This window comes from Agelaius tricolor, unplaced genomic scaffold, assembly GCF_023055355.1.
Source record: "Agelaius tricolor isolate 1412-34295 unplaced genomic scaffold, bAgeTri1.0.p SCAF_16, whole genome shotgun sequence".
Taxonomy (NCBI): domain Eukaryota; kingdom Metazoa; phylum Chordata; class Aves; order Passeriformes; family Icteridae; genus Agelaius; species Agelaius tricolor.
In genome coordinates, this window is record NW_027269276.1 from 14,739,968 (window position 1) to 14,944,200 (window position 204,233).

Below are 204,233 nucleotides of genomic sequence, written 5' to 3' on the forward strand. Positions count from 1 at the left end.
CTGCCACTGTGCTCATCCATCACTTGGGGGATGGACATATTCTTGCTGTAATTTAATTTATATTTATACCAGTCTTTGAGTAAGAAATCATAACACAGTGACTGCATCTTAGGAAGATTTTCTCACAGAAGCCTTCTGCCTTATGACTTGGCTATGCTTAGGAAGATTCCCTCTGTAATATTAATAACACATTCTTTACTACTGCCCAGCCCCAACAGCACTGCATCACAAAATTGCCATAAAAATATTTCTTCTATGAGTGCTTTTAGCATATGCTCTGCTTGCATACTGAGGAAAAAATGCATTAAACTATATGTAATAACATAACTTTGACCTTTTTGTCATAGCAATACTTCCATAAGGACATACTTAGATTGTAAACGCTTCCAGTCCAGAATAAATCTCTGTCAGTGTCACCTGGGAACTCCAGGCATTGAAATCCTGCAGTAACAGTAGCACCAAGAAACAGATACTCAGTTTATGAGGGGGGCTAAGGAATCATTGTTGCTTTGGGTATGGTTTCCAATGTATGTATTTAGTACAATGTTGGGAAAAATCTGTGTTGTATACAGCATGAATAGTCTTGCAAAGGTCAGCACAAAGTTTTTAGAGTTTCTGCAGTGAGAGTATATGGAGCTGTTTGCTGTGCAGGCTAATGATTTCTCAAGAGGCAGAGAGCTATATACACAAACACTTAAAGCAGCATTTCAATTAATCAAATTGCTTTTTCCATGTCTTTTAAGGCTGATCTGGGAATAAAGTAAAGCATTAAAATGAGAACACATTTATACAAGTATATTGACCCCAATGGCCGTTCTTCACCCTGTTTTTAAACCTAAGTGGAATGTTGAACAAATGTCCACAAAGTTGCAGTTCAGGCACTGCAGTCTTCAGGGTGTTTGATAATGCCAGAAGAAAGCTGATAAATACAGATACAGAATAATGAACTGATTTTAGAAGGAACAATAATAATTTGTAGCTGGTGTTCAATTTCATGATGCATTTAATGGTTTTTGAGACAGCTATACGTTAGTCTATATTGGCAGTGCAACACTTGTACAGAAATGACCCAAATAAATCTTCACTAATAGATCAAGAAGATTATTATCTTCTACTTACACATTTTTATGGTGTGTATGTCACAGCCAAAGAAATGATCTCAAATGCTTAGATTCAAGATGGTTTCTTTCCACGATAAAGTTTGCATCATAGCTTGGTTTCACTGGTGTACATTGAAGAAGATTTTCACCTCCTCTTTAACCTCATTTACTGACATAAGTAAAACTTGGAAAAAAGTTCTAGGGTAATAACATTCAAGTTTGGGGTTTTTATTAAGGACTTTAGCATCAAAAGTACTGCTTGTATTTTAAAATCTTACTTTACTGGAGTAGCAACCATGATGGTTTTATTCATTGGTTTGCAAGTTCATTTATGGACAGAGTTATAAATGAGATGAATGGAATTGCCTGCAAGTTAATTTGGCCTATTATCTTTATTTCTAAATTTATAGGTACCATGGGAGGAAAAAAAGGAAAAGTACTTTCCAGAAATACAGAAATTTTAGTAAGAACTGGTGGTTGGTGTTCCAGAGTAGCCAAAGTATTATGATGCAGAAAGAATCTATTGGAAAACTCTTCTCTAATATTGCTCACTGCTCTTTATACTCTATCCCAGAAAGGAAGAAAAAAAATCTGCAAGAACAAAATTAAAAATATGAGGCAAAATATATTATTAGTTTAATAAGCAAAGAGATCTTTTTACCTGAGCCTGAAAAAGGCACTGTTGGATTCAGACTAGAGATTAGGGTAAGGCAAAAGGTAGGTAATAGAGGAGATGAGCCAAACAATTAGAAATATTTTTTTCTCTTTGGTGACCAGGCAAAATGAAGTCTAAAAGAACAGAACAATTAAGTATTTATTATCTTAGCAAAACTGTAAGTAATCTGTAATTGCCACCATACATGATCAAAACCATTAATTTAATGTGATTCAGAACAGAATTTTATTTTTCCATGAGTAACAGACCCTTCTATAATCTTGCTAACAGTAAATTCCATTTCCCTACCATATTGTAAATGCACTTTTATCAGAAGAGTGTTTAGAAAAAACATCTTCTGGGAAGAGTTTACTCTTGCTAAAGTCCAAAGCTAAGGCAGCTGTGCTAAAACACCCCACAAATTCTAGAGGGCTGATGCAGGAAAATAAAATCTGTGCTGCTCTGCAACATCTGCACTGCTTTATGGGACAACTAAAACCAAAAATACAGATGAAAATGACAGCATATGAATGACCATAGCCTACACCACATTTGCCAAGTAACCCTGCAGCATTACCTGAAGAATTTCAGAATTCAGTGAATCCTTGTCCACTGGTTCTGCTTTATATCAAGATTTATGTTCCACTGTGCCAACTGCTCCCATGGCTTTAGTAAGACACAATCAATCAGCTGTTCCAGAACCATTTGGTTCTTTATGTGCACCTTATCTCTTTTATTCTCAAGGCTACTTTCTCAACTCTAAATTAAGGAGTAAAGTGAAAACACTGATTGGAAGTTTCTATATATTTCTTAAATTTATAATGTCCCTAGAAACCAATTATGTGATTTTGCATAGAAAATAAAAATAATTTGACTTTTCACCAGATTATATTTTGAAATAACATAGTAAGGTTTAAATTAGTTATTTAATGTTAAAAATTAAACACATTTTGTCCTAGCATTACTGAATAAGTTTTTTTTTTATGATTTAAATACCACAGAATATCTTAAATATGTTTTCTGATAGATCTGGGGCAGCAAAGCCCTTCTGGACATTTATCTCTGAAATTACATTGAGAGGAATAAACAGCTGTCGGGAATATAAATGCTAACTCATCAGAATGCTGACTCAGTGCTGTAGAAATCAAAATATGTTCATCTACTGCAGAGGTAACATGTCATATACCAACTAGTCATATTTTAGCTTGGCCAACTATAAAACCAGTTGAACAAAAATGCTGGAACAGGGGAGTGGAAATCAAATTATAAATGGGAATAAGTTTAAGGTTCTTGTGAAGATCTGGCATATGACCATAAAAATAGAATTATAGGATAGTTAGGGTTGGAAGGGACCTTTTAAAGGTCATCTGATCCAAACCTCACTGCAGAGCAGGTGGCTCAGAGCCCCATCCTGCCTGACCTTGACTGTTTCCAGGAACTGGGCATCTACCAGCTCACTTGGCAACCTGTGCCAGGGTTTACCCTCACTGTAAAAAATCCCTTTCTTCTATGTAATCTAAACTGACCCTCCTTCAGTTTAAAACCATTGCCCCTTGTCCTATCACAACAGGCCTTACTAAAAAGCTTGTCCCCTTCTAATAACCCCAAAAGTAAGCATCACAGTCAGGATTTGTTTGTTGGTCACCTTCAGTGGCAAAACTCTCTACTCTTCCAGGATTTAAGAGAGAATTCAAGAGACAAGATTGTCTCTTGGGTTATCATGTGATTTAAGGTCCACTTCTGCTTTCTCTGCAAGTAATAGAATTTCTTTATTTTGTTGAAACAGGATTTAGCAATGAGGGATCTGAATCCTCTGCAATGCCCTCTTAATGCCTAATGTCCCATTAGAGACATTGGTCCAATTTTGACACTAAGGATGAGCTGAATGCTAGTGACTTTTTGCACTAAGATTTATTAAGGGTGGAAATCCATTACAGGAGAAAATGATTGTATTTTACTAAACATACTGATGATCTGCCAACAGATGTGAGAAAGTTGGAGGTTTTTTCTGAGTTTTGTTTTGATAATAAATCCTGTTAGGAAAATAACTGCTATCTAGGCATTATTTCAGGACTTTTTGTCCAGACTAATTTTATCTTTGATACTTTGGGTCAACTCTCTTGACTTCACTTGAAGCTATCTGTACTCTCTGAAGATTTTGGCTCAGTCTGGAGTTTTATCCAAGCAAGTGGACCTGGACTAGTGCTTTTCTGGTGCAACAAATTAATTTACATTCAATGCATTTCTTTCTTAATATTTCAAAATTATATATACATTTGAACAAATGTCTATATGTTCCTAAAACCATTTCTAAAGTTGCTGATATTCTCTTTTGTATTTCCTCTGTGATCTGCATCTGTCACTGTTCTGCCAGATATCAAGATTGATATAGGGCATCAACCTGTATCTTACAGAAGGATGAGCACCTGGTTCTCTGGATATACTCTCTGCCATAGGTCCTGCAGCAATGCTGCAAAGGAAGAATTTGCTTTTCAAAAGTATGACCCTGGGCATTACTCAGCAAGATGGCTGTCAAAGGGAAAGAGGAAAACACAGCAAAAAAAATGATTTTGAAATATAGCATAGCATTAAAGCTGAAAAGTCTTTCCACTGAAAAAAGCCAATCCCTCTGCAAAAAGAGAATCTAAAAGTGGAAAATCTTAACCACTTCACACAAGGAAATTTTTGTAAAGATAAAAGATGACAGAATACAGCTCTATTACTTAAAGAAATCAAAATATTCATAGAGACACTACAGCACAAAAGTATAGGCTTCCATTTTTAATTTTGTAACCTCAAGCTTAATTCTTTTATTTGCTTCAACTCTTCAAAGCAATTGGAATGTCTCAAGTCAGAATCTTTCCAGGCAGCTGAATTTCTCTGCTGGGCTCCCTGATCCTGTGACATCTTTGTCATGCCCAAGTTATTGTGCAGTTTCACAAGGCAGCCCTGGGTTCTGCAGAACCCAATCCAGAGGCATTGTTTCATTGCCCCAGGTAAAGCAGTCTTGTTTCGTAAACGGAGTGAAATTTTCCCTGGACTGGCATGTTAGGCCTTCTGGTTCCAAATCATCCAGCTGTTACTAATCTGTTATGTAGCTAGTATCTCTTTGTGCTGTATGATCTTTGAGCAGCCAACATTTCTGCATATTTTTATACATCAACATGCTTAATAACCTGTAACATTATAAAATACACATGCAGATATTGTAGAGCAAGACTGCAGCTTGGACCTACTTAAGACTGCATCTACTTTTGGTTTGAGAAATTTAGTCAAGGTATTCAGTTCCTGGACATATTTTGTTAAAAATCTGTGAAGCAACTTTTAGTTACTTTAAAATAATTACCATAACTTACTTACAATTTTTACTTAGCCTTAATATATTTAGTCTCCTCATTAAAAAAAAAAAAGGATGAACCTCCCTTCATATAATTTTCTTTTCCATTTTCTTTATTGCTCTAATCTTACATGAGAAGGTTAAAAGGAACTTTTTCTTATTACACTCATAGGTACAATATCTCTGATCTTGCCTCCTAGACTTCCTGACTTATGAAAGATTTGGTAGATTTGGTGGTTTCAAAGGTGGTTATCTCACCCAGACTTTCACATCTGGCACTAGTATCAGCACAGATAGAAATAATCTGAAGCAATTTAACCTTGCATTCTAATTCCAGCTTCTGTTAACAGCCTTTCTTCAGCTGTTCTACTTCCAAATTAGCTTAGGATTTCTTATGTCATGGTAGTCCTAATCCTTCTAGTTAGGGGCATGTTATCCAGTGACAGCCCCAGGACTAGATTTGCATCTTATCTGCAAACATTCTTGCTGCACAATTCAAGAAAAATGATGGATTTGTGTTTATTTCATATTAGCAGCTTCATTCTCATTGCTGCTGTAAATATTGATGTGTTAGTGGTTTATTTCTGAAATAGATTTTTACCTTGAGCATTCCTGCAAAATATAGCTTCATTCTGCAGAACTGGCCCACAGCTTCTGATGCTGTGGTTTAGCTTTCTTGTTTGTATTTGGCAGTAAGCTTTTGATTTGCTACCAATCTCAGTGAGACAAGGCTCCTCTTCTCAGAGCACTGCCTGGATTATACAATTCTCTTCCATCTTTCCTCTTGACTTTCTACTGCTCCTTTAATTTACCTCTTGCAGTTGTGAAACTATTGGAGTTTCATAAATTTTCCAGGTTCCCTCAACCTTCTGTTGTGAACTTTCTGTTCTGAATTTCACATTCTCTATATCAAGTTTATTCTCTATCCCTTTGGCAATCTGGTCTCTCCTGGGAATGTACACCTTGGGAAATTTTACCCTGCACAAGAGCAGTTAATGACTACCCAGTCTCAGCTCTTGCACTTCCATCTGAGCCTCTGGAGTATGCAGTAATGAAGCCTGATTAAGTATGGTTGGAGCTCTGTGATACTTCTGTACCATAAAAATACAGATTGAACATCATTATTTGGGATCAGCTCCTCAAATAAATCTCTTGCCTTAGATCTTCCCTTCTTTAAAAGCAATTTTTCTTTAAAGCAAGTGAGTCTTTTGAATAGGAAGCCAGGTTCATACTCACTAAGGTCTGACTCTAATCTTTTTGTGATAGCTGACTTTAAATCCAGCAAACAAAACTGTGTTAAATCAATGTAAACTCCCTGAGTAATGGGAGTGCCAGTGCCGCAGGATAATAAAAACCTGGCACAGAGACATTCCTGTCATGGAGAAATGCTTGGTTCTTGCATTAACTAATAACAATAGATGAATTAATCACTTTGCTTTTCTTCATTGCCAACCTGGTAGACTGTGATTAAGTTCTCCACTGCTGGCCATGTTGAGGGGTTTATTTTTGTCTTATTGGCTTATATGTCTATTTTCCTTTTGCCAATACAGACCTCAATCTATTCTTGGGTCTCTGTAGACATCTCCCTACTAGTGTTACACTTGTTATGAAGAACTGTGTCAGAACAGCTACAGTCTCCCTTGGGAGGCATTTGATCATTCTTGTTATCCAGATCACTTAAAATCTTCAAAGACCAGCTGTACCTGGGTATTAATGCTCTTTCAGAACCATATGTTTCCCTTCTGCACAAAACCCTTTTAAGGGGGACACTTACATAAAAATCTTGCTGCAAATTATTGCTACTTGCTCCTTCTGGAGGGGATAAAGGATAAGGGACAAGTGGGAACACATGATTTTAATCAACCCATGGAGGACATAAGAAAGCCCATAGGACATTTAAACATAGCTAGATTTTTTCCCTCCCTTCCTCAAACCCTCCCCAAAGAAATGGTAAACAGTGCCTGCTAATAACCCCTGCCAATTCAGCTAAGAAGAAATACAGATAGTACTTTTGGAACCAGGCACAGGTTTTTTGCTTGATGTGTTTCTCAGTTACAGAATTCAGAATGTTATATTACTGTGCTATCTGTTGCTACAGGCAGCATACAGACATATGATGGCTGCCTGATAAAGATACAATAGATTACACATTTAGCCCACTCTGCAGAAGTTTAAAACGTATTTTACATATGGCTTTGGCCCACTAGTTTCCTCTACTTTTCACAGGCAAATATGCCATTGTTATTAGTAGAAACACAGCAAAATAAAGACAATATGCAGCAGGCAGGCACAAGAGGATAATTTAAGTTCAATTTCAAAGTTGTCTGATTTCCTGGGTTTGTTCATCCCTTTAGTATCATTATCCTATTCTTCATGTGAATTTCCTTAAAACTTTACAAAATTATCATTAAACCATAGGTGAGAGGATATGTATTCCTTCTATAAACAAATGCAAAAAAAAGGAACAATCTTTATAAACCACATGTAATCTTGTTCATACAAACAAACCTCAATTATATGGTTCCATTAATTATTCAGAAGATTACATAAAACTGGCAAGTGCAAATCAGGTGAGGGCACTTCTCTTTTCTCTGGGGTGACAAAAGTAAGAATAATTCTATGTACCACAGTAACTAGCAGTGTCTGTAAATACAGTGAAATTATAGAATGAAGAATAATACCTGGGTAGGGGTGAGTTTGCTTCTTCCAGTTGTTGGCTGTATGTCAAATGCACAGCACAATTTATGAGTAACTTCAGCTGCTGCTGCAAAAAATGGAAGACAGCATTGTCATTTTGTGTAGGTGATACAAGATGAATTTGTTCTTTGTAAAACACTTGCAACAGACTGCAAAGAAAAAATTAGCTTATGATATTGGAGAGGGAAACATCAAAAAAGAAAGCACATCACAAGCTAGCAACAAATGCCATGAAAATGTCTCAAGATGTCTCAATATTGGGCCTGCAAAAGAAGATGAAATCTATAGTGCTTTTATATGGGTTATTTCATTACTAGTCTCTTTCTATTCCATCAAAACATGTGAAGAACCAAAATGTCTCTTCAAGAAGAAAAGACTATGAAGATTCAGATAACATTTGTAGCCAACTCCCCCAGAAATTCATCACTCTTGAGGTTGGAGCTGTTCACCATTATACTCCTTCAGAGATGCTCATATAAGAGATGACAGAAATGCAAATGAGATTCTATGCATGATATTTAATTTTATCTTATCATAGTCACTTAGAATCTTAGCTATGACCTTGAATTTGGTTGTATTTGTAGTACAGTTCACCAGAGAGAGGCTGAGCTTCAAAAGTATCAGATTTGCTATGAGATGTCAGATGTCTGCATCAAGTAGGATGACAAGTAGCTGAGAAATGACATTGGTGCTACCCTAATCTTAAACCCACCAAAAGAATAAAATTCCTTGCAACCAGAACATCATCAGGATACTTATGTAGAACTTTTTTTCTTTGCTACTGGACAACTCTATTCCATTGCTATGCTGAATGATTTTTCTTAGTGTGTTTTCCAGCCATTAGAAATCTTTCAGATTTGAGTTGTAAAAGAGAGTTTAATGTTTTATTCTGGTGGAATAGCATTATTTTGTCAAAATTGACAGAAGTCAGTAGGAATCACATAGATAAATAACTTGGATCAGGTGACCAGGTAAAAGGTGGAATTCAATGCTGACAGCTATACTTCCAGAAGTTGCAGGAGAAGAGATCATTAAAGAACAAAGTATCCTGCTGAGAGATGTGATCATATGAAAATACTGGAAGGCAAGAGCAGAGTCTGTTACTGTTTTGCTCACAGTGTAGATATCACAGTACTAACATTTCATAAATGCTCAAGATAGATGGTATGTATGTTTTTTGCATAAGATAACCAGAAACTTATCTATTGAATGGAGTGAATCCAATATCATGTGATCCACCTTAATCTTTGGCTTCAGGTTCACAGGAAACCTTCCCTCTGAACAGTTGCAGAGCCTGTGATTTATTGCTGCTGTCACAGTGATGTGCACAGATCACCAGACTGAATGTGTTTTGCAGTGACTACTTGCAAGTGTTGGTATTTTTGCTTTGTTCCTACAAACACTATGTCTTCTGTCTTCTACAGAGATCTGTGTTTGCCTTTAGTGTCAGTGTACTCTGGTACACATTCAAACTGGCAGCACTGCAAATGCTATCTCCAGCCACTGTGAGGTCACTCCCAATAAGTGGAACATCGTCACTTTTGGTTACATGAGGCCATAAGAAATTTGATTTTGTTAATTCCATTTGAATATTCACTGCTGTTTATTTGTTCTGTTGTGCAGTCACTGCTTGATTCATTCTATTTGCTCATCACTGAGGTCCAGCAAAGATTTTGAGGAGGAATATCATGCTAGATTTGTGTGAGAAATCAGCTGGTTTTCTTTAGAGAAGTTCTCTGGCTTCTGTAATGTTTGTATCTTTCACATGGGAGTGAGACCAGTGAAGAGGTGCTTTAGCTGCTTGGGCACTTGTCTGGGAAATAAGTGCAGTGAGTTTGACAATGTCCTTGATCATTATCCATTAAGCAATGGGGTTTTTTTCTGTGTTCTGGCTTTCAAATCTCAGTAGTGTTGCAGATGGTTCTGAGGAAGAGGTTGCACTACTGCAATAAAATGAACAGATTTGCTGAGATGTTCAGGGTGCCAGGAGAGATCTCTATTCATGGCTTTTATGGTTAATCTTCAAAATTTATCATTTGTACGTTATTAAAAAATTTTCAAAGAAAAAAGGCCTTGGGTCCTTTAACTAAAACAAAACAAAAAAACCAAACCAACACACCAGAATGTTTTTAGGAAAGCAGTCAGTTTCCTGACTGCTTGGGTGCTCTTCACATGCAGATGGTGGGCAGATTGATTAGCTGGCAAGAGAGCAAGTGAGCTCTCAAACCTGCTAGTGTGTAAAGAGACAAAAAAAGTAGTAGGTGATAGTGAGAAGAGTAATTCTCCTGTACCTGTTCACATGGTGCCATTGCAGCAGGGCAGATCACAGCAGGACATGTCTCAGGACAGACAGGATCCAGGTCACCTTCAGGACATCACTTGTTAGAAATACTGCTCCCAACACTCACCAAAATGCAAGGACTTGATGATGCTACCAGACCCTCACATGGTAGAAATGATCACTTCCAGGGGGCCTTGTTATTTTATGCCAGCTGAATACACCTGACCCCAACATGGTCTTCTTTTTCTTCCAAAGCCCCAATCAAACATGTCAAATAATTAGAGGCAAACAAAGGGAAAGGACAGAGAGTATATTGAAATGTAACTTCATTCCATATCTTCTGCTAATTTGTTTTTGAAACATGATAGGAAGTAGAGATATTGCAGTATTAGAGAATACTAATGCAATAATCAATTTTACATTGGGCAAATAAAATGTAGTCCAATGGTATTGTACAGGCTTCTAGTTTTTTAATATCCAAAAACAAGCAAGGGAAATATTATATAAACCAGAAAAATGTTACATAAACTGCCATAACAGCAAAAGCTAAGTCTATTTACATTACCAGATAAAACCTTACCAGTGCATTATTTGTGTTATTCTTCTTAACTTATTCTGCTTAAAACCAAATGACTGACTCACACCACACCCCACAATACAAATGCAAAACTTTGTGCTCTCTTCTAAGTGGGGGAATGCCAAATTGCTTAATTACCTTAATTACCTGCTTTTCTCTTTTGCTGTTCATGCTTTCCCCAGGATGGAAGGCCTTGTGCAATTTGATAGTGTAACATCAGGAATGCCATAAAAGCAGTTTTATTTTTATACTGGGAAAATGAAGAAAAAAATTGGTCTACTCACAGCAAATTTGGAGCCAGATCATCTATGCCAAAAGTAGCAATAACTGCAGTGTATAAAAGAAGCTAGAATTGATTGTGTCTTCTCTAAAGCAGAGGACAGGGATTTGCTTTTTGATACAAAAATCTGGTTGATAGCAAGATTGTTGATCTGCACATTAATTTTTATTGTTTATAAATAACTGAAGAGACTCTAGAAAAGCCTTCACACTGGTTAGTCAAAGATAGATGAATGTAAATCCTTATGTATTCAATGCAGTAAAAAAGTGCTTGATATTCAAAATTACATGTACCTAGTATTAACAGCTCTATTTTGTCTTTCTATCATATTAGATAGTCTTGCTTTATATTCTTAATTTGCATAGACCTGAAAGAATGACATATCTTAAATTTTTGTCACATTGAAAATATTGGTTCAAATTAATAGAAAATATTTTTAATAAAACAAAGTTGAATTGGGATACCCAGACATATACTGTCTGAAGCTAAGGTTTCATAAATTGGAACATTTTCAAAACTTTGGCTCAAGAGTTCCTTTAAACTGATTTTTATCTCTCTCATGTCTTTCTTTTTTAAATATATAACCCCCCCCTTCACATACACATCCTTAATGGGAGAGCTCTGTCTCACTGCAATGTTATAAGTGCTACCTCTGCTGTTTTCCCAAAATTGAAAACTCAGTGACTAAAGGACCAGATCTTGCAGATTGTTCTCCACATAAGGTTTTTGTTCTTGAAAATATTCATACTGGACTTCTGAAAGCTTTGTAGATGCACACTGTGAGCCCGTACTGCATTTTGAATCTCCAGTAGGAGAGGGTGCCATGGCACTAGGGATGGCATCAGCTAATTCCTGATGACAGCAAAAGTGACATCCTAGGAACCAGCCCTTCACCCTGCTGGGGTCAGGCTGATGCTTTTGCCACGTGGAGTCCCAGATACTCACAAAAAAATCCCTGCAGCATCAAAGATTTTGCTATTACATTTAGCTATATTTTAAATTAGCTTTTCATTTCCTAATTTCCACCTGTTAGGCTTCATTTGTGTATCTTATATTTTATGATCTATGAGAAGGTTATGAGAGACAGGTGTATAAGAACAGTATAATCATCTGGGAAACAGATCTGGAATCTGAGCCAAATTTCATGTAGGTTTCTCTACACTGGAATTACAGGTACATTTGGGGTATACTAAGACTGACAAACACTGAGCACTTAGTTTCTTCATCTATGATGTAAAAATCTTGTTTATCACTATTTTACCATTTTTACTCTTCATTTTCATGATATCTTTTATTTGGACAGGACAATAAAAAGAGTAGCTGTAGTCCATCATTTTTAAAAATTGTTTGTCATAGGTTCCTCTTCTTTCTATGCTATAAAAGAGTAATGCTTGAACAGAAATAACATTTTTGGGTTGAATTGTTTTATTCAAGTTGTGTAAAAAAAATTCTGATTAAAATCAGACTTAGCATGATTTTTAGAACATTTGAATAATTACCATAAACAATATCCCTGTAATGAGCACCACTGACATTTTTTGTGTTCTTTTCATAGTAGATTACTGTATACTTGCCTCTAATTATAGCAAATCCTATTACATTAATTTTCATTGTACTGCTAATCTGATTAAAATAGTATAATGTTAACAGTCACACACATGATAATGAGAAAGCTTTATGCACTCTAAGCTTTATACACTAATGAGAACAACTTTCTTCTTGAAAGTGAAAAATGGTTTTCATATTTGTGATAACTGTGCAAATATTCAACTAGCCATATAAAACTGTCTTCAACTCAGATTATAAACAATTTCAATACATTCAGGGAACATCCATCTAACCTTCAGACTCACATCTCACGAATGTGGAAACATTCCTATCAGCGTTTAATTAAAGATATTAATAAGATGCTAAATAAGGCTCTGAATTTATAAATTTCATATTAATAGTCTTGTAAAAAATTATAGTTAGACTTGTTTATTTATAACATAAAAATAATTTATAAAATTAGGCATGTTCATAAATTTTGGCAAGAGAAACACCTTAAATTTTAGTTTGTCATTTTGATCTACTTATTCTGATGTGTACAGGAGCCATGCACAAAACTCACTATTGAACTGAAAAGAAAAGGTGCAAGGAAAGCAAGCAGCTTTTCTAGACAACTGAGTACCAACACATGAATTGAATAGTTGGACTGCATTGGTCCTGGTTCCAGATTTTTCACAGTGGTTCTATAACACAACTACCACAGCAGTTCAGACAGCCATATTTCTTTTTCAGCCTGATATTTTGAATATTTGTTTTTCAGAATTTTACACCCTTCCTCTGGGGAACAGTAATTCTCTCCTGCTTTTCACAATCTTTTATTTTCTTTTTACTGTTGTGTGCTTGGAGGCTTGCCCATCGGGCATCGCTTCTAAAAATGAAAGCTATTAACACTCCACATCCCAAAATCATAGCAAGGTCTGGTCACACCTCACCTCAGAGTTACAGAGCCTCAATACACAGTTAGCAAGATTAATTAATTAGATCTGTGTGTTGCAGATGGCAGTCTACTCCTTAGAATCTTTTTTGGGAGGCGATGTTACTTACGCTTCTCTCTCAGTGCATCTCACATTGGAATTGTATGCTTGGTGATTTCTTCCCTCCAGTCGTTTTCTACATGAATAAGCCGTATCAGAGAGCACTAATGGAATTCATGCATATGTTTATTTTTTTCTACATTAAGCTTATTTTATCCTGTGAGAGGGTCATGCTTGTCAGGCACAATGTGATATTTGGATAATTTTGACTTCGGGTGGTTTTCTTCTTTTTTTTTTTTTTTTAAGAGCAAAATCTTAGCATGACAAGCTTGCAAGGAATGGGTATATCTAAAACCACTGGACAGTGGCTGTACAAGTCCACTTTGGTCTAGCCTGAATTCCTCACTTTAATAGTATTCTAATTTCTGCAGTAACTTAAAATTTGCTTGTAATAGTATAAAGCAATTCCACACCAGACTTGATAGAAGAGCACTAATACTATTTTATGGAAAACCACTTCTAAATGCCCTAACTGTAGTCAAACAGGGATATACTTGCTTACAAGTTTGTTGTAAATATTTCAATTTCTTATTCCAGAAAACCCTTTCATCTTGATAATCCACAGTAAAGTTATTTATTCTGTGAATAAATTCTCTTAAAATAATCTCTTCTTCTGAGGAAACAAAGTGAACATTCTTTCCTTCCAAATCAAAATTATTCACGTCTTTTTATTTTGGCAGCCCAAATAAATGATCAGGATGAACAGTTTCAGAAAATGCAAGGTAGTTTTAAATGACTGTGTCAGTTCATTACTGTTTCCACTTAGACCCACATTTCTCTGCCACCAGTCAAGCCAGCCTATCATGAAGGCACTTTAAAGAAATGAGGAAACTTCCCTTTGTGTACGTGGTCAATTGCATAGTAAAAGGCCATAGGAAAATTCCTTCAAGCATTTCTGTTTATTTTTTTATGTTGGTACTGTAAGTACCTCTATATATATATATATTTACATAATCTTCACTTAACACATTTTATGAAAAAAAGCATAAGAGGCAAGAAAAAACCCTTTGTTTTATATTCAATAAATTAATGTGAGTATAAAGAAGCCCTAGTAGATAAGAAAAAGTCAGAGAATTATGTATTTTAAATGCAGTTAGGAAACATACAAACACACTTTTGAGGAGGGAGAAAATAACCCCAGAGTCATTGCACTTGACAAACTTGTAGATTCCAAAGAATTGTTTTGTCTTTGACAGATATGATTCCTCACTTTTTCTTCTGGAAAGAAAATAGAAGCTGTAACAAGTTTACAGATGACAGACTGAAATAGGAAGGAAGTGTTACAGTAGCTTTAACAGAAATCTTTATTAATATTATTACTAGAATTGACTACCTATACAAATTCACATTACTAAAAAAACCTCCCTTAGTAAATAGGAACATTTTGATTAAATTAGAGATGGAGATCAGTCAGCGAATGTCATGTTTTAATGTCACTACTGTATCCTATCAGTCTGCAACTCTGCCACTTTACCAACTGAACTGTCTAATTAAAAACTACTCAAACCATTTTAAATACCACAGGAGCAAAGAACATGACATGTACTGAGATTTTTTTATCACTCATTGGAGTAAAAGTCAGCAAGGGGAACGAGTTCCTCCTGGAAGTAAACAAAATGTTAATTCTTCAGCACACACAGCAGCACAGTATTGAGAACTATATGGAACAGATGATGTGATGTTATTAGAAGTGTCTGTTATATGCACAGTACAGCTAGAATTAACTCTAGCCTAAGATTCAAATAAAAGAAGTTATTCAATATTCCAAGAAACTGGCAACAAGTTTATTTAACATTTGATTTAGTTCTAATAAATTTTGCAAACCTAAAAATCAATGCAATTGAGTGCTTGAAATGTGCCATTAAGGTCTAATCTGCCCTCGGAAGTTGCTGATGCAACCATTATGTTACTAATAAAAATGCCAGTTATTCTGGTAAAATTATTTTTTTTATTTTTCCCAAACAGTAGCTTATACAGGTTTGTTAAATAAAACAAGCTACATCAGCAAATAAAAAGTATTTTTGCTTTTTTACCAGCACAGCTATGCCAGTTAGAAGTGCAGTTTCTTTTTCCTCACATTCTTGCTGAAAAACATTATCTGAAGTAATTTAAGTATAGCCAACACTTTTAAAGTGCATTTCTATAGTGTCTCCAAAGAGCCTTTTGAGTCAGACCTAAATTTCCCCTTGTCCTGTGAGCACAGTCAAAACTGACACAGGTGAGAGTTTGAAAAGGATGGCAGCTAGTGATAACTGGCACTGCAGGGTTGTGTGATGGGCTGATGATAAGGGGAAAGCAGGATAAGGTTCTGCAATCCCAGTGACAGCTGTACTGAAATCTAAAGTCTGCAGGGGTAGATAATGCAAAAATCTTGCTTTGTGTTCTCTAGAATCTCATATTTATGCTATCAATACTAAGATGGAAAAAATGAGAGGCACAACTTAGGATGAAGATAGCTTTACACCACAATTACACTTCCTCAGTCTTACAGCTGATGGGAGCTCCTCAGTGGCCCCCTCTAAGTTGCAGTGAGTCAGTCTGCTGCTGCTGACAGCAGCCTAAAATCACCATGCATGGGCCAAGACTGGCACACACACTGGATTAAACTCTACCTTCTCAGGCTCCTTCCATCGATTTTCTGGATACACCACTGTCCTGGGGTACCCACACAATCATCAGTGGAGTTGTGCCGAGAGCACATGCACTCAGTGTAGCAGTCACACACAACATTGCAGCTTGTAGCTGTGTGAAACAGCACTCTGCTCCTCTGAGCCAGGAGGTGCATTGGAAGGTCATTCTGGAGACAGGCTTCAGAAGAGGCCAGGGCATCACACACTGTAAGAAATAGGTTGTACAGCTTGTTCTAAGGTAAAGTCTGCAGCTGAGTTACCTGAGCAAATAAAATTAAGAAATTAATATGGTTCTGCTTGGTTTGTACTGAAAAAACCCTATGAAACAGCTGTATTAACCTAAGAGGAATTAATTGTTTTAAAAACACACACTAGGTTCAAAAGGTGTTGCAGCTTTCTGCAGTGAAGGAGACAGAAGGGGTTAGATAGAAGGGGTTTGGTGGAGCTCAGAAAATACCATCAGAGAGCCTCTTGCACAGATCTCTACCTCAGAAATGTTGGTCTTAACTCAGCAGACAGGTCCATGCAGGCCTGGGAGATAACAGTGGGATGTCCAAATGCTTCCTCTAATCTGGAAGTGGCTGATTGACCCCTGTTAAAAATAGCCTGTTCATCTAAAAGGCAAGAAAGACAGGATCTTTTTACTCTTTTAGCATGCGTGCAAAACATTAAAGCAAGATGTTCTGAAAGGCAATATATCATGGAGCCACACTAAGAAGGAATAGATGCAAGAAAACCAGAAATAATGCCAATTAAGTCTAGAGGATAAAATGTCTTCATTCATAACTGGTTTTTATCTCTGTATGCACATCAAGAAGTACAGAAGATGATGCATAAAGTGCACATAAGTTAATTTGTTAATACCAGATGGATAGACTATAATAGTTGAAAACTTTAGAGCTAAATTTGGAATAGCTGTCATTATTCAGCAAATTTAAATAGATTTAGGAATCCCTATTGAATTAGGAACAGGAATCACATCAGAGATTTCTAAAGAGGTTTTGAATATATACCCAAGCTCCACTCTAAGTCTTTCTGTAAGGTACTGCTGTCACATTTCTTAACTCTTTTGTAGATAAATACTTAAAACAAATATATGTCCCAAACTTGCCAATGTGAAAATGAAAAAGCAAAATTTTGAGCTCCTCTAATACGCAGTTCTTTTACAAAGTAAAAACCTCTGACAGCTTACCTGCTTCTTTCAGGTTTATCAGCTTTCAAATGAACTTCACATCCCATATCCTTAGATTCTACAAAGATCTACAAAATTTTCACCACTACAACCAGATTAAGACTAGATTTTTTTGGGAAGAATTTCTATATGAGATGAATTTTTATAACTAGCAAATGTTACATTCAAATATTTAATAATAACAACACTCAATATTTAAACTATTACAATCTCATCATTATTTTAGTCAGCACTTCCTACCATTTTAAGGTGTATATTATTTTCTCAATAGTAGTGCACAAATGTAATTGACAACTTCAATTACAATGTCACTATCATTCTCTTAATGTTGTTGAGATTAAAACCCAGCCCACACTTACTCTCTTATGTGTGGGCAACAAGAGGTTTTTTAGCCAGCTAATGATGACTAGATACAAAGAAGGAGAAAGCAACAGGTTCTTGGTTTTAAGGCAAAGTAAGATCTCGACAGGTTTTCAAACTAATTTGATAGACTGTGTATATAAGATATATACTTCCCAGTTAATATACTAAGAACATTGTTTAAGTACAACAATTAATGCCACCCCTTTAATCTTCCTAATCATTTTGAGTTAGCTATCCCTCATTGCTTCTAATGCCTGAGCTCTTCAAAGTCCAAGTACCCATTAACAGTATCTTGAGAGCTGGAGCTGGACACGTTCACACTGGACATCAAACTGCCATTTGAATTTTTTAAAGCATTTGTGATACTTTTGTGCACATCAGATTTCTTGGCTGAAAATACAAGGCCATTTAACTCATTAACTACAGTAATGCGACTATTGTGTTTCTAATTAAAATCTGTTGTGCTTGTAAGTATTGCATTTATCTGCTCTGCTTCCTGTGCAGTGAATAGGCCTGGGCAGAATGCAGCCTACTGCAGTGTTGAGGTATATATTATACATTCAACACACAAAAAATCCCTGAAATGCTCTTCTTTGAGCCATCAAGTGACAATGTTATTCACATTATTTCTTCCTAGCTTACAGTGCCACTTTAGGACTTCAACTCTGGGTAAGGATTACAACTCATACTATTCACGTTATTGCAACTTAATGAAAATTTGTTACTTCAGCATGGATTTTTCTTATCTCCATTCTGCAAAATATTTATCTATATGCTTAAACAGGGTATCCCAGGCCAAAGTGTTTCCCACCACCATTGATCAATGTGTCCAGGTAGGTGCTACCCCTCATTTCAGGGATGTTTGCACTGAGGGTCTCTGATTGTACTGTACCAGGCGTTAGAACTTATTCCAAATGCACTCCTCAGACACCACTGTTGTGCTGCAGGTAGTGCTGATCCTGAGGAGGAAGGCACAGAACAGATTAAAGCCATGACACAGATACCTGTCACACCTGAGGCCGTGACACAGATACGTGTTCAGCTATTTGTGCTTAAGCGCCCAGAAGGTGGGCACCCCTCTAAAATCATTTAACACTTTTAGGCTGGCTTTATCACCATATGATTCTCAAACACACTTCAGTTGTTTTCCTCACATGGAAATAAAACAGTTTAAAAGGGGCTGCCTTCCTGTTCGCTGTGGCCTCAGCAGGGTTTTTAGGTGCGCCTGCCCGTGCAGGTGCTCGGGTGGCTCCTGTGGTCCCGCGGCAGGAGCTGCCTTCCAGCCGCCCTTGCTGAGGGACACTTGGCGGGACGCGCTGCCCCCTCGGCCTCACCCTCAGCTCACCCGCACCTTTCCTCGCCTCGCCTCACCCCACCCTCCTGCTGACCTTCCCCTCACGGGGCCGCCCCGCAGGCGGTGAGGCGTTTGCCCCGCTGCTCGGTGACTGCGACCCCACAACCGACACCGTGAGCCGGGAGGGCGACTAAAATAACATGGGGCTCCTCTAGGCGCTAATGGGATTAGAGGCGAGGCCGGCGAAGCACGGGCAGCGCTGCGGCCATGGCGCGCCTCTGATGGCGGGAGGGCAGCGCGGCGGCTGCGCCTCATGGGCGGGGGCGGGATACCCCAGGTAATCGGGGAGGGCAGCGGGGCGGGAGCGCCCCGGCGGCGGGCAGGGATGGTGGGGAAGGCCTGCTCGCCCCGGGGGCGAGGGGGGGCGGCGGCCGCCCCGAGATAGCCCAGGTGAGGAGAAGGCGAAGCAGGGGGCCTGGTCGGGGCCGGGCAGCGCGGCGCGGTGGGAGCGCGGCGGGAGAGAGGGAGGCGCGGCTGTGGGTCAGGGGGAAAAAGCGCGGGGGGCTGCGAGGAAAGGAGTGCGACAGCGGGAGGAGGAGAGGAGCGCGGGCCCGGGGGAGGGCAGAGCGCGGCGGGAGGCGGAGGAGAGCGTCAGCTGGAGCGGGGATAGCGGGAGCGCGGCGGGAGGCGGAGGAGGAGAGCGTCAGCTGGGGGCAGAGATAGAGGGAGTGCGGCAGGAGGAGGAGGAGAGCGTGAGCCGGGGGGGCAGAGAGAGAGGGAGCGCGGCAGGAGGAGGAGGAGGAGGAGGAGGGGAAGAAGCGCGACGCAGGGACGGCAGATGCCTGGAAATAAAAATTTGATGATTGCATGCAGCGGCTGGAGAGACTCTGTCGGTGGCGGCGGCGGGGACGAGGCAGGGACAGGGGGGGCGACGGCAAAATGAAGTATCAGAAATACCTGACTGTCTTGCAGATGGCCATAGGGGTGACCGCCTCCAACAGGGGCAGTCTGATGCCCTTAAAGAGGAAGCTGTGGTGAGTAGGCACAAACGGGGCCGCGGGCACTGCGGGCCGGGCCGGGCCGAGCGCGGGCCGCGGCGGGACGGGCGGGCGCGGCGGCGGGGGGTCCCCGCGGACATGAGGGGCGCCGTGCCCAGACCCGGCCTGCGGCTCCTGGCCGGCATCGCCGGGGCACAAAGTTCCCGGCGGATTCGTCGGCAGCCGCATGGAAACGCCGGGAGGCGTTGGCGGTGCCGGCGGAGCTGTCCGCGCCCGGCCCGGCGGAGGACGCGGCTGGAGCAGGCTCCGCTCCCGCGGGCACGGCGCTGCCGGACCGGCACAGCGGCAATGGCAGCGCGGGCTGAGGGCGCGGGAGCGGCTCCGGCGGGGGCTCCGCTTGCGTGACAGCCCGAGGGTTGCCGCCGATGTAGCGCAGTGTGCTCCCGCCCCGGGCTGTGCAGAGCCGGGTCCGAATTCCCTGCCCCTGCTGCTGCTGACAGGTGTACCGAGAAAATGGGAACAAGGGGACGCAGGTCCAATAGATTAGTGAGCGCCAGAGGTAGTGCTGTTCAAATATGGTCATTTTTCCTGAAACCCTGCGTTTCCCCTCACTGATTCTCACTCCTTTTGTGCTTGCTGATTGTGTGCTGAACTGTTTTTTCTGGATGAATCAACAACGCGTTATGAAAAATGTATTAAAGTATAGTGGTGTAATGTGGGTGAGTAGGGCACCGGCAGGCGTATGGCACTGCAATACCCAGGCACTCGTGGGCGGGCAAGAGCCCACTGTTAGCTCCATGGGAGCAGCGGGACCTGTGTCATCATCAGGACAAATCGTGAGGGGGAAATATTGTCACATCTTCTGAGAGGAAGATGTCAATCACAAATTTGTACACTGAGAATTTCTTATCTGAAAAGAGCCAGGAGTAATATTAAGGTGGTAGTGGTCATACAGTTTTCTTTCACTGTACTTACTTGGCCCTAGTGAAGCAAAGTAAAGCATCAGAGAAGGCATGATAGGTCATTTTATTTGAACATAGATAGTTTGCAAATAAAAATATTTTCGTGTCAGCAGTGGTAACAAAAATGGCCCTTACATGAATTGTAGAATGTTGGGTTTTTAATACTTTGCTTTTTCCCACAGTAGAGACAGTGTCAGGAAAATGTATCAATTGAAGAAACATATTGTAGAACTAGTAAGCTTTCTGTCATTAATTCCAGATCTTGGTATTCCTTGCAGATAGAACACAGTTTGATGATTCTGTTCATCCTGATTGTAAAGAAAAAAATCAAATTAAGTTTTAGACAAAAATATGTTATCATGCAGATAAGTTTTATTACATTTAATCAGATGTTTTTACAATGTATTTGGTGGTTTGATTCTGATTATGTAAGTTACATAAAGTGTACCATACCTTTTTTATTCTCCCCAAATGCCACTCCTGCCTGTGTGCAGCAGTGAATGCAGTTGTGTCTTACATCTTTTGAGAAGTTTAATTATGGAAAATGTAATTATGACAGGGTTCTCTTTAATATTTTGTATGTCTTCTTGGAAGTGTTTTGTTTGCTGGCATGTTAAGGGAAAGCTATATGTATTTGTGTGCTTTAAAAGTACATCTGAAAGGACCTGATTAAACTCCTACTTTGTCTCCAGTTGGAGTTAGATCAGCTCTATATTGTCCTGTTTCATGGTGAGATCCTGTGCTTTTTGAGGTATAGCAAAATATTCTAGTGGCTCCACACTAATACATACCACAAGCATTGCATTTCATAACATTTCCAACTTGGCATCATGTTGCTGCAATGCAATGCTGTGTGAAGATTTAATTGACTAAAAATGTTAAAGAAAAATAAGGCAAACTTTTTTTTTTAAATTTTAGGGAGATGTGTGAATTACTTGAGCATTTAAAAGTATGTCTTTGGGATATTCTTATTAATAGGTAACATGATATATATTCTCATTTTCTTTAAGAACTTTAATGGCATTAGGCATGATCTCTATGGATAGATTTTATGCTTATGGATGAAATACTATTTTCTGGTGCACTTAGAAAAGTTCTTAAAGGTACTTTGTCATGCTAATTTTTCTTATTTCTGCACAATCTTTATCAAATAATGCATTAAGAAAATCTTAAAGAGAAAATATGTTGTTGTTACTCAAATCAATGCAATATTTGTGTATATTCACAACACATAAATCAAAAGCATATTCCAATACTGTATCAGTGGAAATCTCAAAAATACCTGAAGAAAACACATAAATCAAGTCCGTCTATAGTCAGGGGGTGCTTTTAAATCTATTTTTATTTGCTTATTTTTAAAAACTTAAAAAATTCTCTTTAACCAATGACATTTATAAGCTCTTTGATGTGTGAATCCATATTGTAAGTGGAAACGAAGATATAATTTAATAAAAAAGGGTTAAAATGCTCATCCTTTTGTTTGTGGAGATAATCCACCGGAATCCTACTGAAAGAAAATGAAAAAGGTAACAGCAATGTTTTATTTCTTTAGGGAGCATCTGTCACTCCAATTTTCTCCTGCTTTCCCCCCCACCAAAGTGTATGTCCTATTCTGTGATGCATGGAAGCAGAGCTACAAATACCAATGTCTCACGATGAAAATACCAATGTCTCACAATGGGTTAAGAGTAAATAGTTATTAAGTGGCTAAGAATAAACCAGGCAATTGGAGAGAAGGAAGCTATGCCACAGGCTTGCAGTGGGAGATGGAGGAGACAGAAACCTGCTTTGTATGGAGTTTGTAATTCTATGATGAGGTTTACTTGGGGCAGTAGTTCTGGACTCTGCTGGAGGAAGCTGCTGGAGTCCTGAACTGCTGATTCAGACCCTTTCCTGTGTGTGTGCAGTGTTGTAATCTAATATGTAGGAGCCTAAACGAGATGAGTAGGATGTTTTTAATCCTCTTGCTGAAGGGACAGCATTTGGATACAAAACCCACCATCATAACCCTGCTAGTACAGGTAGAGTGCAGCAGGGACTAACATCTGCAAAGGTGGTCAAGAAGAAACTGACAGCTGAACTGGAAGTTTGCAGATTAAAAATAGTAAATTTTTATCAATATTTTCTGAAATCCCAAGATGTGCAACCTGAGTCCTTTTACAGTAGAGAAATGCCAAATCACATTATTAAGAGGAGTTACACAGGTAGAATATAATTTCTTGTCAAACTGATGATTGCGGTTTTCTGCTGCAAGGAGAAGATAGCGGGCAAATAAATAAACAAGTGAAAAAGAAAAAACAACAACAAAAGCCCCAACAGGAAATTCTATCCATTCTAATAGTTCTGTCACTAATATTCCCTTCCCTTTCTTCCAGCATTTGCCTTGACTCTGAAAGAGTTCCTGGGTTTGGTGAACTCCCCTGCTGCTCCCCTTGGTGCAGGGGAGTGCAGCATTGTGAAAAAGGCAAAAAGCTCAGTTAGTGATAGGTTTTCATTGGGGAGATTATGGAAATGAGTGAGACTATTCCATATTTACATTCTTTTAAGAATGATTGGTAGTTGTCTGAGGCAATCTAGGTTACAGAAAAGAATGTAGATGCAGTGCACTACAGAATTTGAATTTTGACAGGATCCAGTTCCCCTGTTTGGTGCTATTGTTAAAAGAATGTGTGATATAGAAGCCTGGATGTTAAATGATAGCTGCTTCTTGGAAGATACTGCACAGGCACATTTATTTTCAAGCATAGGAGTAAACTTATTTGAAATCAGTGAGGAGTAACCAGCGTGTCTGGAATTAAGCACTGAATGCTTTCTTGTCTCAGTCTTTGTTTTTAAGCTGGGTCTTGGCTGTAGAAGCCCAGGCTTATAATGAAGAATGTCTGTTTTATCATTAGGACTATCCCTAGGGAGAAAAGTGTCATTGTTTGTTTATGTTCCAAGAAGCATCATATTTAGTATAATTAAATAATGGAAAATGTCACCTTAATGTAGGAGAAAGAAACATCAAAGATTGATCTTCTTGGTGTCTCTACAGAGCTCTATGGAAAAGTACAGATCTTCAGAATGGGTATTTTCCATTCTTGATTACTAGTTGCAGTTAATATTGTTTGAAATGAGGATAAAAACTTTATTTTAGCTCATTGTAAAGCTTTATTTATGTTGCAAGTTAATTAATACTTATTTTTTCCTGAGGGAGGCATGGATAAGGATCCATCCTTAAAATCAACATACTTGCAGAGGTGCACAAGAGTTCAACACTGCAGCTGAGCGCTCAGTGTCTCTAGCATTGTTTCAAACTTGCCTTTTATTTTCTCAAACAAATATTAATATTGAGTAACTGTAATTGTTAGGATTTTCAGTCTGGTCAGTGGGAGTAAATGTCAGCTTTTCCAGCCTTGTGTTTGAGACAGAAGCCAGCGATCACACTGAGCTGAGCCCAGCCTGTGTCCTCACTTTTGGTGGTGCTGAGGAAGCTTGGCTTCTAATGGGAGGTATAATAATTATGGGAATTTTATACATCTCCCAGCTGAGATCTGTGTAGCTACCAGAGGCAGAAGTTTCTGAGAAGTTTGCCTTGGATGTTGCTAAAAGAGCTGAAATGCTTTCTTTATAGGATAGGCAGGCAACTTGCAGTATGTGAAAAGTGCAATAATTATGTCACCAACAGAAGTCTTGTTGAGGCTGTGTAGTTGTCAAAACCTTGTCCACTCTGCATTAACTCCAGCACTAATACTGCACCTGGAAAACAAATACAGAAAATGTCTCATTTCAAGACATGTTTTTTAAACACTCTGATGCTGACTTTTATAAAATTGTTCAGAATTCTAATCACTGAACAAGAAGAGAGTTTAGGAAGTTCTTGAAAAATTTTCAATGTAACTGGTCTGTCTAGAAATTAAGATGACAGTAGTAATTTCAGACATAATTTAACTACAAAAAATCAGGTAATATTGAAATTGGTTATAAATAGTAATTGTATGTGAGTAGAATATAAATATCACTTGTATTCATAAACTCATATTATACTCAGACCATCTGATTATTTTATAATATGTATTAAGTCATTAGCCCTTGATATGACACTTCACCTTGAAGTCACTGTTGCACATTATTTTGTTAGGCTACTGTGCTTGTCAGTGGAATACAGATAGTGAAAGTTTAGGGGTTTTTTGCTTATTTTACAAACTAGAGAAATAATTTAGAGTCATGGTTATGTAATGTGATATATGATCAGGAAGAAGTCAAGGTCAATGAAACCGTTGTAAGAACTGTGGATAATAAATAAGGGCCTCAGTCTCCAGGTGGGATATACAAAATGGTTCCATTTTACTTGACTAATATTTTCAAAAGTTAATGAATTTGGTACCTTAATTTAGGATTCCTGTGATGAGTTCAATTAAAAAGGTGTTATGTTTCCAGAATATCAAACGCACTATTTGAACAGAAACAGCAAATTTGAAGCAAGGTGTCAGGAATTGTTCACTACCTTCAAAGATCCTTATGCTATATTCTACTTTTTGAAGCCCTAGACTTCCTTGAGCATTTCATTCCTAGGCTTTTGTTCAAGAGTACTTGCTTTAAAGTAGTTGATGGCCTGCAGATACTTTAAAAGGGCTCTTATGTATTTTTCTCCTTTAGCCTGTGATAATTCCTCTATACTCCTGATGCAGGTATTACAGTGACTTAGCAGTTCACTTTTTAATTTGCTATTATTGTCTTAATTCAAAGATTCAAATAAAAGTTGAAAGGAGACAATCAGATGCAGCAAATTTTATTAATAAGTGTTTTTTTAAACTTAAGGTTCAGATGCCAGAACCATGGAACGTTGCATTATAGTTTCAGTATTCACGTAAAAAGAATAAAGTTTGTTTCTCTGATTACAGTGAACACTTTGGGAACATAAAACGTGATTCAAAAGAGAGAAGGATTTAAAAAAGATGTTTTTCAGATTTTTTAGTAATTTCATTTTGAGTCAATCTTAAGACACTTTGGTTCTTTTCTCATGGCTTTGCACTCACGTGGGTTTATTTTGGAACTTCATATTCTGAACTTTAGAGGTGTACTCACTGTGGAAATCACTAGTATTTGAAGGAGTTCCTGTGCAATACTACATGAGTGCTACTGGAAATGGATTCTTGAGAGTCTCATTGCTGTATCCATCATTCTGCAAAGCCTGGATAAGATTATCCAAGTCTGTCCCAGGTCTGTTACTGCTTCCCTTTGCTGGAGCTATGGCAGGAGTGGAGGCCCCAGAGAAGCTGGTATTTAATTGGTTTGTGCTTGTCCCAAAGTCTCCTCTTCAACCAGAGTCAAAACCCCTGTGATGCTGTCAGTATGGATATCTTGCCTCAGATCCTTCCTTTGGTGTACATACAGTGCAAAGCTTCCCAATTCCCAATATCAATGGTATTGATTGGATTTTTCTTTGGTTGGTTAAGTAATACTGTATTTGCTTGTAAAGAGATCTAGAAATTAATGATTTTGTAAAGGATTGGAGGGAATAGATAAATTGTGGTACTCCTTCTCTATAATTATACTTTGTAACTTCAAAAAGACTTTCCTGTATCTTAGAAGCTAACAAGTAACAGCCATAATTTATTCTCCAGCAGAATGAAATGATAGCTGGATTCCAGTGGCAGCAAGTTCATTTTTTCAAGTGGCTGTAAAGAGTGAAGATCCTAAACAGAAGGGCCTTTAAAACATGTCATTAGTGTGGTTCTTTGTTAAAACTGTGTAACTTTGATTAGCCTGTTATTTGTATTTGTTTGGGTTTTTCCATGTAAGTAGTTTTCTTTTTTTTATTTTTTTTTTTAATAAAGGCTTTTCAGTATCAGAAAACATTAAAAGGCTTGCAGCCTAAAGAAATGCACATTTGTGGGTAAGGCCCTAAAAAATGGCTTGAAATGTTATCCAAAATAAGGAAAAGCCCAGTGTAGCTTACAGCTGTTTAACTTTTCTATTAAGTATAAGGAGGAAGTCCAACGTGCCAAGAATTTAATTCATCAGAGGTGCATTTGAAGATTAATTAACCCAAGTTATAAGTAATGGAGTAGACAGCCCTCAAAGATTCCCTGTAGACAGAATAAACAGAGCCTCTGACAGCAGGGGAACAATTGATCTCTCTGAGGGCTCCAGCATCTGCATCTGCCACGGACACAGAGTGTGCTCAGTTAGGTACTCGAGCAGAGATGTTTGGAGCACTTTGTTACAGAAGAGACAGTCACACAATAGCAATGTGCTGCCATTGTAAATGTCACTGTCTGTGCCACAAGACAGAGACTGAGCAGTTGTCTTTCTTTGGAAATCTCTCTGGTAATTCTTGAAGACATTTTAGCAGGGAATCCATGGCGTTCTTGAAGTTTCTGCTGTGCGCACAAATATGTTACTGTAGTAGGCAGGCATGGTTCTCAGAATTCAATCCATGTATGATTAGACAAAAAATTCCAGTGCAGTCTCAGCAGGAGTTTCGTATTGTAATTAAGATATATGGATAGCACAGTAATGTTTTCAGGTAGAAACTTGCAGTTTAAAGTTGGCAATAAAATAACCCAAGGGGAAAAACCATCTAAACCAAATTTCTATGTTATCAAGAGAACTTAGAGCAAGCTGTTTGTATATGTGTCTGTGTGCATGTGTAAAAACACCCAAAATCTGAAAACAAAATAGTGATTTGGTAGTTACAGTGATTCAACAAAAAAAAAAAAAAAAAGAAGGGCTTTATCTTTTTAAACTGAATAAGAGATTTGAAAGGATTTGCTTTAATTTTCAAGTTTGAATATTGTAATTTCTTCTCCCTAGCTGTCCCATGGCCATGTTGTCGTGACCATGACATTGTGTAGACCTGGAAGTCTTGCTAATCAAACAAGAGTATTCAGCATGTGGTTACTGTATTTTGTATTGGGAATTTGGTATTTTGATATGGCCCACTATGCAATGTCCTGTTTTGGTGATGCATATGTTTAACACATCTCCACCATTCTTTCTTTTTTGCACAAACATTTATGTACGTACAAAAGCCATTAATTCTAAGTTAAAGAATGTAAAAAACATCCTAAGGTGTTTTTTTTTGTGAGAGGAATCTTTATGGTTCTTGGGAGAAATACTGAACTACTGTCCAAAGACTATGGAAATGCAAAAAAATACATATTACTTCTTGTTAAAGCTGGTTTTTGAAATCTTCTATGGCTGCAGTTGAGAAATAAGATAAGTGTAAATATGGGCATGAAGACTTCAGGTTTTTACATAATTCTTGGTGAGTGTATTTCTGGAATGGAGTTTCCCTTAAGTGCCAGTGTGACTAGGGACTATTTTGTATTTAAAATATTAACGGCACAAATCCTAGTACACTTAGTTAATTGTTAACTTAGTTCTGCTTATTAGTGATTTCCACCAAGCTCACTGAAATATGGATTGCTTCCTCCAAATATTTTAGTTATGGACTCCCCTTAGGACTATGTGTAGATGACAATATGATGAAAGGCCTTGTCAAGTGTAGTTGCTTAATATATTACCCCTATAACTTTAACAGATGCTATTAACGTCATTATTGTTGGTTGTTACTCATTGCTAGAATAGCTGAAGCACCATCAGCACTCAAACTGGAAAAGGTCAAAAGCCAAATACTGCCAGGCTCCTGGTGACTTAACTGACAGCCATCAATGTGTGTCACAGGACTTGGGTTTCTACTGAAGAAACAAAGAAAAATGGTACTTTTAAATTTTCAGAAGTAAAATATATTTTTATACAATGTGTCCTTTTTTTCTGATTCTACACACTTTTGTACAAAAAAGATCAGAATGTTTTTGACAAAATCTGCAAGCAGTGTGGTCTTGATAGGAGCTAGACTTCTACATACTTGTGGTCTTATTTTGGCACTTAGTGATTGAAAACTGTCATTTGGAATGACATTTCTTGTATGTATAGCATGGTGATGTGTTTTCCTTTGTACATTTTTTACTTTAAGCAAATAAAAGAATGTATTCTTTGTCTGATATGTGGCTCTCTTTGTTTGGCAGGGTAACTCCATCTTCTGAAAATCCCAATGGTGCTACCTGTAGTGTAAGTCAGGGAAAGCCCTCTTTAAGAAGAATAAAAGGGAGAATACACAGAAGCAAAAGTCTTGATAGCATTGATTTCTGTGAATTCACTGTAAGTACTATATCTTTTACATTTATCTTATATGAAGTTAAGAGAATCTTATTAATGAAGCAGTTTGCTTCTTGCATTGGGTTTACCTGTTTGTCAGATTAGCAAAGGTATTGTACTTCATGTTTTAATTGCCTTGCTACACTGCCAGATATTATGAGCAGTGATGTCACTTACATGATTGCTGATTTACAACTACATTCTTGTTATTCAGCAACCACAAGACAGAAATTTCTATGTCTAATTTTAAAATTTTTTCCTCTGTAAGATTAAGAAATTGACTTGCAAATGGAGTAAATATTAAAAACTAAGTATTATTTCAAATTTTATTTTTATATTGAGATTTTGGAAATTGTGTTTAAAGTCAAGCATGACTTTTTACTAAATGCAAAAAACTATTTAATTGCATATGGCTAATATAATGCTAGAAAAGGAAATAGATTTTTCTAAAAGATGTGTATGCTTATAGGACTTGAAAGCTGCCATCACAGGTGATAGGTTACTTCAATTAGGCAGTCTTTGCTTAGGGGGCAGATGTGTTTGTGGTACAGTTTCAAAAACTTCAATGTGATCATGGTAAAGAACCATGACAACCTCCCAACTAACTGGGGGGAATTTGGTCAAAACAAATTATTTCCTGATAAGCTAAAATAATTTACTCTTTAAGTATTTAAACAATATCAAAGAATATGTTGAATTATAAATTGGTTATGAAATATGAGGATAAAAGAGCTAAAAAATATGTGCTGTCTTTAAAATGCAGAAATCAATAGTGATGTGAAGATATTGTGTGGCATTGCATGGTGCTAGAAACAATATCACTAAAATATTCAGATGGGATTTGGGGAACGTCTTGAAGGCATAACAGTGGTTTGAGTGTGTTGTCTTTCAGTGGGATGTTTTTCACAGATGGTGCCAATAGCATAATTGGTATTTTTTTCCTCAGGACAGCTTTGTTTCTAATTGCGAAGTCTCACAGCGCTATCTTTGGGACAAAGAGCTTGTTGTTTGCTGTTCAAGGAAGTAATGAAGTTCCTGGGAAGGATTTGGGATGTAGTGTGTGGTGCCCAGATAGTTCTGGGTCTGGCCAGTCCCCCCTGCCCTGGCTGGGAGGGTGAGGGAGCTGTGCTGGCTCATTCCAGCTGCCCTTGGTGTCTCTGTGCTCGCTGTTATCACAGCACCGATCCCGCTGTAATCATTGCTCTGCTGAAGGTTACAAATTCCCCTAGGGAGCAAAATTTCCTTCTGCTATATGGGTCTTCATCTGTGTGGTCCTATTAAGGAGTTTTATCTAAATCTATCTCTACTCTTGGGGCCTTCAAAGAAAAAGAGATTATAGCCAACGGTAAAAGGAATTTCTTGCATGCCATAGAACTTTTGCAAAGAGATTTGAGACAGAAAATAATGGGCACGTCTGTATCTATGGCATACAGTGTGCAGAGTGTGTCATGGGTAAATTCATACATTAATAGCTAAGTATTGATAATTGTGATCAGTGAGGGAAGTTCACTTTTTCTGAGGTCCCGTGTTAAAGGATGACACAGATTTAAATAACTAAGCACACAAATCAGAGTTAAAAATATGGATTTTCTTGCTGCTACATGATTTAGAATCATACTGAAATATTTCTTGATATTGTATAATTGCGGTTTTATTTTTCTCAAATTGTGATTAAAAATAGATCTAAAGAAGTAATTGAATAAATTACTATGCCTAAGTCTTTCAAGAGTGCTCTCAGAGCAGAACATTTTTCATGTTAAGAGTCTTCATCTAGTTAAACACTCAGGCACTGGCAGACAGAAAACAATTAAAAATAAAAATCAAAACACAAAGGAGCTTTTAAAAATGTTCTCCTTACAACTATTTTATTATGCAGTATATTCATTTTATGCACAGTGAAGTTGAAAAGTTTTGTATTTAAATATGTGGATAACTTATATGCTGACAGCATCCAGTGAACTGTTGGTTTCATTCATCATCTAACGAGAATGAGATCCATTAATAATTCTGAATGTTGCTGGATTTCACTTTAAAATAAGTAATGTCAACGTAAATCCTAAACTAATCTTTTTTGGAAACCTTTTGTTTAAAGGTTTCCCTCAGCAAATTCTTACTGATGACAAATCCTAACAGCAGAAAGACGTAAAAAATAACTTATGCTTTCTTTTCTTGAAGTGAATAGATGTGTCCCCAGTGGGGAAGTTCTGCATTTCAATGCAGTATGCTCATACAAAAATTCAATACGTGAAAATGCTGTATTTACTACGTGACTGTGACTTCACCTGAAGCTGGGGACAAGTTGTGGGAGCTGCATTAAACTGGGAGGCTCATTAAAAAATAGGTTTATTCTTTGCAAGGGAGGGAATAACCAGTGAAGAGCCTTTTGCATGTGTAAAATTTCAGCATGGGACTACCATGGGTGCTTTCAGAGGGCTGTCTGGGCAAGGTGATGCTGCCAAGTCTGTTGTTTACTGCAGTTAGTAACATACGAGGTTTGTGCTGTTTATGGCTTTTGGTCACACCTGTGGCTCTTTGTATGGGTGATCTACCCAAGAGTGCAGGAGAGCTCCTTGCCTGTGGAGCCTCAGTGGCTGATGCCCTGCTGCTGTTGCAAGCCTCAGGGATGGGTGTCCCTGCTCAAGGCCAGGCTGGATGGGGTTCTGGGCAACCTGATCTAGTGGATGGCATCCCTGCCCACTGTGAGGGGTGGGAACTAGGTGACCTTAAAGGTCCTTTCGAAACCAAGCCATTCTGTGGTTTGGGTGAGACTGTCAAAGCACACAGTTCCCACCTGGTGCATACCTGCATTAACATCCCATAGCTGCCTCACCTGTATTAAGCTCACAACATCCTTCCAGAAGGCATAAGTTCTTCCTGATTACAAGTGGTGAGAATCTGCAGGATTGCTGACAAAATCTCAATTTTATTTCTTAGTGATACCTCTGCTGTCTTAAGTGGATGATACTGGGGTTTGTAAGTGATGCCTCCTTTTACTGTTTTGCTAAGGCAGCAAGTGAGAAGATAAAGTGATGAAATTATGTTAAGCCACAGAGTGATAGCACAGCAACTCCCTTAAAATGTGTATCCATTTTCAACTTCTTGCACCTTTTTTTCTTTTCTTTATCCTCTCCATGTATTAGCAGTACCACTTAGTCAGATTAGCACCTACTCACCCAAACGAAGTAAAATCTGTTTTATTGCCCTTCAGTTCTTCTTTAAAGGAGTATCACCCTACTATGCTCTGCCAGATATTAGCCCTTGAAAAACTCAGTTTTAGTGGTATGTGTAAAAAAATAAGCCTCTATTTTATGTTGAATATTGGCAAATGGTTATTTTCAACCCAGAAATGTTGCAGAACTCCTAGTCTACATGGTGGAAAAAGGAAGAAAAGATAAAGAAAAGCATTATCAGCTCTTGGGACATATGTGGATTACCTATTTCCTTGTAGATTGAGCTTGTTGTACTAATGTTCCATTACATCCATATTTTAACCTTTGTTACTCTGAACCAAACCCTGGCTTTGTACAAGCTACCCCCGACAGCAGTTGCACTTCTGAGCCCAATTCATTGACAGGGTTTTTGTTGTACTAGGCATTGTGCAAACATGAAATGTTTACTCTCAAGGACCTTACAATCCATTTCTAATAATAGGTAAGATGTGGCTAAACTTTGATTCTTTAGCTGCATCTGGCTCTGAAGCTGTTCAAGTGCTGCACTGATGCTAGGGCTTCTGAAGGTCACGGTGGGATGCAGGTGCATTTTGGGACTGCCCTGCTTGATAGAGCCCTGGGAGTTGTTCTCCTCTCTGGTGTGGAGCTGCCTTGGGAGGCTGTGTGACAGCTCAGAGGTGTTTGAATGGATCTCGTGGTTTGGTTGCTGCCTGTGTGACAGAATTTGTGCAGGTCTCATAGCACTACAAACACTGACCACCCCTACCATGTGAGGATGCAGAGAAACTGTTCCCGTCTTTTCCTTTTAGTCAGTGCTGATGTTTTCTGGGTATGACCAAAAGGGAGACTTTGAAAGCTTTTATTAAGAGCTCATATAATTAATTTTATGTCTAAGATACTTTTTAGTTTTGTAACTCTTTCATTGGACTTGAGAAATTAGTGAGATCAGCACCTTGAAAAGTGTATTTTTAAAGGAATACAGATTTAGGCCTTTCCTGCTAAAAGCAGCCCTTTGGACAAAGGAGCTTGTCTTGGAAATCAGAGCACTGCAGTTATTTCCAATGTGAGCAAGTCCAGTGCAGGAGGCAGCTGGTGCTAGCCTGCTCTCACTAAACATGCACACAGCTAGGTTCAGTTCACCTGCAGCTGGAGAAAGCAGAAAATCTCCAGTGTACTTCCATTTGCACTGGAGTTGAAATCCAAGGAATAATTTTGCAAAATGTTATACCAACGCCGGTTTCTTTTCCTCACTTTTTCATTCCTTTCCAGTAATTCCTTTTTCAGGTGCATTGTTTTGTCTCTTCTTGCCATATACTGCCAATGAGGTGATGTTGACTAGAATTGCTGTGCACTAATGCTTTGGAGGTTCCTGATGTCAGCATGTTAGGCACAAAAGTAACACGGTAGGGTAGGAGATTACCGAAAAGAGGAGAAAAGGAAGACAGCTAAGTACAAAGAGCAGTCTGAATAAAGCACTGTGGAATGCATGACAAAATGGAAGAGGCAACAAAGGAAGAGATAATCAGAAAGTGAGATGTAGCTAATGTGCTGTTGCCTTCCTTAGATGGGGAGCACACATGTTCACCTAGAACAGTAATTTTTAGTGCACTGTAGTAAGTGTTGAACGGGGTGGGGGTGATACCTTGAAAAATTTCTTGCAGAGGAGCTGCAGAAGCTCGGTGTTTGTGTGTGCTTGCCTGCTCTCATTAGCGGGATGGAGCGATTGACCTCGCATGCTCTGTGGGGGCGTGTGCCCGGCATGTTCTGTGTGCAGGGAGGTGCGTGAGCGCCCAGCCCCGCGAGCAGCTCCCACAGCGGCTGTGGCCTTGTGCTGGTGCTGCCCTTTCACCTGCTTTATCATTTCTAATGAAGTTTCAAGGCTCTTTAGAGGCTTTAGTGATTAACTTTAATGGATGTTTGTGATGACATCCTTATTTCACTTCCCCAGTCTCCTTGGCAGATTTTTATAGCATACAGCAGGCTTAGAATCTGTTGTTGGTGATGTCCTTACCAGTGTTTTGGGTAACTGTTGCTGTGAGTAGCCCCATTCCCCCAGTGAAAAAATGTAGTGATCAAAACATAATACTGCACTATATTGGTTAACTTGTCATGGAACATATTGCTGAGCAAGGCAGTCTAGTCTGTAATGAAGCAGAGATTTATTGCCGTTTTTTATTTAATTTCATCTATTGCAAACTCATCTTCCCATTGAATCATCTTACAAATGACTTCTGAGGTGGTAGATATTATTCAGTAATTTGATTTTTGTTTTCTTTTTTAAAATAAAATTCTTCAGGTTTTATATTTCCATTTATCTTGATTTTCCTGCTGAGTATTTTAATTTGAATATGTGTCTGTAAAACTTATAAAATGAGAAATGAATAATATCACAAATGGAATGTATCAGACTCAATTTCTTAGGATGGAGAGATAAGAGTGCTCATGTTCTTTAAAAAGTCCTGCAGGTATTTTGGTCATCTCTGTAGATGTGGAAGGAAGAACTCATTAGCACAGCTGGAGTCTTGTGGATGCCCTTAATTTGTTACTGTTCAGAGAAGTGTGGTTGTTATGCAGCTGTTTCTGAGATGTAAATCCTCTCTGGTAGCTTAGCCTTGCTTCACAATATTGTTGTTGTACTGTAACCCATTTATTATAATAATTTAATCTATTGATGGTGTATGAACACAATACAGACTTTATACAGTTTCAGCCTGTTTATTTTACCTAAGATAGTCTAAATAATGAAAAAAAAGGAATATTTAAGCAGTTTACACATTTTACAGTTAATGAAATGAAAATACTTTGTCTTACATGTGCATTTTTATTGGTCAAGTATATAGAAAAACCTAGAAATATACATATTACTTGTTTTAATATATATAGTTAATAGTTTTAAATACAGAGGAGAAAGAGTTTAATTTGAACAAGTGTGGAAATATAATACTGATGGAAAGAGGGGAAAAAAACTGGAGGCTTTTGATCCAAGATTACAATTCTTCTGGGAAAGAGTATATTTTCAGCATTGTTTATTCTGTCATCTTGCTTTTTATTTAAAAACAAATCCAAAGTTTTATGTAAGAGCTATTCTAAATGTCAAGGCAAATTATTAAGTCTCAAGCATAATACTAGGTGAAGCTTATACAGCCTTAAGATTAACCTAAGGAAGTTAACCATAAATGAACAAGTAATTTAATTTGCTAAATTCTGAATTGTGATTGACCTTGATTTGTGTTTCTGAATTGATTCAGACTGATTGATTTACGTTTCTCAACAAATTCAGTGTTCCAGTTCAAGTCTACCAAGGATGTTAACTGATGACTGTGTTTACATTTAATTTAAATTAGAAATATATTTCTGAGTGAACGTTTTGGGTTATTTTTATTTCTTCTCAGAATGGCACTGTGAATTTGGGCAGATGGAGCTGTACTGAAATACTCTTTGGCATTTGTTAGGGTAATACCTGCTTGATTACTCCACCACCATTATACTTGGCGGATGATTGTGACTTGTCAGGTCCATCATCTCTTAAAATGTCAAAAGATATGTAGGCCATGGTGTATTTTGTCTTTAGGTTACATAATATCAGCTCCTCTTTGTGTGGTGGTGTGGGATGCTATTGTCATTTAGTCTCAGTATCAGTGCCCACCTGCCAGTGAGCTGCAGCCAGCCCCAAGCACAATGAGGGTCCAACTGTTTGTCCTTCAGCTAGCCCAGAGATGGAGGGGAGCAGAGAGGTGATTTAGAATGACCACTATCTCTGCTTTTCAGATACTTCTGAGCTCCTCTGAATGTCTCAATTTCTGAGCCGAACTCTGTATGGAGCCACACGATGATCAGTGTTGTATTAAAGCAAATTGATGGGATGACTCAGGGAAAAGAGTAACTCTGATATAAATGTAAGCTTCTCTAGGTCAATGCTAAAGTAACTTTTTTTTTTCTGAAAAATCAAGGTTTCTTATTGTAGATTAGATACCTTAATGTTTTGTTAGGCATTAGATACTTGGATAATAAATAATTGTTTCTGTCTGTAAGAATTTTATGTGAGTGACTCTAAACTGGCTTTGAGTTTAAGTGCGTTTATCTTTCATGCCAAAAATTCTTCCCAGATTTATTTCTGGAGTAGAAGTTAAGATTATATTGCTCAATCTATTTTCATGTTATTGATAGATTTTATTTGTTTGACCTTTCTCTACTGTTGTGCTCAAAAAGAGGCAGACTTGTTATATATGAGAAAGCAAAGACTGCAACAATTTCTATTGCAGGCTCTCAGCCTTGTGCTTAAAAATAGCAAATAACAGAAGTGTCAGTATGAGTGGCTTTTCAAATATATCACTAGAATGTATATGCTAGTAGCATGTCTGTTTTAATATTTTTATTAGCTTGCTGGAGGTTTGTTCGGTTTAGGTTTGCTGGATGTTTGGGTTTTTTTGGGTTTTGCTAATTTTTTGCCTCACCAGAACGGTTTCCTCTTGGAAACTAGAGTTTGGGTGATTAATTCTAATGGCTTTTAAAATTTGATTTTTATTATGAAACAAAATATGTTGTTTTTGTTTGCAAAAGCTGCTTGGAACCTTCTGTCATTAAATACTTGTCTATGTGTGGGCACCACTGGCATGTCTACAAAGATATAATAATTTCATGGAAATAATAATGATCCTATAATGCAGGTACAGTCAGTGTCAGCATGAAGTCTTTGGTGGGGACAGAAATTTTTCTTGCTGCTTTTTCTACCAAAAGAAATTGAAATGTTTCCTTTGACCTTCAGACACCTACTTTCTCAGAAGTAACTGAGAAACTGAGTAAATGTTACTGTCTCAGAAACGTTCCTTGATCCACGCCCCGCAATACCACAGAAGGTTAAGGATGGAATATTAATATTCCACCTGCACTCAGAACTTGTTTGTGCACTGAAATGAACAGAAAAACATTTTCTTCCTGAAACAGGAGAATTGATCTACATGAAAAACCAGAGTATCTTCATAATTTATGCACAAAGACAATAGCCACAGTTATAATTAAGGCCTTCGGGTTTTTGAGAGATTTTAAGCGTCAAGGCTTTCACTCAGTGGCCATCCCTCAAAGTGCCCATCCGTTGGTACTCTCAGCAAGCAGGATTTCAGTCAGACGGGCCAGCTTGGTGTGGAGGTACTTCTGGAGCATTCCAGAGGAGCAGGTACTGAGGCATGTGGAAGTGATGCAGACAGAGTGTCTGCAAGGGTTGCAGTAATTCTCTGCTTTGTTTCGATAAGCCCGAAGATGTACTTGGGCCAAGTGCTGATGGTGCTGAGGGTGGGCTGGGCAAGGTTTTGAAATACATTTGGCCTCCTTTTGAATTATTTTTTTTTCTTTCAAGTTTTAAGCTTTTCAAGTTACAATAGAAGAAATAATAATCAAAGTATTCCATAGCTATTACTCAGATACTCCAGTAAGGATAGCTACTGGAACATTTCAAAGTAGGATTTCAAAGCACTGGGTTATATTTCTTTCCTTACACTTTGGAAGAAGATCTTTCTTAGTTACACAAAGGGTTGAGAAGGTAGTGTGAGTGCCTAAGCAGCTGCAGAATTGCTCTTTTTAAAATGAGCCATGCTCAAGTTTATCTGTCACTATCCAGACGCTGATGTGCATATCTGTCTATATAAATCATATAAACATAAATATACATGTGTCATATGTACACACATGCATGCACTTTGCATTTAATACAGAAGGTACTGCTGGTTAGGGTCACTCTTGGTCAGCATGATCTCTACATAAATTTTTAGATTCTTGTTGACAAAACTCTGCCTGTCACATTGTACCATCTCTGCCAGTAGCAAACATCTCCAAGGGCAGGGCCTGACCCTACACAGGCAGCCCTTCAACAACAGTTGTAAAATGTCACCGTCACCCTGTCAAGGTCTGCCTTTACCAACTTTTTTCCCTCTGCTCTCTGGAAGTCCCAGTGGGTGTTCAGGAACGTGTCATTTATCACTCAAGTAAAATATGGCTTTTTTGGAATATTCTTCAGCCTCCCAAAGAATTCTCCATCTTGCCCTTTTCCCATCTTTGTTGTCCAAATGGCTGGGGAGTGTGCCCAGGCAGGGGACAAAGGAATTTGTCTTCAGCAGATGGTTTATTTTAAGAGGATGTGCCAGTACTAATGTAGAAGAACTGACAGGATACTCTCAGCAGTAAAAAAAAAAAAAATTGAAATATGGGCTGTAGCATAAGGTTTTGCTGCAGTCACTGGAAAAATATTAACTGAAAATGTTGTTAAAATAATGGAAACATAATTGTACGCATCGAAAGTTGAAAATGAAGTGCATTGCACCCAACACCCAAGTCTTCAACCTAAATGCAGAATAAAATAAAAAAAGATTGATTATGAGCACCTTGGAATTCAGACTGCATGAATTTGCAAAAATGCCATAGCAAACTTCTAGGAGAACATTGGGTTTTTTTTAATCCAAAGAAATTTATTTTTGAAGTCTGGGGCTGTGAATGGAAAACAAATTGTTTATAAGCTGTGCTTAGACTGAAAAAAGGGTTAGACTGCATTAATGGAATAGGGCAGTTAGCGTGGGCTGGCTCATCGCTCTTGCAGCAATAGAGACACTTTCAGTTTGCAGAGATTCTGGTTTCTTTTGGCACAGATGTCCTTTTTGTCCTCTGGCACAGTTTTCCTTGATTTTTCAAAGAAATATTGGATGTTTGTTACTCGTCTATATCTAAGAAGAGCAGCTTGCTTCTCCCTCTGGTATAATATGCCTCTGCTTATTGCTCTGCAGTATTCTGTGAGGGAGCATACAGGACTGGATAACCTCTACAGAGCAGCTGCCTTTGGATATTTGGCACTGTTATTAGCAATATACTATTGGGATCACAGGCTCCTGTAATAAATTTAGCAATCTTGGCTGTACTATCATTATACTTATCTAGAACCCCTCAGAGCTAGAGAATTTGAAAAGTACATATCCTATTCTCACTGTGGTGAGTACCACTGCATGAATAGAAAGGAAGCAAATATTAGTGTTTGTATTTTTATGAAGGTTCAACATTTAACTTCTGGTATCTACTGACATCAGCAGCTGTATAATGTGTTACCTTTCATTGCCCTTGAGGACAGCCCAGAGAGAGGGGACCTAAAGGTTGGTAATGACAAAGAAGGGGAAAAACTAGCAGGGAGAAGATCTGCTCTTGGAGCTGCTCAGATGTTCAGAAACCAGAAAGTGCTTTCTCAGCCTGCTTGGAAAATAAGTTAGGAGTATACAGTACTCAAGTCTGAGCAATAGGCTTTTCAGTGAGGTTTCTTGCAGTTCTTCAGATAAAGGAAAAATACTGGAGTCACATACTAGAGTGTGTGAATAGAGAATGTTCAACATTCAGCTACAAACACAATTCTTGTTTTGCCCCTCTCAGGAAGGCAGTGTGCCTTATAAAATTATTATAACATATTAATTATTTACTTGACTCTGATAATGTAGAATAATATGATTGCCAGTCAAAGCTGCACACTGAAGTTGGATGCTGCCTGAGTGCTCAGGCAGCACTTCAGCTGGCCTTTGTTAGGCCTGTTTTTATATATGGACTGTTAAACACAGCTTTGTGAAATCATGATTCATTTACTGTAACGAGATAGAGATGTGAGCTCCAAGATGAAGACTCTCAACAGCTGCTAGAAAGCATTTCACAATTTATAATTGGATATGTGGTCTATATTATTTCATTCTTAAACAAGTGATCCCTGTGAAACTTGGTTGGCCAAATTAACCAAGTTTGCCTTTCTTGGTAATCTACTAATGCTTGCATAACCAGAGAACTACATGGCTTTTCCTCTCTCTACCTTCAAGGTAAGGCAGGGATGGCCTAAATCAGATGTTTTCATATTGCACCATTTAACTAAAAGCTGTTTCCAGTAACTGGATGCAGTATTTCCTCTACTTTCACTCACAGTAGTTTTGGGCAATATAACACAATAGCACTGGATCCCTGGATGGTTGATTGCTACAGAATCCAGTACTCACCGGGCAGTAACAGCCCTGGGATGCAAGCACACAGAACTGGCCTGCCTTCATTTCTCCACTTCATAGCAATTCTTGTGCATGTTCACAGCCCAGCTAGAGCGAGTTCAGACACGTGCCCAGAAATGTGATGAATTAATCTGAAAGTTCTGCAGCCAATACTTTATAATCTCATATTTGCATTATTAATAGCTGCTGTATCTGCTTCATGGATTCAGATCTGCTGCTGTGCATTCTGTGAGGGCATTTTAGGGCTTTAAGATGAGCCCATGAAGAAATACAATTTAGGATGGAAAACAGACAATTTTTAAGAACAAGTGCAAAACCAGGAAGATAATGGATGAGTCAGGAGGATTTGTTGGACTTGATCCCAGCCACCTAAAATTTCCTGACAGGAGCTTCATTTTTTCTTCTACCACTGCAAACTTTTCTGTTTAAGATGGTACTTAGAATGGTGCCTGCACTCTGTGGAGTGCTCATAGAAGTGATAAGGCACAATTTGCAGTGTTATGCATCTTCTGCTGATACTGTCTTGTTGAAATGTACCTCTGTGGGCAGCAGCTGCAAGTGCAAAGCGTCAGGCAAAGTATTATGAGTGACCCTTCCAGCATAAATCTTTCTAATAGACTTTCTGATTCTGCTGATAATCTAGGATTTTCTGTATGAGATTGTGTTCTTTCAACACCATACCTTCAAAAAGCATCTGTAATAAATTGGTGGGGCTACCACCAGTGTGGGCTTGGCATGAGGCATTAGGTGTCCTTGATTAGATTATTCTTCATGACTTCTAGTGAGACCAGCTGAAGATCTGCAGTTATATTTTGTCCCTTAATGATCTTCCAGGGCTTACAGTGGCTTTTACACTAATGTTGGCACAGTTTGTCTTCTCTTGTTTTATCTTCAGCTTTTGTGGTGATTATTATTCATATTACAGTAGTAGTTAGAGCACTGTTCATCTGAGTCCTACTGGATCAGATGAGCTACAAACACAGAAGAAAACTCAGTTCTCTACTTATCAAATATGTTAAAATGTGTTAAAAAGTCACTGGTACAGATGTATCAAATGGAATTAAAAAGGTAAAGATGGTTTATCACCACAGTGATAGTGCCCCTAAACCTCAAGGCATTGCATAGAACTCTTAAATCTTTTCCTCTTCTACTGTTTCACTTTGGTACACTAAATATTCAGAAGACTGGGGAGAATTTGCCCTGAAATCAGTTTTTGTCAGGATCTGTGGTTTCTCTGGTGTTAAAACAGACACCCCTACTGCCTCTTCTGTGGCTGCTCTAATTAAAAGTGAAGTGGATGTTCGGCATCCCAGCAATGGGGAAGCCCTTGTATAAGGATATTAGAAGGGACTTTGTTGAAAAGAGGTATTGTTGGCAGACCAGAATCAATGAGCAGGATAAATATGGCATTGAACAAAGAAAATATGCTGGAGGGGAGCACGTGGAAGGAAATTCAACCAGTGTGTTTTCACCCAAAGGACATTGTCTGGAATGTTTGTTTAAAGGTCAAATGTTCTTAGTAGAAATATCATTGAGTAAACACCTCAAGTGAAATAAACTACATTTGAGAGGAGGAGGATTGAGGTGTAGATATTTTTAAAAATATTTGCCCTTTGAAGGGAAAAAAATCAGAGAATATCAGTTGTCATAATTGTGCTTATGGTTCATAATGTGATATTAGAGGATAAAGCAATATGTTTTTTGACTATTTTGGGAATCCCAAGTGTCAGAAAACACTCTGTTCGCTTGTAATGGTGCAGGGAAAGCAGAAGTTTCAGCAGAACATATGAAAATAAGTGACTTTCTCTTTGATGCAGCTGCTTCTCTTTCCTTGAGTGCAGAGAACTGTTTTCAGACTGTTCCTTGCTGTCAAGGAAAAAGATGAGAAGAATGAGTCCCATTAATTGTTAGTTTTTAAGCTCCCTGACTAGTGAATGAGTCTGATCTTGATAGTGCTTTAGGATGACACCTAATTAAAGATAATTGCATCGGAACATAACCTGTGGAGATGCTCAAAATTAATAAGAATTGTCATCCTAGCAACTGTTGTTATTAGATATACTTATGGAGCTGGGAGTGTAAGAAATTATTCTTCTAAAAGAAAACTTTCTGGGACCTTTCTGATTGAAGAGTTGCTAAGGAGCACAGAGGAAAGTACCAGTATGAGTGTTGGAATTCTACCACATTGAGAGAAATGTGATATGTAAATTAACTTGTAGGCTAAACTCAGAAGTGGTTCCTTGCTGCTTACAACTAGAGGCCTGAAGAAATAAAAAAAATTGAGAACCTCTGGTCTAGTCAAAATTTCTCTGTGTGCCATCTTTGATGCAGATAAATTAGATAATTTCTAATTTTAACTATACAATGTACAAAAATGATAAAATGAATGCAGAGCTGCATGCCTAATTGAAGGGTCTTTGAATCAAATGGGTTGGAATGGATCAAAATCTTCCTTGCAGTTGACACAATGCATTTTCACGGTCATTTTGGAAAAACACCAGTAGGGTGCATAGTTGGGCTTCACAGTGATACGGTGTTGCCATTTGCTGTAGTTTTACTCCAAACTTTGTGATGGAATGTGGTGTGGGTTTTTTAAGTTGTTCTTCCTGAGGAAAGTTTTCATTGATCTTTCTTCCCTTGTAGCTGTGGGAACAGCTTTAGAACTTGGTTATAGTATATACCAAAAGCTCAAATGATAAAGGACAAAGAAAGTGTCAGACCTGAAAAAAATATGAAAGAAACTCAAGTGCTCGGCCCTTATGCCTTTTAAGTCACTTATGACTCACAGTTTTGACTGACCGAACTTGGCAGCATTTGTGGTATTTTGGGTATATTTGTGGAAGCCCACAATAGTGGGTTTTGTCATCCTTTGTATTCAATAATTCAACACAGATTTTAGTCTTTTTAAATTGTTGGAGTCCTTTGAGATCTTTTCAGGAGTGAGAGTTAGCTTTGAATTACTTGAAAAGTATTATTAAATAGATTATGTAAAGAAAGTGTGATCTCCTTTGGAGGTTTTCTATCCTTTAATAAGGGGCAGAAAGCCTGGGAGCAGGGCCAGGAGTAAGAAGTTGGCAGGGACTGTGCCTCCTATAGAAAAGGGAAGGGAATTTGGAGTCTAAACCTGAGCAGACAGAGAGGTGGAGGAGAATAAGCCAAAAGCAGGGTATGCAGCTTTGAGGAGCAGGGGCAGAAGCAGTGGGAAGCAAGGCATGCTGTCAGCAGCCATTTGACCAAAGCAGACTGTACCTTCTCCTGCACAGCTGGAGCCAGCCTGCATGAGGTCTGAGCTGCAGCTCCTGCCCTTGTCCTGTCCTCGGGGACAGCTCTCTGCAGAGCTGTGTCCCACATCCTCCTCTGCCCCTCGCTGGCACCACCCTCAGCTGCCAGCCCTGGTGCTGCAGGGCACAGGGGCACAAACCCACAGCTGCCAGCCCTGGTGCTGCAGGAGCCTGTTGGGCACAGGGGCACCCACCCGCAGCTGCCAGCCCTGGTGCTGCAGGGCACAGGGGCACAAACCCACAGCTGCCAGCCCTGGTGCTGCAGGGCACAGGGGCACCCACCCACAGCTGCCAGCCCTGGTGCTGCAGGAGCCTGTTGGGCACAGGGGCACAAACCACAGCTGCCAGCCCTGGTGCTGCAGGGCACAGGGGCACCCACCCACAGCTGCCAGCCCTGGTGCTGCAGGGCACAGGGGCACAAACCCACCCAGAGCTGCCAGCCCTGGTGCTGCAGGAGCCTGTTGGGCACAGGGGCACAAACCCACAGCTGCCAGCCCTGGTGCTGCAGGAGCCTGTTGGGCACAGGGGCACCCAAACAGAGCTGCCAGCCCTGGTGCTGCAGGAGCCTGTTGGGCACAGGGGCACCCACAGCTGCCAGCCCTGGTGCTGCAGGAGCCTGTTGCACCCCTGGCACTCACCCTGTGCCCTGCTCAGGGCCCTTATGTAACAGGGCTGGCAGCAATGAAGGGTTTCAGCCTGGTTTGGAGGGAGGAAGGCTCTTCTAATCTGGCTGCTAGGAGGAGTCAGCAGAAAAAACTATGGATGCTCAAGATTTTAAGTGTTTAGTATGAGGGTGCAAAGCTTGGCAGGGTCCAAGTACTGAACCCCAATAAATGGCGGTTTTATTAAATTAAATTGCAGAAATTAAATGTTTGACAAAGATCTTCAAGAAATTATTCTGATGCTCAAAGAAAGGAGCACCATCTAAACCTGCTTTCCATTCTTTGATTAAACTACTTAAAATGCAATAAGGTATATTAGAATAAAGTATATTAGGTGTATTTGAATAGGGTATATTAGTCTTTAAAGAAGGTATTAAAGTACTATGCAGTAATACTGTCTTATGTCAAAGATTCTTTATGAAATTGAATTATGTCAAATAAAAAACTTCAGTCTTTTTTTAGCCTCTCAGAGCGCAGTTCACAATTTGAACAGTAGTGTTGAAAGGATGTTATAGACAAAGTAGTATAAAGTGGGGTAGATTGCTTCTCAGAGTTGTGTATGTTTTATACAAAAACCAGGCACTGATATTTGGCTAAAGCTCTTTGAATATTGGCAGAACAGTACCACAAGTAATAGAGCTGCAGTACTTTCAGGTGCAGAAGGTGATTTGTCCTGAACCAGTCTTTTAATACAAAGGTAAGAGACTTTAAATACAATGAACAATTTTCTTCTTTTTGATTTTTTCTTTTTGTTTTATTCTATAAATATGTTGGATCAATTTTGAGTAAGCAGTTGCTTTGTGTCCCATAGGGACAGTTCTCTGGCCTGCTCACTTGCACTTTGCTTAGCTGTGATTTTCAGTAAGTATAATTAATCAAACTAATGAACTTACAAAATAAGTAAGTAATGTTATATTGTAATCCAGCCCTCTTGACTTTGCTTTTTTGAACTTTTTGGATGTTTCAAAAGGCATGTAGGAAAATCCTGTAACTGCTTTTGGGGAGCCACCCCAAGTGTCCTTCTGTCCTTCTAGGAACCAGCAGTGTCACAGTCTGTGAGGGTCATGCCAAGCAGGTTACAGAGCACATCATGTCCACGGTTGCTTTTGCAGCAGTCAGGACACACCCTGTGCTGATACAGGAGTGGTGCAATGTGGTTTATACTCTCCTTTCTTCTCTTCCTTCCTTTCTTTTAACCATTCCATGTTTCCGTACTAATCTTGTTACACTTTTAGTGACAAGAGAAACCTCAGAGCTTGTGATAATTCCTTCACAGTGCAGCTTTGACCACCCCATATTTTCACATTCTGTGTAGCTCAATGTAGAAGGGATGCAAAGGGTGTTGCCACCTCAGTTTGAATGCAAGGAAGAAATGGATTTTTAAGCAGGTAAAGCAGCTAGAATTGATGAGACAAACAGTGATACCACAGATGAGACATACAGCTGATACCACTGTAACTTTGCAGACATATATGCCTGTGTAACAAATTAAACAAGGTGTCTCTCACAAATGTAGGTTAATGCTGAACCCTATTATAAAGTTTCTGAAGAGAATGGTTTACCACAAATGAATGGATATGTGCTTGATAGGAAATGATTGTATCACAAACAATTTACTCACAGAAAAGTAGGGTCAGAGAAGCTAATATAATTTTTTTAGTACATGGTCTAGCATTTTTACTTGAAATGTAGGGATATTTCCATGGGAAAGCCTATTGGAGTTTCCTTAGTAAGGGCTTTTCTCCCATTCTCCAAATCTTGTGCTAATTAGCCTCCTACCTGCTTTTTCCTGATGCCAGTTCTGACTGTCTCACACCACGTTCAGTGCTTGAATCCCCTTCCTTCTGTCTTGTGCTGGCTGGAATCCATCTCTCTGCATGGTAAATATGTTAATTAATTTTCTCATACACTGGACTGAGATATAAACTTTTTTTCTTTAATCACACATACTGATAGCATAGTTTCTTACAGAATACATGTACTTTCATATATATCCTGCAATTTCAAATATATGCTTCTCCCTAATTCCTAGAAGCTGAAAGTATCAGTCAGCCAGAAATGCATCCTACAGTTGTCTATCTCTGGTTGCATTTCTGCTTCCCCTGTCCCCTTTCAATGCATTGAAAATGTGCAGGGAGGGCAGTGCTACCATGGCAGTGATCAGTGGGACCTTGTTGTGAGGCAGAGCTGTTCTGCTGCAGAGTACATTGCAGTACAGAGGAGTAGATGGAATTTGTACCATTTGTGCAGAATTGTGCATTTGGGTTGCATTGGCTGTGTGATGCATCATTAGCAGATGACCAGTTTGTCCCTAAGGAAAGCCCCAGTCTCTCCCAGCTATTAAGTGCTCTATTTATGTAGTCTTGATGTCACTGAGGGTAGCAAATGATAACACAGAGAGATTACAGTGGTGCAGCTTCCTGGCTGCGGGAACGGCGAGATCCAGATGCTGGAGATGTTTCAAGTAAGCAGGGCTAGGAAAATATTTCCCCTGAATAACTCTGTGTTGCTCTTATTTCAGAAGAAATTAGGTTAGGCCTTAATCCAAAGTTTTAACATCTTTTTCAAAACTGTTGACAGTGCTTGTATATTCTAGAAATGTATACACACAGGGGAGGTGAAGTTTCTGCCCTGAACACTTCACTGGCAATGAATTCCATAGTTCAAACATCAAGAATTAAAAAGTCTTGTTCTTTTTATGATATTTTTAAACTGGCTTTAGGATGTTCAGATATTTATTTTTTAAATCTTCTTTCTGGTTATCTGAGACAAAAATGTAATCTCTGTCCATTGTAAAAACATACCAGTTTGCTCAGTTGCAATCCTTTTCTTACTTAGAAGAGATTTTTCTATGCAATTTTGTATCTTTCCTCTGCAGTTCCCTTTTTAGAAGCAATGACTCATAAACATAGAGTTGAGGTGAAGACCTATTATTTATTCCTTGAGGAAATTATAGTGTTTGCAGTGCTAATCTTCATTCAGTTCCCTGACTATCTTAACACTTTGTTACCTTTTTTTGGTACAGTGATCAGATGTTTCTGCTGAGCTTTCTGCCATTAAATCAATGGTCACAAAATTTTCTGATTTGACAGAATTAATTTACAACTGTCATGCTAAAACTTTGCTTTATTTGGATTTTTGAACATTAAATTTTATTTGCTTTTATGTTGCCTATTTAGTTTGATTGTTTAGGATTTTTAAAGCCTTCTTGGCACTTTTTGGTTATGAGCTGACAGTTGTTTTATGTCACCTGCCTATATTTTTTTTTCTACAGACTATTATTCCTAGGAGATTCAGCCAGAATTATGGAGCAATTCATTGCCATAGTAAAAATAAACTCTTTATTTTTTATTCTTCACTTTATATCCAGATTTTGACTCAATATGACTATTCTATATTGGGCCAAAATATGCCTTCCCCATTAAGGGTGAGTTTTGAACAAGAGATCTAAAACATTTCTATGCTACCTTAACACAAGAGAATAATTCTGTGAAAAGCACAGGTTTCATAAAATTTTATTATTGTGGCTAGCCTCAATTTTTTTATGTTTTAAAGAACTTTATTGTATATTTATTCGATATGCCACAACAAAACATATTGTAATGTTTCTTATTTCCTAGCAAACAGCAAACCTGTAACCCTGTGCGTGCTTTTTACAAGCCTAGGGACATCCAGAACAAAGTGAGGCATCTTGCTCAGTGAGGACCTTTCACCATCCATTGGCTTTATTTCTGCTGCTGTGCCACTCCCTTCCTTGCTTTAATAGAAAGGAAGCTGCTTATAATAATATAAATTAAGAATGAAATAAAAAAATACCAAACATTAGTTGAGTGTAAATCCTTTAGTTCAATTTTGTCCATGCCTACTTCTAATCTTACTTGGCTATTTTTGTCTTTTTATTGCCACATAGTGTTCAGACCTCATTAGTGCTATCTTGCTTCACTTTTAATAGATTTTCTTTAAATTCATTAATACTCTAAATGAGATTGCTCTTTTCTGGTATCCAAGAGTCAGGAGGGAATGCTCAGAAGTGGATTGTTGCAATTTAAAAATTGGAGTAGTGCTCCCACCAGTGTCAGCTGGAATACTTGGTAATCACACCCTCCTGACAGATGGCAACAAAGGTGGCTGATGAAAAGATCTGACACAGAGGTTAGAGAGCAAAGAATTTGGCTTTTATGCATGCTCCCTTTTTTGTCATTGTCCTTTGGAATGTGCTTGTGTGGAGATTTGTTCTCGGGCATTTGCAGGAGGGCACCTGGCTGGGTATGGAATTTCCAGCTTGCCCAGGGTGTGCCGCGTCTGCAGGCACAGCTCAGCCTTTGGATTGGTGGGAGGTGTGGTACAGCCACAGCACAGGTTCTCCCTCTGAGCACCTTCACAGGTTTGCTGGTGCTTTAAGTCCATCTAGCTTGAAACCTCTGTTTATTCTGAATATATCTTTGGTACAATTAGGAGACTGATAGAAAGATGGTCAGTTATTGTTCGAAATGGCTGGACTACAGGAAATCCTTGAAACACCAGACAGTTTTAAAGACTCCTATTTTATTTGAGCTGGTTGGCTTTGCTTTCAGCAGCTTTTACAACGTGACAAGCAGCAGACAGTAGGATGGGAAAGTCCAAGGAATTTGGAGTCAAAAGCTGCTGACTTGCAGTTACCATTTACCAGCAGGAAGGGGCTTATCTCATTACTTGTCCCTTGAGATCTAACCCAGCCCACACACATACCAGAGTATTTAAATATGTATAGAAACTATTTTCAAACCCTTTTGAACCAAGTTTTCTTTCACCTCAGCTGGCTTCATTTCTGGGTCTTGGCCAATGGTTCCTGTGTTGAACTTGTAATTCCTTTATTAATGTTTCTTTAAGGAAAACTACAAAATCTGCTGACATAAGGAATTTTGTCAATTTTATGAGTAAATTGTCTTAAATGTCAAATTATGTTGTAGATAAATCATTTTTAGTATCAATTCAAGGCATAAGTTCACAGAGTATCCTGGAATGCAGCAGAATGCTGTATAGCATGAGTTGTGAAGAAACCTGTAGACTGTCTTTGAAAAAAATATTGAAACTGTCTCTTATTCTGAACTGTAGACCTGAGAGTGCTTTAAACAAAATCTAAAACTGTTAATAAAAGAAAACCAGTGACCTGGAACTATAAGTTGTGTAAATTCTATGACAAAATAATTCAGAGGAATTAATGAATATCCTCTGATATCAGGTACATTTCTAACTCTTTTACCTCTATAGAATCTAAGATTCCTGAAAACACTGGTGATTTCATGAAGTAGATGCACTTACCTTGGCTTTTGAACTGCCTATAGATTGAGAGTTATGCAACTGACTGATGAAATTAATTTGATGAATTCCTTCTTGTAGAGAGTGGAAGGTAATAAATCAGATTGGAAAAGAAGCATGCTCAGGGTTAAGCATGCAGGTAACTTATTGAAGGATGAGGTGCCATCACAGACTGAGTACCTTCTGAGCTGCAGTCTTTGTGTCAGGAGAAAAAATGTGTTCTTTTCTCACATGTGTTCTTGGATTCTCTTTGAAGCTTAGTAGATCTCGGATGTTTTGTGGAGAAGATGGATGTGTAACATCATATGGTGATGGGAGTATAATAGTTACATAATTAATCTTTCTACACTGATTATTATGTATTGCCAACATTTCCAACATTAAAGTTTGAGTATTTGGGTTTGTTATCTGTGTTTATCCAACACTCCATGGACACTGCAGAGGCATCTTGCTGGTACATTTAGAGAACAGAAAGGAAGGGAAGCTTTAAAAATAGTAGGATGGGAGCACAGCTGGGTTGGATGGTGACCAAGAAGCTGCTCAGTGACTCACTGTCACACTCTGGTTCCAGAGCAGCCACTTTCTGGGACAGCCACACTGCTGACCCTGTGACAGATCAGAGCTGACTGGAGCTGCTTCAGGACTATGTGGAGCTCAAGAGCCACACGTTGGCCCCTCTGGCATAGATTGCTCAAGTTTGTTATGTCTTATGGTTGTTGGATATGGTGTGTTAATCCCACTGCCTTAGTGGGGATTACAGCCTTTCCCTGTGATAGTCCCTGTGAAAGAGCACAGATGAGAATGAAATAAAAATACCTCGTGCTTTCCTGAAATCTCTTCCTGTGTTCCTTTGATTTTACAGCAAAACTTGTTTTCTGAAGTTCAATTCTTAGTAGGCACTGAACTTTTAATGATGAATACTAATTAACATGACTTTTTATGCAATTTGCTCCAAACCCATTTTTAAAATTAGTATTTCTTTTTTGTGCCTCTGATATTGACCTTTACTACTTTTATTTTATAGCATCTTACACCTGTCTTCTTTCTCTATAAGAGGGAAACCAGTGTGGAAGCCTGAGTCTTGCATTCCTTGTTCCTCCATATAGATCTTTGATTACATCACAGATTTTAGCATGTACAGAAGACACAAGCACTGTATACTTTTCTGACTGTGAATGCCTTTTTGCCTACTGCAATCACAATTGCCTCGTGTGCACTTTTTTAGTTGATGCTGATACTTACTGACCTTAATCTCTCTTCTGAAGAGAAATGCTGTCGAACCTTGTAATACTGTCAAAAAGCATGAAATTCAGAGAATCATATTAGTGACAGAAAAGTCCTGTTAGGTCATCCAGTCCATCTCTTGCCAGCACGAGCTTCTCCACAGGGATATTCTCTAATGCTCTGCCTACTTGAGAATGGTTTGTAGTTCTTCAGCTGGAAACCCTGAGACTGATCCACTGTACATATAATTATCCCATTGCAACATTTCTCCTCTGTATTTGCTTAAACTTTGACCTGCAGACCAGTCAGGTAAGAACTGACTGTTGATTCAGAGCATCTCTGTGTGTGTGTGGCTGTGGTGTATCATACCCAAAAGGCATGAATGAATACTGGCAAAGTGACAAAATATTACCAATGTCTAAAGGGACACATGACTGAGCAGACCAGCATCCTATTTCTGTACTGTCAGGCAGTTCTTGCCAAGAAGCTGAGTATCAGTGGCTCTGTGTTTTAGTTTAATACTATGGCAGCTGTCTTCTCAAGTACCTCAGTATTATATTGGGAAAATTCTGAGCTCAGCAGAGTCATAGATTTCTTTCAGGTTGCCTGATCTATAGAGTAGGATGTAAAGCTGTACTTCTCATGGTTGGAATCATTTGTGACACTGGAGGATCTTAAGTAAACAATTATGGACTGATATTACTGAAAAGCTGTCTAGCTCACAGTAGTTTCAACTGAGCTCTCTATATACATCCCAGAGTCTGTTTAGTTAAAATAAATAAAATACATACATTTTAGAAGTTGAGAGATGCCCAGGAGGAATACTGGCCCTAGGGCATAAGGCTGCTCCTCTGCCACCAACCACGATGAGCTGGGGCTGAGCTCTGGAACTTTTCATTTTAAGTGTTTATTTGTAATGGTTTACTTGAAGTAAAAAGTGATCACCAAGGAATAGCCTGTGACTCTGATAGAGGGTTTGGAGTTTGGAATGTTCTCTGGGGCAGTGAGGAGCAGTCTGTGGGACCTCTCTGGCAGATTTCTGGGCTGCACCCCATTTGTTATGTGTTTGGTGAGTAACCTGTGTGCTGAAACTGTACCAGCCAATACAGTCAGTGCCTTGAATTAGATGTATATAATTAAGCCTTAAAGAACTGTCTCTTCCAGTGTAGGAAAAAGCTCCAAAGGGACAGCTAAAGTATAATTTTCTTTTAGTGGTTTTATTTGACTACTTAGTAATATATAGGAAAACTAATGCTTTAAAAGCTTAAGATTCATGATGGAAGATAAAATGTGCCTCCTTTTATTGTGTTTGGTCTCAAGATGTACATTTTCCTGTTAAAAGAATTGCAAACTCTTAATTTTTTTATTATGTATTCTAAAAGTCAAAATAAAAAGCTCACAAACTTAAAAGCTAGTTTAATTCTGCCAAAGGAAAAAATAGCCTTAAAACATCTTTTTTCTCTCCAAACATCATCTGAGAAGACCATGTCTACCTCACGTGGCATCATCACAATAATCTTTTGATGAGAACTTCCTCTTATTAGGCCCTTCAGGACTGAATTGTTTGAGCTGCTGGACACTGATCAGTGCAGCTCATAAACACATTGTAAAAAAGTGATTCATACTGAAGGTAAATTGTGCATTCCTTGTAAGGAAATGCTGGAGCAGGGGCAACTATTGAAAATATGTCTTTTTGTAGATTGATGGCAAAATATATGTATACAGCCCTCTTGTGACTTGTGCTATGTGAAGTATCAATTCTGTGTTTATATCATTATGACAGGTTCTACTTACAAAATCCTTAACAAAATTGGTCTTTTGAAACTGAAATATAAATTTCTGTGTGGGCAAAAGTATCCTGACATGCAGAGTCAAAATAGGGATTGAGGCTAAGACAGAGCCTTTCAAATGTAAGCTGATATATCATAGCAAGTATGGAAATCAATGTCAATGCAGAAATCTGGATTTTCATGAAATATTAGTTTTATCTCTATCATTTTCATCAGCAGAAGAAAACAAAAGATTAAATGAAAAACTGTGCTTCAGTTTGAGCAGTTGCCATTGTTAGAGAAAATTTACTATTTTTCTTCCATCTAGGATTTGAATTTACTGCCCATGTGAAAAATGGTAAAATGGAATAAGGTTTTGAAAACACAAATCCTCAGTTTATTATGTACTCTTAAAACTTTGAGAGCAAAGTAGTTATTTGAAACTAAAATGTCATGTAATTTATGAAGTTAATGAAAGGTAAAACTTTCAACATTCCTGAAATTTTAATCCTTCTGTAGTGCATGTGATTTCATGTGATCTCTCACCCTCTGAGAAACTGCTTCATTATCTTGCATAACAGTTTGGCAGATCTCCATCTTTGCTCTGCTGAATAAAGGAATAGTGTTTCTACAGAAACAAGTTTTGAGAATTTACAAGATGGAGAAGGAGCTCCAGGTTTAAAATCCAGTTCCTAAATAACCACTTGTTAGAAGCCAAGTTTTTTACTGTAGTAATTTTGCTAATGTTATATGTTATACGCAATGTAATATTAGAGTAGGTTTTTTTTAAGCTGAATTTTACAAAAAAATTTTGCAAAATATTTAGCAGCTGTTGGCATTTCTAAAATAACAAGCTGTTTTCCTCTGTCTTTAGAATCAACTCATTTAATAATGATTTAATTGTATTTTGTAGCTTTCAATTAGTAACATCATTATAGTCTCTTTTATAACTTGTGCCAATATAAGCAGGATTAGGAGCAGATACCTGATATAAAAATTGTATTCTGTTGTAGAGTTGGCAGTTTCCTTTTTTTACTCAATGAAAGGTACTATTCACATTTCCATTCCCTGACTCTGTTTCTGCAGGTTCTGTTTCTTCTGTTTCTTCTCAGGTTCTGTGCCTGCAGGGCACGGGCAGGAGGTGGCACTGGGCTGTTGTCAGACTGAGGGGTCTGACCACCTCTGTTGTGTGCAAAGGCCTGAAGCCTCCCCTGGCACTGGAAATTTAGAAACACCCTGTGGAAAATCCCAGGGGGTCACAACAGACACAATTTCTATTCAGTTGCTAATGGAATATGTGGATAGCACTCTGTGCATTGCATACTGGATGGGTTTTTTCTTCTACAGGGACAGATTTTGCCAAATACAGTCCAGAAGAGCAATTAATGTCCCTTTATTGATAATTGTAATTCTTAAATGCCAAATTTTAAAGCAAGTATGTCCAATTTGTGCAGCAAATCAAAAGCTGTGCTGTGACTTCTGTAACTCTTGGGTTCCAGTTGTAACACTGGTAAAAAGAAGCTGCTCATTCTTCAGGTCTGAAAAAACCCCAAGCTTTTTGGCTAAAGATTGCTGTGGATGGGGGCAAGCCTCCATTCATGTGTGTGTGGGTGAACATGTATGGAAACCAGAAGTCACATGGCTTGGGTCAAAATGCCAATTATAAAACATTTATTTTACTAGTAAACAAATCAATAGCAATCAGTAAAGGACTCATTAGCTTAATTTACATTCACGTAATGCAATTGATTTAGTTTTTTTGAATGCAATTAAAATTGTTTCAGCTGCACTTATATAGTTTTAATTTGATTTAATGAATTAATGGATAAATCTAATTCCTCAGAGTGTTATTTAAATTGATTAGATATGTCTACACTAAACTAGATATGAAGATAGTTTAATTAATTTAGAACACTACAACAACAATTCCCATTTACACAGAAATACCAGCTGCAGTTGTATTTTGTCTTTGAAGTGGTGTCAGAGACATTCCTACTTTGATTTGCTGTGTTCTGCTGTAGGAACTCTGGCCAAGGTGTGAGTGCTGCACTGGTGACATTAACCACCCACTAAGGAATCAATCCAATTATCTGAAATATCTGTATTCACTATTGATCCAGTAAGTTTAGCCACCTGCACAGGCTTTTTGCTATCTGGGAAATAATCAGCACATTAAACATTCGTTCACTTATTGCTGCATTAGCTGCTGAGTTGGAGATTTCATCTCTCTTTTGGGAATGGAAATTTAAATCTTGAGAGAAATTAGGGGCTTTATACACCTAATTTAACACTTGGTACCTCAGTCAGTGAGTAGTTCCTGCTCAGAAATGGGGTAGGACTAAAAGCCAGTGAACCACAGCAGCAGAAGGCAGAGGTTTGTCCCTCTCTCCTGGGAAATGGGAGAGCAGCTCCCTTTATGTGTCTGTGGCTGTTTCCTGGCTCCAGCAGGGAGATGAGCTTGCTGCCAGTACTGCTGATGGACTGGAGGGGTCCTGAGGATACCAAGGAAGTTTCTGTTAAGTAACAGTATCTAAACCTGGCAACATACAAATGAAGTACTGGTACTAAGACTGGTCTTTTAAACCAAAATAACTTGCCGTTGGCTAAAAATAAAGTTTCTAGATATGACAGAATGAGCCCTGGTAGAAAAACATGCCATTGGGACCCACAAAGGCTGTAAACATTCTGTGATATATGCCAACTCCATTTAGATTTTCTTTTAAAAAAAGAGGGGACAAGTAGATGCAGCAGACTGATGTAATACATGGTTTACACTTCACGTAAAATCAGAGGTTTTGTGCTGCTTGTGTTTAAGGGCATATACTGCCCCCTTTAAACAAATAATTCTGACTACAGCCACATTTAAAAGATACCCCAGATTTGCACTCTCAGAAGATATACATGACTCTTGACAGTGAAACTAAAATTTAGCTTATTGCTCGTGTTACATATTAGCACAACTAAAGAACCACCAAATGGGAATTTAAGAAGTTTCCAGAATTTTGTCTATTATGTTTTGTGTCTGAGTCCAAGTGTGTTTTTCCACTACAGTATTTTTTCCCAAGCAAATTAATTAGGTAACAAGGTTCAGATAGTTGTGAAATCCATCCTCTCTAGATGAGTTTGGGGTGAAGTATCAAATGTGTAAGACTGGTCAAGGAAGTAAAGACATTCTGTTTATTTTCAACACTGAAATATACCCCATGGAAAATACTATTTTTAGGTTCCTGGGAGCAGTTAGACTAGTGCTTAGTGAGCTTTTCTACTTTTGTTTCTACTTTTTGATCTACTTTGCATCGTCCCACTTATTTATCACTAATGCTCATGGAGTGAAAAATTAAAATTCTTGCCAAAAGGCAAGATGCCACCCTTAAAAGTAGCTTCTGTTGGATCTGTCAGTTGATAACCCTGTAATGCATGATTTTTTTCTAGGTCATTTGAGCATATGAAGCAAAGATCTTGCTGATGATGTGACCTGTATCTTTTGTCCTATGTTATTTTATCAACTAAAGTGTTTCATCCCTAATTTCATTGAGGTTGAGTGAAGTACTTGGGAAGTATAAGGCATGAGATGTGTATGTGGCATACTGAAGAAAAAGATGTTTCCAAAAGCAAGAAGATAATCAAGGGCTAAGAAAATCTTTTTTGAAATGAGATGATACGGAGAAACAGACCCTAAAATTGGAAAGTTAATAAAATAATGCTCACAGCAATAACACTGAAATATTGAGAAGTGATTAAGCAGACTGAAGAACAGAAAGACACACTTTTCAAAATGCAGCCCTGATCATAACTGCACAGAGAAAAGGACTAACTTATAAGAAAATACAGAAGAAAAAAATTCTCTTTCTCTATTGGACATTTGACTTCAGGTGATCAATGCAGTGTCTTGAAAAAATACTAGAAAGTGCTTGCTTGCAGTAAGTCTTTATCCATTTCAAAGATAAAAAAAAGTGATAGAAATCTCATTTAAAAACAATTTCATTGAAGGCTGTCTTTAAGTAGAAGCATTATGCAAAGGATGAAATACCACAGATTCCTGGCATTCTCACTCTGGTCGTGCTGGGGTTGGTCACTCCAGCTTTGTTAAGGACCTGAGGAGCTGGGCTGGCCCGTGTTCCAAGCTGTGCTTTACTCACAAGGTTCTCCATGGAATGATAATTGCATGACAAAATATTTCTCCACCAGGAATGGCCCTTGGGACAGCGAAATTGTTGTTACCAGCCTGCCAAAAAGAATCCTGGTAAGGGAAAGTAAAATCAAGCGAAAGTAGAAAGGTGATTTTTTTGCTTTCCTTTTATTATTCCCTCAGGGAAGGGTGGAGTCACAGGGAATAATGGTACACATTTCCTTTAAGATTTAGCAGCAAGTTGATTCCAGGAGCAGAATAAATATCCTGTGTTCTGTTAATATTGTGCAGTTTGTATTTCACAGTGATTTCAGAAGTGGAAATGCTTCGTTGGATTTTAAGTCACAGCATGTCTCTTTGCATAAGAGCGTAAAAAGCAGGGAATTCAATTACAAAAATTATTTTATATTCTTTATTTTGATTGAGTTTTTTGATGTCATTTGAAGTTTTAAAGCAAATTATAAAAGTGATGTTTTGGCTTAATTTAATCAAAGTTATAATCTCTAGACACCATTGTAGAAATAAATAAGGCTGATCTTTGAAATATAAAGGACCTTTCCACTGCTTTATACAGCTGATACCTAGGACCAGTTTCCAGGATTGGCAGTTGTGTATTTTGCTTTTCATTGTAGCTGTGGATAGTTTAGTACTACCATGGCTACTGGCCTGTGCCAGTTCCCCCTGGTGTCAGTGAGATTGTGTGGGTGTGGTAGATCCAGATATTTGAATCTTCAGTGTAAAAATCCATTCCCAGGATACAAAAATCTCAAGGGACAAATTAAATTTCCATAACTGTTGTAGAATTTGAGGAGTACTACAGGAGAGTTTGTTCAGTATCTGTAAGAATGATGTGGTGATAGTCACAATTCCAGAGGCAAGTGGGAAAAAATGTGTTGTGCTAATAATGGATTCTAAGTTAAAAGAGGTCAAGCAAAATGATTTACTGATGTCTCTCCAAAATGATTTACTGATGTGTCTCTTTTTTTATTCTTCTTCTCATGATTTTAATTGCTTGAGTTGAAGCACTTTATTGAGATTGCAGACACCTCCTCACTGTTTTATATTCACACAGACAACCAGAGGTTTTTAGGCATGTATTTGCTATTACCTCAATGATGGTCTAGTATGAAACATTATTATTTCCAATCTTATATAGAAATCAAAATGTGTATTTCTGTTATATCAAAAATGGCAGTTTATAGATGTTAGGTAAACCTCTTTAATAGTTTCTGAAATTCCCTATCTTTCTTTTAGTATGCTTACTTTTAAATATAAAATCTATGAGACAGATCTTCTGCATTTTTTATTTGATTTTTGGGAACCACTTTTATATGGTTATTTCAGAGGAGACTTCTAAGTACCATGTCAGAACAGTCATACCTTGTACTGCGCTAGTCTGAAATAAAAATTAGTAATATCTGCAGCATTCTCTCAAAGCATTGTCCCCATGATTTCTCTTTCAATTAATTGCCTCTCTTGTGGAATTACTCTATAGTTTTAATTGAGGAAGAGGAAGAAATTAGACTACTCTGTTCCTCCAGAGGCTCAGTGGTAACATTTGCAGCCTTTGCCAGTTGTTTGCCACTAGAAGAAAAAGTTATGATGTAGATTGCAGAAAACTTTCTGGAAGTGACTTCATTACCTAGCAGTCACCTTTATCTTGAAAAAATATACATACAGAGGAGCTCAAGAAAAACAGCACCAAAATCTGTGTTAGATAGAAAAGTCCAGAAGGCAAGCTCTCTTTCTTTGTATGAATGCAATTTCTTGTGTCCAGAGCAAAGTCCTTCTTCAGAGACTGAAAATGAGCTGTGTGTTAAGGAAAAGCTGCTGAAGCTGAGTGGTGCAGTGCCATGGAACAGCTTCCAGCTCCCTGGTGTTTGCTGTTGTTTCAGGGCTGGCATTGGGAGAGCTCAGCTGGTGAGAGCCTCTGGGTGTGCTCAGAGCTGTAATTGTGTGTCTGTGGAGTACGAGGCAGTGCCTGCCCTGGAGAGTTTACTGAGTGAAATATAAAAGATAAACAAAGCAAAGCAAGGAAACATGCAAGTAGTTGTTCACCAGGACAGCAAGAGAGCCATCCAGGATGCTGCTGGATCTCTGGGCCAGGTGTCTGTACACTAAAGGAGAGTGCTTTAGGAAAAAAAAAACCCACAAAAAAAACCCCAAAAAAACAAAGTAGGAGCAGTAAGCTTGTATTTTTTTTATAAGATGGTCAATACTCTGGCTTTGCAAATGCACTCCCTAGATTTAATTCCTGATGATTTATGTTTGTTCTATGGAATATTTATTAATATATCATTAAAAAGCATTGTCCAAAGTGGACTATGTTTGGATTGAGATTTTCTGAAACATTTGAGAAATCCTCCAGATGGCAGAATAACTGCTTCAGTGTACATACAGTAGATGGGGATATAGTTTTATCCCTCACTACAAAACACTCTGGGTTTTGAATTGAATAAAACACTTTTTGAAAGCAATTTTGACCAGAGCCTGTGGGAAATTGCACAGTTTAAGTAATATTTGCTTGTTTTGGTCAGGGTGATGACTGAGTACCCTTGTTCCATTCTTAAATAGCAAAAAGTCAGAATCAAACTTATTTATATGTGGAGTGGTGTGAAAGATTTCATTAACAGCACAAAGGAGTTGCATGTACAAGGAGCATGTCAGACCTTTCCAGGGCATGATGCACATTCCATTTACTACTCCCAGAACAGCAATAGTGGTAGGAACTCTTCAAAATTAATCACAACACGAAGCAAATTCTATTTTGGCACTTACCTTTTACTTAGTGCACTGTAATTGCAAAGCAAAATTAAATCTCGCCTCCCTTTAGAAATCTCCCTTGCTTAATGTCTCTCAATGAAGTTGTGTGAAAACATAAATTTGATATCTAATTTGTCATGTATCCCATCATATGTTTTGACTATTCTTGTGTCTATCATCTCTCAGCTTCCTCAAGAGACTTCTCTGGATAATGCATAATCTCTTTATATTTTCAGGATTTCTCATTCATTAGCCAGTAAAATGGACTTAAATTTCTAAAGAGGTGATCATACCATGAAATTATTAAATACATTTCACATTTCTTCTAATGCAATTTTGCTGCTGGGAGCAGCAGAAAAAAAGAAGAGAATTCTGTAACTCTCCAAGTGCTTACACATCATCAGCATTTATGCTGCAGGTAAGTGATAGTGCATTTGCCACAGAATGAGAGTGTCCATGCCACTTTAGCATCTTCACTTTGGCTCCTTCCTTTGTGGAGAGGCAGCAGGTAAGATACATGGATGCATCCCTCCACTCTTGCTTCTGAGCCCTGCATGATGGGAAAGGATTTCTAAAGGAGCATATTGGTAAATAAAACATGAGATGCTCCTGAAAGATGCTTGTCCAGAGCTGTCCCTGGCTGAAGTGCAGGCTCTGCAGTGAGAGGCATTTGGACACATGTGGATGCACAGCATGTTTGCTGAAGGCGAGCAGAGCCTGCAGTGACAGGGACAGCTGGGGCTGCTGGCTCAGCACACCGGGGCTGGCACTGAGCTGCTGACGCGGCTCCCAGGTGATCCCTGCGCTGCTGGGACATTAGAGAGCAGCACGAGGCTGCCTGGCCAGTCATTCCTGCAAACTCAGGCAATGAGAAAGCAAAAGAGGAACTGCAGCTGCCTCTGGAGAAGGGGCTTCTTGTAAAGCTGCTCCAGTCAAGAAGTTTGGGCCGGTTGGTTCCATTCCTCAAATGAAGTAAGAGTGATTCAGCTTCAGGTTTATACTCTCTGTCAGCTGCTATGCCCAGGTGTCAAGCAATCTGAAAATATACACAATTGTGTCTGCATTCACATAGCTTTTATAAATCCATTGGGCTTTTTTCATACCAACTCTTATTCTTTCTATCCATTTTTACCTTTTTATTCTGATTCCAGGGAAAACAACAAAAGAAAGGAAAGGAACACATGAACTTCCATATGATTTTTAACCATTGTTTATCATGTCAGTATACAAACACTTTCAGTAGGTATTTTTCATTGGTAAAAAGAAAAATTTGGAACTCTTGAGCAACTCAAGCCTTTTCTTCTTTTTTTTTTTCTTCAGCATGGCTTTCATGGTTTGGCAAGTAAAACTTGAAATAAATATTTTTTAGGTTAATGCCACATTACATTTAATTAGAGCAAAACAATTCTAGATGTTTTTTCATTTGGGCAGAATTCTAACTATAGAATTAAGTCCTGGGACCACGCACTTGTAAATAGTTTGCAAACCAACAGTAAATATGGTTGAAAAGCATTCATTCCTGCATTAATTTCAAAAGGGAATGAATAGTTGCTCAAAATATCAATAGAAATGTGAAAATGAGAAATCACATTTGCTACAAACTCTTTGCTGTTATATATCTGGACCAGAATAAGCAAAGAGTGTACAGATTTAAGTTCACCTTTAGCATTTTTTATGTGTAACTTACATACCTTATCTGCCAAAGGACTGCTTTAAAAATTTAAAATGAAAAGATGTTAAGTGTGGTTCTCTTTGGAAAAAAGTAAAGAGTTTGCCAAAGGAAGACTGTTAATGTGTGCTGCAGGCTGCAGACAGGTGCCACAATGATGGGGGCAGGGGAGAAATAGCTATATCCACCAATTTGGCAAAATACTTCAAAGGCTTTAGCTAGATAAATCTACAGTATCTATCTCAAAATTAAAATTACAAAAAATTAAATAGTGCATAGCCAAAGAAATTAAAAACTGGTGACAGTGTGTTTCTCTTGTGATTTGTTGGTAGAAATGACATTGAATGGTGAAACTGCTGTATTAATAATTAAGTATATATCACTGTGTAAATGAGATGATTTAACTGTGGTTTAACCTCCATATCTCTCAATAGTTGGAATTTATAAATAGATACTTTGAAAAAAAGCAGAACAAACTTTTAAAATTATTTAGAAATTTATCTGCTTAGAAAATATTGTTGTAGATACAGATTCAGAGAGTTAATTATTCTGCTTGGAATTATTTAATATCTATTTTAAGACAAATTTAAAATTTACCAGGCAGACATTTCAGTTATTATTACATGGATTTGAACTTAGTTTTAGGCACGAGCACAGATGAGAGACTCCGAGAGGGCTGCAGGATTTTAGCAGAGAATAAAAGGCAGTTTAGAACAGGAGGAGAATGAGCTAAACTGTGTGTAGATAAGTTGGATATATTCAAGTTGGCAGTTTCTGATGGAACTCATCCTAGACTACTTACAGAAGTAGCTGAAGCAATTTCTGAAGCATTAGCAATTATCTTTGAAAACCCACAGAGGGTGGGGGGAGAGGTCCTGGTGGTCTGGAGATGCACAGGATGCTGGTTCTCTTTTTAGACAGAAAGGAAGAGCTGAGGAATCCTAGGTAAAAGAGTTTCACTAACATCAGCAGGATACGAGGCCAAACTGTGGAACACCCATCTTGAGAATAGTGAGGTAAAAAGCATTTAATGTTCCTTTGTGATGTACAGGTATCAGGGTAAGTTCCTTGCGTTTTCAATTGTTAAGTAGATAAGAGAAAGTCCAAGTGCTGTCATGTATCTGACTTTGTGAGGCTTTGAACCAAACTCTGTGTAGCATTCTGATGAGCAATCCAATGAGGTAAAAATAGAATTCCACTGTAAAACTGTTCAAAACAACATGCTCAGCATTCAGCTACCAGTGGTTTGCTGCCAGAAAGGGGAGCTGGTTCACATGGGGTTCAGCAGCTCCTTCCATCCCTGTGGGGACAGTTCTCATGCACAGTTTAAGGAGGCAGTGAGTGTGCTTATAACAGGTCTGGGTGATAACAACCTGAAACTCCTTCTAAATCCTTTCTTTGAGAGACAGATTGGAATTTAGAATTCACTGAAGAAATAACCTGAGATCAATAACATATGATTCAGTAAACGCAAAAGCAGACAAAGAATAAATCATGCAAAACATTAAATGAAGAATAACTGCTTGGCAGCAATAATGCAAAGGATGAATGGGGAATTGTGAAGGGCTGCAAGCTGATTGTGTCAACACTGTGATGCTGTTTCAAAAAAAGAAATCATTGTTCTGCAATATATTCATAGGCTTGCCAATATCAGATGTATTAATGTGACCTCCTCTGAGGCCTGGAGTAAGGCACTTGCTTTTTGACTCTGCTCTTAGGAGGAAAACACTGAAAACTTACTGTACAGCAAGTCTGGAATGTTCACAAAAATAGCCAGATGGGGTTTGCTAAATCTGGAAAAGGGAGGAAAAGAAACATCAATAGGTGAAAAGCTGCTGAAACATAACGAGCACCCATTGTTCCCCAGGAGCACTGGCTGTAGGGTCAGAGATATAAAGTGCTTGGTTGGCAGCAAAAGTGACTGACACAGGTCAGTGCAAAATCCATCATTTTGTCTTCAATCCCCCATCACATTTAAAGCAAAGTGATGAACTGCAGTTTATGCTGAGGTACACATGCATGTACCGTGCTTTGGAGGTTTTTGTAAACAAGTCTGAAAAACACCTATGGGAGGTTTAGTTGTGTTTATCTGGACATCAAGGGAGAGAATGGACTAAATCATCCAGAACATTTTAATGAAATAAAGGCTGGATTTTGCTCTACAGCCTTACCTGATTCTTACCAGGTCAGGTACAGTCTTGCCAGGTCCTTTGTTGTCATCTAGTAAGGGATGTGAGTCCCCAGCAAAGATGGTGGTGAGCAGGGCAGCACCTCCAGAACAATTCCTGTGACTCACAGCTTGCTCCTAGTGGCTTCTTGGGAAAAAGGAATGGACCTTGGCTTGGCTGAATTGTCCTTCAGGCTGTCAGTCAAGCTCCAATGGGCCTAGATGGTCTCTTACAGCCTCTAATTCTATGATTCTCTGGTTATTTAAATGTCATTTTCTGTGGTCATACTTAGAGGCTAAAACAGCAAGTTCTATTTAGACATGGTTCATTAACTAAAAAGCCCATTCTGGTCCGTTGGTTTACTGTGGGTGATAAACATGTAGCTAGTCAGTACTTGATAGGGAAAAATAATATTTTTTCAGAATCCAGGTTAAAATAATTTATTTCTGTGTATTTCCCTAAAACAGAAACTTGGAGAAATTTAGAATACTAACAAAATCATGTTAAAATATTGCTATAGTTGATGAAATGAAAGTACGTGAAATATGAATCTGTATGGTAAGATAATTAAATCTCTATGTACCTTTTCCATATTACTGAAAAACCCCACATGTTGCATCTTAAGGCAAACTGTGACTGTAGAAAATAATTTTTAATGTTTGACTTACATTAATGACTTACATTTCATTAAATTAAATGTAACTATTTACATTTTACTTACATTAATACTAATTAAAATTAGCATTTTGCTAAAAATACTTTACAGGCTGTTCCATACACAAAGGTATCACTCAGGAGCTGGACCCTACAGTCCATGTGACTGCCCAGTTTCTTTGGCACTGGAAGGACCAGTTACTGTGTCCTGGTGAGGGTCTCACTGCACCAAGGCACTTCAGTGATTCTGAGTGCTTGAGAATCTTTACTGAGGCCTGCTGTAGGCACCTTGAGCTCTGCAGTGAGCTGTTAGTAACAGCTAAACCCATTTGGCTTCCTCAGGACCAATCTGCCTGGGTTAGTGCATTCCTGTGTGTTCAGAGTCCAGGCAGATGTGCAGATGAGATGTGTAGGGCAAGCTTGTATCTGATTGCTGTTTTTTCAAGTATAATGGACTGAAATATGTGAGTTGAACTCCCTCATGTGAATGATGTAACATGAATTCTCTGTCTTGTTGCATTACAAAAATATTCCTTGTAGCAACTTGCAGGCTGTTAAAGCACAGAGTAGAAATCTTCCCTTAGAAGTGACATTATAAAAATGACATTAAATCATTTTTTTATCACTTACTGTTTTAATTTAACAGTAAACAAGATTATAGAATGATTGCCTGCAGACTTCCAGCCTAGAATATTTTGAAGAGGGGAAGAACACGATTAGAGGTCACAGTCTGGGAAGCTGGGTGATGCTCTCAGAGAATGACTGCATTAAAGTACATGGAAAAAGTGCATCTCTCTGGGATAGTGTGCTTCCCAGTTATGGACTACTTTAAGTAAAAGGGCTTTTAGTTTAGTGTAGGCAGAGCAATTAAGATTCCCCTAGGGGGAGGTATATAATTATTTTGGAAAATAAGAAGCATCATCAAGGAATTTCTTACACCTCAGCTGATTTTCTGAGTGTTGAGATATTTTCCAGTTTTTTATGTGTGTTCTTTAATCCCGGGTGTTTCTGGTTCCTATCTTGAGTCTTCTAAGGGGCCAAAAATCATACAGAAATGGAGAAGGTGTCTTACAAGATAGTATTAAAGCATGGATAATAGTAGCAAAGAAACTACATTGCTGGTAGAATATAAAAATAGAAACAGCTTTATGCATGTTGGGGTGCAGGAAACCTTGCCTTTCCCTGACATCAAAGCTGACTTCCAGCAGCAGGAGAAATTTGTTGTTAGTGAATTGTAAAAGTATATGTTTTGTTATTGATGAAAAAAAGATTGAGATAAGCAAAAACACTTTCTGGGAAAAGGTGGAATATAAAAATGTAGAGATTCATAGGACTTCCTCTCTCAAATGACATAGCTGAAGTGCTGCTGTAGAAGATAGTTGCTGTTCCTGGAATATTACACATTTCTCAGTTTAAATAGTAGGGGTGAAATGGTGCCTAAGGATGCAGAGGCTTGGAAACCGCAGCACCCCAAGTCCCCCAGCTGAAATTGCTTCTCATACTGGGCCACTGGGAGGCTCTGAGGCCATGCCAGGTGTCCAGCCTTGGTGGGGAGGGCAGTTCCTGGAAGCCACTCCTGGTCCTGCCCCTGCTGTCCCCTGCCTGTCCCTGCAGCGCCTCCACGGCTGCTCTGCTGGAGAGGAGCTGGGCACGATCTGCAGTGTCTGTTTGTGTGTCTATCCGTGTGTCTGTCTGTGTGTGGCCGTGTGTCTGTCAGTGCCCAGCCATGGCCACGCCATGCTTCATGTCCGTGTGTCCATGCCCTGCCATGGCCACGCTCCTTGTCTGTGTGTCTGTCCCTGCCCTGCCATGGCCACGCTCCCATGTCCGTGTGTCAGTGCCCAGCCATGCCCACGGTCCCTGTCCGTGTGTCAGTGCCCAGCCATGCCCATGGTCCCTGTCCGTGTGTCAGTGCCCAGCCATGCCCACGGTCCCTGTCCGTGTGTCAGTGCCCAGCCATGCCCATGGTCCCTGTCTGTGTGTCCTGCCGTGCTGCTCTGGAGCTGAGCGCTGTCTGTTGCCCCATGGCCCTTTGGAGCACAGGCTCTGTGTGGGTTTCTGTGCCAGGGCACATCCCTGTAAATGCCCAAGCACAGCCCGTGCAGCTGTAAAGCAGAAGCACGTTTGGGATGGCTGCACAGAGCAGATGAGTGGTTTGTGGTACTGTGTGGCCACAAATGGAGCTGCCTCAGCAGCTGAGGAAATGACTGCTTCCTGGGCTGGAGTCTCCTGATCCTCATACTTGTGTAATGCTGTGCCACTGCCAGTGAATGCAGCAGTGCTTCTGAACTGTAAACAAACACCAATGTCCTAGAGAAGTACTTATATTCATGATTTCCCGCTGCATTTGCAGAGGCAGAAAGTGATTGGCAGTAATAAGAAACAAACTTCAAAAGAGACTGAAAATATATGTGTCCTTAATAAAATCTGCATAGCTGCTTCTGTTGATTGCACTGAGAAATCTCAGAGAGAGCTAATGTAAGTAGCAGGATATTCCTGTAGTAAGGATTTACTGAAATAAATCTGCCTAATTCTATTTCATTTCACCTGGGCAGCTGTGTCTGATTATTCTGTCCCATGTGATGCTTTCCTTCATGCCTTTGTACTTGTGACACTGCAGCTCAGCCCATCTTTGCCTATGTTAGCAGCAAACTTGGAATCCATCCTTTTACAAAAATCAATTAAGCCAGCTCCTGTTCTCTGCAGTGGTTGTGTAACTTGAGATATTGCATTATCTGCTAGACAAGAATGGCTGTGAGGAGGTTCAGTGTGCTTTGGTGAGTCCCAGGAACCCAAAGGAAGGATCCGGTGGCCAAGCTGGGAAAGAATATGACTGTCTAGAAATCAGGAAGGTTATATGCTTTAGAAGAAATTTGAAAGATATCTGGGATGCTAAAGTAGAAAAAAAAAGTAGGCACCTTTCTAGTGACCACAAACAAGCCCACAGCTGTCAGAAGAACGCTGTGTACTCCCCCATTGCTTCCCCATGGTGACAGATGTCCTACTTTTGCAATTCAACACTCTGGTCATGCTAACTTATGAATTATACAAGGAAAAAACACAAAAATCAGTTCACCCATCACTGAAAAGAAGCTACCTCTAGGCTGCAACGTTGTCACTGTTTAATGGGGAGGGACAACTATATAGAGCACTTATGACTTCAGGAGAATATTAAGTATAAGATAGTGATTCATTTTTAAAAATGACCTGCTAATACATTGCCTGCATTGACACCCAGACATGTATGGATTGCTTTTTCATGGCCATGCATTTCCAAGACACTTTTGCCTTTATCTGATTGAAAGCAGAACCTTACTGCCCTATCCACTGTTGACCTGAGGGAAACCAACTGGCCAAGTGGATCATAACCATGAGCAGTTCTAGTAACACCTGCACCATCTCCCTGCTGACATTTTATATGAATACATAGTGAAGCTAATCCTGAGTAGTTTAAAGGAAAGAGTTTTGTTTTTTCCAACAACTCTGATAGCAAAAATATATTTGCTTTGAGTTATGAAAATTTAAAATGTTTTGGGCATAGGGGATCAAACTTTGTGCATACTTAGTAGCACTTTTTTGCATTATTTATGTCTTCAACTGCAAACAATAGCAGCAGTATTTATACTTGGGAAATAAATTGTGCAGTTCAACATGGCCTGAGCTAGTTATCTGTAAAATAAACTTGCCCCACTCTGGAAGATGTAAAAATACCACAACAAAAGATGTTCTGAGAAAATATTTGGATGGAGAAAAGTACATAGGAGTGGCAGACCAATCCTGGAAAATAGTGCAGTGCTATTTTCTGGTGATACACAAAAAAAAAATTGGCAAACTTTCAGGTATTGGGGCTTGAACTTGGGTGGGAATGATATTTTAATGTAACTGCCTTTTCCACTTACATAAGAAGTAGCAAAAGCTCAAAAGTTATGAACAAAGGAGGTAGATCTAACCCTCCCAGTCCACTGAACACAGTGAAAAGCATTTGACCTCTTTTTCTCATTTTCATTTGGGATAACAAATATCACTTCATATGTTTGGAAGTAATTAATCCCTCCTTATTTTTCTGAGTCATGCACAAACATTTTTATTAATTTATGTATCCCGGTACAGACAAAATTTAGATGGGCTCCTCTTCTGTTCTCCTTTCCTCTCCCTTTCCTTTTCATGGCATAGTTCCACATTTACATCACCACATCCCACACAGTTCCACAGACATGTGTGGCATTTTGGACAATTAAAATCCAATGGCTGTGGTGGCTTTGCCATAGGTGAATATTTTTGGAAAAGCTCGGTTGCTGCACTTTTCATTTTCTCTGTAAGTACTGTGAAGTACTTACAGAGTGAAGTTACTGATCTACCCTTTCCTCCATATTCTCCTGAGGTTAAATGCCATACATGGTTTCCTGCAATCCTAGTAGTAATCTCTTTGCACAGGGCCTGGTGGGAGAAGAAACAGTTTGCAGATGACATTTACAGAATGAGATGATGGCATATGTTTAGGGCTAAATGGGGTTGTCAGACACTAATTGATTCACATGTCAACCCTTGCTCCTCGTGTAAGGTGAATAGGGAACATTACAGCTTGCAACTTGTCTAGGGCAAGGGTTGTTTCCAGTGTTTGGATATTCTTGTTAATTGTCTCTCTGCATTCTGTGAGCTGCAATAGACTAAGAGATCAGAAAATACTTGTTTTTAGAGGCTTCAGTTTTGATAGGCATTTGAAGATCATAGAATTATAATGTTTGTGTTGGAAGGGACCTTAAAGATCAGTTCCAACCCCCCTGCTGTGAGCTGGGCCACCTTTCACTAAACCAGGTTGTTCCATGTGCCAGCCAGCCTGGCCATGAACACCTCAGGGTGGGGCATCCACAGCTTCTCTGGACAAACTGTGCTGGTGGCCAGCCCCCCTCTCAGTAAAGAATTTCTTCTCAAAAGATAATCTAAACTTGCTTTCTTCCAGTTTGAAGCCATTTCCCCTTGTCCTGTCACTCCATGCTCTTGTGAAAAGTCTTTCTCCTGCTTTCTTGTCAGCTCCCTGCAGGTACTGGAAGGCTGCAATTAGGTCACCCTGAAGCTTTCTCTTTTCCAGGCTGAACAATCCTGATTCTCCCTGCTTTTTCTCATGGGAGAGGTGCTTCATCCCCTGATCATCCTGGTGGCCTCCTCTGGGCTCTCACTGCTGTGGCTGATGTCCTTCCTGTGCTGCAGGTCCCAGAGCTGGGTGCAGCACTGCAGGTGGGGTCTCAGCAGAGCAGAGCAGAGCAGGGGCAGAATCCCCTCCCTCCCCTGCTGCCCATGGCTGCAGCTCAGGACATGTTTGGCTTTCAGGGCTGCAAGGGCCCATGGCTGGGTCATGTTCAGCCTCTCACTGCCCAGGGCCCCCGAGCCCTTCTGGTCCAGGTGCCTTGATCTGTTCAGCCCAGCCTGTGCTGGTACTGGGGCTGCCTGGACACAGGTGCAGCACCAGCACCTGGTGCTGGTCAACCACATGAGGTTCCCATGGTCCCACTTCTTCAGCTTGTCCAGGTCCCTCTGGAGAGCCCCATCCCTCACGTTTGTCAGCTGCACCTCTCAGCTTGGTGTCATCTGCAAACTTGCTGAGGGTGCACTCAACCCCTTTGTCTTTGTGATCAATGAGGACAGTAAATAAAACTGGTCCAACTACAGACCCCTGAGGGACCCCATTTGTCACTGATCCCCATTGGGACTCTGAGCCACTGACCACTAAGATGAATAGTGGTGGAAATCTTGGTTGTTGCTTCTGTCAAAGTAAACTTGTCTATATAATGCAGAGGAATATATAACTGTAAGTGCTGTCATTGCAAACTGTCTTTTGGAATTTCCCATAAAGATTTGATTAGGACAGCCAGAGTTGAGATTCCTTTCTGGAACAGTGCTGTGCTTGAATGAATTTGGAGGAAAAAAAAAAGCCCTGTCTTGAAATGTTCTAAAAGTATGAACAGGAAATGCATACTTTTCACTCTAATTCCTTCAATGAGCTTAATGTAAAAGTAACCTGCCATTGCTGTAAGGTTAATGGTGCAGGCAATTTTCACTGGAGCTGGGCTGACTTTGGCAATTCCCTTTCATTCCCTTTCTCCCAGGCCATGTGGAGTTTCCCAAAGCAGAGTGGGCTCATACTGTTGAGTATTGGATGCACATATGCATGTGAAAGCTGGAATGTTTATTTTCCAAGTGATTGAAATGCATGAGAGAATAAATATGCATTTTCTTAGTATATGGTTGCATCTGCCATAGCAAGTTGATACTTTGTACCTAAATAACAAACATGTTTTAGGAAAATGAGAAGCATAACTATCCTAACATCTTGAGCCCCTGTCTTTGTTCAAAACTGTACTGGTGCTCCCTCAAAGCTCCCTCCAGAATGCTCCCAACTTCTTTGATTTTTCCTGGTGTGCCACACTGTAACTGAGAAGTGACCAAGAAGTTGGTGAAGCCACCTTCAGAAAGGCTCTGAATCCAGCCCCTTGTATATATAACAGCTAGCAAATTAAAAGAAAAGAAAAATAGATTCCAGTTTATTACCAATTACATGTTTACAAAGTGCTTTGGCATGTATGGCATGAAGAAAGACCAGCCATTGCACTTTTTCTTTCCTGAGCATTTCTTTATGCAGATTTCTCCTCCTATAGGATGACAAGCTGGCAGAACGATGCCTGGCAGGAATTGATAAAGAATTGCAACATGAATCCCTGCAGGGCACATTGGGGCAAGTTTGTTATAGGAACAGTCTTCCTCTGTTTACATGAACAAAAGCTGGGTTTGACAGTTTCACTGATCAGCAGCTTTGGGAGTGTGTGAACTCACTGTTGTTCTGTGAGGCTTTTTCTACAGTTTTCTCTACAGTAGCAACAATCTCTCTTTTCAAAGTGGCCTCTTTCAGAGTGTTGTCAGCCTGGGTTGGGCCAGGTAATGCTTGAGGTCCCCTTCTAACCTGGTATTCTGTAATTCTCACTGCTCTGCTGTACTTCCCAATGCAGGGAAGGCATCACTGATCACAATTAGATTTAGTTTGCCTTGTACATTGATTAATAAATGAGAGCAAGTGAAGATCACGAATATTGGGGGGACAGCCTGTGGTGATTGTAGCTTAATTTTTCTCCAAGATTAAATTCCACAATTACTGGCTAACAATCCATTTAAAATGAAGTACTGCTCTGACTGAAAGCAGGTTCCATCCATGTTAGAGCTGATGCAGATACAATTCCATTGGGAACTTGTGTTAGGGCTAAATTGCAGCCACACTCTTGCCATTATCCTTGAGTAGGGGAAGTGATCTGGTCCAATCTTAATAGTGTCTCAAAACTCAGTCAGAGTGATGAATCTGAACATGCTATTTCATGTTGGAAGAATGCATTTTATTTTTCAGAGATTTTAGTCCAGGTTTCAGCAGAGACACAGTATAGCACTTCTCTTTAAAAGTGGTGTTGGTATTCATGGGAGTCACAAACAAGAGAAGAGTAATTCATTCCCATTTAGATGGTTCTTTCCTTCTGCTGAGCCTGCCAGAAAAGCCCTGTTCTGTAGCAGCGCTCCCTGCCTTCAAAAACATCTGACAGCTTCTTTAAACATGCAGGTACCTTTTCATTGCATATTTCCTGTTAGTGATTTTGTAGTTGTGCTTTACTACCGGACCTAAAGAAATAGAGTAGCAGGTTTAGGTGATTTTTCTTCTCTTTTCCTTTTTCCCTTTTCCTTTTTTGTTCTTTTTTATTTCTTGCTTCTTGGTGTAGGGTGTGACCATACAGAAAATTATCCTCTCAGGGGAAAACCAGAATTCCATCACAACAAAAAATTGTAAGGCTGCTGTAGCTATCCCTAATTGTTATGCTAAAAATAATAATTTTCCTAACCATATGCTGGGAAAATTTGCATCAAAATAAATAAGAGTGCCACAGCATTTTCCATGGTAGTATGGTTAAACTTTAAGTCCAAATTAAAAAGGCCTTTAATCTATCATTCAGCTTCTTGTTATTTGCTTTTCCTGCTACACCCACTTCCGACACTTGGAATTATGGTTAAACAAAGAAGTAGCAGAATCAGTTGCAGCCAGAGATTCTTGTGTGCCCCTTCTTTTGCCTTGACTTCCTCTAATTTGTTGCTGACGCTCTCTGTGAGAACGATTGTTATGAAAGTGGCTTCAGGTTACCATTTCTTCAAAAAATTACTGCTGCTTCTTAAACTCTTGGTTGCAAGAGCAATACATGTGAAGTAAATCCAGTTTCTGTTTTGCAAGTGCTGCAGTTTTGAACAGCTGAGCTGGCTGAGAAGGAGAAGAAGGCACAGTGAGGCAATTGCCAGTTCAATTAATAATATTCAGTTCAAAAGCTTCATCTCCCAAAGATGGGTGACCAGTGGGTCCAAGTCAATGTTTACAGTCTTGCTTTTCATGTGTTTTTACACTCATCTACAATACACAGAACATCTTTCATAAAAAAGCTGTAAATTCAGCTCTCCAACCAGTCTTTGGAAGGAGAGTTGTACTCTTTCCTAGTACCTGTTGTAAAGCAAGTTTGACCAGGTCGTGCAGTCACAAGTGACACTGTAATTTCCAGGTGACTTCCACAGGGCTGTGAAGGACATGCTGGATGGCTTTTCCATCCTTCTGCTCCAGTGCCAGCTCACTCCCGGGCTGCAGAACTGCAGAGAGACCTGGAGATGACAGAGCACTGTCCATTCAGCCAGCGTGGCCCTGCCTCTGGACCTATGGGCACAAACCAACCCAAAGAGCTTTTCAGACTCAGGAGCAACTTCTTACAAAGGACAGGAGATTGCAAATGTCAGGAGAGCTTCTCAAAATACAGAAATACACTTTGTAAAACAGTGCAAACAGCAAGCATAATTATAGAAGAGCAGTGCCTAGATGAAGTTTCCATTAACTAATGTAAATTAGTATCTTATGAAGGCTCATTTTATTGTGTGAAAAATAGCTTTGGTCTTTGTTAAAAAGACATTTAAATATAGTATTATAGCATTGTCACTGATTTAACCTCTGAGAACTAAATGGCCAGAAGGCTAAAAACAGGGGCCTAATTCCTGGTGGCTGTGGGACTGACAAGCACTTGGCTATGGAATTAGCCCTTTTCTGTACAGAAACAGATGCATTTTCAAATGCTAGTTTAAGAAGCTGTTTTGAAAATGAGATTGAAAAGCAAAGAGGAAATCATACCCCTTTATGAATGGTGTGCTTTGACAGTTTCATATCTCTAAAGCCTTTCTTCTTTTCTGCTGAGCTAATTGGGATTTCATATAACCTAGTGTCATCATTTAACTTATAGGATATTCATTCCCTTTAGACAATTATGCTATTGAAGCATGTTCTAATCTGCTGGTATTAGTCCCATTGTGTTGAGTATTAGCAGTAGAATGTGTGTGGGGTTTGGGGTGTGTGAAAAGGAGTCAGACTTTAAATGCCAAACCAGACCAAGAGCTATTCTGGTACACACAAGCAGGGATTTATCAACACTGCTGGTTTTTCAGACTGTGCGTGTGACTCTTTTATACTTAACTACAAATAGGAAAGACACGTAAGCACTGGTGGAACCTTAGGATGTTTTCAATACATATTACAATTATCTGGCATTTGCTTAGGGACTTGAATTTCCTCATTATATGTGCAAAGAAAATGAATGGTTTCGTAAGTCACACAAATTCTAGAATTTAGTTCAAAATCAGGTTTTAAGGTATTTATTCAATTATAAACCATTTAAGTTCTGACAAGTCTATGAACAATACTGTGGGGACATAGTTTTTAAAAAGTTCTAACAATATTCTTTAACTTATTTCTTTTAAAATTTGATAATGTATGCCTCAATTAGCATTGCTTAGATGCAGATAAGGTGTTTATGTGTGCAGGTTACTGTGAATCTGTTCAAAGCTGCATTAGATAGATCTTTATATTATTTTCCAAACCTATCTATTTGGGCTGAAATATTCCATTCATTTTGTTGTTTAAAATTTGTATTTTGTAAAGGCTAAATGAAACTTTGAGGATTTGTTGATTAATGGGTTTGAAGGGATTTTGCATTTTCTTATTTGAAAAATACTTAAATCATAAACTGAAATATCACCTGTAAAGAATAATTTCCAAATGAGAGTCATAACAAATTGGCTTTGACCTGCCTGATCTGTGAGCATGTGGAATCTGACTTCAGAGTGTTTGCAGCAGAGTTGTTTTTATTTTGCTGAGCTCACTGTTGTGCACCTAGCAAAGGATGTCCTTTATACTCATGTACCCTCATTAACTTTGCAGTGAGCTGGCTGGCCAGCCAAGGTCAAGGTTAAGATGGGGTTTTACAACTGTTCAAGATCATTCATCCAGACTTCAGAGCAAGCAGAACAGAGAATCCTTTCTGCAGCTTGGCTGTAATTGTTACACATGCTGTTAAATTAATTTCCTTACAGTATTTATAGAGTAAACTACTGCAATGAAATCCTCAGTAATACAGCAGAACTGAAGGAAGGACTGTAATTCTAAATATCTGCAAGAAGCAGTAGGATTTTGATGATGCTGTTATTTAGACACATGTCTAATTAGATTACTGTGCAGGACTCCACAGATACTGAATGATACCATGGTTTCTCCTCAGGATCTTGCAACTTAGGGAAAAGATGAGAGGAAATGATGGCACAGGAGGGCAGGGCAGGGAAGCAAGGACACAGTGTTGGGCAGTCTGAGAGGAAGGCTCTCAACACACTTTCTGTCTAATGCCTGCCAAGTTTTTGTAGACAAAGGAGTTTAGAAAAATTTTATTGCAGGGTTCTCTTTTGAAGAATGAAGGAGGCATAAAAATGCTGATGTGAAAACATAATGAACCTTAATAGAGGCTTGCATTTTAGCCAAATCAGGGAGAAGAATTGCTGTTGCAGTGTTTAAAAAGATCTGATTGATAAATAGACTGAGGAAGGTTTCATGTAAGTGAAGGATGTGGAAATAAAGGGAATTTTTTACCATTCCTTCACTGAGAGTGAATTGCATATTTTTATACAGTGCTATGACACTCTCTAGTTGTCACCTATACTTGCTACACATATATGTTTAAATGCATAGGAAATAAAAATTACACTTCATATTTTTTGAAAAATGCTCTATCATATTTTTAATTGAACAGAAAAAAACCCTGAATAACAACAACGACAACCAACCAAAAAAAAAAAAAAAAAAACAAACCCAAAAATCCAAGCAAACAAAAAAAATATATAGGTTCAGAGTTCAGTTAAACCTGATATTTATAAAGCACTCTTGCTTTACAAAGACTACTTTGAGGAGCTTATAATAGCAGAGCTACTCAGCTCATAGCATAGATGAAAGAGGTTATTCCACTGGGAGTCTTAAATTTAAACTAGTCATCTCTGGTTTGGCTTTTGAAATATGACAAGAGAATCAATGATTGCTGCTGTTAAGAGTCTGAGGAAGCCTTTGGCTTGCTGACTGTCTTAGATATTAACAATTTTGAAGTCTCTTCATACCAAGGGACTATTAAGATGAAACAGTAGCTTTAAATTAAGTACCATAATTCCCTCAATTTATCCTGAAGGAGAGAAGTAATTAGGCTTGTTTATCTGAGAGAAATGAAAGATCAAATTAGAGGGAATGCCCCTAAACTGACCCTGTGATTAAGCTGAGTTTACTAGAGACTCCATCTTTTTTAGGATTTTAGCTCCCATTCTTTTAGCCATGTTCCCTCTTGGTGTTTGAACTGAAAAATGCCAAACAGTGACCTGAAGTGGTGTATTTTCCTGTTAGCAAAGTCAATGATCCCATGCTTCAGAAATCATTCATCCTCTTTGGCTTCTCTAAAGTTAGATAGAATATTGTAGAGAAGATTTTGGACTGGCTTATACAGAATAAAGGCAGCAGTCTTTTTTTGTTAGTAGGGTGATACTCCTCTGGCTCTTCAGTTTCACCACATTCTTATTCTTTTCCTGCTTACTCCAGGTGAAAATTACACTTTGCTTTAATGGCCAGATCCATGAAGCTGCAAAACCCAAGGATTTTTAAGACTGTAATGAATTAATTCCCAAATAGTAGTTTGGCAATAGAGTTGTCTTTTTAGCACATTGCAATCCTTTTACCTTGCCACAGGGGCATTGAATTGAAGAATTTTGAAAGCATCCCATGCAGGCCTTGCCAGCACCTTAGGGTCTCCATCAGTTCATAGCATATGATTTAGGGGAACTCTGCTGCAGTTAGTGCTAAACATCACCAATGAGAAGGAAAGCAGGAGAAATTATAAGGCAGTGAAAGTCATTCTTACTGAAAAAAACCTTATAAAATCATTTTTTAAAAGAGAGGGTTTCTGATTTCTCTACTGGCTATTTTTATACCCGTTGTTAAGTTTACTAAGTAACTAATTTCATTGATCTTTAAGAATAAAATTCACAAAGCCATTTAAAGAAACTGCTATGATAGCTTTTCCACATTTCCCTGATGAATACTTCACACTTTCATTAGATTTCTTATGCTTCTATTTCTAGTTAGGGCATGCAACTCCTTCCATATTTAAAGACCATTCAGTAGCATAGCTTCAAGCCAGGCAGTGGCCCTGTTTAAGACAAAATAGTTTTGTTGAAAGCCAACTCTGTCTTTACTATATGGTATCAGGGCTCTAGAGGAAGATCTTCTTCATGTAAGGAAGTAAAACCTTGGTGAAGGCATTAGGAGTAAATAACCCATTTTTGTAATTTATTTATTTTCATCATCTCTGCTACTTGTCCAAATGGTTTGATATCTCTATTTTTTTTTCTTTCCTATTTAGGTGGTAGGCTGTTTGAGGGGAGCCTGATTCTCACTGTGTTATGAATGCTCCAGTAGTATAAATGCAAATAGCTGTATTGGTTCAAGTGTCACATGAGGGGTAGGTGTGTTTGGGGAGCTGCAGGGGTGGTGCTCCCCTTTGATGGCAGAATAAGATGATAATTGTGAAATGTGTTGTGCTTTACATGCTACGTGCAGGAATTTACATGTATGTGCATGGAGACAAAATGCACTTGCTTTTTCATTTATATGGGGAAAAGCACAGGGGAGGAGGCCCTGGATATCAGTCTGTAGAAGGACAATGCTATTTCTGTTTGTCAAGCAGCCCCTGAGAAATGGCACTCTCATTTTCTCTCCAATCAAAGGGGTTTTCTGCTTCTCTTTTTGTTAATATTTTCCAGCTTGCAAAATAAGACTGATTGTAGGAACCTCCAAGTCTTGTGGATATTTACAGAATATTTGTACTTGGGGTTCTGCTGTTCTTTCAACAATTCATGTTAAATGGCCTTGATGTGTGGAATTAATGCCTAATTTATGCCTGGCTATTCTGGTTAAGCTAAGCACACCTCAATTAAAGTATATTTCCATGTTCTGATGTTGTTATGCAGTCACATCTCACCCATCACAGTTTTCCTACTTTACTGATGAGTTCATCAGTCCCAAAGGCTTAATCAGGTTTCTTTGTAGCATCACAAAAGAATTGAAGGTTTGTAATTTTATACAGCTGCTTGGTAAATTTTTGTATTCTTTCATATTGGACTGTGGAGCTGCTGGAAGTCAAGTGAGTGAAGATGTTCAATATTAACACTGTACATGGGCCTGTGTAAGATAGCTCTGAAGCCTGCTCAGATAACTCCTGCAGTGACTCCTCAGGCATTTTTGCAAGTATATCCAGGCATATGGAGCTATTTTAGTATCTGCATGGGAAGTGCTAATAATCAGTGAGGATTCAGTCCAACCCCATGGAATTAAGAAAGTGCTTGATTACTAAAGAGAGTTCCAACTTATGTAAACTTATTTTATGCAGTGTGACTGCAAGTCTCACACATTTCTCTTTTGTTAAATCATGACACTTGGAATTAAACAAGTCCTAGAGGAAGGGAACATTTTTGTCATATAAGGAACTGTTGTCTTACCCTGTTTCAGGCTCTTCCATTTAATGGGCTTTTCAGCTTCTTTAGAGGAGTTTGTCATTGACTTTATTAAATATATTTTCAAACACTGTAATTTCATATCTTATTGTTTTAAGTGCTTGTAAAATACAAACTGTTGTATCAATGTAAAATTCTTACTTAGGGCAATGAAATCAACATTATTTGATAATTACTATCTAGTGCAAAAATGCTGTTTTGTTGGCAATAGAACAGGGAAAATGATGTGCAACTGAGGAGAGCTGAAGCACTCTGGTCCTTCTCAGAAGATAGATTTTGCAGGCAGCACTGTAGGTACCTTTTGAAGCTTATATAATCCCACATGAAACTGTCAGTCACCAGCAGTCCCTGGAGAGCTTCTCCCAGGCCAGCCTTTGAAACCACGTTAGCAGCCTGCACCTTTCACGGAAGTTTCTGAGCTTCCTAGTAAAAAGTAATGCTGACTTCCTTCAATACTGGTATTAAAAATTTATTTAGCCTAGAGATACCAAGTGGAAACTGAAGATGCTCAAAAAGAGGTATGGCTTGACATCAGAGAGATTTAGTGCATGCTAAAAGTAACTTAGTATCTGTACAGGAAGGTATTGTAACAGGCTATTTTGAACTTTCTTCCAGAATCTTGGATAGAAGCCTCCAAAAGTTTGTCACATTTAATAATCAACACAAGTATCACAGATTAGCTTTTAGCATAATTACATACAAAAATTGCCTGCCCTTAGAAGGAGATGTTCACTATGCACAGACAGCTCTGGAAAGAGCAGGCTTTGGGGAAGGGAAGATGAAATCAGCTGTTAAGAAGTGCTCAGAAAGTGTTTCATGTATGTTTGATATCAGCAGACCACAGTTCCCCTTGACAGGCAGGGGAGTAAACAGAGATAAACAGGCTCTTGGGCAGGCTAAGGATGTGTCTTAAGAGCTGTTTGCTAACAAATTCTCTTCATCTGAAAGCTTTTAATTTGTTGCAGAAAGTGACTGGGTGGGAGAATTAACTGTTTCTTAAACAGTCATTTATTTTGTTTCCTATTAATTTTTTTAGCACGACAAAATAGCTTAAGCAGCCTATAGAAAGCAGAGAGCTTAATTTGTATATTTGTAAACCTTTTATATGTTCTGTCTTGAGGCTGCCTAGTCACTAAGACACAGTTATATTATGATCACAGAACAATTTTTGTTCACAAACTGAATAGAGAGCATGAAGAGCAGGGACATCAAGAGAAAATGAAAATAACACCTACAAACTGGATGCTTCCTTGTGCACCAGTAGTGAAGTGGAGTCATACACAGTGCTGGAACCTGTATTACATCCCATGGCTGCTGCTTTCTGTATTAGCTAAACCACCCTGTGGTGGCGTGGTGCCAAATCTGTCATTTTTTCATCACCTCATTGTTTGTCAATCAGGAGGGAATCCCCAGTTTACTTACTCTGAAAGATCTCACCTTCCTTCCCAATTAATGCCAAAGGGGTGGAGTTGGAACTGAATAGATTATGATGTTCTTTACCATTGTGTATCCTCAGGGCTTTCAGTGTATGCATACCTGTTAACTGATTTAATGTTCCTGAGAATTTTACCCAGAATGAATATTTCATTTCGTGGGAATAATTACATAATGGTCTAAAAATCCATCATTTAAACTCCTAAGCTGTCAACTCTGTGACTTTCATGCAAATTCAGAAGTTAGTCTGTTATATGGAGTACAAAGACAGTTTTGTTTTAGACACAGTATGTCCTCTTAGCTGAAGAGGATGGTCTGCCAAGAAATGAAATAAAGAGAAAGATGCATGTGGTGCTGAGGAGGTGAGTAGGAGTCCTATAAAACGTCAAACTTAGTTATACTTATGATTTTTTAACACAATCAAAAATAACTCTCCACTTTCTTGGTGAGGCAAAGTGTGTATTTCATTGCTGCAAACTTACATTCTGCAGCAAGCTAAGATTTATGCACATCAGAACATACAAAGATGTCTGTTCTGGTGCTCCTTAAAGCCAGCCAAAAAGGGTTTTGCATGGAAGTCAGGGTGTGGTGTTTGGGCAGAAGTTCAAGGGTCAGATCCATCCCACATCCATGTGCAGAAATGCCTTGGTCTTGTCAAGTCCACCCAGCTGCAGTCAGCAGCACACTGCTCTGAGCTGCTGTGTCTCTCTTGGGGACAAGGTGCACAAGACCAGTTGCTAATTGGAACACTGGTCCTTCCAACAGTGACTTGCATGATCCTGTGAGTCTGAGTCCACAGTTAAATGACACTTTAGCTAAATGTTTGCATGCAGTTCAAAACATGGCTTAATGTGCAGCATAAAAACAGCTTGGCTTTGGAAACTCTTTGTTGTTTAGTTAGAGAACATGATCTGCCAGGAATTGGCATGGCACACCAGAGAGAACTTCTTTGCCTCAATCTGTACTGCAAAGGCCTGATTCTGTGATTCCTCAGAATCACAGACCCTGGAGGCAAGAAAGAAAGTCTGGAGAAAGGAAGACTTAACTTGGTGTGGGAAGATTGGGTTAGAGATCATTTAGGCAAACCTGACACCCACAAATCCATGGGCTCCAATGGGATGCACTATGAGTTCTGAGGGAGCTGGCAAATGTTATTGCTGTGTCATTCCACATCATCATTGTCATGGAGAACAGGAGAGCCTGAGGGCTGGAGAGAAGTGAATGACATTCCAGTCCTCCATAAGGGCAGGAAGGAGGACTCAGAAAACTACAGACCAGCCTGCCTCACCTCTATCCCTGGAAAGGTGATAGCAACACATCCTGGATGTCATTTCTAAGCATGTGGAGGCAGAAAGGGTTATTCCATATACATTCACCAAGGGGAAATCATGTTTGTCTAATCTGATGGCTTTCTATGATGGCTTGCCTGGCTGGGTAGATGAGGACAGAGCAGTGGGTGTTGTGTACCTTGACTTTAGCAAGGCATTTGAAACTCTCTCCCATAACATGCTGGTAGCTCAGGAAGTGTGGGTTGGGTTGGTGGGCAGTGAGGGGGTCTGGGCAGTGGCTGAGTGGCAGAGCCCAGGGCTGGTGGCACAGAGCCTGCTTGCAGGCCTGTAGCCAGCAGTGTCCCCAGGAGTCACTGCCAATGGGTGCCTCAGGAAGGGCAGGGCCAGCAGGGCAAGGAGCTGATCCTGCCCCTCTCCTCAGCCTCTGGAGTGCTGTGCCCCATTCTGGGCTCCTCAGGACACAGAGACAATGGAGCACCTGGAGGGGTCCAGGGAGGGCACAGAGGTGATGGAGGGACTCTCAGCATCTCCCTTGCAAGGAAAGGCTGAGGGAGCTGGGCCTGTTCAGCCCTGAGAAGAGACAGCTAAAAGGGGACCTCAGCTGTGCATGCAAATGTCTGCAGGGAAGGTGTCACAAGACAGGGCAGGCTCCTGCCAGTGGAACCCAGCAAGAGGACAAGGGGCAACAGGCACAAACTGTAACACAAGGTCCATCTGAATGTGAGGAAAAAATCCTTTACTTTGAGGGTGGCTGAGCACTGGAACAGGCTGCCCAGAGAGGTTGTGGAGTTGCCTTCTCTGGAGATACTTTAAACACCTGGAATTGATCCTGTGCAACCTGTTCCAGTTGAAACTGCTTTAGCAGGGAGATTGGACAGGATGATCTCCAGAGCTCCCTTCCAACCCCAGCTATTCTGTAATTGATTCTCTGATTCTCTGGTAAAGTTTCCTAGGAGAAACTGCAAAGTGGTGATACAACAATGTCTCCTGTCAAAACCTGTTTAATATGCTATGTCACCATCAAGTCACAGTAAAGATTTTGAGCTAATTTAGAAACAGCTTTCTATGGGGCAGACTGGAACCAGAAGGAAGTTAACATTTTCAAGAGGAATTTCCATGCATGTATCTATAGGTAAGATTTTCAAAAGATCACTTTAGTGAGTAAATTTTTAGAACTGTGTTAGAATAAAAGTTGCATTGATGGAAACTTTTGGATAACAATGGAAGTTAAAATCTGATTAGTGGATGGATTCTTTAATTTGCCTGAATGTAATTTACTTCACTGCTGTAGATGTCTTGGATGAAGGCCAGGCTGCAAATGGAATTGGTGTTGATAAGTCTCATTACCATTGGTAGCATCATCTCCAGTTGGAGACTGATAGTTACAGCACTAATATAAACAGTAAAACTGATCACACCACGACTTTGGATCCTGTCCTGCTCTTCCTGAATTCTAGGACAACACTCCTATTGGCATCAGTAGCAGCAGGAACAGGTCCAATGGAATTATTTGACAAGAGGCTCTTTCTTAACTCTGTACTGGCTGAGCAATGTAAGCAAATTGTTAAAAACTCTGATAGATAATCCAGAAATCTTCACAGTTGAGCAGTGCTGATTTATGCAGTGTCTGCTGATGGTAGCAATTTATTAGCAAGGGGATATTTGCTCCTTTCTTCCTTCTGTGTGTTTCATGCAAGGCTTTGTCCTCAATTTTCTGTTTTCCTAAGGCTCTTTGAAATTTGCGACCTTAAGGCCACACCTAATGTTGAATTACTCTGTTATTTGTTCAAATAACATAGATGTTAAAGTCACTTTCTTTTTTTTACAGGCTATTTATAGTTTTTTAAAAGAGAATATAGAAGGGATCTTTTTAAACTGCAGCAACTATGTGTTGTTGTTAGCAGAGTTTCAGGCAAAAAGACCATGTTTTAGCCTTTTCATGTCAAGACTATGAATGCAAGATGTTTTATGTATCTTTGGAGCCTGTAATAACACAAACTGTCTGTAAATGATGCCTCCTAGATTTCTAGTGTATATTTGAATATATTTCATTCCACTGTTTCTTATTTGCAATAAAATTTGCAAAGTATGGGAGGCCAGCGAGGCAGATGATAGAAACAGTGTGTTTATAGTGGCTGTGTGCTGTGGGGAGGTATTTGAGGGTGTGGATCCCAAGTGCAGGGCTCCTGCTGCCTGGCCCAGCCTGGCTCTGAGTACAGACTGAGGCAGAAATGGTTTCTGCTTTAGCTGGAACAGATTGCATTCAGGGACCTGTTTTGGCCAGCATAAAAACAAACCTTCTGTGGACTCTCCAAAGCATGTGTGCTCCCATTTGAAGCTGCATTTTACTTTTAAACTTCAAGGTAGTAATGTCAGACTGCTGCTGAGGAACTGTGGGTTTTTTGATCATTTGACACCATGCAAAATTGACTCCACATTATCTGTATGCAGATAAAGTAATTTTTCACTGATAGCAGTAAAAGTAGCAATTCTCATTCTACATCTCTTTTGTTTTTCCTTAGCACTGGAAAGTGCTTTGGAAAATCTTTGAAAAATCCTTTGCAGCAGTAATGAGTGAAACCTGTGGTAGGCTTCCTGGATAGGAGAATTCTGCTGGAATTCAGTTTTGTTTGCATTCCTGTATGTGTGTGTAGGTTTGCACTGCAGTTTTGGAAAAGAGATTAAAAAGGCCATTGTTTTTTATTGACCCTCATAGAGTGAATAAAACCAAAATATTTTCCCAAGTTTGAGAGCAGGGAAAAAGCTTCTCCTTGAGCAACAGAAATACTGATCTGCCATTTTCTGTGAGTTAGTGCCTGAATGCCCTACACCTCTTACTGCCATATCTTTCCCCATAATGATGGTGTCTAAATTGTACATCATTCACAACCACTTGTCCTCCATATTCGCCAGGGTTTCAATCTACTGTTAGGTAGAGATAGCAGATAGACAAGATGATAAAACAAGTTTGTTTTTCTAGGAAACCTAGTAAAACTATGAACCTACACTTGCTGATTTTGAAGAAGACTGCTAATATAGTCAGCACTGCCCATTTGGCACTAGCTATTGTTTAAATACCATCACAAAGAGTATTGTAAATGAGCCTGTAAGAGGAAGCAATGTAGTCATGTTGTCATCATTTCACTGGAGGCTGTTAGTAATCAGGAGCTACATACATTTGTCAGATCTTGCTTTTACTTCATCTGGAAAGTTCAGTTTGGCGTGATAATCAATTAACATTGTGTATTTCCAGTGCCTTTCCAGGTTGCAGTTCTGTTGTCTTTGTCATTAAAACACATGGATGACTTTAAAATGTAAGTTACAAAGATTTGTGTGCAGATTTCCCTCAGTAAACTGACACTTGGCAGAGGCAGTCAAAAATGCATTTTAAGATGAAATAAATAATGGTTAACTGTACTTTGATGGCAGAAGAAATAGCCCTTCACTACTGTTTACCTTTTCTAATTTCCTTTACTCCTCTTCCTACAACTGGATGCTACTAAGCATAAAATAATTTTAATATTAAAAATACAGGCTTTGGATGAAAGTAAAGAATGTGATGTAAGCTATCCATAGGTTTAAGGACTTAGAAAAACAAAATTCCACTTTGAGCTGTTTATCAGCATTAAAATATGTTTGAGGTACTGTTGATATCTGCTATTTATTCAGCTCAAGCTGGAAAAACAGTGTAAGCATTTTGCTAGAGGGTGTTTCTTAAATATTACTGTTACCATGGATAATGCAAGTTGACAGGATCTATAGTTGAGGGGCAAGTCATATGGAGTCTGCTTTCAAGGGTTATATTTTGGCAGGCAGAGGACAGGTTGAAAACACATCAGCAGAATGAAAAAGTTTTACTGCTTTCAGATCGAGATTTGTGCCAGGCCTGTACAGAAACATCAATCCTGACCAGGTGGGTATCTTTGAAGTTTAGTGTAAAAAATGGTCATCATAAAGGCAAACTTTATTCAAAATGAATTATTTTGAGTACAGATATTAAGAGCAAAAACTTCTGCAGAAGCATCCTTTGAGGAAGGTAAGAGAGTGTGAGTGTGTGTGTGTGTGTGTGTGAAGGAAAATTCTGCATGGCAAAGGGGATGAATGGCAGTGTTTAATTGCAAGACCATACACAAATGATTCCTAGGCTCTGTGAACTGTTCTTGAAGTCTGATAGAGCAGAATAATGTTCACACATGGTTTAACTGCATTTCCAGTCTGACAAACCTATGTTAGAAATTTTTTTGTTGGTCTGTGTCTGAACATTGTTCTGCAGCTGTTCCTGAACTTGGTACGGGTGGGATGCTGAGCTGTTGCCAAGGTCACCTCATTTTCCCTTAGCTCTAGTGCAAGGAATTAAAAACTGTAGCCTCTAGTGAGGTAGGAGCCTATCAGGGAAAGTGTGGTGGAGGGGTTTGTGTATTGCATTACCAGCTGTTGGAGCTGGAAGCTGTTTGCTGCTCTGCTCTGTTGGAGCAGGTATTTGGTCTGGAGGGAGTGCAGAGTCAGCCTGTTCAGAGCAGTGTGAGCAAGATGCCACTGTTATCATTTAGGAACTGAGCTTTCTGTTCCCAGTTTCCAAACTGCCTTTCCTAAAACAGCGTGGGCCTGCTCCACCCTGCTTCTCCTCCTTAGAGTTCAGTGCTTCAAATTGCTCTTTGTTCTGCCTAAGTGATCTTAAGAGAGGATGTAAACACAACAAGTGCTAAAAATAGTTCATGGTAGATAGGTTGAGAAGTTCAGAATAAGGGAGCATAACACAAGCAGAGGATGACTATTAAGTATAATAGAGAATGGAAAAGAAAGGGGGAAATGATCAGGAATATGTCTATTCAAGGGAGAAAGTGTGAAGAAAGCCTAAACTGACAGTGGAGCATCCTGCCAAATTTTTCCTGCTCTTGAAGCCAGCCCCCAGACAACATGGAGCCAGTAATTATTCAGCTGCTAAGTGGGGGGTAAAGTCCATTTTTAGAAGGCTGAAGGAGAAAGCTCTACTTTCAAAACAATTTGGAAGCAATGTTGCAAGTAGTGTAGCAGCGACTAAAGGATCGGGGTGCATTGTCAGCATACTAGGAAATGGAGATGGACTGGAAAGACAAGTGGATTTCTTAGTGAGTTTACACAAATGAAAAATATCCCAACGTGTAACACCAGCAGAGCATCACAGTTTGCAAGGAGTATTATGTTTTCCTACTCTTCATAAATGTGACATGGACTCTCACTGGGAGAGGTTGTAAGTACAGGCACAGCTTTGTGGACTGGAACTTCTTGGAGTGGTAATACCAATGTTAACAGGTTTTTTAACTGCCTTCCTTTAATTCCTTGACTGGGGAGACCCTGTACTTGGGAAGTTTTTCATGTCTGACTGATTTTAAGGACTGCAGTGGACAGTGTAGTAAGCCTGCATTTAAATAAAACATCAGCTGAATCTTTGTGGAATCTAATTGGGGATAGGTTGGGAAAAGATTGCTGATTATTCTCTAATATCCTAATAAAACCTTCTGGCATAACTGTGGCTTCTAGTTTCACTCAATTAAGTGAACAAGTCCTGAGCATGCACAAAGACCTTTATTAAACTTGCAGATAGACCAGAGGAGAAATTAAAGGCAGTGAAATGAGACTAGGTACTGCCAACAAGGAATTAAAAACAACCTGTCATTTTTTTGCTTAATCAGTCATCTTAAATGGAGTGGGAGCTGCTCCTTTTATTTTTCTTCCTCTCTAACCTCTTCTTGCAGTATTTTGGCACAGTGTTTTGTGCAGGTCACGTGCCAGGTGCTCATGTGCCTTCTGCAGTTGCTCAAATTCTGCTTCTCCTGGGGATCACGGAACAGCATTGGTCCTGAATGGCTGGAAAATGGCATTCCTGCAATTTAAACCTCCCATGGCTCACTTGTTTTCTCCTACAGCCAGGTGGGTTTGCTCCTGCTCCTGGGTGCAATGGCTGCCCCTTCAGATGTTGAAGTGCTTGCAAAGAAAAAAAAAAGTCAATAAATATCGATATTATGGTCTACATTTTCCCCAGGAACAGGAGAAGTGGCAACAATGAATTTCTGCAATGCTATTCCTGTACTTCAGTGCTTGCAAGGTTTATAATTTCTGATCTGCAGTCTCTCCCATCTGTGAGTTCATCTGTCTAGAAGTAGCAGGTGACAAATAGAAAGTTTAAGGCTGAGAACACCCGAGCAAGTTTTCCTTGGTATTAAGGTTTAATGACTTTCAGTAAATGCAGATTTTTACATAGCCCTGGCCTACTGAGACTGGAGAAGGGCAAGGTGTTTCCTAGCAGACCATATGTTACCATCTTGGGTTTCACAACAGGTTTAAAGAGCACATTAGGGAGAATTCTGCTGTTCCTGAATAAATGAGATGCTGCTCTGTGTCCAGAAGGCAAATTCTTCAGCCTTTCCAAAGCAGATTTTAAGTACTGTGATGGCAGTAGGGTAAAATAAGTGGCAGAAACAATGATGTGCAAGAACAGTGTTTCTCTTATAATCTATCCTAATCAGTCAGTGAAAATTCACGTTGCATAACTAAATTTTGAGCGTTAAGTTTACAGGGAGACTTGAGAAAGTAGAAAGCCCAGAGAAATACTGATAAGAGGTAATGAGTGCTTGTTTGATTGCTAACTACAAAGTGATCTCTTTCAGTGGCAAGAAGTTCAGTCCCTCCCAGAATAACAAAAATTATCTGGTATGAACTTTGTCATTGCAGATATCTGGATGAATTTTGTGTGCTGAAGGGAAGCTTAGTATAGCAGCCTACAGATCCTTAAGACATTTCCCAGGGGAAAAGGATTAATGAGGACAACACTGACATCTGATAGCTTTTGACTGTTGGATGTTGATAAATGTTAATCATTGAAGAAGCTTCCATGACAAATCAAAGTTTTAAATTTGTATAGAACTTATATGATGCAAATCTATGAATATAACAGTTTTACAAGTTGTGTAATGCTTTTATTCATTAGCAATTCAATGCAATTATTCATATAGCACACAGCATTATAGCATAGAGAATATAAAGAATCCTAAAGGATATTTTTATAGTGTGACATTTTTGGTGTTTGTTTTATGCAAATGTTTTTCCTCTTAGGGAAACTGTGAAAAGTGTAAAGGTGAAAGCAGAGGTGGTGCAGGGAGTACTCTGTGCTGAGCAAATCCTTTTGTTACAGACAATACTGCATTGCCATGTTCATAAAATGCCAAAGTGCAGGGGATCCTATGAAGTTGGTCACCCAGCAGGAAATTGCTGTCTCTTTATACTTAATCTGGAATCAGCAATAGCAAGTATAGGAAGTGTTAATTAGCTGCTAATGTTGTGTCCTTCTTTTCTTTAATTTTTGAAGCACATTTTGGAGTGAGAAGAGGGAGCATGGGGAATCCCATCAATCTGGTGCTGAACAGGTCTTCAGAATATTTTCCCTGAATGTTCAGAGGGACAATTTGTTGCTTGGGGTTTGCTTGGGATAGAAGCACCACTCTCACTGTTGCATCCCAGGAGTTTTCCCAAAATTCTTTTTCCTGTTTTCCCAGTAAAAAAGACTTGTGGTCAATGGCATCACTGGGGAAACTGTCTCATGCTCAGAGTGAACAAATCATCAGACACGGGCATGGAGCCTTGTGGAAGAGTTGCTTAACCTCTCCATGCACAGCTCTGCTACAAGTCAGTGCTGCACACACACACTGCCCTGAGCTGGTGCTGCAATTCCTGCCTTGCTGCCAAGGTCAGAATTACAGTGTCCAAAGTATTCCTGCCAAGTGTTCATCACCATCTGAGTGAGTGCTTGCCACCAGCAGCAAACCTGGGTCCCGGCCTCAGGGTGGCTGGGAAAGAGTTACTCAAAGGTCTGAAGGCAGAAGGTACAAGCTGGAGTCTGGGGCAGGTGAGGAAAGGGTTCCTGAGCAGGCAGGAGCTGCTGAGTGCATTCAGCACTCGGTGGAGGGTGCAGGATGTGGCTCCTGGAGCAAAGGAGTGGCAGCTGTGGGCTTGCCCTGTCTGAGCCTGATGTCCTTCGTTCCCAGCTGTGTGGCAGCCACAGTGACATGTCCAGGGAAGATGCAGATGGACCTGGTGAAGGGAGGCTGTGTTTTATATAAAACTTATATGATGCAAATCTATGAATATAACAGTTTTGTAAGATAAAGTATGGACAGAAATGTTAAAAGGGGAGGAAGGGAGGTGGAGGCTGTGGAAACCTGGTCATGTCAGCATGGCTTCATACTGAAAGCCCTGCAGGGCAGTAGCTTGTTTACCCACAAATCCGTGTGGGTGCCATGGGTGCCAGCACTGTGATTTGGTTGAAGCCACAGCCTTTCCAGAATTCCTTCCTGTTCTCCAGGCAAACTGTTCTGCGACCCTTTGCTACTACGCTGCCATCCCTTATGTGATACAGTCACTTGCCCACTTCTCTCTGACCTGTTTTGGCTTCTGTGACAATTCTGTTGGTTAATAATGCACATCTGGGGGGAAGGTGGGAATAATGTCTTGATCTTGCACTCCTACCCACATATCTGTATTCATATGTCATGGATAAGTAGATGTTGAGTACTTCAATTAGGCATTCTTCCCTTTCCTACCACCTTCTGTTTCTCTTCAGGTTTTAATCTCTGTGGCTTAGAAAATGCCAGCAGACTATGGGGATTGCCAAAAACTAATAATAATTAAAATTCCTTGCTATAAAAAGCAGTATGTGCTGCTTTTGAGCTGGAAGCATTAGAACACTTTCCAAGAATTCCAGCATATTAAATTCTACTGTGACATTTGACTTACAGCATGGTAATTTTTTCCCCTGTTTCAGCACAGTGTAATGACAGTAAGTCCCAGTTTTGTAAATAAATTCCCACTCAAATTCCTCATGACATCGCATGTGGGAGTTCACATAATAAAAAAGGAATGTTCCCCTCTTCTTCACGTTTCTTTACAAACCTGTCTCCATCATTTAAACAAATGTCAAATTTTCTTCAAAGACATGGTGTCTACCTAACTAGCTATGATCATTACTGTTCACAAGTGCTATATTCTTATCCAACCTCATTGATAAGCAGATTCAAAAAAAAAAAAAGAGGAAAACGTTGCACAGCTTAATCCAGTTGCTGTAGTCAACTGGACTGGCTACTGCAGGGTGCCTTGGTGACAGTGCAGCCTCAGAACTGGCCTGACAAGTTCCGTAGGGATTCCCAGCTGGCATGTTGAAATAAAAGCAGCCCAGCTGCTGCCTCATCACCAGCCTCTGCTGGGCTTCACATCCCCGAGGTGGGAAGGAGAAAGCAAGGCTGCAGCTCAGGTCTGCTCTCTAGACTCTACTCTGGTGGCTCCTGTGAAATTCCATTAAGGTCCTTACTGATACAGTTAATTTAAGTTGGGCTGATCTGTTTCCAAATTATGCTGGAGACTAAACTCCAGGGGGAAAATGGATAGTTTAAATCCACTTTCTTTGTGATCACTGTTGTGTTGGCACTAAAGCTACACTGCAGCTATGGATTTATTTTTATATGCTCAGGGCTCTGTAAGCAAAATCTTCATCACTAGACTAATGTAAGAGCAACTCTTTTTAAATTATTGCTCATGTACTGGACAAGAAATCTATCCTTTTTCAGTGATCCATGTTTGTTTAATGAGCCCTTTTATATTTGTAAAAAAAAATGTTGATAATTTGATATCAGCTTTGCAAAAGGAGAGCTGTATTGAAGCAAAGACATTCCAACTATGAAGTGAATGCCTTGCAGTACTGCAGCATCACCAGGGATTATGTTCCACTCTGAAACTGCTCACCATTCACAGAGCCCAGGTTCTGGCCAAACTGGAGTTGTTTGGCACTCACTAGCAAGCACATTTCCAAAACAAGATCAAATATTCTGATTTCTGACCGTTGCTCTTGCACTGAGGCACAGTGAAGATTTATCAGACTCCTTAAAGGGAGCCAGTGGATTTGAATTATAGTTTGAGTATCATTTATTATCTTAGTGGTGTCAGACACTCACAGCCAGTTCCTGTGTTGTAAATGTTCTGTGTTTCCACCTTGCACCTTTCTTTCTCCAAGAAAGAGAATGGAAAACAAAGACTGAAGGGTCATTCTGAGCAATAAGACACCTCTTTCTCCACTAGCAAAGTGACTGCCAATTATACAGGTGAATTCAGATCAATGATAACAGTATTTTCAGAGGCTTTGACCACAACACAAAATAATACTTTATTTTCTCTGGGCATGTTTTGTTGTGTTTAAGATTATCATATTTAATGGAAGTTCTGGTATTTTCATGTGCTAGTGAACATATATATTACTATTTATTCTGCTTTTCTACTTTGCTGGATGCATATATGCTCTCTATAAAATTAAGACAGGAAGACATGCTAATTTTCCTTTTTCATTGTCTGTTCAGCTGTGACTGCTGCCCAGTGCACTACAAGGTGCTGGGACATATCAGTTACTTATAAATGACTTATGTGGTTCTGGTATTACAGTAGGAGTCATGTGGAAAATACCATGACCATCTGCAGGGTGGAAATCTGGAAACACTGTAATCCCATATAGAGCATCTATTCATCCCACATGGCACTGCAGTCCCTCTGAAGAGCTGCAATTTTGGCTGTAAGATGACTGAGGCTGGTGTTGCAAATAGATTTTAGGAATGTCTCCTGTGCAGGTTTGAATGTAACTGTACAGTACCAGATCATTATTTTATATCATCTGTTTCAGATATAGAAACATGCAAAATATTAGTATTTATTCTAAAGAAAATAACAAGAAGTCAGAAATAAAGCAGAATTTACGATGTGATGGACTGCAGCTGCCTTTTTTTCTAAGGCCCCAGCAATGTCACCAGCAGCAGAAGGATGTGGAAGCCTGGCATTCACAAGTGTCCAATTGCCAGCCTGGTCCTCCAGCACTTTCCTGGAGCTTTGGCCTCTGTTCAGGTTTAGCTTGCATGAAGTTTTATTTTTCAGGCTATGAGTGTAATTTTTATAACCTTTTTTACTTCTGACAGCCAGTCAGTGTGACTGAGAAACACATTGTCTTATTGAGTGAGGGTTCTGTTTTCCCTTAGCTCAACTGGGAATCTGGTTTCCTCCCTTGTGCTGCAGTGCCATGGAGAAATTCAGAGGACTTGTGAGAGAATTCCCCTTATATCCTTGATGCTAGGAGGTCTGGTTTTTCCCCTCTTCAGGACATCATAGGACATCCACTGAGGGTGGGGAAGTGTGCTTGGAGCATTCTGCTAATTTACACAGGCATGGACAGTGTCCAGCCAGTACAGACTTGCCTTCCTCTGGGCTGCACCTTCCAGAAGGAATTAAATGCTGTGTATTGACCCTGTTGAGTCAGGGATGGATAGAACACTCTAGTCATTAGAAGGTGAAATAGAATTCTTTTATTAGGAAGAAGTTGTGACTTTTATAGTCTGACTCACTAAGCTGATACTTGATTGGTCTCAAAGTGAAAACTTCTCACACTATTGGTGAACTATGAATAGCACACTTTGGAGAACTATATCTATAAACAATGGTTACAGAAAGAGAGATAATAATTGTTTGAATTTTTTCCTCTAAGTTTCCTACAACTTCTACACAGCTTCCCAGGATTTTCCTGGGAGAACCATGTCTCTCTCTGTTCAGAGGATATGTAATTACTACAGTATCTGCCCAAAGAAATATGGACAAGTAAAAACTTAATTTTAATTTTGCTGGGTCACTTGGTGAGCAGGGGACTGGAATGGAAGGACATCTTTAAAATTCTTTGATTCTACTCCTTCACTCAGTGAACAAACTCCACAAGTTCTTCCACAGAGCTACTGTAATGCTCTCCTCATTATTACATTGCAGAAATAACCAGCTGCTGCTTCTCTCCTTTATTTCCAGCTGTTAACTCCTTTAAAAGACAACTGAAAATGAGGTGGATAGTACCCTTATAATTCTCCCCTTGCAGATAATTTCTGTGGTTACTGTGCTGCTGGGCAGAGGGGCGTTGGCAGCAGCTGGGAGGCTTCACTCAGGGCAGTGTGAGGAAGATGTGTAGATATGGGGCAGGGCTGTAACTCCTTGGCTCTGAACTCACCTCAGTGAGGACCTTGCTGTGTGTAAGGTTCTTGTAGCTGTGGGTAAGGAATGACAGAACTCATTCCTCTGACAAAGCACAGGGATCCCTGGTTTAGAATAGAATTTATTTTTAAATGGAAGCCTTCCCAGAATATCTTTGTTTTGCTCTGGGATTATTGCCAAAAATATGTTTTTGTGACATTTTGTAAATGTACCTGCATCCTTAGATAACATTATTTTTTGTTGTTGTTCAAAACTATTTACAAAAAGAAACAGAAGGAAAGAAGTATAAACTCTATCAAAGTAAGTGCAGGCAGTTTACCTAGCAAGGCAAAGGAAGATGACAGACATGGCAAAAGAAAAGCTGGATTTAAAATGCAGCAAAAATTACTCTCTTGCAAAATTCATTTCAGCATGTGAGTTGGCTAGAGTGGAGAAATTGATGGAAATGCTCGTCTTCAGATTCAGGTGAGGAGAAGTTTACAGGCATCACATGGAGTCAGGAAGTGATTCAGTAGGTTAAAGGCAGTCAGGAGTTTGAGACAGCTGAAGCAGCACAAATGACAGAGCAGCTCCTGTCAGGGGATCAGGAAAAAGGTTGGAGAGAGCAAGGCTGGAAGTTGATTGAGCAGGGGAGGGCACCCATGTTTAAAAGCCAAGTTGTAAAGTAAAGGGTGTCAATGAAATATTAACAAGATGTTTTCAATTCTGTTTGGGCCTAGATAAGAAAATTGTGAATGTAGCAAAGAAATGTTTACCATAATAAATAGCATTAATATAATATATCCATCACAAGATCTTGAACAGATTTACAACGGTACTTAGAGATTTTATTTTTACTTCATAGCTGATCAAACAACAAATTAAGTGACTTGGGCAGTTCCTGAGAAAGTCAGAAGCCAGGGCATGTTACTGATGAAGAGCCACTCTGTCTGAGTATAAAGATGCTAGAATTTGCTCTTTCACACAGAGAGCTGTTCATCTCACAGCTGACATTTCTGTGCAGTTACACCCCAAAAATGCTGAACTGCTGTAATACCATTGCTGCCTTACCTGTGTTCAGAGCATCACAAAACTATTTCTAGCCTTTGGAAACTGATGTCAAGTTTTTATCAAGACAGCCTGCAATTTCTCTTTGCATTTTGTCTGCATTTCACAGCATATTATAAGTGGCATGTCAGTAAAAAATAGATTCAGTCTTGCCAGCAACAGAAAGCAAAGAAGGAAGCAGCAGTAGTTGGCTCCCAGCAATGTTCTCTTGAGAACAAGTCTGAACTGAGGCAGCTTTGGGGCTCTTTAGTTAAATTAGAGTTTTCCTTCAGTCCTCTGCATGATGAGGTTGTTCTTTTAAGGACACCATCATTTTGCAAACATCTAAAAAATTGAAACACAGTCTTTGAAAACAGACATCTTGTACTGCCTAGGTTATAGTAGCTACCAGCTTACAAAACACAGAGAAAATACCTCTCAGTACATCCCAAAAGAGAGCAGAAACATTCCATAGAACACCAGAGGGGTACTGTCTCTGGCTGACAGGATTTATCTCTAAGGCACAAGAACCTTGAGGGATGTAACAAAGAGCCACAGATCTCAAACAAGGAACCAAAGCCAGTTGTAGCCATTTCCATCCCTGGGGTTCCAAGGCAGAGCTGCAGTGCTGCTGTGCATGGCCATGCTCTGCTGCCCACCATTTCACACTGCTGCAGCTTGGGCTGGGTTTTACACACTGCTTATGTCATTATTCCAGTTGGTTGAGACTTCTTCCAGAAAACCCATCTCATGCCCTATTTTGTGGAGAGTTATCTGTCACTTTTATTACGGCACTGGATTCAGTTTGATTTGTGGGTTAAATTTACACTGGTGAAAGCAGACAGAACACATTCCAGTCCCCCCAAAAAACTGTTACCCACCTCCCAGCTCCTCATTTTAGCATCACCTCTTTGGCTCATTCTTCTGTATTCCCTACTCATTTGTGCTGTGGCTCCTTTGTAGTCATTATGGCACCAAAAAGTCTTAACAGTGCTTCTTCCACATGGCTTACCACAACTGGGAAGTGCTGCTGATTGTCCTGGATGAGCTGGCTAAGAGAATGATGAAAATAGATGAAATCATAGAAATTATTACATTTGGCATTGTACTTTTTTTCCTCTCAGTGGTGCTCAATACAGCAATTCTTGGTGCTACAATCTCAAATGTGGTGTGCTGAAGAGATCAACAGATCTCTGAGCAAGAGGATGTGGACTTACCTGGAAAGGCTCCAATGTGGATTGGCCACAGCAAAAGGAAGCAAAAGTGGTTTAATCATAGGATAATCATGCCATGGTGACTCAGTGATCATGGTAGATTGCTGGGCTTGCATATCCAGAATCCACCTGGAGCCTGAAGTGTGAACAGGCTCTGGCAGGAAGCTGAAGTGTGCAAGTGTTTGAGCAAACAGAGAGTCCTTTTTTCTGTGACTTCTCAGAGGAGTTGTCTCCTTGGGTGCCTGATCATGAGGATGGCAGGACGCTCACTGTTTTGCTCAGAGCTGTGAGCAACCTTCAGTGATGTGGATAGTCAGAGAATATGCCAGACTTATGTAGTGGCCCTTAGGGAAAATTACTCACTGGAGCCATTTATACCAGCTTGTATTTGCAAGGCAGGGGAAAAAAAAAAAAAGATATTTTGGTCTAGCATTAGAGATCTTAAATCTGTTAAAGAAAAATACTGGAAGTGATTATGTTTGCATATTGAATGGCGCTTAAAGGGGATAAAACAGCAACAACTGAAAAATCTGCTGAAATTTGCTGAAAAATCTAAGTATAGATAAGGTGGAAGTAAAAACAACTGGATCTTGGCTGATCATTTTCCAGCTCCTTTCTTCTGGTTCCTGGCTTCAGCAATCTTTTTAATAAGTTTTGAATGTAAATTATTTTCTTTTCAAAGCTGCCTTTTAAAGACAGCAGAAACTTGTCTATAGGTGCTTGCAGAGCTGACCTGCTTTTTACAACTCTTACAAAATCCCTTCGAGAAGGGAACAGGAAAAAAAAGTAAAAGCACAGTGTTTGCCAAATGGCAGTAATGCCTCCTGTCAGTAGAGAGAGGGGGAAAAGGTATAATAAAACTCACTGCTATTACTTAAGAAGCTTGAAAAACTGATCTGTAATTGAGTTGGAAAATACTTCAGGAAGCTATTTAGGGACCCTGAGAATGTGCAGAACACAAAATTAGTATTCTGTTGTAAACACAAGTTAATACCGAGGTGAAAATCTCAAGAAATTCTAATTTCCACTAGGAAAAAGCTAACTCAGAAGAGAGATTTTACATATAACTCACCATCCTTTGCAGGGCTTTAATCACTTAAAATGTTTACTGCATGTTCCTACAAATCAGTTTCTGGAAAGCCTAGAATGGATCAGGCACAACAGAGCAATGCTTAAAATTTAAGACATACAAACAGCACTTAAAAAGTAGCAGAGATTAAATAGAAGAACCGAAAAATAGAAAGTATAAATAAGTATAAATAACTTGGGTGGGTTTTTTTCCTTCAATTTTGTGAAAGTTCCTGGAGATTTGACAAAACCAACATTTTAATCAAAACTGAACAATATGCAAATCTGCCAGAAGTACTGATTTTCCTGCAATGTACTGAATCTTTCATAACGACAAGAAAGATTGGGCACCTGAATTTTCTACCACGAGAACAATCTCTTTCTAAAAGTCTCAACTCTGTAAAGGGAAATCCTGAAAAACAGCAGAGAGAAAACAGAAAGAAGCTGCCAGAAAGGATCATGGAATAATTGAGGTTAGCAGGGACCTAACAAAGGCTCCAACCTGTTCTCAAAGCAGGAGCAGCTCTGAGGCCAGGCCAGGCTGCTCAGGGCTGTAACCAGTCTGCTCTTGAAAACCTCCCAGGGCAGGGATTACACAACTGTAATGCTGAAGGAGGAATAGGGGTGGTAATAATGAAGGAATTAAAAATCAGTTTGTCTTTTGCAGAGTAGTGTAGGTTTCAAAAAATACCCATATTTTGCTAGTACTTAATGAGCTGCAATAAGGAACCTTGCTGAGGTAACAAGCCCTTCAAGGCACTCACTCAGGAAAGACAATCTGCAATAAAAATATTAATGATTGGGCAAGTTGCATGAGTTCTTAAGGGTAGCTACCAATATTTGTCCTAATTTTGTCTTTTGCAATTACATGTTGACAGCTAGACTGTGCATTTATGTACCACCAGTTAATTTTTAAAGCACATGAGAACTTCTTTGTTGTATTTATTTGGCCATATAGCCCCAGTTGATGCTTTACTGATGTTCAGAGAAGTGGTTACCCCAAGGTTCCTGAGCATGCAGGTGGCAGCTGGGTGGAAAAACACAGGTTTTGTGCTATTTGTACCTCAGTGATCCTTCTCTGCAAGGGAGAAGGGACAGTAGCAAGGTCATACCAGAGAATTCTCTGTGAACATTGAATATTTTCTCCTGAAAAGGTCCAGAAAATGCTTGAAGAAGGAATGCTGAGAAATAGTATGCTTCATGCTTTGCATTTTGCACTGGTTTTCTCCTCTGGTATGTGACGTAGCAAAGTTTAAGGGCCTAGTAAATGATCCCCATATAAAGAAACAGAAAAAAACTAAAAAAAACCCTAAAAAAAAAAAAAAGAAAAAAAAAAGAAATACACTGGCTTTGAGGCCATTTACAAAGCAGGAGGAATGTGAGGCTAGTACAGTCCAGAATTTAACATCTGTATCCTGCTGCTGCTAAAATATGGGTGTAGTCACAGTTGTTTGCCCTTTCTTTACACAGTGGAGGTTATTAAACTCTCTGACAATAGAAACAGGTATGATTTAATAACAGCTGTTACCACAGACTGGACTCTGCCAGTTATGTTTGCATTGCATTTATATTTACAGAAACAAGTTTGTTCAGAAGAAAATTATCTGTCTGTGAATCTGTACTGACATCAAAGTATGTCTGTTAAGTACTTCTTCCATACATCAGAGAATGGAAATGGAAAGATAGATAGCATCAGAAAATTAAGTATTTGCTTAAAATATTAAAATAAATGTTAAAAATAGATAAACAAAATGATCAATTTCTGGAACATCTTATTATTGAAGGTGTTTTCATAATCAGCACCAACTTCTCCAGAGAACAAAAAGGGGAGAGGACAGATTCCACAATAACTGTGAGGTTGCTTATGGAGGTTACTACAATATTTGTCTTGCCCATTCCGTGCTTTGCTATGCAGTCAGAAACAGATTTCAGTGTTTTCAAGAGCTGTTCAAGCATAATTAGAGACTCACAATGAGTTGAATTCTCAGCTGGCGGCCTAGCAATTTGTTTTCATGCTGCAAGTCATTTAAGATTTATATAAGCATAACTTTTTGATGGAGTAAGGGGATATCCTCAATCCAAGAGTCCCTTATACCTCTATTTTTGTGCAGGATACAAAGCACTGTCCAGCTGGGTGGTGCCTTCTGCCCCTTGCTGTGGTAGAACCTTGGTAGCCGAGGTGCTGCTGTCTCAGAGGTAAACCCTGCAATATAATTGTAATAATGTTATGTAAGGGTGCATTTGTTTCATTTGCAATACACTGCAGCAACAGGGTCATTTCTAAAAATACTGGTGGTGCAGGGAGTGAGGCTGCTCCGCAGTTTGGGGCAGGTTTCCATGGCAGGGAGTGAGGCTGCTCCGCAGTTTGGGGCAGGTTTCCATGGCAGGAGCAGTGCAGGCAGTGAGGCTGCTCCGCAGTTTGGGGCAGGTTTCCATGGCAGGAGCAGGGCAGGGAGTGAGGCTGCTCCGCAGTTTGGGGCAGGTTTCCATGGCAGGCAGTGGGGCTGCTCCGGAGTTTGGGGCAGGTTTCCATGGCAGGAGCAGTGCAGGGAGTGAGGCTGCTCCGCAGTTTGGGGCAGGTTTCCATGGCAGGCAGTGAGGCTGCTCCGCAGTTTGGGGCAGGTTTCCATGGCAGGCAGTGAGGCTGCTCCGCAGTTTGGGGCAGGTTTCCATGGCAGGCAGTGAGGCTGCTCCGCAGTTTGGGGCAGGTTTCCATGGCAGGAGCGCTGCGGGAGCCGGGCTGGGGCTGAGCAGAGCTCGGGGCACAGCGCTGCCCGGGGCCTGCCCTCACTCACCACTCCTCGGCAGCTCCTTCGGGGCTATCGGCCCAGTCCTTGGGCTCAGGGTGGCAGCTCTGCCAGCTTTTCCTCAGCCAGCACAGACTGGGGAACCCCAGACCTATCTCCAGGTGCTTCCCTGCACACTGAGAGGGTTTGTCCGAGGGGTGCAGCCCACAGCTGAGTGCACGCTCTGAATGAACAAGAAATCGCTGCCAAACAACTGCAGATGCGTGACTTCTTCAAGTGGCTCTGTTTCCTTACACTCAAAGAGCCTTTTAATAAAGGACTGCATACCTTGGCTGAATTAATTTCAGTTTCACAAGCACCATCTTTTTAAAACAGGGAACATGCTGGTGCTTTAGAGTGCTATTTTTCATCCTGTCTGGAGAATAATAGAATGCTGGTAGGGCAGGATGTCCCCAGATGTACTGCTCACTGAGACTCTTCCTTTCTCTGTCCCTGCCTGCCGCACAATAGTGTATGGCTGGGGCACTGGCCATCCTCACTGCTGACACATGACACTCTCTGGAAGGAGAGTTGGAGGAGGGTCATGTAAGGACTATATTTGCCTTTTCAGTGCAGGCAGGAAGATGGAAAATAATAATTTTAATTTAAAAACAACATGAAGTTTATCTGCATATGTAACACATACATTGGAGAGACCTCAGCCAACTCATCCTTGAGACCAGTGGAATTGTTTTTGCAGTGGCATGCAAGAGGCTGTGATGTAGATAGCCTTCAGTTACACAATCAACTCTGTTCACTTAGAAACAAAATACTAATTTTAAAATGTAATATGATACCTAATGAAATTTTAATTTAAATTCAAATAGCAATGAGTTCCTAGTTCCTGTGCTCACCATCGAGCTCGAGTCATGACATTAAATCATGTTTTGATAAGATCTCATTACTTGTGTTGTATTATAAAGTACCAAGACATTGACATGTTCTGAAGGCTCATTCACCTTATTGCTCTCCTGGCTCTCAGGTTGTACAGGTTGTACAAGATGGGGCTTGTGCTGCTGCAGGGAAGCATCATTGTTCACACCCTTGTCTCTGGGCCTTTCCTGACCATGCATGGGTAAATCTGACCCTGCAGATATATGAGCAAAGGTTTTGCAAAGCTCACATTTTATCTGTTGGTTTTAATATAATGAGGGCAACAGCTACTGTAATATCTTGAGCCTTTGCAGATATAATAAACATTGTACATGATTTGTAATCCTTCTTGAATATGCTTCTGTAGGTAGAGATTTTTTCACTGATTTTCCCAAATGATCTAAGCATTCAGTGGTTACCTGTGTAATTTATTTCTGTGCCAAGAAGAATGAGTGTGTTAACTGCTCATGATGCAGCTCTGGCTGGGGAGCAGAGAGAGGAGGTTTCATGTGAGTTATGGCAACACTATAGTGTTCATGGGGGAAAAATGCCTCCACCTTCTTTCCTCTTCCATGTAAATCTCTGTCAAGCCCTGCTACCGCTTCCAGATTACAGGACTTTTAAAGAGAAATAATTAATTGTCTTCATAATCAGTTTGTCAGGGCTATTAAGGCCTGTTAATGCAGCCAGGGCAGTGATACAGTTAGAGAAAGAAAAAAGAGTAGGCTGGAAAAAAATTAGTCCATACTGTAAGACAAGTGTACAAAGAAAGTGTTTCTTCTAGTGAAGTAGTTTTGGATGCTTTCTGTGCTGACCTAGGGACTAGGCTTGTTCTTTCTTCTTTCTTCTTTTTCTTTTTCTTGACATGTATTATTCAGAAACCAGAGATGCCCATTTGTGAAAATAGCATATGGGTACCCTGAGAGAAATATTTAGAAGTAGTATGCAATCTACTTGTCCAGCAGTGCATGTCTAAAAAGCACAGTGCATGTATTTGATGTTAAATGTCAGTATGACACATAGCCAGGAAAGAGTCATAGGCTTGATTTCAAACTCTGTATTTATAATTGGGTCATAGGGAGAAAAATAAACAAGTCTGTTTTGAAGACTGCTGCTTCTAATGAGCTCTTGAAAAATACGGGAAAATGAATAAAGTTTCTGTGGAAGACCTTCTTTAAAACACTTCTTAAATTTATCATAAGAAATGGTATAAATCACTTCAGCATCTTGTTGTCAATTATCATATTTGTTCATCTTACAACAGAAGTCAGAATATTATGTGACTCATGGAAGTTTGCACACTTGGCAAAAATTGGTTTCTCCAGCTTTGAAAAGGCTTTCAGAAATATTTTCTAGTTAGGGAGCAAGTTTTATGGTGAGAAGCTGTATCTTTGATTAGATATAGCATAACATAGGCAATACTCACCAAGCTTTCACACAGAGGGATTGGGGGACTGCACACAGCCACACTGCCTGCACTTCACTGGGAAACTTGCTTTAATGCTTGTCCTTGCTTTACCTGCTTGGAGAATGAGAAGAATTTCAGTCCCTAGGCTCTTGCCTTAGCACTTTTCACAAGTATTATAACCTCACACATTTAAAAAGGGATGTGACAGTTGCAGTTTTTCAGCTGGCACATAGAGTTGAACTGACAGATGTGTAAAGAAAAGATTTAGCTAATGATATTGATATAATGTGGATTCTGTGAGGCCTAAACACTTAAATGAGAAACAGCCATCCAGCTGTGGTAAATAGAGCATTTGCCCTGTTAGCTTTGAGCTTTGCACTGTAAATATTTTTGCTTTGAATCCTTCTGTACTGACTGTATAGGTTTAGCTAAATTAAAGTATTGTTCTGGTTAGAGCCCCTGGGCTTCACTGTAATATAGGTTGTGGAATGTGTAGATATTCTAAAGGGATGGTTTCTCTGGTACTGAGACAGTCAGGAGAATTTCTGACTGTGTATTTTTTAGATTTCAAGTTGGAATTTGAGTAAAGATACACCTGTACTAATATATATTTATCTTGCCAAATACTAATGCTTCCTGGGTAATGCAACACCAGTTTTATCAGAACAGAGCTGAGCCCTGACAGTCCTGGAGATAGATGCTAACTGTGAGTTTCTCTGAAGAACTTCTGTTTTGGCAAATGTAAATCAGTTTACAGATCTGGTTGCAGTATAAGTGCCTAGAGAGCTGAACTGAATCTAATCTACTGAGAGAAAGAAGTGAAGTTTGGACTCTGTATCAGTATAGGCAGTGTGATGACTCATAAAAAGACCTCATTTAGTACTTCACATCTTATTGAACCTCTCATTTGCTGTGTTAACCATCCCCAGTATTACTCTGTGGTCAAAGCTTGGTTTTGTAAATTTTGAACTAAAATAATATTTTTTTTTTTTCTGAAAAATCTCCTACTGAAAATGCATTACAGGTTGCAGTTAATGGGAACAAGTGTAAAATGCCTGCATGCTTTTTGAAGGTTCTGAGTGATTCAGTAACAACTGGTTTCACTGTGCCTTTATACAGCCAATACTGTATAAATCTCCAAACTAAAAAAATGAGCATCTGAGAATTTCTTGCACATGCATGATGGCATATCATACAGGAGTACTGGAAAAATGTCATGCAATTATCCAAGCAGTGAAGCAAGCCCTCCTGTCTCAGATGAGGTACAGGTGCCCTACCTCTGTAAGGCAGAGGATGCCTTTTGCCCACAGAAATCTGCAGGCAAGGTGATCTCTGTGCTTGAAGTGTAGGTAAATGCTGTGTGAATGTAGATACATAGTGATGCTACCTTTGCCAGTACATTCAGCTTAAAAAGTCCCCGTCTTTGGCTACTTATTCCTGCCTCTGTGCTCTAAGGATAATTTTTAAAGTGCAGATATCCCCATACAGAGTTAGGAAGGTGCAGCTGTGGAGGGGGTGCCAGGGTGCCAGAGGAGGAACGAGTGGCCAAGTCACAGGAGCAGAATGTGGGGCTCCATCCCTGATTGCATGGGCTGGGACACACCAGAGCCTCAGAGCCAGCCCGTGACGTGCTTTCCTTTCCTGGCAACAACAGGTCAGGAAATAATGCAATATCCTTCCACACTAAGCACTTTCTGTTCTAGTAGCCTCTCCTGTAAATTGCCATGTTGAAACTGTTACATGCACTGAAAACTTTTTAACTTATTTTAAGAACTTGTAGCGACATTTATTTATTTATATAATTAAAAATACTATTATTAACCAAACTGTAACAGTTAAAGACGAAATAGGGCTGCAAACCATGTTGTCCCTGGGAGCTAAATTTTTCTATTGATTTCTATTGACAGAGCTAAAATATAATATCACAGATATCTATCTATCTATATATAAAAAATATCACAGATAACCAGATATCTACTTGCTACAGACTAAAAGTAACTGAAAAGCACTCAACTTTTAAATGGAAAGTATGTGGTGCTCAATGAATGTGTCTTAAATAAGATCCCTTGAGGGTTTAGTCTGAATTATTGAAATATGGAGTTAAAACTCATTAAACTATATTCTGCTGTAGTGTTTTAAACCAAAGTAATATTTTATGTACTCATGTCTCAGGCTTATATATTTTAGAATTATAATGATTTTGAAAGGGAGCCCCAGAAAACCATCTCAGACCAGTGGTGGCACTCCTGTGTGATATAATAACCCAATAATATATGGTTAAGAAACCTGCAGGGGGTACAAACAAGGTAACTTGAGTTTCTTCCAGTGACACAAACAGTGATCTTTCTTAACCGTTGTTTTTCTTTTAATAGTTTTTAATATTTGGAGGTAGAAACAAAAGCAAATACCAAGATGGAAAGGGTTCATAACCCCATGGGTGTGACCATCAGGAGCTTACTCACCTTACTTAGCTCCTCTAAACCTTACTGTGAAGTTGCTCTTGTAAAGCAGGTGCTACTGGGACAGAGCTACCACCTAAGGTAAAGATTACACTGGAATTAACTGGGTGTAATCTGGTGCTCCTACTTTTAAGCACAGTGCTAGTTCCTTGACTTGATGGATTTGTGCATGTGAATTTTAAAAGAATAGATGGAGTCTTGTACCGGTTGTAATAAGAAAGGCAAGAGGATAAAAATAAATTTGAGATTCTAAGAGACGAAAGCTGAGTGGCAATAAAAATAGATTATAGGTTATAAAGTTCAGTAATCTAAGTTTCTAAATTTTTTGCAATTATGCAATAAGGTCTTTTTGGTACGAAGAATTAAGAAGCAGATGAGCTCACACTTTTGCATCATTATCTATAAACACTTTTACCAGTGTAACAATATTCAGTATGTATTTTTGTGTTGAATGTAACGATTTTCATTACATATATTCATTTTCTGTATGCATGCCCTTCTCATTAGCAAGAATGAGTCATGATAATTTCCTGTAGTACTCATTGCAAGTCTGATATTTGTGCTCAAGAAACTGTAGAAGTGATCTCACCTTTCAAAACTATCTAGCTTAGAAAACCACACCTCCGCAACCTCCTCATCTTCTGTCCTCCTTATAGTGGTGACTCTATTTGGGTTTCAGAGAACAGTTTTGTCACTTGTATCTTGTGCAAAGGTTCCTGGAAAATTTCTGGGTTTGAATACAGAGTTGTTTGCCAGAAAGGTGATTCAATGAATCAGTTTTGTTAAGCTGACCCTGGACTGCCTTTGCAAATCACTTGGTGTTTGTAAGTAACAAAACCTGTGAGCTTTCAGTCCTCACTTTTACTTTCTAAAGTTGCCTGTGCAGTTAATCTTTGGTGCATGTTGCTTGTTGTCTGGGCAAGCACTTTTTAGGATGAACTGCTAGTCTTGCTTTGTAAAAGCTACATATGATAAATAAGAGTTCTAGAGCAGTGAGCATGTGTGGTGCTGTCTGCAGCGTGACTGTTCAGGGGCTGGAATCACATCAGCACTGAATTTGTGCCTGCTGAAATCTCACAGCTGTCTTTGATTATTTTAACAGTCCCTTCTCTACCAAATAAACCTGGAGAAAGTAGAACAGTTCCGAATATCTGACATTTTGACATCCAGTGGATGCTTAACAGTGAAGCATTTTGTAAAATCAGCCTTGATCAGCTGCAGTGCATTGAAGTTTACAGTCCCGTTCATAAAACGTCTGAGATGGGAAGTAGAATAGTTACATAACATTTCTGTAATGAATTTCTGTAATAAATTAGCTCTGCTGCCATGAAGCACAGCTAAAACTCACAGATTATATTTTCTTCAACAGTAGTCTCAGATTTTGTCACTACACAATTATACAGATGACAAAATTTCTCCAAACCATGGAGATGAGTTTCTTTTTATAAGGATATCCCAGAATGATAACCAAAGAGACTAGATTTCAGCTCTACAGTGATACATTCTTTAAGTATTTTAAGGCTGAAAATAGTGTTGCATTGCCACTGCAACCTACTTTTATTTCTATTTGTACATTTCCCATTTGCTTACAAGTTGAAGTGATATTCAGGCTGAACAGATAAAATGCCCTTGCACTGTGTTAAACCTAGTACTATTTTTAAGGTGTTTAAAAGGAAATAACAATGAGCTTAAACAACAGGAGTTAAGACAGGCCACCTGGATGAACGTGTTGGGTTTATTCCCATTTTGAGCAGGTCCAGCCTCTGAAGTGTACTTGAGGTATGTGCTTTAACCTCTTAATGAGAGGTGAAGTACAGATTTTGGGATTTTGTCTTTGTCCAGCTGTTCCAGTATGTGAGAGGCAGTGAATTACTGGAAGACTATTCCCTATATATTGAGCAATTGTCTGCAGTGTTTTCAGAAGAGGCACTGCAGTGATATACAGCCCTTTAAAGAGTCAGTAGGTATAGGAACAAAGCTTTAACTGTGTGGAAGTGGGAGGAAGATAAGATCATTACTAGGCATCATCACTACATAATTTTTTTCCTTAGGGACTTGATTCATTGAGACAGTGAAGTTCTGTGTAATTTTAAGGACATGGATTTCTCACAGCTTTCTGTAAACCACTTTTTTACGTCTTGAGGTAGAAACATCTACTTTCTTCTCTTGTGGTTTATATGGTGAACTCTAATTTTCTCTTCCTCTTTTTTTTTTCTTGAAGTGCTGAAATCATGTGTCAACTACAAATACAGAATGTACAATGTCAATTAAACTGCATGACATAATTGATAATATATTGGCCTATTTATAGCTAAGACTACTTCACAGGGCAGCAAAACTGTCTGCTATCTCTGAGAGATCTTCTGTGAATTGTTCCCTTTCTGAGCCACACACACCACAAAACCCACAGGAAGTTGTCTCTGTAGTGGCTGCGGTTCTGCAGTTTCCTTCTTCCCCATCTTTAAGTGGTCAAAACATTTCTTAAAAAGTTAAATCAACACAAAGCAGAGAACAGACTTCCTGTTCTGGTGGTGTAACAGATACCCATGCCCTCAGAAAGGAGGATTCACACATCTGACTGTCCTTCTGCGTCCTTTGAATCAATGTGGGGTTATGGTGTGAACTTATTAAATAATAGTTTTATTTTTAGGTTTCCTACCAAGAAAATATAATAGTACTTTTTTTAGACATCTCACAGTAGCAGTTATTTAAAGGATGAGCAAAGCACTTGCTTTTCTTCAACCCTTGACTTCTAAGACAATTTTCTATCTAAAGATAGGGGTTAAAGACAATCCTGTTTTCAGGACTTATATGGGTAGAATCAGAAATATGCTTTAAAATTCTGATCCCTTAGCTAACAGATGGGACTTGCTATATAACTGCATCTGACTGAATGTATTGTATATATAAGGCATATATATATATATATATACATACCTAAACACTAACACATGCATCTCTCTTGCTATATATCAATGTGTATATAAATATATAGACATCTGCTGTTTCATTGAAGATTTTTAAAGGGAACACATGAATACACTGGAATCCTAACAGTCTTAACAATATATCACTTGCTCTTTCAGACATGAATTTTGTAATATTTATTTAAAAATTTAAAATCCAAACAAGGTTAAATAGGACTATAAAATTTAAAGTTATTTACACTTAAGATAATAATTCTATGTTGACTTGGCCAACATTTGATTTGGCATTTTCAGTACTGTTGATGGTAGATCTGCTTGTGAGCAATTTGTTTATGAAGAGATGCAAAAATCCTCCTGAAGGAAGAATTTCAAAGGACTGCAACATGATTCTGCTATTGCTTTGTATAAAAACAAGCACAACCATTCATTAAAAAGAAATTGTATCTACTGAAAAATATATGCATTTTACCAATGCTAATAGAATAAGATAACATTTCTGGCTCCTCTAATTTGTATCAAGAGTAGAGATGAAGATTTAAATAACTGTTGGATGGAAAGAGAAGGGAGATGGTGAAGAGAGGGAAGGAAAAATTATAAAAAAGGGAAGGAAAAAAGGAGAAGAGAAGGGAGGGAAGGGAAGGGAAGGGAAGGGAAGGGAAGGGAAGGAAGGAAGGAAGGAAGGAAGGAAGGAAGGAAGGAAGGAAGGAAGGAAGGAAGGAAGGAAGGAAGGAAGGAAGGAAGGAAGGAAGGAAGGAAGGAAGGAAGGAAGGAAGGAAGGAAGGAAGGAAGGAAGGAAGGAAGGAAGGAAGGAATCTCCTTAGTTTCTGTGGGCTAAAAGAGTTATGCATATCCAGCTGTTTTGAACCCCTAGCAGAAGTCCTTCCTTGTTAAATGGTCTTCCTCCTTGTTAAATTTAGAGTATGCATTGATAGCATTTTCTCATCCAACATATGATACAAAAATGGTGCCTCTACCTTTGCTTTCTTTGCTTAATATTTTTCTTTCACCTTTTTATTCATTCTCCATCTTTCTCCTAACATTTTAATAAGTGCTTTTCTTTCCCATGGTCCTTCTCCCTCATTGTAGGGAATCCATCTGCACCTCTGTGTGCATGCCTTCCGTCCTCTTTCATTCCCTTGTCTCATTTTGGTTGATCATCTTTACCTTTTGTTTGCAGCCTGTCCTCCCCAGCCTGTAGGTCTTGTCCACTCTCCCCAGAACTATTCAAGGAGAAAAAGATGAAAGGGAGGGATTATTTTACCCTACAGTTTATCAGGTCATCCTCCCCTGAGTTTCTTTTCATGCAGTCTCCACACCTTGAAATCTTCCCCCTCCTTCCTGTTGTGATCTCAGCCTTTTCCTTCCTGCCTCCTCTGGTGAATTCTCTGACAGTGAAGCATGTGGGCATAAAACCCGTCACATTCCGCCTTCTGCGGGTGTAGATAGAGTTTAAAAAAATAATCGGAGGCTTAGTTACATCTAGCAATGAACAAATAAAAGATGTGCTGTGGTCTTTTCGTGGCGGGAGGCCGCGCTGCAGCACGGGGAGCTGCCGTGGGGCTCCGGGGGAAGGAGGGAGCCCAGCCGGGTGTCCGGGCACGCCGGGAGCAGGCCGGTGTCAGAAAGCCGGGGACGGTGCTGACAGAGCCTGGAGCCCTCAGGCTGTCCCGGTGTGCGCCGCGGAGAGCTCCCGGTGCCTCTCCCGGTGGAGGAGCTGGCCCTTCCCCCGAATTCAGACTGCTGCCTTGGGAATTTGATTCAGCTATTTCCTGGAATATGAATTTGTTTATTTTCAAAAGAGAACAAACGTAAAACTCGTACGGTAGCTTTGGGTAGGGCGTTTCTTGGTGGAAGAGTGATTCGGATCGTTGAATTATCACCTCTTTTTAAGAATTTCAGTATTTCTGGAGGTTGCATGGAGCACAAAAGCAGCTGGTGGCACATAAATTGTACAACTGCAAGAAAATCTGGCCCTGATACCATGGCTTTTACTGCCATGTATATCTCAGGAAATGTTTGCAGAGTGCAAAGTACTCCCATTTCGGTTTGAGATTTTTCTCACCTACTTTTTCTTCACTGGAACCTTATGTACCTGATTAGTCATGACACTTGGGCTCTTATCTAATTCTAAAGAGTAAATTAATCAACATCATAAAGTATGGACTGTAGTGATATGGGTAATAACCAGTGTGCCATCTTTTCAGTGGGGTTTGAAGCACTTTAATGGGTGATGCTTCTGGAAGTCACTTGGTTAACTAATGACTTGGCCCTACAAAATCTGGGAGTGTGCTCAGCTTTCTGTGGCATGAGCCATCTCGAAAGTCAGAACTCCAGCTGCATTTTCAGACAGCTTCATCGTGCATGGGTTGGGCATCCAACGCCCAAAAGTAAAATAACATTTTAAAAAGCCTTTCCTTTTAATGGAAAAAAAAATTGCAGTATTTCTCTTAGTGCTTAAGTAAATACTTACTTTGTAAAAGGCACTCTAAAATACTGGGAAAAGTTTATTTTTCAAAGCCACAGGCAGCAGTGTCATGGTGCTATAGGAAATGCTAAGGTTATGCAGTCACCACCTTAAAGCAAAGCAAATCTCCCAAGTTGTTTTCTTTTTGTGTCTTTATTGCTTTTATCTCAAGAACAAGATGTACAATTAAGGAACTCGAAAACTAACGTCCCGCCCCTTCAAACAATGGGCAAACGCAAAAGCAGGTTTGAGCCCGCGCTGATCGACATCCCAGCTCTGCGGCCGGCTCTAGCGGGGCGGGAATTCCGTGAGCGCTGCAGGACCGCGTGCGGCGGAGAGCGCGGCCCCGGGCCCGGCCGAGCCCCCGCCGCCGCCCGGTCCCGCGGCCCCGCAGCGCTCGGGGCGGTCCCGGTGCCGGTCCCGGCCTGCTCCGCTCCCCGCGTTCAAACGCCCCCCGCGCTCCCATAGGCTGCGCCGGCCCGGCCGCGCTCGGCCCCCGCCGCCCCGACCATGGCGCGGGGGGAGCCCGGCGGCCAGCGAGCCCCGCGGGCGGCCCTCACCGCGCCGCGCCCGGCAGAGCCCGCGGGGCCGGGACCTGCCGCTCCGCCGCCGCCGCTCCGCCGCCGTCCAGGGGTCCTGATGCTGCGGCAAAGCGGGGGCAGGCGGCGGCGGGGCGGGCAGTCCCCCCGCGGCGGGATGGGCCGTGCCGGCAGTCGGACATGTCGGTGGCTGCGCGGGGGGAGAGGCACGAGGCGGGCGGGCGGCGCGGCCGCTGAGCGGGCGGGCCCGGGGGCAGCGCGGCCGCTCCCGCGTTCCGTGCCCCGGCGGCGGAACCCGGCCCCGGCGCGCCAGGCGCCGCGGGAGAGAGACCACACTTTTATCAAACTTGAGCCTTCGCTCCCCTTCCTCTTTCTTCCTCTCTCCCTCCTCCCCCGTCCCCGCCCCTTCCCTGCCGTCCTCCTCTTCCTCCTCCCCCCCGCGCCCTGGGATGTTTATTCGGGCGGCTGCGTGAGGCGCGGGCGGCGGCGGCGCCGAGTTTCTCTCCCCCGGCCTGAAGAGTTGCAGGCGCGCACACGCTCGCCCGGCTCCGGGGGAGAGAAGGAAACAAAATGTCTGCCAGGGCCGCAGCGGCTTCCACGAAGGTAAGGCTCGGCCCCGGGGCGGCCGCGTTCCCTGCCCGCTCCGATCCTGCGGTACCCCCGGCGCGGTTTTCCCATTGCCCCGCCGAGCCCGCACCGCGGTGGCCGCGGCTTTACCCCCGCCCGCGCTGAGGGCACGGGCTAGCGCCGACCGAGGAGGTGGGCGAGGCGGGCCGGAGCCTCCCGGCCGCCTTCCCCGCAGAGCTTCCCTCCTGCCTGCTGGGAGGGGCGCGCAGGTGGTCCGCACCCCCCTGGCCCGGGCCGCCGCCCCGGTCCCGCCCGGCCGCCCACCTGTTGGACGTGCGGGCCCCGGCCCCGGCCCCGGGATGGCTGCGGCAGCCGGGCCCTGCCCCCGGGAGAAGCCCCCGCGCTCCCGCCGGTGCGCTGGCCGTGCCCTTTTGTTCCAGGCTGGAGCCGGCTAGCAATTAGGAAAGGTTCAACCGGGAGAGTCCAGTAGTGCAGGATTTTTTTCTGTGGCCGCTGAATCAGTCGGGCATGATTGTTGCTGACATACGGTAAACAGCTTTGGGGCGGCAGTAATCCGTCAGAAACTTGTGCCGGTCCTCCACCTGATCCGTAGGTGTTGCCGGTGCAGGTGCACGTTGCGGGGTGTGTACTCTGACCTCCCCCGGCTGCGCGGCGGTGAGTAATGCCGAGCGGCCCCGGGGCTCAGAGGTGGAGCTAGAAACGCTCAACAGGTTATTTCTCCTTCGCGTAAAATTAAAGGTTTGCTTTGAAACTAGTTTGAATTTGAATTTCGAACTCATTTTTAGCTTGTGGTGCCTGAGTCGTTGCTCCGGCTTAAGCGCGACGAGTTCCCGTCGTGTGTGCTGGCCGGTGTTACCGGAGCTCGGCTTAGTGGTGTTTGCTTTCGAGTGAAACTGCGTGGTTTCGGTCTGATGTCACTTGCTGGTATGCACTTACTCAGAAGCGGTATTCTACAGGCTGAAGTAAAATGTACACCTTGCCGTGTTAGTACCGAAAAACTTCGGCGCTCGAGATACTAAGTAACAAACTTACTCCAGTTGTACGATACTGTTAGCTGGAGATTCACCACCTCCAGGGTCTTCCTTCGGAGGTGTGTTCGAGGCAGCCTCAGATTCCAGAGTGGAATTTAAAAAATTTAAAAGCTAATGTTGACTACTGAGTTTCATGGCTTGTTTTAAGTATGCTTCCGGAGGTATTGTGTTACATTTTATCATATAGACGAACACATTTCAACAATAAATGTTTGTTGTTGGAAAAGTAACCTATTTTAGGTAATATAGCATACTCCTGCTATCACCTAGCTATGGAGATAGATAGATAAAACATACTTTTTAGCACTTTACAAATACATTTATATTAACAACAAATAGGAGTTGAAGATAAATGTTGTCTTGAATAGTGTTGTGTTAGAATTCTGCTTTGTGAGGGATTGTGAGAAATTGCATCAACTTAAATTTTGCAGATTTTTTTGTTGTTGTTGTAAAATCGGGGTACAAAAGTCTCATTTCTGGCTCAAAATGCTCTCTTAAAATACAGCTATTTTGTGAGGCTGTGGAAAAATATTGCCTTCCACACATGCATGTACTGTCTTGAAGTGTTTTTCTATTTTTAAATACAGAAGTGTATTTAAAGTTGCAGAAGGGTACAGAAAGTGTATCTGTTTTGGCTGTGGGCTGGTGTACAGACTGTGTTAATTGGAAGTTGTATCTTGCCATAGCAGTTATTTGAAACTCCTCCTGCTCATGGTCATATCACATTGGCCCTTGGAGCTTGCATACATGCATACAGTATCAGCCAAACTAATTATACTGAAAGGTATGTTAATTTAAGAATGTTGCAAAATATAGTCTCACTGGGGTTTAACTCTTCACTGGGATGCTTTCAGATTTATGGAAGTCAAGTAATTGAAATAGCATCTCTTTCTCAGGAAAAACCTCATTTTGTAGGTCCTGTGACTGTTAGAGTAAATTCTTAATCTGTGATAGCTTTTTGTCAAAATTATTTCTTACCTTTTTACCTTGATCACAGAAATGTCTTTGAAGACTAAAATCCGATGCATACAGCTCATATGAGTTTTGTTGCCAAAACAGAGATGCTTTCAGTCAGTGGATATTGTTAATTGTATTTCAATCATTAGTTCCTGGGCTGTTCTCCATGTAGTTTTAATAGTCATAGACAAGGAGATTTAGAAGTGTTTTGGAAATACTTGAATATTGGGGGATTTCTGTGTTCACAGTCCAGATCTTGTTTCCTTTAGTTACCCCTTTGGGCATGGGATCTGGTTTCTCATTTTTGGGGTTGTAATGCATTAAATGATGAATGGTTTTCTCTCAACATTTACTTAATATACTTTTGAGCTCTGTATCCATATCCACAGTTACTGTGTCACAGTTGACTGGACAAAACCTAAAAAAAAGAAAAGAGAAAAAAAATATTTTTGATTAGCTGAATAATTTTTATTTGTACATGAGATAATCTTGGCTGCTGTGATTGATTATGTTACACCCTACTATCCACAGTCTTTCACAAACAGTTTCACTGCCCTTCAGTTTAGATTACTTACCTTTTTCCCCTGCTATGCTGTATAAGAATGTGGTTTTATTAAGGTGTTATGTGCTTGTTGTAGCTGTTGGTAATATGCAATAGAAAATGGTGGGGAAATGAAGACTGGCTGGAAGTTTAATCTGGTTGTGCCTGTTGCTGCAAAATTTGAGGGGCCTAATCTCTTCTGCTGTCTTTTTGAACTGTACTCATGGATACTGTGGGAATGACTGTCAGGGTCCTAGTAATGGGATGAAAACTTTCTTTTTGCCTTTAAGTTGGAGACTGTAATATAGTCCACATTGGTCAAAAAACCCAAACCAAACAAAGAAAAAAATCACCCTGAAAAGGGACAACTTATTCAATCCCTGAGCCTTTTTGAATGCTGAACCTGAGTTCTCGAGACTCCCCTCTAATTTAAAATAGATTCAGGAAGAGTATTTCAGTCTTTCACCTCAGTCTTGTAACTAATTGAATTTTGGTTGTTTTAACTGGTTTTCTAGCTCCAGGCATGTATCTGTTTACAACCCCTTGAATCAGGAGCTGAGAACACGGCTGTGTTAATGGTTCAAGACATGCTGATTGCAAGGACTCCTTGGTTTTCTGTTTTAGGGGCAATGACCTGTGGTTTTCATAATTGGGGTTAGCATTGTACCCTAAATCTTACTTGGAAACACCAATGGATTTGTTTCTTGTAGAGCATATATGTTCAAATGTTTTTAATTCAATCTGTGAGGTAGCTAATTTTGGAGCAGTATTTTATTTTTCCCATGTAAGTCTGTATATGGGCACTGTAAAGTTAGATAGTTCTTCTTTGGTCATTTGTGAGACTCTTCAACTGTAACAACAAAAAGAAATAAATATATAGCAAACATATATGGGAAAGTATCTGAGAATTCAGTTTAACTTAAGAATTTGCCTCCTATATAGAACCTTTAAAATACTGCATTTAATTTTGCTAGTTTTTCTGTAAGTTGTATTTGGAACTTAGGAAATACTAATACTGGTAGGTATTTTTCAAAGAATAATTTATATGAGTAGCTTGTATTTCAGGCTTGGATTTTCTTGAATCCATTGTTCCAGTTAGGACTATCAGTAATTTCAATTACCAGATGATACTCAAGGTGCATTTTCCAGTGTGACTTTGGCTGCAGTGTGAGAGGAGCTGCAAGCTCCACACTCTGTAGGTCATTATGAAGTGAATGCTGGAGTTTGCTTCTGGTTCAATGTGCAGTGTAAAGATTACTGTAATGTAAACAGAGCTGAAATCTGACGGTGCCTGGCAACTGGCTCCACCTTTGTAGAGTAGAAAATCAGTAAGGCCTTATCAGTGACCAGCTAGCTAATCTTTGTGTCAAGGAAAACCTCTAGAAATGGGTTACTGTACATCATAGGTATTCTAAGATGCACATTATGCTGCTACTTAGGTTCTATGAGAGTAGGTGTGTCTGTGCTAAAAAAGGCTCAAAATATAGTATTTTGAATTTGTTCTTGAAGTCAGGAGTGGTTATTGAGCTTGACTATATGTCTGTGTTCACACTGCAATGTACCATTGTTGTCAAAACCTTCTGGGAACTCGTGAAAATACTTGGCTTTTAACTACTCAGCATAAGGTACTGAGTTGGAAACAGAACTGTAACTAGTTGACTACTCAAGCTCTGAATTGTGCTAAATATGTTGGGTCTATTCCTTGAAATGCTGTGCAAAATTATTGTCTATCTCAGGTCAAAGCACTCATCTGAAGGCTTTGTATCAAAGTTGAAGTTCTCACCAAGTACTGAAGTGTTCACCCATTTTTTTGCCAATGAGCTTTCAGTGTGAAATAAGATCCTCCTTTCTGTTTTCTTCTCCTGTCCTCTGTACCTTGTGGAAAGGCCTTGTCTTGTGTACACACTGGAGTGGCAGGGGAAAATCTGATTAGTCACAGTGTGGGGGGAGTAAAGCCATGGACATGTCCATTTCAAAATTAATAGGCCCAACATTTGGTTTGTATCACTGTCAAATTCTACGTGTCAGTTTGAGTTAAGGGATAACCAAAGATAGTATTTGAAACAAATGCTTTTATTGTTTTTGTTATGGGTTCAAAAAGACATTTGTCATTTATATCCCCACAAGTATTTCTGTGTTATCATGGTATGAATACAACAGAAATTAATATCAAACTATGCCCAGTGTTTTCTCAGGCAAATATATTACTAATGACTTCTTCACTGAATGTACTGATTAAGCAAACAGCCGTAGGGAAGTCTTAAAATGAATTCCATGATTCTGTGCAGTGTATTTATGCTGAGTCCAAAAAGTCCTGAAATGAAAACACTGTCTTGTCTTATAATTATGCTATTTTAGGGACAGATTATTCAAATATGTGCTGTACAGTCATAAATAGTAGGGGTGCTCTTGTTTCAGGGCTGTGATGTGCTCGAGTGAAGGATCTGAGGAAATGGAGGGACACGTTCAGCTGAGTATTTAAGGTCCAGCGTGGATCCCTTGGAGGCTGCAGAGTAACAAGTGCTGCTGGGGCCACAAGTGTGGTGGCTTGTCCAGGGACAGTGGTGTCTGCTTGGTTATCCATGGGCTTTTCCTGCTGTGGTGTACTCTCAGACAGCTCCTTAAGCCCCAAGCTCTGTGGACTCTGTGGGCTATGTAGATGGGCTACTGCAGGGTTGGAGAGCCTGCCCCAGTGTGTGCAGGACTGGGAACCTGCCTTATGTTTACTCTTCCTGACTCTGTAGGATTTTCAGTAGTTCTTTAGAGGTCTTTCCTGCATTTGCACATCAGCATTTATTTAGACACTTGGAAAAATTAACTGTATTGTTGGTGCTAAAAACTTATATATTGGCTGTACATTAAAAAAGTATTTATTTTCTCAAGAGTATTTGGTAATCTCTAATAGGATTCTTGTTTCCTAATCCATTATAAACAGATGTTCTTCCCTTTTGTGGTGGGGGAGGGCAGCCTAAACTCAGTAAGATGACAGCAGTAGGGAGTGTTGCATTGGAGAAGTTCACATTCTTAGGAGAAGTGGGCAAATGTGACCTTTTTGGCCTATATAGCTCATCAGAAGGTGTATGGTTAACTTCCCATAGCAGAGGAAGCAACAACAGAACTTGGTATGGCTCTGATGGCCTTTTTGTTTCCCCACCCCCACATATCCAAAGCACTGATATGCTGAAAATAGAAATTGAGCAGAAGTCGGCAGTTTGTTTGATTTGTAGTTCCCAAGGCTTTTCCCAGTAAGGCCAGCACTGCAGAGCAGCCTTCTGTCTTCATCACGTTTGCCTTTTACATTTGACTTCTTCTTAGGAACTTAATTCTAAAATCTTCCCCCACCCCTCCTAAAAAGGCAGTAATTAGTTTTCAGCTTGTGATCCTTTGGGACTGTTTGGGCAGTTCCTTGCCTAGTTTGAATGGGCTCCAGTAACAGTGTCTTCCCCTCTGCCCCACTGGGTCAGCAATCACTTTAACAGATGGCCCCCTTCTCTAGATCCAGCTTAAAAATTTTCTTGTAAATATTAAATGGACCTGTTCCAGCCATTTACACTTTGAGCTGGTGACTGTTTCTTAGGATGTATCCAGATGGGAGATGGAATGAGCAAGGTGCTTGGAGACTTGTTAATACACTTCAGAGCATATGGTCAAGCCTTTGGACACGGCTCTGGGAGGCGAGTTTGTTGGGCTGAAATAACATCCCCTGCCCTTTCCTGCAAACCCTCTTGGGTCTCTTTCTTCAGACAGCCATGGTGCTCCTGCAGCAGCATTAATGCCTTAGTTATAGTCACCATCAATTCAATAACACAAAAATTAATAAGAAGTAACTTGTGGCTGCAGAGACACTGCTCAATTTTTCAAGTTAATTAAAAGGAAGTAATAACCTTAAATTATAACCAGAAGCAGTAGCATAATGAAACAGGACAGATTGTGAAATTTGAGCAATGATGTCAGTTTTTCTATTACTTAAATTACAGCAGTGGTGACATGACTTTGACAAAGGACTGACTGGGCACATATTGCTATAAAAAGGTGTATAAAAACATATTTAAAGGTAAAAAAAAAAGAGAAAAAGAAAAAACCAAAACAAAGAGTATGTACACAGATGCTTTCAGCTTCATTGAAAATATAATAGGTGTAAATTATGTAATCTAAAGATTTATTGGTTTCAGTAGATCTTTTAGAATTGGAATGACTGTAGCTGTAAAGCTCTAGAAGTAACTTTGAGGTGCTGCTTGACAACGTGATATCAGTTAATTAGTTAGTTGTAATTTGCATGGAATCAGGATAGTACCTGGGGCTAATTCTGCCAATTATTGTTTATCTGAACAAATTCCAAGACTGTAATAAATACGTAATTCATGTTCATTTTGGATGACTGGTTTCCCCAGAACTGAATTTGGGAGAAGGCCAGATCATGTTAACCCTCTCATCACAGGATGGTTGTTTAAAAACTTCCTTATGTCACTTGACCCAGCATTGTTCCTACATCTTATTTGGAAAAAATGCCCCTTTGCCCATGAATGCCTTCACATGAATTTGTTTCTCAGCACAGTGTTAGGTGACAGGGGTACTGACTTTTCCTGTAAACTTGGACTCCTGAAATATTTTTTTCAGTGGGTATTAAGATCTTAGAGCCAAGCTTAAAGGCATGGCTTTCTGACAAAAGAACTTGTGTTTCCTTCAGGATTGAAATTAAGTTGTGGAAAGTGTTTGGCCATTGCATACAGGATAAACCTCTCTGTTAATAACCCAGCTATGTAAGAATGGAAATTCCTGGAGTCTAATCTCATGAGAGAACTAAGTGCACTTGCATTTTGACTGGGTTTTGTTTTCTATGGAAAATGTAGGCTGGATTAATATTCCTAAAGCTGGGAGCATTTAGCTAGGAAGTACAAGAAAGGAATACAGGTTTACAGAAACAGTGGTGATGGCTTGAATGAAGAACATGTTTCATCTGAATCAGAGTGCTGTAGAAGCACTCTGTGGGGTTATTTTTTTCCAATGCTCTGTGGTTTGTTTATTGTTGGTAGTTCAATGGTAAATCCACCCTAGAACGGCCCAGGAAAGTGCTGAGTCTCAAATGAGAGGATCTGTTGTTTAAATTGTTTGAATACCAATGCTAACATAAAAGGTTTTCTTACTTGTTGTGTTTATTTGCAATCAGTAAATGTCTCTCTCTTGGGAAGGTGTGTAAGGAATAGCAAGGAGCCAGTGGTTGAGAGTTACTGAGATAGTTTCTCCTTTAGAATGACCACTGGTGTTGGATTTTTTTTTCCTTCCTGCATGATGAGGGCACCTTTTAAGTCAGTTGCGTTATTGGTAATACTAGTATTGTCTTTCTGGCTGTAAACTTAGTTTGGTTTACAGTAATGTGAGATTTATGTCCTGCACTCAAAGCTGTGCTAGCATTGTAGTTTAAACAGCCAGGAGATGCCTTTTAAACATAAATGTGATATTTCTGCAGCGTGTGTTTCACTAGCCTGAACTTCTGACTGCATTTATTAGCTCCATTAAAAAAAAAAAATCACCATGCCTTAAAAGCACTTTAGACAAAAGCAGTGTCAGAGAAATATTGCATAGCTTTTTTTCTTTCTTCTTTATGATGAAATGAAAATTGAGAAGTTTTGCCTTGCTCTTTGTGTTTGGTTTTTGTCCCTCGTGTGTGAATGCTGGAATTCACCTCCAGTGAAGCAGTAGGGCTGGGTGTGTTGGTAGTTGCTGCAGTGGAAGCAGATGGTGCTGGAGGTGTGCAGCACAAGGGGAGCTGGGGGCTGCCAGGACAGATCCGTGCAGGAGCCCTGGGTGGGCTTGGTGGCTGCATTCTGTGCTTTGGGGCACCACACAACACCTCCATCAGAGCGGGTTGAAATAGTTTTGACTGTGCCTGATTAGGCTGTTTGGCATCCAAATGGCAGCATTTTTAATCTTGTGAGGGACATGGACCGGTAGATCTGATTTTGCTTTTCTATTTCTAGAAAAATCTGTTGTTAAAGTCAATGATTGGCCTATGAGTAAATTGCTTGGGATGTTTATAGCTGGCAACAATAATTTTTCTTCTCTCCAACAGAAAGTACTGGTTTTCAACTGGAACTAAACCCTTACTATGAAAAGTACATTTTGCTTGTTTCACCTTTTAACTTCCAGAACAGGACCTTTGAATTTACTCAGTAGTAGTTGCAGTCTTGCTGTATTTAAAATTAGTTTTGTAGGAAGTATCTTTAAACGTTTTGGGACACTTGTTAAGAAATTTTAAAAAAACCTTCAAAGATATTTATACTTGATAAACTACTATAGATGGTTACAAATCTTTGTCAATCGTTTTCCCTCTATCAGAAGAGCAGACTTTGATGTTTTAAAAACAATCCTTTTTTAAATTCGTACATTATTCTGAGTTTTCTGGATATGCTTACAGTGTAGAGGTTAGTATGTAGCTGACCAAAACATAATACCTAAAATCTGTCTTTACTGTCCTAGCCCTTCAAGCAATGTAATTATGTTGCTTCCAAGTGATAAGCCAAGGCAATTTACAGATTACTGGAATGCTTGAAAACACTGACCTTTCAGGTCACTCCGAGCACTCCTATTATGCAGAGATTGCTGTGGCACTGTTGTAATGTGCTGGCCTGTCACATGCTGACTAACTTGCAGAAAGCTTTGATGCAGCTGTTTTAAAAATGCTTTTGCTGACTGATAGGCACTTAGGCTACTGCCTGTGAACAAAGCCAGCTCTCATTCCATGCTTTTCGCCCCCATTTTCTATAACAACACTTCTTCCCTGCTGACTACACACACAGTTATCCGGGCCCAAGTGTTGACTTGTCTCCGTTTAAATTGTATTTGTGTTAATTTTCACTTCAAAACTAGTCACGTGTGTGAGAGATGCGGTTTGTGTGGTTTATTCAGAGCTGCTGCAAACAAGCAGCCTTGAAAAGTTCATGCGGTGGCTTTAAAGAGTGGGTGGATTAGGGAGAAGAAAGTGTGTGTGACTGGGCAGAGCAGGGATTAAACAACAATGGTCCTTTGAGTACAGTGCAAAGTCGTTTACTGCAATGTAGCATCTATCCTATAGTTCGAGCTCTAATGTCTTTTCTTGAATTGCTCTGAAGAATAAGAGGAATTTGACAAATGTTTTCTTTTAGTGTCTGGTGCTTAATGGGCTTCACACATGGTGATTATGCCAGTACCTTCTTTAGTATGAAGACACAGGACTAGAACAGGAATAGAGATTAAGCTGACTTGATTTTTTGTTTACTGTCTTTACTTTTATTTAGTTTTATTAATATTTGTTAGATCAGGTAGTGCCTGAATTGCAGAGATCATGGGAAGAGGAGAAATAAGTACAAAAGAATAAAATCTTTAATTCCAGTAGCCTGGTGAGACTTAGAAGGATAAATTGTTTTTTATTTCTTCCACAAAACACAGAGAATCCATATTCTGTTTGAAAATAAGGTGCTGGGTGTTTATGGTAGGTAGGCTTCTAAACCAAGACTCTACATAAGAAGCACGATAGCCTAGTGCCTATGAAGGCAAGTTTAGCAATTCACAATTTAATCCTTGTTCCCAGGGAATATGTGTATATTTCATATATTCTATTGGTTGTCTCTGTCTCAGGTTCTAAGCCTGGTAGAGTTCAGTGCATTTGGATCAAAAGCTAAGCATCTCTGTTCTGTTCTGCTGAGAGGTAGAAAATAAAGAGGTAATATCTGATGGGTACTGTATGTATCATGTATGGCATTTGATATAATCCTGAGCTTCTGTTGTACAGCATGGCATCATTGTCCCCTTGTTTGTGGGGAGTGTGACATCAGGAATTCACCTGTTTACTGCAATTTCAGTCACTACAAAATATGCACAACCTGTGCCTAAAATCTCTTGAAGGAGTAGAGTTGTGTATCCAAGGACTGGTGTACTTAAAATTACCTTTGCTCTTTGACCACGTACTATACAGTGACAATGCACTAAAACATAAATTTCAAGTTGTAAAAGAATGTAAGGTATTTTTCCTGCTATAACAGTGCAGTGAAGAGAATAGAGTGAGTAATGATTTTACAGCAGGAAACTAACTGAACAGTGTAGCTACATAGTGAGTGGGGTTTTTTTGGTATGAACTCTGTTCTTCTTGTGGTAATTGGTAGGACAAAAATATTTGGGTTTTATATATATTTTCATATGTACTTCATAGCTGCACCTTAACTTTCCTAGAAGAAAACATTTTCCACAGCTCAGTTCAAGGTGTGTTAATCTGGATCAATTGAAATGGCACAGTGAGGCTAAAAGGATGCATAACTTACACATGTTGATAACATTACAGTGTCTTTGGGAGGATTACATTGCAGAAGTGACTTCTGAAGGTGAACCTACAAAAATGAGTGGAAAAGATGCAACCAAATCAATACATTGATACAAGAGGTGCAGATTTAGATATTTTCACTGCACTTAATTTTTTTGTGCAGATCATTAGAAGTTGCATGACTGTGAAGATATGACTATTATCAGTCAAGCTTTGAAAGCATTCTGGCAGTAAGTTTTGTTTTGCTGTTCAGTTCTCACTTTAATGATAAAATTGTGCTAAGCTATCTTAGCTGGAATTGGCTGGAACTGCTTTTTCATGTCTCACCTTTCTGATGAAGTTTTTCACTGATTTTATCCTCACATATTTAGTCTTTACGATTTTTTTCCAAAGAATACTCTGAATTGAATGGTTTCTCTGCAATCTGTGGTCTCCTGATAGGTTTTTCTATTGAACTGACTCATCAAGCAGATTTGTCTGGTGTCCTGAAGCTGAACTTTTCTGGTTTCTTACTCATTTAGGGGAATGTTCCTTTGAAAAAACTATTCCTTGCTGAATTTGCAGGTTTGTAGATAACTCAGTTGCTCTTTTCCCCAATAACTCATTCTCAGTGACAGTGACTTGGTAGCTTTTTGGGGCTATAGTTGAATGAACTGATGCTCTAATCTGGCATAAACAGGTAATTCACCACAATTATTCAGGCTTTTCAGCTGTTAACCAAGTGCTTACCCAGTTTCTTCTCCAGCTGGTTGGATAAACAACTAGAATGTCATTCATAGTTTTCCATTTCAAAAAATGTGCTGAGTGAATGAAAAAGACATCTGCCCATTAAGCACAGATGGGAAATACTTGCTAAGAGGTGGATTTGATGGGTAGCATCTCTCAGTAATTATGTATAGACTTTTATTTTTAGTCGTTGTGTTCAGAGTTCCTCTTCTGGAATACTCTACGTGCTTCTCATCTTCACCATAGCTTGGCTTGCAATCAGGGATTAATCTTGATGAAATGATGATGACTGAGGGAGAGAGCAGCTTCTCACAGGTCTGCCTCTGCTTGAGTTACTGCACAGTTGATTTATTTCAAAGTTGAATTGAAGCCATGGCATCCACTCTTACATTGTGGACACGTCGTGGTGTAGTGATTAGTTTGGGATTCTTCACCTGGTGTGTCTTATCTGTGCAGAATCAGAACAATATAATTGAACATAATTAATTTTTCTGTTTCCATTTCTAAAAGGTACCAAACTGACTGCTATAGAAAATAACCTGTATTGTGTCTCTTTATTAGGTACTTAGGGCTGAGAGTCAAGGTAGTTCTTCAGGCCTGTGCAGACAGGGAGACCACCAGCAGTCTGACTTTAAAGGCAATTCTAAAAATGCCATGAATTCTCCTTATTTTCAACCTGCCAAGAAAGTTTCTGGTATCACTTACAGTGCTGGTAGATTTTCATTGTCAGACATACATGATGGCTGCAGGTATTTACTGGGGTTTATTTGTAGCTTTCTCTGATACCTCAATTTTTAATTTTGTTGGTGAGTGCTTATAGAATGTGCAGCTTTTTTTCTTCCTCTTCTCAATATTGGAAACAAGTAACAGACGTGCATTTAAATAAGAGCTTTACTTCTGGTGATGTTGGATGATGTTTTTTGTGGACTGGTGTAAATGGTTTAGGCTAAGTGTTCTTTTAACTTGCACCGGAGGAGACTGATTTTTTTGGTGGTAGGAAAAAGACCCTCTAAAATGTATTATGGAACAAATGTAAAGTGAACCCCCTAAAAAGTAAAAACGCTTTGCAATTTAAGTTTACCATTCTATGAGCCTTGTTTAGGATGAGTTCCATGTGCAAGCTTCAGATACTAAAATTCTCTGTGTTTTGGTGTTTATCACTTGCTTACATGAGAAGCTCAGATTTCATTGTGTAAAAAGTATGTACCCAGTAGCAAAAGAAAATCCAAACTGAAAATATGCTTGTATTGTATCCTAAAAATATGCTTGTATTGTATCCTAAAAATAAAGAGAACTTAAAATACTGCTTTGAAAATTATTTCAAAGTAGCACTGATGTTTGCATTTCATTGTCCCGATGCAATCGTGTGTTCTATGTCGCTATGTGGGGCTGTAGGTTATTTGAAATAATGATATTAATCCGTTCTATACCTAATGCTTTACTGATGTTACCCTTCCCTCCAGTTTGGAGAGAGGAGCAGAACTTTTCCCTTCTGTGAAGTGTCACTGCCACTGGTCTGGATCTGTAGGTCTGTGAAGTGTGTGCGTCAATAATCTGCAGCATTGTTATGGTAAAGCACGTGTTGTCTTTGATCTGCTGAGGGTAAACAGCACTGACTCCGAAGCTGACAATGCACTGTCAAGGAAAATGTCACCGGTCTGATAAAAGCGTGCAAACTGATAATTGGAACCTGCTCCTGGAACCTTGGTGTGTTCAATTTGTCAGGACTGGGCAGCTAAAATCCTTAGTTCAGTGTAGCTGCAAGATGCAGAGCAGAGGTGGAATGGGAAAAGAGCTTTTAAGTACTTCAGTTTTTTCCTGTATTGCCTTGTAATGATTTAGTTCCTCAAAAAGTCATGAAGCAATCCTAAAAATGTGTTGCTGACTCATCTGAGGCCCATGTTATCACAAAATTGGCTTTTTGCACCGTTTACTTGCAGATGCCAAATACACCTGATGGTTGGGGTGCTGCTGGTAACATCCAAGGGCAGGAGTGTGCTACAAGTGGAGTTCTGCTCTTGTAAGAATTTGTTTAGCAGTGAAATGAAATGGCACTGTTTTATGTGCACCTTCCCTCAAGAGTCAAGGTGCTGACTCACATCAGGCAGGAGTGTGGAAGCCCTTGTGCCATTGATTTCTGATTTCCTTTTTATTGTGGAACAGATTGGAGTTAATGCACAGCAATGTGAACAAATATTTGCAGAGGGTAAAATACAGTGGGATTTCTGTTACCTTTTTTCCTTGCTTCTTTTTGAACTTTTTCACTCTTGAGGTGAATTTCTCTTTTGTCAATTGAAGTCTTAACTTGCTCTAGAATGTAAAACTTAACGTAACAGATGGGGCAAGACTTAAACATTTCAAGTGTTATTTCCTTGGTCTGTAACCTTTTTGATATTTTCTTAGAATTTATTGCCTTCAGAATGTTGAAGTTCAGTAGAGCTGCTTTCTGTAGCACAAGGAATGCTGGGGCAATCCAGGGGTGAGGTAAAGGCTGTGTAAACTTGAGTGTGTTTTCAGGTTGCAAACTGGAATGTCAGGTTATAGTTCTGCAGATTTTCCTTCTTGCAGTTCTTAATGTGAAATATAATCAGAATAACTTTACAAAAGAGGAATTTGCTCTTGTTTAAGGGCTTTGGGTTTCCCTGCCAGCTCCATTTTTAAATAGAGTTTGAGGTAGCTAGAAGATGCAATTCTGTAGAGGCCCAGTGCATATTATAAAATCGCTTTGATCATTTCTACCCTCACAGTTCTCTTGCATACTTGGGAATGTGCATTCCAGAGTGGTGATGAATGGACATGATGCAGTTTTGGTCAAGAATATAATCTTGTATCATTGATACACATGAACTTGTGGGAATAAAAGTTAGTGTCATGTGGTTAAAGCTGTTGGTGAGGCAGTTTGTTCCACTGCAGTGAGTGTATTTTTAATTGCTGATGTAAATACAAAAGTAGCTTTGTGACCATTTTTACAGTTAACCTTTGGCTTTCTGGGTGTAGCTCTTTTTTCCCCTTTGAAGGGACTGTGGGTTTAGGTCTATTTGGGCTTTTTGTCACCTTAAAACTGAATTTGGGAAGTGGAAGGTCAAGTTGGAACTGAAAAGGCAGGCCTTGAAGCTATTTGATCTGAAAGATTGTAATTTTAGGTAATTTAAGCTTTCTAGATTTGCATACTGGGTTTTATGTAAAATTCAGTGTTGGTTCATCTACAGTGGTGGAAATAATTTTAAGTCTACCAAATGGATTTTCATGAGAGGAATTGCTTTTGAAGTGTGCTGTTTTGCATAGTATGCATGAGGCAGCTTGCTGCTAGGAAGTTCTAATCTGGTCAACAATTATTGCTCTTGAGCATGTTAGTGAATTCCCTTGTTTCATTCCTCTACTTTGATGTGCAAACAGGAAATAAAGAAGTCCTGGCTGGATGTCTGCAGGGTGGGATGGGAACGATGTGATGGTTATGTAGATGTGAATACCTACCGAGGTCAGTGTGAAGCCTCCTGTCCATAATTACTCTGTCATTTTTTCCCAGTGACTGTAGCCAGTGTCTCTTCTGCCCTCTCGGTGAGAGGAGGGAAGGAGACTGGGTTGGCTCCTGACTCAGGGAGTCAGAATTGTCTGGGGTAATTCTTCAGCCTGGGGTTCATAGGAATTCAGCTATTTGGAGTGGGGTAGGGATGCAGTCTATAAAAGACAAAATCCAACCCCCAGAAAACAAGAACATGGTGCTTTTATAAAGTGCTTTTCTTATGTTAGCATATAGTGTGTCCAGCTTTGTGTCCAGCTTTTCTGAAGAGTCTAGTTGTGAACCACTGGTATAGTGGAAGGCAGTGGTGGAACTGCTGCCAGTAGTAAATCAAGGGGGAGAACTGGGAGCAGGGCAGCTGATGGTGCTGGGCAGTATCTCAGGGCTGCTTGTAGTGCCTCTTGTCCAGTCTTGGCTCCCCAGTGGAGCTGGTTTCATTGCTGCTCTTTAAGAAGATGAGGAGCTATGATTGAAATAAAAAGATGTTTTGGGTGGCAGGGTGACCCCTGTTGCTGCTGTGTGTCCTTTTAAGGAAAGGGAAAAAAGCATGGACATGCCTTACTGGTTCTTCCTGCTTGCTGATTCTTCTGGAGCTGCTGTTATATTCTCTTGTGCTTGTTAGTGGCCTTGGCTCCTCAAGAGAACTTAAAAAAGAAGGGAAAATATTAATAAATTGGAAGTTAGAAAAAGATGTGTTTTCTATAAAACATGCTTGTAAACAAGTCTTTGGTAAAAATGAGGTTTCTTTTGTCCTCTGAAATGAAGCCATATCTGAAATGCCACATTCTGCAAATATCTAATAGCATAGCCAGAATTAAGAGGAAAAAAAACTCCCACTCTGACTGGCTGTGAATAAGTAATTGTGTTGTCCATGACAGCAGCAGAGAGGATTTGCCAGTGTCTGCAGGTACGTTGTTGTACGGGCAGTGTTTCTCCATTCATAGTCGATGAATAACCCACCTGAGAAGGTTTTCCTGTGCTAGCTTCTCTCCTTGGCTGGTCCTTTCCCATCCCAGGAAAGCCATCCTCAGTGCCAGGCTGATTCCTGGTTTCACTTCAGAGGAGCTTTGTGAATAAAGGAGATCCTCTGTGCTGGGAATGAATGGAGCCTTAAGCTTCAGGCTGTTGCTGCTCCTTAACCCTTTGTGTGGCCTCAAGGTGCAGTTCTGAGGAGACACCTGATGTTCTCCAGTGTACTCTGTGTGACCCAGGCTTTGCTCCACGTCCCCTGGCTGCTGTGCCTTGCCTCAGTTGTGTTGTAGGATACTTCTTCACTTGCTTCACACAATGAATTGCTTTCTCTTAGACCCCATTCACCCCTTTGCACCCCTCTTTGGAAACTGAACCTTCCCAATCACTTTGATTTTTCATAATAGCGGTGGATAAGTTTAATTTAATATAAGTTTAGTTTATATTACATAGACACTAAACAAAAAGGGTATCAAGGGCTGATAAAAATGAAGATGTTGATTGAGCTGTAGGAAGATGCTCCTTGGGATGTGTGAGCCCATCTGCAGGTCTGTGGGCTGCTGAATGCAATGGAACAACTTAGATTAAAAAAAGAAAAGGAATTTTTTCCCCATCTCTTCTTCTGCACTATATGTTCAGAATTTAAATACTGGTTTTACTCACTAATCCATCTTAGTGTTTTTTTCTTTCTACACCTTCAACTTATTACCTGGTTTTGAGTTCTGTCAGAGTTATGTTACTCAGTTTTGAGGTTGAATGCAGGGACAATTGTAGCATGCTATTTTTTTTTCCTGTAACACCTACTAATCATTAATGTGTTAGCTTTAGAAAGAGTTTTTCATCAGGAGAATCCTGGAACAGACTGATGTGCATATAAGCAAGGACAGACTGACACTTAACAACTGTCTCTCAAAGGGTAGTAGATTGTCTACTTAAACAGATACTTCTTCATGGTAGGTGTTTTCAAAAAATAGGAAAATCCACTTCATGGTGAAGTAATGTGGCAGCTAGATGTTAATAGAATGGGGATAGTCCTTTCTGCTGAGGAGAAATGGGGTGTTTTCTGCTTTCCACACTTGCCTGATAAGGTTTAGAAATGTTTACCTTGCTGATAGCTGAGTAAGCCTTTTGAATGCTGTGGTGGTGTTTGTTGCCTTGTCCTCCCAATCCAAATCTCGTGTCCATCTCCTGCCAGGGGGCTATGGCTGCTCTGGTTCTCATTCTCTTCTCTCCCAGTGACTTCCTGGACTTGTTTCTCTTCCTCTCTCAATGCACAAGCACTGCATTTGAAAGTAAAACAGAACCCTGCTGTGTTCCTTGTATTGTGCTTTTTAAACCAAACTTTTTGTTGCCATTGTGTCCTTACTGCAAAGGCACCAACAACTTCTAACACAAGAAGTTACTCTTTTTCAAGGATCTGGAAGACTTAACATTATTTACCCTCTCTTCCTGTTTGAACTTCTGTCTTTCTGTATCCTTGATTTGAGACTTGCTTTCTTTGGATGTGTGAAATTAATGTGAGCTCAGAGTTGTACTGTGTTCTGGAGATGCTCTAGTAGCCATGTGACTGCTAAAATTGAATCTTCTTAACTGACAGCTACCCAAGTTGAGGGTGGGAAGATGCCATCTGGGTGTGTGGTTGTTCAGGGTAGGGAAGGACACTTTTCCTGAAATTTCTTACTAAGAATGGTTGGTTGAGATTCACAGGAAGAAATTCTGTACCCACAAGCAGGGCAGGGGTGAAAGTTTTACTGCCCAGTGACATATTTCTTCATACTGAGATTCAAGGGATAAAATACCAGGGAAACACACTCCCACCATGCTAATCCTGTTACTACAAAAATAGTTGTCAGCTGCTTCCATAAGGCAAAGTGTAGTGTGTGTGCACATGTTCTGAACACCTGCATTTCAACTGTTAATTCTAGGAGAATTTGGTAAATTAACTAGAGAATGTATAGTTTTGCTGTGGCTATGTTGACTGTAAAAAGCAAAACCAAAACAAGCAATACCCTTCCCCCCTCAAAATTTTCAAGAGAAATTAACCTCTGTAGGCTCCTCTTTTATTGGCACAATGGAAGATGTCAAGGCTGTTATTGTGCACCTGTAATTGGAATTGTAATGCAAGCCTCTTAAACCTTTATTCATACTTGCAAGCTCTGGTCTTGGAGAATCAGCCCAGCTCTTAGTGGGACACTGTTACCTGTCCTGAGGCTCTTATTTGACAGATCTTCAGAGTATAATGATCTAAAATTTATATGGTGCAGTGCTTGGTAACTGGATTATGATTCTCTTGATTAAAAACAAGGTGAGGGGCATTCTGTCTTCAGGTGAAGTGCTTGAATGCTTTGATTGCTGCTCTGATGTCTACATTCATGTTGGTTACTTCTTGGTGGACAGTCTTTTACTTGTGTGCATTTTGTCTTTGTACTTTTCAAATAAGCCTTAGATAGAGATGATTTATTTAGGCTTCTTACATAAAGCTAATACAGAATTATTTTGCTTTCTTTGATACTGATACTGTGCTCTTCTTCTCCCCTAAGGGAAAAACCAAACTGGAATAACTCCAGCTGATGTTCTTTAGGAGTGATGAAACACTGAAGCCAAGCTGTGTATAAGAGTAGAGATGGAGGTTGTATCTGCAGTTGGATGATTTGATTTGGTTTCAGAAATGTGCTGGAAATGCAACTTACATAGAATCACACAGTAATTAAGGTTGGAAGGGACTCTGGGGATCAGCTAGTCCAAGTCTGTGCTCAAGGCAGTTCTCAGCAAATCTGATTTATAGAATAATTGCAGAACAGTGAGGTCAGATCATCCAGAGCACAACAGAGCTCTGGAGATCATCTGCTCTAGCCCCACACTCAGGGCAGGGTCAGCTACAGGGCTGCCCAGAATCTTGTCCAGATCAGCTCTGAGCACCTCCAAGGATGATATTCCATGGCTTCCTGGGCAGTCTGCACCACCATTTGACCACCACTGTGCTTTTAAACCAAACCCACCAGGTGGGCAGTGTGGAGTTTGCTGCTCTAGGCTGTGTCACTTGCTGTGCCTCTGGTCCCAGCTGTGTGCACTTCAGCAAGGCTTCTTTTACTTTGGTGGGAGGCTCTTGTTTGACCTGTTACATTCCCAGGACTGCCTTCCAAACTGGAGCACTTGGTGTTGTTGGAGTGGGGATACAGGTAACAATGACCACATAACAATTGCATAAGATATGATGGAGGGGATTTTTTTGAGGATGGAAACTAGTAGGAGGGCAGTGTGTGCTGCTTAAGCTGCTTTTATTGTGGGAAAATAATTGCTTTTCAGGTTGTATCCCGAGATTTAAACAATTGAAATATTACATGAGTTCCTTGAAGATCTTGATTTTAAAATAATACAAAAAAAAAATCAAATTTGAGGTAAATAATGAGAGGATAAATCCTTTCAATTACATGTTAAAATTTATACTCTAAATTAGGAATCTTTAGGTCCTAATAATACTGACCTAGCTCAGTAAGGCAGAGAAACTACTTAAAGCAAAAGCAAATTGGAAGTTGTCTGTGCTTCTCTGTGGCATCCATTGCTGAGGGGAGAAACATGGCTTGCTGCTTTGCTTTTTTAGCCTCTCTGTTCTGGGTGATTTTGCTATCTTTTGCTGCTGCACTGGCCTGGAGTAGTGATCTGTGAACCACTACTGCCAGCACTTTGGAGTTTGTGATCCTACGTGGTTTCACTGCCAGCTGGAAAGCAAAATGGAAAGAAGCAAAGCAGACAAGGATCCCAAACTCCAGCCCAGTGTTCCCAGGCCTTAGCCCTCAGGAGCTGGTAAGCTTTGCTTGGCTGCTGGCTGATGCTGTTACCAGGGTCTCTGAGTGGGATTCTTCAGCTGAAGTAACTTCACCTGAGATCATTTGAGATGTGGCTGCCTGTGGGTCTTGCATTCTGGTTTGTTTTGCCTTATTCCTGAGTGTCAGCCTTCTGCCTTTCATGGATAATGTGATTTACTAGGCCTGTGTCATAAACACTTCTATAAATACTCAGATTTAACTGGATCTGTAATCCAGTATTTAATTATTTAACTACAATGCTGCATCCCTCCAAATTTGTGCAAACTGTTCTTGATTAGGAGGGTTTTTTTGGGAGAGAGGTCTAGTATTTTTTGCATTGAGCAGCAGTACCACCAAGCAGAAGATTCTGTGATCCTGACTGTGATGTGTGAAGCTTGGACTTGAGAGGCCATTCTGGAAAAGTGAGTCATGCTAAACAAGCTGGGAAGTACATGGATGTGGGGAGTTAAACACAGAGCTGCTTTTTTAGCTTGGAGAGAACAGTGCCCAGCAGTTGGAGCAAAAATGTCTCTTGTAGAAAAATTCATCAAGAAAACTAGTGATTAAGGAATGTTTTTAGATACATGCAGTATCTTTATGTTCAAAAGGTAGCCTTTGGGATTCTAGATCAGCAGGCAGTGGAAATTGTGTTAAGGTAGTGTGTTGTGGGTTTGGAAGCACAGGGAGAATTGAGTGGAATGGTTGAACAACCTAGTTATTGTTAAAATGTGTATGTATATATTTAGCTTTTCCTCTCAAGATTGTTCTTTGTGATGTAAAGATGACTTGTACTGTTCAAACTGTCCATGTCCTATTATAGAGACTTTGTGCTTCCAGAGTGATCTAAATCAAAGTAGGTTCATTTTACTGACAGGCAGTGTTGAAAATTCTGGGCTTTGTTTGTTTTTTTAAGTGTGGTTTTCCTCATACAGACTTGTCATGAGATAGGCTGTTTTATATAGGTGGATGTTTGGGAGGAGTGGAGCTCTTCACTAGAGCTTGGAACCCAAGGTACAAAATGGAAAAAAATTACAATGAGCACTGCTGTACTTTCAGTGGTTAGTACATATGCTTCAGAGAGGAATAAGGTTATTATTTTTGCTTCAAGAAGTGGTTGATGTCACCTCTGTGGATGTAAACTCAGACAGAAGGTGGGACTAAAGACTGGCTTCTCAGCTTCAGTGATGCTGCAAAGTCTTTTATACACATCTCAAGAGAGAACTTTAGTGTGTGTTTTCTCTTGCATTTCCCACTGCTGTGTAAAAGAGATAATCAAAGAGACAAACAACATGCACCTGATGCTCTGGGGCAGTCCCTGAGTCCTTAGCCTGATCTCTTGAATCTTCTCTCAGAAATACGTTCAGGGAAGCAGGATCCTTCTCGTTGGGGTGATGGAAGCAGGATCCTTCTCCTTTGGGTGATGGAAGCAGGATCCTTCTCGTTGGGGTGATGGAAGCAGGATCCTTCTCGTTGGGGTGATGGAAGCAGGATCCTTCTCCTTTGGGTGATGGAAGCAGGATCCTTCTCCTTTGGGTGATGGAAGCAGGATCCTTCTCGTTGGGGTGATGGAGGCAGGATCCTTCTCGTTGGGGTGATGGAGGCAGGATCCTTCTCGTTGGGGTGATGGAGGCAGGATCCTTCTCGTTGGGGTGATGGAGGCAGGATCCTTCTCGTTGGGGTGATGGAGGCAGGATCCTTCTCGTTGGGGTGATGGAGGCAGGATCCTTCTCCTTTGGGTGATGGAAGCAGGATCCTTCTCGTTGGGGTGATGGAAGCAGGATCCTTCTCGTTGGGGTGATGGAAGCAGGATCCTTCTCCTTTGGGTGATGGAAGCAGGATCCTTCTCCTTTGGGTGATGGAAGCAGGATCCTTCTCCTTTGGGTGATGGAGGCAGGATCCTTCTCCTTTGGGTGATGGAGGCAGGATCCTTCTCGTTGGGGTGATGGAGGCAGGATCCTTCTCGTTGGGGTGATGGAGGCAGGATCCTTCTCGCTGGGGTGATGGAGGCAGGATCCTTCTGGTTGGGGTGATGGAAGCAGGATCCTTCTGGTTGGGGTGATGATGCAGTGACAAGCCCAAGATGCCAGCTGTTAGCAGAGTGTGGGGCGGTCCCCCAGGCTCTGAGTGGCGGTGCAGCTGTGGCAATGTGCATTTCTCTGTGGTGACCCTGCCTCAGTGCTCTCCTGAGTGCCTGCACTCACTCCAGGAGTTGGCTGCCACTGTTTGAAATACCTCGAGTAACTCTGAGGTTCCCTGTGAGAGGCTGTGGTGCATTGTGAGACTATGGAAGACAAAGCTCTCCTTTCAGTTGATAAAATCAGTCAGATAATGGGATTCTGACCTCATTGCACTAATTGCTGGGGAACAACTGTTCAAAAACGGGCCCCCTGCCCCCAGTCAGCTGAAGGCTTTTATAAGACAATTGGAGGGAATCTGTAGGAATTTAAGGTGGCTGTAGTTTAACTAGGCAGGGACAAAGGTGAGAATCTGTAGCAGTCATCCTGGTCAGTGTTGGAAGCAGCACTGTGCTGCAGCTGAGTGCTGAAGGATGCTGTGTGTAGGGAAATGACCTCTTCATTCCTTGTTCTGGGCTGGCTGAGGAAGATTCTGTTTTCTTTTCTTATACTTCCTCAGGAAGCTGAGTGTTTTGGATATTGACTTTGATTATGTTGATTTTTTTTTAAGTGAATGATAAATATCACCCCCTATATACATAACAAACATAAGAAATTCTTATAAGAGTTTCAAATTCTGATCGTTCTGATAAGCACTTTTAATTCTTGTTCCCACAAGTGCAATCAAAATGTATTGATCCTGCATTTAATCTTTAGAACTTGGAATTTCAATAACATCCTACTGCTGAACTGGACTTCCCCAGGAATAATGGAAAATTAATTTTAGAAGCCAGATTGAAATGCAGCAAGATGGGTGAGGTGTATGTATGTGTGGTGTGTCATTCTGAAGAGGAACTCTCACTCTAAATATAATATTGCAGATAATACTATATGTAATATAGCATTATATACTATATAGAGAGTAAATATAGTATTTTTCCTTTTTGACACAGCCCAATACTAGTTCTTCCTTCTCATTTTTTGTCTTGAATAAGAACACTGTCACAGTTGTTATGGCTTTTTCAGGATAAATAGGAATGCTTTTTGACATGAACATTTTATTGTAAGTATGGTGTACACAACATGAGACTGCAGGCTTGGAGCAAAGCTGGTGTTCTTTCTGTGGTTGAGTTTGTGATCTGACTGTTCCCTTCCTGTAGTTTGCCTGCTGTGGTTGAAAGAGCTCCTGTCAGACACCTTTCCTCTCCCCATTGTGCTCTGTGGAGAATAGGAGCAATAAACCCCCTGAGGTAGCAGAAGCAGCTCCTTCATCTTATTGTCCTTAGGACAGCTGTAGTGCTGATCTGAAAAAACCAGAGATGCAAAATGCAACTTAGTGCTTCCCACAGGAGGTTCCTCTTGTGTAGTCCAGAGGAAAATCTGGTTTGGGTAGTTAGCTAGATATTATTTTCTCTGAAAATGTAATAACTTCATTGACCTTTTGTGAGGAATGTATGGGAATGGATGGCAGCTGTAGATAGTTAACACTTATATTTATTTATCAAAAATTACTGTTAAACTTTACTAAGAAATAACATGGTTTAAAAATTCATTTGACCTCACATATCAAAATTTGATTACCATTGAGGAAACAATTCCTTAAAATCTACCTTGTTGTTTGGAACACAATTCCCTTCCTATGAAAAGCAGTTGAGTTAAAAAGGGAACAATAATTCCTCCAGTAAGTCCCCCTAGAGTTGGAAAGAAACATTGGGAGACTATTTTGGCTTGGATTTCAAGAATGTGTAGGAGCTCTGACCTTAGTGATGTGTAGAAATCTAAAAAGTGTTAATCTGCAAGAAACCTGCCCTTGGGAACTTGCATTATTTTAAGGTAGAATACTCATTTCTGTGGCTATTTTTTGAAGCTTTCCAAATGTAAACTAGAACTGTCTTCTCAAGCCTGTGGGTGGCTTCAATGCTGCTGCTGGCAACAGCTTTTTCACCTGCAGTGCAGGTAAACTGAGCAGTGCTATTTGCAGCATCACTGCATTGCTCAGTTCAGTAGCCAGTGGTTTTTTAGGTAGGTTTTTTCCTTCAGGATGCTTAAAAGGAAAGCATATTGTGTGCATGTGCACACATACCCAGATATGTGTGAAAATGTAAAAGTTGGATGAGAAAAGGCATGGTATCAAAAAAAAAAAAACAACAAAACACCACAAAACCCCCCAATAAAAACAACCAAACCAGCCCTTGAGAAGAAGGAAAGAAATATATTGAGGAGAAGAAAAAAATGTTGTTGTTTGAAGGACTCTTAAAAGCCCACAAAGGGAGCTTTCTGAAAAGATGTTTACTTTGAAATGTTTATTTCTCAGGGCAATTCCAAAGATGAAAGAGTTGAACAAGATTTGATGTTTCCAAGATTTGGGCAAGTTTCATAACTTCCATATTGATGAATTGCAGTGTCATGTATGACTCTATCCTTTAAATAGTAATAAAACACCCAACCCACAAACAGATCCATTTCCCATATACAGAGCTAGGAATACTAATTGTCTCTAAAATGCTCTTTAGGATGAGCTTAAGGAAACTTTTCACTTTAATAAAGCAAAAGCCTCAAATAAATCACAGGAGTCATGATACCATCATTCTTTCTATTCTTTTTATTCTTAATATATGTGCTCAATTCTGGGCTCCTCAGTACAAAAAAGACCAGGAGCTGCTGGAGAGGGCCTAGCATTGGCCACAAAGTTAATGAAGGCTCTGGAGCATCTCTTACGAGGGAAAACCTGGATCTGTTTAGTCTGGAGAAGACTGAGAGGGGAATCTCATTAATGCATGTAAATAATCTCCCAGGCAGGTGCCAAGAGGATGGTGCCAGACTCTTCAGTGGTGCCCAGCGACAGGCCAGGGAGCAATGGCCATAAATTAAACACAACAAGTTTCACCTCAGCATGAGGAAGAACTTCTTTCCATGGAGAGTGGCAGAGCACTGGGAGGGCTGCCCAGGGAGGGTGGGGTCTCCCTCTCTGGAGACATTCCAAACCCACCCAGACACATTCCTGTGTCACCTGCTCCAGGTGACCCTGCCTTGGCAGGGGGCTTGGACTGGATGATCTCCAGGGGTCCCTTCCAGCCTTGAAAATTAAGTGGTTCTGTGTGATTCTGGGATGTAAAGTCATTGGTAATACAGATGTAGGAGTTTGCACTATTATCCACTTGCATTTCAAAGGTATTAAAGGGTCTCTGTTAAATTACTATAACTCTAGACTGGGGTATCACACTATTCTCCTATATTCCATGTTTGAGTGTTAGGCTGTATATATTTCTCAGTTCCTGCTGAGTCACCTTGATTTTCCTTAAATGAGTGGTGGATAGCATGAAAAATAGAACACTTTGGGTATGGCCTAAGAGCAGTATCACAGCAGGGACCTCAGCTGAGCAATGGCAGCACAGGCTCATTCTTCTGCCTCAGTTGTCAGTGCTAAGTGGGGTGAGTACCTTCACAGGTCTTCTTCAAACTTCCCTCGGTCTTCTGTGAGTGAATGCAGTTCTTTACAGATCAGAAATGAACTCAAGTAAGCAGTTTGTGTCAAAGCCAACACTCACCTCAGACTGCCTTTGAACTGTTTTCACTGTTCTTGATTGGACTGTTTGGGCATGCAGAAAGAATGAAAATAACATATTACTTGCTTTGCTGTGTAACTAATGGATATTTGATGTTTCCAAGTCTTGTGCATTTGAAATGGATGTATTAGTAAAATCCAGGGGAGGTGATAGCAATAGTGTGAACAAAGAAATGGAGAACAAAATGGAAAGACTGAGCTGCTGCAGAAAGGAGAAAGGCTCTAAAAATGGCAGCCTCAGACTGACTGAGCAGTGAGTGCCCTGTCCAGGTTTAGGAAGGCTGGCGAGTTTGTGAGGTTAGTTTGGGGTTTTTTTACATTTGTCTTGGGTTTTTTTTATGAAGTAGAAGTCTTCTCACAGTTCTCAGAAGCATGTTACATATGGAATTTATTTTTTTCTTACTCATAGCTTAGCTGTTATCTTGCCCTACTCCAACTCTGGGTTTGCCAGTTCTCCTAGATCTGGTGGGAGCAGTGCTGAGCTGGTTAAACCGGGTTTTATCAGTTTGTGTCATATCCAGAGCCATGGGTGCTGTTTGCCCTGTGCACTGAGCTCCAGCAGGGAGGCACAAGGACTCAGAGCCATGGAAATCAGGCACCCTGAGCCAGGGAGCTGGGGCTGTGCTGCTGACACAGGGCTGGACCTGCACAGCACTGCCAGGGCAAGTGCAGTGAATGAGCAGGCTTAGCTTCTCTTGGTCATGGCAGGTAAAAATCAGGCTGCCTATTTCAATTGCTGTGTAAATTATACCTTTTACAGTCCTTTATTGGATTCCTGCTGTGCCTTCTTCTGAACAGGAGCCACTTGGAGCTTCTTGCTGTAGAAGTTTACTTGCAGAGATAGGTCTTCACTTGTTGATGAGATGTTTAGCCTGAAAAGCTCTTGCCAAAACTAAGACAGAATGAGAACATCAGAAATAAGGAAGAAAATCAGTATTCCTTAACCGTTTAGCAAGTAAAACGCTCTGTTTTGTTTCAAAGATGGCTTTGTGAGTGTAAATTGTTGCTGTTTTAGTATATATTTGGTCTGTGTTTAAAAAGCTGGAGAGAAATAATCTAATTCTGGGTAGAGTTTAATAAATTTATAATGTAAAGGAGCAACATTTGATACTGAATTGAGGAGAATTACAGCTGTTTTAATTAAATATGTCACAGTTAAGTTGCAACAGCACTTTCAGGAGAAATGAACTCTGAAAGAGCAGTAATGTGGCACATCCTGACCCTTGAGATTCAAGCACAAAATGCAGAGGAAAAATGCAGAGCTTTTTGACATTATGAGAAGAACTTGCTTTTTGAACCCAGTTGCAAGTTCTGATGTTCTGAAGTTGGATCAAGTTTTCAGAGGTGTTGTTTGTGAGAGTAAACACTCCTACTGCTGTTCTTGTGATGCAGGACTGGATTAAAAGTTTGGAGTACTTTTTGTTGTAGTGACTGAGTAACTGTAATTGAAAGTAATAGAGAGCAAAGTAGATTTTCAAAAAATCAGTACCTCCATGTTGCAGGGATGTTTGTGTTCTGATTCTGTTCTTTAATTAGTGGATCGCATGCTTATGAGGGGGGTGGGTATGGAGCAAAACACGGGACACTCCCTCTGGAAAGGTAGAAAATGCAGCAGCAGGATGTTCTCTATGCATTTCCTGCTGCCTTCCTGCCTGTTTCCAGGCCCTGGGCTCTGCTGGGTTTTCCTCCCTCATGCTATTTTGTCTTTCCAAATGTTTGCTTGTCGTGGCACACTAAGTAGTGCTCTTTCAAGCAGAAATGCAGGTTTGTCAATATTGTCATAGTGTTACTGTTTAATCTAGTTACCTTAGAGAGGACCTTGTAATTTCTGCAGTGCTACTGTTCACCAAAATAATTGGCCCACACTAAACTGCAGTCCATTAAATTTGACCTGTGTGCTTAATACAGTAGCACAGGTATTGTAATCTGTAGCTGGGTGTTCATGGATTAGTGGTAATTTGCACGCAGTTGAAACAAGCAAAAGGAGAGCGTAGGTATAAATGTTAGAATATAAATACAGCTAATTTGACTAGCTACAATCTTAATGAGCAACCAAGAGGGCCTATATCACAAATGCTGCTGGTAATCCTTCCCTTGGAACTTTATAACTTCAAGCTCTGTAATCTATTTTGCCTGTTCTTCCCCCTACCCCCTTCCACAGGAGCACAGGAAGTTCAGCTGTGACATATAAAGGCAGGAAATGTGTAATGAATGAGCCAGGCCAACTTCTTCTGTAGCTATTCTATATGAATATTAATGCTACTTTTGAATGTAAGTTTCTGCTTGTGGTATTATACAGCTTTTGAGAGTGAAGTCTAATCTTTGGGGTTTTTTTTTTCTCCTTAGAGCACAACAATGGAAGAAACAGCTATATGGGAACAACACACGGTGACTCTTCACAGGGTGAGTTCACACAATTGGCTGTGTGTGCCTAGTGCAGGATACTGGTAGTTTTGGAAAACAATAGGAAAAAGCCAGATGTCAGGAAGTAAAAGGAGAGGAAACTGTCATATTCCCTTGTTTAAATTTAGAAGTGTTGTAAAAGCTCCATGTGATAGCTCTGTTTGTTTGTTGGGTTTCAGAGATAAGCCTGCCTACGAATAACCATGCTGGAAACAAAGCTTTAGATTACATCTGTACCAGCTTAAGGGTGGCAGAAATCTGTGTTCATTCATGGCAGTGCTGTAACTGTGTGTGAAAGTTTTCAAACTTTATTTGCAGGGGCATAAAACAATGTAGTTGCATATAAATAAATGTATTCAACACTGTCTTATTTACTTGCCACTTTAAGTGGCTGGAAGTAGTGGTTCTGGGTGGTCAGAATGTGTACCCTGCACAAAGGAATGTGTGCTGGGAACCAGTGAATAGCAAGACTGCTTTTGCATTTTAGACTGACTCCTCTTGTTTGAGTTAGTCCTGAATGAAATGGAGTTCTGATGCAGCTATCATGAAGCTGTGCAAGAGAGTCAGTAAGGAATGAATTGCTTAGGAAAGGTCAGAGCAGGGTGGGATGCCACTTCTGGCAGCAAGTTAGTATTAAAGCAGCCACGGAATCATGGTGCAAATGCTGTATCCATCCCAAAAGCAGGGAGATTTGGAAGTGTTTTCTCAAGGGAGCAAGTTGGATCATTTGCCTTCAGTTCATCATAGAATAAAGGCATTTTAAAATTGTACCTTTGGTGGGATAAATGGACCTTGGACAAGAATGCGTGTAGGTCAGCTGGGCAGATAAAATGTTAATTCTCTGTCAGACCTAGAGTTGTTGATACTGAAGGCTTTAGTGTTGTTGATTCAATGTAACTGTTTGGGCAGGTGCCCTTTTGTGAAGGGAACAGTTACACTCAGTGTGACCTGGAGGCTGACAAAGTAGCCCATCTCTGGCTGCAGCCACATTGAAAGGAAACTGTAAGGAAAAATGGAAATCTGTAGTGATGCTTATCTAGGCTACTCTTTAAGCTTCCAACAGCTTTTAGGTCAACAAGTTTTTGAGCAAGAAGTGTTATTTCTATTTATTATTAATTGCCCTTTATGTTTTCATCTTGAAGCTGTCCAGTCATCCCTGTAATCTCTGTGAATTCATTTTTTGCTCATATTACTGATTAAATCAGTACTGCTTTATAGTCAAAACCAAACAAAAAATGCCACAGTAATACAAGGTTGGCTTGTAGGCTTGGTGATAGCTCATTTTCTCTTGAAGGGGACCTTTTCCTGGTCAATTGGAGCAGTAATGTCACTGACACCAGAAGTGAGCCATTTAGTCCATGCACAAAGAAATAAGGAAATGCTAAAATATGATGTTACCTTGAACAAAATTTTAAATAACTGGTGGGATCCAGAGATCTCGTTTTTGGTTGCACTTGCAGCATAGCCAGAAGTTCTTTTAAAGCATTGATGTGAAAGTATGATTTGATTATAATTTTGGTTATGATCTTCTACATGTCAAAATTCTGCCAACTCTTCTGGTATGACTGTTTTGTTACCTGACTAAGTAGCTCGTAGTTAGGTGTTGAAAGTTGATGATATGTACTGTTAATAACTTCAATAGCATTAATTTAGTCAGTTAAACTGTTATTTCCACCTGCCAGATAACAAAACCAGCCCCCTTATGCTAATATTAAACAAATATGTGCTTAGAATTATCCTTAACACTGGGAAGAGGTTTACTGGTGAATTCCAACACTACTGTCAAAAGACTCATTAGAAGGTTTTTTGGGAAGTAGAAGCTGGAATTTTTCACCAAGATTTTTTGTTGCTTTTCTTTACCTCCCTTCCAGTATCCTGGAGTGAAACTGCTACTTAACTCTTAAGAGATGGAGCCAGTGTCAGATTCAGTTCAAGTTTATTAGGTAGCTACAGTTTATCTTTTATTGAGAGGTCTTCTGGGTTTATAGACTTAATTGCAAAGTGCTTGAAGGAGGAACCATGTAGTTTTATATCCCATGGATTTTTTCCTACTTGGAGCTAACTTCTGTGACCCTGTGGTAGATGTGTGTCCTTCCCCCAAAGCACAGAATCCAGGTGTGTACCTACCTTTTTGCCTGTCCCACACTGCATTACTGTGGGAAAGTAGAATAGTACAGCTCTCTTTTTGTGGTTTTTTTTTTCTACACCATCTGACAGGTGAAGTTCTGATACAAGGATTAATTTAATGCAGTTTTACTTAAGGTACATGTTAGTATCTTGTATAATCTGTAGTGATCAACATCTTGCTATGTCCAGGCATGTCTAGGAGCTAGGCTCAGCAGTTCTGATGATCAGTTGCCTCTCAAGATGATGATAGGCAGCAAGATAAAATGGAAAGTAGGTAGGCTAATTTTTACTAGAAGGTTTCTTATGTGACCTCATAAATTTTAAGAAGGATTTAGGATTTGATTTTTGAATTGAGAATGTTTCTGAAGATGTTGATTTATTTTATTAGAAACTCTTTATTTAACTTGTAGGCCCTTTTAACTGCTGTCTGTGTGTGAGACTGCATTGTTTCAGGGCTTCTGGAAGAGAACATCAAAGTATGAAATGTAGTCATCTCCATACTGGTGATTTGATTTGCAGGTCTACTTTTAAAAGTCGTATGGCAAGCAGCAAGATAATCTTTACAGTGAGTTTCTGCTGCCCTTAGCCTGATGTCTGTATTCCTTACCATAAGTGGAGAATTTTAAAAATATTTTTGTTTATGGTAAAGGAAAGATAATATTTAAATGAAGTTTGACATAAATGTCTTTGCTATTATCTCTTTTCTCCCTTTCCTTCCCCACCCAAATATGGTGCAAACTAAGTTCTGGTTTTTAAAATAATGGAAAACTAAAAGTAGGAGTGTCACGAGGGGAAATATTACTGTTTTGAAAGGGTTTTTAGTAACATATTTGTGTAGGCTATTATATATTCTCTTTGACTTTAAAAAATAAAGTACTGAAAAAAACCCTCTCTCTGGTCACGAGTGGACATTTAAGATCCTCCTTCACGGCACCAAGTTTCACTTAATTCTTGCATCTCAGCCATGACTTCTGGTTGATCTGTGTGGGATGTATTTTGAAAATAAGTCCATTCATCCTCTAATGAATTAAAATGGATGTTAAAGAAGCAGTAAGGTGTGCCCTTCCCCAGTCCCCCACACTCTAGATCAACTTCCTTCTTGGCAACAGTATGGACTAACTGCTTCTGAACAGTGAATCTCCAAATTTGTATTTTAATACTGTTCCTATTCACTGCTTACAGGCAAGTCTGAAACATCCTTTTATGACCTCTGTTTTGGGAGGAAGTAGGAAACAGGTTGGTTTTGGGCAGTAATTAATGTCCAAAAAGCTGAACATCATGTGTCTTGCAGCCAGATGCAGACTGCCATGTTGCCTCTGCTGTCACAGTAAGGTTATGAAACTCCTTGCTAAAGCTGGGTCATGTTTGTTAAAAAGTCAGAAAAAGAGAAGGTGAATTCTGCCAGCATGAAGTGTGTGCTCTGTGAAATAGAGGGGTGAGATTGACCCAAACCTGCTCTTTTCCGTCGGTGACTGCATTTTGCAGAGTTGAAAATTGCAGAATAAATTCTTGAGTAAAATCCAGCATTTAAATGGTAATATCCTCAAAATGTTTTCTGGGCAATGGTAAAAGAGCTAGATTGTTTGCAGACCAGTTATATTTAGAAAGCTTATTTCCCACCCTCGCTGCTTCCAGGCAGAAATGTAAGCATCATTGTTGTATCTTGAAATATCTAACAGGAATAACTTTTCAGAGGCATTGACCTTGCTGTAGTGGCAGGTCACCCTAGAGGGAAAAGATTGAAGCAAATTACTTTTGTTAAGATGCAGATGATTTGCAAGTGCTGACAAGGTTTTGATGTATTTAATGGTACAAGTGATCTTGGTATTATCCCTAAGAACTGAGCCTGCAGTCATACTACTGTGTGCTGCAGTCCTGTCAGTCCCTGAGCTGCTGAGGTCGAGCTGGGTAAATACCATAATGGGAAAACTCAAAGAAAGTGTTGCAGGAAGTGATATAGGGCTTGAGTCAGAGTTGCAGCTCAGTGCAATGGTTTGTTGTGCTTACTGAAGATTGAGGCCTTGCTGATGACCTCCTAAGGTCCGGGCCATAAAAATGCAAATGAGAACTCTAATCTCTTGGAAGAGACTGGGTAGTTACTCCAAAACTCTCTGCATTCTAGAAGTGTTTATTTTTAATCGATCTCCTGTTACTGGCTTGCATAGCATTGATTGGTTCATTGATCCTGCCTTCTTTCAAAAACTTGTATTGCGTTAGGTATGGGAATGCAAATTGTGACCATTAGATATCAGAAAGTAAAAATATTTCTCTTGTTTTTATAGGCCCCTGGATTTGGATTTGGTATTGCAATATCTGGAGGAAGAGATAATCCTCACTTTCAGAGTGGTGAGACATCAATAGTTATTTCTGATGTGCTGAAAGGAGGCCCAGCAGAAGGACTGCTACAGTAAGTGCCAAACTATAGCTGGGTGCTGATTCAGGGCATTCATCTTTGTCAGTAGTAGCTTAACCTCCCAGTTGTTATGGTCTCAAGTTGTCTGTCTGTAACTGTTGGTGTAGTAGGTTTGTAATACAGGCAGTTGGCTTGGGGGCACTTATTCACCAATAGTTTCTTTCTGGCATAAAGTATTTATAGTGTGCCTTGTGATGTTTTTCATTAGAGAAAATGACCGTGTTGCAATGGTTAATGGAGTTTCAATGGATAATGTGGAGCATGCGTTTGCTGTTCAGCAGCTGAGGAAAAGTGGGAAGAATGCCAAAATTGTAAGTGAATGTCTTGAAGATTTAAAGTTCCATAGTCATAGAGCAAAAGTGAAATAGTGTAATGTCTGCCATGAAATACAGGCATGATGCAAGGTACTTGAATAACACCTGTGTGATGTGTCAGGTTTAAGTGATGATCGTGGTATGTTTATCAAGTGGGTCACTCAAAATGTTTTTCAAATGTGAAGAATGATGGTTGCATAGTGTGGCACAGGATAATTCAGACTACTTTTCTGTATGGTAAAGTTCTCAGATTGCCAAATTGTGGCAAGTCAGCTTTGTTTAATATTTGTTTACTTTGTTGGATACACTTTTACTGAGTTTTTCAAAGGCTGGTGTATGCTAAAGGACAAGCTGTCCAGGCACTAACAGTGCTTTTTGTGCTCAGTAAACACTTTGCCAAAATAAAGTATAATTACTTTAATTCCTATAATTTTGTAGGCTTATTCTAAGTGGTTGGTTTTTGAACTTTTGCAAACCAGAAAAGGGTCATCACTAACGGGCAGCTTTCTGTAGAAGTTTGGGGGTTATGTTACAAAAAATAGAACAAAAAATGCACAATGTTTAGAAGTTTCTTAATTAATGAAAACAGATTTCTAGTGCTTGTAGAAAAGCTTTTCTGCTGACACTTTTTTAGTGCATTTATGCACTTTAATGCAGTTGCAGAGAAAGTGTGATGTTTTGCATTTGTAGATTTGGCAGCAGTTCTTTAAAGCTTACAGAAAGCAATGTGTGGCAAGCTGTGCAGGGCTTTCAGTATCTTAAATATTTGGTGTGTGGATTTAGGATAAAAAAAGGTAATTAATGAAAACTTTATGGTAGAACTTGGTTTTGTTCTGCAATACATAGCAAACAAATCTCTGAACAAGGCTGGCTCATATTGTGGACCCAGCTGTCTGTGTTGTACAAACCAGCTTTGAACTTCCAGAGCGACTGCTCCCCTTCCTCCATGTCTTGCATAAACATTTTTTTGGAAGACTGGGAGACTTCAAAGTTGAGGAGAATCACTGTCAATAGCATACTGAGAATGCACTAGATTACATGCTAGCAGAAAGGGGTTTTAGCAGTGCCAGTAACTGATTTTGTGGTTTTAAGCAAAGAGGGCATTCAAATATGCAGCTCTGAAGACAGAATATTGTGTTGTGCTACAAAGGCTGTTGATTGTTACCCTTTTGCCACTTGTGCAAAGACATTAAAAAGGACTAAAAGAGCTGTAAAAACAGCTTTCTAATAATCTGTATTGATAATAATAATCCTGTATTAATTGGACATCATTTTATACTGATTTTATAATGATCATTTTATAATGAGGATGCAACAATTCAGAGCATTCACCAATACATCTGCATGTTGTGAATGCTGGGATTAGCTTGACTTCTGACATTAGTGCCACCATTAGCATTACCCAGCCAGAGGCTGATTGCTGCTGTTGGCTTGCAGACCATCCGAAGGATGAAGAAAATTCAGATCCCAGTGACTCGAGCAGAGCCTGACCCAGTGTCTGAGAACGAGGACGACAGCTACGACGAGGAGATCCGGGACCCGCGGAGCAGCCGCGGAGGCCCCAGCGCCGGCAGGAGGCACGAGAAGAGCTGGGCCAGAGAGCGCAGCGCCAGCAGGGACAGGAGCTTGTCTCCCAGGTCAGACAGGAGGTCTGTCACCTCCAGCCAGCCTGCCAAGCCCACCAAGGTCACACTGGTGAAATCCAGGAAAAATGAAGGTAACTTGTGTGGGCATCCCTTGCTCAAACTTACTGGTTCCCTCAGTGTTGTGTTAAAGGCTGTGTGGGCTGAATGAGCAGTGCTGTGACCAGTTTACCCATTTTACCAGTGGCTGGCTCAAAACTTAAAAGTGCTATTGTATTTCTGGTTTGATTTTTCATATTCCAAAATCTGTGTGCTTAGTTAAGGGTAAAGTACTATATAGTGTAAGTAAATTCCAGCTACAGCCAACATCTGGTGGTCAGCAGCTACATACCTACACTTTAGCTGAGTCTTTAGTGGGTGTCTTGTTTGGAAGAAGAAAAATTGTAGGTAGTACCTCAGTTAAGCTGTTGAGCAACAGCTCTGATTATAGGCAGTGTTAGAAAAAGAGACTGATATAATGGTAAAGCTGTAACATATCCTGCTAGAGCCCACTGTGTGCCAAGTTCACTCTCCTCTTTGTGTTACCTGTGTAAATGCTGTATAAAGCAGTGTTGTAAATCTCCAGATACCTCCCTCTTTTCTACTACATCACTTTTCTTTTTTCTTTTATTATGTAGAGTATGGTCTGCGGTTGGCAAGTCACATATTTGTGAAAGAAATATCACAGGATAGCCTGGCAGCAAGAGATGGCAATATCCAGGAAGGAGATGTTGTACTGAAGGTACAGTGTATGGTGGTGATGGTTGTTTAAAGGCAAAACTCACTGATACAACTCTGCCTACAATTGGCTATGTCAGTAATGTGATTATAGTTAATAGAAGGTGTGTCACTTTTCATTAAATTATTTCAAAGATCAGATTTAACATGAATCAACTTCTCTTAGGAAACTAAAATTAGCAAGCCTTTTTGGTATTATTCCCTTAGTGTTTTTCAGACAAATAATGCCTACTGTAAATACATAATAAAGATTATTGGAGAAGTATTGAAGCTTTGCTTAGTTTGTAAGTAAAATGTTGTGGAACTGTGCTATTGTGCAACACTAAAACTTGCCTTCAGGTTAATTTTTTTGTTTGGTTGGGCTTTTTTTAGAAATAAATATACCCAGGGGTTAATTTTTAATACCCCAGCCCTGACAGTGTCCAAGGCAAGTGGCTGGGGCTTTAAGGATCCTGGTTTAGTGAGAGGTGTCCCTGCCCATGCCCAGGTGGTTGGAACTGGATGGTCTTGGAGGTCCCTTCCACCTGAGGCTATTCTATTATTTTAATTCATATTAACAATTTTTATTTCAAGATAGTGCTGTGGATATGTTGGTGCAGAAAAATGGACCATTCTTTGCTCTGTTGAGTATGGCAGTGCTGATTCAAAAAACATAACTGATCTTTTACAAGTTAGTGTAAAAAAGCTTTAACTTTGAAAGTTGAAAAGAATTTTTTGTATTATGAAATATTTTGGATGATCTTAATCGTCTTCCACTGTATTATGGTAATTTGATAAATATTTTCCCTACTTACAAGTATCATCAGATGGAACACCTCTCTTTTTGCTGGAAATTGACTGGGATTTTTTTTAGTAAGTTTATATCTGTTCTTTTTTCCTGCTCTATTCCAGATAAACGGCACAGTGACGGAAAATATGTCCTTAGCAGATGCCAAAACATTAATAGAAAGGTCAAAAGGCAAATTGAAGATGGTTGTTCAGAGAGATGAACGAGCCACACTGTTGAATGTCCCTGATCTTTCTGACAGTATTCATTCTGCTAATGCTTCAGAAAGAGATGGTGAGTATAAAAACTTGATTTCTAAAGAGGAAAGAACTCCCTATGTTGTCACTATGTGAAATACCTAAGTGGGATCAGAGGGTGGGGAGGAGAAAAGTTAGGAGTAAGATTGTAATATGGGTAATTTTTTGTTTGAATGTAATTGAAATCCACTCCTTCAAAACAGTGGAGAAAAAGATACAGTCCCTGTTCTTGTGGCTGTTCTTACAGGAATATTAAGTTTGGTTTTTGTGTAATAATAAGCATAGATTTAACATCTTCATAAAAATTCTCTGCAAAAGCTTATTCCCATTTAAGCAGGTCATGCCACCATTTAAATTACAATCATTTCATGAAAAAACAACTTTTATTTAACAGACATTTCAGAAATTCAGTCGCTGGCATCAGATCATTCCAACCGATCACATGACAGGCCCCGCCGCAGTCGTTCACGATCTCCTGACCAGAGGTCAGAGCCTTCAGACCATTCCAGACATTCTCCACAGCAGCCCAGCAACGGCAGGTGATGGCAGCATTGTATTATTTTTAAATCAACTATTTAATGTAACATATAAATTGTAGGAGTGCTTGGATTGATAAGGTGTAACAAATGTGAAGCAGAACTGTGGAGCAGTAATATGACATTCTTTGTCTCAAGAGATGCTGATAATAATGGTCTGAATATTTTAGACTTGAGGAGAAACTGAACCTTTCTTTAGTATTACATCTTCTTTAAACATAATCATAGAGCATGGTTGTATGAATGACAATATAAGCTTGATAATATGTTATTGAGTAATGTGTAGTTGTATTTTGGTACTAGAAAGCAGTTAGCTGCAAGTAGATTTGAGATGACCTGTAGCACAGTTCCTGTTGCATGTCCAGCCTGGGTAAACTTGCTGAAATCTTGTTTTGTTTAGGCATGGGGTTAGCTTATGTTTCTGAATACATTTAGTTCCTGCAAAACAAGGTGTATTTCACAGCAGGTTTAGCTTTTGCACTCTATTTTTAATATTTGAACTTGGTAATGGAACATTGATTATAATTATTTAGTATGTAAGTCTAATTTGATATGAATTCAGAGAGAAGTAATGTACTGTATGGTTTGGAGTTTTTTATCCTGAAATATGAAACTTTAGTCAGAAATAACAAATCTGCCCAGTTTTGCATTTCCACAGTTTGGAAATAGACATTCTAATTTACTGAAATAGCGTTTCAGTGTTGAATTTCAAATTCTATTAAATATTTGAATGAGAAAAGTTTCTTTTTTGACTGCTCATAATAAGATGGAGCAGAAATTAGAATTGATCTTTACAAATTTCAAATTCAGAGCCTCTATCTGAATATTTTTAGATGCTGTTCAAAAACTCTGAAAAACCAAATTGCAGCTGGCCATTTCATTAAAGATATGCCTGATTGCTTATTAATAAAATTGGTTTGCCCAAGGGGAAAATAACATACCTTCAAGGGTTTTAGAGTCTTTTAAAGATCAATGCAACAGCAAGAGAGATTGTACCTGCAGGTATACCTGCTTGGGGTTATGGGTTACAGACATTTTTGCTTCTCTTACGTGTGCATTGTTCAGAGGGACCACAAGGCATGAAGGCTTGTATTCAAGTAGGAACCACATTCATTAAAACACTTAAAAGCAGGGTCCCAGCGGCAGGGCTTTGATTGTGAAGGTTGTGAGATCTCTGTCATATTTCCAAACTGTATGTCTTGACATGCATTTCTAGTGCAGCCTGATAGGGCTCGTGGAGGGAGGAACAAAAATAAAAACCTGTTAGAACTATGGCTGCCTTAGCCTAGTGTTAGTGCTTTCCTGTCCTATTGCAGTGGCTTAGGTAGATGGTCACTTCCTCCCTGTAGACCAAACTGTGCAGGAATCCAACCTTCCCCGAGAGGGAACTTTGAAGTTATCTCAGCTCTGAATGCATCCGTTACATCTTCTGTATGAGCAAGAGCTGCTTTGGCATGGCTTGACTTCCTTTGCAACATGTGCCTTTCAAGATCAGAAAATCTGGGCCCTGAGCCATGTAAGGAAAAACATGTTGAGAGCAACTTCTCTTTGAAATGGTTGTTTGTGCAAATTTAAATCTACTGTAAGATCAAATTAGTTGTTAACTGCTTATTCTTTTTTGAATTTGCTGGAAAATCTGGAGGAAGAAAAAGGCTTGAGAAAGGGCTGAGGAAGAAATGTGCAAAAAGTCTTCCAACTAAGCTTAAGGAGGATGTTAAAAATGTATTGAAGATAATGAGTCTTTATTTAGCCACTGTTCTGCCAAGTGTTTGTATGTTAATGAGGAGGGAAGTTCCAGGGGAATCCTCTTAGTCCTTAGTCCTTGAGTACAGACTGACATTTCTTGGTTTGCACCAGAGTACAGAAATCTGCTAACAGATCTGCCTCAGTGTTGCTTTGGGGTCTGGCAGGGTCTTCAGTCTTGTCCACCTTTCAGTATTCCTCACTGGTATGTACATCAGGCTGCTTGCAGTGTTCCTGGATACAGGGTTTCCAGAACAATTGTTGTTGGATCATTCTGTAAAGCATCAAATAGTGCTTTAGTTTTCTTAAGTCCAAAGAAAGTTCACAGATGTCTCTTGAACAGTCTTTTAAAAACTCAAATTCTAAAACATTTTTCTTTACTTACTAACAGAAAGGGCTAATATTGATTTGTAAAATTTATGAAGAGTTGTACTTAGAAAGTTAGAATGAGCAAAAGAGGTCCCTGCAGCTAAGCTGGAGACTCCCTCAGGACAAGTATCACATATCCCTTCTTAGCTATCTGGTCTTACTGCAGGCACTAAGCAGCTGTTGAGCTGGGCAAGCTTTTGGTGTGACCCATCCCAAAGACTGACATTTAAAGCCAGGTGCTGCCAAACTTCCCAGGTGGTATCTCTGGGCTACCCTTTACTAACTGAAAGAATTCCTGCTTGGGAACTCTGTCTCCTATGCTGACTTCCTCACCTAGATATTGGAATAGCAAAAACATCCTCTGGTATGTTTAACACTTCATCCTTAGCAAGAAGGATTTGGTAGCTTGAAGAAATCACTGTAGAGATGATCATTGTTTGTGGAAGGACGAGGCTGACTTCTGTAATACCCTTGTCAATTTATATGTAGGGTGAGAGGTCGGTTGTTCTGTTCCTTTTCAAAACAAGCTGAAGAACTAGAATTTAAGGTAAAAATCAGCCCTATTTTGAATGTCTGTAGGAAGATGCTACTTTGCTCTTACTCTTCTTATGCTAAAGAGTTTGAGATGTGCTAAAATCACATTTGGGAAGAGCCTGCAAGTTCATATTTTCCATAATTTTCTGTAGAGACAAACATTGTGTGTTGCAGATCATCTCTTGTTCTGTAGTAATAGCACTAACATGTAGCTGATTGTATTTTGTAATTTTAAAATGTTTCTGGTAAGCACACTTCGAAAAAATGTCAGGGAGAGGAAGTGAGGTAAAGGGGGCCCTGACACAGCACAGATGTTAAACAATAGTGTCACAGTGCACACAGGGAACAACACTTCTGTCTCTTGGGAAGTGCAGCTGTCAGTTTTTAACAAATTTCCCTCACCTGGAACCACTGGTGGCATTAAGTTGTTTCCTGTATCAGCTTGGAATGTGTAATATTCAGGGCTTACTGGAAAGTTTAAGCAAAATCAAGGAAAAAAAATCTCCTCCCCTGCTTTTCTGATGTTTCCTTTTTGTTCTGTCAACTTTTGTCCATTTAAAATTTCACGTCTTAGGTAGACTAGACCTGACCTTTGCAGGCTTTTGAGCTGGTGGGGTGTATTTGCCTGCACACATTGCAGCAGTCCAGGAGCCTGTGGCTTCAGATACTCACCTGACTATTTTGTGCTGTGCCCTCAGTGTTTGTATTTTAGTTACTGTTCTTGAGAGCTTCCACATTTGCATTCTCTTGATGTGTACAGGAATCAAAGCAGCATAAAATTACACTGGCTTTGGACTGTGTAGGGGAAATGTAAAATGAATTTTGTCTTTGTGTAGTAACTATAGTATTTTTTTTGCCTTATTTTTAAAGCAAAGAAGCAGCTATTGTTACTTTAGAGTAATGCTCCTTTCAAATGTTAGGAGATGCTTAGAAACAGGTAGAGAGGGCTCATGGGGAAATTTACTGTAGTGTCTGATTAACTAGTGCTCATTATCCAGAAATCTTTGGGGAGTGGAATTAGTTGCAGCTTACAGCATTACAGAACTTTTTTGTTTCTAGGACACTTAGCATGCATTTAAATAGCTAAATATATGTATCTGTTTTTAATAAGCCAGGAACTATTTTCAAGGGAATGAGCAGTCCATTTATGTTTTAGTCTGGTACATTCTAGCTTATGCACCTAAACTGGAAATCCAAAAGAGGAATAAGAAAATCTCTATCAGTAATGTTTGGGAATGAAGTAGAAGGGTAAATGCTTACTTTTAATTTTGTTAGACATAGTGGTTTTAGCATCCTTTTAATCAACTGTGGGAGCCTCCAAAAGGGACTCTATCTGAAGAAAAAGAGGCATGAATAGGGATTTTAAATAAGCTACTGTGCTTGTTTTTATCAATGACTTAGAACAAGATGGTTGTTTATAATGCAAGAGTGCTTCTCTTCACAGTTTGTTGTGGAGATTGGAGTACTTTCCTCTATTCTGTTTAGCTGCCTTCAGGCACATGGTTTTAAAACTGGCAGAGGAATGCACTGAGAAGTTGTAGTATGTCTTGGCTGAATAGCTAAGCATTGTTTCTCATATTTTAAGACTTCATTTTGCTTCAGGAAAGCACATTCTACTTGTGTTTCAATTTTTGTAATCTCTTTTATTCTCTACTGCATGTCTTGGATGAGCAGACTTGCTGGGATCTGTTTTCTGAGTCATATTTCTGACTCTTGAAGCATTATTTCTGATGGGGATCTTAACAGTCTTAATTCTATATGGGGATTTGATCCATTTGTGCTTTATGGGCAGGGATGCTCATTATTGCCCAGTAGCACCATCTAGCTGTTAGTAGTGCAGAACTTCCCTCTCTTTTCCCTCCAGTAGAGACCTCTCCTTTATGAGAGCAGATGGGTTTGCACCTGCTGACCAAGCCATTGTTATACTTGAGAAAATACCTTTTCCCCCACTTCTTGGCAAGTTAGTCTGGTATTATATGAAAGGCTGCTATTTGTGTCTGTCTTATTTCAAATATCCTTTAAATCCTTGCTTATTTGCCAAGTCCCAGGAAGGAAACTTTATTTTTCTAGCTCATTATTAATATTCATCTGCTCCAACCCTATTAAATTATTTAGTGTTCATCAGCTAGCAGTGTAGTGGTTAACATTTCAACATGCAGCACATGTTCAGTTCTGCTGTAGTACAGCTGGTAGCTGTAGCTCAGTACAACAATACAAGAATACCTGATCTTTTGAACTCAAGGAAGAGAAATTACATTCTGTAGAATTTTCCTTGCTTTCATCATTTAAAAACAAGATAGCTTGTCCTAAATTCCTTCAGTTTGTTCTCCACATGTGTGTAAGAAATGCATAAGAAGCAACAAATTGTCTTCTGACTAAAATGTGTGGATGAGAAGCACTCCCCTCTTGTCATAGCTGTAAATTGAAGGCTTTATCCTCTGAGGAGATGAGAAATGAGGAACATACTTACATGGACCTTGGCAGGGCTTTGCAAGGATAAAAGGTGCCACACCAGCACTTGTGCTTCAGGGCAGCTGACACAGAAGGGAGCAGGTAAATTAGCTTGGTCACAGCAAAGTCCAAGTATTAAGTCTAAAAATCCATTATTTCTCTAGGAAGGGATGAGGAAAAGACTGTTGTAATGGATTTTCTTACTTTCTTCCCTTTGCTTCTCAATTCTTGATATATTTATCAATATACAGCACATGTGTGTGACCTGTGTGCTTGCATGAATGGAAAGAGAGCTTGAAGCTTTAGAGTCTGTGTCCCATGTGCTACTGCTCTCTTAACTGCCATAACTAGGGAAGTCCTTTGTTAATGTGCTATTAGGGACAAAACACTAAGATTTAGAAATGGTAAAAACTGTTAATAATGTGATAGTCTGAGAACAAAACCTTCCTAAATAGTAATGGTGATCCCTTACCCTCAACCTGATGGATGAAGGTATTTATTCTCCAGTCTTAGTAGACTAAAGATCATAGAAGCAGTTCTGTATGCAGAGTGCAATCTTTTTTTCCAATGTAGTCATCGAAGCAGAGAAGATGAGAGAATAACTAAACCAGGAGCTGTCTCTACACCTGTAAAGAATGCAGATGATATTTCTAAAGCTGTGGAAGAGGTGACAGTTGAAAGAACTGAAAAACAAACTCCGCCACTTCCAGGTAAAACCATTAAAATATTTTAATTATTTGTGTTGTTGAGAGTGGATGACCAGTGAAGACCTAATGCTCTTGCATGTTTGTGGAATGATTTTCAAGTCTGAAAACAATCCAAGTCCTAATTATTTTTATTTCTGGATACAAACAGTCTTTGTAACCATAATCTCATTTATATCTGAAGAGTTTTGGTCCTGAAAACCTACATTGTGGGTTCTGTCATTATATAGGGGTCAGATTTCAGTGTTTAAGGTTATAACTATAAGTGATGGTTGTAAGGAATTTTGTACTGATTTCTCAGACAAGGTTAAAATCTGTCATTTCTTTTCTGAGTGTTCAGCAGTAAATGTGTTCTTATGGGTTACTGTAGCAGATTATATTTATAACAACGATGTATTTAAGCCAGTTTAGAGCTCCTGTTCCCAAGATACAACTCAGAACATGTCAAAATGCTTTGTTCATATAGCACTTAGCTTCTGTCAAGGACAAAGAAGGCAGGTTAACAAATGCAGTACAGCTAATCAAACCAGAACAAAATCTCTTTCCTTTTTCCCAAAAGGAAAGGATAAGCTAAATGGCAGCAGATAAAAGCCAGATGGTGTAAGAAAGGAAAAAAAACAAAACAAACAAAACAAAAGATGATACAGGACACTGTTCCGGGCGGGCTGGTACTTACAAGATTTTTGTTTACAGAATGAGGCACTTCAGTGAAATTACAAGTGGAGAAAGGAGCTGTGCAGATGGTTTAGAGGGAGCTATTACTGAAAGGCTGGGTGCAATGAGAGAAAGCACATTCAAGCTTGAAAATACTTGAGGACCTAAGGGATGAGCAGTGACACTTCTGCATGTAGTAGTCAGTAGATTAGTGAAGAACTGGAAGGGGTCTGATGTTGATAGACTCTGAAAGATCTTGAAAATAAGGACAGTAAGTTTTCTGATACAGCAACCATTATTAAAAAGATGGTCATAAGAGGTGACCTTTTACAGTAGTGTTATGGAGAGAGGCAAATGAAGTAATTTATATTTACCAAGATGGAAAAGGATGTGGTAGTGAGATTAGAAAGATGAATTCTGCAATTCTGTAAGATACTGAAGATTAATAATTGGCATAATACCAATCCAGCCAGATAGGCAGCCCTTAAGATGGTTCTTAATCCAAAATAATGTACTGATAATTGGTCTGAGGGGCTAGCAAACCAGTGATAAATAGTTTGGGGTTTTGTTGGTTGATGGGGAAGGAGAAATGTTCTGTTCTTGCATGAATGGAAAGAGGCACATGGAAATACTTAGTTTGGGTGGGAGGAGTTGTAGGCCAGTACATGAAGCTAATATTTAAATTAATGTCTGCAGATAAAATTCACTTGCACAAGAGAAACTGAGATACAAAAGTGTAGCAAAGGACATAATCCATTAACAGCCTCGCAAAAGCTCTGGGGAAATGAGGAGCCTTCCAAGCCTGTAATGAAGATGTTAGAGAAATGGTTGGCAGAATCTGTGATGCTTTGCTGCTTAGACTGGGGGCAAGGACAAGATCACTGTCATACTTGATTGTGTCAAAGAAGGGTGGGAGGAAAGTATTTGTTGGGAGGGATCATCAGAGGCTCTGCCTAGGAAAGGTTCATTAGAGACTTAAAGGAAAATACTGTGTTAGTGTATGGGAAGGACCAGAGTCACATTAGAAACAGGCATAATTACCCCATTGTTGCCTGAAATTCCCAATTTCAAACTAGTCTGTTCAGTGATTTGAAAGGAAGGTGGTGAAGTTCTTGTTAAGATCAGGAATATTAGACTAGTTCAAAGTCAGACTTGTTTGAAATCAAATCTTTTCCTGAGTGCAAAAATGAGCCTATAAATCCTTGTAACACAGCCAGGCCTTTATCAGAGAAGAGCCCCTGCTAGTGCTCATTGCTGAGGGAAGCCTGCAGTGGCAGTTTCCTCACAGGAACTCCAGAGAAGCTCTGCAGCAAAGCCATAGTAAGTGCATAGCTCTAAGGATCACCAGCTGGACCTCAGGCATGTAGAGTAGATCGAGGTTTTAAGGCATTTTCATTTCAAAAGTTGAATTCTTAAGTGAAGAGAACTAAAGGAAAATGAAGATGTTAGGTCAGAAAAATTAAGGTTAGAAACAGAAGGATTGAAAGTGGTCTTGGGAGCATGAAGCCTTCTAGTTCTCATCCTTTTGAAGTGTTCAGAGTACCTAGTGAAGTGCAGAGGAAGTTTGGGAATATTTACTGAAGCAGTTGTTAGGCCAGTAATCACACTGCATGATATGAGTGTCTTCTGCTGTGAGTTTTCTAGTATTTTACTTCTAAGTGGGGTAGAGGGAAGGCTAATGAAGAAGTCATTAAGTAAGTCATTAACTAATTTAAACTTCACATTTTCATCTTTAAATGACCAAATGGACATTGGGAATCTCTGGTATTTTCATAGAACCAAAGCCAGTGTATGCACAAGGAGGTCAGCCCGATGTGGATTTACCAGTCAGTCCATCTGATGGTCCTTTACCCAATTCAACCCATGAAGATGGAATGCTTCGGTAACGTATCTCTGAACTCTCTTGGAACCTGCCTGCTTCTTAGCAAAGCAAACTGTTATCCAGGGTACTCAGTAACCTCTCTCTGTGCTCTCATATCATGTCCAGTATTCTGTCCTGACCCTTCTGTTCACAAATAATATTGAAGAAATAAGATCTGTTTCTGAGCCTGGTAGGCATTTACACTGTGTTATTTACCATTGTAAAGTTTATTCATTTCTATGGAAATTAGCCCTTAAAATAGTCAACAAGTGAAAAGGATGTCCTAGGTTTGTTTCTCACTCCTCCTTTCCTGTCCCCATCTCCAAAGAGAGCAAAGTTACTGTAGTATATTCTTTACCTTTCATAGTAATTGGAGAGCAGTGAATAAAGGCTACTGCAGAAATGTGCAATGTCCCAGCATGGAAATAAGTCTGCTTCAACTGGGATCTCCTTTATGGGCATTAGTGTACTTGAGAACAGATTCTAGTTTGGTTTGACCTCAAATTCATCTTGATCTCTTCAGAGCCAAAATAGATCTGTATGCCAGCAGAGCTCTTTAAAAGGAAGAATGTTTTTGGAAGAGAGTGTCAGTGTCTCACATAAACACTGAGTGTAAGACAGACAAACCATACTAAACATGTACATGCAGGTGGGTTTTTGGAGTGCTGCTATTGAGCATGTTGTAATGCTGCAGTTGATGAGCAGTTAATGGTATGTATAGCAAAATATCCACTAATTGACTAACAAGCAGATTACTTCTTTGCATGTTTCAAATTTACCAGGATATTTTGGGCTATTACAACAGTAAGTGGAATATTTTCTAAATTTCTAGGCCAAGCATGAAACTGGTAAAATTCAGAAAAGGAGATAGTGTGGGCTTGCGACTAGCAGGTGGCAATGACGTTGGCATATTTGTAGCTGGTGTTCTGGAAGACAGCCCTGCAGCAAAAGAAGGCTTAGAGGAAGGGGACCAGATTCTCAGGGTATGCCAAAACTTAACATTACAAATGTTTTGTTGTACCAAACTGTTTTCTTTCTGTAGGATTGAATATTTTGCCTTTGTGGTTCATACACTTTCTTTTCTGTATGTTTTTATTAGATTATTTACTAGGAGCAAAATCTCTTTTTACTGTACTGTTGCTAGGAAGGTTAGTAAGTTTTTGATATTAAATTTTGTGGACTAATTCAGTTTATCAAGTTGTTTGATTTCATGCTGAGTGACTAAGTTGTCAGAGTGCTCTGTGGGCTACTGATGTATATATAGGTGCTCCATAATGAGCATTAAATGAACAGCTACCTATTTTCCTGGAAGCTGTGCTTTTACTGAGAAATGAAGTGGGACTCTTTAGAGGTCCAAGAGGCATCCTGAGATATGTGCATTTGGTATGTATGAAATTGAGTAAGAAAATATCATAGAAATAGATTCAGATTTTCTATTGTATTAATTAAATCTCTGTAATAATTTCATATGCTAATTCAAACTGATTGCTTCATTGATACCAGGTAAATAATGTAGACTTCACAAATATCATCAGAGAAGAAGCTGTCCTTTTTTTGCTTGATCTTCCTAAAGGCGAAGAGGTCACCATTTTGGCACAGAAGAAAAAAGATGGTAAATATTTGTATATTCCATTACCATGGAAATGATGTAGTAGACTGCTTAGAACAGCATTAAAAACTCTAGTGAACAATAACTAACTGCTGGCTTGCAGGAAATTGGCTCCTTAGACTATTGAGTCCTTTTGCCTTCAGGATAGGTGGCCACTGCAAATGGAGTGGAGACTGGTATGGTGCCAGTATACACACACCCACACCCCCCTAAACAAACAAACAAAATTCCAAACCAAAAATGCCTCTTCAGAATAACCCCTACTACCTAAGTAATGTCTTGGCATTATCCTTGGAGGAAGTAGAAGAGTCAGTTGTGATTATGCCATTGAAAATGAGTGGTTATGCTGATGTGTTTGTACATACAAACTTCTTCTCTCAAGATGAATTCCTTCCAGGGCAAATGAAGTAAGCTTGCACTTTGATCGAATTCTTGACTATAAAAGTTGAATTGATGTTAGTAGAGTTTACTATAAATAGTTGTGGTGCTTAAAATAGAGCAGCTCTGAGACATTAAGGCTTCTTGAAGTAATGCACATTTAGAACAAGGAGAATTAAGGTGAGGCATTGCTTTGTGTAATTCTTGTGAGCATTCTAACATCACTTGAACTTATATAACACTTGATGTTTTGTGATTTCTTTTCCTTCTTTCAGTTTATCGTCGCATTGTTGAGTCTGATGTAGGGGATTCTTTCTATATCAGAACTCATTTTGAATATGAGAAGGAATCTCCTTATGGACTAAGTTTCAATAAAGGTGAAGTGTTCCGGGTGGTGGACACTCTGTACAATGGCAAACTGGGTTCATGGCTGGCCATTCGAATTGGGAAGAATCATAAGGAAGTGGAAAGAGGTATCATACCTAACAAAAACAGGTACGATCCTGCAATAGTTAAATTACTGATTCAAACCCACAGCTTTAAATGGCATCTGTACCATGAATGACTGGACTTCTTGCAGGACACAGGTTTATAGAATTGGTTCAGTAAGAAACAGTGTAAAACATACTGAAGTAAAATATCTGTGGATTTGCTTTTGACTTGAATAAACCTTCTTTTCAATGCAAGAGATAATACAAGGATATAATAAGTTTTAGAAATGTGATACCAGGCTCAGTAGTTGTCTTGTAGTTTATAATACAACAAGCAGTGGCAGTGGTTTTTTTGAGACTGTGAGCTTGCTAGTCAGGCATTACTTCAGAAGCTGGCTTCTTGGTAACTGGGATTTGTTGTCACCTTAGAGCTGAGCAGCTGGCTAGTGTACAGTACACGCTTCCAAAGACAGCAGGAGGAGACCGAGCAGACTTTTGGAGATTCCGAGGCTTGCGGAGCTCAAAAAGAAATCTCCGGAAAAGCAGAGAGGATCTCTCTGCCCAACCTGTTCAGACCAAGTTTCCTGCCTATGAAAGAGTTGTTCTTCGGGAAGGTATGGCTTTACTCTTACTGCACAGTACAGCTTTGTGTGGTTTGGTTTGCAAAAGCCAGTTTGGGTAAATGTATCTTGTATTTGGTTTAAGCAATCGATATATCTTGACTTTTCTTTTTTCCTTCAATTCTAGCTGGGTTTCTCAGACCTGTAACCATTTTTGGTCCAATAGCTGATGTTGCACGGGAGAAACTTGCTAGAGAAGAACCAGATATCTTCCAAATTGCAAGTAGGTGTGAGATCAGGTATTTCTGCAGTTAGGAAATAGCTTTCTTTGGGTAGATTGTTTCTAAATTATTACTTTAGTTAACGTGTTTAACAAGACATTGATAATGTAAAGGAACAGACTAAATGTAAGTTCTTCTACTGCATTGCTGCTAATAATTCTCTTAAGACATATTAGTTCTATTTATAGCCACCTCAAATTTCATTTTAATTCTGTATCTCATCCTATTTTTAAGTGCTTTTGTAAAGATGTGATTTTTATGGCCATTATGGTGGGTAGACTTTCATGTATGATATGTAATCAGAAGTGTCTTCAAGCTGAATTGACAGCTTGAGCTATGAAATGGTTTGTTTTATCTTAATAAGGGAATGTAGAATATGTTGTAAACTTACAGTAGGTTTTTACTGTGTCCTCTTTACCAGAAAGTGAACCAAGAGATGCTGGTACTGACCAACGCAGTTCTGGCATTATTCGTCTCCACACTATAAAGCAGATAATTGATAGAGTAAGTCTTCTATTGTCACTGGACTTCTAATACAAGAAAAGTAAAACTGATAGCATGAAGTAAAGTGTTGGGTGTTTTAAATGTAGAATGGTAACTTACTGTGTTTGCTTTAAAAATAACTTTCTCATCTCTCTGTTGGTTAATAAGAAAAAACCTATCACCCTTTTTCTCTGTATTAATAACTGCAGCCTGGATGTGCTTCTAGGCTTTGTTCCAGAGGCTGTTGTCCTCTCTCCATTAAGGCTCTTTTAGGCTGTTTCCTCTTTCATTTAAAGCCATGGTGTGACATTATAGCTAGAAATGGTTACTTTATTTATGAAGTTGTTTGTTTTGCCCCACCCCAGTGTACAAATTGATCACTTGACATAATTATTATAAGTGTGAGGACTAAGAAAGGGTTCTTCCATCTCTCTTCCTTAATATCCTTAAAACCTATACCATTAGTGCATTATATGAGGCTCACCTATTCATTTCCTTACTTTAAAAAAAACTGGAAGATTTTCAGATGCTGAAGTATGAGAGGGAAAAAAGCTATAATAGCAGCAAAGTCAGCATGCTTCAAGCTGTGTGCCTGATTGCATTGAATGAAAGCTGGCCAAGTTCTGCACTCACAGTGATATTTTTTTGTAAAAAGGAAGATAGAAATGTGTAATGGGACTATATCTTCTGTTTCAGTCTTTGGTTTTTTCCTGTTTACAGAATGCTGGTAGGAAACGGCTTCTTTTTATTTCAGTGTCTGCTTACTTTGAGGAGATTTAAAAAAATATAATTAAATGTAAAAAATCCTAGAGTTATACAGTGGTCCTGCAGTTCAAAATGTATATGCCTATTTAGGATTGTATTGGAATTGATTTGGTTTTTATTATTTTGTTAGTTCAAATAGAAGAAGGATTTAAATCAATACTTTGAAACAATGAATTCTCTAAAGGCAATACAAAATCAGTTTGTGGAGTATGTTAAAATTCATCTAGGACATAAATGATTCACTTTCTTGCCTCTGTCCCTTTTGTCACTGCAGGACAAACATGCTTTGTTAGATGTCACCCCCAATGCAGTGGACCGGCTGAATTATGCGCAGTGGTATCCAATTGTAGTGTTCCTAAATCCTGACTCTAAGCAGGGAGTAAAGACCATGAGGATGAGGTTGTGCCCAGAATCCCGAAAAAGTGCCAGGAAGCTGTATGAAAGAGCTCACAAGCTCCGCAAAAATAATCACCACCTCTTCACAAGTAAGTAATTAGACAGACTGGATTAGAAATTCTGAGAGGAAAGGGGAGGCAAGAGGAGAGAAGCTTCTACCTCCAGAACTTTCTGCAAATGGAGCAGATCAAGCAGTGACAGACTTGCTCAGGCTTTGCCATTCAATAACCAGTAGTTAATTGGTGTGTGCATCATTTGCACATGACTGCTCAAATGTAAAGCAATCTGAAACATCAGAATGACATTTCTAATAGATCTTGTGGCTTTGCAGGACCATCGGCCAAAATCAAAACGTGAATAAATAGGAAAATGATGTAACATTATTGTTTTAGTGTGGCTAAACTCAAGCCTCTCTTTATTCTAAGCTCCTGTTAATTCAGCATTTCCTGTGGGATAAAACGTCCCAAACCACATCAGACCTTAAGGTTTCTTTGGATACTGGTTTACATTACTGTTTAAATCTCATAGTTTTAACCTACCAGTTTATATTGCTTTCATTACTCATGGTACAGACCCTTCTTGTAGTTCTGCAGAAATCATAAGTCAAATTAATCTGCTGTACTTCTAGCTACCATTAACTTGAATTCAATGAATGAAGGATGGTATGGAGCTCTTAAGGAAGCAATTCAGCAACAACAGAACCAACTGGTGTGGGTTTCAGAAGGAAAGGTAAGAAATATGTTTGGGGGGAAATGGCAAAACAGTTTTCATGAGAGGTTTTCTGTGAAGGTCTAAAGCAGTAGTGCCTCCTGGCTGTGTGAGCTGCTCAGAACTGGTTTGTCACTGCATTATAGCACTCTGTTAATGAGAACTGTACAGTTTGTCCTTATGCATATAGCTGTACAGTAAGGGAGCATTTGGTTATTTGCATGTTAACTGGAGGATATAGTAATGCTGTGAAAATTTTATGGGGATTGGATGGGTTTTTGTCAAAGAACTTCTGGGAATTTCACTGCATGGGTTCTCAGGGCTGGGATTGCCTGATGATGGAATGTGTTTTTCATTATTATAAATGCAAGTGGCATATTGATGTTCTTACTGACCTTTCTGAGAACAGCTGTGAGAAAACACATGCTAAATCACAAGTTAGTATTCTGTGTTCCCCACTAAATCTCCACTTAACCTTCTTGAGCTGCCTGTTACTCTAGGCACATTAGATCCATCCTCTTGAAGAACTATTATCAAGTGAAGTGCCAACTAAAAGTGAGCAAATGATGAATCAGCTATTGTTGTGGGTTTCTTAATTAGATCTGGATTAGACCTTAGCTCCTTATATGTACCTGCAAATTAATGATTCTGATATCATAAAACCACTTTAAAAGTGCAGCTCTCTATTTTTCCAAGCACTTTGCTATCTGTGAACACTGCACTATCCCCTTACACTGACAGCCATCTGGTCCTTCAGTAAAATGATTCAAAGAGCTAGGCTGCAGATAAGTCTTTTAGGTCTCAACACATTCAGTGATGGAAACCTGATTTCTTGTCCCCTGTGATGATATTGATGCTGAATTTGATAAAACTCCTCCCACGTTTACATTGCAAGAGAAGGGCTGTTCTTTAGAAGGTATTTCAATAAACGTGTACCCTAATTCTGTTTGCCACAGGCAGATGGTGCTACAAGTGATGATCTTGATTTACACGATGACCGCCTTTCTTACCTCTCCGCTCCCGGCAGTGAGTATTCCATGTACAGCACAGACAGCAGACACACGTCTGACTATGAAGACACAGACACGGAAGGGGGTGCTTACACTGATCAAGAACTGGATGAAACTCTGAATGATGAGGTTGGGACTCCTCCAGAATCTGCTATTACACGCTCCTCTGAACCTGTTCGAGAGGATTCTTCTGGAATGCATCATGAGACTCAGTCTTACCCTGCTTATGCATCTCAAGCTCAGCCACAGCCAAATCTCAGAATAGACTCTTCAGGATTTAAAGCAACTACTACTCAGCCGGTAAGAAAGTCATTTTGTACACTGACCACTATACACTTACTTCAGGTTGCAAGGTCTTTTGAATAAGAAATGTCCATTTATATTCTGCTTACCAGTGTTGTGTGTGCATACAAGAATCTGTCAACAGCAACAATACATTACAGTGAATTGGAGAATCAGCTTGCCCTGCCTGTTGTAGTGACTCATTGACAGGAGGGGGATTGAAGTACCATTCTACTTTGATTAAATGTTTTGCTTTCATAATCCTCAACCTAATGAATTTTTGGAAGAGCTAGTGCATGATACTGTCAGTACATTTCATTCTACATCTAGCTGCATTGGTCAGAGCATCACTTAAATTATTTTAATATAAATCAAAAAGTCATACATTGATTCAATAGCAGTATATTTAAAATATTTTAAACACTTCACAGAAAGCAGACGCCTCACCTGCAGTCCCTTACCTTTCCCCGTCGCCTGAATCAAACCCTGCAACCTCATCAGCCTCTACAGTAAATGCTAATGTAAACCTAACTAATGTCAGACTGGAGGAGCCTACTGCTGCTCCTTACAACTCTTACCAACCACAAGCGGGCCCCTCAAGAACACCGAGTACTGAGGGAGCTCATGTAGTACTAAGAGACCAAGAGCCATCATCCTTATCGCCGCATATAGACCCAGCAAAGGTACCTGTGCCACCTTGTTGTGCTGATTTCCTGCTATACATCAAGCTAGCACATGAGCTTTGTTTTGCCCTTATTTGAAGAATTCTTTCTAATTTTTTTTTCTTCTAAGAGAATCATGCAGGTTACAAAAACCAGTTCATCTGAATTGCTAAAGCATCATGTAATGTTTTGTGTGCATGGCTTCAAACTCTATCCTTTTCACTTCTCAAAACACAACTTTTTTTAAAAAGGCTGCATTCTGTATTTTGATTTTACTTTGACTTCCTTAGCTTGTCAACGTTCTCCTGTTAATGAGGCCTCGAGAAAAATCTTATTTCCCTAAAATTTAAATCATGCTGAATCGTTGATCATGAAGTTGACTCCAGTTTGTTGAGTGACTTTATCTACTTCTAAAGCAAAGCTAGAACTATCTTACTGTATTTATATATTTCACTTCCACTCTTTCCACATTCTGAATAAAAGTGCGTGTGCCCCTCTGAGCACCAAACCCCAGATGCGAGGCTATTACCTTTGTCTTTCTCTTCTAATCTACTTACGTGTTTTTCTTAGAAATGTAACTAAAAGGGATCTCTTGAATCACCAAGTTCAGCTTCCTCTGGTTGCAAACATCTGTACCAAATTATTCTGCTTTTTAAACAAAATTAAAGCCAATATTTAAAACTTGGGTTTGTTTCAAATACTACCTTTCAACTGCAGCTGAAGTTACTCTTCATTTTAGCTGAGAAGTGTCTCTCTCTAACAGGTGTACCGAAAGGATCCATACATTAATGAAGAAACATCCAGACAAAGCTATGTCTTAAAGCAGCCAGCGATGAATCACCCAGTACAGAGACAGGAAAGAGACCCAAATCTGATCTATGAATCCCAGGCTCAGTATGCAGAAAAACAGCCGAGTAGGGATTATGAACAGTCAACCTATAGGTATGACTCTACAAACTATGTAGATCAATTTTCTCGTGGTTATGACCCTCGCCTACATTATGATGACCGTGTGCCTCCCTACGAGGAGCACTGGACATATTATGAGGAGAAACAGCCCTATAACCAAACAAGAACAGCTTATGAAAACCAGCCTCCTAGGGATCTTGATTCCAGACAAAATCTAGAAGAGAGCACAGAACGCAGCTATTACCCAGCACAACCTCGTTTTGAGGAGCCCCCTGCAATGAGCTATGACAGCAGGCCTCGCTATGAGCACGCCCCCAAGAACTTCAGCTTACCACAAGTGCGATACGAAGATCAACACGTGGTTGGGTACGACGCCCACGGGCGATACAAGCCAGAGGCGCAGCCATACCAGTCAGCCATATCTCGCTCTCCTGAACCCAAGCAGTACTTCGATCCACACATAAGGGGCTATGAGCAAGGTCCTCCTCAAGCTTACAATGCTAAAGCTGGACAATATGAACCTTCTCATAGCACTTCAGGTGTTTCTCTTCCTCCTCCCCCTTCATCACAAACCAAACCAGAAGTTTTGCCTTCCAACAGTAAACCACTGCCTACACCGCCATCTCTAGCTGAGGAAGAAGAAGATCCAGCCATGAAACCGCAGTCTGTGCGAAGTAGGGTTAAGATATTTGAAAGGAGAAGATCCCCATCTTTGGAAAAAATGAAGGATACGAGTGATACATCAGCTGTCAAGGTAAATAATTTAAGTTGTTTAGTTCCTGCTTTTTTGCTAATGAGACTGCACTGCAAGAAGTGAAATGTTGTCTCAGAAACAAAATACTGCCTTTCAGCAACCTACATGTGGTATGTTTTAAAAGCAGAACCTGAACACTTCTTGTGAAAACACTGTCAGGGATCTTGTTATACTGGAAACTCCTCTAATTCTTCTTTTGCTAGTACTTGTTTGTTTGTTTGTTTGTTTTTGTAGGAAGGGAAGGTAGTCTTAGTTTTCTTAATCATAAAGTGCTTTATCTTTCTCAATGTTAGAATTTAAGAGAATATGCTGTGCTTTTCTTTACAGCCTCCAGAACTAGCACCTAAGCCTGCACTCACAAGTGTGAGTGGTCCAAAACCAACTTCTCAAAGCCAGTACGAGCACGAGAAAACAACCTACAGGTAGATGCACAACTGATTAAATTTAGTTTTCAATATGAATTTAGATATTCAGAAACACGTCTTAGTGCTTCAAATTGGAAACTGCAGAGAGGAGCTGGAGTGTGTCAGTGTGGTTTGTGTATCAACAGTAAAGCAGGGCATGAAGTCAGTCCTCGTGGATGTGATTGCTGGGAGGTGGGGGAAAGATACAATTCCTCTGCATTTTTGAGGAAGGAACTTAAGTATCTGTTCTACTTTTTTCTGTCTTTATTGAGCTAATTAGAAAGCAAAACAGAAGGGAAAAGATAAGATATAAGGGAAATAAGGATTTTCTTTCCTTATGGTATGTCACAACTGTCTAATTCCCATGCAATATAGGTAAAAAGGCAAGGAGTGCAATTATAATAATTACATGTACATTGCTACATTACTAGCTAGGTTATAAAACAGGATTGTAATTTGGGCGCTATGCTCATTCAACTGGGCAAGGCAACTGTGTATTATTGTTCTTGGTTAGGGCCCCAGAACCACAGAGACCTCAAGTGAAGCCACCTGAAGATATTGTTCGTTCCAACCACTATGACCCCGAGGAGGATGAGGAGTATTACCGCAAGCAGCTCTCCTACTTCGACCGCAGGAGTTTTGAAAACAAGCCATCGGCGCAGGTTCCTGCCAGCCATCACTCTGAGCCCACCAAACCAATCCATTCACAGAATCAGCTGAATTTCAGCAATTATTCGAAGTAAGTTTGGGTTCTTGGGGTTTTTTTAATTTGAAAAAGGAGGGGGGCATCTAGGACTAAAACAAATTCTGCCTGTGTTCAGTGGAGTTCAGGGACCTGTGGTACTTAAATGATCTTTCCAATTCGTGAAGTCTGAAGTTTCTGTTTAGGTGTAGCTTTAGTTTACAAACACATATCTCTATAACATTTTATTTTGGTAAATTAATCATTTTTGCAGGTATCAGGGCCTTCACATTACTTTTACTTACAATCATAGAATTCTTTAGGTTGGAAAAAACCATTAAGATCAAGTTCAACCATAACCCAGCACTGCCAGGTCCATCACTTAAATCAGTCCCTAAATGCCACATGTACACATCTTTTCACCTCCAGGGATGGTGACTCCGTGACTTCCCTGGGCAGTCTGTTCCAATGTCTGATAACCCTTTCAGTAAAGAAATATTTCCCTATATCCAATCTAAACTTCCCTGGTGCAATATGAGGTCACTCCTCCTTATCCTGTCATTTCTTACCTGGGGGAAGAGGCTGACCCCCCCACCTGGCTACAGTCTCCTTTCAATGAGTTGTAGACTGATGATGTCTCTGCTGAGCCTTCTCCAGGCTGAGCCCCCCAGGCTCCCTCAGCTGCAGCTCACAGGATTTCTGCTCCAGACCCTTCCCCAGCCCTGTTGCCCTTTTCTGGTCCTGCTCAGTGTTCTTCTTGCAGTGAGGGGCCCAGAACAGGACACAGCACTCGAGGTGTGGCCTCAGCAGTGCCCAGTACTGTGGCACAGTCACTGCCCTGGTCCTGCTGGACACACCATGGCTGCCACAGGCCAGGTGCCATTGGCCTTCTTGGCCACCTGGGCACACCCGGCTCACGTTCAGCTGCTGTTGACCAGCACCCCCAGGGCCTTTTGCAGCTTTCCAGCCCCTCTGCCCCAGCAGGGGCACTTCAGGGGGTGGTGTGAGCCAAGGGCAAGACCCAGCCTTGCTGAACCTCACTCAGTTTGCCTCAGCCCACTGATCCAGCCTGTCCAGATCCCCCTGCAGAGCTTTCCTACCCTCCAGCAAATCAACACTCCCACTTAATTTGGAGTCACCATGGACTTACTGGGGGAAGTAAATCAATGGCTCATCAAGATCATGGATTGTGTTCTGTTTGTGATCATAAGCAGCACATAACAAAGTATTTTCTTAGTCTAATACAGTAGTGCTTACACATCTTCCAAAACAAAGATTTTGATTTATTCCAGTTCTGCATGCATTTGTTCTTGTGCACTTTAGCCATGTTTGACATTAGGAAACGGAGCCTTTAGGGAATATTGCTGAGGCCAGAATTTAATCTGTTGATGGAAACATCTGTTTCCTGTATTGTTTTGCTTCCTTGATTTGGAACATTTTGATACAGAAATTGTGTGAAAGCTCATACACAAATACAGTGCAGGTAAAGAGCTGGCTGTTTTGGAGTATACTTACACAAACTTTTTGAATACTCTCCACAGTTAGCTAAATTTGTTTTGATTCTGTAAATTTGTTTTGAAACTGTAACAAGATGTTTGTAGATGTTACTGTGAAAAGCTACCTTGGCTTGCTGCGTGCAGCCTGAAAATTGGGTGATTTTTGAAGGTTTTGGTTGTATTCCTGCTTGAAACATGGACTATTCAGGTCAAGCTGAAAATCTAGCAGTCTTAATGTAAATGAGATCTTTAGAATGAAATCATAAACTAGTTAGCTGAAGTTTTATAATGCCTATGATCTTTCAGTGTCTTTCTGTGTGACCTGAGAATGTTGGAATGCTCCAAAAAGTTTGATAGATTTTAAAGATTTCACTTTTTTTTCCCCAAATGATATCTTTCCAAATGATGTCAAATGATGTATTGGATATCTGTAACCAGTTCTGATTCTCAGGCAAGGGTGCTTCTTATCCTTCCTTTTCACTTGCCCAGTGTCTCCTGTTGGCAGGATGAGAGCTTAGCTGTTCTGCTCTCTGGGCATCAAAGGCACAGACCTAAGAAAACTGTCCTGACTGGCCTCATAGTGGCAGTGTTCAAAATTCCACTCTCACATACAAAACCCAGTGTTACTTACAGATGATCCATTCTGGTCTATAGGCATGGACTGTGTTGCCATTGAAAATCCAAGTCATGTTTTGGGAGAAGTGTAATTGTGAGGATTGTAAAATTCTTCAGATGGAGAGTGTCGAAAGCTTTCCTTGTACATTTGTTAATCTGCAGTGTTGTCATGGTGAAAAGCATGAAAGACAGACACAACTATTGAATTTTTGGTGCAGAACAGCTCATGGTTGAGAGAGATTGTTCCATATTTCTACCTACTGCTTTTGTCTGCTGTGACACTTGTATTCTTTGGCTGCTCAGTTGTGTTTTGCTGGTGAGTTAGTGCATAACTTCTGGGCTGGTACATATGGGAAGGTCATCTTTTACTGCCACAGAGAGGAGTAAGGTAATGCTGGTTTTAAGGCTGACAATTTTATGTATCATAAGGGACAAACATGTGTTGTGTTTTGCTTTGTGAAAGAATGTAACCCTTAACAGGAAGGGACAGACATGGGAAAGAAAATTTACCCAGAGCAGTCCAGTGCAAATAGACAAATACTAAAATATTAATGTAAGTGGAAAGAGCTAAACAAGGCTTCTGCTCAGTTGGGCAGTACTGGCTCTAGTACACTGCAGTGTCCTTGTGTGGAAACACAAACCAACTGCTGTCTTGAGAAAGCATTCATGTTTAGGACTCTCCTTTCACCAGCTTCCACATTGTTCCTGTTACTTGCTCAGTATTAATCTTTTTTCCCAGTGAATTTCTATGGTAATTGCTACTCTGTGAATAAACTCTTCTAAAAATAAACAGGACTAAATTTGGATTATACAGGAACTGTTGATTATGCAATCTCTTGCTTCTGAATAATCCGTATAATGTATTCTGGGTACAGAGGACAGATTTTATTTATTCATGAGCAATAGCTACAACTTTCTTAGAGTTAAATATTAATGTGAAACATCAAATTATGTAAAGTTCTTTGCCACTGAGTAAGTATGGTGACAGTACATATTTTTCCCACTACAAATTGTTTCACTCTTTTATTTTGTTGGGGGTTTATGTTCATAATTTAGGAAATTTATGCCATTGCTAAAGCTGCTTTGTAGGGATCATGCCATATCTGCATGTTACAGTTGTCAGGAACTGTAGAATAAGGGATAGTTTCTCTTGATGTGAGAAAACAGTAGAATTTGTAAATGGATGTGTTTCAGTGGATCTAATTGAAGCAATTTGAGGCAGATACCCACGTGGCTGAGTAGTGGATTTGTTGCTGCTTGGTTCAGTGTAGTTACCTGCTTTAGCTTGACATGCTGCAGAGTGAGATAACTGCAGATTTCTGTACTGAGTAGGTTAAGAGTACTCACATGAGCAGCTGCAGCTCAGCTGAGGAGGCACTGAGGAGCACATCCGGACTGCTGAGTGTCTGTGAGCTGGGGTCCATTGAATGTCAGCAAAGCAGTTGCTGTTGCACCCACAGGCTGGGTCCCACTGGTTCATTTCTGCTTCTTTTCAAATTAAAGTAACAATTTTGTAATGAAGATGAAGTGGGAAATGGCTTAAAAAGCAGCCTATCAATAATTAGGGGAGCTTCATGTGCACACTTAGAAGCTGTAAGGGATCACTGTGCTGTGGATCACTTTGGCTGCAGACAGGTTCTGAGCAGTGGGGATGGGATTGTGCCTGGTCAGGAGCCCGTGACAGAATGTGCTTCATACTAAACACAGCTCTGTGCTCTCCTCCCTTCATCAAAAGGTGCTACTCCTCCCCATTCATTTGTTCCCTGGGATGCTGCCATGCAGTTCTGATCAGTGTGCAGTGTTGGTTTTTCCTGCGGGCTTGCACAGGGCTGCCCTCCCTGGTTGCTGTCTCCCTCTGGGAAGCAGTGATTTCAGGTGGGCACTCTGAGAGAGCAGCTGCTACCCACCTGGAATAAAGGCAACAGGGAGTGAGCATGCAGTAATGACTCCTGTTGCTGGCTTTAGATAAAATCAGTGTGAATGGAAGCTTTGAGACAGATCTAAAATAATCTCTTTTTTGCAGCTCTGGTTTTAGAGATATGTTCATACATAGGCTGTTTAGATCACTGATCTTCTCATTCATGTGGTCATGATCAAGCAGATCATGTGAATCAAGCAGACTTTCAAAAGTTACCAGCCTTTTCTTAGTTTCATAGCCTACTCCAAGATTGTTGGTGTCTAGAATTGTTGCCTGTTATATATATAAGAGCATACAGAAAGTGAAGGAATGAGGGAAAGCTGCCCTCATGTACAATGTATTTTCTTGCTACATGAAAGCAAGGTAAGTGTTAAAAGTCAAGGGAAGCCACCAGTGTACTTTTGGTTCTCTGTCTCTCCTAGTACTTGTGAACAGTTCTAAGATGTCCTTTTAGATCCTGTTAAACACAACTCATAGCATTTTATGGTGTGGGCTCTTGGGTGAACTGACAGTGCTGGAGAAACAGTTGCTATGAATGTGCCCTCAGTACATCCCTGCAGTACAATACAAAAGCACGGTCATTCTGTGAATGCTCTGACTGAAGAAGTTGTTTCAAATTAGACCATGTGTGAGGTTGTTCATATCTTTTGATGTATTGAATAACTTTGTTTATGCAGATTGTAACAAATGCCTTAGTGTACTCTCATTCTTACTTTTAATATCTGCCAATCCAAGATCTTGACTCCCTCCTAATTCACTGACTGAATCTCATATTGAATTTGTGATCATTGTGCACATGCATATGGTAAAGGTTTTGTCAGAAACCTCTCTGTGAATAGTGTGTCTGTTTCAACAACCTTGTCATATGACAGCTGCTAGGACTAACATAGAGTGTAAAGAAATAATATGCTCAAGATAGAATGACTGTTTTCTTTCATTCTTCTGTTGCTGTTTGCTTTGCCATCACCTAGATTTCTTGGCTCTTACACTAGCTATGACTACTTGAAAAGGAACATCAAGTGGTAAGACTGTTGTTGATGTGAGGATGTTTTCAGGTGTCCTCTCACTGTTACATTTCATCACAGGCATTATGTGCACTAAAATTTGAAACACAAATTCTGGAAGTAAGCGCAATAAACATATTGCGGTCCAAAATTACAGGTGTTGGTGAAATCAATCATTTTCTGAAGTAAACCTGTGGACAAACATTTCTAGTATAAGAAAAATGTTTTGAAAATAAGATTTAAAGTTACATACGCTATGCACATAAAGCTAGTGAAGCTTAAGCTGATTACATTTCTAATTAAGATGGCATTGTTCAAATACTAGGTGTATTTAAAGAAGTTATACTAGAATCCATTGTCCTCTTGGCTAATTATGCTTTTCAAAAACATCCCCAAAAAGAAGTGGATTTACATTTTTCTTTTGAAAACCCATGAAATTAGAGAACATTCTTTCATTGAAATTACTCCAAATGAAGTTGAAAAATTAATATCTAGTAGGCAATTATGCAAATACACCTGAAATGTCATCTGCCTTTCGTTTGCCTTGGTTTGTGTTACTAATCTTCTAAAGGTCAATGTTGTCTGAATCTCTTGTGCTTATCAATAAATGTTTTTATACTTGAGACAGGCTATTCAAGAAAATAATGTTTTAATGTTTATAGGAAAAGATGGAAATCAGGTGATCATAGAAGACAAAAAATAGCAGTGACTGCGGGAGCTGTATGGAAACTGAACCGTCAAATGTTTGTTTTTAATTCTATTTCAACAGGGGGAAACCAACTGATACTGAATCAATGGATAGACCTGTTGGTGAAAAACGCTATGAGCCAATCCCTCAAGTTACAACTCCTCCTCCTGCTCCTTCAGTCCAGTACACACAGCCACAGTCAATTAATAGCCCTGTCCTGTCTCTCCCAGCACACCACAAGCCTGCACTTTCTGAAGGTGAGCAGTTACAAAGCTCACCTTTGTGGGAACAGCCATTGCTTCTCAGGTGCTTGTGGGGTTGCTTCAGCATGTCTACACGTGTGGCTATTTTGTTCTCTAACTGAAATGTGGAATAATTATTATTGAAAATAGTCTTTTACTGTAGTGAGATTGAGTTTTATGAAATTATTGTGTGATTCTGTCTGAAACTATGTAGCTTCCAGGTATTAGTAGTACCCATACTGTCTTAACTGTCTCAGCAAAGATGAAGTAAAACTCCCTGTGCTTTGGACCAGAATTCTTCTGACATGAGTAATAGTTGAAGACTTCTAAAAACAAAAGAAAAAGTTGTTTTCAGTTTCATATTGAGGGGATTGCCCAGTTCAATTGAATTTTCTGGTTTGTGCAAGTACACAGTGGTAGTTCAGTACTATATATAATGATATAAATGAGTCTTAACCTTTTTATTGAAAGGTGATACTGTTGTCTTCAACATGTTTAATGAAATGTTAGATAACGTGCAAAAGGTAAGAGGAGGACAAATGATCTAAGAGAGCAAAGCTGAACCTGTGTATATTTTATACTGAAGATTATGAATTGACTAAAATGTGTTTTTATGTCTTTAGACATTTCTGGTTACTAACAAGTTGAAGTATTTTCATTTTCATTGCAGTTAACTCTGTGTCTGACCCTCCTCCACCTCAGAATAAGTCAGCAATTTTCAGATCCTCTAGAGAGGACACTGTGCAGTCCACTTTTTACCCTCAGAAGAGCTTCCCTGACAAAGGCCCTGTGAATGGAACTGAGCAGATTCAGAAACCAGTCACTCCTTCCTACAACCGCTTCTCAACCAAACCTTACACGAGCGCCGCGCGGCCCTTTGAGCGCAAGTTTGAAAGTCCCAAATTCAACCACAATCTCTTGCCAAATGAAGCTCAGCATAAACCAGAGTTGCCATCAAAATCTTCAAATTCTCCTCAACCAATTTTGAAAGCACACAGCTCATCGCAGCCCCCCGACTTTGAGAGTGGAATGGACACCTATGCTGTACAGGTCGACAAGCCTAAATATCAACCAAATAATGTCAATGCTGTGCCTAAAGCCATTCCTGTAAGGTGAGCTGCTGCTCCTTCTGTTTCCACTTGTACATCTATAGGTCATCTGTGAAACCTGTGAAAAATACAGCTTTTTTTATTCTGCTTCTAATTTCTGTTGATGTAATAGTTGAAAGATTGATGCTATGATTCTAAATTCTGCTGAAGGATAGATACTTAAAATGTGTTCTATGTCCCTGTACTGTCTTGCACTCTGTTATGTGGTATGGCTTTTACTTCCTATTTCTCATACTCAATTATAATTTTTCTGGTAGATAGTAATAACTTGTCCTGGCAATCTATTTCCAGAAAAGGAATTAATTTCTAAAGATAGCTGTTGCACCAAATTGTATTCATTGTGTGCTTAGAGAGACCTCATGGGACACGTGAATAAGGGATACCTTAGAAATACTTGTGAAAAGAGAAAGTAACTTCTGCAGTTTCATACTGTTGCTCTTTACTGTGAGACAAACCAGCAGCTGCTTAATGGCAGCTTGTGCTTGTCTAATATGCTTTAATGTATAAGAACTATGTCAAGAGCAACAGATACTGTTACAATCTCCAGCTATTTGCTTTTACAGAACAGTGTTTTATTAATATTTTATTTCAGGATAATAATAATGCGTGAACCAGACTTAAAATTTTGCTGTTTGTCCTATATGCTGTTAAGCACCTGAGAAATGTTTTATGCTAGATAGTTCTGTAGACTACTACATTTTGGAGTTACTGGTTCTTTGAGTGAAATTCTTTTGAGACTGTTTTGAAACCTTCAACAAGGTACCTTTAAGTTATACATTTCTCTTCAGTTATAGCTTGGCAACCTGGAAAAACGTGTGTAATTTTTTTCATTTTTATTTTTGCAAGCTTTGTTTTCTATATGTAAGTAGAAGGGCTCAGTGTTACTTGAATAAAAATTGTTAGTTCTTCTAGTATTAAAGTCAGAATGGGGCTAAAAAATAAACTTTCTGATGTTAGTTGCATTTACTTCTATGAAGCCGAATCTGTAGCTGGGGTAAGCTCTTTCTGTGTAATGCCAGAAGCAGGCAGTTGGGAACACAAGATTCAGAGGGTCTGAATTCTTGCTTTAACTAATTGCTGAATGTTTTCAGAGCTTGTGAGATTTGGTGGCTTTTTGTTTGTTGGGGGGTTTCTTTCTTTGTTTTGGGTTTTTTTTTTGGGCAGAGGTGAGTTTTTTGCCATAGAGTTTCAGGAAGGAAATATTGATAAAACTGCTAGGCTCTCTGTCTTTTCAGCCCTACAGCACTTGAGGATGAGGAGGAAGAAGATGGACACACTGTTGTAGCCACAGCAAGAGGTGTATTTAACAGCAATGGTGGTGTATTGAGCTCCATAGAGACTGGAGTTAGTATTATTATACCACAAGGAGCCATTCCAGAGGGAATAGAGCAAGAAATATATTTCAAAGTCTGCAGAGACAACAGTATACTTCCACCTTTGGATAAAGAGAAAGGTAACAGCTGGAACTGTATGTTCTGTTATTTAATACAAGTATTTTCTAACAAGGACAAAACAGAATATGAAAATAACCTTAATAAGCTTCAACAGTTTTCATTTTGAGATTGTAGTGTGTTCTATTGACAAGTCACTTGAGTGAGAAACAATCTTGTGCTTTTCTTTACTGACAGATCTAAATGTTCATATTTTTCTCTAAATTGAGTTACTGAGCAGCTCTGCAGTGTAACTGTGTAATACTTGGAATGTATGTCACAAGTCAGTATTTTCCAGAGATTTTTCTTTCTCTTAACTCCAGGTGAAACACTTCTTAGCCCCTTGGTAATGTGTGGGCCTCATGGACTAAAATTCCTGAAGCCAGTGGAGCTGCGCCTGCCACACTGTGCGTCTATGACCCCTGATGGTTGGTCTTTTGCTCTAAAATCCTCCGACTCCTCGTCGGGTATGCTGTCCTCCCTCTGTCCTTTTGGGGCTTTTGGGTGCTATCGTATAATTTAAGTTATTTTGGCTAAAGGTGATGCTGTGTAATATAAAAACTCAATCATTGTATTTGTGTCAAACTCTCCCATTTCACTTTCATTACAAATGTCTTTCTTACATTTACTCATGGTGCAAATTCATAGCTAGAACCATGATAGCAGAAAAAGAGTAATATCTCCAGTCTATTCAATATTACCGTATTTTTCTATTCTGTCTTCTTTCTTGAGGACTGCTGCAGCTGAATACACTTGAAATGATAGTCGCACTAAAATTGAGAGGAAATGAATATGTACCTCTGATTGGCCTTTGTAACATAACTGGTGTTTGTCTGTTGCTTAATTAACCATATAGGACTCTGGCAAATCTTAACAATCTGCATGCTCATAAATCATGATTTAACGCTTGTTAACTGTTTCCATGTGTGCAAGTTGATGCTAACAATTCGGTCATTTAAGAAAACTATAGTGTGCAGTAAAAGCATTTACAGTTTATTCTAATGTAGCTGGTTTTTCCAAAAGACTTTTCTTGCTTGCTCCTACCTATCTCTCCTCTACTGCCTTTATCCAGAAGTCTCTGGTTGATAGTTAAAGTTGCAACTAGGTTGCAATTTTATTTACCTGTTCATTTTTACCTCACTGTGGCTTTCTGGGATGAGGGAGAGAATCTATTGGCTGGAATTGTCAGTGAGGAGCCTAATTGAGAATTCTGGGCAAGTTTCAAGCAATTTCATGAAACGGCTGTGAGGTTACAGAGATTTAAAAAGGAACGTTTGCACATCTGGGGAAAAAGTCTTAAGATTTTATTCAGCTACTTTCAAAATTTATGGTGGAAGATTCAAGCCATTAATGTGCACATGTGATCTGAGTACTGAGTGAAAAATGTATTTCTGTATACAGCATTTAAGCCACCATGTATGCATATCCTCTGTCACTAATGTATCTATCACTGTCAACACCAAAGCACTGATGCTTTGAAAGATTAAAGCATCAATCCCCTTCATGGGGAATCAATAATCTAGAGGTATTAATGGCAATAATTTTTAGTTGTTTTTTATAAGCTATTCTATGCATGTGTTGCATGCATCTATTTAACAATGTGTGTATACGTGGCCGTGTTAAAACACAGGCTCATAAACGATAGGGTCCCAAAAGATATGACAACTATGTACAAAACCAACACAGCACTTCCTTTGTAACTAATAGCACCTGTTCATGAACTTACTTGAAGTGAAGGGAGAGGACTCAAATGATCTAAACAATAACTGAAGTTACTGAGACATTTTCCTCCCTTTCCAAAGTGGGATGTGTGTGTGCGTGCATGTGTGGGTGAAAGCAAGAGCGTGTATATTTAAACCCTAACACTTTCTGTACTGTAAATATAACACCACATTCTGTTAATCTGAAATGGGATGTATATCATAACATTGCTCTTTTGAGACAAACTTAAAAATTAGGCAATTCTGTCTTATGATATGTAAGTAGACCATACTGTGTCTTAAATAAATAATTGTTTTCTCTCTTTCTAAATTAGTTGGTTATGGGACTCTGATTCTTGGGGTGGCTTTATTATAATAATTTATACAATTCTGGGGTCTTTCTCTCTTCAGTCGTCTGCTCTACCTCATCTTTTCTCAATGTATCCATGTTCTGTCCTAAAAGTGACATTCATTTGCACTTACTAACATCCTTTCTGCCACATTTAAGCCTCATACATTGGTATTTTACTGTTAAACCCCTGCAAAAGCTTAACTGATTCTGGTATTAAAGCTGACTGGGAAAAAATTTGCCTTTTATGGCCACATTGATTAGAACATAAAAAATACTGAGTGATCTCTTTATTTTCCTTTTCAAAGCAGTTTTATGGGAAAATATGGGAAAAACATCCTCCATAGCTATGTATCCTTACTATGGATTTAGAAGGAAAGGTTGGAAACAAGTCTGCCTGTCTCATGTGCAAGACTAGGACCCGACCGTCTTACAGTCCTCTTCTACCCTTTTAATACATTTGGTCATATGAGTTTTGAATGGAATTTCCTCAATCTATAAAAGGAATAATTCTCCAGCATTATTGAGGTTTTTGACTGAAATAAGCAGTCTCAGCTGGTTGCAGTAAATTTGTTTGTGTTCTCTGGCTGTACACTGGCCACTTCTATTCTTTGTCACTACGTTAGATGTTGCCATCACTCAGTGCATTGTGTACTTCATTTTGTTTTCATGAGTTCAAGAAAATTACGTGGAATTTGTATCATTCTCACTTAATACTGAGGTCTCAGGTGTTTGCTCAGGTGTGTGACTGGGTTCTCTAGCTTGTTATGCATTTCTCCTCAAGGCAGATTTATTTGGCCAAGCTATTTAATCTCATTTATCTGAAAGGCTGAAGAGAACTTCAGTGCATTTTTCACTTTCTACCATAGTGGGATGGTCAGACCTTTTGTGTAGTGGCAACACTTGGTAGTGATTGTAGGTGGGTAAATGAAGAATACTGTCTCCACTTAAGAGACAATTGACTGTGTAGAGGGAATGTAACCTTTGGTCTGGTGAGATGGCAGCTGATGACCTGCTGTAACAGATTCTTACCCAGAACCTTTGATCATGAGTAGATAACTCCGTTATAAAGATTTTTATGTACCAGTTAACTGGAATACTTTTAGTATTTCAGGCTTTTAAACACATATACTGGATGTAGCTGCAAAATGACTACAATCCTGTCTACAGTTATTTTCATCACAGAAAATAAAACTACCAATGTGTCATAGTGCTTAGTTACAACATGACTTCTGATTTGCCTCATCTGTGCTCAGAACTGTTTCAAGACACTTCAAATGCATCTTGCCTACATTAACTTCTAAAATGTCTTTTTTCTTTTTTTTGTCAATGGCACTTCAGGAAGGAGGCAGTGAACACCTGATTCACTGTTAATAAGTCTCAGATAGAAAGCACTGTGTTGGTGCTGTAGAGTAGTCTGAGTGATATTTTCCAGTTCCTGAATGCCACAGCATATGTTTTGAATAACTGACCTTATCCTATGTTACATGAAAATGAAGGGATATTTTTTTATTAATAACATGCAAACTGCAGGGTTTTTTAAACCATCAAACAAAACAGGAACAAAGAAAAAAAAAACCAAAAGAGGTGTTGCTTCAGAACTTAGAAGCTCCTGTCCAAAAGCTTGGTTGTTTCAAGATGTGCACTGTGTGACAGCAGATACTAAACACCAGCATTGTGTTTTCCTCCCACAGGTGACCCCAAAACCTGGCAGAACAAGTCTCTTCCCGGGGATCCAAACTATCTTGTTGGAGCAAACTGTGTCTCAGTCCTAATTGACCACTTCTAAATATTAAGTTAGCTGACTGAGTAAATAACATGAAACTGAGATGGACCTTACATATAAACTGAACCACTCTATCAAGTATTAACTGTTCTATAAGTGATAATGGATCTTAGTGTTTAAGCATCTTGCTTTAACTAACAATGAATTAGCAAGTACACTCTTTGAACCATGGTCACAATACATGCCACAAGCAGGGAGTGTACAGGGGGAACAAGGTGGGGTTTTGCAGGTTCTGTATGCTTTGGTTTGGTTGTTCTTTTGTGTTGGGTTTTTTGTTTCTTTTTTTGTTGTTTCCTTTTTTTTTTCTTTGTTAAAGGACACTACTAGTATTTTGTTGTTATCTGAAAGTACCAATGAAACTATACACAGAGGAACTAAATTTGTTTCATACTCCAGTGTCAAAACCACAGATTTTGGCCTGCATTTTTGCAACTGTGTGTTTTTAACTCACAAGACTACCTTTTGGTCTCTGCTTTTTAAATGACTTCTGGTGTACACGTCCAAGGAATTGGCAGTCAGCTCGGAGTAGCACAGTTTAGATGTTTTCCTCTGCTGAGAGGTAATGCAAACACATATACTTGCTGTATATGGAAACATTGTCCTGAGAACAGGGGGGAGGGGGAAAAGCATGTGGGATGACTATGGTTCAGATGCCTCTGTGGATTTGTAAATTAACCACATTATTACAGACCTATTAACCAGCAGGGATGCCTTACCCTCATGTTTTTAATAGTCTTAGCTCTCATAGTTCTCTGTATTAAGTTTGTATGGCTTTTGTGCTTACTTAGATATTATATCATGAGAGACAGGGGTGGGGGGGAGCAACAACAAAAAAATTGTGAGTTTGGTTTAGAGAAGGAGCGTTGTTTGTGTTCATCAGCCAGAAGAGAACCAGAAGAAAATGATGGTATGTTTTCTGCTATGCATTTGAAAATTTATAGATGTCATAGACCGCTTGTATATAATGCGTGCATACCACTTTTGTTTTTGGTTTGTAAATTAACTTTTATAAGCTTTACCTTTTTATATATATAAATATATATAAAAACAAACGAAGTTTCTTAAGGATATCTTTGTATTCTCATACCTTTTGAGCCTTGAACTTTGACATCTGCAGCAATAAAGCAGCATTTCTACAATATACGAACGAGGACATTTTTTAAAAATGCACAAAGTTGTTACCTTTTAAAGTGCTGCATTTAAAGAATATAACTCGGAATTCTCTACTTTGATTAAATTCTTGAAAAGTATCCCTACTGTAATTTGTCATAAGGATGCTGTACTATGTGCCCTGAAATGTATTTTTTTACTAATAGACAATTTATTACGGCACAATGGCACTACTACTGTTTAGATAATATACCACTGCATTCTGTTAATGAGTTATTAGCTATTCAGGTGTGGCTGATTTTTTTTTTCTCTGCAGTTATTAAAATTACACGTTTCTAAATATACAGAATAAAACCGTTTTTAAAATAATAAAGATGATTGTAGTACCTTATTATTTCTGAAATGCATTTATGTGTACCTAACACCATTTTGATTTTATTTTTTCTGTGTAAGTAGACAGCTGGATTCTGCCATATGTTCATATGTGTAGTAGAACTCCTTTGTGGAGTGAGTTGGAGCTATCTACAGCAGGGCTTCTGAAATTATGAACTCCAGTGTGGATCCATTGGAATTACTCAATTCAGCTAGGAGAGGTAGATTTCTCTCTTGGCTCATTGTGTTGGGCTAGTTTACCTGTGACACATAATCTTCCAAAAACCTTGGAAGTGTTCCAGCATGTAGATTTAAACATACTATAGTTCTACTATTTTAAAGTTATTCCTACAGAATCCCATTACCTGTTTGGAGTATTCCATGCCTAACTAGTATCATTCTATCTGGGAAAATAAGTTCTAAAAGATTTTTTTTAAATGCTGGGAAGCAGTGCATAACCCTGATGTTTCCTTTCTGTACTTCTACTTACAAGTAAGTTTTGTTTCTCAGGCATGACTTAGCCCAGAGGTTGCATTTACTATTGTTCCTATTGTTCCTCATGGCTTATCTCACTCATTAGCAGAGCATGAGACACTGGAAAGTCCTTGGCCTAGGGTAAGCACTGCTTGGTTAAACAAAAGCATCAGTGCTATCAACAGTGATGTAATGGAGTTCAAAGCACAGCACAGTACCACCTACTGAGGAGGAATTTGGGTCTATCCCAGCCAAAAGCAGGACCATGTGAAACACTACAGAAGGAGGCCCTCTTGGGGCACCCTGGCATTTCACTGCATGGAAGTGCTGTTACTTTGTGTCCTGGGCATCCTGAGTGTGCTGTAGGGTGTAACTGTCCTGTGGTGATTGTACTGTAGTGACCCAGATGACATCTTTCTGCTCTTCTGTTTTTAAAGAGCATAGGGTTATGCCTTTCTATCTAAATTAAAAAAAAAAAAAACAGTTTTTGCTCTGTTGTTGTTTCATAAGTGAGATGAGAAACTGATGCTGTTCGAAAATGTGGCAATTCTATACTGCAAAGCAGCCTGTTGGGGAAATTGTCCTTTGCTGTCTGCCTGTGGGAAGGTTTGTCAAAGTGTCTAATGTGAGCCATGTGCATGCCTTCTTTCTTATTAAATCCCATTGTTTTGGGTTAAAACATGGCCAGTGAGAATAACTAGGCTAAAATAACACATTTATTTTAAAATAATCGTGGTTTTGAAATCTATCCTTGCAACTCATTACATTCCTTATGTATTTTATATAGGCTAGGCTCTGCAGGAGGTAAGTTCACCTGTAACATTTTAATACTGTTTCTATTTACTGTTTATTGTGAAGCTCAAAAACTGCATCTCTCAATTCTTCCTATTTGTCTCAGTGATGTCCTGGTCAACTCTGGCCCTGCAAATTGTACAGAAGTGTTGAAAATGTAAATCTCAAGTCTTGTGTTCATTTTAAAAAAGGGCCTGCAGTGTTGGAAACAGACAGGGGATATAGAATTGCTGTGTCTCTCTGATTTAGGTTTTTGGTAAAGATTTTTTTTTTTTTTTTTTTTTATTTTTCTAATAAACATAGCAGTACATATTCAGTGATACATAGTTACATCTGTAAAAGTAATCTATTCCTACCAGTCTGGGTTAGGTGAAGCAATTCAGCAATGGTAGGGTATGACTGAAGATTCTCTGCTGCAATGAAACCTGGAATATGTGATGGAAATTAAAGCCATCCAGCCTTGGAGAATAGAGGCTGGTAAGCATGTCTGCAGAATGTGTTCTTAGTGTCTCAGTCACTGAGGAAGGCGTTTGTAGAAGCCTTGCTGAGTGCTCTGGTGCTCTGGGTGCGCATGGACTTCTCAGGCTACTGGCTCCATCCACTGGCAATATCAAATGGTTGGGTAAAAATGATTTTGATTGTCTCCAAACTGTGCATTATGTTCTTGTAAGCAAGGATTTGAGAATAAATACATTTACTATTACATTGTCTTTATAGTATTCTGCACCATTTATCTATTTTGTACAAAAGTTGATGAGTAGATAGGGTGTGAAAATAAATGCCTGTTAAGGTAAGTGCTGGTTGAAAACACTTTTAAGGTATTAGTTTCTAAATTATATTAAAAATAAGCAATATTTTCTCAGAAAAATCGTGGCCTACTTCCCTTTCAGCTTTGGGGCTTAGAATTTGGGGGAAGATCTAAAAGGAAGGCTGTAGAATTTAAGGAAAATGAGATCAGGTATTTAGTCTGATAGGTTCTTTTATATCTTTGCATACTAATGGTGATACTAAATTACATAAATTTAAAAGCCTTGCCAAGGATTTAGATAATTTTTGCCAGAGTGAAACCTGACATTGAAAATTATTCCTTGTAGAAAGAAGATGAGGAGAAGGATTTTGCTAGAAGGATCATTCATAATACAGAGCCTGATAGAGAACTTCCAGTATAGGTGGTCTAACAGTGAAACTGACTGCAGTCATTTCCCTCCTAATTATACATGTCATTCCTGAATTCATGGCCAAATATTTCACATTGCAGAATAAAAAGGTAAGATAGAATTAACTACATGGGTGATACAGAAGTTTACGTATTTGTTAACTGAAGTAGCATGTTAGTAAAGCAGTACATTGGGGAAATAGTTTAGTACTCAAGAAATAGTTGCTTAAAATTAAGATTTGTGCTAATTGTTTTCAGCTTGTCTTGTCTAAAAGCTGTGTAAAGGCACAAGATATATGCAGATGCAAACCTTACTGTATAGGAAGTAATGCTATTGAATGAACTACATAAACAATAACCTGCTGCCCCTGCAGAACAGCCAGAGCTGCAGAGTTGCAGCCCTTTTCCCTGGCCAGTAGTGGCAGTCCCACTGGTGCTGCCAGTATTGGCACCACTTTTTAAATTTCTATCAGCAGCACACTGAAGGTTTTCATAGCCCTTCACGTGTCTGCTGAGAATGCAGGAGTGATGAGAGTGGGCTTGCATATCTTTCAGATACATTTCATATACAGACTTTGATTTTTTCTTAATAATCAACATCTTCATGGTTCTAGGCAGTTTTGAAAAGGCAATTCAGACATAAGCTATTGCAGTAATATCTATGCAGCTGTGTCAGTCTCACTGAAATAAAGCTTACTCATCCCCCAGCCTCTCATCCATATGTGGGACTTGCTGGTATAGAAGCCTCTGGGGTTGCTTTGGTTTCAAGAGACTGGAGACTTTTGTTTTCTGTTCTGGTGACATTTAAATATAATTTCCATAAATAAAATTTCCATTATTTAATGGGCATAAATGGTATGGAATCTTGGCCTGTGATAGTAACAGCTGCCCAGTTTTAAGCCAGTAAGAGAAGAGAGTTTTTCACAAATGCTGGAAACTGTCACTGAGCAGGAAGAGTTTCCTGAGAGCCCATAAAGCTGCTGCTGCAGTGTTCTATTTAACAACACCCCAACCCCAAAAAACACTAGCAAAGGTCCTTGAGGATGTGTTTTCTGCTGAATTTGTCTATAGGATACAGAAGTGTCTATCCCCCCAGTGAAGGTGAGGGAAGTGTTGCTCTGGGGGCAAGGAGCTCAGAATTTCCCTTTCTGCAGTCAGAGGGCAGGTGATGAGCAAGCACAGAGTCTGTTCACAAAGGTGTAAAGCATTGTGTTTACATGAATAGCAAGCTCTGTTCTGACACACCCATAACTTTGAACATGTTTTCTTTTTCTCCTTTCTTTTGATAGGATGGTTAGAAGTGTGCTCATGACCTTGCTCCTCTGGTCTGTAGGCAGTAGCTCTCTAAAGTGTAGTGTGGTAGGTAGTGAGCTGTAAGGCCAGCATGCTTTGAACTGCTCTGTGTGGATTTCAAAGCACTTAATTCTGGGGGAATTAAGTGTCACTCCTCATTTCTAGATGTGATCCTTGTTTTTTTTAATATCAAAAATAAAAAGCACCTAGCTGAGGCTTTCTAGTGATCAAGCCATGTACAGAGAATACACCATAATGTCATGCAAAAAATACCTGCATGAAGTTCAGGCCAAAATGTGACAGAAATGGAGATGGAGGTTTGTACATCCTTGTTGTGTGCATTGGTGCTCTAATTCTTTTGTTTTGAGAGAAAAGGGTATTTTTTTATCATAGATAAGTAGTTTTACAGTGGTAGAAACTGTCCATAAGAACCACTCTAAAAACCCCCGAGAAAACAGAAAATAAGTGAATAAATAATAGAATATAAATAAGTGAAAACTAGAAAACTATTTTACCAGTCCAGTGAATCTTTTCAGTCTGATTTTATGTATATGCACATAGACACCTGCCACTACTGCAAAGTCTGAGCTTTGCAGGTAATGAGGGGGTGTGCTTGTTCCCCTCCCAATGGGTCCATTGGACATTCTGGGGTGGTCAGAAGGCATATCTGCCACAGAACTTGGTACATTTGAACTTTTACTGGGTTTTCATAGCAATTAGGAATAGTTATACCATATGGTCCTTGAGGGTTGTTGATTACATTATAATAATACTGTGTATGTAATTGGACTACTCTTGGCAAACAGGAAAAACAAAGATAATCTCCTGTTTGTGAACAAAAAAGCACTTCTTAAAATAAGAAGTTTGCTTTCTCATACTGTGAAAGAAAATGAATATATAATTAAAAACACTCCAATTAAAAAGGAGTGATTCAGATCAGCAATTAGTGTTAGATTCCCTTTGTGCAGGCTTCTGCACAATGAGAGCTCCATCTGAGCTCCTGTGCGGTGTATCCGTAACACAGATTGGCTAATCCAAAATCCCACTTCGCTTCTGACAGCCTCTTACCGCTCCTTTTGATTTAGCACCCTTAATACTGCCAAGTGCTACTGGGATTTTCCGCAGGCTGAGGAGCTGCGGCACCTTTGAGCTCAGATGTGAGTGAAAACAACAACCACTGGGGGGGAGTCGTGCCTAAGGAACCGCTCCGTGCCGAGCTGCGGCTGCTGGGGCTGCGGGCAGCCCTGCCCTGCCTGCTCCGGGCGCTGGGCTCCGCGGAACTGCTGCTGTCACTGGGAAGGTGACACCAGGGCACAGCCTCAGGTGTCTCAGCTGGCCTTTAAAACTGCTGTCAGCTCGTTAACAAAGGGGCATTTTGGCCTGAACTTCATTCAGGTAGCCAAGGGGAAGGTGTTCAGAGTATTCAGTCATCAGAAAGCCTGGCATGGCTTCAGTGGTGTGGGAATAGGGAGCCAGAGCTGCTCATACAGCTGCAGGATGGCCAGGTGCCCTTCAGTGTAAAGGACTCTTGCAGAAATATTCTTTATCATGTTCCTGCTGCAAAACAGGTTGGCTTAAGATTTTTTGAGACTTGCTACTGCTTTCAGAAAACAGAGGTTGCTTGAAGGCTGCTTTTGCAGTTACAAAACAAGATGTTTTTATTTAGAAAGCTGTGAAAGCAAAGAGACAGTATTGTATTTGCAGGGAATGCCCCCACAAAGGCAGGAATGATGCATCTGACTCCATGTTCTCAGAAGGCTAATTTATTACTTTATAATACTATATTATATTAAAGAATGCTATACTAACTATATTAAAGAATACAGAAAAGCTATTTACTGAATGCTAAAAAGAAAATAATGAAAACTCATGACTCTTTCCAGAGTCTCAACACAGCTTGGCCCTAATTGGCCAATGAGTCAAAACAACTCACACCAGAGTCCAATGAAACAATCACCTGTGGGTAAACAACCTCCAAACACATTCTACACAGGAGAAGCAAATGAGATAAGAATTGTTTTCCTTTTCCTCTGAGGCCTCTCAGCTTCCCAGGAGAAAAATCCTGGGCAGAAGGATTTTTTCAGAGAATGTGAATGCCACAGGACAGTGCAACAGGAGTCTCAAACTCACTGTGGCCAGCTGTGTCTGTGCCATCTCACTTTGCTACAGCACAGTATTTTCTGCCTTTGTCATTTTTCCAGGGCTGTGGGTTTTCTTTATGAGCTAATAAACTGAAGGGGGAAGTGCCAGAAGGATGCTCTGATGTAATATACCCAGCAAAGAGATTATGGACTTTTATAGACTAAAAAAGTCTGCAGTTAATTCATTTTTCATGTTCTCTTTGCATAAACCGTTATCTCTTTCAAACCAAATTGCAAACAAGCCTTAGGAAAGAATTCAGTGTAGTACAGAGTAATTTCCTAAAGAACAGTCTATGTAAACTACTGCTATGGTAATTTTTACTATCTCAAAATGTTTTTTTCATAGCAATGTGATGTCTGTATAACAGTCTGGATGCTCTAATCTGGATCAAATTCTAAAATAAATGAATTTTCTAGGTCTTGAGTTTTTTTCCAAACCTTATTTCTTCAGGAGGAGGGGATGACCTTTGTGCCATTGGAATATATAATAAAATTCATGTTTAGGCTGTTGGGTAATTATGTATATGGAATTAAGAAAATAAAATTTTTAAAGGCCTTCCCAGCATTTGAGACCTTCGCTCTAAATGGATGACTCATTAGTAAGCCCATTTTTATTCCTTGCTTTTTTAAATGTCATGAGAAATTAGTTATTTGGAGTATAGATAATAATTTTTCTATTAGCCAAATGTTCCATGAATACCTTCATGTAACTTCATAGACTTTGGAAAAACCTGCATGAAATGTTAAAAAATATTTTAATCCAAGAAGATCAAAGATTTACTTATCTCTAGTTTTATGTCAAAATGTACTAATTTTGAGTGGTGAGATCAGACATTTCTTGCAGCAATCACAGCTGAGTAAGAAATTTCTTTCTGTTAAGCAAAAAATTTGATGTTCCAAAAATGTTTCTGGTCTTGAATATGAACAGATATTTTAAGGGTTTAGTAAGGCAATGAAATCCAGGGATCCATCTGTGCATCATTTTATTCTTAGTGAATGTTAAGTTCTAAAAATACATAGAAAGGGATGCTGGGGTTCTGCTGCAGAGTTATGTAAGGATAAATATAACCATGTAGAATACTATTAACTATGTGGAATAGTATTTGCTTATGGCATGTGCAGAATTGCAGAATGTTATGCCCCTGTGTTTACAGGCATGGCATTTGCTAAGTGGTTTTGTTTGGATGTTTGTTTTGCATTAAGAGCAGCCATTTTGGGACCAGTGAGTAAGGAGAGAGACCCAAAAGAAAGGTGGTGTAAGTGATTTCATTCATTCTGTATGTCTTGATAAATAATGAACTGAAATACAAAGTGACTCTTCATAGTAAAGCTTTAACTTTGTGGACAAGTTTTCTTAGGTGAATCACTTAACGTGTAACTGAAGGTAATTAAGGAGAAGAAAACCATTCCTCAACAAAGTTACTTCCAAAATCTCCACAACAGTCCAGGTCTCACATGTAGTAGCAGCTCAGGGATTTCTTCTTCAGTGTCAGTTCAGATATGCTTCCAGGAATATCCTCAATGTATTTGGGAAAGGAGAAGCAAATTGAAAAGAGATGGATCAAAATTGTGTCTTGTACAGTCATAACTTGCAGTGCTGCTCAGCTGCAGTGTAGCTGAATGCAGAGCTAATGGAGTTAAGTACAGAAGTGAAATCAGGTTTCAATCCCAGTAATAGCAGTTGCAATCCATACCTTTATTCAACATCTTAATTTATTTTTTTTGTTAGTGCACATTGTTTGTGATTCTGCTGTAGAAATGATGTTTTCCTCAGCACTAACAGAAGCCAAATTGCTGTGGTAAGAAAAAGTTGCACTATGGGTACGTGGCCTCATGAAATGCTTTGTGTCTCTTCACTCTTTGGTGCTGTATTGGGGCATGTGGAAACCTCTCTGCTCTGCTGTGTGTTACCCTCACATCAGAGCACCTTGTGAAGGTCTTGGCACTGGGATTCACTGAGATTCACTCCCATTCTGGCAGTGTGTCCTTGCAGCAGGCATCTGCAGTGCTCTCCTGGGCTGCATGAGGCAAACCATTGGCAGCTGCTCCAGGAGGGGATCCTGCCCCTTGGCTCAGCACTGCTCAGCCTGGAGGCCTCTGTTCACTCCTGGCTCCTCAGGCCAGGAAAGATGTGGATGTGTTGGAGAGACTGTAGCCAAGAGCCACAGAGATGGTGAAGGGGTGGGGCAGCTCTACAATGAGTGAAGGCTGAGAAAGCTGGGCCAGTTTAGCCTGCAGGGGAGAAGGCTTGGGGAGGTTCTTTTATTTTTAATATTGCAGAAAGCAACTACTACAAGGAAGGATGCAATGAAGGTGGAGCTGGGCTCTTTTCAGTGGGTCCTGAGGCACAGTTAGAGAGACAGTGGGTACAGAATGCAACCCAGAGGGTTCCTTCTGAACATCAAACCACTTATTTGCTATGAGATTGCCCCTGGAGGTCATGGCCTCTCCATTCTTGGAGTTATTCAAAAGCCACCTGGTTCTGGGTAACCCTGCTTGAACAGTGAAGGCTGCACCTCTGGATGTTCCTTCCACCCTTAACTATCCAAAGACTCTTCTGACCAGACAGCATAACTTCTGTGCCAACCTTGGTGAAGCTGTTCCCTCATTTTTAAGAGTACAGGTGAGTTCTAATCTATGAACTGCTCTGGCCTGCTAATTTATGGACCATCTGATTGTGTCCAAAAGAAGTGACAAAAATACCATACTTCATAAAGACCATCTAAGACATCAGTGTTGTTTAAAACTTGGTTAAGAAAATTGCTCAGTTGCTGTTACTCCTTCTCTGCTCTGCTGTCATACTGTTTATGCGAGAAGATGGGAAGCAAATAAGCATAACAGTTCCAGCTCAAAATCCCTATGTGTGGTTTCCATATTTTTGCTGTTAATTGAACAAAGTGTACTTGTAGCTGTCCATAGCTCTACTTTAATCTAGCTGAACTGTTTGTGTTCAGTGAGGCTTCCTGAATGGAATGGCTGCACAGTTGCCACAGTGTAGTAGGGATGTTGCTGCTAGTGCTTTTATCCTATTATGTGATCTTACCATGTAATACTTTGAAATTTTCACTCTGCAGACATTAATGCTGTAAAGCTTTCCTTATTTACACAGCATTTGCCATATTTAGAAGGTAAATTAACTCACCTGTATTTGGTGCCTAATGTCAAGAAACATTAAAAGCTTCCAATACTTGAAGTGATCTGGTTTTTGCAGCAGTAGTAGCCCTGCTGCCTAGTCTGTTGTTTTCAGCTGGACAATGCTGTAGCTGCCTCTGTCTGTCTTGGAAATCATTGGTTTGGTGCCTGCAAGCAGCAAGGGCACTGTGACACATCCTGGGCTGGGGGATAGGGATAGGCACAAACAGAACACCCTGGGTCATGCAGACCTTCAGTGTAACTTCAGCTGCTCTGGTCTGTGTGACTTCAAGGTCCAAGCTACAGCTCTGTTCTCTGTGTTCCATTGTTCTTTTCTCACCTCAATAGTTTCTCACTGAACATTCTCAGGAAGGTTTCATGTTTGACAATAAAATCTGTTCCTACCACCCAATGAACCTTGGATTACCTTTGAAAATTGAATGAGGCTAATGGAGGAGGTAACACTTTCTTCTTAGTACAATCTAGAGCCTCCTTTGTCCCAGTTAAATATTTACAGCCCATGTTCTATAATTCAGCAGGAAAAGGTTAGAGAATTCAGACATTAGAGTGTTTTGCTGTAGTACTTCTAAGATTCAGCACATGGCAAAAATGATTTTAGCTTCTAGAATATTGCTTTATTTATGAGCTGTCCCTGTCAGGGACATTAATTTGCACTTTGCTTGCAGTGCAAAAGCTGCCAGGCCAGCTGTTGGATGCTGAAGCAACCTATTGATACACAGACCTCCAGACCAGAAACTTCTCCCAGTTGTACACAGCTAAGATTTAATTTGCCTCTCAGTTTTTGTGGGATCACAGTTGTGGACTGTTCGGCTTCAAGTGATGACTGAAGTTGGATTTTATTTGCATTTCTTTAAGAAATAGTTTCCATTCTGATTGAGGAAGCGACTTGTGTTTTCATTTCAACTGTTCCCCAGCACTTGGGATGGCAGCTTAGAGCTAATAAATGCTGTAGATGTGTGTTTGTAGCCATCACTCCAGATGACAGATCCTTCCTAACATGTAATAGGCTGCCCACTGTGTCTGACTAATAATTGTTAATGTGATCCTCTGTTGAAGCAGAGAAAAGCTGCAGCCAGCAATTTGAAATGTGTGTGCACATACTGCTAATCCTGCCTTTGTGTACATACTGGTGTTGAGTGGTGTAAAATTCACATGATGTGTAAGGAGTCATGGTTTTCAGTAAAAGAAAGGCAAATCAGGCTTTGGGTTTTTTCCTAGTGGTCACAGGAGGGCCCTATTAAGAACAAAATATATTCATTGGGATGCTACCAGAAGCGACTGCAGTAAGAGTCTAGAAGTAATAGTAATATCAACATAATAAGTCAAAATAGTTCTTTATCAGCTGGACATGCAAAAAAAACCCCAAACCCCATACTTTTCTTCTACCATTTCCAGCTTCAGGTTTCTAACAGATGTCCAAAACCCACAGCAATAACTAGCTTTACTTCAGTCAAAATCACACCAAAGCCTATTGTGGACCTGGAATATACCTTAGGAACAGGTGGGAAACAATAGCTGTATTGCCTGAATGTACCAACTTTGTACTTGTCGAGCTTCTACTTCAGCTTTTTAAAATCTGCTCTTAATTTGACATTGCAGTTGGTGAAATTTTCAGCAATTTTAAAACAACAGACTTTTTTGGGAATACCACAGATGAGCCACACTTACTCAAAAGACAAGGACAGTGAAGGCAGCAGAGCGTAAAATGCCAGACTGACGTGGATAAAAGTATTATCATCCATTGCATGTGTGAGTTAAGCAGCTCTGAAATGCTGTGTTATGGGCACATATGGTGTGAGCTGTGTAATCAAGTTGTTATGCCTGGGTGGAGATTGCTTAGGAGAGGAATGATGGATGGTTGCAAATAAGCTATTGCTTAATAATCCGTGCAGTTGTTGAAGGACTCGTGTTGCTCTGGCTTGTGCCTGGCACACACGGCCCCACCTCCCAGCACTTCTGTCCATGCTGCTCTGGCTACTCCCAGGAATGCTGTGGGAAACAGCAAATCATGCTTAGAACTTCAGCTTGCTGTAAGACACCACAGCAGGGGGAAAACCAGCTCTGAATGACTATGGCAGATAGCAGCCAAAAGTGAAGCACTACTATTTATTATTTGTTTTAAGTATTGCTTCAAAAGGGTTTCAAACAACATTTTTTGCTGAATCTTCCCCTGTTGGTGAATCTGTTCTTCCACAGAGAGTCATGAGCACAAATGACTCTGTGCTCATTCCTGAACATCTGCTCATTTCCCAAATCTGAAGATAGCAACTTCTGGGAAAGACTAATGCTTTCTATGTGCCATTTAATATGTGTAGGAATTTCAGCTGCTGACTCTTAAAAGTATAATTACTTCATTACCAAATATAAAAATTATAAATATATATAAGGAAATTGTTTCAGCTGTCTATCAATGAACTCCAACATCCAGTAGTGTGTGTAGAGCCCATTAAGTCTGCAAACCTGCTGTGTCTAATAAGTGCTGTATGTGAAGGGCATGTAGGGAAGCAGAGCTCAGTAACAAAGACCACAAACCTGCACTTTGTGGCAGTGGTCAATTTGGTTTCAAGTCCTTCATTAGAGTGTCTTTGAATGCACCCTTTCATGGGGAGATGATCAGGAGACTGCTCTGTTGGAAACCTCCCTATCTGTGAAACAGAGTTCATAAGAGGCCCTGAACTTGGGTTGAGGAGGACTGGAGTGGCTGTGCTCTAGTGAAATGAGATTGCTGTCTGATGCTGGCCAGGAGGATTTGTTCAAATAGTTTATGCACTTGGGTGAGCTTTTGTAGGTGTTGTCTTCACCAGGCAGTACTTTGTAAGCAAGCTGCTTTCTACTAACAGACTAAGTGCAGTTAGAAACAGTTCAAATTAAAGAGGGGTAACTTACTGGGTATCATAATAAAATCAGTTCCTGGGATATTAAAAATATTGGTTTGTACTGTGTTTTGGTTAGTGGCAGCCCAAAGCTTTATTATGGTGTTAAGTTTGTTCATCTTCCACCTTTCACTAATATCAGGGTCTTCTCAAAACCCAGGAAATGGGGGAGTTGAGAGCCATTCCAATATATATGGCTTTGGTCCACTGTGTTAACAATGTTTTTTACCCTATACAGTCCCATTCTGTATGGGAGAATAATTCATTTGTTGGCTGTTTTGGATGGAGTATCGTTCATTTGTGGCTATTTTTAATTCCAGAGTTTCAATATCCAGGCTCATTCTTAAGCTCCCAGCACCACCCATGTCAGCTCCTTGGATGTCAGCTCCCAGTACCATGAACTCAGGCTGTGGTAGGGAGACAACTTCTCCTGTTTTGTGTGCCCCGAGATGAGGACTGCAGTTGGGCTCTGGATTCTGCTCATAATTCGTCCCACTCCATACAACAGCTCGAATCTTTCACCTCTGCTTTTTCTTGGTCCCTTGTAGTCTTTCCCTAAATAATTAAAATAATGATCAGTCTGTCTCCTGTTATGGAATGGAGATCACCATTGCAGGGAACCTGTTCCAGTGTTTGACTACCCTCATAGTAAAAATTTGAAAGAAATACTGAGGAGGTCATATACTCATTGTTGACCAGTAATAATTAATCTGAATATTCACTTTATCCTCTTCTATATCCCTATTTTGGTAAAGCAAAATGATCCTCATTCCTTCAAAGCTGTTCTCTTCAGTTACAGCATTTCCTCTTGCACAGAAACATCTGATGCCCCTAGTGCTGTGTGTGCTGTGCTAATTATTATTGTTCCTCACTGGTTGTAATGTCCTAGCATTTGGAAAAAGAGTCCCAGCAGGTGAGAGAATGGAAGCTGTCAGGCCATGAGCCCAGCAATGTAAAGGCTACCAACCACAGCATTTTACATTGTGAATCAAAGAATCAAGTTGAATTATAGAATGTTATTTTTATGGGATAGAAAATAATAAAAACCCCAGGTTGTTTAGTATATCAAACCTGCTTGAACTAATGACACTTCTATCTGTATCTTTAATATTGCTATTAAAAGGGCCTTAATTAAATAAAATGCTCTGTGATTTATTGAAATAGCCTGTAATAGCTCAATGTGCTTATACCTTCTTGAAATTCCCAAACCACATTGTGCTAATGCAGCTAATGGCAAGTCCATCACTGCACCACCTGTCTATTTGTGATTTGCAATTTCCTATTAACTCTATTTATCATTGAGCTGATATGAGGCAGAGAGGAAAGAATGAGATGAGAATAATTTCATAGAGGAAAACAGCAAGAGGAAGAGGGCAAGGTGAAGTAGTTCTTGAAAAGAGTGCACAACTTGTTAAGTCACAGTTCTCTAGCACTTTAAATTAGAATATTTCCTGAGAGTTTGATCAAAGAAGCAATTCTAATGGGTTTCTGAAGAAAAAATACTGTGGTAGGCTCTTTGAGAGTACCCTGAGACAGACATCCTTCCCTTTGCAGTCTGATAACCAAAGGGAAGGCTTGGAATTTACCCAAATTCTGAATTACACAGAGTAGGCATGGTCTGTTTTGGATGATTTTGTCTCCCCAAAAGTGTGACTCTAATGTAGATTTTGGTTTAATTTAGAGTTTGCTTTCCTCCAGGATAACACCTGAGGCTTATAAGCAATTTCCACAGTAGTCTAGGCTACATATTTAATTCTATACTTACCAGCAATCAACTGAAAATATAAATATGAAAAATAGGTTTGAATGCACACACAGCAGAAAGTAAAGTACCTTGTAATATACAGAGGTAAGAAGAAATTACAGAATGCTATAAAATCTCATTAAAAATGATATATTGTTCCAGTAGCTTTATCTGGGAGATGGAGCGGGGAGCTGTAATTGTCCTTCAGTTGCACAGATCATATTGGAAACATTACTTAATATTTATATGCCAGAATGGTTTTATTTCAGTCCTGCCTTATGTGAACAATATGTTATTTTATCAGCTTCTATCTCTACATTTAAAGTCAAAATGTTCCTTATCTTTAATAGCAGCAGAACACTTACAGTAATGCTTTTCTTAAAAAACAACCACCCTAAAACTGGAGCATAGCCACAGCCTCCCCTGACAGGAAGCTGTTAAACACAATTTTCTGAGGACACCAAGTGTGGTGACCCAGAGCAGCAGAATGCCTGGGGATGGACTTTACTGACATTATCTGCAGGTCCTGTGTGAATCCAAGGCATGCCAACCTCCTCAGCTGGTAATGCAGAACATCACCAAAGAAAAAGGATTGAGAAGTACCTGTAGCCTTCAGAACTGTCTGAGTGGCTGGAAGAATTCAGCAGGGTAAGAAGCACAAGCAGAATAGCAATTTCCCCCCATTGTTTCTCAGGTTTTTTTTGAAGCTTATAGAGTTACTTTTCCAACCCCAGGAACATTTCACCCTCGTAATGATTCGAGACTATGTGATACTACTCAGAAACTGTTCAGGCAGTAATGTGAGGAGAACAGGGAGCATTAAGTGGTTGTTAGGTTGAAACAAAATCTTCTGAGCTACTAAGAGATAATTAGGCTTTCAGTGGGGAAAGAAAAATATAATTTAAAGGCCTTTACTAAACTTGGTTTTTCCTGAAGTGTTTTCCTAACAGCTGTTCTCCTAAGGGACTCCCTTCTGAATTATTCAGTTCCACAGTACAACATCAACTCCTACCCAGGGGCCTGAAATACTCAGAAAAACTTGAAATAATAATCCAACTGTCTCATATTCTGTGTAATGGAGCAACTGCCTCCAAGTTGCTCTTGCTACCTCAGGCCTCAGTGCCCCTTCAGTAGCATCACTTTCTTGCAGGAGATGGGTGTGAAGTGGTACCAGTTTGAGCAGGGGGTGACTGGCCCTGGCTCTCTGGTGCCAGGGGGAGCAATGCTTTTTGCTGCAGGGTGAATGAGAGGGCACTGAACAGCCTGGCAAGCCATCAAATGCCCTCTTGGGAAGAAATGCTTTAACAAGAGGGAGATTTAAAAAAAAAAAAAGTATTAAGAATTGTGCTAAAATACTGGCTGAAGAGTAATCCTAGCTGTACTCTAGCTGACCTTGTTAATTTTCTTGGTTCTTAGAGAATGAAGCACAAAGCCTGAATGAAATTTCTCACTAATTCTTTTGTTTGAAGGGTAGTGAGACAATCTGCTTAATTATTTTTGGCAGTTGAGATAAGTCTGTTTTTCAAACACTTGTCATAGTAACTAATATTCTGTTAGAGTAATTGCTTTTTCTGTACATACACCTCTCTATTCAGTGCTTTTGTATTATTGTTTTTATTATAAATCCTTTAGGGAATTTTTCTCTCTGCCAAACCATTTTATATCCTTGGCTTGCATTCCACCTATATAGTTTTTGCCAGATTTCCCTGTATTAGTCTCTGACAAGCACCATAATATAAGAGAGATGTGTAAGAATTTGTTTGTTTGTTTTTTAAATTATCGCCAAAAATATTCCATTTAGAGACATTAAAAAAAATGAAAAATAGGGATTAGCATTGGAATACAACTGTTCAGCATATTAAATCCTTCTCATTTTGGCATTGCCAAAACCAAAGAGAGGCTTTCTTTCCACCTGTCATTTCTACAGACCTCAGGCCACTGTGGTGAGTGATGCTGCCAGCGCTGTTCCCTAGGCAGCCACAGAAGTACACTGCTCATTATGCACTGATATTCCACAGGGATGGTTTTTATTTCCCCTCAGGCCAACAGTAAGCTGCTTTGGAAATTACACAGGCAGTATTCCTTTAAAAAGAACAAGTGCCTGTCTTTCAGAAGAAACACTGTGCGGGTAATTCTAGAAAAGATTTATTTTCATTTGAGGAAACCATTGAAGTGTCCCTGGGTGCAGTCATTTGCATGGATAAGATTTCCTGTTTGTAGAAGAGTGACAGAACCTTTAAATGCACCAATAATCAGGCAGTGTCTGTCCCACCAGGCTGGGTGTTCCAGGTACCCTGTTTGGAGTGATCTGTTCCTTCTGCACTGGATCTGCTGAATCACAGGTCCCATGGTCTCTTTTTGCACCTTCCAACACAAGAGTCTTAATTCTGATAGAAACTCAGCCATGTACTTTCTGACCAGATGAAAATTCTTTTAGGGAGTGCCACCTATGTTGAATGAATGCCCTATTTTAAAAGCATTTTGAAGAGCAAAGAAAGCTTTGCCTGCTGTTAAGAAAAAGCACACCCAACATTCAGAACACTGTCAAAAATGGAATATTGCATTTTTATGCCAATTTAAGTAGACAGGTAAGAGTAGCTTTTCACAGAACAAATGTAATTTCTTGACTTGCTCTATATTTTTCTACACTGAAAGGAAATTTAGTTTTGTGCATAAATGAGCTACTTAAACTTACAACAATAAAGTCAAAGATTCTTGGTACATATGGATAACAAGTTTCTAAAGGCTTTTCCATATATTGATTGTACCTGAATCATAAATATACAAAAAATAATTATGCAGAAGTTATCTCTTCCTGAAGGCCTTTTTCAGAAAGTGTACAGTAAGACTTGTCTCAAAACAAAGAGTCCATATAATGCCTAAGAACTCCAAATACCTCAGGATTTTATTCAGGTGTAATGTTCTACATGGGTGATGCATTTCAGAAGAAATAGCTTCTCTTCAAGCATATTTGTTTTAAGGAAAATATATTCTACCTCAGAAAAAAAATCCACTGCTTTCCAGCCAGTGTGTTGAAGTGAGAAAAAGTTCATTTGCAATGCCTGGACAGAGATGGACAGTAAGTTTTATCTAAAAAATAAATTTGAACACAGGTGAAAGTAGGAAATATAAGAATTTTTTTAAAAGTCTAACAATTAAAATTTAAACAATATTTAAGGGGTTTAGTTAATAACTATGAAATCTGGTTCTCTAAATTTTCCAATCCTTAGTCATCCTCAGCAGCAGATTTGGCTGTGCCATTCTGCAGAGGGGAATGTTGTGTATCTGGCTGACTGTCCTCAGGGCAGTGGGGTTTTAACTTGTCTCAATTTAGGGCAACTAAATTGGGTTTGATCCTAAATACATTCTGTATTTCATCAGCATTTAAAACAAATGGATGCTACAGTAGTGTGTGATGCTCAAATAAACAAATCATAGCATTTTCTTTCTTTAGGTCTTTTGCTTTCAAAATGGACTTTACCAGAAAATAAAAGGCAGAAAAGCTATAATAGCCTGATAAAACTTCCAGTGTACTCTGCAAATATAGATTACTGGAGAATTATGTCATTTTTCTCCTTTTACTCTGCATGTTGTTGCTCTGAAAACCTAATGTAGAACTCTATGTGGAGTTATTTAGGGAAGGCTAGAGGTATTTAGGAAGATTAGAGAAATGCAGAGAATCATGGGGGCTAGTGAGGAGAATTTGTAAATGTCTGCAGAAATACAGCTGTGCTGGTGGAAAATACTAGACTGGAGAAGAGGGTATGGATTAAAAAATATTATCCCAATATATTACACCAGTGTACTTCTATCTGCAGGTTTTCCTTGCAGTGCAGTCCTGCAGTCTCCCTGTGTGGAGCAAGGGCACAAGGTGGTGCAGGGGCTTGAGTGCCACCAGAAAGGTGCTTCTGCTTGAGGTGCTTGAGTGCCCAGGGCAGAGGGTGAGTTTCACAGAGTGCCCAGGGCAGTGGATGAGTTTCACAGATGTGTTTCAGGGCACAGGATGAGTTTCACAGATGAGTGCCCAGGGCAGAGGGTGAGTTTCACAGATGAGTGCCCAGAGCAGAGGATGAGTTTCACAGAGTGCCCAGGGCAGAGGGTGAGTTTCACAGAGTGCCCAGGGCAGAGGGTGAGTTTCACAGAGTGCCCAGGGCACAGGGTGAGTTTCACAGAGTGCCCAGGGCAGAGGGTGAGTTTCACAGAGTGCCCAGGGCACAGGGTGAGTTTCACAGAGTGCCCAGGGCACAGGGTGAGTTCCACAGAGTGCCCAGGGCACAGGGTGAGTTTCACAGATGAGTGCCCAGGGCAGAGGGTGAGTTTCACAGATGAGTGCCCAGGGCAGAGGGTGAGTTTCACAGATGAGTGCCCAGGGCAGAGGGTGAGTTTCACAGATGCCCAGGGCACAGGGTGAGTTTCACAGATGAGTGCCCAGGGCAGAGGGTGAGTTCCACAGAGTGCCCAGGGCAGAGGGTGAGTTTCACAGAGTGCCCAGGGCACAGGGTGAGTTTCACAGATGCCCAGGGCAGAGGGTGAGTTCCACAGAGTGCCCAGGGCACAGGGTGAGTTTCACAGATGCCCAGGGCAGAGGATGAGTTTCACAGATGTGTTTCAGGGCTGCAGCTGGATTAGCCAGGGGTGGGTGGATGATGCTGTGGAGCCTTTGGGCATGGAAGGAAAAGCTCTGAGGGCTGCTCCAGTTTACCCATGGGAGTGTTCCACCAAGGAGACAAAACTATCCAACTTCTGAGTTGTTTCTGCTCCACACAGTCCTTTTGGTGTGTTAGTGTGCAGATGAGTCCTTTTACACCTGGCAAAACTGCAACAGTTCCTGTATCTAATCATGTATGGTCAGTTACTGCAAAAAACACTTTACTGTGCCTTCAATTAATTTGAATGTATTTCAGATACATCCAGACAGCCATTTTTTGCTTTCTGATTTGCAGCTGCATTTCACAAAGAAAAAGCTTGAAAAAAATTATCCAATTTATCCAATGTCCAGTATGTTGGGGACTGATTTCATAAAATTTCAGTAGCAACTTCATATGAAAGAAATGCCCTTTATGAATTATAATTTCATCCAAGAACCGGTTTCTTTAATAATCCTGAACTTCAGCTCACCTGAGTTTCCATGCTGAATAGTCTTTCTGGTCCCCTCCAAAGTAGAAAAGCTGAGTTCAAAGTTTTCCAAAGTAGAAAAGCTGTGTTCATCTATCAGGTTTTAACTAAATTGCTAAGAGCACCTAAGCAAGCTTTGAATTATTTAAGATTGCCTCCCCAGTGCTTCTGCAGAGCACTGGAATGTCTCAGCCACCAAACACCAATTCCTGATTCTCCAGGGAAGATCCTTTTGCTCCATGTTTACAGCTTTTCTCATCTACCAATAACAGCTGGAAAGACTATGTGCTTTTTATGAGCTTTTTCCTAGAAAGTGTGTCTAAGTTTTTTCCTAATATTTTGTTGATTTTTACTTGATAGTGATTGGAAATATTTTTATTTTTCTCCTCTATCTTCTCAGGAATGCATTAATGTATAAGAAGAATAGGTAGAATCCCACAAGCAGATTCTATGTGCTTTATTAGAAAATCCACAATCTCAGCAAGATACTTAGGTGAGGGATTATGGATTTCTTTCTTTTTCATTCTAAATACTTTAAATTACTTACCTGTAAATCAAGCAAATTAATTTCTTGAAAATTTTATTTTGGGAATCATGTAAGATGTTAAGAGGTGTTTTTCTCAGAAAACTAAGTCTTTGACTTCTAATTTTAAAAATGTAACTCACTTATCTTTCAGTAAAGGAAATAAAAACCTACTTGAGAATACATAAAATGATTCTTCATTTAAAATTACACTTGGATTTTAGTGGCTTAGCTAAAAGGTTGATTTTGGACTAATAAAAGTGATTCACTTAAGTTTTTATTTGGGAATTTCAGCTATTTAATTTCCACAGCTGAAAATATTTTATCTACTAGATTCTGGCCCTGTAAAATCAGCCATTTTAAAAGACAGTATGAACTGGATAATTCTACCCCTTTTTTTTTGCTCTTGGCAATGGGGTCAATAAGGAATCTGATCACTACTACTTGTTACTTTACATGCAGAAGTGTTGCACATTTTAAAGTTTTACAGAAGAAAAGTAATATTATCTAATGCACCAAAAAAAGTGCTGTCCAAAACTTCTTGTATAATATTGGATATATGTTTTTCTATGTTTTAATTTCTTAGATTTAAGTCCTGATTAAAATAGTTTTAGTTTTGCTAAGGCTTGGACAGAAAATACCAGGTACTTCTTTGGTTTATGCTTTTTGGGGTTTTTTTGCAGGGATTACATTTTCTCCCAGGCCAAGGGTGATCATCCAGGAAAGAAATATGTCTCATTTTTAAAAATCTGAGTTCTAGCTTGCTTTTTGTAAAACTGCAGGGCAATCTGCTTTTCAGATCCAATCACGTGTACCCAGTGTGAACTTTCAAGCAGTCATAAAATGCAGAGCAATGATCCTGATTTCAGTGGTGTCTGCAGCACTCCAGGACACTCACAGGGAGGAAGCCATTCTAAGGTAGGTGTTTTTGAAGAACAGACACATACTACTTTCAGGTTAAAGCACCAAAATTGAGGTTTCTTTCATTTTTTTTATCTGTAAAGCTCTCTTGTTTAAAACCCTTTTGGCTTACATACAGAAGTAATTCCTATGGATTTATATATACTTAGATGATGTTGTTAAAGGATGGTATTTTTGTGAAGCCAACTGATCTGTGATTATCCTCTATGTAAAGACATGAGGAGCCACAGTAATGGCTGTAAAGTAATGGCAGGTACTTTTCTTTGTCTCCTTCAGCTCCGTGACTGGTTGGGGTACAAAACCAATCTATAGGTGCAGAAAAGCTGAGATATTCAGGGATCCACATACAACTCCAAGTCCTTTCAGAGAAAGTGAGAGAATGTGCACACAGGAACCAATCACCCCACCAAGGACAGTGTGGGTGCCTCAGTTTGGGAAGGATGCTGAGCACCTCCAGAGCAGGCAACCAGGCAGGTGAGGCTGGGAACCCTGTGAGGGACAGCTGAGGGAGCTGGGGGTGTTCAGCCTGGAGAAAAGGAGACTCAGGGATGACCTCATCACTCTCCACAGCTCCCTGAAGGTGGTCGTGGTTGGGTGGGGTTGGTCTCTTTCACCAGGCAACAAATGTCAGAATGAGAGGACACAATCTCAGACTGCCTCAGGGGAAATATAGGTTGGATATTAGGAAGAAGTGTTTCACAGAAAGAGTGATAAAATATTGGAATGGCCTGCCTGGAGAGGTGCTGGAGTCACCATCCCTGGATGGTTCAAAAAAAGACTGGATATGGCACTGGGTGCCATGGTTTAGTTAAGGTGTTTAGGGCATGGGTTGGACTCGATGATCTGGAAGGTCTCTTCCAACCCAGTCATTCTGTGTGTGATTCTTTGTGTGTTTTGCAGCTGCAGTGGAGATGTGACAGTTCCCCTTATTTGTGTTACCTCTTGGAAGTAGACTTTGTCCAGGCATTGGTTCATTGCAGGGTTCTTAATGATTGTGAGGGAGATGCTCTTGTTTTTAATATATCCTTTTAAAACCTTTCATAAATAGGCACCTAGGATTCAAGCACAGAAGCAAGGCTTAGTCAAAGTCTACTGATCCTCACAGTAATTTTTAAAGTTTTTATTCATACTATTTTTGAACACAGAATTGATTTGTGAGCTCTTCATTCACTTCCACAGAAAAGCTGCTGGGAGTGTCATTGTATATGTGATTTGCCAAGTGAAAACACAGTGGATAGTTCTATTAGTACAAAAGTAGGGAGGTGGGAAGAGGATTTTTATTTTTGAGGTTCATTGATTAACTACAAGTCTGTCAGAGGCAGTTATCCTATTTTAAGAAAATTGTAGAGTCATCATGAAGCAAGGTAGTACCAAAGATAGCAGTGCCACCATAAGGTTTTAAGTGTGCAGATTTAACTCTATGATCCCTTCTTACACTGATGGGCATTGTCTGGTTGTCTTTGACACATTTTGGTATCTGGTGCTATGAGGGGGCTTTTATATTTTCCAAGCCTAAGGCTAGTAAAGCAGGATACTTCTGCAAGATGTTGATTACAAGTGGATGTGGTGTATAGATAAAGAAATCTTTATTATTTGCTGTCTTGCCCTCTTTCTGTCCCTGCCCAGTACAATTTTTTGGAAGATAAACTTAAGGAAGATTGACTGTCAAGTGCAAGAAAATATAAGTTTCTTTTTAAATGTACTGAAATACCAGCTTCTGTTGCCTTTGGAATCAATATCCTTGCAGGCTTAGAAGTTGGCATGTGAGAAGTTGTTCTTCAGTTCTGCCAATGATACAGACTTCATATTTAGGTAATTATATCCATAAACCAATTTCATTACCTCTGTAAAAATTGGATATATTGGGGATGGTTCCTGGTAAACTGAGATAAAGTGTGTTGAAGTACCTTACAAGTTATTTTTAGAACAGGGCAAAGTGTAGCCATGGAAAAAGATAATTAAATTTTTTATATATGTGCCAAGAAATTATTATATGCTTCAATTGAACTTATCCTGGATGTTGTGGTCTGGATACTTGATTTCCTTTGAAGAATCAACAGGGTGGACAAAGAAAGTGGAATTACTACTGCTGGTGTTATAGAGGGGCGATGCAAGAACATCTGAATGGCTGAGAAATTACTTGTTAAATATTAGAATAATAAATCTATTTTAAGTCAAGATATCAAGATGAGGTTGGATATGGAAGGAGGTATGTTAAGTTTGTGGGGGTTTCTCATTTTGTGGGTATGTGTAGATCAAGTTTGTATTTTATTTTTCAGGACTGTTACCACATTTGACCAATTTCCACTACATCTTTAAGATGTACATTGTGGGGGACAGCCTGGTTTGTTAGTGCTTAATAAGTCCTTAAAGGTGCAAACATAGAGAGGGGCTGCTTCAAATCCTGAGCTCATGTGAGGGATGCAGATTTGAGCCATGCTGGATGTAAGTGGCAGTGGCAGGGCCCTTGGACATGCTTTCAATATCTGTACCCTGTGGGCACCTCTGTAATGGCAAGAGAGGCTTTGCTGTAACTCTGAATTTACTTCTCTTTTCTCCTTTCCCAATTCTGTCATACTTGAAATTGCCATTTGCTTCATCTCAAATAACAGTTGAAGAGACAGATGCATGAAATTCACTGCAGTGCAAAGTGAGGTAGAATAAATATGAACTTCCATCCACTAATACAGTCCTGAGGATGAAGCTGCTTTCTGAACTGGTGGGAGCCAGTAAAGGCTGACAGTTAAGGTAAAAGTGGCATCATTATCACACTGGCTTTTGATGGGTTTTAACAGGCTAATAATAAGGTCTGATATGTAGTGCCCTTCTGGCTGCCTTTGGGAAACAAATTATTTGGTAAATTTAAAATTAGTGATTTATAGTGTTCCCATATAAACATGGCTATTCCAAAGCTTTTGTGGCCACAGTTCTGGAAGAAATTTCAGTACCACATCCCACTTACAGTTACATGCAGTGATCTGGCACTGAAAAATACCAATGAAGGTATACCAAAAAGGTCTCTTCAGCAAAATAACTTTAGTTAGGGACAATACTACTTCCTAAATTGCTCTCAAATACTTCTCAAACAAATCCAGCAACTAAGACTCTTCAAAGAAAACTAAGAAGTGTATCCAGAGCTAATTCATATCTTGAACAGTATCTATCTACATCTGAATGCTCACAAATATTGGAGTGGCAAAAAGCAATTCAAAGTCCAGTGGATTCATACTGGAAGCCAAAATATTTTTTTTCTGGTAGCCTTAGTTGACCATACTGCAAGCTGTGGAAGTATTGATTGCCTGAGAGTTTATCCACATGTGAGGTTCATGGACAGCAGATGAGCTTGTGGATTTGCAGTGCCAGGCCCTCCTCTGGATTACCCACAAATGTGGATTTTTTTTTTTATTGATTTTTTTTTATTTTTACATACAAGTTAGAAAGTCCTTGGAAATGAAGGTAAATTGCTTTGTATGTAATGCTTACAATAGTATCAGCACAGGGAGTTAGTGAGATGTAAATTCACACCCCAGTGTAATGTGTCCTAATTTCTCCAAGCCCTAGGGCCATCTTGCTCCTGAATGAGAGCACCCAGATAGAGGTTTAAATGCGTTTATTAAGGTTTCTCATTGTCCTGCTGTTGAATAACCTAAAGCATTTCTGCCTTGATGGAGAATGAGCTACTTAATCATGGAGACTGCAGAGGTTCAGTTTGCATCTGAGCTTTGCTTTTGTTTATTTTTGCTAGAACCTTTCACCTTATCTGGCAGAATACTGGAACACAGACTCTTCCTTGACTTTGCAAGGGGCATTTCAAAGCAATGTTTCCAACGTTGGACAGCAAATAGTTCTACTTAAATAAGTACAAGTGGATGTTAGTTTTAGTGTGAAATGGTACAAGCAAAAATTCAGTGTGATCTATAACCATATATTGCCACTTGCCTTCATTTATCTGTTCTGCCTGGGCTTTCAGGTGGGAGGTATCACACTTGTGCCAGCAGTCAATTTGGGAATATCAGTTGGGAATGTGTCGTGGTGGGTTGTTTCCAGCTGACTCCTATTTGTTATCAGGCCCAGTCTAACTATGTCATTGTAAGCTAACTCTTCCTTTGATTATGAGCAGTATTAATGTAGTACCTTCTGCATTTGACTAAAAACTTTTAGCAAAAGGGTTGTTTCTTCAGTGTAGAGTTTTGTCAGGTGCCTTTGTCTCTGATTAAAATATGGCTTGCACATATGCTGGAGCAGTATTTCAGCCATGGTGGGGTGACAGCTCTTATCCTATGATGTTGTGTGACACAGGTAGTGAATTAAGCTGCAAGCAGCAAGCTTTTTTTGGTTCTGTTACAGTAAAACATCTGGATATTGTATGAAGAGTGGGAACCTACTCTGACACTTTGCTGTCAAGGCGCACTTCCTCACTACTACCTCCCCAGGAAACTATTCAATGCTAAGAAAAGAAAAGTTCCTGAAAGAAAAGAAAAAGAGCCTCAAATACAAAGTTTTAAGCCTGGTGTACATGTGATGTTCGGGTTGAGGTTTTGTTTTTAATGAATATCACAGAATTACAGATATGTAGACTACATGTACCAACTCCTGTATTTAAAAAAATTACTATTTTAGCAGATTATGGTGCTACAAACATGTTGGCATAGTTTTACTACCTAAATTGTCCTGCAGTATAGTTATACTATAGTATATAGTATATACTGCAGTATAGTTGCACTATAGTATCCTGCACTATAGAGATGATTACCTGGGTTTGGGCTCTGTTTGTGTGTTTTTCATGAGTAGGCCAAGCTTTTTGCAGTTGATACCCAATTGCTGTAATTTCCCTTCTGCAGAAAAGTGGCTTCAGGTACTGTGGGCAGCCCTACCATGCTAGACCTCGCTGGCAGCAGCAGCAGGGCTGGGAAGTTTTTATAATTAGAAGCCTCGTATGTTTCTGCTACTAGGGATGCTGTGCCTTAGA

The 204,233-nt window shown here is 39.7% G+C and overlaps 1 protein-coding gene across 10 annotated transcripts; it reads left to right on the top strand.

Annotated features, from left to right (window-relative positions):
- Positions 1 to 19,217: 19,217 nt before the first annotated feature.
- Positions 19,218 to 179,080, top strand: TJP1 (tight junction protein 1). 10 transcript variants are annotated; one of them, XM_071441677.1, is made up of 31 exons: positions 19,218 to 19,325; positions 19,961 to 20,022; positions 28,964 to 29,096; positions 137,801 to 137,857; positions 142,267 to 142,391; positions 142,606 to 142,708; positions 144,149 to 144,428; positions 144,972 to 145,075; positions 145,963 to 146,131; positions 146,489 to 146,633; positions 152,301 to 152,437; positions 154,862 to 154,967; positions 155,779 to 155,929; positions 156,450 to 156,558; positions 157,209 to 157,428; positions 157,794 to 157,978; positions 158,112 to 158,207; positions 158,627 to 158,709; positions 159,728 to 159,938; positions 160,478 to 160,578; positions 161,514 to 161,867; positions 162,281 to 162,532; positions 163,275 to 164,174; positions 164,502 to 164,596; positions 165,093 to 165,317; positions 170,261 to 170,311; positions 171,063 to 171,238; positions 171,894 to 172,335; positions 173,568 to 173,785; positions 174,086 to 174,229; positions 177,506 to 179,080. In XM_071441677.1, exons 1-31 carry the CDS (start codon positions 19,302 to 19,304, stop codon positions 177,598 to 177,600), a joined length of 5,553 nt encoding a protein of 1,850 aa, XP_071297778.1. In that variant the 5' UTR covers positions 19,218 to 19,301; the 3' UTR covers positions 177,601 to 179,080. The 10 variants fall into 10 exon arrangements, with proteins under 10 accessions (XP_071297778.1, XP_071297779.1, XP_071297777.1 ...); XM_071441678.1 differs by lacking the exon at positions 19,218 to 19,325 and adding an exon at positions 19,350 to 19,438; XM_071441676.1 differs by lacking the exon at positions 19,218 to 19,325 and having other exon boundaries at positions 19,743 to 20,022; positions 174,086 to 174,169.
- Positions 179,081 to 204,233: the final 25,153 nt, after the last annotated feature.

Bases quoted from the DNA above. Each gene is read 5' to 3' on its own strand.
- TJP1 (XM_071441674.1), top strand. From the start codon at position 19,856: ATGCAGCGGCTGGAGAGACTCTGTCGGTGGCGGCGGCGGGGACGAGGC. The intron at 159,939-160,477 runs GTAAGTAATTAG...CTGTACTTCTAG, and splicing joins TAATCACCACCTCTTCACAA to CTACCATTAACTTGAATTCA. The intron at 164,597-165,092 runs GTAGATGCACAA...GTTCTTGGTTAG, and splicing joins CACGAGAAAACAACCTACAG to GGCCCCAGAACCACAGAGAC.